This window comes from Nelumbo lutea, chromosome 3 (assembly GCF_056320005.1).
Source record: "Nelumbo lutea isolate HS-2025 chromosome 3, American lotus-T2T, whole genome shotgun sequence".
NCBI classification, from domain to species: Eukaryota; Viridiplantae; Streptophyta; class Magnoliopsida; order Proteales; family Nelumbonaceae; genus Nelumbo; species Nelumbo lutea.
Genome location: NC_142686.1, coordinates 27,736,426 through 28,015,157, shown reverse-complemented (window position 1 = coordinate 28,015,157; position 278,732 = coordinate 27,736,426). Strand labels below are relative to the sequence as shown.

Below are 278,732 nucleotides of genomic sequence, written 5' to 3'. Positions count from 1 at the left end.
CATTTTGATCAAAAGTAACGACATGAGTATTTTTGACATTTTTGTGCTTCCTATTAGAAGATTCTAACACAAGGTTGTACTCTTAATTGTGTTAGAAAGTACATGAGAAGTGATTACCGTTACCAAACTTCATATGAGGTTTCAACAATAGTAAAAACTTTAATGAAGGTTTCATCACTTTATCATTTACTTTAATATGGTTAATTAATATAGGATTCAATGAAAGAATTAGGGTTAATTCCCTAAACATAAGACTTAATGTGAGGGAATTGAAGGAGGAGAAATGTTGTAGTGTAAATTACATTTTGTGCCCCACAATTAGGAGGTGCCAAATTCATAAATAGGGGTATTCTAGTCAAGAGTTTTATATGAATGTTAATGATAATTAATACCTTAATATATGATATAATGAGAGGGACTTGAATGAAAAGAAATATGGTTGTTCAAATTACATTTTTGCCTTTTACAATTAGAGAGGTCTATGTGAAAATAAAGTCATGATGGGCCCGTGGGCCAAGCCAAGCCACGAACTAGGTTAAGCCATTTTTTTATTTTGAAAAAAGCAATGAAAATTTTAGCACAATTAAAAAAAAGGACAAAAAATAAAAAAGATCTTAAAATTTTGTATTTTATATGAATTTTGAAATATACAATTGTTTACATATGCAATAGTAAAGTTAAATAATATAATAAAATTGAAAATAAAATAATATAATATATACATATTATATAATATATATATGGGTCGTGCCGTAGGCCGAACCACGGGCTAGATCGTGCCAGCACGTGGGCTGCAAATTGTTAAACAGTTTTGTATTCCCTTAGCTTCAATCAAAATGATGTATTTTATGAGTTTATTGTAAATGAATAAAAGTGCATATTTGATTTATATTCCATTGGTATGTTTCTGTGTAATACCCTTAAACTGTACACTTAATGAGACTCATGTTAGTTTATAATATTCACAGCCAGTGGATCGGTCTGGGGAGGCCTATCCTGACAAAGTTGACATTATGGTGCCACCAAGTCGGTTGGAGTGGCTTGTCTTAGCTACCGGGGTGAGACCCTAAGCACATACAGTGTGGAATTAATTGAATCTTTGAACTGGACCAGATTTCCAGTATTGCCCTGGACCTTGGAGATTGATGGGCAAAATTGAAAAGTTACACCCGACCCTTAGACTCGATTATGATACTGCACTAGGTGTCGGATTGGGCTGTTTTTGATGTACCAATCAGTGAGATCCTTAGCGGGGGTCAAAACCTGGGTATGTTGGGACAGTCTGAGAATTCATTTGAGTGGGTGATCATAGTGACAGGATCAGCCCCTTTGTCGGACAAAGGTAATGATCGGGGATGCACTCTCACTTATGGAAACCAAGACTGCCGGCAGCCGATTTCAATCGTTGAGATTTGTTTTGCAAAATATATTTTATATGAGATATAAAAGTATATACATTATGGTTTCGAAATGATTTGCAAAAGGTTTTAATTCTCGGGATCCATATTTGAGAGAGTGCAACACTGTTCCTTGCAGTCGAGGGAGAGGTCCTCTCTTGTCGGGCAGTGTATGATCATTATGGGCTGATAGGTTAAGTGTAAGACCATTGAGGATAATACCTGATGGGCTAATCTTGCATCTGCCAACAGTCCCTGTGTGTTACAAAGTAGCTTGGCCTAGGGACCACTTAGGGTAAGTGTTGGGCCCATAAAGCCCATCTGATGGGTTTCAGGGGGTGCACTGTCCATAACAGTGTATTCGGCCAGGCCTTGTAACAAAGGCTGGGTTGAACCCATATGGCTGATGTGTAGATCAATGTTTGGGTTCCACGCCATACAAGGAAGCCCCAACTGGGCAGTGGTTTGGAAGGCTAAATGAATACATAACCTTAAATGGGCCTTGAGCCCATTTCGAACTAGGCTAATCTGATTAGTCACTTAAGGGGCGAATTCTAAGATGGATCAGCTGATAGGACCCACACCCTATCCACTTAGAGAGTCCAATATCTAAATAAGATTAAGATCTGGAAATTTCCTAATTAGATTAGGAGATGGCTGATATAATCTGCAAATAAGATAAGGGTATCCCTTATCATGAAGGGACTTCTAATCCAGATATGATTTGGGTTAACAACTCCTAATGGGATTAGGAGCTGATCCATTTAAGTCTATAAAAGGAAGAGGGGGCGGCAACTTTTAGACACAACAAACAACCACAAGCAATAGTCTTGTCTTCAGATCTGAAATCACAAAAGAGATAATTATGCACCCTGCAAATACTCTCTTGCCGCCTCCTTCCTGCAGCCGCCGCCTATAGCAGTTCGATCTCCATTCCTTGGGAAAAATCAAGATTGGATATTGATTCCAATCTTTTGGAGAAAAGATTGGTGGGAGTTGTATTCACAAACCGTCAAAGTGATTCTTGAGAATGATCAAGTTCTTTTGGAAGAACACTGTTGATTCTGCTCCACCCTGCACTGTACCGTTTTCAGTGGGAGCAGATTTTGGATCCTTCCTTGGGCGTGAACACCTCCATTGAGATATATTACTTCTCTGTATCATATATTATCTCTTCCTACTCCTTTTGGTTCAGATCTGGTTTAGTTTATGGTTCAAGAATGATCATTGAAAAATATGATTTTCTAAATAGGGAATTCGATTCTCAGTTGAAGGGAGAGAAAAATTTTTGAAATTTGCCCCCTTATTCCGCAATCTTTGGGCGTCCATATGATGGATTTCCTATCCCTTCACGAGTGGCACGGCCTGCCCAGTCGTGCTATGCCATGCCAGCCCATGGACCAGAAACCTCATGCCCAACACGGTCCACAATTCGTCATGCTGGGCCGCGAGCAGCATGACCCGATTTACACCTCTATAGGGAGGGATCAAATGAAAAAAATTGGGTATTTTAGTCAAGCAAAAATTTCACACTATCATTCACACTTTTAATAGTAGTATACATTATATTAAGTATGTAAATATTATACAATAACAAATATAATATATACTAAATGTAGTGTTTTCAACCCGTTGTTTGACCTGACCAGTTCAACTGCTCGAACCGCTACCCGATCAAGTGACCGGGTCGCGGGTTGCATACTAACTGTGTATGCAAACTTGAGGAGAGCATAACTTTGCACTTAGGTGTTTGGTTGATGTGATCTTTTTTTCTATTATCATTTTGGGTAACATTTTAAGATCTATGCATCCCAATGGAACGTAGGCGTATTGCCCCGCTATTTTTGCAAAAAAGAGGCCTTAATCATAAATTTTAATATTTTTATAAATATGAAACTAAATAAAAAATACATTTTAAATATAAAATAATATATATATCATATCTAAAATATAATTATACAATATTTATTGATAAAATATGTATTTGTACACACACACGCACACACACACACACACACACACACACACACACACACACACACACATATATATATATATATATATATATGATGTGGCACGGTTTGACCCATTTAACTCGAATGGTTGAACCGGTGACTTGTAACCTAGAGGCAAAAAATGGTTCGGCCTCCGAGTCGATTTTTAAAACACTAACTAAATGTATACATGCAATGGCAATTTAAAATGATGATGGTTTCAGGTTTTCAAATCAAAACCCCAAAAAATGTCAAAAACTGCCTGACCCAGACGGTTGGACCATTGATCCAGTGATTGAGTCGCGGGTTGCATACTAACCGTGTATGCAAACTTCAAGAGAGCATAACTTTGCACTTAAATGTTTGATTGTGGTGATCTTTTATTATTATTATTATTTTGGATAACTTTTCAAGATCTATACATCCCAATGGAACGTAGGCGTATTGCCCCACTATTTTCGCAAAAAAAAGGCCTTAATCATAATTTTTAATATTTTTATAAATAAGAAACTAAATAAAAAATACAGTTTAAATATAAAATAATACATATATCATATCTAAAATATAATTATACAATATTTATTGATAAAATCTGTATTTGTACACACACACGCACACACACACACACACACACACACACACACACACATATATATATATATATATATATATATATATGATGTGTCACGGTTTAACCCATTTAACTCGAATGGTTGAACCGGTGACTTGTAACCTAGAGGCAAAAAATGGTTCGGCCTCCGAGTCGATTTTTAAAACACTAACTAAATGTATACATGCAATGGCAATTTAAAATGATGATGATGATGGTTTCAGTTTTTCAAATCAAAGCCCATTTAACAAAGTTGTTTTTTTTTTTTTTTTACTTCATGGGGCTACACATCCAGGGTAGCCCCTGGCCCCAACCCTAGTAGCAGTGATATTTATTCCTAGGTCTATACTTTGATGAGCTAGAGATCCTACCAAAGATAAATAATTGAAGCATTATGTATTTGGTGGATTTATCACCTTTTTAACTAAAAACCCTAGATTCAAATCATTTTGCTTGCATTTTTTTTTTTATAAATGAATGTGATTTTATTAAGCAAAGAAAGAGTCTACAATGAGTGTAAGAGGAGGCACGAGGTGTTACCTCCCCCTAAGGCTGAACAATATGCACTTAAACACACATACGCCTAAATCACAATTATAAAGTGGCCCAAAATAGATCTCCCCTTGATACCCCTTGCTTAGCTAAGGAATCAACCATTGCATTTGCCAATCTCCTAACCCACTAAATCCTAAATTTCACGTTTCTTGTCAGCCAATTAACTTTCTTTAAAAGATCCTAGTCAAAGTCCAAATTATCGATATGATACGCATTTTGGTCGTATCGTATTGGTACTTAGAAACGGCTGAAACATCTTTTTTTTTAATTTGTTTTTTGGGAAGTTTAAAACGTGTTTTTTATTATTAAAAAAGTTGGGGGTCTGAAATACCTAGAAACAAATGTTTCGAACCATATCTTTTTCAAAAGATATGATACGATATGCCTAATATGGGGCGTGTCATATTGATACTTTGAACCATGGTCCTAGTAACCCCAACAAACTGTTTCTAGATTTTTCAACTAGTCCACTACTACCTTGGAGTCCCCCTCAACTATAAAGTTTTCCACTCCAAGTTAGTTGTATGCTTTGTACAGTTGCTAGTATCTAAGCCCTTACAGAATCACTAACACCCCACTAGTCCTAAAAATAATGAAAGGATGTTGGTGTTGTAGTCTTTATCTCTCATAATCCCTCCTAGGTTGTCTTGACAACTACCATCAAAGTCCAATTTTACAATTCCTTCTAGTGGGGGTTTCCAATCTACTTGTGTTCTATTCCTTGTGGAGGATGTGGCAGCCATTGCTGCCCAACTTCTCCTTAAATCATCAAAGGAGTAATCCACAAACAAGTATGAAGATTTCAGCCAATAGGTTGTCACTGCCATTATACACTCCTTGACTTTAACAAAACTTCTTTCATTTTCTTGAAAAATTATAGCATTTCTCTCCTCCCATAAAGTCCATAAGCTAGTAGCTTTGATACACTTCCACATTAGCTTCACTCTCATTGTCAATCTCCCAAAGGCAGATTGAGTAAACAATAGTTTTACTTTGAAGGGCAAATTCCACCCGCACCCAAATAATAATACAACCCAATTCCAAATACTAACAACAAAAGAGTAAGATATCAATAAATGGTTACTGATGGAGGGTGATTTGACCCAACCCCTTGAGATCGTGACACGTGGACATGACTCAGCATAAGTAACAACTCAGCACCACAGCCTGACTGCGACTAAGTAACGAGCCTGCGGGACAGCTCGCTATAGAGTGAGCTCGAGGACCCCCGATATACTGAAAGGGAATACTCAAAGACAAGTCTATCCCAGCTCACTCCAACACTTAGGCAGAAAAACTACCCTAAGGGAAACCTCAAGAGGAATCACCTCGAAGTACCCCCGGGAGCTCGATACAAGGCAGCTCGCTACGGGATAGCTCGCTACAACGCAACTCGCTGCTAAGCGATGTGATGTTTTCAGGAAGCTTCTATCTAACAAGACCGTACCCATCAGACTGCGCCACGTCTCCTGACTGGCGGCACAGTCCCTGCCAGCCCGACAAATTGCACCCATGTCTCTCGGCAGATGGTGGCGTGTCTGTCCTTCCGGGACGTGTCACTCATCCGATTGGGTAGTACTCTACAACGGTCACCTGCGCATCCCTGGCAGATAACGGTTGCAACAAAGGTCCAATGGCGGTTACGCCTGATTTGACAAGAACGCTCATATATAAGAGACCCTTGATCGAAGGGGAGAGGGATCTTATCATATATCTTATATCTTACATCTTGAATATATCTGAGCTCTATCTCGAGCTAATCTTGAACACTCACTGATCTAGCGCGACCTACACTCTTAGCCTTATTTGCACTCTTTATTGCTTTCTCCAGCGTTCTAACTTAAGCATCAGAGTATTCCCATCGGGCAAGCCCCCCGGGAATCCTTCACCGTCTTCTTCTCAATTACCGTCCGTCGCCAGCTAGGAGCCAGTCAACTGCCAGCTAGGAGTGCCTGGATTGCGTAGCATCAATTACAATTCTCACCCTTCACTTTACACATAAGGCTCAATTTGGAAAAAGAGTACAAATGCAAATATGTACATTGCAAATACATACAAAATAAAAAGTACAAGGCTTTGCACTCTACATATTTGTATTTGTATTCTTTCCAAGCAAAGGCTAGAGCACCAATTTGGGGACAAACACATATAAGGTTTCTTCTTTTACATGTTTTCCACAATCATTTTGCTTATAATTGATGTCAATGTTATCAATTTATGGTTGAATTAGACGTTTAAATTGGTTGATTGGCCACTCAAATAATTTTTTTTAGTATGTTTCAACCCAAACCAATTTGTTACAAACAAAAAAAGAAAAAAGAAAAAGAGATTCGATCAATGACCTCACAAGTTGAACAGTTGAATCACTAACCTATTTAACTAGGTCAATGGGCCATAGGTAAGGCATTAATTGTGTTGTATGTATATCTCATTTAAGACTTATATTTAGTGTTATTGATGAATTTTTATGATTTATTTGAATTTTTATAACATTTCCATGTGTATCTTGATTTTTCATCCATATACATGTTTATTCAAAACATATCCCAATACATCTCTTAAAATTGTCTTTCTAATACATCTTACACTTCCGATAATTTGGCCATGGTTAAAACTTTTTAGATTGGGCAACCAAACTTTTAGCAATATTTATCAAATATGTTGAGATAAGAAGACAACTAATAGTACACATTCCCTAGCCCACTAACCCCCTTCTCCCAATACAAAGGATTGTTGGGAACTTGAAATCCATCAAAGAGGGTCTAGCTGATTATGGCTATTTTCAAATTTTGCATCATACGAAAACAGACACTATAACACTTGAAAGCAGTAATGGTCTTGCAATATGGTGGCAACTAATTCTCTAATATGAACCAAATACAAATTTATATGAAATGGGGACTGCATTATCTTGCTTCATACCTCACTACTCCCAAACAAATAGTCCCTCCTCCTACCTCCATTTTGTTGCATATATGGTCCCATTACACCATTTTACTTTACTTCCTATTTTACATTTACAAACAAGATAAGGTCAAATCATCATCATCACCATCATCTAAGCCTTATCCCAACTATATAGGGTTGGATGCATGGATCCCTGTTTTGTCTCAGTCCATTTCGTTTAATACCATATCCATTGTTAAATTATTGGTGCTTAAATCATTTCTTATTATTTCTATTCATGTTGTTTTTGATATACTTCTTGCCCTTCTAAACCTTTCTGAGGCAAAAACAAACCATAATTTACTCTGTCAAATTGCACTCTCATGCACTTGCAACAGTGAAAATTGCAATGCAATAAGCATCTAGCAGCCTAAAGAAGTATCTTTTTCATATTCTAGCAATAAAAATCGACATAAATGAAATCAGAGACACTCAGGCTCAGTTTGGAAGGAGTACAAGTACAAATATATAGAGTGCAAAACCTTGTATTTTATATTATTTTGTATGCATTTATAACATACATATTTGTATTTGTACTCTTTCCAAACTGAGCTTCAAATATATTAATAGCTGTCAAACCAGCCTGTGAATCATGGTAGGGCTGCCTTGTGGGTCACGGCCCATAAAACTCAAGAAAGAAATTTTCCTCTTGCGATACTGCAAAGAAGATATATAAGAAATCAAAGTGATGAAAGTTGCAAACAAATTTGTACCAAAAAAAGTTTCCTACAAACAAAACATTAACAATCGCATGGGTGGGCCGTGTGAGTCAGCAATTAATGAGCATTTTATGGAAATTGATTTAAGCAGAGACTTGGTAATTGCACTCTTATCTCACTACTGGTTCTTGCTTCTCAGTCACCACCATCACTCTCTTATTCATTTTCACTCTAAAGAATTCTTTTGAACACACAATCGCAGTTTCTAATACAAGAAATATCTCTAGTTCTTATTTCATCACCTTCTCCCTTGTTTCCTTTTTCTTTCTGTGTTTCTCCTTCGATCGGGGATTAAACACTGTTGTCTGTGTGTGTGTAGGAAAAGCATCTCCTTTGAATGAGAAGATGGCCTCATTTAAGTCAAACAGATGGACTTCTACGAATGAGTCAAACCCATAACCAGTCATTGTTTAGAAGGTCTGGACAGCATAGCGGATGGGGTCATTACATGCCATAGTTTTGCATTTTACGCGTGGCAATTTTTCATGTAGATTCCATATCCTTTACTTTTTACATGTTGAGTTGTTGACCAGATGATCTACATTTCCCTGAATGAGCAATCTGGATCATCATCGATCTCAAGTGGGGTTTAAATTCTAGTACCAACTTACCAATCAATTGAAGTGGTATATTGTCATTGAATGGTTGGATTGGATATCAACCAGTTGATCAGACAAAATTGTAAATTTCATTATTCTTTTGTGGTTTGAAACAGAAATAAGATAGAAATTAAGGAAAAAAGAGAAGAGAAGAGAAGAAAATCCCCAATATCCTAACAACATCCAAGTGGGTTCTGTAAATGCAGTCTTTATGAACTAGACACATGTAAGCAAGCACAGAAATATATAAAAAGAGAACCCATAATCTCCACTGTGGAGATAGGATACCCCATTTCCTGGATATATACTGACAAACCCAGTCCCCTTGTGGAGTTTGGGTCTACAAATTTAACACCTGTTAGGATCGGGTCCGACTCCAAATTGATCCAATTAGCAAAAACCTTATTGTTAACCACATGAATGCAATAAAATTTAGATTTGGGTGTTATTCAATAAATATTTTTATCAATTTCTAATTACCCGGGTTATATCAGATCGTTTGGAGGGCAAGACTGGGGGAACCTATATATGAGCTGGGTCCCGGTCTGAGCATGTAGGGACCCGTCCCAAACCGAACCCATTAACACCCCTGAAAATTTGTAAACTAGTGAACCAAAGAAAGAACTAAAATGAATGAAAAGTACAATAATTCCACTCATTAAATCGAACACAATGAATTTTAACAGAGGGTAGCAGAAACTGAAAAGAAGACCAGAGCATTAAAGCTAGTCTTCCATCACATCCCTTCTCCTTAGCTGCCATGATTGTTCTTCTACTGTTCTCAATAACCTCACAGAGCATTGAACAAAAGGAACTAGAGCTATATTCTTATAATTCGTTCTTCTCACAGTAAGAACCGACAGAAAATTAGCTGACTACAGACAAGCACAGAAGCACCATGAATTTACTTGTTGTGGAGAGGATTAGGACCGGTGTGAATTTTTCTCTTATCTTCTGCGAACAAGACATCTCTGTGGCCTTTAGTCACTCCGAGGGTAGCTACGCTTGAGACAACAGGAAGAGGGCTCAGGTCAAGAAACCGGATTCTTCTAGCTCTAGGCGGCAATGAGGCGTTGTCGTAGACAGCAGCGGATAAGCGTAGATGAATAGAAATTAAGACGACACACAAACAGAAAAAAGCTGCAACTTTACCTCTACTTTGTGTCCTTCTTCCTCCTGCAAACCCAGCCATTGCAGCAGCTGGTGATTACAGCTTGTCCGTGTGCACTGTGCACTAGTTGCAGAAGCAGATACGGAGAAAGAACATCATTCTCACTCTACTGAGTTTTTCTCCAAATGGGTATTCGTTGGTTGATTCCTTGTTTGGATTTCCAAACACTGCGACTCTGCGAGATGAGAGAACCTTCGATGCTTCTTATCCCATTGGACCAGTCACATGACGACTTTGAACCTTCCTGCAGGAACCTCCTTTAGTTTCTTCTTCTTCTCTACTGTGAGTCTTTGGACTTTGATGAACCCTTGCATAATTGCATATTGTGAAAATATTTTCAGTTAATCTAACAAATCTCATTTAGCTTGAGAGGGCGTGTTGTGCAGTATTTATAGCTGTTACCCCAGGAATATTCAAATTTTTTCATGAATATGGAGAGCCTTGGAAAATTGGAATTGTACTGAGTATTACTTGTGACAGCAAGCTGTTTAATTGGTGTCTGTGACCTCAGAGAGATTTCAGCATCGTCCCATCTAATTACTTTTCCTCTCTTGCATGGAGTGACTTTATTGTCCTAGTCGTTCTATTCTTTCATTGCTATCCTGGTTGGCAGCGTGGAGGTTTCAAAATTGGATTTGAAAGTGAGAGGGTTTGAGCCTTGAGGGACTTGTTGTTAGGTCTCAGACTCAGTCTCTGTGGATTTAAACCTGGGGATATTGCTTCTAGTCCAGAGTCCCAGACTAAGAGCAGCTTGAGAAACTGCTGTTAGGACTTGGAACTGAACTCTGTCTCTTGTACCGAAGAATGTAAACATAAAGGCTGCATTTTGTTGCAGATCATTTGCATTGGTGTAAATGCATGGGAGTGCAAAAGGATTGAATGTACATCCTGGTTTATTTTTGCTTCAGATTTGACTTTGTTTTATTTATTTGAGAAAAATAATGTAGGAAGTAAAATGAAGTGACCAAGGCCAGTAGGAGGGTTATCTAGAATGAGGTAGGACACAAGATGGAGATAGGAGAAGGTGATGCAAATTTTGCATCATTTATTGGGATGCAAAATTTGCACTGCCATATATATATATATATATATATATATATATATATATATATATATATATATTGTTGATTTTGATGTTATAATCTCCAATGACCAATGGTTAGAATTATATGGTGTTTGGAAGCGTGGCCTCTTTAAGGGACCGATTTTCAAGAAAAAACGTCCATGCTTTCAAGACCTGTTTTTCACAAAAATCTCTTCTATCACATAAGCAGTGAGCAATACTATGTTGTTTGGTAAGGTGATTTTCATCACTTTTTCATGTACATGCTGACAGGTAAGCACCACATAGGATATACATCATTCAACCATTAGGGAAAATGGTTCACCGATGCATCAGTGGGATCCCAATTTTTTAATAATCAACCGAACCAAACAATGAGATACATTAACATTTATTGAAACACCTATGTGGATCTGATGTGACACTGTTTTTATAAAAGATGGCTACGGTTCCAAACATCCCCTTGATGAGTGACCTTAAATGACTTTATAAGAAGTCATTACCCAAAAAAAGACTTTATAAGAAATCAACTTTTTTCTATAATGGAACCAGCATTGAATAAGGACTGAGATGCTTGGGCTCCTTGACTTGTCAGGATCAGAAATTCAGGTTTCGAGATCTGAAATTAGGAGGAGTAATCCGACTTAATTGGACGTACGACACGTTATGGGTTCCACTGTTTTAGTCTTTCTTAGGGATCCTGTGGGTTAGAGATAGGTACAAGTCTTTGCTGGACAAATATCAAGAGTTACATCCTCGTGTACTTAAGGCTTAGACAAGTTAGACTCGATTTGGGATGAGTTCTAATTAGAAATATCAGATGATTGTATGCAAAAAAATATTAGGGGATCCCGAACCTCTCAAAGCTATTCTTGAATCTTGACAAAGCCAAGGAGTGGGAGGTTGAGAAGAAGGTCGATATACAGATGATTCCCAACGACTTCTTCCTAATCTCTTTCACTTCGACCGGTGACTATGCTAAGGTCCTCAAAAATGGGCCTTGACTAGTTAATGGTAAGTATCTGGTGATAGTTCCATGGAAGCCGGGGTTCAACCTCATTAGAGCAAGACTTGAAGAGGTGGATATCTGGATTCGTCTGCCGGGCTTAATTACCAATTGAGTATTGGTCAAGAGATGATCTTCAAATAATTGTCAAAGGTGTCGGTAAGGTACTTAAGCTTGATGATGATACCATTAAGTTATCGCGAACTGTTTACTACCCAAGAATCTGTATCAGAATTAGTCTTACAAAACCTTTTATCTTTGAGATTCCACTTACATCTGATGATGATGAAGATAACAAGGTGAAGGTGTTTTATGAAAACATCTTTGATTTGTGCATCAACTGCGGCTGGAGAGGCCATAAAACCCCAGATTGTATGAAGAACACTCAGATCAAAAGTGGGGAAGGCTGGACCACTGTCTCTAGAAGGAAAAACCAAAACGGTTACAAAAGCTTATTCTATGAAAAACATGGTTTTTAAAAACGAACCGGCGACCGAACTGGTCAGGGGTTTGGTTACTGGTTTGACCCAAATGGCCGGACCATTTTAACAAAAAATAAAAATAAAAATTTGAAAAACGGTCAAAACAATTAAAATGGTTAACTGGTCGGTTCAGCGATCAACAGTTTTGAAGGAAAACAAAACCGGTCATTCCCGGTTTTTCCGGTCCGACCGTCCAGTCCCGTCCGGTTTTGAAAACAATGATGAAAAGCGGTGCCAGATTTTCAAGCACTTGGAGCGTTTCAAGGAAAAAGCTTGGAAAAGGAGATTTAAACAACCCTTAACCAAAATAGAACAACAAAGAGCAAGATTTATCAATGCAAGCCATGCGACCATTGAACCGGTGGCTCCATTACAGCCCAACAAACAGTGGGTTCGAAAGCCAGTTATGGCGGAGAGCAAAAAAGGTCTCTTCTTATCATCTTCATAGAACTTGGAAGATCTGATCAACAATAGTGGAGAAGATGGGAAGGATGAGTTCAATGAAGATGTGGAAGACGAAGAGGGAATGGAGGAAGACTGGAATGCTAAACTGCCCCAAGAGAACGATATGGAATTGGTTGTTGATCCAAATTACAGTATACCAAGAAAATGACTATGAGGGGGGGAAATCACCATTCTAGAATAAGACAACATGCGTCTTAAATCCAATGATGTGAATGATGAGACTCATCAGGTGGAATGTGAGAGGGGCAAGGAGACCTGCCCTGTAAAGACAGGTTAAGGAACTTAATAAAGTTCATATAGATCCAAAAATGTTGCCAAGTTTTTATGTTTTGATGATTTTTTTCTTGTTTAATCAGTATGATTCTCTGGAGGTCTGTGGGGTTTTTTGGAACACAAGTGAGTGTAATCTCCAAGTTATTTTCTCTAATGATAGATGATCCATGCAGTTGTGACTGAAAATGGTTCTAACAAAACTTGTTTTATCAACTTTGTGTATACCCCTCCTAATAGGACTGAACAAAGACACGTTCGGAACTAGGTAAGGGAAGTTCCTAATACTATTAATGGGGCTTGGTGTGTTGTTTGGCAATTTCTTTTCTTTTAGAAATAGCAAAAACAAGAAAGGGGGAGAAGGGTTGGTGTTAGTCAAATAAGAGATTTCAATGATCTTATTGATGACTGTAACCTTATGGACTTGGAGATGAAAAGCCTCCAATTCACATAGAAAAACAAAACCACATGGGAATGCTTAGATTGATATCTAGTTAATGAGAAATGGAGGGTCATATTTCCTAATACAAGCCTTGTTAATCTTCCATTTCTTGAATTTGACCACACTCCTCTCTTGCTTAATATTGATTTTATGATGCCTTGTGGTCCCAAACCCTTTAGGTTTGAGACTATGTGGTGCTTAGATTCAGAGTTAGAGGAAACAATTAAGCATGCCTAGAATTTCAAATCTAATGGATCCAGAGCCATGCACTTTGTTAAGAAAGGAAACAATTTGGTTCAAACTCTTAGAGAGTGGAATAAAAAGAAATTTGGAAATATTTTAAAAGAAAAGCAAAAATTATCAAGAGGCTTGAGAAGGTTCAAGAACAACTTATTGAAAATAGTGATATGATTTTTTTTTTCAAATAAAAATAAATTTTATTGATAATTTGAAAGTACATAAAACCCAAAAGAGTCATATATAATATTTACATCAAACTTACTAGACTAGTAGGCAAAAAGATGAGCTAAAGTATTCCGATCTCTAGGGATATGTTTTGCTTGAAAGTTCTCAAATTTTGTGATATTGTGCATTATGGTTCTGATATGCATTTGAGTTATACACTTGCCAATGTTGGTTCGTTCTTGAATTGCCTTTATAACCTGTGCCGCATCAGAGAAGAGAGACATATGTTTATAACCTTCTTGATTTGCTTTCTCTAGTCCCTTAACAACTGCCTTGGATTTAGCATCTTGACTTCCTTGAGCTGCAATGATAGTTCCTGATGCAAATAGTAAGTGATTATCGTGAGTGGTTATGACAAAAGCTGCACTTGCACGATTTGATAATGGATTAAATGATCCATCAGCATAAATTTTGAGATGCTAGGAATCTATGGGAACCAATTCCCTTTGCATGTTTTTTGGTCCCTTGGAGTCCCCTATCTCAAGAATGAAAGATGGCATTTTTTGAAATAATTCATCTGGTGAAGATGCCCCACCTTATGCCTTCTAAGATTCTTTTCATCCCATATTAATCTCAACAATATACTAATTTTGGATAAGAACAAGACTTGATATAGCCTTGTTAACTCCCTTTTGGTGAACAAGAGCCAATTATTTAAAATCTGGTGAAATGAAGCTTCTCCATGGTGATCCGGATTGATGCCAAGTTGAGCATGACACCATATAGCCCATGAATAGGAACAATGAAAGAATATATGATTAAAGGTTTCATGGCGTTGTTTACAAAAACAACAAAGCTTGTCATGCATGTATGTGATGAAACCAAATTTATCCAACATAGGAATTCCTTGCCATAAAGCCTTCCACATGAAAACTTAGACTTTATATGGGACCTTGAGCTTCTAGACTAGGCTCTAGTGTAAAAGATGTTAATGGTTTGGCATTAATAAATACTTGATAAGCGGATTTAACAGTGAATACGCCATTATTTGTGTGCTTCCAAAGCAAACAATCAAATGATAAGGTGTAATGGATGATATATGCCTGATGATTTCATTTGAAAAATGTCTTTGTAGCTCACTAACATTCCAAGTGCCATCACTACTTAGAAGATCAGACACAGGTACTGTGTAATTATCAGTTATTTGGGTGATATGACTTGGCAAAGTAGGGACCCAAGGGTCATTTGCCGCATCTATCTTTGACCCATCGTGGAGTATCCAACAAACATGTGACTTTATCACCTGAATGATTTGGACCGCTTTCTTCCACCAAATTGAACAGCTTTTTACCGCTTTGGCTACAAAAATGTTACAGTTTGGATAATATCTCTCTTTCATATAGTGGGCCCAAAGTGAATTTGCTCCATAGCATAATATCCAAACCTGCTTTGCAAACATTGCCTTGTTCATCTCATCAGCAAAATGGAGGCCTAATCCACCTTTTTGCTTTGGCAAACATAACTTGAACCATGAGATAGTATGAGATGGGTGTTGTTGCCGAGATCCCTTCCACAAAATATCGCTGCAAATCTTATCATATTGCGATGTAAACTTCTTGGGAAATAACTTTATGTTCATTGAATAACATCCTCCAAAGAGAGGAGGCTTATTGGGCCTAGAAATCTAGAGTTGAATGGATCAAGTTAGGAGATAAGAATAACAAATTCTTTCATACAATGGCCACCATTAGAAGAGCTAGAAACATGATAGCATCAAAGATGATGAGGAGAATTGGATAAAGGATCCATTTGAAATCTCTAAGTAGTTCCATAGTAAATTTTCTCAATGTTTCCATACTAGGGGCACAAGAAATATTGAAAAAGGCCATTAGTATTATTGAAAACTATCTAAGTGAAGAGCAGAATTTTGACATTGGTAAAGATGTCTAAGTTGAGAAAATTCTAAATGCCCTTTGTTTAATGAAAGACCTTAAAGCCCCTAGGCCTAATGGCCTTAATGCTTTTTCTTTAAAAAATATTGGTCCATTATAGGTGAATCAGTATGTAGGGCTGTGAAAGCTTTCTTATACTCAGCAAAGTTGTGTAGGATTCTCAATAGAACATTTATAGTCCTTGTTCCAAAAAAGGAAAACCCAAAAACTCTGAACAATTATAGGCCCATAAGTCTCTGCAATGTCATATATAAAATCATTTCCAAGATTCTTATCAATAGAATTAAACCTCCATTGAACAACACGATCTCTCCATTTCAAAGTGCATTTGTTCCTCATAGGCAAATCAATGATAATATTTTGATTTCCCATCCATTCCATGGGAAGAAAAAAGGGCAAAAAGGGAATGATGGCTTGTAAAATTGATATGGAAAAGGCTTATGACATACTGGAATGTGATTTCATTGAGAATGTGTTAAAAAGATATTGTTTCCATGAGAGATGGGTTGGATGGGTCATGGAGTGTATTCGATCTATATCATATTAGATTCTAATCAATGAAAAGCCTTCTAATGACTACAAGATGTTATGCACAACACCTTCCAGCAATACATCTAAAACATCTCTTATACTTTTATGTTGTCATTCATAAGGAGATGTAGTCTTGATGTACTAGTGTAGTGTCTTGTGCACAGATGTGGCTAGTGTCTTGTAATCAACATAAGAATTCCTTTTAGAGGGTATTTGGCAATGTGGATTTAAGAGTTGACTTACTTAACAACTTGATTGTGGAATTTACAAGTAGAATCCAAATCATAAGGTAGTGAAGCTTGGGCAGGTCTATTCCTGCTGGAATGCCATTCCCCCACTTGAGGGAATGGCCATTCCCTGCCCCCTCCCTTGGGAATGAAATTTCATTCCTGCCCATTCCCATTTTCATTCCAATTCCTGTTTGAACCAAACAGACTATGGGAATGGACCATTCAATTCCGATTCCAAAGGATTTTGATTATGATTCTGATTTCGATTGTAAATCAAACGGACCCCAAGAGTTGCATGAACTTGTTTCCTAGAATATGTTAACAAAATAAAGAAATACTAGAGCTAGCACTTTTTTCCCTTACAGAACACCTTGGTGCCCCTGTTGTACTAAATAAATGTGTTTCTACTTCCTATTAGGGAATTGTTGTTGAATAAATGTGTCAAGCATATAAATGCAAACTAGATTTCTCAACTAATAACTGTGATAATCTCATCTTACCTCAAATTCAATAATATAGAAACTTTGATCAGCCTTTGTAAATACTAGTTGTCCCATTACTTGTTTCTGTTGGTAGAATGGAATCTATGAAGATCAGCCAAGCGAAAGTAGTGTCATACATTTTGGGTTAAATTTAAATTTGGTATTGTATTTTCATTGTTGGTAAAAATACTTCTTATTTGTTATATTTTTATTTAATATGATTATATAAAATTGTAGATGTGTCTAAAAATTTATATAATTTTTTTTACTGTTAAAATATTATAGCATAGATTCACATGTTTGACCCAAACAGTTGAACCATTTACCCACCACCTAAAAGATCCAGTTTTATTTCCAGTTTGATTTTAAAATATGTAAGTTTTTATACTATTAAAATTAATGTACATAGATCGGATTAACAGAATTTAATAACAATAAATAAAAGTACCCTAAATATAAGATTCAATGAGAGAGAATGAGACTTGATACCTCAAATATGAGACTTAAAGAGAACTGAAAATCTCTGCCCTTACAACAGAGGGACCAAATTCAAAAAGAGAGTATTTCAATCAAGTAAAAATCCATAAGCCTTAGGAAGTTATTCCCACTTTTTCATAATAGTGTAGATAAAGGTTTTAGAACATGTTTTCTAGCCGTTTTTCTTTTTTTTTTTTGGGTATAAAATGAATAATCTAATCATCTTGTCTTGGCTGTTTTCAATGTTATAAAGCTATGGCAAAGAAAGAGGGAGACGTTGCAAGGTCAATTGTTCATCTGAAATCTTAGTCTAGGCTGTTTCAAACCTAAATTTTTTTCTATTGAACTTCTTGAAAGAAGAGGTATAGATTGCAATCGGACGATGATCACTTCTTCTCGCAGTTAGGTGCTTCACACGAGTGTGAGGGAAATTTTCAAGCCAAGAGGTGGAACAGAGACCTCTGTCAAGGCATTCAAAGGATTAGTCCCGATTGTCTTCTGTTGGACCAAGTGAACGGCTGACCTCTAAAACCGAGATCAATTAAACCACAAAGCTCTGTGCCTCTGTCAATATGATTGAATTTCTTGATTTGTGTGTATTCCAGCTGCCGACCTCTACAAGGTCAATTGTTCATCTACCGTTCCAGTAGATCAGCTATATTATCTGAATCTTCACCCAGCCCTCTTCTCTATACTCATTGCTCCATAATATTTGGATTTAACGTTATGATTTTACAGAACCCAAGGCAAGTATATTTTATTGATTGATATAGCATAAATGTATCTTTCGACAGTTTTGCTGCTGTCTACTCTTCTTTTTCTTATAATCTGTTTTTTGTTTCAACTCCATGGTCATGAAAAGAAAAAGAAATAAAAGAAAAGGAAAATTGGAAACCTATAATTTAATCTCATTTTCTATAATTAGGGTGGACCTAGGATCTCCTGCCCACAAGGGTCTTATTAATAGAACATTACATCTGTACATTAAACATCTCCCCATAAATAGTAATATGTAAATACAGAAGATATTCCCAATGGTTTTAAGTAGGAATGGATTGGTAATGAATTGAAATTTTGGGTTGGAATTTTAAACTTGAGGTCAAGTGTTTGGATATATTTAATGCATGCATTGTTTGGGAATTGAAATCTGAACCTCCGATCCTTGGCTTTTTTCACAACTCCCATACACATAGGGGATTAGCCGATCGATAACCCAGTAGTTGAATTGATCACTCGGCACCATTTCAAAAAGGAAGCAGAGGATCAATTGCAGGTTCTAGGTCACATGGGTACCTTGCTCAGTCCTCATTCTTGAGTCTTAATACCAAAGAAATACCCATAAGAAATATAATAATACAGTGTCTGACAAAGGTTTCACTTTCTCTGATGGTTGGACTGTGATATCATGTAAACAACAACTATTACTACTACCACTAAGAGTTCACATCTCCGCCCCACAATGCCCCATATCACATCCCACCGTATATTGGGAACATCTCCCAATGATAACAGGGTGGAGATGTGATCTCTATTACATTGTTAATAAAAAAAAATATAATAATAATAGCAATGGTTTAATTTATGGTTTTTAAAACCGAATCGGTCAGGGGTCTGGTTACTGAGTCGAACGGTCTGATCGTTTGAACTGAACGCTCGGCCTATTCTGACAAAAAAAAAAAAAAACTGTCAAAACTGTTCGAATGGTTAATCGCCCGATTCAGCGGTTCGCTGGCCAAAATCAACGGTTTGGAGGGGAAATCCAGTTTTTGGGGATCGGTTCCATTTTCCCAATCCGACCGTTTGGTCTGGTCTGGTTTTGAAAACCATGGTTTAATTTATAGCTCCATTATGAATTATACAAATTTATAATAATGACAAAATAGGTAAATGTCCTTTCTATTTATATTTTAACAATCTAAAAAAGAAAATATAAAATAATTTAAAAAACAAGTCATATGAGTTTATTTGAATTTTGGAATAAGATAATAAAGAAAAATAGAGAAAAATGAATATTTGCTTAGAATATCTAACAATCATCATTAATAAAAGGGAAATTTTCTGATTAGTACCATTTACTTTGGGGCTAGTGCCACTTTGGTCTCTAAACTTTAAAATGCGACAATTCAAAGCGCGACAATCTAGTGCCTGACATTTACTTATTATTAACCAGTCGTTAAGTGGCATTTAAAAAAGACATAAATGCTCTTTAAGTGTCATTTGATTTTCTTTATCAACATCCAAACATTGACAAAAAAACTAATAGTCCCAAATCCATGTCCCTTATATTCAAAAAAGTTGGGGTCACCAGAATGCCCACTCAAATGTGGCCCCAACTTTCTTAAATGGAAGAGGCAATGATTTGAGCATGTTAATTTTTTGTCAATGTTTAGATGGTTGATAGACAAAATTAAATGACACTTGAAAGACATTTGTGTTTTTTTCAAATGCCACTTAACGACTGATTAACAGCTAATTAACAATTGGTACTGGATTGACACGTTTTAAAAGTTCAAATACCGAATTATTGCATTTTGAAATTTGGGACCAAATTGACACTGAACCCAAAGTACAGGGTACTAATTAGGAAATTTTCCTTACTAAAAAGTAGTTTATCTACTTTTGTAGAAAATATAACAAAAGTTTGATTGTTTTACAAATTGATTTGAATTGCTTCTGCTGCTGTTCTTTTGTTATTGGTGGTGGTAGTATGATTTAGAAGTTTATGTTTATCAAAAACATGAAAAACCAATTGTTTACAAACTAGAGTGATATAACCAACATTTCAAACATTTTTGGCCAAGTGAATTATTGTTCATGTGTCACCCAATTGGAATGAGCTTTTAATTCACAAGAGTGTTATTGCAATCGACGTGCATTTGAATTTCCATATGAATTCCAGTTTAGACGATCCAAATGCACCATATATAAGACAAAGAGTTATGTTCTATAGATGCTCTAACGGTGAAAAAAGTAGCTATATAGGAATCTTTTGGCGACTATTTTGGTTGCCCTTTTTTTTCTTTATTTGTGTTCAAGCATAGAAAAGCGGATAAACTTTTTGGGGCTTTTTCAAATTTTAGTTGAGAATGGAAATATGGGATGGTTACAGGGTATTCCTGCTTGCTTTGATTTGCCTTGGATTTGAAATTGATTGATCTTGAGGGCTTATCAGGATGAAGTGGCTGTACCCTTTTTTTTTTCTGTGGTGGACAAATATTTGCACCTCTTAGTCGTAATCCATAGCTAGCCTTGGCATGTGACAGCCTCCCAACAAATAGTGCAATGCCCAAACAATATTTGAAGGCCTATCCATGGACAAGGATGTGTTGATGCCACATTAGAAATTGCTCTACTTTTTCAATTATTTATTAGCAAAAAGACTAATTAGCAATAAATCATTTATTTCAACCACTTTATCAAACAGCCCCCCGACTTCTGCTCCCACCACCACCACCACCACCACCACCACCACATTTAAGTTCAGCACACACACATGTGTTAATTAGCAGGTTTTTACATGCACACAGCATGCATGGCGAGCAATGGGTCCCGAGTAGACGGAAGAAGGCATATAATTCCCTTGAGAAATTGGGAGGTCTCAAGTCTCAACTTTGTAGCTCTGTTTAGGCTTAGTTGCTTTCAAGAGTCCATCTATATTAGCTAAATGCCCCTGTATTAATCAGTGTGTGTCCTACAACCACTCTCAACCTCTCACTTAATTAGTGCATGGTTGGCATGCATTTTGTGTGGGAATTGGGATTGGATTGAGCTTTTGTCAAATTGAACCAACTTGAGCCCAAAACAGTGTAAAATGCCAACGGTGTAACCTGCTAATCTGGTTAATTTACACATGATTCACTTGTCCATATGGCCACACATAACTGCATCAAAGTCGTCATGAGAATCCGGATTTGCTCCTCACAGCACTTTGGAGCCGCACATTCATGGGGATGGGGGAGATGCTTTGAATGCACACTGCACGGCTACAATGTGCTGTGTGAGGTGAGGACTGAGAATTTGCCTCATCACTGATTAAATTTGGCTCCCATCTCCTGAAGTCAAGCCATAGCCCGAAATTGAAAGCCCTCCCTAATTTCAATAGATACAATGTGGTGAGCCAATTTAATGGTGTTTGTTTTCAGAGATCTGATCAGCACCCCACATGCTCAGCGTGTATTGGGAACTTCTCTCGTAATCTTAATACATGATTGAGATGTGGGGCACGCAGTTGTGAATTCTTGTCTTCAATCCGTCACTGACCCGGCTTGTCTAATCGATCATTGGCCGCAATCCTGATTTGGTTCAATCGGACTGGGTGTTAAAGCACTTTAATAGCTACGGAAATCTTTTTCAAAAATTGGAAATTGTGAAGATTCACTTCGCTTAATGGGGAGCTTGGGCTTCTGCCTGCTGGGTGATCATTTATGACCTAGCCCTGGCTTGGCCTGGCCTACAAATTTTCTGGCCTGGGTAGACTATTTTCAGGTGGAATTTTGGGAGTATTTATTTAAAAAATAAATGCTCAAAATAAGTGATTATTCTAATAATGGTTCATGAGCATTTGTTGAAAAATCACTTATTTCAAACAAGAGTAGTATAGGTATTTTCTAAATGGCGTTATGGGCTAAAATAGGCCAAAAAAAATTATTTTCCAAACGCAATAAGTGCTTATTAGTATGGTTTTTGTTTAAAATAAGTATTTATTTGCACTGTTTCCAAAACTGGACCGTATCAGATGGTCGGATCGGAAAAACTGGGCCTGATCGGTTCTATTTTTCTCCAAAACCGCTTTTTCTCCCAAAACCATTGATTTTGGTCAGCAAACCGCTGAACCGGTTGGTTAACTGTTTTGACCGTTTTTCAATTTTTTTATTTTTTTATTTTCTTCATCAGAACAGGCTACAGGCTGGGCGTTTAGGTTGAACGGTCGAACCATTCGAACCGGTAACTGGACCCCTGACCGGTTCAGTCACCGGTTCGTTTTTAAAAACCATGTTTATTTGAATAAACACTCCCAAACTTGGCCTAAGGCTCGGGAATTATATATTATATAGGAAAATTAAAAATTTTAATTTCCCTAATAAAATTTTAAGTTTTTTTTTTTGTAATTTTGATTACAAAATTAAAGTAAAAATTTAATTTTTAAATATAAATACAATTAATTCATAATGGCCATTCCGGTTCAGAACCGGTCTTAGACATGTATAAGGCCTGTGAGTCAGGTCTGGGCAGGCCTCACAGCTAGATCTGTTCATGGGTCGGGCCGGGCCGGGCTCGAGCCAGGCTTTTAGTGTTCATTAACAGAAAAATAATAGCCCGAGCCCGAGCCCAAAGCGCAACCTAATAAAAGAAAATCAAAAATTTCCCTATTCAAATAGACACTATCTATTTTAATTCAGGTCCGGGCCATTGGCAAAGCCCGAGCCCAGCTCGAATTTTATGCGGACCGGGCTTTTTGGCCCGAGATTAAGCCTATGGGCCAAAAAGCCTGTTCAAGCCCGTCCGGGGGTCGGGCCGGGCCACCCGGCCCATGAACAGTTCTACTCACGGCCGTTAATACCCTGTAAAGACCTGTCCCATGATCATCCCTGCGCAAGAAGCTAGAAGCGTATGTGGTTGGCGATCAGCTAAGGGGACCCACGGATAGATTCTTTTTGAACCTTTGGAGTGGCATCATATAGGTTCGCGTAAACAGATTCCAATCTGGCGTCATGAAACCACTCTAATCATATGAGGGAATCTCCAGTGGATCAAATCAGATGCCCCGCAGAGATGTGCGAATATGCGAAGACACCTGCAAGATTCGTGAGGATGCGCATCTTAGAAGAATTCCCCCGTTATTTTACGTCTTTCAGTTGGAGTCCTCCGAGTCCCAACTCAACCAACCTCCACTTCCTCGTCTCCTTCTCAAATTGTGCGCAGCAGCAGATCGCCTCGTCTCACTCTCAGCTGGCGCCGGCAGGTTCCCTCTCACACTTTCTCTATCTGATTCGTGGTTTTATAAAAGCCTCCATCTTGTTCATTGTTTCTTCTGTTAGTAAAACCAGAGCTAATTTCATCTTACTTTCCAAAAAATATTTGATATAACTACTGTTTGCCTGCAAGCACCAAGAGAGTGTTTCTGTTGTTGTTGTTGGTTTTTTTTTTTTTTTTTTTCTGATTGTTGAGCTTATAACCAGGATATATAATTGTTCGATCACGCTTCAATGACAGAACGATCAACGAACCAATAAGTATCCAAGTTTTAAAAAGATAGAACTAATAAAGATTCTGTTGATGGGCATGACCCCAAATCTAGTCTCAGCTGTATGTACATCTGTAACCGATGTTAATGTGTTCAAAGCTTACACAGACATGGCTGAGTAATGATCAAATGAGATGGTTGCCAATCACTTGTGGGATTTAAGTTCGCTTGAGAATTGAAATACGTTTGTTTAGTGGGAAGCATATGGAAACTATAGAATCAGTTAACGCCTGAAAGGATTTCAAGTAGGAGAATCTTTAGGTTATAAATCAGCAACTTTTATCATAATCCGCTCTCAACTTGCAAAATTCGTCGTTCAAAGGAATTTACACCATTTTCTCAATTTGGCTCTTCTTTATTTTGGCCCAGAAGACTAGGGAATAGCAATTCATTTCCATCCCTAAAAATATAAAATGCAGCCTTGAACTGTAATTGAGAGAAGAGTGTCTTTTTAAAGGTTATGAAGATTATGAAGTATCGATATAAGAGGTAACTTATAATAACTACATTAGCTTTCCTAATTTTGATTGAATATAAGAAATTACTTTACAGAATAAAATGCAGCTGAGATAGTGATAATGATGTGACAATAATAGGAAAGAAAGCCATAATATATGAGAAAAATTTTGAATCTGTATGTATTAACTGGAATACAGGATAATTTATGGGTAGTCATAGTGGCTGAAAAATATGAGAAGCAGCTAAGATGGTTTGGTTTTGTGTGATGGAGACCCATGATAGTACTTCTGAGGAATGATAGTATGAGTAGTGACTAGTAAGAAGTGAGTTGAAACTTATGTCTTGATGGATGATACAACTCTTTATGGACTAGAATAGCAGAAAAGAATGCAAATTGATGGCATCATGAGGCTTGGACAATGATGTTGATAATGATGATAACAATTAGTCCATAGAATATTGCCTATTGGAGACATTTCTATCAATGTGCTTCTAGAACTATGAATTTCACTTGGAGCTTAACACTGAACATTCTTTAGATATTTATTTCAGAAAATCTGATGCCATGTTTTTAGTTCATACAATAACTCTCCTGTTATTTTGTTTTTTGGCTAATAGGAACATTAGATTGTTGCTGCTGGCGTGCTTCTTTCGATAAGTAACTTCAAGTTCTTGGTTGAAATTTATCCATTGTGGAATATCAGCAAATAGCTTATGAGTTCCGCATGTTCATTGAGCCCTTGTAAAGCCCTAGAAGGGGTCCATGGGGTACATCTGTTGCCGCATTCTCCATTTGTAGTGGAAGAGATCCCTCAATATGGGGACTTGCATCACTCAACCTCCGAAGAAGGTCCAGCTTTCGGTGCTAATCAGAAGCTATTAATGCAGTAGGTTCTAACTTCTAAGATATGATCTATCTCGATAAAGAATGAAAGTTATGCTTTATACTGTTTATCCTAAGATATTTTTCTTGATAAAAATCTAGATAGATATATCAGAATTCTGATGTTCAAAAATTCCTTACATATGCTTGTGTGGAGCAGCATATGTACATAAACCATAAAACTTAGACATTGGCACATGTCAATGACCGAAACAGATAAAAAGGTTGCAGACACATTGACCTCCAGAAGTCCAAAACCTGGCAAATTTATAAATTTCGTTTTTCACATAACATAACAAAAAATATATATATCGTCAATCTGAGTACAATATAGAAATAATGTGCATATTCCTATTATAGTCAGAAAATATGATACATGTGTCACTGAAATCTGTCAGATCTAATGCACTGTTGTGCTTTGACACTTGAGAATAAAAGAAGAATAACACAGTCAAATATCAGAAACTAATATCCTTGTTAGATAGCATATAAAATCATATTAGTTTCCATTGCTGCAATATAATATAAAAAGTTAAGTTACTTCTGCTTTGTGTTCATCAGGCGACTTTGGCAGCAGAGACCACCATGCTTAAAACCCATCTGTTGTAACCTCCAAGGTATTCTTAATAGAAGTTACTTTCTTAATATGTTATATTAGCATGGTATGGATGATGCATTGTTTGTCCCAATGCTATTGCCTGGTGCATGGATTCCTAGACAAACCTATTTCTGTTTGCTCATGTTTTACCTCCTTTCCTGTTTTAGGTGATCAGAATGTCATAGAGACAATAGCTAATGTGCTTACATCACTTCCTTTTATTGCCCTTGGAATCCAGGCACCAAGGTAAGAAAGCAAGTGTTCATTACGGTATCATTTGGCTTGAAAATTATGTCATTCCTTCAATGTCCCTAAGAACATTTTACTGAGGCTTCAGGAAGAATTTGAATTGTACACTCTATGCTAATTCATTAGTTGGAGTTGGAGTAGCATCAAGTTTATACCACTCCTCGAGGGGAGAACTGAGGAAGTACTTAAGATGGGCAGACTATACAATGATAGCAGCAGCAACAGTTGTAAGTTAGAGTTTACCTAAAGATCCTACATACAGTTGGTTATTTTATACATCAACTCATATCAAAAGCAACAAATGAATTAAGGAGCTCCAATGATTCTGCAAAGTAAATTGTTATCTAAATGAATATGAGTTTCATTCACATTCTATTATTTAAAGAATGTTTTTATATCCAGCTTAGCATTCATGAATGAATAATCAAGTGAAAAGTTGTAGCAAGCTTGACTACATCAATAGCACTTGTTTTTAGAACTAAAAAGGAATCTATTTCATTTTGGTCTCATCAAACTAATCTTTGATGGGTGCAGCTTGGGGAATTTAGGACTCTCTAGCAGTGTTGTCAGAGCCAGGCTGCATTGGATGGTTGAACCACTGACCAGGTGACCCAGTGGCCTTTTCTGGGTCCTGGTTAAATGAAGGTTTTCATGGTTTGAATGGGATAACCCTTTGTTAACCGGAAAAGCTATGAGCCAGTGAGCATTCTGGTTTTCTGACCAATACGAGTCTGACAACATTTGCTATCTAGTATAGGGAGAGTATTCAGAAAAGGTGGTGGAAATATGTTGGTTTTGTTCTTAGAACCAATTGGCTGATGTGATTCAACCATGAGCGGAACTAGTGTCTGCGTTGCAAGAATTGCGAATAGCTAAATCTTTCAATTATTGTAATCTTCTGATGAAGGGGACTCTAAAATAGTTGTGGACTGACTAAGGAAAAACAATACTGGATCTTGGGTATAAGAAATATCATCATGGACTGAAGACAATCGGAAGAGGGAAAGAAAACAAGCTTTAAGTGGACACCAAGGTCTTCCAGTGGCCTGGTAGATGGGCTAGCAAAACAAGGAGCCACTAGGAATTAGTTGTTTTGCGGTTTGATCCCCTAAGGGAAATTGTAAGAAAAACAGATTAATGACTAGTGGTACTAGGCCTAATTGGGGGGGGGGGGGGAACATCAAAAATAAAAAAGGAATCTATTTCCTGCCTCATCCTCGCTCAAGACCTCTTCACTGATGTGCTAACCAAACAATATTTCTCTCTTAGTGCATTTTAAATTTGTATGTGGACACATTATTTCATTAATAAATCAAGAAGTCTAAAACCAGGTTACTCCAGTATAATGCTATATCAGAGCAGCATTACTTGAATGGATGGAAGTCAATAGGTTGTAAGTAAAAATACCCTTACTCCCTCCCTCTCTTAGGTTGGAGAGCCTCTATTTAGTACTAGATTTTGGCTATATTAGAGAAGTTTTCATTCAGCTTCTCTCTGGAGTTTGGTTTTTTGTAGGGGTAACAGATAGTCTGAAATTCTAATTTTAACCTTTTATTTTATACTATAAATGTGAATTCATTTCTGAAAATAAAGAATATTATAGGGTCTAATCCGTAGAAAAGCATAGCATTTACCCAATTACCCTTAAAATTGTTTTTCATGATATTCTAAGTTTTTTCTTATCTCCTTCCTAGGTTGATTGGGTGTTTTTGATTACTTTCAGAATGAAGGCTTTTGGTTGTTATATTGCTCATTAAAACATAAAATACTTATGCATCTGTGGAATATGTTCATATCTAATAGGGAGTTGGTAAAATCATATATTTCTGCATTGTAATTTTTCCACTGTTGCATGGACACAGATACAAGAGTCAGAACCCGATGCATGTCCAAGAATCTGGCTTGGCAATATGAAAAAACATGGACTCATGGACACGTCTATAGAAAAATGTGCACTATTAAAATAGTTCGTATTTTGAATTCTAACATTATATACCTAAAAAAATGTTGCCTTTGTTACCAAGTAACATTTGATATGAAAAATGGCATTCATCTTGTACATTATCTGTTCATTTATGTCAACTAAGCTAGGAGATAAAAAAAGGAAATCTTACATAGAAGTTTCCAGAATAATAAGTGGAGTATTGGACCTCAATGCATGACCTACATGGAAATGTCATTCATTTAGGAGAATCTACAACACTGAGTGAAATATGGTGTCACTTCTTACATAGAAGTTTCCAGAATAATAAGTGGAGTGTTGGACCTCAATGCATGTCCTACATGGAAATGTCATTAATTTAGGAGAATCTGCAACACTGAGTGAAATATGGTGTCACTTCCTGATAATTTAGAAATTCCCTGTGTTCCCCTACTATATGATAAGATTTAATGTTGAATTGGTGCTAATGACCTTCAAAAGAGGGCCAAAGTTTTGTGGAATTACCTTCCTATAGTTACTCATTAAGATATTTTGGATGAAAGCAAGTCCAGGGTATTTTCGTGATTGATCGTGTGCTTGGGTGTCAATTCAAAAATTATGGCTGTTCATTTTAAGGGTGACTCATTAGGCATTTAATATTGAATTGCTCAAGTCGATGCATTGTGTTGAATACATAGTGCCATCATGATCTGGCAATATCATAAAACTGAACTTTGATGGGTATTCAATTGGGAACCTGGTCCTTCAGGTATTGGAGGAGTGTCTCTGGTGTCTTGGGATTTGAAAACTGTTAAACTGGAAATTGATCGGAATCTGATTGGGAACCCAGTAAAAAGTTCAGGTCAAGTAAGGAACTTGCCTACACAACCTACACAATTTCTGCCACTTTGAGGGATGATTAAAGGATGTAGCTAGTGATGGACACTGGACAGGCATCCTAATTTGAAGAGGGGGATCTAGAAGGTTCTTTTGAAGAACTTTGATGGTTCCTCCATCTGAACAATGAAAGGATATTGTTTTTTTAAGGATTTTTCTTTGTGAAAATCCAGAAAATTATAATCTGATTGAATGGAGGCCTTTTTCTGATCAGGGCCATTGGTTTTTGATTTCATACATATTATTTGACAACTAGAATTAATTTTGAAGCAATTTGGAGCAGTATAGAGCCTTCCATGGTGATTTCTCTGACTAATGCTTACCACCAGTTTTTTTTTTTTCTAATTTTTTTTTTTGGGGGGGGGTTGATTTCTGGTTAGTGATAAGGATCCTTTCATGGACCTTCTGGTATGCCTGATCAGTTCAAACCTCTTCTTTATCACTCATGTTGCTTTAGTCTTGGATTTGTTATTGTTATGAGATTGTTGATCTGCAACCTGTTTTAATTATCTATACTTTTTGCTTTAAAGACTTCCCTAATTCTTGCTTTCAAATAATTCTCCTTCTAGTGGTATGAATAAATGAACATTTGTTGCAGTGTCTTTCAAGGGCACTCAGGAATGAGAATCCAAAATTGCTTATGGCAGCTTCTGCTGTTTTTCTTCCAATCCAGCCTTTAATGGTTTCAGCTGTACACACTGGTTTGATGGAGGTAACTGATGCTTTTCTCCTCCTGTAATTTATTAGTGTTTTATTAAAGAAGGTACCAATTTATTAAATTTATTTTGTTATGATGTTTACATGTTACATAGTTACAAACCCTTGTAAGTAATGGTGATAATCTCATATTCTATGGATTGTCTTATTGAAACTTGTAAGTTTAACTGTTCTTGCTACCAGATTCATCCAATAATCATTTTATATTTTAACCATAAACTATATTATCCTTTCTTTTGCATTACACAAGCTTTGAGGTGGTAGTAAATGAGGGCAATCAAGAAATTTAAAAAAAATCTAATATTTCCTTCAGTTTTTTTTTTTTTTTGGATATATCACTGCTCCCACAGGGTTAAACTTGCAACATGTAACTGTCTCTGGCACCTTGGTTGCACTTTTTGCTTGGAACTTTGTTAAACCTTGTTTGTTTGCTATGACTTCTATGCCCTTGTATATCTTTACATCCCTTTCTCATGACTGAAATTGACAGGGATGCTTACTGCAGTACTTTTTTCTATTCATTTTCTTCAATTGCCACTACATCCATCCTATACACATTTCTGTCATGCGCATCCAGTCGTAGGTGTTAATGAGTTTCAAAACAGCACCTCAAATTCACAGGTGGACTAATATTGGTCATACTGAATGTTGGGAGTAACTTCAATTGAATGATGGATACCCAGTCTTCATTGGTGTCAACCCTCCTCTTGTCGATACTATAACATGCATGTTTTCATTTACTTGACAATCCTGAGTGTAGAGAAATGCTTCTTTGCAGCTTCACATTCATATTGAAGGCATTCGTTGTACTTAAACTGGTTTTCTTTCTCTTTTTGTTTCCTTCCAGGTAGCATTTGCAAGAAGAGCACTAAACGACCCTGATCTGAGGATGGCCCACAATGTGCATAAGATGTCATCTCTTTTGGGAGGTGCTCTTTTTATTGCTGATGATATATTCCCCAGAACTCCATATCTTCATGCTGCATGGCATCTTTCTGCTGCTGTTGGTGTCGGGACATGCAACAAGCTTCTTAATTGATCTTCAATCTACCCTGCATAAATGAATTATTCTCTATAGTTGTAGGAGCCATCATTATAGTATCTTATTTTCTACTTTTAATTAGGAACACATCTTAAACAAAATCAAGGTTCGTGCCCCTCGGTGTCTCATCACCCAAAAAAATTCATGTAGTTGTTAGGATAGGGATAGGTGAAAGTAAGATATCTCTTTTTGGACTTTATAAAATTCATGTAACTGAGAAAGAGGAGGGGACTGCCATCTTTTTTATCAGGAGCATGGAATCAACATGTTGTTCCCACCTATCTCATTTTCAATGAATTAGGCTTTGAAAAATCTCAATCTGCTTAAAGCAATTCTGTTGTTGTTATCAGTGTTTTTGTGCATCAGCTAAGTTAGAAATTGTACTTTTTTCCTGCTAATCAATGTCAATAAGATCATCCCGGATCGATTGGGCAACAGTAAATGGAAATTTAAATATTATTATTTGTTGTAAAAACTAAGAAGCATCCACTTTTAGATCCATGGAATCCAACTTATGGAGGTGGTCCTCGTATTCTTGCTTTTCATTACTTGGTGATAACTTTTCTGTCTCATCCTTCCCAATGTTAAGGCTGTACTTTTATTATAAGTGACACCAAAAGAAAGAGTTCAGACAGAGAAGAATACACATGATTTAATGTGGTTTGGCATTTTTGTGATAGAAGATCGCTGTGAAATGTATTTGTTCTCAAGTACTGTATACAGTATACAGCCCTATTGAACAGTTTGCCTCTTCTAATTATGTTTCCTAAGGTTTCGTAATTTGTATACAACCGAGAACTAGCAAAAGTAAAACGTATACCAAATGTATACGCTCACATGTAGGGGCATCCACGGTTCGGTTAATCGAACCGTGGGAAATTTTTGCAAACTGAACCGGTATCACTGGTTTTCCCATTTTTCCAAACAGAAACTGAATCGGTACCACCGGTTAATCGGTTTGCCGGTTTCGGTTTTTGATCATTTCAGTTCTTCAATTTTTTTTTGTTTTTTATATTTATAACATATATTATATTATATAAATATATGTATAATATTATAGTATAGATAATAAATGATATATAATATATTATAAATATAATATATGTATATCAATATATAAATATATATATATATTTATATATAATATATAGAGAATATGTAACATATATTAAAAATATATAAAATATACATATAAATATATATATAGGTCGGTTTGATTAACCGTCGGTATTTTTTTTTTTTTGTAATTTAACCGAAAGCCAAACCGATTCTTTGATTTTTCAAAAATATCAAACTGAAACTAAACCGATCGATTCAATTAACCATATTTTCCAATTCAATTTTCTCAATTCGGTTTGGTTTTTCATGGACACCCCTACTCACATTAATGATATATGGACGAATTTTGCTTACTGTCGGGCTGAGGGCTTATCCGGTCCAGTATGAATTCATTGCAAAAATACAAATGACCAAGTCAAATCCAATCTGATGAATACTTTTGATCATTCTGAACTAGTCCAATTCAATGTTGGAACCGTCTAAAGAATTTGGCTTTAATTTAAATTGGGTCCGACCCAAACTGGTCCATTAATTAACATCTGTACGTTTACCTCATGTCAATGGACTGGACCAATTCAATGTCTTATTGGTCTTTATAATCCATTCAATTTGATTTTGATTTGGATGGGTCCAACTCAAAACCAGTCAACACCCCTACCCCTACGAACGCCTCAAAACTGCAGGTAATGATTATCGAGTGTAGGAGAAGCTAAACTCTCCATTTTTTTGTTGAATTTTCTTGTTAACACTACTTTTTGATACAAGATACTTTTCATCAGTTTGCATTATAGGAATGGAACTGTAAAATGTCCCAATACCAAGAGGATCAAAACCTAGCATTCTAATAATCTAGTGTGGAGATTAATAGGGTCCAAGTCAATTTGGATTATGGCCCCAATTTTATGTTTAATGTAATTGTTTATATACTATAGAACTAACGTTCTTAGGAATTAACTATGCAAATGAGTGCTGCTTCAGTTACACGGGGAATTAGCTGATGAATGTAGTTTTTTTCTCACCCTTCTTTGATGAGCTTCATTTTCTTTCTTTTTTTTTTTTTGTTTTTGTTAGAGGTGTAAATCGGGTTGTACTGTTTGCGGCCTGGCATGAATTTAGACTGGCCCGGCCTGGTATGACAGTCCATGGGTCGTGATAGGCTCAACATGATAGTCCGTGCTGTGTTGGGCCAGGGATTTGTAATCCACGGGCCAGCACGATATGGCCTGCAAGTTCATTTTTATAACTTAATTTTTATTTACAAGCAAATTTTTCTAGTTTAGGTGAGGGAACAGTAGTGAACGTTAAAAAAAATTATCCAGTTCTCGCCGCCATGGCACGTGATCTACTAACCCCTCTGGTGTTTACAGTTCCATCGGAGTCTTGTTTTAGTACAAGTACCATGGTGTTGGACGACAAGAGAAGCTGCATAAACGATGAAAGTATAGAGGTGTGCATTTGCTTTAAGGATTGGCTAAATGCAGAAGATATATTACAAGACAAAAGGAGGGCATGATACTACACTAGATATTTCACCGGAAGCAAATGATGAAAGTCATGATTCATGAACAATAGTTGACTAATTGTATAGATTTTTTTTTATTTTTTTTCAAATTATTTTAAACTTTGTTTTAATTTTATTTAATTTATTTGCTATTTTTAACAATGTAATTTTGTATTTTCAATTTGTAACTATATTGTATTTTTTATATTTTATTAATTTATTCCATTTTCATATTTCATTCATCCAAGTATCCAACCATTGTATGCTTTGTAATTTGTACCATTCAAATTTAAATGAAATAAAATTCCTATTTTTCTTCAAATTTGTTATTCCATCATTATTATTTGGTTAAGTATTTTTTCATTTATGTGTTAGATTTCTCATTTCTTAATTTTTCAAATAATTGCCACTTCCCAAAACTCAAATGAAAGTTAAATATTTTAGTTTTACACTTTTTCTTAGAAAATAAATAAAAATTTTCAAAAACAAAAAAAAGGTCAAAAGATCAGTTTAGCCTGGTTTTGCCCAGGCCCGCGGCACAGTATAGGCCTGCACAGGCCTATGCTGCGGGCTATGCTAGGTCGACCCCCAAAATTTTCACCAAGGAGGGTGGCATGGCTTGTGACAACCTACAAGCCAACATGGCACGACTCGCACTTTGCGCAGGCCGCCCACAGGTCGTGCCGTGCTGGCCCAGCCTAGCCCACTATATACCTCTAGTTTTTGCCTCTACCTCTAGGAGATGGGTTCATTCATGGTTCAAAGTATCAATACGATACGCCCCGCATCGGGCGTATCGTATCGTATATTTTGAAAAATATACGGTCCAAAACGCTTGTTTCCAGGTGTTTCGGACCTCCAATTTTTTTAATAATAAAAAATATCTTATAAGCTTTCCAAAAAACTAAACTTTGAAAAAAATCTAAAAAGAAAAGTATGTATCGGCCGCTTCTAAGTATCGATACGATATGACCGTAACTCGTATCGTATCGATACTTTGAACCTTGGGTTCATTGCCTCCTTCACTATGAAACCGATAAAACGTGGAGTTGGTTAAGTAGTTTGAAAATTTGCTAGTGTAAGGTGGTGGTGGTACGAGTGATCTAGCGTCTGTTTGGTATCGTTGTTATTGCTCCAGAAAAACGGTGACACATTAGCGTCAAATGTCGGAAAAAACTGTGCTTTAGGAGACGCCTGTTTGTTTAGAACAATTTTCCATAAAAAAATGATGCTTCGAGCCACACCTTAGAAATCGAGAAGGTATGGTTTGGAGCAATGCCGAATTTGGCCTTGGAGTTGCATTTGCTGCCAACTGGGACATGAGGTGGCAATGACAATGACATGACGTGACACTATATAATAAGTACCAACGTTAAAAATGTTCAATGGAGCATTGGTATCAATTAGAAAACATTCCTGTTGTTTCAGGAAATGTCCTACTTGATAGCAACTTTTCCAAAAATAAAACACAGTTTTCTCAAAAAATGGTGCTTTGAACCCATACATCAATAATACCATTTTCTAAATAGTGATGTATCTACAACATCGATGCCAAACATATACCTAATCTCAAAAACGAAAACTAGATAAATTCGGGTTTTAACTTCTCAACTGGGAAGGCACTAAGGATTAGAGAGCCCCTTGAATGGATTATGGAAAGGTTCCCTTATTTATTATAGACAATGAAACCATATATACATGCATGGAAAGGGAGATTCCAAAACATTCTCAATTCGGTTAGGGTTCGATACTTCAAAGTTCAAATCCCTAGATTGATTTTGTAGGGATACATGCCAAGTCATAGAGTGGGATTCTATGTTTAAATAAAAAAAGATCTTGTATGATTGAGAATGTGTAATTCCATGTTTAAAATTTTGGATGTTTGAAGGCTTAAAATAATAATAATAATAATTGGATGTTTGAAACAAGAAAACACATGAAAATTAAACAAAGGATAAGTAATCTCCGCCCGTATACTATGGGGTGTTTGACATTGTGCCTATTCCCCTAAACTATAATAAGTTAAGCAAATAAATCCCCTATCTAATATCTATATCTATAGTATCTATAAAAGAGCGAACTTCCTTTTTTCTTGAATTTTTATTAGATAATTTCTATCCCTTATTTATGCAGCATACAACGAGCATCAAAAGGGCATATATGTCTTTTATTCTCACTCAAAAAACTATCCACTTATAACAATTAAGAAACTATTCACATACAACTGTTAAAAAACTGTCAATGAATTGTAAATAGACATGCTCATGGACTAGATAGCCCGATGGGCTAGCCCGGCCAGGCTCATTATTAAGTCAAGCTTGGTCATAATTTTAGGCCCGCGGGCTCGGGCTCGGGCTCGGGCCTAAAACATCGGGCCTGACTTTTTTCAGGCTGAGCTTGGGCTTTCTAAAAAAAGCCCAGCTCGAGCCCAAGCCCCGACTTGATACTATATATTAAATAATAAAAATATATATACAATATTTTTTATTTGTTATTCTTCTCTTTTTTTTTCAAGTAATAGTGAAATGTTTATTATTTTTGAGTTTTAAAGGTTTTAATATAAATAAAAACCTTTTTTATTGAATAAAAAAAATTTATTTTCGAATTTCTAATCGGGCTCGGGCTCGAGCCTGGCTTCAGGCTTTATATGAGGATTGGCTCGGGCCTGATTGTATTTTATTAATACATATACAAAGCCTTAGCCATAAACATGTCTAATTGTAAATAGTTTTATCTTGAAGATAAAACTATTAAACCTAGTCTAACAATTTTGTCCCCTTTTTCATCTTAAAATATGAAACGAATACAACAACAAAATCATCTACAAGGGTAATTTGGGCTTTTAAAAATGTCTATTACATCACATGGTGTGCATAGGGGCATTTTATGTCATGCCAATAAGAGTGTTTATTTGCTTAACTTATGATGGTTAAAGGGGGGATTTGGCACAAAATGGAGTTTGTGTAATCAAGTGAAACACTTCGACATAGGTTAGGGGCATACCATCTTGAATTCACCCTTGAATAAATTAAAAGGTTAAATTACTTAAACCTCATTTGCAGTTTTTGGCAACTGTTTTTAATCTCCCTAAACTTTGACCTCTCCAAAAACCTCCATGATATCCACATTTAAGATGAATAACACAATTTGATCCCTTTAATTTTAGTAAATAATAATAATAATAATAATAATAATAATAATAATAATGGATTTGAAGTAGTAGTAAAAAAAAAAAACAAAAAATAGGTAGAGATTTGGCGATAGGGATGAAGCGCAAAAGAGGGATTTTGTTTAAACAAAATTCCTCTGTTTGTTTTAATTTTTTTGCTTCAATGATATTTTTATACCTATCTGATCAAAGGATATCTTAATCTTCTTATTCTTGGTCAAAATCAAAATTTTATTATGTTTAAAAGCATTACACCGTTTTTTATCCATTAATAATGTATAATTCATCCAAAAGAAGAAGAAATTTCAATGCGTGGCAACTCCGTAATTAGAGCCTATTTTCAAGTCTTAACTCATATGGATGGAAAACAAAACAGCGGACGAGCGGGAAGAAAAATGAATCTTCAATCCGAGTCATGTCTACACAACCAATTAGAGTTCAATATTTGAAATCCCACGGACGGAGCTTGTCCTGGGACAACGACGCGGATCAATAGCCCATCCAACGACGTACACTCTCGGTCCCAAACTCAGAGAAAGCTATAAAAGACTTCGCCCGGTTCTCATCTTCTCACAGAGAAAGCGCGAACCACTGTCCACAGGTCCAGAAGCGCAGAAATAGAGAGAAGAAGATGTCAGGAAGAGGAAAAGGAGGAAAGGGACTGGGAAAAGGAGGTGCGAAGAGGCATCGCAAGGTTCTGAGGGATAACATCCAGGGCATCACCAAGCCTGCAATCCGAAGGTTGGCGAGGCGTGGTGGAGTTAAGCGTATTAGCGGTCTGATCTATGAGGAGACTCGTGGTGTCCTCAAGATCTTTCTTGAGAATGTCATACGTGATGCTGTTACTTATACCGAGCACGCTCGCCGGAAGACGGTCACTGCCATGGACGTCGTTTATGCTCTTAAGAGACAGGGTAGGACTCTTTACGGGTTCGGAGGTTAGGGTTTCTGGGGAGCTTTGTGGTGTAAAAATTGGAATCTAGGGTTCGTTGTTTTATCGTCTGGGTTTCGTTGTTGGATGTATTTATTTAGTGTTCTTCTGACGAATCGATGAATGATAAATTGTTGTTTAATGGTAATTTTGATTGTGTTCTGGGTTTTTTTTGTGGATTTTCTGTAAATTGTTAATTTGTTCGACTGGTTTTGTGTTTCTATTTCGCAAGAAATCCATGGGACTATGCAAAAGCGGTATAACTTGTGGCTCGCAAATCGTAATGGGGGGGGGGGGGTTGAATTCGAACTTCTAGGTAGTTGAAGATCTGGAGCTAGATCCTTCGTTCCCTCTGCTGTTGCACAGCAAATTTGAATTTGGGCCTTTCGGGTTAATTGGCTGTGCCTGTGCGCATCTCGTCCCACCTCTCTCCTTTAAAATGTCGCCACATGAAAGTCCTCTTCAGACGCGGTTGTGGTATGCGTGGGCCGGTGGCCGTCATTGTGTTATTGGTCGAACCATTTATGGTCTGGTCTTACATTCTTATCAGAAATAAATCAGTCACTAATATATCCAATTAGAATTTGGATTTGACTATGATATGGAACCTACTCTTTTCCTTTCTCATGAAGCACCTACATTGAACCTACACGTAAAGTATTGGATAGTTTTCTCGAATTAAAAGAGGAATGGATTTTTTTACCCCTCTACTTTCGTCATCGTTCAATCAATTAGGATGATTAAGTGACATTTTTTAGTTTTTTTCCCTATTTTTTAGGTATTTTTCCCATTGCCCCTCTATTTTGATGGTCATTGGGCCAGTCTGATAATATGACACCCTACCAACGTAATATGGTAGGGGCTTGGTACTTGATAAGGCTATAGGGCTTTGGAATGTGTTTTGTTGTTAGATCTAGAATTTTCTGGATGTTTGATTCAAATTAAAATGTTAATAAATTAGGATTAACTTATATCTAGACACTAGCTGTTGGATATGCAAATAAGGATTCTAGCACTGACGAGCAAAATGTGAAAGCAGAAATGGTATTTCTCTTATCCTATACACATTTCTTTCTAGAATGAAGAAAATAATATAAATTACAAAAAAACAAAGAAATACACAAATTTTGCAAAAAATATGGAAAATCATAAACATTTCTATACCATACTAAAAGAATGAGAATGTTGCAATTGGTTTGTTCAAATCACCTTGATTTTACTTTTCAAATTTACCATCAACTTTCTATTTTGTTCCCATTGTATATATTGTGGATACAAGATAATTATGAAAAACATAAAGTGAAGAAAATAATATAAATTACAAAAAAAAAACAAAGAAAATTTACAAAAAAACATAAAAAATCATAGAAATTTCTATAGCATACTAAAAAATGAGAATATTGCAATTTGGTCAAAACCCCTGATTTTACTTTCCAACTTTACCCTCAACTTTCTTTTTTTCCATTGTATATATGTCATTGCAAAATAATTATGAAAAAACACATAAAATGAAGACAATAATATAAATTACAAAAAACAAAGAAATACATAGAAAATTTACAAAAAATATAGAAAATCATAAAAATTGAAGAAAAATAACACACATTACAATCTATACTATACTAAAAAATGAGAATGTTGCAATTAGTTTGGTCAAAAGACCTTGATTTTACTTTCCAAATTTACTTTCAACTTTCTAATTTTTTCCTATTGTATATATTGTCATTGCAAAATAATTGTGAAAAAAATACATAAAATGAAAAAAATAATATAAATTACAAAAAACAAAGAAAATAGAGAAAATTTACAAAAAATATAGAAAATTATAAAAACTGAAGAAAAAACATAAATTACAGAAAAACTGTAGAATAAAATAAAAATTTATATCTACTACCATATACAAAAAATGAGAATGATTCCGTTAGTGTGGTCGAAAGACCTTGATTTTTCATATTAATTCTACCCCCTTAGTTATTTGGTTATTCCAACATATCCCAATTCTATATGAGGGTGCATTGTAGTTGTTGGCAAAAAAAGCTATTGGGTGGGTTAGGTACATAGGTTTAGGTTAAGCTTCAACCCAACCCACCTAATTCATCCATCAACTTGCTAATGACCCATCCTGGGTTCAACCCAAACCCATTATAACCCAACCCATTAAATTTTCACATAATACATAAATTCTAGAAAAAAACCTTAAAAATACACAAAAATATAAATAAAGATAAAAAATGTAGAAAATAACATAAACAAAAGAACAAAAATAAAAATTCCAAAATGATTATGAAATAACACAGAAAACGAAGAAAATAATATATATTACAAAAAAAAAACATAGAAAATTTACAAAAAAATGTAGAAATCATAAAAATTGATAAAAAATAATAGAAATTACAAATAACAAAGAAAAACCATAAATTGCAGAAAAATGAAAATATAGAAATTTCATTCCATGGGCCCTAAACATGTTCGTCAATTAGGCCCATGTCTTATAAGGGCATTTGGCAATTGGGACTATATGTTATTATGTGTGTGGTTGTTAAGTAGGGACCGTAAGTCATGTCCTCAGTCATATGCAACACTTTGATACATTATGAATTGTTTGATTGTTTTATTCTTGGACAAATGTCCGAAGGTGCTCAACATGCCTGTTACTTTAGTGGTTGGTTGATAAATTTTGCTTCAAACTAATTTTTTTTATCACTTAGTTAAAAAGTTAGAAGAAAATGTTTTTAAACTTAAGTGTAAGTTATTTAATAGTCATCTTAGATAATGACTTCTGCTATTCAATGGTTACTTGAGAAATTAACATAATAGCTTTGTTTACTTCTAACCATTAATAATAATTATTTTCATAGGTTTTAAGTTGTTGCAAAACAAGAGATCAGTGAAGAATAGTATCTCCTATTCTCTATAAATTTTGTGCTTCGTTGGGATGAACTGTATGCATTTGCAATTAACATTATATGCATATTATAAAATTCAAATATTGGAATTTTGTGAGGATAGTCTTTTTTATGTATTATATAATTGTCTTAGAACTTGAGTGGTATGTGAACTTTCATCTATGCTTGAGATATAAAAGTATAGTCAAACATCACCATCAATATCAAATACCCCGTGCATCGCACGAGTTATTCCACTAGTATAAAAAAATTTTGAGAAAGTCCGAACAGGCCCAATGCAGATTTCTGAATTCCACCGCAGAACTAAAAACATTCAAATTGTCAAAAACTCCCAATGAATTGTACTTTGGCCTAGAAATTCTGACTCTGGGCTGAACTGTCATTCTCCCAATCAATTTTGACTCATTTCTGGTGACGAGTAGATGGAAGAGGATATTTTTGATATTATATATTGTTTAACTAGATGGATAGTGTCTATTTTTGAATAATTGAAAGTTCAATGTATTTATGCCATCTGTCACTACCCCAATTACCATTTGCAATTGGGCCTGTCATTACCCCAAATATTATTTTCACATTTTGAATGTTTATAGCTCTGTGGAAATTAGAAAAATCTGCATTGGGCTTGTCTGTACTTTTCCATTTGCAATTTACCCTAAATAATTGGAACCGATGCCTCTTTGTAGAAAGGGATTTTTGGACTGCAATCCCCCTCATAAATCTGATTTGCAGCCCCCTATAACCGCATCCTACCCACAAATTTGGCATCAATATCCACTGTTAGGGTTCAGTCCACCCCTAGAGTGGAGCTTTATGTTTCTAGGGGTGGATTGAACTATAAAAACCCCTTTTAGAAAATGTTAACACATCATGAAAAACAGTGTCACATCACTATCATATTCATTTAGACAATGCTTGAATGGTTATGTTTTTTTTGGATAAGTAGATTGTACTCTCCTCAGAAATCTAAAATTACACCCACCTCTTAGTCTACTAGTAGCCCCCTATAAACCACATCCTGCCTGTAGCCTGTGGATTAGGCATCAATCCACGATCATGATTCATTCCACCCTTAGGGTGGAGCTAAGATTTCTAGGGGTGGACTGAACAGTTAACCCCCCCTTTTCCGAAAAAAAGGTTTCTTTGTTCATGCTTTGGAAATTGGGAAATTTGTGATTTGTGAAAACATTAATTTTGGTATTTTCTCGTTTTTTATTATTGCTGCAATAATATGTTGATGTGGCATTGGAAAATACTTATGTGACAACAACTAACAATAGTCTCAAATAAAAAAATAATAAAAAACACTTTCTAAAATAATGGCATACCAATGCAAGACTATTCTCTTAACAAACGCCTCTCAAGAAATGACATTGGTTCCAAACATGACTTAAATTGTTCATTTTTAGATTCTTTTAGGATATATGGCAAATTAGTACAATGTACTTTGGGCTAGCCTTACTTTAACTCTTGAAAATTTTCAATTAATTGATGTTAGATGGCATGCCAAAAGACACAAATACCCTTGACTTTTGAATAAGCAAGAAAAACATAATTTTGAAATTGCCAAAATAGCCATGTTTAAATCCCTTTTTGCTACAATTTGGCACCACTATTCACTTTATGCCTTAATCTTGTTGAAGAACCAATGCTTCCCACGGGAGAAGCTACACAGAAAAACGTCACTAGGAAGAAGATGCCATTTTCAGAGAAGGGGAATTAAAAAGAAATTTAAGTTATTGTTGGAAAAGATTGAGTAATTCTTGCAATTTCTGTGGAACAATCAAGGTAAAATCCTAGTTGTCAAGGCGATGCTTAGGCCATAAGGCATTCTTGAAGGGTCACCTCGCCCAAACGCCTACATATTTATACATAAAACACCACAGAATATTTTATATTATTAATAGTAATACAATAGATATTATTAGAATTAATTATTTATATTGCAGGTTTAAAGTATTAATATTGTTATTTTATACTAGTTTCTTTTTGTTATTTTCTTATTTGTTTGGGTTCAATCAAGATATGACATACTCTTGAACCTTTTAGGACTTTAAAACCTGAATTGGTAAGTATAAAATAACTTGAAGATTTTATCCAATTGACACACAAGACCAATCAATAGGACTTCTTCTTATTCCTAGGACCAAAATAAGGGATCAACCCTTATGCTATGGTTGGTTTGAAGGAAAAGATAGGGAAAGGAAGGGGAAAGTAAGGAAACCAATATAAGGCTTATAAATGTTTCCCTACCTTTTTTTTTTCCTTTCCTTTAAACCAAACACGGCCTTATACTTTGTATATTTCTTTCCTTTCTCGTTTTTTTAACTCATAAATATGTTCAATTTCTATCTATTTATATGGAGTTTATACTTATTCCATGAGAATTATGGTGATCATTAGTTAAAGATTACTACTTATTACTATGAAACTTAAGGATCTACTCTATGATTTATAATTTTCTATTTTAAAAAAACTCATCTTCTAGGCAATTAAGCGACAAGGTTCTTCCCTATCGCCTCGTTTTGCCTTGGCACCTTGAAAACTATGGATAAAATGCATGGTTTTCAAAACCAGAAAACTTGGGAATTAGTCATGTAACTGGTTCCGTTTCACCCTAAAGCCGTTTTTTGGCAAAAAGCCATTGATTTGGTCAGTGATCTGCTGACCTCGGTGGTTGAACCATCGACCCGGACAACAGTTTTTGTCCATTTTTATTTATTATTATTATTTTTTAAAAATTTAAGTTAGAATGAGCCATACGTTCAAACTAGATGGTCGGACCATTCAACCCAGGAACCGGTCCCCAGAATGGTTCCCCATCTTATACGGTTTTAAAAACCTTGGTAAAATAGTCTTAAAATATTAAAAGGGGTAGTTTTGATATTTGAAAAAAATTAAGTTCATCATGTGATATAATTAATAGACTGCTTATGACGGGTACGAAATTGGAAGTTTTTAGGAATCCGGGTACTACAATGATACGTTTTAAAGTTTGGGTCATGGTTTTTTAAAACAAACCGGTGACCGAACCGGTCAGAGGTCCGGTTACCGGTTAGATCAGTCCGACTGTCTGACCCAAATGGCTGGCCTGTTCTGACAAAAAAAAAATTGCAAAATAGTCAAAATTGTTCGAACAATTAACCAGCCAGCTCAGCGATTTGCTGACCAAAATCAACGGTTTTGAGGGAAAAAGCGGTTTGGAGGAAAACGAGTGACTGATTCCTGATTTTTTTTCTGGTCTGGCCATCCGATCCGGTCCAGTTTTGAAAACAATAGTTTGGGTATTAAAGTGGGACTAATCCCAAAGTACAAGCTATTAATATTCAATTTATAGTCATGAAAATGAATTTGTTCAGCTTATTTTTTGGAGAATCGTCAAATTCCAATGCAAGGTCAGTAAAAAAAAAAAAAATCCCAAAACTGTATCATAAATTATATGAAGGATAATTTTGATATTTTGAAGTATTTCAAGGTACAGATGACATGTTACGCATAATTGACGGAATGCTAAGGGGTGGACAGTGGATTTGAAGGTTGATTTTTTGAAAGTTCAAGGCACATAATGTGGAAGTTGAAAGTTGAGTCATTATCCCCAAATTACAAGGTCTCAGGTAAAAAAAAAAAAACGCACTTATGTGTAATTATCACATTTTTTTTTGATAAAATCTACTTTCCTCCTTGTTCGAATCATGTTTCTAGAGAGGCAGAAACACACACATGGCTTTGCTTCGCTCTTATAGTCTTACCATGGTTGGACTAAAGCGTCCTATTCTCTCTTGATTTTCATATTTAAACCCAGGCCTAAACCTTGGCTTAAAACCCTAACCCTACACTGGGTAGAGTCAAATATTCCACCCCCTTCTCCCCACACTCGTACGCATGGGGTTGTCACTTGGTGACTTGGTCTTTTGAATTTATGTGTCCACCTCTACAGCTTATTTTCAGGAGATGAACATCCACCATCATTTGATCAACGAACGGTTGACTGATGATTGAGAGTGGCGAATGGGACCCTTGAGAGGAGTATAATAGTAGTTGTCTTTTTGGTATTTTATTGTTTGGGTGCAATTTGGGATGGCCCGACCTAGGGTTGTCAATTGGACTGCATTTGGTTCAAAATCCGATTTATTCTAATGTGAATTCATTATAAATGGATCAGGTCTAATCCAATCCAATGAATGTTTTGGACCAATTTGGATCGGTCTAATTCAATGTCTGGACTGTCCAATCTGTTCAAATTCATTTTCATTTAGATTGGTTTTAACTCAAATCTAATCCATCGACACATATATTCTTATCTTATATGGATGGACCATATATTGGCTTAATCCAACCCAATCCAATAAAAATTTGTTATTGGATCAGATTGGTCCAATGCAATATGTCTTATTGGTCCATCCAATCTGCCCAAATTGATTTTGTACTGGATGGGGTCCAATCCTAAACCGGTCCATTGACACCCTTAGCCCGACCCCAGCACGATCCGATCCAATCCAAGTTTTTGCATGGGTTGGTTCTGAATGACAATTGACTGAGCCTGGTCAAGAAAATTTGGGCTTGACCTAAACTTAGGTTGGGCTTGAGTTGAGGTCTTGAGTTAGTTATATATGTATATTATATTTATATAAAAATATTTTTCTAATTATATATATATATATATATATATATATATATATATATACATTTATATGCATTTTTAATCAATTCTACTCTTAAATATGACCATAAGGCCCAATAAAAAGTGACTATATAAAAATATATACAAAGATTCTTTAAAACCTTATTAACCTGTCCAAGCCCAATTAACTCAATCCAACTCAGCCCGAGTCTGAGCCCAAACCCAACCCAAGTTGTATTGGGTTAAACTCGGATTGGGCCTACATTGATAAACTTAGGCTTAACCTTGGGTTGGGTTTGGGCCAGACCCAAACCTAAAGTTTACACCTTTAGGGTTGGCATGAATTAACCTTCAACCCGACCCAATCTTCCTGAATTACACCCGTACCTGTCGCGGTTCACCCCATTCTATTTAACCAGGGTTATGAACTAAAATTGAATAGAAGCTTTGTTATTACAATGTTGTGAAATGATCTATTGATTCATAGACCATGAGCCAAAACCCAAGATAAATATGGTTATTAGTGCTATGAAAGGACGACCAAAACTTGGTAGTTAGGATAAAGAGTAAACCCTCTGTGTTTCGGATCTTGAGTCCCAATGACCCTCTTATGTTTTGGATCCTGAGTCCCTTACAATGACCAATAGATTGCCATACTCATACTTCATTGCCCACTAACTCGATTACTGTTCAATTTACATTTACAGATTGAAAGCAACTTTGATTGGAAGTGTCTCAATAAATAAATAACCAAAACAGAGTCGAAAACCCTATAGTGGTGTTTAGGATGCTTATTTTTCTAAATGGTCGTTTTGAATAAGTAACTTCTGAGTCTTTGGTGTGATATTTTAAACAGAGCTTTTCTTTATTAAAGAATTCCTCCAAAATGCAATAAACAATAAATTCATTTTTTTTTGGCATTCTCCAGGTGGTTTTTTAGGTGAAAACACTCTTTTGAGCTTTTTTCACCAAATACACATTCGGGCTTTTTTTTGGGTGATTTAGAAATCTTATAAACAAGAATTGAAATATTAATACGATATATCTCAGTTGTATCGTATTGATATTTACCATAATCGTACGTGATATACTATGATTGGAGGTGTATACAGAGTGATATGCTGTGCCCTTCTATTAAAAACTGAGGATGGAGAGATTGAAACCTAAGTTGCCTAGTGCACAACACACCTAAGTCTTAAATCAACCCTTAATCCACTAGGGCACTAGGCCAATTTGCTTCTTATGTTAATAAGTAATAAAATAACTTTTATTAAATACAGTATAAACATGTAATCTAAATAAATAATACATTTTTAAGTTTAACAATTTCAACTAAAAATTAAAAATAATAATGTTTAAAATTAATATTTTATAAACTAATGGAATAAACAATTTATCGAATTAACATCAAAATAAAAAGATGATTTTAATCTAAAAAAATTTAGACAAATTAATATATTTATAATAAATTAATATTTTAATTTACATTACATTAAATAACAAAATATTAACTATTTACAAAAAGAAAAAATGTTTACAAAATATTTTAGAATATAATATTAAATAGAATCTATCAAATCTACTAATCAATATTTATATCAAAAAATGGTTTTTAATTTTATAAAAAAATTATAGATATAAAATATTAATAATGGAATACTTATTTAGTAATTAAAAATTTGCATATGATATGTATGTTAGAAATTTTAATAGATTTGATATATTTTAAATTGAGATTATATGTTTTTATAAATTATTAATTGGTATTTTAATTTCTATTTGAGAATTGAATATTTGGTTGGCTTTTTTTTTTTTAATGTAAAAAAATAGTAAAATAGAAATCAATTGATGCATTATCAATAAAACTTTATGATATCTATATATTCCACTATAATAAATTGTAATATATTTTTTCATATACACCATTAAAATATACAGTTTCTATGTATTTATATATTATTTGTAACTATTTAATTTTAAATTTAGTTTTATTAATGCATTTATGGAATTCATGTACCTTTTTCTAGTGTATCTAAGTGTAATTATATTTATTGTCTATATCCATACATTTTCAAAACGTATTCATATCTGTATCCATGTCCGATTTATATGATAAAAAACCCGACAGATCCTTATAAGCAATAAACGCAATGAGCAGTTACCCCAGATGTGGGCTAATCTTTTGGGAATAAAAGTTATTTGTTTTGCTTCCAAGCAAGTGTCAACATTGTTTGAAGTGGAAATTAGTGTTTCAGTAATTAAACTTCCTTAAACTTCATAAGAATCATAATATGCATGATCGAAATAGGTATAGTAAGGTACCAATTGGCAATATTGATAAGATTTCTTGGTAGTTATAGTGGAGACTTGGAGGTCGAATCCCAGTTGTGCTAAGGTTAATTGGAGGGCCATGGGTTTGAGTATGGGCTACCCCTTGGTATGTAGCCAACCAACATCCAAAGTTTTTTCCAAGAAAAGGTGTAATAGTAATATGAGATTAAGGCTATGTTTGGTGATTAAGTGATTTGATAAATAAGCATTTGTTGTAAGGCTTATTTTAACCATTTAATGCTGTTTGAGGACCTATTTGCCAAATTAGTTATTGGTTATTTTAAGCACTTATTATAATTGCTTATTTTAACAACGACTTAATGCTGTTTGGTGATCCATTTGCCAAATCACTTATTGGGGTGGGGATGTTTGGTGAGTTATTAGTGCTTATTTTAGCATAAGTTCACCACGTATAAATTTATTATCGATTTCAATATTCTTTTAATCCCATTTTGTTCACACATATAAACAATGGATTTCAATATTATATTATACATTTGAAGGAAGTTCACCACATCACCATGTCGTGACACATGGAAGTCCGTGTGGGCCCATACATTGAGTGCCATGTGGACAATGTAAAATAAGAATTTTAAAAATGTAGTATCACAAAAAATCATATTAATAAAAAAACAATCAACATTTGGATTAAGGAAAAAAACAAATTGGAAAAACATCACTAAAGAAGAATCACTAACTATTCATAACTTGGAATAAAAACATAAATTTGCAATAATATTTAACACAAAATAATTAACATAACCGCACTAATTAACACAACATTATCGTTTTTGTCTAGAAAACAAAAAGAAAAAACGATTTTGAGCAAAATATTGCATAAAAAATAGTAATAAATAAAAAATGGAGGATGAGGATGACTGACCTGATGTTGCCAGCGATTGTACAATGAGAATGGCGTGAAATCCCCCCCCCCTCCCCCCCAACACCAGATCTGGTAAACAACATTGCCAAAATGGTTCCAGGTGTTAGATACCTCAAAAAAAAAAAAAAAAAAAAATCCCAAAATCATGAAAAGAACGGTTCCAAAAGTGAAACCAACTTGATCGCTACTGAGTTTTTAGGTTGTTCGGTGGTTGCTGGTTGCTCCCAGTAGAAGTGTCACTGCTGGTGTACTTGGGTTTGTTCGAATGAGGAAGAAGAGGGTTTTTCTAACGTGTGGGTGTATTTCAAAGATTTAAAAAATTAATTAGGGACTGAACCGTCCCAAAAATTTCGAACATGCACTTATTTAAGAAGTGCTTAAAAAAGTCACTCTCAAGTTACTTTTTCAATAAGCACTTCTTTTTCAAATAAGTATATTTTCCTTTTTTTTTATTAAATATGGATAAATAATTATTTTCCACTTAATGCGTGATCCCAACACTTATTTTAAGAATTTATAAAAAAAAAATACTTAATAAAAATGAAATCAATCAGAGCCTAAACTCCCCCATTACTTGATCTCTGCCAAAAGGACAAAATACTCTCTCTTTAGGTTTCACATAAATATACAAATGAACCCCTTTGTCAACTACGCTATAGAGACGTAGATATCATGACTAGAGAAGATTAATTTTCAAGAAGAGAAGAATTTTGACAAGGGATATTCCAAGCCAGGTAGAAATAAGGAGATGGAAGAATTAACATTTTTTAATTTAACATATAAAACATGTTCACAAACAAACAATCATGTAAAATGCAACTTCAGCAATATTAACATGTAATTATATAATAACTGAGTGACTTACAGAAACTTTATTCCCGGTAATTGCTGATGGTCCGGTTGTTGAGATGGTGGCTTGTCACACCTTCAAATAAGAGGTACAAGATCAAATCTCTGTAACTATAACTTCTCTTTGGTATGGCTAGTGGGCCTTAAATGACTATTGTGAAATCAGATTAGCTGGATGCTTTATATTTTTTGACTGCTGTAGAGTTTTATTATTGGTTATACAGTCTGCTGAACAAGAAGAAGTATGTTCTTATTTTTGTTTAATATTTTGAAGATAACTTCATTCTTTTATCCAATCATGTTGCAGAACAAATCTTAAATTATCAAATTAGGGTATTATTTTTTTAATTCCTATAAAGTATGAACAACCCACAAGAGGATCAAATAAGCTAGATAATGGATTATTATTCGCATTTCATTTTGGGCTATTGGAGTCCCTGCAACTCATATCCAAGGGCTTGACTAACGGTAGATGATTGCCGGGTGCAGATGCGTTGTTCACCTTGACCAGCCCAAATATATATATATATATATATATATATATCTTCTGGACTTTGTTATTTACATAGGGATCCCCCAAAAGCCCGTGATGTTTAATTTTCAGGAAAATGCTTATGCTATTTGCCGTTTTCGAGGGTATTTTGTCTCTGTTATGTGCTGAGGTCAGTTTGGTGGCTGCGGCAGGTTCTGGGGACAATGCTAGTACTACATAGACAAGAAATGGTGAATTTTTCTCTCTCTCCCTCTCTCTCAAGTCTGATTTACAAAGTTATACGGGTTTGTTAATGGAAGAAAAATGGAATTTTTTATGGGTAAAATAAATAGGTATTTTATCAAAATGCCCTCAGTAATAAAAGCATTATTTGTTGTTTTCAAAATATATTTTACTTGACAAAAATGCCCTCCTTTATAAAAAAATAATTACAAAGTACCATCCCAAATTTTATTTTATTTTCCTGAACCTATTTTGAACTTTTTATTTTATTTCCACACCTTAATGCTATAGCGGAAAAGTGTGTTAAAGAGGTAATCTCTAGTCTACTGCCAGGTTGGGGTGATAATTTATCTCACCAAAAGAAAAGGGGTGATCATTAATAGCCCGGATAATTCGTCTGGGCCCAAAGTTTTAGGCCCGGCCCATGACACCATCCTTACTAAATGGGTGGAATAAGTAACTTTACCCCAAACTACAGGGGGGTAAGTAAGTTAACAGGTGAATCGAGTGGGAGATCTGGTTGTTTGATCAAAACCCCACGGAAAGAATAAGTAATATAGTAACCCAACTTCCCAAACCCAAACACTAAGCCAAATCGGATTAGTTTCAAATTGTGCATTTTTTTTTTAAAGTTTAAGAATATTGTACTTAGAGGGAAAATAGTGAATATATAACTAATTATCTTTTAATATATCCGAAAGGCCATTAGACAATATTGGTCCCAGCTATTACGGGTTTTTATAGGTTGGCTCGGTTTGGTTCCAAGCTACCTGGCCAACCAAATCAATTTGGCCGGGTTGGGAAATTGATAACTCAAAACCAAGTGACTATTGGTGAAAATTGGCCAATTTGGGTTAATTGGTTTAAGAGATTTAAAATTTAAAAATTAAATTTAAATTTAAAGAATTGTAATGGCATTATTAAAAAAGTAAATTAAAAAAATTAAAATTTATAATATAAAATATTTTAAACTAGGAAATATGGGAATTTTCCACTTTTCCATATTAGAAAATATGAAATATTAATATGTATTAATGGTTGGATTGGGTCAGTTTTAGCTGATTTACAAATGGCCAAACCAAAACCAACCTAACCTCTCAGGTTAGCATAAAAGCTGAAATGGAATAAACCGAAATTAAAAAATCCAATCAATTCGGGTCGAGTTGGGTGGGGTTAGTCGGTTTCATTGGTTTGATGAATAACCATACCAGCTATATGGGGTCTTGGGAGAGGGATAGGCTGTATGGTCTTGACCTTAGGCATTTTTTTTTCTTGCTAAAGTGGTCGTTCTCAAATTTGGAGTTGCGCATTCTCATGTGCCATAATACTAACTAGGATTATCGATGATACCTAAAACTCCGCGGCCAGACTTGACATCATGGATTCAGATGATGTATTTATGTAATCATATCATATTTGGATATTGCAATCTGCATCTTATTAATTACCGGATTAGATTTGGATTTGACTTCACTCCATTCGATTTGATTATAATATAATATTTATTGATTTTAATATATAATATTTATAATTAATATATATATATAATAAATTCAGTTTCTTTATATTATATTTACATTGATTTATTATATAAAAGTTGAAATTAATTAATTATTTATTTTTTTTGTATTTTAAAAAATTAAAACAAAAATAGATTAAATCTAAATCTGATCCAAGTCTGTTAGGACTTGAATTTGAATAAAAAAAATCTTCAAATGCAATCTGATTTTGGATGCAAATATTCAAAAATTGGTTCGGTTTCGGATTTTGCTAGATCCAATCCAAATCCGATGCATGTACTGCCCTTATCCTAACTTGTCTTTTAATATAGCCATTAGTTTGAAATTAGGACATTATTTTGGCTTAAACCTTGTTGAAAAATCTAGTCCGTGTCAAGAGAGAATTTTGACATATATATATAGCGAACATGTCCACAATATTCTCATCTTTCAATATATAGTCCTTGTCAAGCACATAGTTCAATATTTCATCCTCTAAGTGAAGTAATAGATTACTTAAAGATGGGTTGAAGAAAAAAAATCGCTATACAAGGCTAATAAGATAAATAAATGAAACACAAACAAAAATAATTACGTAAATAAAAAATAAGCCTAGCTGGAAGAAATGAACAAATTAAGAATTATAATGTTCAATTTGACATGGAGAGCAGTAAGAATTTGATTTCATTAGAAGCTTGTGAATTACTTTTATATATATATATATATATATATACATTGGGGTTTCTAAAAATGAACTAATTTTCATTCTCTAATTAACAACCAGATAGTCTGTCTGACGAAAAAGAAGAAAATTGTGAGATCTCTAACAGAAAAGGGAGTTTAGGAGGAGTCTAATGTCTAAAAGATCAAAAAGTGTAAGAGGCAGAATGAGAGGTGGTTGGGAGAGAGAAACCCACTTGCATTGAGCCTGCTTAATTATGACTTTATGAGAACACCTGCAAGTGTGCCATGCACAGTGGTTTTTAATGAAAATAAAGAGATGATACCCCAAATCAACCAAAATCTACCAAACCTTCAGCTTTGTGACGGTCTATGCATTGGACTGAAAGGACATCGAAAGCATGGAAATTAATAGGAAAAACTGATAATCAGTTTGGAAAGATTACAAATACTAATATGTACAGGCAAATACAGGTTTAGTAATATAAAATACAACGTTTTTTACTAATATATTTGTAAGGTTTTTAAAACTGAATTGAACATTAAACCAGTTAGGGGTCCTGTTCTTGGATCGAATGGTCCAATCATTCGAACTGAATGGATGGTTCATTCTAACAAAAAAAATAAAAAAATAAAAAAATATAAATGACCAAGACTGTTGGACGGTTTGAACGGTTTAATCACCCAAATCAATGGTTTGATGATCAAATCAACGGTTTCTGATCCGAGCGTCCGGTTCAATTCAATTTTAAAAACCATGCATATTTGTATTTGTACTCTTTCGAAACTAAGACCAAAGGGAAAACAAAATAAAATGAAAATTTCATTTAATATAGATTTAATTTGTACTCATGAAGGTGTACAATTGGAGAACCTAATTCAGACTGATTTAGGTTCTTCAAGCAAAAAGATTGAAACAAATACAAATTCTAACTAGACCTTAGTGCTTCACCCATTTTTAACCCTTAAAAAAGGAAAAAAAGGCAATGGACCTTACATACGGATTGATGGGAACTTAAATAAAAGCTTTAGACACTTATGACGAAATTGATAATAAGAAAATCAAGCCCGTACCCAGATCTAACGCTTCAAATTAGGGAAAAGAAAGAGAGCTTTGGCAAATTATCATAGGAAGGAAAGGCCAATGAGAACAGCAGAAAGCTGAAATTGATTATTGTTGTATTATTTTAGGTTAAATTTGAATTGTCAGAAGAGGAAAGAAAACGACCTGATGACAAAACAATTAAATACTTTTTTTTAGTAGAAAACAAAACAATTAAATAAGGTGCAGACTACAGAATTAAAAAAAAAAATTTTAACATAAAGATGAACCCAATAAAATACTGAAATATCCCTGGCATTAGACCACTCCCTTCACTGGATAATAACAAAATATATTACAACCGAAATGAGTTGCAGAAGTGGGCACAGAGTACACTAACTCAAGAATTGAATCATTCTACCATAATGATCTTAAGGCAATATGTATGTTCAGGCTAGTGCGGTATCCCCTCTGTACATGAATAAGGACATGGCCAATTGGACATGATGGGCATGGAGATGATAGATATGGATCATGATCCTTCTTCAGAATTAATGAAGAATGCGTGGGGAAGAAGATCCAAACAAAACCCTGATTTATGATGATGCATAAAAGGTGTTGTATCATTCTATGGCATTCGTACCTATATCTAGCATAAGAAACCATGCAGTATACAAAGAAATTGATGGGACGAGAAGAGTTGGTGGGCCTGGCATTAATGGTTAGATAGGTGAGGGCAGAGAGGGAATTTGAAGGAAATGAGAGAGAGAAGAGAGGGGCAGTTCGGATTAAGAATAAGTGTGAAAGGCACGAGTCAGGAGACGAACCATAAATGAGAGGTAAGAGGTGACGAGGCTTATGATAACCCTCATGATCGTCACGTCGTTTTTATTCGCATCTCCCGATAACTCCCAGAATTCCACGCTTCAGCCCTGGCTTTGCTTTGCCTTTTCTGCCTGTCTGCCTTGCCTCTCTCTCTCTCACTCTCTCTCTAACCCAGTCAACTTCCTGTGTCTTCCTCACTTCTTCTATTATATTTTAATCAATACCTCCCCCTCTCTCTTGTTTGTTCAATCCCCATCTCTCTAACTCAAATACCCTCCATACAGCTCACTGTACAGGATTCATCCCCTTCCCTTGCAGAGAAACACGTAGAGAGAGAGAGAGAGAGAGAGAGAGAGAGAGAGAGTACCACTGGTACCATTACTACCACCCAAGCCAACACATCATTCTCTTGTCTAATTCCTTCACCTACACCTGCAAAATTATTCAGTTAAATATATAGAAACCATTTTCCTCGTAGATAGAAAGAAACCAGAGAGTAATAGTAAGGGAAAGAGAGAGACACACACAGAGATTGTTATTACTGTTGCTGCTACAATGTGGATGATGGGTTGTAGTGATGGTAGTGGGTTTAACATGCCGGATTCGTTCAACAGTCGGAAACTTCGGCCTCTCATGCCAAGGCTTACAACTAACAGCACTAATTCTGCAGCTGGAATAGCTCCTTGCTTGAGTCGTATTCATGGTACTGATCTCTTTGCGTTGAATACTCATCTGGGTAAGCAGTATTTTTCTCCTTTTTCTTTTCTTCTTCCAGTGGTCTCATTTCTTATTTGCTCGTTTCCTCAATGTTTGTTCTTTGGCTGTTGGGGGGTTGTTGTCTGTTGCAGCAACTGTAAACGAGCAAAGTAAGAGAGAGTTTATAAGTGCACAACCAGTGGTGAGCTCCAGGTGGAACCCTACACCGGAGCAGCTACGCACCCTTGAAGAATTGTATCGATGTGGTACTCGAACACCGACAGCTGAGCAAATCCAACACATCACTGCTCAGCTTCGTCGCTTTGGGAAGATCGAAGGGAAGAATGTTTTCTATTGGTTTCAGAACCACAAGGCCAGAGAACGGCAGAAACGCCGTCGTCGCGCTGCCGAAGAACAACAGCACTGTGATACCGAAAGCTTGGACAGGAAAGAATCGGGTAATACGCGTTTAAAAATATCTCAATCTTTCTTTTATTTTTTCAACCAGAAAACATTGTTAGACACCAAAAAGCATACAAAATAGAGAGACTACACTAGAGAGAGAGAGAGAGAGAGAGAGAGAGAGAGAGAGAGAGAGAGAGAGAGAGAGATATCTTTATATTTTTTTTATTTTGTTGTTTTATTTATTGGTCGCTTTAGATATGAAGTGCATTGTTTTGTTTTTCTTTCTGTCTACAGGGTCGAGTAAGACAGGCTTTGGTATTGAGCAGACCAGGAATTGGACTTGGGCTCCCGCTACCCTTGCAGAGGTGAATACATCATCCTTGTTTTGTTCTTAATATGAATCTTTGACTTAATTAATTGCCCACTAGAACAAAAACAGAAATCTCTAAAAGGATGATAATAAGTAATAATAAGAAGATTAAGGTTAGAAAAAAGGCCAAATGGAGAAAAAGAAAGAAATTAAGAAAGAAAGAAATGCATAGAGCAAGTGAGCAACAAAAGCTTTGTATGTTGGGAAAAGGGTTTAAAAAGCTGCCCTCCTTCCTTTCTGTCGGGGACTCTTATTACGAAACACGTTGAGTCCTTTTGAACTTGTAATTCATTCACTCTTTTATTTATTATATTTTATTTTCAAGTTTTTATTTATTTATTTATTGTTCATTGTTTTGTTTTCGTCTTGGTCAGGAAACTGTTTCAATGCAAAGAGCAGCAGTAACAGAAAGTAGAACAGACGGATGGATTCAATTCGAAGAGGGAGAATTACAGCAAAGAAGCAGCTCGGTAGAAAGGCATGCCACGTGGCAAATGATGCAGCTATCTTCTTCTTGTCCAAGCACCACTCTCTTAAGCAACATAACCACAGCAACAACAGAAATAGACCCAAAACTTGTAAACAATCGACCTCTGGACATTTTCAAAACAACCTGCAGCACGGAGCATCTCTCTGCCCTCCTCATCAATGGCGAAGATCGCAACGGCGAGGAGGAATGTGGGGAATCACAAACACTTGAGCTCTTCCCGCTGCAAAGCGAGAGAAACAATGGTTCTGATGATGCAGAGAAAGAAACGGAGGTGGCGAATCCAACCATGAATACTAACTTCACTTCTTACCAGTTTTTTGAATTCCTTCCTATGAAGAACTGAAGAAGGAAACTTACCCATGTTGCCAATAGTGGTTGGTCATGGGTTTACTTTGCTATGTATTTAAGGTAATGGGTTATGTTTAGGTTTTGTTGTTATTGGAAATTGGGACTGTTCTTAATTAGTGCTTTTCTTGTTAGATCTCATGGAAGGCGCAAAGGTTGGATCTGGGTATTTAGTGATGTTGGTTTTAAGGTTTCCTTAAATTGCATTTTGACCGTGATGGCTGGAATGATGAAAAACTTCATTGAGAAATGTTATAGGGTTCTGTTTTCACAGGTCTAACCGTCTTCTAGGCCCTATATATAATTAGATGGGAAAATGAAATGATCACATTGCAGTGACATATGCAAACAGGTCCTAATAATGAGAGAGAGAGAGAGAGAGAGAGAGAGAGAGAGAGAGAGATGGTGATGTAGACTTGGGTCCCCCAACTGAGGAGTTTGAATGTGAATTTGACGTTAAAGAGTTTGATGTTGAAGTAGCCAAAATTTTGGGATGGAGAAATATGTTTCATTCTGGTACATATATAGAAAACAATATCTTTTTTCTTTTTATGGTCAAGAATTGTAGAGGAAGGGTGAACAAACTTGGAAAACCAACAACAATTTCAAAATCAACATAAAATCTTATAATAGAGAACCCAACAGCATACCATTGGTCATAAAATCTAGAAAGACAAAAGAGCGTTAAATCCATTCAATATAAGCAAGGATCCATGTAAAAGATCAAATTCTAAACCTTCATTGGTCATGGTGCAAATTCAATCAGTTGATGCCGACTTTGAATTTACCTTTCAACGCGTAGAGGTTCTTGATGATCAATGTCATGAGTACTATATCAATCAAAGACTTTATCACTTCTTCTGAAATGGAAGGAAGGGGCATCTTTTAGTGCATTAAAACAAAAATTTATCATTTCCAGTATGGAATTAAACCCAGCTATCTTCTACCAATATTGATGAGGTATGCCTCGCTCTAAAGTGACACTATGAGGAAACCGTATGTACATTCATCTGAGGAGTTTATTAATTACCCACCTCTTGGGTTGACTAACTTCTTTGAGTCACACAAGTGGAGAAGCGCATGAGTTGTAAAGTGTTGGACAAGTAGTTAGATCTGTAAAACCTTTGATAATATAACCAGGAAGTGAATAAATTCTGCCCATATGATATTCTCAATGTGATTTATAGGAACTGAATCTTTTAGTTCAGAATCAGCTTAGGCTCAAACTAATTTCTTTTAAATTCAATGTGAGGACATACAATCACAATATCTGTTAGGAATGAACCTTTTTTCTGGATCCATATATACGTTTCCGCTGTTGTTTGAAGATCATTACTTTGTACATTGAAAACAGGTCGTCCATATGGGTGGTTAAATTTGTATAACTAAAAATAGATTATTGTGTCAATTGCACACTATTGGCTATCCGTATGAAAAATGATGTATTCAATACTGAGTTCATTATCTTATTAAAACAAGGTGAGGAAATTAATTTGACAAACAGAAATAGCTAAGTCAACGAGCTTAGATAGCCTAAACGAACGAAGAAGGCGACTCTCTGATTGAAGAGAAATTACTCCAAGTCTCCAACTACAACTAGCATAACAAAAACACAGCGGCCCATACACGCAGATATATACAGTTCAGAATCATCGTTATATGCAGTGCACGATGAACGGTCTGTAGCTTTCCTTGAAATAGTGAATATATATAAGAGTTATTGCATATGGGTATTCATAAATTTGGCTGAAATCACTAATTTTTAGACATTAGCACTTCATTCCCAAAGCCGAAAGCAGAGATCCAAAATGTTGTGAAATTTCAAATTTCAGCTAAATTTGAGACCCAGATCATTAGTACATGTACATCCATCTTGAATTTTGTGCAGCATAAAATACAATATCCAGGGAGGAAGAGGTAGCTGTCCAACAGTGAAGAGTGAACTCTTTTACATTTTAGAAAACAAACTGTTCTTCAGATGGGTAATCCAATCATTAAGACTTTAAGACAACATTTTGGTCCTTTGTGCAAAAAATCAACCCTTACCTGCCGGAAGGCTGAGATCATGATCCAACTATGTCGTTCTCTGATCCTTGATATTGTATCTACACACTGTTTCATTACTGTGTACGCCATATAGATGCATAGGTTTTAAGAACCCAGATTTTGGAAAGCCTGTTTATCGAGAAAATCAGATGGTCATGAACAGGCGATGAGGAGTGGGCTCATCATGGTCTTAATTAGCGACTGGGTTTATCAGAAATGCTATTCCAGAGAAGAAATTAAAGTGGGGACTGAGCCTCCCTGTTGTTTGTCTGACTGAGAGGGGGTTGTCTTATTGAGACAGATGAGAGGGAGCTGACGAACCTCTTTTCTGTGGCAATTAATGTGGCCGCTGAGGCCTCTAGATCTTATAAGATCACGGTCGGCTTCCTCGGCAATACGCATTATACGAGTATGTTAGGTTCAGTTTCCTACCATTTTACAACCTTACCACCTTTTTCTCTCTACACACAATCAGACACTGGTGCTGTTTAATGACGCCCACAACCTTTTTCAGTTCTCTCATACGATCAGACAGTGATGATGTTTAATGACGCTCACAACCTCTCTCTCTCTCTCTCTCTCTCTCTCCCCTTCAATATGGGACCAATAGACCATTCTTTGGTTGATCTCCATTGGTCCCAAAATAGCCTGGTACGTAATACCTAATTTTGGGCACCCCCTGTTATAAACTTATAACACTACTCTACTGTTAATCAAGTTTGGGTTCTTAAGAAGCTCAATAATGCTATTTTCCTAAATTTATAAGGCTAATTTGGTTCATGTTTACTCCAAAAGAGCATACTCTTTGAAATGATATAGTACTCCTTATCAAATGCATGCAATCTGTTAGGTCTATTGAGTTGATTCGATTCACAAATACAAGTGTTACCAAGGAGTATAATTACTAAAAGATTAAAACGTATTCTATGGTCAACCTTTTTAATTGATCATTAAAAAGTTAATGCGAAATAATAGATTATAGCAAAAATGAGGTATATATATAAAGGCATAAATAAGACAATTACTAAAATCAAATAACTTGGAGAGCATCAGGCCTGCTGATGTTTGTTATTCTCTCCATTCTCCCCATTGGTTGAGATTAATGGTCAGATGTGAATCTTCTATAGCATAATATAATATAGAAATACTCGTACTGAAAAGCTTATCACTTTGTCTTTTAGTGAATAAGATTTTAAAATCCTTATGGGTGAAAATGAAATTAGGCAGACCACTGTAAGCTTAAAAAATTTATTATTTAATATAAGGGCTGTTTGGTTTTTAGTCTGCAGAACTGGAATCGGAATTGGAGTGGTCCATTCCCATAGTCTATTTGAAATGGTCCATCCAACCAAATAGTTGGAACCGGAATAAATCAAGATCCTTATTCTCACGAACCAAACGGAGCCTACGTTTAGGAATATTTTTGTATTTACATATTACTATTCGTGGGGAAATATTCCTAATATACAGCCGTAATGTCTTGCGGATGGGAGATCCAGATTCTTATCAAACGGACGAATTTTTATCTGACAAGTCACAACTGAAACCACATACTGCTCGGTCAATGATATTGGGGAATAATGTGGCTTACTCCAGATTCTTTTGATAAATGCAATTTGCGGCAGGGAATTAAAATAGAAATTAAGCAACAAAGGACTCAACAGGAACTGATAGGGGTGTCTTAAAACCCATAGCCATATAAAAGCTATACATTTTTTGGCTTCATAATCAAGTGAATGAGTTCATATATATATATACGAACTCCCCTAAATGTTGCTCTTGTTGTATAGTAGACTTACCAAGCCATAGACCCATAATGCATCTGATTGGTATGGCTGGATTTGGATTTTATGGCATTGAATTGATTCAGCTCATCTAATCCATCACCATAAGGTGAGGGTTGTCCTTGCATGAGCATACCCAATAAACATACATAATCATCCAATGAATTAATAAACTTGCTCAGATAGATGGTAATTAAGGTGATTAGAATATCTAAAGTATATAATAAGAAGGGACCACCCTTCTAAGTTCTAAGACAGATGACACGTTATGGGGCCCTAGACCATCAGTTATGGCGTTATGGCCGGGTTCTTTGTAGTATTCTTCTCTATGATACATCATCATCATCATCAGAGTAGATCTAAGCCAGTATGGGCCAATGGTTTCGCATTATTACTCGACTTATTGAAAAATTCTAGTCTGATTTAATTATACATGAATCCGATCTTCTAGCTAGCATTCACCCAATTTTCATTTTTCCAACAGGAATAAATTTTCGTTGCAATGACCAAGCTAGCATGTATTCATGGGTATGGGTATGAGACCATATATGATTGGGCTGGGGCCAAATGTCTGGTCAATTCAACTCAAGGGCAATAACCCATACCCATCAAAGGCACACCGACAGGAAAGGTATCGTAATTCATGAATCAGGAAAAAGGAAACATGAGTCCTTGGAGGGGATGATGACAGTAGTTGAGCAAAGCAGTGAGATCACGTTATGCAATAGCTGAGGTAGTCCTAATTCCGTAATTTGGACCCATTACGGCATGGGGCCCCACATCCCTATATACATTAAGCACGAGCACTGGTCCAAACTGTCCTCTTGGGTCTACCAGCAGAGAAGGCCGGCCCATATGAGGAGAATGGAATGTGAATGTGATCTGAGAGGTTAATAGTGAAACAGTGAATTGAAAGGGTGAGGGATGGAGTAGTACTGACTACTGATGAGTCTGAGCCTGCGCTGCATGCAAATTGACAATACCTAGAGATGGGTAGACAACCTCCTTAAAGCCCCATATATGATGAGGTCATCATGGGATATCTTTTTTCTGTCCCTATCTTGCCACAATCAAAGTTTATGCTTTTCTTTTTCTGTGCTTATAAATGATATATACCCCTACCCATTTCTCTTCTCCCAACTTTTTTTTTTTTTTAGTTTCAAAGCTCATTAGGACTTAGAAATGATTCCTGTGTTTGAGAAAACAAAATGTAGTTATGTAGTTAGCTTGACTTTATAAGCTCTTTTTTGCCGTTTACCATAAGAGGAATCGATTTCATTTTCTTAAGGATGTTTAGACAAGTCAGATGGAATGAAATCATTTTATTTTAATTAGTTTCCCTAGCTTGTCAACCCATTTGAAAGTTCAGCGATCGAGCACTCCATGCATGAGATGGTTGGCTGGGAGCTCTACTGCTCTGACATTGTAACATGGAACTGCATGGAATCCATGGGTTTAAACTTCGAATTTTCAGGGGTCTAGAACAGCTAAACAGGTTGATTATTGGAATAATAATAATAATAATAATAATAATAATAATAATAATAATAATAATAATAATAATAATAATAAACCATTCTGATCAAATAATCTTGATAATAATGACTTCGGACTAATTTATTAAATAAGTGCTGTACAAAAATTATATATACATTAATTCAGTTTCAGAAACACTACTGAAACTGTCTAACAACACGATGATCTAAATTCCAAAGGAGGCTTAGCAATTGGAAATTCCTCCCAACTCCCAAAAAGCAATCAGTTGGGACATTAATTCCTGGGCAACTTCAACTGTTGAGGGAGCAAAACAAATATTAATCTGGTTAAGTAGGGATCCACACCATTCATCACATAGGGGCGACTAGCTGAATTGTTTACATATTAAAAATCTCATGGTCTATATAAGCCATATTCACCAACTTAACTAACATTTGTTGTTCAAAGTTTTAACCTTTTATAAATAATTTACTTATAAATTAAAGAAGAAGGGTTTATTTTTCAGACGTGACATTAATGTCTTTTTTTTGTCTTATATAAATCTTGGGGAGAGGAAATTCCAGGACTCTTTTTTGAGCTCCAAATTAAATTTTCATATGGAAGATTCTCAAGTTAATTGTTTGGAGATGATCACCGAGTATTTATCAACTAGAAAAAACTCCCTTCTTTATTTACTTACTTGATTTCAAGCAAGCAGACTACTATATACAGTTAGTGAATACTGTGTCGAACAGCAGGTTGGCTTTGAGTAGGGTACTCGTATATAGTTTAATTAACCGAATCGTGGCTATATTTTTAAAATTGAACCGGTCTTTCGTTTTTTTTTTTCAATATTTCGACTCAAAACCAAATCGAATCAATTGGTTAATTGATTTTTTATATTTACAATATATATTATGAATAAATATATAATATAAATATTATAAATATATATATATATATATATTTATTTATTTATATATAATACATATATATATATATATATACACCAATTGGTTCGATTTTTCAGTTTTTTATGAACCCTTTAACCCTAACTTTGTGGTCAGTCCGGCAGGTTCTGGTCATATTCCAAACACTACCAAGCCTAGACTCCTTAAAAGATAAAAACAAAAGAAAAGGAACAAAGGAAACCTATATACTAATTAAATTGGATTGAGGTGCCCCAAAAATCCAAAAATCCAACCTCGGGAAGGCGAGCAAGCTAGTCAAAGCCTTCAGTGTAAAGTAGTTGAGTTCAATCAATCCAAACCAAGGTAGGGCATGCAGATCCTTTGATAAGTCAAGTTTTGCCACCCCTTATGAAGACAGATTTCAAACCGAATATCTAAAACTCAGGCTAAAGCAAGCAAACTGGAATCTTCATTTTGACTGTAACAAGGAGATGATCATGTCATCAATTTGTTCTTTTCCTTCCTGAGTGTTTGTTCCAGTTTTGCTTTTACCCTTCATTTAGCAACAAAGTGAGAGAATGCCCAGTCCTTTGTTTGCTGCCCCCCTCCTGTACCTTTATCGATCTGGGTTTTACACTTAAAAAATATGAGAGTACCGATCTAAAGCATTCCCTGAAAATTCCTTTCAGCTTTGTTAGCTTGGACAAGAATTTCTTGTCTCTGCTGCTTGGAACTCTCATCAGCAGGCATTCTTTTTTAGGCCACAGCTATACTTATCTGACCACCACATCTTGGGGGGTTGGCCTGTAGCATACAAGGGTTTTAGTGCCAAGCCAATGTTTTACTGAAAACAGGATCAGACCAAGCTGGGTTAAATTGGAACATGATTTCAATCAGCAGGTTCAATCTAAATGGCCATTTTTACAGATCTCGAAGCTAATTAAACTAGAATCAGGCCCCTAATTTTCCGGTTTGAAGTTGAGTCCTGTTTTCAATGCCCCACGTAATTGGGTGAATAAGGATGATTCAACTGTTTATGCACCTAATTAGACCCTAAATTAAAAACAAGGCCAGGAATAGTCCACACCCACTCTTTCAATTTTGTTGGGGTGGTGCGGGGGCAGCAGGATCAACCGAACATTGAATGAGTGGCAGAAGAGATGATCTCATTGAAAAATGAACTCATGTTGTTGCTGTATAGTGTTTTGACTGTGTAGATAGGGGTGCAAGTTGGGCCGGGGCCGGGTTAAGTCAGGTTCACACAGAATCTCCCCTTCTCTCCTTCTTCACACATATGAAATATTAAAAATCCTTTTATATCTCTTCATAAAACTCTCTTATGTCTTAAATTTCTTTATTAAAACCTACTATTACTCTTCTCTCATAAAATCATTATTCATCCTTCTTCTATATCCAATTCCTTATTTCCTATTATATATCTTTGAATCTCTTTTGGTTATTGGTTTTACTTCCCATTATCATGTTATGACTCCCTGGGAAACATCATAAAAATGGTTTGACTTTTGACACAAAAATGATTTGGGCTCTTTAAATTGATATGGACACACCATGAGTGATTTAATTTGATATGGGCACACTAAGGATGATTTAATTTGATATGACCCCACCACATTTTGCTTCTTGTTATGTGCATGGGATATTGATGGAAACATGAAGAAGATTTTGGTGCTATTTGGTAAATCTTTTTAGGAAAATCTTCTAATAGCCTAGATGGCCAAAAGGTGTAATGAGCTTTTGATGTCTCGTCTTTAAAGATTCTGACCGTTTGGTAAGTATGTATCCTAGTCTACAATGGTCTATAGAGTTGTTAAGGCTATGTTTGGTTTGAAGGAAAAGGCAAGGGATCCTATACAAGATTTTTAAAGGTTTCCTTACCTTTGTTTTCTTTTCCCTACTTTTTCCTTCAAATCAAACACAACCTAAATGAAAGATCTTATGTGATAGAAAGCTTATAGATTTTGGGTATTTTGCGTTTTTGTGACCTTTGTAAAGTATAAGCCTTTCTGGATTCTTGTCTTTCATTGCAAAACGGAGAAGGCCCACATTTTTTGTTTTCTAAACTTTGAAAATCCCAAAAGACCATATGGAAAGACATGCCAAACACCCTCTTTGTTATTTGGGGTAGGACTACAAATGGATGATATAGGGCTCCATGCGATGCATGTGACTTATTATAAAGCTTAATTAATTAATATTGCTTACATTTTAAAAAAGGGTAAATTATAAAGACCCTCTTATACTATGGGGTTAGTGACAAATGCCCCTTGAGCTTTCATTTGCGACAAACTTTCACTTTGTGACAAATACCCCCTCCACTAGAGTTCCATTAGTTAAGTTCAAAAAAATCTCATTCAGCTATTTAAAAATTTTAATCCCCAAACTACCCTTTTCTTATTTATTTGATGATTTATGATTCAATTAATTTTTTAAAATGTAACATTGGATCCATCATGTTGCTCCAATGGATCCTTGTAGATTTCTGGCTGGATTCAATATTCAAATATTGAAATGATAGAGATTTCTTTCCGATAGATATAAATTAATGTTTTATTTGGTTTTTCTTGATTTATTGGGGAAAGGAGTGGATAATTTTATATATTTCAAGAGGAAGAGAAACATTCATGTGAGTGAAATGGATCAAGAATTAAAAAAAAAGAAAAGAAAATCTACACCGATGAAATGATTCTTGTTATCTTAGCTGGTTTTGTTTGGAGAAATTAGAGGTATTTTTGGTCAATTAGGGTTTAAGAGAAAAGGGCGAGAAAAAGAAAATAAGGAAAGTTTAAGTGGTCATTTTTAGTAATTTAACACATTCCGTCATCTAACTTAATGGTCATGGGGTATTTGTTCTAAAGTGAAAACTTAGGGGGTCTTTGTCGCAAATAAAAGTTTAAGGGGTATTTGTCACTAACCCCATAATAGATGGAGAGTATTTATAATTTATAACTGTTATTGATTATTTTTATTTACTGTTCATTAATTAACGGGAATTATTGTTAATAAATATGTTCAAACTTTTGGTTAGGTTAATTAAGCTAATTAAGTAAACTAATCTAATCAAACTAATTGAATTATGTGGGCCGATTTCATCTAAGTCAAAAGGGTCGGATTTGGGACCGCTGACAAGTAAGGCCAACAAAGTAAGGTAAACCAAATGTAAAGTGTTTCCAGTGAGAAGGGAAGACACGTAGTTGTACCAGCATTGCAAAGGGAGGAGGGAGCTGCATATAAGCAACTAATCGATTTGGTTTCCAATATGGAAAAGCCTAAGATTTCAAAGTTCTAAGCACCTTAAATATTATAGAAATAAATAAATTCAATGAATATGAAAGTCCACATACGGGAAAACATTATAATAAAAAACAAAAATAGATAACACTAGTGCTACTACAAACTAATTAATATAATTGAAAAATGACAAAACTATTTGTTTTAAATTTAGTTATTATTAATTTAAGACCCTTAAATTCCATTAGAAAAAAAAAGATGAATAAAAAATTATAACACTAAATAAAAATTACAACAATTTCATAACAATTAAACATTAAAATAATTTCATAAAAATTTATAACACTAAATAGAAGCATTATTTCTTATACATGTGTCTACTCACTCTAAAAAAAGTATGAGCTTCAAATAGTAGTTACCTCCATTAAAAAAAAAAAAAAACTATTTCAAATAATGTAGGATCTATAAAATGGGATATTGTTTATGAATAAAATTTGATTTAATCTCTTAAATTAAATAAAAAACCCATATATAAAAAATATTAAATAAAAAATTAACCGAAACTTATAATATAAATAATGGGTGTCAAACAAAATTGATCAAAATATAAGGCGGACATTCTCTAGTTTTTAATTATGTAATATTTATACATAAAGTTAAGTCTGGGCTTCATATTTTTTAACCCCAACCTAAACATCAACCCAACCCCAGGCAACCTGACTTGTTGGTATGGTTCAGGCTAACCTAACCCAAATTGCAGATCAACGTGTGACAATTAGAAAAGCACAAAGGACAGATGGTTAATAATTTCCAAATTGTACTGAATTTTGGGGTGGGCAATGGTCTAAATAGGACCCATCAAGTGATGAATCACAATCTTATAAACAAGTGTGATTTCTGAATTTGTATTCAATTAGAACTTTCTTTTGAAGAGTTTTAGTAAGATTCTTAAAAATAGTTTTCAAAATTGATTAGGAAACTTCCTTATAAGAAGCATAAGGGTGTAAATAAGTTTATATAACGAGTATCTAGGGTAAAGATAGGGGAGTATTTGTTTGATTTTCTCTTAAGTATTTAATGATGAGTTGTTCTTCCTAATTATTTCGCTTTGGTTATTTTCTTTGAAGCTTTTCTGAACATGGTTTGCTTTTCGTATTATGCCATTTAGTATCGGAGCTCATGTTTGATCATTCTTTGGATTATGGTTCTTAAGAAGAAACAAGTGGCTCACATCATGAAGTAGGAATTCAACAACAAAACACAAGAAGATGTGGTAGACTTGAGAAAACATATCGATGCACTTGCTCAAGAATTGAAATCGCTACGAGAAAACAATGACTCCGACACAAGTGTCTCCGTTCGTTCCTTTTCATCATCAAGTCAAATATCCAAGTCAGTTGTAGTTGCAGGTGGTGATTAGAAATAGTGGGAAATGGATTTCAATATTGAAATCCTAAAGTTTCATGGAGGTTTCTCTACTTAGCAAGCAACCAAACTGGCTGTAGTTGCAAGTGGTGTATAGAAGAGATGGGAAACATATTTCAAGTTTGAGTTTCCAAATTTCCATGGAGGTATGACTTCAGAAGAATTCATAAACTAGAGTTCCATGGAAGAGTTATCGGTTTCAAAGCCTAAAGGTAAACTTAAATCTTATGACATTGTTGATTGTGTTAATATTGTTGAGGATTGTAACGACGATCTTGTGTGACCATTCTCCTCAACAACATCTATTGAAAAACAACATATTGATTGGAACAAACCTACAATCTACGATGAAGAACCAATTATTAAGGATGAATATTCCATCATTCATTATGAATTTCTCAATAGTAGAGACAATAGTTATCATCTTGAGGGTTATGATCACATTGTCTTCATGCATGTCCATGAAGATCCTTATTGGCAAGCATTGTTGCAATATTCAAAAGGGCCAATAGATTCAGATTTTGCAAAGTACAAGAAATATACTTCAAAATATAAGATATATAGTGAAGAAATCTCAATTCATATTTGAGGCTTACATCACCAATTATCTATTAGAGGGTTAGAAACAAAGAAGCATGACAGAAGTGCAATAACATAAGTTGGCAACCTCTCAAATGGAAACTTGAATCACGGGTCGGATTCTCTCCAACCTGAAGAGGACGTTGCAGTACATGATTAGCACGACGGAAGTGCAACAACGATGTAGTACGGGATTGCAAAATTTCTTAGTTCGTATTTACTAAGTTAGAATTACAACATGATTTTTGAATTTGCATTCAATTTAGACTTTCTTATTGAAGAGTTTTAGTAAGACTGTTAAGAGTGTTCAAAATTGATTAAAAAACTTCCTTATAGGAGGCATAAGGGTGTAAATAAGTCTATATAAAGAGTAGTTAGGATAAAACTAGGGGAGTTTTTGTTTGATTTTCTCATAAGTATTTAGTGAAGAGTTGTTCTTCCTATTTATTTCGACTTAGATTCTTTTCTTTAAAGCTTCTCTGAACATAGTTTGCTTTCCCTACTATGCCATGTTCTTATCTTATCTAACCCATCCAACTTGTAACTGATCACTTTTCAACCAAACCATCTCTACGAATAGGGCTGCAAATGGATTGGATTAAATTTAGATATCAAAATACAATCTGACAAGAATTTAAGAAATTTAAATTTGACCCCATATGAATGTATGTAAATCGTGGATTTGAACTCTATTCATTTATATATATGATTTGATTAAAATTAATACTAGTAAATCTTTACTTAAAAAATTAATATTAATCAATAAAGTTAAATATAAAATAAATAATTAAAAATACCATAAATGGAACAAATTATTTAAATTCCAAAATTCAATGTAAGCTAAAAGAAATTTAAAACTAAAAACTAATATTTTGTATATGTATACGTATAATCAGATTTGATTCTAACAAATTGGTGAGCAATATTCGAATGAATCCGATTGATTAATGGACCATACTTTCAGATCCAGCTCAATCCAATTATAGCTAAACATTTATCTGAATCCAACTTAAACGAATCAGATTCAAATGGACGAACCATTTACAGCCCTAGCCTTAGCCTGAAATTGGGATAGGTGTTGCTAAGAGTGTCAATGGACCAGTTTTGGACTGGACCCCGTCCAATCCAAAATCAATTTGGATGGATTGAATGGATGAAAAAGACAGTGAATTGGATCAATCTAGTCCGAAATGTTTATTAGATTGGATTGGACCCGATGCATCCATAATAAATTTATATTGGATTTGGTTGGATTAAGTCAATATCTAGTCCATTGATATAAGATGAGAATATAGGTGTCAATGACCGAATTTGGATTGAAAATAATCTAAATTAAAATAAATTTGAACAAATTGAACATTCCAAACATTAAATTGGACCACTCTAAAATGGTCCAAATTATTCATTGGACTGGATGAGATTGGACCAAATCCAATCCAATCTAGGTGTTGCCCAGGCCAAGTAAAAGTTGGGGTCTAAGGGACTAGCTAGGGCTGCATGGGACTGGGCTAAGCTGAGCTTAAGATGACCTGGGCAAATTGCAAACCTATGTCTAACTGTTTTGCATTGTTAGAGTAGAAGCAAACGACGTCTGTCATTTGGTACTCTGGTGTGACTGACTTTGGAAAGTATGATAGCATCGATACATTCGAATATGATCTCACATCGTCTGTCCCCACTAAAGGAATGTTGCTACGCCGCTTTAATTTTGAAACTCTAATTTAACGGAGTCCGGACTTAAACGGCAGTCTGAACTCCGAAAAAATATTAAATTTTATTAACCCGCCTAATTCTCTTCCCTTTTCTACCTCTCATAAACTATTTTTTTCTGCTACTCTCCTCACCGCCACTACAACCGGTTGCCGCCTAATTCTCTTCCTCCTCTCCTTTCACCGATTACTCCCCCCTCTTCCTCCTCCTCTTCTCTCTCTATCTCATTCTTTTTTGAATTATTCTTATGATTTAATTAATTGATTAAATGTATCTTTATGGTTTAACTAATTGATTAATACTTTCCTAGCATTCGTTAATATTCTATCAAAACCCGTACTTATGTGACACCATATAAGTTTTTTAAAATCCAATATTATCCTTTTCCCCTTCCTCTCGACTGACACCCCCTTTTCCTCCGACCTTTCTCTCTTTTCCCTCTGTCTTTCTCTTTCCTGTCTTTGTTCGAAGCTCAACCCCAAAGGAGAAATGATTTCTTAGAACCCACTTCTAAGCAATATAACCAGACCCGTCACCCAAGCTAATGTCAGTAAAGAGAGGGAGGGGGTCAGAGCGTGACTATCAAACCCACACCGTAGTTAAGGTCAGGCCTTTGCGTACAATCTCCGGAGCGTGACTTTCAAACCCGAGGTCAAGGCCCAGAAATCTAGTGCTATATGGATTTTTTGGTTGCCCCACATCGAACCACATCTGTCATGATCGCTACAGTGAACAAGAAGAACAGAGGGCTTTCTTTATTATCGATGGAATCTAAGAAGCCCCATGTCACTTTTATGCTTTCTTCCTCATCCATTAAGATCTCTTCAAAATTGATTCTCAGCCTGGGCCATGCGGATAAGTTCCAGGTTTTCAATCCTTTTGGTTTCGCGATTACTGGCTCCGGGAGTGCTTCCAAGAGCCTTTCCAAAACGGCGACCTCGAGTTTCCCCGTTACGACGACGATGAGACTTTCCTCCCCGAAATCGTTCCTCCCTTTGATGGCTATGGCAACAAGCAGGAGGAGGATAAGAGGAACTATTGCAGTTGGGAGCATTGAAGTGATGCAGGGATCTTGTTCGCTGAAAGCCCCTAAGATTGTGAATGTGAAGGTCAACCCTCACCCAATTCAACAGCCGAGGGAGAGAGAGAGAGAGAGAGTTTCTGGCATGGTTTGTTTGTCAGAGTAAGAGTGGGATAGGCTAGAGACATGAAATCAACTTCCTGTAAAGAGATGTTGCTAAGTTTAGTTTTTAGAGTTTCTTTGTAGATCCGAGAGATGCTCAATCTGAGATTTGGTTTGTTTTTCTCCCTATTTTCTGTTTTATGAGCTTCTTCACTCTATGATTGGTGACGTTAACCATTGAAGAGACTCTCAGATTCCCATGCTAATCTTACCAGTTAAGTCAAAAAATAAAGATTGGTCTTTTTCGCTTCTTGGTTTATGTCTGAAACCTCTATTGTGTGGGAAGGGAGAGAGCGGAGGGGAAGGAGAGAGAGAGGAGAGAACTACTTGCAAAGTGATTTAACGAAGGGCAAAACGGAAATTTCAATCTTTCCATTAACCTTTAAACGATCATGATAATTTTTTGAAACGGCAAGGGTAGGGTAGACAAATTTTAAACAGTAGAGATATACTTAGTGAATTAGCTAAATCATAAACTTCTTTCTTCTCCATCGAGTATTATGGTTTTCTTTCTTTGAGATCCAGCAGCAACCAACCAGTTGGCCGGTTAGGAGCTATACCACTTTCTGGCGTGAAACTGCTGCAACCAATTTTCATGTTCTATCTTTTTTTTTTTTTTGATAGGTTACTCTCTCTTGCCAGAGCTCGAGGATCCTTGAAGTTCAAATCCATGTGTCCTGTTGCAAATTCTAACTCTAGTTCACCCCTCTGCCCTTTCTACTTAGGGAACAAGCACCATTATCTGCCGGAGATCTTCATTGAAACTCCTATTCATTCTTACTTTTTGTAGGGTCTCTCGTCTGTGGGGTTGGTGGCGTCCTTGTAGCTTATTCTGGATTTCATTTTCTTAGTTATGATCTGTTTTAGTGTTCATCTTCAGAATTCCCCTGTAAGAGTGAATGTTTCATAAATAAATATTAAAATGACCTTCTAGGAGAGTTCACAATAAATACTAAAAATTGATTCATATCTTATATGAAAAAAACGGTGTTTGTGGTGGTTATTTGAAGTTTATTGTTTATTAAATCTCATTATCATTGATAAGGACCAAAATTCTAGTTCAGGGTTTAGGGAAGTAGGGTTGCTCTACTGATAATCTTAAGTCTAAAGCAGAGCCGGAGGAAGAGATATGGCCGAGGGGCATCAGTGGTTGTAATGGCGATGAGGAGGGAAGAAGAAAAGAAGAGTTTTTGAGATATATGAAAGGGAAGACATTTGAGCAGGTTAATAAAATGGGTAAATTTTTTAATCTATCCCTAAAGTTTATAGCCTATTGTTTCAGTATTTGTCTAAAGTATCATTACTTTCTCACAATTGATTAAATCTCCATTACCATTAACTAAATCTCCATCACCATTAGTGTCCGTTAACGAATAGATTAAAAAGACTATTTTATCTATCTTTTTTCTTTAAATTTTCAACGTCAAAGCTCACTTTACACACTCTTCCACGCGTCTTTGTTCGTCTCGAACTGCTTGACGCTTGTCTTTACCGCTTCAAAACCCTACTCAAACACTCACCCCATCAGTCGAAAGAGGGAGAGAGCGCCATCATCGACACGGTCATCGCCATCGCTAACGACGGCGGTTGCTGCAACTACTGAACGGTTGCTGAACACATCTCATCTTTTTTCTCTCAAGAAATTTGAGACAAACCCATCTTCGGCTCACAAGTTGTTCTTCTGTTAACATTACTTGTTCGTCGATTCTGAGCGTTGGGCGCCTCATGTACAATCAACCCGTTAGGTTTATTGAAAGGACCTAGCAACTCGTTCGTCGATTTTTTGCTTCCTATGTGTGTTTCCGCTGTTAATGAGCTGAAGCTAGATTCAGGTTCTCTCTCTCTCTCTCTCTCTCACTCTCTCTCTCTTCCCGCTCTTCTTCTTCTTCTATCTCACCCCCTGTTTTAGTCTGAAAGTAGGTGCGGCATATGATGATTCTCGCTCTTCTCCCCATCGACCTCACCCCCCTGTTCTGAAACGTAAGTGCGGCATAGGAAGACTCAGTTAAAGGTGTCCTGCCAAATTGATTGTTTTCATTCCAATTCTGGCTTTATACCAGATGGAAACTTCAACATCAGATGTGGTAGCAGCAGAACCTATGAACTCGAAATTTGGGTTTTTGCATCAACTCATATTTCAACAATCGCCAAGTAAGTTGCTCCAACGGCAGAACCTACGAGCTTGAAATTTGGGTTTCTGCAAATACTACATGAGGAAGCAATGAATTGGGTTTCGGTTACAATCTCCTATCTGCAGTCGGAATGGATTTATCCGAAAATTTCCTCCACGGCGAGATTCTAGTAGTTTCGTTTGGATTATAGGATCTGGAGTACTTGAATCTATCATACACCTTCTGGGTCTAATTCCGGGAAACTGAGAGAGAGAGAGAGAGAGAGAGAGAGAGAGAGAGAGAGCACAACGATTTCTTCGTGTTTTCCCTTAATGGGGAGAGGAGAAAAGGGAGGGTTTCTTCTCCTTTTTGGATCCCTGGGTCTCTGTCACCCTAGCTACAAAAGACATTAGCCCCCACAAGAATATACAAACAGGCGAGCTCCCGCATTGGAGAAAATTTCAGGTAAAGGAAGATTTGGCCTCACCTCACAGTTATGGGAAACTTGGCAAAAACAACAGCTTGGCAAAAAAGCAAGTCTAAGGCGTGAACATCAAGGGGACACCAGCGGACCGAACTCCCTACTGGGGCTCGAATTCACCCTTGGCCCAAAATCAGAAAGCAATCCGAACTGGCCTATCTTCAGTTCGGGATATACTTTGCCGAACTGGCCAACCTTGTAACAACTCAGGGTATACCTCGCCGAACTGGTCAATCTCGTAACAGCTCGGGATACACCTCGCCGAACTAACCTGCTCTATAGATACTTTCGAACTCAAGACTTCGCCTCGCTCACCACTCCGCATCACCTTCTGGGCACCAAAACCAAACAAGTCGTACCATGCCTGACACTGAGGAAGTCAGTGCCTGAGCGCGCCGCACCTGACTGACTTGGGATCTGACGCTTGGCGGCCACACTCTAAACGACCACCTGCCACCGCCACTGACACCGCCATCTCCAGTTAGAGAGACGGTTAGGCAGTGACGGTTCTGTCCCAGCAGAAAGGACGATGGCCGAATTGACAAGCGCAAGGGTAATCATACCCGACCTGACAAGGGCCTCGGAGCGAGTGCGCGAAGTGATTATAAGAGCCCCCTGCCCTCAACAAACAAGGTAAGCAAACTTTGCGCTATCTGGTTTTATCTTGCTTTTGAAGGATTCTAACTTAAGTTTCGGAGCCGTTACACCGGGTTCCCCAGGAGCTTCCTCATCTCCTCCATTTCAGGTTCCCTGCTACTCAGTTCAAAAGCAAGGTCGTTGACAGCTAAGACCGGCCGGATCGCACATCATCAATTGGCGCCGTCTGTGGGAACGCTTCAAAAAGCCTCCCTCCAAACTTCCATAACCCCTTTTCTTCAAAAAACCCAACACTCATGGCCTCCTCCAACAACGCCGGACGTGGCACGGAGACAAACACCACCGGGGAACAACCTCAAGTCCCCGTGGTGTGCGTTGGACAGTTCACCATCCCCCTTTCGGTGGATGGGATCCCCAGCTTGAACGCGCCACAAGCAATGGCGCTCGTAAACCTTCCTGCCACAAGCATCCCCTTTCCTCCCCCTATTGAGACAACCTTTACTGAACCGACTGTCGTCCCTCTGGCAGCCAGCCAAAATCGGTTGGACGACCTGATGTAGTGCATGCGAGCAATGTAAGCCCAAATGCAACAGTTCCAGCAGCACCAGCTTCACCAGCACCAAGTGCTGCACAGCATCTCCCAGTATCACTATCAACAGCAGTTCCCCCAACTGCCACTGAACCAACCACTACTTCCACCTCGCCACCCCGCTCCGAGGCCGGTCAAGGCCTCCCCGCAGGATGGACGCCCCCACCAGGGAAAGGCCTCCCAGCCCCAGAACCCCACTATCAGCCAGGCCTCGTCCCCAGGCCGAAGAGAGAAAAAAATCATCCCCGCCTCGCAGCTCGCAGGCGGGTCGGGAACCTCGCCAGCGAGATCGGCGCCTCGGCGCTCCAAGCCCGAGTTCCCGCTCACGAAAAACCGATTCGGCGCCCTGGCGGCAGACTACCAGCATCCCGGGCCCATCGAGCTCGACAACACGGAGGCCAGCAGCGTCAGTACAAGGCCCACTCAACAACGAAAGTGCTGGCGAAGTCGCCGAACCGCCACCCATGTCTTATCAGAGCTCAGAGGCAAAGAAGAGACGAGCTCGGAGGAGGTAGGAGCTGCCCCGATTCTCTCGGTTCCTTCTCCCCTCGCATCAGAACTCCTGGCGGTCCCCTTACCCAGAAATTTCAAGCTCCCACCTCTGGACAAGTACGACGGGTCCTTCGACCCCAACGACCACGTTGACGCTTTCCAGTCCCAAATGCACCTTGCCAAGGCCAGCGAATCGTGCATGTGCGTGGCCTTCACCACCACCCTCAGGGTGGTACCCCGCACTTGGTACAGGAACCTGGCCCCTGGGTCGATAAAGTGCTGGGCCTAGTTCGTGCAGGTCTTCACCGCACACTTTGTCACCAGCCAACGGAGCCCTAGAACAGAGGAAAGCTTCTTTGGAGGTAGTCCAAAGGGAAGGAGAATCCATCCGGGGCTACATCAAGCGATTCAACGAAGCATGCTTGCAGATACCACGGTTGGACCCCGCAGTGCAGCTCGCGGTGGCCAAAAGAGGGGTAACGCACAAAGAATTCAAATGGCACATGGTGGCTAACCAGCTCGCAACCGTGGCCGAATTCCTCAAGCTCGCGGACAAGTTCATGCGGACAGAGGAAGAAATCAACCAACGAATCGAAGGCGGGAACGAGAAAAGAAAGAGGGAAGGCGAGCTCTCCAACCCAGTCGACAGGAAAAACCCGGCCCGGGAGCCGAAGCCGAACCAGTCGTTCTGAGCTCCCCTAGCAGTTCGGACGGATTACACGCCGTTAAACACAAGGCGGACCGAGATCTTAATGACGATCAAGGACGCCCCATACGTGAAGTGGCCACCTCGCCTAAAGGGAAATCTGAACGAGAGAAATAAGAAATTGTATTGTAGTTTCCATAGAGACCATGGTCATAGTACCGAGCAGTGTAATAATCTCCAGGACGAGATAGAGGGACTCATCCGTCGCGGATACTTGAGAAACTTTGTACAACACAACAATAATAACAATAAGGCAGGTCGGCAGGGGGAGCACGAAAAGGATGCCCCCGAGTCTAGCAGCAGACCTGCCGAACCGTTGCAGCGATAGCCTTCGAAAGAGAGGCCAGTTCGGGGAACCATCCATGTAATTGTGGGAGGTTCGGTGGTAGCAGGGTGTACCTCGGCAGCGGCCCGGACTTCAGTTCGCGAAGCGGCCCTCGAGGAACGGAACCCTCCAAAGAGACCAAAGACCGAAGAACCAATCTTCTTCACAGAGGACGACGCGCGAGGGGTCCGCTACCCCCATGATGACGCGCTTGTCATTAAACTAAGGATCAGCGACTTCGAGATCAGACGTGTACTCGTAGATTCGGGCAGCTCAGCGGACATCCTCTTCAAATCAGCGTTTGACCAGCTACAGTTGCAGAGGAGCGAGCTGAAGCCCGCGAACACTCCCCTGGTGGGTTTCAGTGGAGAGGAAGTCAGGCCCCTCGGAAAAATAACAGTACTTGTGGAAGTCGGCACATGGCCTTGTGCGGTCAGACTCAACCATGATTTCCTGGTGGTCGCGACCCCCTCCCCATACAATGCCATAATAGGGCGGCCGATCACGCATATCCTACGTGTGGTGGTCTCCACCTACTATTTGGCCATGAAGTTCCCTACGGACTTTGGTGTGGGGGTAGCGCGGGGCGACCAGCTCGAGTCCCGCAAGTGTTATGTTGCCGCCCTGAAGGGAAAAACCAAGGCGGCCGACGACCTCGAACTAGAGCAGCCTGCGGAGCAAGGTGAGGAACGAGCTTCGCCCACAGAGGAAACAATCGCAATCCCGACTTTGGCTACGGACCCAGCTCTTATTTCAGATCGTAGCTTCCGTCGAGGAACCCCTAAGAACTGAACTTGTGAGTTTTTTACTTCAAAATTTAGATATTTTTGCCTGGTCCGCGGCTGACATGCCTGGCATTAGCCCCGGCCTGATAACTCACAAACTTAATACTGACCCTGTAGTCAGACCCGTTAGACAGAAGAAACACAACTTAGCCCCAAAACGCTGGAGGGCGGTCGACGAGGAGGTCGAGAAGCTCCTCGCAGCAAAGTTCATAAGGGAAGTCCATTACCCGAGCTGGGTGGCCAACCCGGTGTTGGTAAAAAAGGCAAACGACAAGTGGCGCATGTGCGTCGACTACGCCAACCTGAACCGAGCTTGCCCGAAAGATTGCTTCCCCCTCCCAAGAATTGACCGCCTAGTGGACGCGACCTCGGGACATGAGTTGATAAGCTTCCTGGACGCCTACTCGGGCTACAACCAAATCCGGATGGACCCATCCGATGAGGAAAAAACCAACTTCATAACCGAGTTCGGCCTATATTGCTACAAGGTCATGCCCTTCGGACATGAAGATAGAGTGCTATGTAGACGACATGGTCGTCAAGACTCAGTTTTCACAAGAATTAATACAAGACTTAGATTCTGTCTTCCAAATCCTGCGTCAGTTTAGCATGAAATTGAACCCCAACAAATGTGTCTTCGGCGTCATCTCGGGCAAATTCCTAGGGTACATTGTCAATCGGCGCGGTATTGAGGCCAACCCGGACAAGAAAAAAGCCATTCTAGATATGAGACCACCTCGGAAAGTAAAAGAAGTTCAGAGGCTAAACGGCTGCATAGCCGCTCTAAGTCGCTTCATGTCCAAATCGGCAGACCGCTGCCTACCTTTCTTCAAAGCAATTAAAGGCAAAGGGTTCGAGTGGACCCAGGACTGCCAGCTCGCGTTTGACGAGCTAAAAGGTTACCTCGCTAGTGTGCCAACCTTAGCCCGGCCCGAGGAGGGCGAGGTCCTAGAACTGTACCTCTCGGCAAGCGACGAGGTGGTCAGTTCGGTACTATTAAAAGAAACAGACCGGGTCCAGCGACCCATCTATTATGTTAGTAAAATTTTGCAGGGAGCAGAGACGAGGTACCCGCAGATAGAAAAGCTAGCATATGCACTGGTGACAGCAACTCGGAAACTCCGCCCATACTTCCAGGCTCACACCGTTATCGTCCTGACTGACAAACCTCTGAGACAAGTTTTACTCAAACCTGAGGTTTCCGGTCGACTGATGAAATGGGCCATCGAACTCAGCGAGTATGACCTCCAGTACAAGCCAAGAACTGCTATTAAGGCCCAAGCTTTGGCAGATTTTATCGCCGAGTGCACTTTCAGCAACGAAGCCCTACAGGTCGAGCCCGAGATCCCTAGTTCGGGCGAACCCGGATCTCCCGAGCCAATAGAGTTTGAACCCCGTGAAGTAGTAGCCAGTGTGGCATCTCTCCTGGTCAGGCGAAACGCGAACTGGGATGAGGAGCCCTGGATCCTTCACGTGGATGGTTCCTCGAACCGGTAAGGCAGCGGAGCTGGAATAGTCTTATGCGGCCCGGGAGGCACAAAATTAGAATACGCACTACGCTTTGAGTTCGCGGCATCCAACAACGAGGCAGAGTACGAAGCACTGATAGCTGGGCTGGACCTAGAGCGAAAGGTAAAGGCAAAACACTTGGTCATCTGCAGCGATTCTCAACTCGTGGTCAACCAAGTTACGGGCGAGTATCAAGCACGGGAGCTCTCCATGATCTCATATTTGGCGAAAGTAAAAGAGGCCCTGCTCAACTTCCAGTCACACTTCATCAAGCAAATCCCGAGGTCAGAGAACACTGAGGCCGACGCTCTGTCCCTGTTATCATGCACAAGTCACAACAACATGAGAACTGTGTACATAGAGGACTTACCACGGCCTAGTATTCTCGGGGGGACAGAGGAGGTCGCTTCCGTCCTGGAAGCAGAGCCGAGCTGGATCGACCCACTCGCGAGCTTCTTGATAGACGGAACCCTCCCTGCAGAACGCAATGCGGCCAAGAGGGTTCAGCGGCAGGCAGCCAAATACGTCATAATAGACGAACGGTTATACCGACGGTCCTACACGCTCCCCTACTTGCGTTGCTTGCGACCTGCCGAAGCCGAGTTCGTACTCCGCGACACTCATGAAGGCCTATGCGGCGGACACTTGGGGGGCAGAGCACTCGCCCAAAAAGCACTTCGACAAGGATACTATTGGCCAACGATGAAGGTAGAAGCTGTCGAGCTCGTCAGAAAATGCGACAAGTGTCAGAAGCACGCCAATATCCACCATCAACCTGCCTCCGACCTCAAATACCTCACCAGCCCGTGGCCCTTTGCACAATGGGGCATCGACCTCTTGGGGCCATTCCCACCAGCAACAGGTGAAAGAAAATTCCTAGTCGTTGTTGTAGATTACTTTACGAAGTAGATAGAAGCCGAACCTCTGGCAACTGTTACGACCCGAAACATACAAAACTTCTTTTGGAAGAACATAGTATGTTGCTTCGGGTTACCTCGGGTACTAATCTCCGACAACGGCAAGCAGGTCGAGGATATCAAGTTCCAAGAGTGGTGCTAGAACATGGGGATTCGACAAAACTTCACATCAGTCGCGCACCCATAGGCAAATGGTCAGACGAAAGTAATGAACAGAGCCATCCTACGCGGACAGAAAGCACGTATGGATCGAGCTAAGGGATTGTGGGCCGAAGAGCTACCGAGTGTCTTGTGGGCTCACTGAACTACAGAAAAAACTGCCACGGGAGAAACCCCCTTCAACCTCACCTACGGCACTGAAGCAGTGATCCTGACGGAAATCGAAGTACCAACATTGTGACTAGAAACATACGACGATCGGACAAACGGAGATGAGTTACGTACCAACATTGACCTATTGGACGAGGTAAGGGACCTCGCGCACATCCGGACAGCGGCATACCAGCAGCAGGTAGCTCGCTACTACAATGCCAGAGTAAAGCAACGAAGCTTCCGAGTCGGCGACTTGGTCCTTCGTAAGATTATGGTGCCCGAACCCGGCGTGGGCAAACTTGGACCAAACTGGGAAGGGCCCTATAAAGTAAAGAGAGCACTTGGGGGGGGGCATGCGAACTCGAAACCTTGGAAGGCAAACAAGTACCTCGAGCGTGGAACATCGTGAACTTAAGGCGATACTACCTATAAACCGCTAAGCGAAGTGGACGAAATCAGGTCCTATGGGCCACGATGCAGAGCCAAGAGGAACCTCGACGTACACAAGCAAAGAAAAGTCGGGCATATTATCAGCTCGGCAAAAAATCAGTTCACTACAAAAGCCTTCGCGGCAAAACATGTCGCAGAAGTATAATAACCCGGACAAGAAAGTGGCGTATTCAGTTCGACAAAGAATCAATTCTTGGAAAAGGAACACGGGCAAAAAGATTATCTATTCCGTTGCAAGAAACAGGAGTACATTGGCCATCAGAAGGGACTAAAATATATATATATATATATATATATATATATATATATATATATATATATATATCTTTACATGCCCAGAGCTACTTCTTCGCCATCAGAAGGCACTTCAACAACACCCGAAGGCCCTGCCTCTCCTTCAGAGTCTGGCTCGCCATCGGCAGCATTGGCCATCTCCTGAGTTATACGCGAAGTGGATATGGCACTAACATTGAGGTCAGGGTACGTGTTCCGGATCATCCACCTGCTCAGTTTGAACCCCCTTCTGTAAGAATCCACCATCAGATCGTCAAAACACGGAGAGGCAATGTAGTCTTCAACGACCTTCTTCTTGGCGTCTTCAATGCCTTGGGAAAAAATCTGTGTTCTCTCCCTGATGTCCTCTTGAAGATATTCGACTTGATGCTGCAAATCCAACTTCAAGTCCGCCATGTGCTTGACAACTACCCCCATGGCCGCGGCGTCACGCTGAGACCTTGCCTGCCTGGCCATTGCGACGCGAGCAGCCTCTTCGGTAGCATAAGCGGCCGCCTCAGCAGCTCGGGCATTCGCCTCTACAGCACGAAAAGCTTCTTCAGCAGCATGAGCTGCAGCCTCAGCAGCTCGCGCCTGTCGCGAGCTCCTCTCCTCTTGGGATGCTAAGGCATGAATCGAAGAATTCACCTACCAAAAGAAACAAGTGAGCAATAACAGCAAAAGCGACAGAAAATGAAAAAGGCAGATGGAATCTAACTTACCACCATAGCATGTGTTACGGCGCGGCAGGCGACCTGATTCAAAGGAAGATCGGTCCACGCCGTGATCTTCTCAGGGAAAGTAGCCTCCCTACTCTTCTGAAGAGCGTGGTTTGACGTCAACACGCTCCTGAACTCCCCTTGAGCTCCCGAACCCAAGGGCCCAGCCCGCGTATGAGCGGACCCAGAGTGAGCAGGAGCACTTGAGTATGCAGGAGCGCCCGTATGAGTGGTCTCAACGTAAGGCGCCCTGACAGTTTCATGCATCGGTGGAGTCACCTCGAGCTCCCTGGGCAGATCCTCCAGCGTGTGGTCTAGAACTTGGGGCTCCTCATCCAGGGACAGCTCGGTACGAGTTCGCTTGGCGACCCGCTTCCTCCTCTTCATACCTTGGAACAGACGCCCCCCACGAGTTCTCTCCGCGTCCATCACACCTGCAGAAATGAGTTCGATATCAGAAAAAATGAAGGAACAAAGCAAGCAAGAAACCTACCCGAACTCAGGCCGACCGCAATAAGCTTGGCCTCCGTTAAGTAGTGATGGCACTTTAAACCTTGTCGTGCCCATTGCCGGAGGCCCTTCACCGTCTCTTTATCGAGAGTAACACCTGAATCAGGAGCGGCCTCACCCCACCCGGTCTGAATGGGCCATCCTTGTGCACTTCGCACACCGAAGTAGTCCCGCTTCCACGTCGGGACCTTATTAGGAAGATCGTGCAGAAGCTTAAAGCCTTGGCGAGGAGAAAGGTAATACGCCCGTCTTCCCCCAGGAAGAGAACCCGCCTGTCTCTTGAGCATCAAGATGGAGGAGAATATCTCTAAGTCTAAGGGGAAATTCTACTCGCAAAAAAGGGAAACTGTCCCCACCAGGTTCCGAATAAAGTTCGGATGAAGTTGGCCAATGGTGACACCGAAGTGGTTTATGACTTCGACGAGAAGGGGGTGGAAAGGAAGTCGCAACCCCGCAGTGAGCTGCTCTCAAAAAATCACGATCTCATCAGGACCGTGTTCCCAGGGAAAGGCAGCTCGGCCTACTGGTTCATAGTCCTCATGTTCCACCTCAGGATCACTAAGGCAGTCGGGGGATACGGCTCGGTTTGTAGAACCTACGCCAGCCCTACTTGAAGAGTCGTTTGAGCTATCAAAGCTAGACATTGAGAAAAAGAGGTGGATTCAGGAAGGTACTCACCGGAAGAAAGTTTTGAAGGCTCCGGAGACGGGAACAAGCCAAAAAAAACCATGGAGGCTATGTAACCAGCCTAGATGCGAGCTGAAAAAACTTGGACGCGAGCTGAAAAGTTGGACGCGAGCTCAGTAGGCAAACCGCAGAAGTGACAAATCGACTAGGGTCCCCACTATTTATAGCTACAGTAACCAAGAACTGACCGTGCAATCAAAGACGATCCGACGGCCCACATTTGTGCTGACCGCACGTCCCATGAGGTCGAGACGTGATTGGCGCACGTCTTTCCGAAAAGAGTGAAATGTCAGTGCACGTCTTCTTGAAATCGACGTCGCGCCGACTGCGCCGCACGTCTCCCTGACAGCCGCCCGCGCACGTACAGCAGTGGCACGCTTTTTTTCAAGTTTGAATGACCCGCTGTCAAGTCCCAGCGGCGCGAATTTTTGAAATTCAAAACGCGCGGTCACAACTCAACATTTATGAGTAGTAGGCACGTTTTCTGCCTTCTCGGAAATCGAAGAACCCTAGCAAAAGCAACTCGCGCAGTCAAGATTCGAAGGACGGGACAAATCAACCTACCACCTCGCGAAACTCCCCGCACCAGGGCAAGACCCTTGGCGCGAGGAGTGGGGGGCAATTGATGAAGGAAGATTTGGCCCGACCTCACAGTTATGCGACATGTGGCAAAAACAACAGCTCGACAAAAAAGCAAGCCTAAGGCGTGAACACCAAGGGGACACCAGTGGACCGAACTCCCTACTGGGGGCCCAAACTCACCCTTGGCCCAAAACCAGAAAGTAATCCGAACTGCCCTACCTTCAGTTCGGGATATACCTCGCCGAACTAGCCAACCTTGTAATAGCTCGGGGAATACCTCGCCGAACTGGCCAACCTCGCAACAGCTCGGGATACACCTCGTCAAACTGACCTGCCCTATAGATACCTCCGAACTCAAGACTTCGCCTCGCTCACCACTCCGCATCACCTTCTGGGCACCAAAACCAAACAAGTCGTACCATGCCTAACACTGAGGAAGTCCATGCCCGAGGGCGCCGCACCTGACTGACTTGGAATCTGACGCTTGGCGGCCGCACTCTAAACGGCCATCTGCCACCGCCATCTCCAGTTAGAGAGACGGTTAGGCAGTGACGGTTCTGTCCCAACAGAAAGGACGACGGACGAATTGACAAGCGCAAGGGTAATCATACCCGACCTGACAAGGGCCTCGGAGCGAGTGCGCGAAGTGATTATAAGAGCCCCTGCCCCCAACAAACAAGGTATGCAAACTTTGCGCTATCTGGTTTTATCTTGCTTTTGAAGGATTCTAACTTAAGCTTCGGAGCCGTTACACCGGGTTCCCCCCGGAGCTTCCTCATCTCCTCCATTTCAGGTTCCCTGCTACTCAGTTCAGAAGCAAGTTCGTTAACAACTAAGACCGACCAGATCGCGCATGAATGAGAAAAGGAGTAGAGTTAATTGTATTTGATTAAAGTTTGGAGTCGAGACTGCCCATCAATTCCAGAGTCCCTTAGTTTTAAATGAATTTAGAAGAGGGTAATGTGTTCGGTACTCATTGGATTCCTAGGGAACAGACAATGCAAACTCATCATTGTTTGCTGTGTGGCAGTGTTAATTCATTGACCTAAACCAATGAAAAGATGGATTAAATGAAGAGAGAGGAGTTAGAATGAAAAGTGCCCAGACAAATTGCCAATATCCACCAACCAGAATTCGTACGCCTCCAGTCCCCCACAGGCCAGCTTCCGCCCCCAGCACCAATCTGGTCGCTCGCCGGCGTTCTCAAAATGGCAGCCTCAATTGGTTCCATCACGGCCTTGGCACTTGGCAGTGGTCTCCTTTAGCTTCAATTCAAAATCAGCTCTGTCCCATACTGTGGTTTTAACTTGCAATTGGTTGACGATATGTGTGTTCTGTGTTCTTTGTAGTGGCTTCAAAGCTAAAGGACCCTCTCTCCGGCCTAGATAGAAGTTTTTTGGCTTTGAAAAGCTTTGTCCTTTCCATGGATTAATTATTTCCTGAAGAGTAAGAGTGGAGCCCAATTTCAACAATCAAAAAATTTTAGGAGAATGACGTTCAGCCCATAGGTGTCAGTTCGGAATTGATGCCAATTTACTGGCGGACCTTGATGCATAGAGTGTGGATTGTTAACATTTTGAATGCTTATAGTTCTACAGTGAAAATCAGAAATCTGTATTGGGCTTATTTATACTTTTTCAAAAAATTTTCACCCCAAAACATTTTCTCTTAAAATGAATGCACTATATATGGTGAAAATTTTGTCATCTTTCCCTTCTAATCTGTTTGTATTTGTCTTCTTTCCCTTCTAACCAACCACAGACTTACGGTAAATGGTAAGGAAGTTTTTTGTCAACATCAAGGTTCAAAGTATAGATAGGTACCGGCCAATATGTTCGTACCGAGAGCTTCCCGATATGCCTCTACAAAGGATGTATCAGGGTTTTGACCGGTTCAAGGAGTAGATGGACCTTAAACCGGCCCCTCTAAATCAAATTAAAAAAAAAAAGAAAACTAAAAAAAAAAAACTACTGATACTACCAATGTATGAGACGTATCAATATTTTGAATCTTGATCGACATAGAGAAAATATCTCAAATGTTTCAACTTGAAAATTTCTCATCCATATTGTCTAATCATAAAAAGCCTAAGGAAAACAAGAGGATAAAAAAGGACACATACTTATTATAAGTTGATTTAGGCATAGTAGAATACTTCTTCCTATGAAAAAGGAAGATTCAGAATGAAGGGAAAAAGTTAACTCTATTGATTTGTGATGAGAAATATTTACAGATAAAGTGCAAGCTGCGATGAGGTGACGTCCCTCTATCTACGATGAGGTTACAAAGCAATGCATTTTTAATAGTTTTAATTGTTTTAAACGATCTAACAACTGGACTTTAACAAACTTAACAACTTGACAATTGTCTAAACAAACTACAACTATATGTTTGTTTAGACTTTAACACGCCCCCTTCAAGTTGGAGTAGGAGGTGGACGGATGCCCAACTTGGGTAAGCAGGAGTGGAATTGATCACGACCAAGAGCTTTGGTGAATATGTCTGCAGGTTGTCCCTTGGAAGAAATATGAGTTGTAGTAATGAACTGTGATTGAATGAGGTCCCGTATGAAGTGACAATCTATTTCGATGTGCTTGGTCCGTTAATGAAAACCTGGATTTGCCACAATGTGCAACGCTGCCTTGTTATCGCAGAAAAGTTCCATAGGTTGTGAATGGTCAAGTTCAAGATCTAAAAATAATTGTTTGAGCCAAACCAACTCACTTGTTGTGGCCTCCATGGATCAATATTCGGCTTCCGTTGAGGAGCAAGAGATAGTGGATTGTTGTTTGGACTTCCACGAGAAAGGAGAGGAGCCCAAGGTGGTGAAGTAGCCTATGATCGAACGCCTTGTGGTGAGGCATCTTGCCCAATCCAAATCACAATAAGCTCTAATTGTGAAATTTGTAGAAGATGACAAGAATATCCCATGGTCTAGAGAAGATTGGAGATACCGCAAGATGTGCATTCCCACATCAAGGTGTGGTTGTCGAGGATCAGACATGAACTGGCTGAGTGTGTTGACTGAATAGCTGATTTCAAGTCTTGCGATGGTTAGATACAACAATCTGCCCACAAGGCATCGATATTGTGTTAGATCTTTAATTGGAGGGCCAGTATTAGGCTGCAAATGGTGATGTTGTTCCATAGGAAATGAACTAAATTGACAATCTTTCATGCCTTTGTCTTCAAGGATTCCTTTGAGATATTTTTGTTGATTAAGAAAAATGCCTTCACATGTCCTGATGACCTCAACTCCAAGGAAGTAATGGAGGGCTCCAAGATCCTTAATAGGAAAACAGTTGCTGAGGTACTTCTTGAGACTCTCAATGCCATTGAGATCATCACTAGCTAGCACAAGATCATCAACATAGGATAGTACTATGGGGGAATGACTGGATTTGTGGAGGGTGAACAGAGTGTTGTCAGCCTTAGATTGATTGAAACCCCGTTTCTTCATGGCACTGGCCAATGTGTCAAACCAGTTGCGGGAGGCCTGCTTAAGGCCATAAATGGATTTTTTGAGTTTGTAGACCCGATTATCTCTTGGTGGGAGTAGTTCGGGTGGTGGATCCATGTACGCTTCATGCAATTGTCCATACAAAAAGACATTATTTACATCCATTTGATGTAGATGCCAATGGCAGTTCGCAGCAAGGGCCAATAAGCATTTCACAATCACCAATTTTGCTACCGGCGCATATGTTTCTGTGTAGTCTACGCCTTCAATTTGGGTGTATCCCTTTGCAACTAGACGCGCCTTATAGCGTTTGATGCTACAATCAGGATTTGTCTTTACCGTGAAGACCCATCTACAACCCATAGTTGATTTGTTGTTGGGTAGGTTAGCTAGTATCCAGGTTTGAGTGGCTTCAAGGGCTGCCAACTCGGCTGCCATTGCTGTTCTCCACTGATCAGATTTACATGCTTGTTGATATGTGGTGGGTTCTAGGTTGAGAATATTGTTGGTGACTTTAGGTGGGTCAGGAGTGGCTAAATGAACCTTTGAAGCATGAAATGTTGGACAATCATAGACTGATAAGTGTGCTGGAGGTCGACGCTACCTCCTAGGTCGAGAGGGAATATTGGTGGAGGTGCCGCCAATAGTTGGTATTTTAGATGGATGATCAATGGTGGGTTGAGTTGTATCGTGATTGTTTGTAGGTGAATGATCACTGGACTGTAGCAGTTCGGATGTAGCATCATCCAATGTTGGCAATAGTATGACTGGGTTTTGTATGTCACTAGTGGCAGAATTCTGATATGTAAACTAATCTTCAAAGAAGCGAATGTCTCGTGAGACAAACAATCTGTTCTCTTCCAAACTATATACACGATATTACTTTTGTCCATGAGGGTAACCAAGAAACACACATTTTTGAGCACGTGGAGAAAATTTGTCTCTACCTTGCCGCAATGTACTTGCATAACAGAGGCAACCAAAGGTTCTGAAGTGATCATAGGAGGGTGTTTGGTGATACAGTAATTCATATGGTGTCTTACCTTTCAAGATTGGACTAAGGAGGTAATTGATGATGTAGGTAGCAGTGAGAATGCATTCTCCCCAGAATCGTATAGGGAGATTGGCTTGAAATCTTAGTGCTCGAGCAACTTCTAGAAAGTGACGATGCTTTCGTTCTGCCACTCCATTCTGCTAGGGAGTGCCTATACCGGAATGCTGATGGAGAATGCCATGCTCATTGAAGAAATATTGCATAGGCCTTGAACGAAATTCTTGTCCATTGTCCGTTCGTATATACTTCACATGGTATTTGAGTTGTGTATGAACATAGTTATAGAACATGACTAAATACATGTATGCATCAGATTTACAGTTCATCGAATAGACCTAAGTAGCACGAGAATGATCATCTACAATTGTGAGAAAGTATCTAGAACCTAACAAAGAAGGAGTTTGATAGCCATCTATTATTAGACTTAGTAGTACTAATAGGAAATTGTAAATGATGTTGTTTAACCTTTAAGCAAGTGTCACAATACTGTTCATCAATATGTGCCGACAGTTGTATTGCAAGAATCAAGGCCAGTCGTTCATAAGACGCATGCCCCAATCTTGAGTGCCAAAGGTTGAAAGAGGCATCAAGATTTTAACATGAGGAGTGTAAGGCTGCCAATTGTGTGATCGGTATAAAGTGATAAAGACCGTCACACATCTTGCCAAGCCCAATTACTTTCTTGGATATCAGGTCCTATAATACACAAAATGTTGAAAAAAAATTGCCATGCAGTTCAATTGAGAAGTGATCTTGCTGATTGATAGTAGTTTGCACTTGAAACCAGGAATGAACAAAACATCTTTCAACTGAATCTTAGGTGTTATGTTCACAGAGCCATGAGATTCGGTGATTAGTTTTCTGCCATTAGGTAGATGAATTGCCCTTCCAACTATTCTGGATTGGCTTTGATCAGAAATACCTGTAATGGGACTCATGCGGTCCGAGTTACCGCTATCTAACAACCAACATTCAGCGTTCAAGATTGAACAGGGATCCAATGACTTACCAGCAAAATTGGAGGCTGAGGTTGCATGAAAAGTTGCTAGTATTGTTCAAAAGATAGTCCAGGAACAAGGGAAGTGCCACTAGGCACTACCAGCCCTAGCAGTGCAGTTTTAATTGTTTAAGACGATCTAACAACTGGACTTTAACTAACTTAACAACTTCACAACTGTCTAAACGAACTACAACTGTTTGTATGTCTAGACTTTAACACTTCCCAATCCCTTCTCTTGATACTCAGTTGGGGAATGTTGGCAATGTAGCTCCTGAGGGTATGACAAACTCGATAAAATGGCAGCAAGAAGTCAAACAAGGATTGCATTCAAATGAGCTTGCATCCTGTGAGTCCAAGCGTGTACTTGCAAATGAGAAACAAACATGTCGCCTTATTGGATTAACAGGGATTTAACAGCTTTATTCTATTAATGGTGATCCAACTAGTTGAACCGGTCAAATATCTAGACTTCCCTATTTCCTTCTTAATCCCCCACTGTATTAGGAATCAACTAGTGACCAAAGACCAGCAATAAATTCTTCTTCTTCTTCCCTTTTCTTCTCTCATTTTTGTCGACAACAATGCTTTGAAGTCTGAAGGGTGTCCCAAGACTCTTAACAGATTTGGCTGCTGTGACCATGCTATTGTCAGCAGATTTCTGTCAGTCTACTTTGGTTTTATTTAGAAGCTGCTAGCTTGTCTGGTATATGAGCTTGACCTCAGTGTTCGCATGTATACTCTCGTTATCCTTCGTCTCGGTGATCATATCTGGAACTGGAAATTAGGAAGTTGACCCAATTAGTGAAAATCTATACTACAAGCAAAGAAGAAAAGGGGAAGAAGAATAAGGAGATGAGGAGGAAGAGAATTGATGAAGGAAGATTTGGCCCGACCTCGTAATTACGCAACACGTGGCAAAGGTAACAGCTCGACACAAACAGCACGCCTAATGCAAGAGCACTAAAGGAACCAGCGGTCCGAACTCCCTACTAGGAGCCCAAACTCACTACTGGGAACCTGAATTCTCCCTTAGGCCCCAAGAAAAACTCGAACTAGCCTGCCCTATGGCAGTTCGAAGCACACCTCACCGAACTGGCCTGCCTTATAGCAATTCGGGACACGCCTCACCGAACTGGCCTGCCTTATAGCAGTTCGGGACACCTCACCGAACTGGCCCGCCTTATAGCAGTTCGGGACACACCTCACCGAACTGACCTGCCTTATAGCAGTTTGGGACACTCCTCACCGAATTGGCCTGCCTTAAAACAGTTCGGGACACACCTCACCGAACTGGCTTGCCCTATGGCAGTTTAGAACATACCTCCGAACTCGAGACTTCACCTCGCTCACCACTCCAACACTTCGCCTCCAGGACGCCAAACTGAACAAACTGTACCATGCCTGACACCGAGGAAGTTCGTACCCAGAGGCGGCGCACCTGACTGACTTGGGATCTGACGCTTGACGACCACACTTCAAACAGCCACCTGCCACCGCCACCTGACACCGCCATCTCCAGTTACAGAGATGGCTCCGACAAAGAGTAGTGTCGGTTCTGTCCCAGCAGAAAGGGTGACACTCGAACTGGCAAAAACAGAGATAATCATACCCGACCTTGGCAGAGGCCTCGGAGTGAGTGCGCGAAGTGGTTATAAAAGGCCCCCTGCCCCCAACAACAAGGTATGTGAACTTTGCGCCATCTAGTTTTTACTTTGCCTTTGAGAGAATACTAACTTGAGCTTCGGAATTATCTCATCGGGTTCCCCCCGGAGTTCCCTCATCTTCTTCGTTTCAGGCTCCCCGTTGCTCCAATCAGAAGCAAAATCATTGACAATTAAAACCGATCGGATTGCACTCCATCAAGAATAATAAGAGAATTTACCGCTCACCACTGGTTTCCATTCGTTGATTGATCTTTAATGCCAAACATCGGTTGATGTAATTGCCTGTGGTCTGGTGACAGAATGCTGAGAGACGGTGGGAGGATAGTTCGAATAAGAGAGGAATTCCAAAAGTTTGTGTTTTGTTGCTTTTTTTTGTCATTTAATGGTCGATTCAATTAGTTAGAACATTGTTATCGTAGAGTGCAAATGTAGATATATAGAGTGCAAAACCTTGTGTTTTGTCTGTATTTATACTCTTTTCAAACTGAGCCTATTACAACTAAACAGAATAGGATGAGCTATACACATGGTATGTGTGGAACCAATGAAGAGTGGACATATCAATTGGTGTTTGGAATTCTTGCTTATTGATTCTGTAGCTCATTCGACTCTAAGGCTGCATTTGGCATTCCTTATTTTAAGGATTTATTTTCTTTTTACAGTTAAAAATTCAGTGTTTATAAGGGCTATATAAGGAGATGAGCCCTTAAAATAAGGAACGCCAAATGCAACCTAATTAAACAACTTTAAACACGTCTATATAGAGAATTTTTTTATATAGGTATGAAGGAATTTCTTATGACTTTCAGATCTGCTGGTGGACTTCTTGGGCAAAGAAGGATAGGTTGGGCTAAATTTGTAAAGAGTACAAATACAAATATGTACAATACAAATACATACAAAATATAAGATTTTGCACTCTACATTATTTGTATTTGTACCTCTTCCGAACTAAGTTTTTAGAATGAAACACTTTAGAATTAGAAAGAAACTAAAGAAATTCTGCTATTACAACATATAGTTAATTTATTGAGAGAGAGAGAGCTACAACAATAGTTCAACAAACCAGACTTTTATTCATCAAATTAGCTCTTCTAACTTTTAATTGCAAAATACAATGGAACTAAGACATACCCATATATCCCTGGGAAACCTAGAAATATACTCCAACTCCTAAAACAATATTAATTAATAGTCTTAGAAAATTATAACAGAAGACAACTACAAGATGGACATAAAAAATAAAAAATAAAAACTCTATAATTCCACCAAAGACCTTATAACTAAAATTGTCATAATTTTTCTCATGAAAATAACGTTCACAAGATTTTAGTCTCATTGAAAAACCCATCTAATAGCAGCACTACTGAAACTGAAACCATTCAGATTTGTTGACCCCCACCTTAAACATTCTAATAATGTTTACCTATCTAGGACAGTATGGCAAGTAATGGGGGTTCCATAGTTGGGAAATAGCTAGGGGCATATATGTTGTGCTGGGCCAAGGGAACTCAGCCTATGCCCAGATTTGTCTTCATCCTCTTCCTTCAGGGCTTCAGTCAGTTGAGGCCAAGCCCTAGGCCTGGGCTCAATGTTCGAATAGTAAGGGCCCATGGACTTCTTTGCTGGGCCGACCTCAACCATTCTTTTCTGTGAAGGGATGGGGACTTGGTGCGCTCTCCTAGTATAAGAACTCCATGGCTACAAGCTCGGGAATGAGATGGATGCAGGTGCATATGGTTGAGTCTATAACTAACAAGTAACAATGAGTGTCCTAGCAATGATAAAGCTGCAGTCTGTAACTAACAATGAGCCAGGCTTTTGATTTGATTTGATTTGATACGAAGTGTGATTACTAAAGTACGGATCTCTTGCTTCTCTTTTCCTTTTTTTTTTTGTTATTTGCTTCTCTTTTCCTTATCCAACAAGTGAATTTGGATTAACTGAAACTAATGATGAGATTACATGTCAGTAATAAATTCATGGGCACAGAAAGATGCGGGCGTAAAGCCTTATCATTGATTCTACAGCAAACAGCTAAACCTTGTTTCCAACAAGTAAGGGATGATGTCACACATTTTTTTTTAATTGGGTTAATATGAAGGAAAGTAGAAATAGGTTAGCAGGAGATTTGGAATCCCCTAAACTGATCTTTGAATTGGGCTATCCTAACGAGAACATATCATTTTTCTGGGGGCACTAAGAGCACACACTAGACCTACAGTTTTGCGAGATTGATCCCGATTTCTTATTTCGGAGGGATGCCAACTGACCAATTCAATTATGTCTATATATTGAAATCTCCTATCCATAAAACATTACAATTGCTCATAAGAACACTCCTAAACTTGTATGTTGCCATTCACGGACTTGGGATTTGCTCACAACCAAAATTGTCCCAATATACCTATGATATGATCGCATCTCATCATGAGATTAAGACCCACCATAATGAGATATGTGGTGTGAGATCACCTTGATGGGTTGTTGAAAGTTGAATGCCAATTAGCATTGCAGGTTGCAGCAGTGCGCGCCTCACGTACATATCCACCGTGCATCGAGAACATTTTTCATGAATAATAATTAATAATTATGGGAGATGTTTTCAATGCGGGTTCGGCTTCAATCAAAGCGTGATAGGTTCAAATACTGTTTGTCGTTAGCCATCCATCATTCAAATATTTTTTTGAAAAACCTTTTGTTCTCTTTTTTCACGTGTCTCTCCATTCTCCACCCAAACCTTTCGTTGTGCTATCCTCTCCAACCGGTGAAGGAAAGCTTCTTCCGGCGACCGGTGATAGTGGTCTAGTGTCTCTCCTTGCGGTGGTTTATCTGCAACTGAAACCCCAAAAGGCAAAGGCATCACCAGCGAAAGCAAGCTTCTTCCGGCAACCGGCAATAGAGGTGTGGTGCTTTTCTCCCTACGGTGGTTCATCTGCAACTAAAACCCCAAAAGGCAAAAGGCATCAATGGCTTCATCTGCAACGACTTTCATCTGTGAAAAAACTCTGTGGAATTTGCTGATGATCCTCATTATACAAGGTATACCCTATATATATACAATTTCCTATGCCTGAATTTAGGAGATTCAGTTTTAGTAGGAAATTGCTAATTACAAGTTCTACTAATTGCAAGTTCCCCAAGAAATATGGGAAACAACTATCCAAATACATCTAGGAAACGTGGATATTTGGTTTCCCAATACTCCCCCTCAAACTGGCGCATGTAGATTTAGAATGCCCAATTTTCCAAGAAAATATGTGAATTTCTCTTTTCACAGAGCCTTCGTCAAGATATCAACCAACTGCTCTGTGGTTCAAATATGGCAAGTGACAATGTTCCCACGCCGTATCTCATCGCGAACAAAATGACAGTTGACCTTAATATGCTTTGTCTGCTCGTGGAACACTGGATTCGCGGTTATGTGCAAAGTTGCCTGATTCTCACAGTACAATCGCGCTGGTTTATCATGCGCCACCCCAAAAGACAGAAGAAGTTTCTTCATCCACTTCAGCTCACAACTTGTTGCAGTTATCGAACGATATTCAACTTCTGTAGAGGAGCGCGACACGGTATGTTGTTTTTTCGTTTTCCAAGATACCGACGATTTCCCTAGTAGAACAAAGTAGCCAGTCAACGAACGTCGCGTCAGTGGGCAGCTTGCCCAATTAGAGTCGCAATAAGCATATAGATGCAAATCGCTATCAGAACAGAACAATATACCTTGTCCTGGATATCCTTTCATATAACGCACTACGCGTAGAGCTGCCTCCCAATGTTCTTGTCGTGGGCTTTGCATGAACTGAGCTAGGATATGAACACAATAACATAGCTCAGGATGTGTAATGGTCAAGTAGATCAACCGTCCCACTAATCGTCGATACTGATTCGGATTTTCCATAAGAGCGCCCTTTGCCAATGCAAGATGATGATTTTGTTCAATGGGTATAGATGTTGGTTTGGCTCCCATGAGTCCACATTCCGAGACGATGTCTAGGGCATACTTCCATTGAGACAAAAAGATTCCCTTAGGGGCACGAGCTACTTTAATCCCTAGAAAATATTTGAGTGGACCCATATCTTTCATATGGAAGCATAGATGGAGATAATTTTTGAATTTTACAATGGCAGCAGTATCATTTCCCCCAACAATCAGGTCATCAACATATATCAGCACGTGCAAACGAATATTGTGTTTGCAATAGGTGAACAGAGAGTAGTCAAGATACGACTGGACAAACCCGAACTGTATCAAGGCCTTTGTTAACTTCGAGAACCAACATCTGGGAGTTTGACGTAGTCCATAGAGAGATTTCTTCAGTTTGCACACCTTTGTTCGATCTTAGATGCAAATCCTGGCAACAACTACATGTATACTTCCTTATTCAAATCCCCACGTAAGAAGGCATTATGTACATCCATCTGATGCAACTCCCACTTCCTAGCGGCTGCCGCGACTAAGAAAGTGCGGACTGTCATCATTTTGGCCACAAGAGCGAAAGTCTCATTATAATCTAATCCCTAAACCTGTCTATTCCCGAGAATAACTAGCCGAGCCTTATGTTGTTCAACTGTCCCATCTGAATTATATTTGATCTTATAAACCCATTTACTCCCCTATTGCCTTTTTCCCGGGAGGTAGAGTTTCCAATGTCCAAGTACCATTATCCTCAAAAGCCTGGATTTCCTTCCTCATAGCTTCCCTCCATTTCTCACTTTTCATTGCCTCAGAAAAGCTGGTGGGCTTGGCTCCTGCAGTGACTGCAGCTAAGAAAGCTTGATGTCTAGTAGAGAAGTTAGTACATGTCACATAATTCGCTATGGGATAGGGAGTCATACCTGAGGACTCTGATTCAGAGTTGGCTTGATTATGAATGGGGTATTTCAAACATCGAACAGTGTAGGTCATGTAGGGTTTCAACAAAACAGACGGCGTGCGATGCCGATGTCCCCTACGAAGTTGCTCTTCTGGTGCCACTTGTGGTGCTGGATCCACATTAATTATGTCCTCACTGCCATTAATTCCCACTTCCTGCTCACTCTCTTCTTCTCCGTGCTCCTCCTCTCTCCCATCATCATTATTCTCAAGGCTCCCCCTGTCACAGATGTCGGCTACATCACTCCCCCTGTCTTTATTCCCTCTGTGGCTGTGTACAACATCATCATCAATTGCGGCATCAACTAGTGCAATGGCTGGGCTAGGTTTGTTTCCCAGAGTGGCTTCTGAACCAGTGGCATATGGAAATATATTTTCATGGAAGACTACATCATGGGAGACAAAATATTCACCTCTTTCAACATCATATACGCACCAACCTTTCTTTCCGTAGGGATAACCCGCAAAAACACACTTTCTACTCCTTTCTCCAAACTTATCCTTGTCTCGAGGACTCCAATGAGCATAGAAGAGACAACCAAATACTCTCATGTGCTCGTATTGAGGTGGCATCCTGAACAGTACCTCATACGGAGTCTTCCCGCCAAGTACAGAAGAAGGTGTCCTGTTTATCAAGTATCCGACGATTAAGGCACACTCCCTCCAAAACCGAATAAGTAAACTTGCTTGAAACCTCAATGCTCTGGCAACATTCAAAATATGCCTATGTTTTCCTTCCACTCGACCATTCTGTTAGGGTGTTCCAACACAGGAGGTCTGATGCAGAATGCCATGAGTCTCGAAGTATGACTTCGGGCCTTTAAAATCTGTTCCATTATCACTTCAAAAAGCTCTGACTTGTTTGCCGAATTGGCGTTCTACCATGGCACAAAAATTCTCAACAATATGTGCTACTTCACTTTTTTCAAGTAGCAGGTAAACCCACACAGCATGAGAATAATCATCAATAATGGTTAGAAAGTAAACGACACCACAAGAGGTCGGTACTTTATAAGTACCCCATGTATCACAATGAATTAGAGAGAAACAATCATCGACTTTATGTTTGCTTTCAGAAAAAAACTTCCCTAGTTTGTTTTGCTCCGTAACAAACATCACATGGCTTATCTCTTTCAGGTCCACTGTTTAATTTACCTACTTTAGGAAGTGAAGATAATATCTATTCAGATGGATTTCCTAATCTATGATGCCACAACTCCCATTCACTCATTCTACTTATTCTATTTGCCCGAACTGGTGCTACTCATCTAAAATGATAGACCCCATCACACTGCTCACCCGCTCCAATCAGAGTCTTCGAGGTTTCGTCCTGTATCACGCACAACTTGTCAGTAAAAGTGACAGTACAAATTATCTCTTGCAATAATTTAGCTACAGAAATAAGGGTAAAGTTCATTCTTGGTACAAAAAGCAAATGATGTAAATAAATATTTCCACCCAAATGCACAGTCCCTTCCTTTACTATAATAATTTGCTTCCCATTCAAAAGTTCCACGAGACCCACGAGACTGTAATATTCCGAACATCAATCAATAAATTAATTTCTCCGGTCGTATGGTGCAACCCCCATAATCAATTATCTAATGAGTAAAATTTTTTTACCAAAGTCTTTCAGATTTATGTGAATTTAGAATATTGAGAAATGTTGTAGATTGTCTCCGCTCCAAAAGCCGCTATGGTCATGATCATTTGTGATTCCAACCTTCCGTCCTCCGGTCTCACTTCCAGCAGCTTGAGCAGCGTTTGCTCTGGCCTTATTTCCTCGTCCTCCTCTGCCGAACATGGTCAAAAGTCTATCGATACGCCTTCTAATTCGCTGGTTGACGAGCAACGGTCACCTTCACGTAGTGTGTTTGGTGTGCTCTACAAGCGGTAATCAGAGATTACAAGTCGCGCAAATCCTCCCAACTTCTGGGGTTCGTTGAACTCCGGATGAGGTTTGCGAAAGAAGTGAGGCCACGATACCTTGCAGAAGAATCCAAGAAAACCCAAGGGCCTACGCAGCAGGATCAGATATCGATCGACCGACAAAATACACAACAGGAACCATCAACCGGCCTGAACTAGTTTTCAGTTCATGAAAACCAAATCAAACACTCTGCTTCATGCTTCGGCATAGGATCTGTCAATCTCGATCATACTCCGTCGCACTGTGGAAACCAACGGTCCGGAAGGCAGGGTCGAAGAAGTCCTCCCGAAAACAGAGGAGAGAGAACAGTCCGTGTTGAAGATGACGAAACTCTCTCTGGATTTCGTAGAATGCGAAGCCAAACTCTGGTCACTGTCTCAGAGATGGGGACGATGAATCAGTCAGCTTCGAGGGATTGGAAGAGGAAGAATGTTGCCGCTCATTGGAAGAGGGATTGGACGATGAATCAGTAGCTTTGCCACCGCTCTTTTCCGCTCAGAAGTTTCGCTGCCGCTGCTCTGGTTCAGACGGAAAAGAGTCCAGTCTTTGCCGCCGCTGGTTCCGCTCGAACAGGGAGAGAAGAGGAACAGTAGTTTTGCCGCCGCTCTTTTCTGCACAGAAGTTTCGCTGCCGCTGCTCTGGTTCAGACGGAAAAGAGTCCAGTCTTCACCGCCGCTGGTTCCGCTCGAATAGGGAGAGAAGAGGAACAGTAGCTTCGCCGCCGCTCTTCTGGGTTGGGTTCGAATGGAGGGGATGAGCTACAGTGCCGCTTCTTGGAAACTGGAGTGCAGACAGACTCTGCCGACGAATGCGGTGTTGCTCTCAGCAACTTCGTTACCGCTGCTGATCTACAGATCGTAGAACACAGACCTCTCGCTCCCGTTTCTTATTGCTCTGATACCATGAAAAACTCTGAAATTTGTTGATCAAATTGCAAGTTCCCCAAAAAATCTGGGAAACTACTATCCAAATACATTTAGGAAACGTGGAGATTTGGTTTCCCAATAATCTGCGGTGGTTTTAAGGCATCAACGGCTTGTGAAATACATAGACTCCAAAAACTACCAAGTTTCACAAGGCAAAGCTGCAGTTGAGCTTGTTTCGGGTGCTTCAGCTGGGATACAAAGAGCAACAGAGCTCAATAAGGGTACGACCTATAACTTGGAATTTGTACTTGCAGATGTAAACGACTCCTGTGTGGGAGATTTCATTGTGAGGGCGCAAGCAGGATCTACGTCAATGAACTTCACGATGCAGACCAACGGAACCGGCTTGGCCCAAAGCTTCCTCATGACTTTCAAGGGAGATTCAGCTCTAACAAACATCAGCTTCGTTAGCCTAACCACGAGTTAGACAAGAGATTTTGTGTTTTGTGGTCCTGTGATCGACAACGTGGTACTCCGTGCTTCATTTGGGCTCAAACCACAAATGCAGAGTTGGGTGTTGTTTTTATGCTTGGTTTTCCTCGTAGATGTTGCATAGATTATTGAGAAGTAGAGCCAAATCTGAATCTGTTTTACCACTTATTATTATATATTACTGTTATTTTTTTTACAAGTTGTTCCTTGTAACTGAATAATTTGATTTTGAGAACTTGGGTAAAGCATAGCTGGCCTGATTCCTTCGCCTGTAGAGATTGATTGGATCTCATAGGTCCAAAAACTTTTTATAAATTGCACTCCTTCAAAGGTTCTGATGGATTGATTGAAAGAGAATGATTGATTTAGCAGTTACTGATGGACATTATTCAATATTTCTGGGTGGATAATGCATTAATGTGGATCAACGAGATCCCCACTGAAGGAGTGGAATCGCAGGGTATTAGATATAAATGAGTAGTTCTATACATTGAGACATTGTTTCGGTACCAGTAAGGAAAATCGTAATGTTCTTCAGTTTCAAACAAATCTAAAATCTGAACTAATTCATCGCACGGTTCTGTTACCAATCATCAGAGGATCGATCTTCGGTAGTGAATCTATGGTATAGGAATAAAAATCATTTCGTTTCATGTAGCGCCTTAACTCTAAACAACGTTTGCTTTGAATTATTGAAAATATGGAGACACTCTAAACAACGTGTCTGAAAGCCTGAAACAGGGTGATTATCTTCCATTTCAGAATTCGAGGGACCATGAAATTTATTAGAGAAAAAATGAGGGGAAGAAAGAACGATGATTCAATTATCTGCTCTCTCATTAAGTCATGATTCATGAGCGCACTATCCTATTTATTACTCATTAGTTAGATAATTCAGACAAGTTCTAGAATTTCAGTCCATCATAGTGCAAATTTTCCATTTTCTTGTCATATGAACCCATATCTTCTCTGCACTTGCTCACCCCTTCCATCAACTTGCTTTTGCTTCGCTTTATCATGTACCTCATTGATATCTGCACACACGACCAGATCAGACCATATCAGAGACAGATTTTCAGTATGTTGCTGCTTGGACATCCACCTCTTAGAATTTATGATCTTATTGCATTTATCAGTTACTTTCATGATCAGGGGTATAAAATTTGCATCAATATCGAAATGATCGAGTAATAATGAATATGATGGCATTGGAGCTCGTCCTCTGTCATTATACTATTATAGCACCCAGAATTCAGATCGCTGTTCACAATACTTGATTGGCTTTAACTTTCCCAAAGGAAGTTGGTAACATGCTCGGCAAATGGCTGTCAACCAGAGCCAAAGTTCCTATTTGGCACACCGAAACACATTGGCTGAAAGATGGTAAATTAAGCAACAAGCAATAAGCACTAAACAATAATAAAACCACAAATAAATTAAGCAATTCAATAAACCCAGAAATGATTTTATGTAAGAAAAAAAAACCCAGAAACAAATTAACCCAGAAATGATTTTATAAGAGAAAAAAAAAACCTAAAAATGATTTTAAATAAGAGAAAAAAAAAAGTAACTCAAAAATAATTTTAAATAAGAGAAGAAAAAAATAACACAGAAATGATTTTATATAAGAGAAAAAAAATTAACGTATAAATAATTTTATTATTGTTCTATTTTAAAATATACCAAAGTAAAATGTAATCGTTGCAGATGAAGCAGTTGATGCCTAAAAACCACCGCAGATGAAAGCCGTTGCAGATGAAGCGGTAGAATGAAGGCACGTCGCAATGATTCATGAGCGCACTACCTTAGAGGTCTAATGAAGGCACGTATCTATCACTGAGATGCTCTGCGTCCTTCATGGAATGATGGAATGACCCAAATTTCTTTCAGTTAAGGCAATGGGCCAGTGGCGTAGGTTGGGATACGTTTTGTCCCCTGGATGTGGATGAAAAAGGAAAGATGAACAATGACAGCTATGATCAAGGTTTAATTATGTGTTCCACGTCAAACCCAATTTACCCAAACCCACAATCTTTTTGTTAGGCGACAAATCTTGACCGTTAGCTTGGTTTCACTGTCGGTTTCACGTGCTGTTTTAAAATTTGATGTCCACCCATACAAAGCAAAGGGACATTGTGAATGTCTGTTAGGAGAGGTTTTAGTTACATGGCAATTTGTTTTTCTTAAATAAAGAAGGTGCCACGTGGCTCCCCTTCTGTAGTGCTGTAAATGGTTCGGGTCAAACCCGATAGCTGTTCTAATTCCAATTTTTATTACTTACTAATCAAACCGGATCTTGTCCATTAGGCTTGGACATACTTGACTCTGATTCGGATATAGATAATTAAAATATTATATTATTATACTATTAGTGAATAAATAAATAAAAATAATGGCAAGCCGTGTTGAAGGAAAAAAAATAACTAGCTTAGATTACACACTTTTCAAATGTGTCAATCTCATGACTTCATAATTAAATGATAAACATATAGAAATAGAGAAAGTACAAAAACTATTTAAAATTAAAGAAATTTTGTAGAAAAAATGGCCAAAAACTAATGAATAAAATTGAATTAAACTAATGATGAAAATGGCCAAAAATACAAAAAAAACAGTCAACTGGTCTGGTTGCTTGGGTGGACCATGGGTTGAAAACATTAGTTTAGATACTGAGATATTTCACATAGAAGCACTTGCCACCACTTTTATATTGAAAAGCATGGAGCCTATAAAAGAAGGGTGTTTTGGATGAAAAAATGATTTTTTTTTATTTTTGTTTTTGAAAAACACTTAGGCTTAGTTTGGAAAGAGTACAAGTGCACATATATACAATACAAATACATACAAAATAATACAACATATAAGGTTTTTGCATTCTACACATAGAGTGCAAAACCTTGTACTATTATGTATTTGTATCTGTATTCTTTCCAAACTGAGCCTTAAGTTGGTTCTAGGGGTGTAAGCGAGCTGAGTTACTGAAGATTGACTTGCTAAATATTTGAACTCGGATGAAAGATAATTAAATTTAAGTGGAGCTTGACTTAAGTTGAGCAATTATTTGACTTGAGTTCGGGCTTCCCAATGGCTGATTTGAGCGGTTTGTGGACTTAATCAATCTAATAATAAAACATTAATTTGTAATGTATATTTATTTATAATATAAATAAATATTAACTTTTGATAATTAATCTTTATAATATAAATAAATGAATTTATAATTGAGTTTTCTAATATACTTTTGTTTATAATATCAATTTTAATTTATTTATAATCGGTTCAAGTCGAGCTAAGCTCAATAACTCATGGGTATTAACTCAAATTTAGCTTCAAACTCCAAGTTTTTGAATCAAATTGAGCTGGAGTAGCCCAACACTTTGACTAAACTCGACTAGTCAGTTGACTACAGTCCTAGCTGGTTTCATTCTTTTAACTTCAATCATACATAATCTTTAGTATTTATGATTTTGAGGTACTATTACGAGGTATATATCTTTTTAGTCTATAGGTATAATTTCCCAAAATTCCTCAACATCCAAACAATTTTGGTTGCATAAAAAGGTTAAAGCTATAAGATTTGTCTCTTTTATGATGAAACAAATAGAGCATTTTTTTTTTCATGCTGAAAGCAATAAACAATCAACAGGTATCATAAAAGTAGCAACCAATTAGATTAGATGCTTATTTATTAAAGAGATTATAATTGATAAGGGCAACTTTTGGGCCCTAATATCAATAAAAGTAATATTTTTAATAAAATTTCAAAAATAGTATAAATTTTTAAAAATAATATTAGTTAAGGGTAAAAATACTGTTCATCTTATTCCTTTTCTAATTCATTCATCAAGACCACCACCCACCGTTAAGGGCAAAAGCACTTCCCATATCATGCCTTTTTGGCAATATAGATTCTTTCCTTTTAACTACAGAGTTTCTAAATTTAAGCCTTATCCCAACTATGATCTCTAAATTTAAGCCTATTATAGCTTAACAATTTCAGCATTAAATATTTGAACCATATATTCATTGATTTTATGATGAAATGTTGCTTTCCTTGCTACTTGCATCAAAATAAATTAAAAGGGTTAGAAAACATGGTTCAAATTATTGATGCATCCAATGTGCATCAAATTATTTTAGTTGCATCAAATATTTCTTTCCTCGAAACTTGAAACTGATCAAAATCCGAAACACCTCTTTGAAAATTCGGGCCTAACTGATACGATACGATAGACCGGATACGAAACGTATGGTTTCAACAAAAAAACAGAGCGTGTGTGGTTCGAAATTTACAAACCACCAGCTTCCAAATTCCATTCCACTGCGAAATTAAATAAAAAAAAACGAGGAATCCAGAAATCCAGGAATTGACTTCCGTCAGTTTCGCCTCCACCCTGTTTCCCCGTCATTTTCATTTCCGCAAGTCTCTTGGATCTTTCCCTGTCAAGTGTCAACTTGGAAACAATATTTGATCAATAAGTTCAAAAAAAAAATCCTGGAATTGTCAATTCCGGAAATCCTGGAATCGTCAGATTCAAAATAAATAATGGCAAAATCGTGATATCAGGACAAGTTCAAGGCCAATTCGTCGCCTGTCCATCATGCTATCTTCCTGAGAATATGGCAATATGCCTCGCTTCGACCCTCCAAAATAAATAAGGATAACTTTCTCCAAGTCGCCGCTCCTTCCATAGTTCCATTAAACGAAGACGATGCCAGAAGGGGAGAGAGAGAGAGAGAGAGAGAGAGACGGTCAAATGGATCGAACACGGCCCGACATCCCCGTACATACAAGGGAACGCAATAATAATATCTTTCAAGTATGAGGTGGGCATGATCCGACCCGTGTCTGAGTGCACGTGTTTTCTGCCCCATCTTTCTCTCTCCTCCCCACAAAGACTCATGTCCAGTTGTCCACTCTCCTTCCTCTGCTTTCTTCTTCTCTCCTCCATGCTTTCTCTTCCCTTCTTCCAAATTTTTGATTATTTTCAGAAAAAAAAACAGGAGAGAGAGACCTATGATGATGCAGAGACGACCACGAGAACGAGAGTTCTCTTCGTAAGGGCTGCAAGGAACGCGGGACAGAGAGATGCACCCGCACAATCGGCTATCGAGCAGCAGCGGCCACAACACACCATCACCTTCACCACCGCATTCGCCTCTCCGGTCGCCTAGGTGTAGGAGGGGGAAGAGCGGGAGGTTTACAGCAGGCCATCAACCTCGGACACTCGCCCAGCGACTCGCCTGGACCTTACTTTCTTTCTTGCATCGTCGCCAAGGCGTTTTTCTCTTCGCGCCTCTCATTTACATTGCGGGGATGCTGCTATACATGGGCACGGCCTCTTTCGACGTCGTTCCGCATATCAAGCACCGTCTCGCGCCGGGTTCCGTTTACAGAAGCCCCCAAGTGTATGAAAAGCTCCGGCCTGAAATGGACTCCGATAATTCTTCCGCCGATGGGGTTAGTTTCTTCAAGATTTTTCTTTGTTTCTTACTTTTTGGTGATTCAAATTGATCGGTGGAGTTAAAATTTGTAAATAAAATTGAAATGGAAATGATTGGGATCCTTTTTAACTTAATTAAGCCATATATTTTTGTGTTTATTTCTTCTGTAATGCTTTGATCTGTATGTGATATGAATTTATGAGTTTGCTTAAGAAATACATGTGCGACCCTAGTCGCTATACTTGGTGGAGATTTGAACAAAGAGATAGCTTAGCTGAAAGCACTTATTTATATTTCAAAAGATGGAAAAGAATGCTTTTTTTTTCGTTTGCAATGAACCATACTGATTTTGATCACGGAATCGTATAGCTAATTTGCTTGTTTTCTATTTTGTGCTTGGTGGGCATCTAGTTGGAAGTGATAATGTAATAGGTTGGTATCCTATTGAGTGGACATTTAGGTAGCTCAGTTGATGGCATTCTTTGTCTTGGGGTTGTCGACTTCCCAACTTAATGATTGTGCGATATAAAAAGGTGGCAGAAAGGAAAATTTAAGAGAATTTCAGTAACATTAACAAATTCAAGAACATTGAACTAGCAAAGAATGAATACGATACTTTTCTTAATAGTTCAAAGATCATTTTAGAAGATTTTTGACATCCATTGAATTGAAGGTGCTTGCATGCATTTCAAGTTCATTTCATACGTCTGAAACATGGTTTGGTTTACGTGGAGATGAACTTCATTAAACCGGTTGACCTCCTATATGAAAGGGGTTGAAGCCATCCTCCAAATTCATGGTCCTATTGCTACTTACATCATGTGATTGTTGGTAGATTTATGTATTCCTATCTGTTTGAAGTTGCTGATGGCTAGTAGTGGCTTCTAAACATGAAATAAACTGTTCAGATTGTTCTTGAACGACAAGAAGAAAAATTACTGAGGCATACTCTTAAACTAAATGTTTCAGGGCAACTATATAAGAATAAGAGAATGGAATAAAATTGGTTATTCTCCTAGTGTAATAGTCCAAGTTGTCTCTTCCTAAGTTACTAAGGTTGCATGTGAGTTCCATTCTCAAGCGGGATCGCAACTTCTGTATGAGAGCAACATTTTTTTCCCCCTTGTGTCTAAAGTTTCTGCTTTGATGATAGTCAAAGAAAAGTGCATCCAGGGTAATATGACTTAAAACCCACCATTTATACTTGTGTGCATCATTTCAGCAAGATAGGCAACATATTAGATTGTGAGGGAAGTCAGAGAAAACTATGTGAACATTCTGGGCAAAAATGCAATATGAAATATGTGCATGAGGTATACGCCTCTAGCATGCTTCATGAAAAAAGCATATGAGGCGTACACCTCTTGCACCTGAGGCAGTGAGGCGTACGCCTTAGAGGTGTCAGCGCCTCTGGCATATGCCTCAGGGCGTTTTGGGGGTGCCTCACCTGGAAGCATTCCTCCAGGCATATGCCTCCCACGCCTTTCAAAACACTATTGTAGACTTTGTAGTCAGAGGAAATTGAAAGACAGTACAATGATAAAAACTTTTAATTTAACATCTTTATCATTGTATTCAACTTCACTATTAATGCTTAAAATGTCACTTTTCTTGAATCTTGATCTATGATAGAAAATGCCACTTTGTCCAATTGAAGAAAATCTTCATCGACTCCTTTAATGAACAATATGGGAGACATCTATTTTTAGAGTTTGATATGACCAAAGGTGTTTGCAGCCTTTTCATTGTAATTGGAGGTTACTCACTATGCCACATTAAATATTGCAAGGATGACCATCCATTCCTTTTGATGACAAAGGGCACATCACACATTTTGGAGTGCTTTGGGGCATTTGGAGAGAGAATGGAGTGGAAGAATATTTTTAAGGAAAAGGGGTGCTTTTGCAGATATGTGGGCCCTATGGCCTTTACTTTAGCTTTGAAAGAGTTCAATTTATGAAGTGGGCAGATACGGACAGGTATTGGAGGGGGATAGTGAACCATTTGCTTATGTATTTTTTGTATATTTTCTAGATTTCATTATTTTCTAATCCGAGGACTCTCCATCTCATTAAGTGTACATTTTTATGAAGCAAACGGTAGAGTAGTATTTGTATTCATTGTGCAAAGCACCATATAGAAAATGTGTACAGCGAGACAACAAACAATCTTCCAGCAAAGATAATAAAGCTGGCTTGAATATTTCTTTAAGAGAACAGAACATCAAAATCAAAATATAAACTGTAGTATATCTCTGAACTTCTCTTGTATTGACATCCATGAATAACCCAATATTCTTCTAATTGCATTCTCCAAAGAGCTTTGTTTGTCTTTGAATATTCTACTGTTTCTCTCTTTCCATATACCCCACATCACTGCTAAAAGTATTAAACTCCAGATTTTCCTTCCCTGTTGTTGATCCCACCCACTTTCCACCCCTAAATGTGTTCCTTCAATGTCTTTGGTGACAGCATCTGATGTTTAAAATTATGCAGAAATAATCATATGCATTCCTTTCTGTAGTGCATTGTAAAGTAGATGATATGCTGATTCTGTCTTCTTCCCACAGAGCACACAGTCTGCTTAATTGAGATTTCTCAACATACAGCTGTCCATAGGAGAAAGCCACCTTAGATGGAGCCTGTGGAACCCAAATCTTTTTATGGGGAAAAATTGTCACTTCATCACTGCTTAGTTTCTGGCAAAAATTACTTCAACAAGAGGTTTCCAGTTCTCTTCCACTTCCATAGCCTGGAATCCACCTCCCCTAGCAGAGGGCTTATGTTATCTAGCACTCTCATTAGATTAATCAAGTTCTTGAGTCCCCAGTCATTTAAATTTCTTCTGAAAACAAGGGACTGGCTCACTGTGTTTCCATCACACTCATACATCTGCAACTCATACATCTCTATTATAAGATATGACAAATAGTTAGGGGAACTTTTCCATCAAAACTCTACTGTCAAATCAGATGTCTCTTCAGAAATTTACCCTTACTCCTGCTCCTCCTTTCATCTTGACTCATTGAAGAAACTTGCCATGGAATCTTCCCAATCCTCTCCGAATTGAGCACCCATACGAGTCATTACCAATTCCTAGGTCCCAATTGAAATTTGAGGTTCCAAACTTCTTTTGGGTAATCTTCATCAAAGACTAATTTCATGTGTTTTTATAAACAATTAAATCCCCTAGCTCTAATTAGATTTAAATTCATGTGTTTTTTTTCCTCTTTTGTTCTCATCAGTAAATTGACTGTGTGATGGGAATCAACTTAAGGCATATTGAAAGAGAGCCAAAGCTGCTCCTCTGCTTATTTGGCATCATATGATGACTTGATGCCCACATGGGATCTGGGTTAGTAGTGGATCAACTTGGGAATATCCTAGAATCTTCAATCCTCCTTAAGATGCTCTTTGTGTGGTTGAGTTTTCTGCTGGACAGAACTTATTTGACCTTTATGTTTCTGGACATCAAGGGTATTTTTGTAGTTTTGTATTTAGGGCTTATATTTGGGGACAGTTCTTAGCCTAGTAATTTCCCTTTGTTTGGCTTTATGTTTGTAATTAGTTGGGGGCAGGTTTAGTTTAATCTAGCTTCTTTTTGTAAGTGTCTTGTTGAGTAAACTAACTTGGGGGGCGAGTTTCTTCCTTCAGAAGCTTCTTTCTTATCAAGTTTGTAAGACTCATTTGCTGAACAGTTTTGGCTAATGAACCAAGAAAACTTCTCTACAGAATTTGGTGTGATTGCCAAGTTGGGGGTGTGATTGCCTAGGGTTTTCATCTTATTTCCATCTATTGTCTTCTCTTCTTTCTTTTGTTAACTCTTTGTAGAATTTGATAAGACTTCTATAGGTCTTGGTGAACACCAACTTGTGAACCTTTAATTGATTAGGTAAATGTCAACTCTACTAATTCTGTGTAACAGTTTCTCTTCAGGCTGTTCTATGCTTTTATTGGTTTTTTTTGGACTTAGATGCATTCTGGTTGATAAACATCCAAAAAAAGGGTGGTTGAAGTTGAAATTTGATGGCAGCAGCATGGGTAATCCTGGGCCTTTTGGAATTGGGAATGTGACAGAGGAGAATTGAACCATATGTGCAATGTTTTCAGGTCCAATACAAGAAGCTGATTCAATAAGGGCAGAACTTTGAGCAGTAGTATTTGGGGTGCGAAAAGTGAAAGAAATGGGAGTTAAGTGGTTGATGATTGAAGGGGATTTGAAGGTGGTAGTTGGATGGTTAATGAAGGAAAAGAATGTGGTGTGGAACTTCAGAAATGAATTAAGACGGTTCAAATGGTCCTCAAAAGGCATGCAAATACAAATCAGATGGGTATGTAGGTTTGTAAACTGTTTGGCTAAACAAGGGGTTAATAGACAGCAAATGCTTTGGGCTCAAATGTGAGGAGGGTGGTTGGGTGAGAATGTAGTGTTGTTGCTTTTTTTATCATATCCATAACCTCTTTTTGTGACTCTTTTAATTGATTAACTAATGAATTCCTTTCTTTTCTTCTGATAAAAAATACCTCTGGCAAAATGCCCGTCAAGAGTCACAACCACTATTCCATCCTGATTTTGTCATTGACAATATGACCTTGGTACATGCCTCTATTTATGTCCTTATAATTATTTGTGTTAAGGTTTTTCAGCATAATTTTGATGGTTGAGCACCACTTTATTGTGTTTGTAGGGACTTGGTATATTTATGTATCATTTTTGGGTTTTCCAGCTTTGAGGTTATCCTTCAAGGAAGGCTTGGGTTTGGTCCAGTGATTGTGCATTTTGTGTTTTATTCTCAAATTGTTTTTGTGCGTCTTGCTTTTGATTATTTTCTATAAAGTTTTCTTGCTATTGATAAACAAGTTTGTCTATTGTTTTTTCATACAGCTTCTGTTGATCTTCTGTTTACTATTTAGTTAAGATTTTCCATTAACATATAGCTATTGAATTTACTGTAGTTGGCAACTGTGTGGAGACACCCTTATAAAGGTGGTGAGTGGAGGCCATGTATAAATAGGACATCGGGAGGTATGGGCATATACAGAACTAAAATTTATGAGATCATGCTGATGACTCTTTTGCTGCTATATCTATCTGTATGAATACTTGTAGGAAAATTTCATTTACTGCTCATGTGGATAAAAGTGTTAATAGGTTTTTACTTAATTTGGTTCTAAGTTTTTGACAGATGATTATGGCCTAAGTGCTGCTTTATATAACACTACAATAAGTCTTATATGCATCAATTATCATTTTGTACAAAGCTTTTCTATTTTGGAAGAAATTTTAATAGGAAAGATATCCTTTTGATGAGATACGATTTCACTTTCTAGCAACCTCTGGTTATGTCTATTCATGTGATTGTCATGTATATTTTTCTTAACCTTCCTTGCAGTCTGAGGGATGATTTCTACATGGACGATGTTTGTACTTAGGAAACTCTCTTTCCTACATGTCATTTGCTGTCTCAAGTTGTTCTTAAATGCAATTTCTTGTTAGTTTGTGAGAAAATGAAGAGACAAGAGGAAGAACAATAGTCTAGATCTGTTAGGGTTGTCAATCTGATCAAACCAACCCAAAAAGAGAGTGCTTATATTAAAAAAATATAAATGGACAAATTTGTCCTTACAAAAGAATTAAAGAAGCTTTACACTAATGTACACGCCTACTAAAATACAAGAAAGAAAGATAAAATTCCATAAATACCTTGCATCTTCTCTACACTCCCCCTCAAACTGATGTTGGGGGATAAGCATCAGTTTGTCTATAAGAAGAAGATCACGAATGAAGTGGCAATCCACCTCAATATGTTTAGTGCACTCATGAAATACTGGATTGGATGCAATCTTGATCACAATCATGTTGTTAGCAAACAGGGGGATGGCAGATGAGTGATCAATGTCCAAGTCATGAAGTATAGCTTTGAGCCAGACTATTTCACGGCATACTAAGGACATTGCTCTATACTCTGCTTCTGTAGATGACTTGGAAACGGTTTGTTGTTTCTTGCATTTCCAAGAAATCAGAGAGTCACCAAGAAATATACACGAACTAGTAGTGGAATGACGAGTGTCGGGACAACCTGCCCAATCTGTATCTACATAAGCTCGAAGTTGGGTGGAGGATGAAGATGAGAAAAACAAGGCATGAGATAGGGTGTCCTTGACATAACGGATGATTTGGAGAACAACAGAGAAGTGGGGCTGACGTGGAGTAGAGACAAACTAACTGACAAGTTGGACCGCATAGGAAATGTCCGGTCTAGTCATAGTTAGGTAGATAAGAGTACATACAAGCTGTCGATATAGAGTAACATCAGGAAGAAGCTCACCATCATCTTTGCTTAGCTTACAGTTAAGCTCCTGAGGTGTATCCACTTGTTTAGAATCAGTCAAACGAGCAAGTGTCACCAAATTAGAGGCATATTTATGTTGGTTAACAAAATAACCTTGAGGACATCACTGAATTTCAAGCCCAAGAAAATAGGTGACAGGCCCAAGATCCTTCATTTTGAAGGAGTTGTTGAGAAGGAGCTTCAAATTGTTAATGTCATCCACATTCATCTCCAGTGATAAGTATATCATCAACATATACCAAGAGAAGAGTCAACCCCTGTGCTCGCTTGAGAGTGAAAAGAGAGTAATTCGAAGCACTTTGTTGAAAGCCAGCCTCCAACACCATTGTACGGAAGTGGTCAAACCAAGCTGGGAGGTGGTTTACACACTATATGAGGATATAAAGATTTCTTCAGTTTACACACTATATGAGGATCATCACAATAGCTGGGAGGTGGTTTCATGTAAACTGTTTCTTGTAAATGCCCATGGAGAAAGGCATTCTTGACATCCATTTGATGAACTGTCCATTGTCTAATAGTAGTAATGGCCAAGAGTAAACGGACTGTTGTCATTTTGGCCACTAGAGCATAGGTCTCATCATAGTCAATTCCATATTCTTGCTTGCAGCCTTGAGCAACCAACCGGGCTTTATATGTGTCTAGAGTAAGGATTTAAATATCGATACGATACGTCTGATACGGGGTGTATTGTATCGGTATTAGATTAGGGCGATATAGGATACATTATGAATGGAAACGTATCCTGTAAATCGCACGTATCGGACCGATACGAGTGTGTATCATCCCGTATCACATTGTATCGACCGATATGCACTGATACTGTCAAATACACGTCTTCGATTAAAAATGCAAAAGCTGCTAATAGCGTGATTTGAACCTGGAACATAGCGCGTGGCGCCAAAAGCCTTAAACTCTCCGTCAAACCATTTGGCCATGCCATGCGTTATGATATTTAACGAAATAAGACAACTTTTGTTAATGTCTATCCAATTAAATAATCAATATTTATGTTTAACAACCCCAATTAAAAATTAAAATAAATAATATTTAAAATTAGTATTTTATAAACAAATGGAATAAATAATCTACCAATTCTATATTTACATCAAAATGAGTGCCAAAAAAAATATATTTACATCAAAAGATGACTTTAATCTCAAGAAATTTATACAAATAAAATATTAATAGTAGAATAATTACCTTACTACTTAAAATTTATAAATTTGCACATGATATATATCTTACAAAATTTATATATTTTTATAATTATTAATTAATATTTTAATCTACATTAAATGACAACATATTTATTATTTACAAAAAAATGAAAATCTGTTTGCAAAATACTCAAGAATATAATATTAAATTGGATTTATCAAATCCACTAATTTAAATTTATATGAAAATTGAATTTTAATTTCAAAAAATTTATACAAATAAAAATTTTAATAATGAAATAATTATTTTAATAATTAAAAATTATGAATTTTCATAGGATATATATCTTAGAAAATTTGACCAATTTTATATATTTTAAGTTAAAATCATATATTTTTATAAATTATTGAATGATAATTTAATTTATATTTTAGAATTTAGTATTTGGTTAACTTTTTTGTTAATGTTAAAATGTAAAAATAATAAAATAGAAAATAATTGATATAATAATTAGGATAAATATAACAAGTCCATCTTGGGCTCTTAATTAATGCATTGTATGATATCTGTGCATTATGCTATTAATTATAATATATTTTTATGTACACCATTAAATATATATTTCTTATATATTTATACATTATTTATTACTATTTGACCATAAATTTAATCTTATTAATGTATTTATGAACTTTGCATGTGTTTCCCTACTGTATCCTAGTGTTTCATATTTTTCATCCGTATCCATGCGTTTCCAAATCATATCCGTATCTGTATCCGTATCCTATTCGTATCCGTATCCAAGCTGTCCGATACAGTACTCGATACCGATACTTCCTTGGTCTAGAGTACCATCTGATTTAAGTTTCACTTTGTAAACCCATCGACTACCAATGATGGAGGCATCTGGAGGAGGAGTGACCAACTCCTAGGTATCATTCTCCAATATAGCCTAAACCTTAGAGTCCATAATATCTTTTCAATGCTTAACTGCTACAGCCTGGTTGTAAGACTTGGGAATATCTGTAAATGACAAAACAACTGAGAAGGAGCTATGGCTAGAAAAGAAGCCATAGTAGTCAGGTGGACGAAAAACACAAGATGATCGACGCAAGGAACGAATAAAGGAAAATCAACAAGATGGGAAGAGGAACTTACAACAGTGATGGGTGGAGAGGAATCACCAGTCACTAGTGCTAGTGGTGGAGGCATAGGCAGTGGGTGACCTGGATGCTTCCTAAAATAAACCTGAAGTGGTAGAGATGTGGGAGGAAGATCACCTACAGAGCCAAAATGTTGTAGAACAGAAAAGGATGGTGTAGGTAATTTACTAATATGTGCAAAGAATGAAAGGTTCTCAAGGAAAATGGCATTACGAGAAATGTGCAGTATTTGGACTTTGGGATCATAACAGAGAAATCCCTTGTGTTCCGTACACACATAGTTGATTGAGTTGTTAGCTTAGTGTGTCCATGAGGAGGAAGATGGACAAAACAGATACAACCAAAGACACGAAGCATGGATAGATTAGGGGGACAGTGAAACAAGAATTGATGGGGGGAAGAATTTTTAAGGATTGCAGTAGGAAGAATGTTGATGAGATGAACATCAGTGTGGGTTGCCTCCACCCGGAAGGTAATGGGAACATGGGAGTCTTGTAACAAGGATCTCACCATACTAGCAATGTGACAATCCTTGTACTCAGATACCCCATTCTGTTGAGGTGTACCTGGGCAAGATCTCTATAACCGAATGCCATGTTGTTTGAGGTAGGTTTGAAACTCACCATTCTCTCTATCAAAGTACTCTCCCCCTGAATCTGACCCCCAAATGTTTATAGTGCTTTTAAATTGGGTCATAATCATAGCATGGAAGTTCTTAAAAATGGGAAAGACCTTTGATTTCTTTTGAAGGAAGTAAACCCATGTATATCGAGTACAGTCATCAATAAACAATATAAAATATTTATAATCCAAACGTGAAATAACTAGAGACGACCACACATCACCGTGAATAAGATAAAAGGTGTAAAAGCATGTTTAGTAGAAGATGGAAAAGGCAAAACATGGCTTTTACTATAGCAGCAAGTTAAACAAGATTTATCAACATTCTTAAAAGAAGTAACAATCATAGGCAAACAACTAGATGAAAATAAATAATCCAAGTTTTTAGCATGAGCGTGACCCAAACGTCTATGCCATAAGTGCCACACATTATTAAAAGAGGTAGGAGAAAAACTAGAAGTAGTAGATAGCAAACAAGAATCTGGTGGAACTTTCTTATTCTCAAATTCTAGAGCAAACAATCTTCCAAGCCTACGCCCCCTTCCCCTTCAGTTCCCCAGTGTGCTGGTCCTAGATAAAACAACCATCACGAGTAAACAAAATTTTATTACTGTAGTGATACAGTGGACCAGACATGATGTTCCTTGTTTATGTGGTTCCTTAAGTTCAGTTTTTTATTTTTTTTGTTTCTTGCATTTATGCTTGCTTACTTGTACTATTGTAGGTAGCAGGGCATTTTTGTCCTTTTACCTAATGTTATGTTGAACATATAAATAATACTGCCATGGGCGGCAGTAAGTGGTTTTCGCCCGTCACTCTCTTGCTCTTCCTCTGCTCTCTTTTCTCTTTTCTTTCCTCCTCTTCTCTCTTCTTCTTCTTCTTCTTCTTCTTCTTTGATTTCTGTTTTGTTTTGTACCCAGAAGTTCTGCTAACAGCAGTAACTTCAAGTTGGTATCAGAGCAGGTTTAGGTCTGTTCGTGAATCTCATGTAGGCTCTTCCCAGCCGGCTACATGAGAGTTTAATAGGGCTAGAGTTCTAGTTCTGTTCGTGGCCTGATTCGTGGAGATTGGTGGAGTTTGAAGCCTTGCCCAGGACGTTTCTGTTCTTGGAGTTTGCCCAGCAGTCAGGAAGAATCAGAGAAAAGTTTTGAGGTGAGATTTAGGGTTTAAATTTCAGATTGAAGGTGCCGCCCAGAAATTTCTGGGTAGTTTTTTCTCCTTAACCCTCCAAAGGACTATTACTGAAGGTTGTTCTTTTCTGAAATCTCTGAGAGGTGTGGCTACCTTTTGGAGTTTACTGGACTGATTAGGGTTCTGAAGGTTGCTTTTTTCTGAAACCTTTGAGAGGTGCGGTTACCTTTTTGGAGTTCACTGGACTGATTAGGATTTCTGATATTTTTGAGCAGTGCGCCCATTTTTTTCTGAACTTTTTCTTGGACCGAATAGTTGCTTCTCCTCTATTCTATCTGCTTTTGTTTCAGAAGGGGAGCCGAGTGTGGTTTTGTTCTTCTTTGTGTTGGTTTCAGCATGGAGTTCTTTGGGGGTGAACAGAATCCTACTGGAGAGGGTGCTGAAAGGGCTGTTAGTATGACTGATAACAACCCTTTTTAGGTTACCACAATTAGTTTTGATGGTTCTAACTATTTGGAATGGGTTCAAACTGCCATGATGGCAATTGGAGGAAGGGGAAAGTTAGGCTATGTGACTGGAGACACTAAGGAACCAGCCAAGGATGACTCTTCCCATTCCAAATGGGTTTAAGAAAATTATCTTGTGATGACATGGTTGTGCAGTTCAATGCAGCCCCATATTAGCAGAAATTATCTTTAGGCAAAGACTGCCAAGGATATTTGGGACAATATGAAAGAGACTTATTCCCAACCACTTGATGTGGCTAGGGCTTTCGAGTTGAAAATTGAAGTTAACAATCTGAAGCAGGGGGAGAAACCCGTATTAGTTTATTACTCCACTCCGAAATCCCTATGGCATGAGATAGATCACCTTGAAACAATCGAGTGGGGGAGTAATAAAGATGCAGCAGCCTTTAACAAGTTGGTTGAAAGAAATAGAGTTTTTGAATTTCTTGCGGGTCTGAATTCTGATTTTGACATTGTTAGACAACAATTTCTCACTAGGGAAAATGTTACCTTGTCTCAAGCTTACTCTCTAGTACATAGTGAAGAGAGTAGGAGGAAGGTTATGCTTCAAAATTCTCAGACGGAAGTGGCATTAGCAGCTGCAAGACACAAGTATAGTGGTGAGAGGGAGAAAGAGATGAAGAGTGAAGGAAAGAAGGGTGTGTTTTGTGAGTATTGCAAGAAACCTAGGCACACAAAAGACACCTGTTCGAAGCTTCACCTGAATCTTGTACCGGAAAGACTCAGGAATAAGAAAGGGAATGCAAATGCGGCTGTTACATCAGATGGTTCTTCCCTTCAGGGGTCTTGAACCATTTCTTTGGAGGCCATTGCTGGATTCAGGGCAGCATTGACTCAGTTGGACAATGAAGCTGGGCTTGCAGGATCATCTTAGTTTGTCTCTACTACTACTGCACCTCTTTCCTCCACATCAGCATTTGCCCATGTTAGTGGTGTTAGTGAAGGGGTATTTCGGTCTTTGTACTTGTTGAGAATGTTGATGTGCACTGCTATGTTAGTTCGAGTGCTTCTTACTTAAAGAAGGGCACTTAAGTCTTTTCCAATAAGTTAATAATATAATAACAGGTCTGGCCGAATCTAGGGAGAACTTTTTTCTCTAATTCGAACCGACCTTTCTCTCTTTCCTCTCTTTTCTCTCTTCTTCTTTCCTCTCCTACTTGCTGTTTACTTTACTTTACAGTCAACGAACAAGACAGAATTCTAGGGGAGGTCAAACTTCAACATGGTATCAAAGCAAGTTCAACAAATCAGACTTGCTAGAATTCTGCCTTCTGTGCATTCGAATTATGGTTTCTCTTGGGTTTCTCAGCTGTGAGTTGGAGACTGGGAAAATGGCTGAAAAAGAGTGATCGCCCTCTTCCCTAGGAGGTTCCTATGCCTCCGATTGTGTCGTTGGTGATTGGTTGCTGTGGTTTCTAAGCCCTAGTTAGGGCTGGTACGTGTGGTGCAGTGGTGTCTCAGCCCTTCGTGTGGTTGGCCTTCAGGCAATGAGGTAAAGTTTTTTTTTTTTTATGCATATTTTCTGTTATGGAATGCATGAGAGGTGTAGTACAGTTCGCATGATGGGTTTTCAGATTGCAGTATGCTAGGGTTTATGCTAGGGTTTATTCTGGTTTGTGTGTGATTCAAAGGGCAATAGTGTCTACTTAATGGTGAAACTTCCTGTAGCTGTGGGTTAGGGTTTGTGGTGTTACAAGTGTGGTTTTCAGCATTTGATATCGCTGAAATCAGTGTGTAGACTTCGGTGAGTAGGGGTTGTGGTGTTGCAGTTTTCAGCATTTAATACTGCTGAAATCAATGTGCAGATTTCGGTGAGTAGGGTTTGTGGTGTTGCAGTTCTCAGCATTTATTACTGTTGAAATCAGTGTGCAGATTTCAGTGAAGTGTTTGTGTGTAGTGTACAGTGTGTAGTGCTCATAATTCAGTGCTCAGAATTCAGTGATAAGGGAGTTCGGCAATGGCAGATAACAGTGATAGTAAACCTAGTGTCATGATCTCTACTGACTACCTGAATGTCCAAATGACCTCCATTAAACTGAATGGAGAGAATTATGTCCCTTGGGCCAAGTCTGTAGAGGTTTTTCTGAAGGCGAAGAAGAAAGTGAAGCATATAAGAGAGGAGAAACCCCCCGCTAATTCTCAGGAGTATGAAGACTGGGAACAAGAAGATGCATAGATCATTACATGGTTGTGGAACAGTATGGAACCCAAAATCAGTGTGAATTTCATGTTTCTTGACACAACCAAAGAGGTGTGGGATCATGCTAAGAAACTGTATTCAAGTCAGGATAATACCACTAGGGTATATCAACTGTATCAGGAATACTTCAATCTGCAACAGGGAAATCAGAGCCTTGAGGAGTACTATGCCAGTGTGAGGAATATCCGTAATGAGTTAAATGTCTATCATCCTCTCACTTCTGATGTCAAAGTTCAACAGCAACAGCGAGAGCAGCTTGATGTGACACGGTTTCTGGTGGGGCCGAAGTCTGAGTATGAACCGGTACGAGCTCAGATACTAGGGGGATCTGTTCTTCCATCTTTAGAGGAGGTGTTTGCTTATCTTCGGAGGGCTTCCATTGGATCTATGGGTTCTAATGTCTCCGATAAATCAGCATTTGCAGTGTCAAGAGGTCGAGGTGGCAGAAGTGGGGCTTGAGGAGCCCAGCCTGGCAGGAGTGGTAGTGGTGAATCTACACATATCCGTGGTGGTGGTCGTACTGGGGGCAGAGATTCAGGGGGAGCTCGTGGTAGAGGACGTGGCTCGGGTCCATGGAAGTGTACTCATTGTGGATTGGATGGACATACCATTAACCACTGCTATGAATTACATGGTCCTCCCTCGACGTGGGCCAACCATGCCATGACTAGTGACACCAGTTTCAACTCTAGACAGGAGAACCGGTCAACTGATCCAATGCCTTCTACTCCCTCAGATGGTCCAGACAAGGAGATGGTGAGTGTTCCTCGGGATGAGTATGAGAGGTTTGTTCAATCCAAGTCGCTGCAGAACACAACTTCCTTTGCACATTCAGGTATGGCTTGTTTGGCATCCACACCCAACCCCTGGATTATTGACTTTGGAGCCTCCGATCACATGACGGGAACTCCAAGTGTGTTTTCATCTCTCACTCATTGCTCAACATCACAATTTGTTACCCTTGCTAATGGCTCCACATCCTCTGTTTTATATGTACCTAAGCTTCCATTTAATCTTATATCTGTTAGTAAGCTGACCAAGTCCCTTAAGTGCTCCATCACATTTTACCCTTCTATGTGTGTTTTTCAGAATCTCAAGACTGGGATGAAGATTGGTGAACGACATGAAGTCGGTGGACTGTATTATCTTGATGGTGGTGGACGAACGTCGACGGCCCTTCAGTCATCCATTTCTCCTTACCAATGGCATTGTAGATTTGGCCATCCTTCGCTGAAAGTGTTGTAGTCTTTAGTCCCTTCATTGAGTCAACTCTCTGTTTTAGATTATGAGTCGTGTCAATTTGGGAAACACCATCGTGTTCCCTTTCGTTCTAGGGTCGATAACCGTGTGTCGAGTCTTTTTTCTTTAATTCATTCAGATGTTTGGGGTCCTTATAAAGTGATGTCATATAATGGATACCGATATTTTGTTATTTTTGTTGATGACTGTTCAAGAATGACGTGGCTCTATTTAAAGAAAGAAAGAAGTGAATTATTTGCCATCTTCCAGAAATTTTATGTTGAGATCCGCAATCAATTTGGCGTTCACATCAAAATTTTCCGTTCTGATAATGGTTGTGAATACTTGTCTTCATCTTTTCAAGAATACTTGGACCAACATGGCATTATACACCAAACTTCATGTACCTACACTCCGCAACAAAATGGGGTGGCTGAGAGAAAGAACCGCCATCTTGTAGAAATGGCATGCTCCCTTATGCACCACATGAATGTTCCCAAAACCTTTTGGAGCGATGCAATGCTCACCTCTTGTTTCTTAATTAATCGGATGCCCATGTCTATCCTTGATGGTCGTTCTTCTTTTAGTGTCTTATTCCCCAACATGTCTCCGTTTCCGCTTTCTCCTCGGGTATTTGGGTGTGTTTGCTTCGTTCATAATCTGGGTCCCGGGACTGACAAGTTAGATGCACGTTCCTTGAAGTGTATCTTCCTTGGCTATTCCCGAACTCAGAAAGGGTACAAGTGTTATCATCCCAGTTCTCGTCGTTCCTTGGTATGTGCTGATGTTACATTCTTTGAGTCTACTCCGTTCTTCGTGGGGTCCGGTGCTGCTGCTTCCTCCTCATCACCACCTCCTCTTCCTCTTCCTGCGGCTGATCCACCTCCTTTGGTTCCAGTCCTGCCTACGTCCTTGCCTCCGGTGCCACAGTCGGTTGACTGTCCACCCATCCGTCACGTGTATACACATCGCTCGCGTGTACCGGCTGCAGCTCCTCCAGCTTCATCACCGTCGACAGATCCAGCTCTAGCTCTGACACTAGCCTCCGACTTAGATCTTCCTATTGCCTTCCGGAAAGGTAAACGTACTTGCACCCTTCACTCTATTTCCAATTTTGTTTCACTTACCCACCTCTCTGCCTCCCATCGCCAGTTCATCTCTTTGTTATCCTCTGTGGTTGTTCCTAAGGATGTCCAGGAAGCCCTTACCTCTCCAGAGTGGTGCCATGCTATGGAAGAAGAGCTCTCTGCTCTGCATCATAATCACACTTGGGATCTCACCGCTCTTCCTCCTGGGAAGCAGACTGTCGGTTGTAAGTGGGTGTATAGTGTTAAGTATTTTCCAGATGGTCGTGTTGAGCGCCTGAAGGCACGACTGGTTGCCAAAGGGTACTCCCAAACCTATGGCATTGACTACACAGAGACATTCTCCCCGGTTGCTAAGATAGGGTCAGTTCGTGTCGTCATCTCCCTTGCAGCTATGTATGATTGGCCTCTCCATCAGCTAGATATCAAAAATGCTTTTTTGCATGGTGATTTGCTCGAGGAGGTCTACATGGAGCAACCACCAGGGTTTGTTGCTCAGGGGGAGGATGGTAAGGTATGCTGACTTAAGAAGGCTATTTATGGACTTAAACAGTCCCCTCGAGCATGGTTTGGTAGGTTCAGTGAGGTGGTCAAGAAGTTTGGTATGAAACAGTGCCAAGTTGATCACTCTGTCTTCAGTTTTGACTCTTTAGCAGGCAAAATAATATTGGTGGTGTATGTGGATGATATCGTTGTGACTGGGAATGATAAAATGGGCATTGATAGATTGAAGGCATTCCTACAGGAACACTTTCAGACAAAGGACCTTGGTAAGTTGAAATACTTTTTGGGCATAGAGGTAGTAAGATCTAAGCATGGCATTAATTTGTGTCAGAAGAAATATGTGCTTGATTTATTGGAAGAAACATGGTTGTTGGGTACTAAACCGGCTGAGACATCTATGGAAACAAATACGAGGCTGAGCAGTGATATAGGTGAAGTATTTGAAGACCCTGGCAGATACCGACGACTTGTAGGCAAACTAAACTATCTAACCATTACTCGGCCAGATATTTCATTTGCGGTTAGTGTGGTGAGTCAGTTCATGCAGAAACCTTTGGTCCCACATTGGAATGCAGTGCTAAGGATTGTGAGGTATCTGAAAGGAGCTCCTGGTCGTGGTTTGCTGTACAGGAGTGGTGGAAAACTGGTAGTAGAAGGATACACTGATGTTGATTGGGCAGGTTCTATGTCTGATAGACGATCCACCACAGGCTATTGCAACTTTCTGGGGGGTAACCTGGTAATGTGGAAAAGTAAGAAGCAAACAGTTGTGGCAAGAAGCAGTGCAGAAGCAGAATATAGGGCCATGGCACATACTGCTTGTGAATTAGTGTGGCTAAGGAACCTTCTACAGGAGATAGGATATGACATCAGTACTCCAATGAAGCTCTATTGTGACAATCAGGCATCGGTTCATATCTCTTCCAATCCGGTGTTTCATGAAAGAACCAAGCACATCGAAGTTGACTGTCATTTTGTGAGAGAGAAGGTGCTGAATGGGGTGATAGAAACTGCATATGTTAGTACGGGAAACCAGTGGGCAAACTTGTTTACAAAAGATTTGAGTCGGGGGAGAGTGGACTACATATGTAACAAGTTGGGATTATATGATATATAATCACCAGCTTGAGGGGGATTGTTAGTGGTGTTAGTGAAGGGGTATTTCGGTCTTTGTACTTGTTGAGAATGTTGATGTGCACTGTTATGTTAGTTCGAGTGCTTCTTACTTAAAGAAGGGCACTTAAGTCTTTTCCAATAAGTTAATAATATAATAACAGGTCTGGCCGAATCTAGGGAGAACTTTTTTCTCTAATTCGAACCAGCCTTTCTCTCTTTCCTCTTTTTTCTCTCTTCTTCTTTCCTCTCCTACTTGCTGTTTACTTTACTTTACAGTCAACGAACAAGATAGAATTCTAGGGCAGGTCAAACTTCAACAGCCCACTCAGGTACAAAGCCACTGCTTTTCATGCCACCACTCCAGGTAACACTAACCCTACTTGGTTTGTAGACTCTGGTGCATCAGATCATATGACAAGTTTGTCTTCATTATATACTTCTTACAACTTGTCTTCAAGCAGGGATAAAGTATCCATAGCTGATGGCTCCTTTGTTCCCATTTCTAGCAAGGAAAACATTAGAATCTCTGATGCCATTACTTTATCCTCAACTTTGCATATATCTAAGCTTAGCACTAATCTACTTTTAGTTAGTAGCCTTACAAAAAGCCAAAATTGCGCAATAACCTTCTTTCCTGACCATTGTATTTTCTAGGATCTGGTGATAAGGAAGGTGATTGGGACTGGCCATGAGATGAATGGAATCTACTTGCTTGAGCACCCCCTAGAAGTGATAAAGGAGTTGCGAAGTCTTTTGTTTCTTAGTCTATGAGTCAGATTATGCTTTGGCATAGTAGTTTAGGTCATTTGTCTTTTGGGTCTTTGAAAAACTTGTTTCCTATTTTGTTTAAGTCAGTCCAAATGTCTTTTTTGAAGGTTGTGAGGGTTGTGAACTTCCAAAACATTGTAGATCTTCATATTTTTTGAGTAATAAAAGAAGCAACACTCCTTTTGAAATTGTGCATATTGATGTATGGGGACCATATCATATTCCTGCTAGGGGGGGGGGTACAAGTATTTCTTATTGTTTGTTGATGATTACTCCCGTTTCTCATGGGTTTATCTTATGCATTCTCGAGATGAGGTTCCTACCTTAACCCGTGCCTTCCATCAAATGGTTCTCACTCAATTTGAAGTCAAAATCAAAATTTTCAGATCTGATAATGCCAAAGAATATTTCACTAAACATCTGAATTCATATCTTCTTGAGTATGGGGTTGTTCATTAGAGTACTTGTCCTCATACAGCTCAGCAAAATGGGGTAGCCGAGAGAAAAAAAAGGTATATCCTGGAAGTTGCAAGAAGTATTATGCTGAATTCTCATGTTCCCATTCGTTTTTGGGGGGTGCTATTAATACAGTTGTGTACCTCACCAACCGAATCCCTTCCTGTGTTCTGGATTTGAAAACTCACTTTTCATTATTGTTTCCTGAGAAAGATTTGTACACCATCCCTCTTAAAAGTTTTTGGGTGCACTTCTTTTGTTCAAATTCTAGGACCCCATCATTCTAAGTTTGATTCTAAAGCTGTTAAATGTATTTTCCGTGGCTATGCACAGAATCAAAAAGGATATTGCTGCTATGAACCTAGTTCTGGTTTGGTTTGTATCCATGGATGCTACCTTTTTTGAGGATGTCCCCTATGACCCATGTGTTTCTTCTCAGGGGAAGAATAATGAGAAGGATCGCCCCTGTCTTGGAGTTCCTGTACCTATCCCTATTCTTAAAGGAGAGTTGTGTAATGAGGGTGCTTGTCAGAAGTGTAGGGAGTTGAGAATTTACCACAGGAGGTGGGGGTAGGTTGATTTCGGTGTTCATAATCAGTCCAGGCCAATTCTTCTCTCCTCTGCAGTTCCAGATTCAGGTACTTCTCCCTCTTTGCTTGTTGATACATTACCCTCATCTTCTAATCCTCTACCCCCTCTAGATGATCTTGATCTTCTCATTGCAATTTGCAGGGGAAAGTGTTGGTGCACTTCATCTATTGCTCATTACATATCTTAGTTTATCACCTATGATCATCTTTCACCATCCTATAGGTCCTTGGCATCTATCTCTGGTATACCTATTCCTAGGTCTTTACAAGAAGCTCTTGTAGTACTTGAGTGGAAGAATGCAATGGAAGAAGAGATGGGTGCTCTCATTAAAAATAAGACTTGGGAGCTAATTGACAAGCTAGAAGGAAAAAACCAGTTGGGTGCAGTTGGGTGTTCACTGTGAAGCATAATGCAGGTGGCTCGATTTAAAGGTATAAAGCTCGGTTGGTGGAAAAGGGGTATACTTAGACTTATGGCATTGACTACCTAGAAACCTTTGCACCTGTTGCCAAGATGAATACCATTAGAGTTCTACTATCCCTTGCAGCAAATTTCTCTTGGCCTTTGTTCCAACTCGATGTTAAGAATGCTTTCCTTAATGGAGACTTGCAGGAAGAGGTGTATATGGAACTATCTCCTGGTTTTTATGATGCTGCTATAGGAAACAAAGTTTGCAATTTGCAAAAGGCTTTATATGGTTTAAAGCAATCTCCAAGAGCTTGGTTTGGTGACAGATTTAGATTGCCCCTTGAAAGGTTTGGCTATGTACAGGCCCACTCCAATCATACTCTTTTCATTAAGAGAAATGGTGCTTCTCTCATCCTTCTTGTAGTGTATGTTGATGACATTGTTTTGACTGGTTGTGATCCTGGTGAGATTGATTTTCTCAAACAATTCCTTCAGGCAGAATTTGAAGTGAAAAACCTTGGTGATCTACACTATTTCTTGGGAATTGAAGTGGCCCACTCTAGACATGGTATCTTTATTTCACAGAGGAAATATGTCCTTGATCTTCTTGAGGGCACTGGGAAACTAGGGGTTAAACCCGCATACACACCCATTGAGCTAAATCATAAGATAAGTGCTGAAGGGGGTGAGCCTCTTGAAGACAAAGCAATGTACTAACGACTAGTTGGAAAGCTCCTTTATCTATGTCTCACTCACCCTGACATCTCTTATGCTGTTAGTGTGGTCAGCCAATACATGCATTCTCCTAGAACCACTCATCTATTTGTTGTGGAAAGAATCCTTGCTTACTTGAAGGAATGTCTAGGCCAGGGAATACTCTTTAAGAATAATGGTCATATGAAAATCGAGGTGTATACTGATGTTGATTGGGCCGGATGTGTTGACGATAGAAGATCGACTTTAGGATATTGTGCTTTTGTTGGAGGTAACCTTGTGTCATGCCGTAGTAAGAAGCAAAATGTTGTTCCCGTTCAAGTGTTGAGGCAGAATACAGGTCAATGGCCCATGGTGTAGCTGAAGTGTTATGGCTGAGATATCTTCTTGAGGAACTAGGGGTTGAGTATGAGAAACTGTTGAGGTTGTATTGTGATAACCAAGCTGCTATCAATATTGCTCATAATCCCATCCAACATGACAAAACTAAATATATTGAGGTTGACCGTCATTTCATCTGCGAGAAAGTTGCTTCTCAAGATGTTTGTTTGCCCTATGTCGCCTCAGATATGCAGCTTGCTGATCTCTTCACCAAAGCAGTCACCAGAGTCAAATTGGAATCAGACTTGTGCAAGTTGGGAATGATGAATATCTATTCTCAACTTGAGGGGGAGTGTAGTGATACAATGGACCAGACATGATGTTCCTTGTTTATGTGGCCCCATAAGTTCAATTTTTTGTTTCTCATTTCTTGCATTTATGCTTGCTTACTCATACTATTGTAGGTAGCAGGGCATTTTTGTCCTTTTACCTAATGTTATGTTAAACATATAAATAATACTGCCTTGGGCGGTGGTAAGTGATTTTCGCCCATCACTCTCTTGCTCTTCCTCTGCTCTCTTTTCTCCTTTCTTTCCTCCTCTTCTTCTCTCTTCTTCTTCTTCTTCTTTGATTTTTGTTTTGTTTTGTACCTAGAAGTTCTGCTAACAGCAGTAACTTCAAGTATTACCATCATCAACAAGTTGTCCAACAGAAATAAGGCTAGTAGTTAACTTGGGCACAAAAAAGGTTTTAGGAAGATGTAAGGGTGTAGACTTAGAAGTGGACAGAAACAAATCATCACACCCACATATGCGAAGAGAATCACCATTAGCAGTAATAATGTGGTTGACAGAGGTGTAAGGTTTAGAAGACTGACCAAAGAAGGCCCCAGTCATATGGTTTGAGGCCCCGGAGTCAATGGTCCACATGTGTGAAGAAGAACACAAATAAGTAGACTTACTAGCCAATCCAATAGCAGAAAAAGCAGAGGAAATAGCCGAGGACATGAACTTACGGATCTTATCTTCAGTCAAATTTCCCTGTGCATTTGGTTTGTGAGCTGATGAGGATGATGCAGTATCAGTTGGAGTTGGTTCAGCTGATGCTTGATAAGCCTTATGTTGTCCTTTCTTGGGGGACCTGACTGGGCATTCCACAATAATGTGTCCCTGCTGTTTGCAGTAGGTGCAGAAAATTTTCTTCTTGCAATGGGATGCCGCATGCCCATATTCCTTGCATTCATAACATTGCATCTTCGAGAAATCCTTCTTCCCCTTCTGTTTGGTGGCCAAGAAGACAATATCTATTCCATGTTCCTTCTTCTGATCAAGTGCAGACTGAGTGAGGAGACAGGTTTCCTCTCTTAATAACTCACCAAGTATAATATCAAGATCTGGTACAGGCTCTCTGCTGAGTATACTAGAGCATAGGTTTTCATAATCAAATATGAGATGCATAATAAATGCATAGTCTTTCTCTTACTGAGATGTTTCTTCATAGTTTTCACACAACAGTCTGTAGAGAGATCCCCAAAGTGAGCCAATTTACATTCAATCCAAAGGTTCATAAGAGAAATTATCAACTTCAATCAGATATTGCCTAGGCATATTTGGTTGCTGATAAACCTTTTCAAGGTATTCGAACATGTCATGGGCAGATTTGAGCCCCATATCGGAATACTGATATCCATAGTAACAAAATCGAGAATCCACGAAACAACCTATGCATTCCCAGTTTTCCACTATTTCAGACCTTTGATATCATTGGCATTGGGAATGGATGTGGAACCATCAATATAACCCCACATATTCTTCCCTTCAACAAAATACTGAAAGTGAAACTTCCAGAGAGCATAGTTGCTTCCATCAAACTAAACAGAAATAATCTCATTCTTTTCTAGACCCTTGTTGAGTAAGAACACAAAGCAAAAAAGTAGTTGAAGCGAGGAATATAAGCAGAAAACCAATTCAAGATAGTCAAAACCAAGAGAAGAAATCTCTCACAGTCGAAAGAAAGTGTCCAAGATACAGCAATAGTTAAAAACTGAAAACACAATCCAAAAAAGGAAAGACTGGCTGCTGCCGCCCAGAAGAGATGTATAGATCTCTCTTAGTACTTCTCTGATCTCAATGAAACTTTCACGGGATGAAGAAGAGGACCAGGCGACACTTCCTTTTAACTTTCACTGCAAACGGATGTCTTCCGAGAGAGATCCAATGAAATCTCTCTTGCTGGATGCATAAAACACAGAAAACTGGTTCCTGGAATGATCAGAACAGTCCAGAACCAATCAATGATGAAGATAGCTCTCAAACAGATTAGAAGAACAGGTAATGGATCAGAGAACAGCCTGCTCTGATACCATGTTAGTTTGTGAGAAAGTGAACTGACAAGAAGAAGAACAATAGTCCAGATCTGTTGGGGTTGATCAATCTGATCGAACCAACCCAAAAAGAGAGTATTCATATTAAAGAAATATGAATGGACAAATTTGTCTTAACAAAAGAATTAAAGAAGCTGTACACTAATGTACACGCCTACTAAAATACAAGAAAGAAAGATAAAATTACATAACTACCCTCCATCTTCTCTACATTTCTCCATTACTTATTAAATAAAGAAAAAGAATTTATTGCAGTCAAGAGTCATGTTTTGCATGCTCATTTTTATGTATTAGAGGAATAATAATGCTCTGAAATATGGAGTCAAGGGCCTTTTATGCACAAAAGGACAAAAAGGGGGTGTTTATGCTAATGCTTGGCAATTTGGAGTTTCAGGCCATTTTATTTTTGCCTTTTGGTTCCTAACAGGCCTGTGGCTCTGTTGATCAAGTTAGCAATCATGAGCACTTACCTCATCCCTTTGATCAGGACAAAGTGGTAAAATGCATCCATCAATCTCCCTATTAAGAAGAGGTCTTTGGAATACTGGGTCTGAAATTATGTTGCCTCCTAAAGAGAAAACCCATTTAATTGTTTTGTCCCTTTGAGCGGATGCCCTATAAAGTCTTGGGCAAAGAGTGCTGAAACATTGCAATCTAATCAGCATCCTAGAAATGAACCTTAGATTCCAACTCCAATGTTTTTCTTGATAAAATTGATTAATTGAGAAAGTTGGCCAAATCCCAGTTTAGGCACCAAGTTATTTTGTTGTTGATATTTGTTGAGTTGGGCTGGATTCTAGTTATTGGGCCCATTTATTTTTATTCTTATTTTAAGTTATTAAGTTGTTGGGCTCTAGGCCCATTAGTTTATGTTTTTAAGTTGTGACTGTTCAGCTACTTTAGTAGCCGCCCTACTAAGGGTGTTTTTGTAATATCTCATTCTTTAAGTTAAGTATAAATTATAATGAGGGGTTGGCGGCCAGAACTAATTCAATTCTAGTTGACTTCCTACTCTTTTCTTCTCTACTGCTGAAACTCTTCATCTTCTTCTTCTTTCTCTTCACAAGGAATTCATCTAAATTTGCAATTAGTAATTTCTACTCGGTATCAGAGTAGGCTGAAGGTTCCTTGAGTTGTTTTCTCATGCAGCCCTAGATCAGCCGATTGCATGGTGATTTAAGAGGCTGATCGAAGATCTCAGGTAAGCCCAATTTTTGGATTTTTCGGTGGATCTGTTTGCCCTGTAGTTGGTGTAGGGTTTCTCATCAAAATCATGAAAAACTGGAGAAAGGGGGAGGGAGTCCTGTTTCTGTTGGACTCTTCAATTTTGACCTAGGATGTGGCGCCCTAATTTTTTAGGGTTCCTTGGAGTTTTCTGTAGGGGGTGGTTCAAGTCTTGCCTGATTTGGAGGCTTCTGGAGAGAGCGGCTGCCTCTTCTCTCTCTTCTCCCGTCCCGCAAAAAAGGAATGTTTTGTGGGAGGACTATTTAGGGCACCGAAAATGTGTTGTTGGTTCTAGAAGTGTTTCTTTTGATCTTCTTGCATATTATAGTTATTTTCTTTGCACTTTTCGAGAAGCATGGAGGGTCACAGAGTTGAAAATAAGCCTGGGAGTGAAATGAGACCAGTGGGAGGAGGTGTTGGAGACCTTTTCGGGACTAGGACCACTACTGCAGTTAAGTTGGATGGTTCAAATTACTTAGAATGGTCACAATCTGCAAAGATGGCTATTGGTGCTCATTGGAAATTAGGGTATATCACTGGTGAAGAAGTGAAACCCGAAACTAGCAACTCCTGGTGGGTACAGGAGAATTATATGGTGATGACTTGGTTGTGTAATTCCATGTTGCCCCATATAAGTAAAAATTTTTGATGGACAAACACAACTAAGGGAATATGGGATGAGGTTGCAGAAAACTATTCACAGAGGGAGAATGTTGCTAGGACTTATCAGTTGAGAAATCAGATCATTGCTACAAGGCAGGAAGATAGACCTATTACAGCTTATTTTCCAGCCCTTAAAACCCTGTGGCAGGAGATTGACCATTTAGAGACCTTTGCTTGGGAAACCACTAAGGATGCAACTACCTATCAGAAACATCTAGAGAAGTATAGGGTGTTTGAATTTCTTGTTGGCCTTAATCTTAAGTATGATATTGCAAGACAACATCTTCTTTCCAGGGACAATGTTACACTCTCCCAGGCATATGCTTTTGTGTTAGGGGAGGAGAGCAGGAGAGATGTGATGATGAAAAATCCTGTTTTTGATCAATCAGCCATGGTGAGTATTGTGAGACCTAAACAAGGTGGGGATCAGGGTGGCAGTGAAATCAAGAAGGAAGATAAAAAAGATTTGATCTGTGACTACTGTAAGAAGTCTAAACACACAAGAGATACTTATTGGAAGCTTCACCCACATCTTGTGCCGAATAGACTAGAAAATAAGAAGGGAAATACTCACATGGCAGTCACTGGTGACATTTCGACCCCTCCTACTACAACTGCTCTGGAGTCTGTTGCAGCTGCTGCAATAAGGCCCGAACTTGAGAGGTATGGGTAGCTTTTGAACCAGTGAGATACAACCAGTTCTAGTTCAGCAATAGGCAGACAACAAGGTACAAGTGCTACTGGTGGAGTTCACTCTACTTCCTTTGCTCACACAGATAGTTCACATGTCACTGCAACTTATGTTTCTACTTTAGGTAAGGAGGGACTTCCTTGGATTATAGATTCTGGAGCCTCAGAGCACATGACCCATAGCTCTACTAGTTTTTCCTCTTACCAGCTCTGTTCTGGCAGAGATAGGGTCTCCACAACTGATGGATTCCATGTTCCCATTGTTGGGAAGGGATCTGTCAAGATTAATGATTCCATTTCCCTTCCCTCTATCCTTCTTGTTCCCAGATTGAACACTAATTTGTTATCTGTTAGTTGATTAAGAACTTGAACTGCTTAGTAATTTTTACTCATGGTCATTGTATCTTGCAGGATCTGGATTCAAAGAGGATGATTGGGAGTGGTCGTGAAGTGAATGGAATCTACCTCTTGGATGTGCTTCCTCCTCATCAGAGTCATCATGTCAGCAGGGGTAGAGAGTCAGGGTTTGTGGGTCAGATTATGCTTTGGCATAATCGTTTGGGTCATTTGCCCTTTTCTTTTTTGAGTCTTTTGTTTCCAAAACTTTTTGAGTCTGTTAGTTTGTCAAGTCTGGAGTGTGAAGGCTGTCAACTTGGAAAACATTGTAGACATTCATTTAAAGCTAGTAATAAAAGGTGTTCTTCTTTTGATGTTATTCATTCTGATGTGTGGGGACCTTACCGTATTCCTTCTATGGGAGGTTATCGATATTTTCTCTTATTTGTCGATGATTTCTCACGATACTCTTGGATTTACTTGATGAGACCCCACAATGAAGTACCATCCTTGGTGAGGCAATTTCATCAGATGTTGCTAACACAGTTTGGAACAAAGATAAAGGTGTTTAGATCAGACAATGCCAAGGAATATTTTGAAAAACACCTTGCTTCATATCTGTTAGAATATGGTGTTATCCATCAGAGCAGCTGTCCCTACAGTCCATAGCAGAATGGTGTTGCAGAAAAGAAGAATAGACACATTGTTGAGATTGCAAGAAGCATGATGATCACATCTATAGTTCTAGTTCGGTTTTGGGGTGATGCAGTCTTCAGCAGTATATTTGATTAATAGGGTGCCCTCTTGTATACTTGGATTCAGCACTCCGTTCAGTCTCCTTTTTCCTAAGGGGGAGATATTTCATATTCCTCTCAAGGTGTTTGGGTGTGTCTACTTTGCACATATCCTTGGTCCTCACCGCTCGAAGCTTAATCCCAAGGCAAAGAAGTGTGTCTTCCTTGGATATGCAAAAAATCAGAAAGGGTACTGCTGCTTTGATCCAATCTCTGGGAGCCGGTATGTTACTATGGATGTCACCTTTTTTGAGTCCACATACTTCTTCTCAAAGAATCCTTCTCAAGGGGAGTGTTTTGGGGAAGTGAGTCAGCAGTCTATTCCTCTCCCAGTTCCAGTCCCTGTGTCTACTCCTGTGCTTGACCCTCCTGTGTCACCTACCTTACCACCTCCTTTGCGTCCTGCTTCTCAGCATTACTCACAACAGAGACCTCAAAGGGAGGTTGATTCCACTACATTAGAACTCACATCACTTCCTGTTGGTTCCTTGGAGACTCCAAATTCAGTTGACATGGATTCAGGTATTCCTCTTGATCCCTTTATTGTTTCAATTCCCACTGATTCTACTAGTCTTGTTACAGATAACCTGGATCTTCCTATTGCTCTCAGAAAAGGGAAAAGAAAGTGTACTGCTCATTGTATTTCACAGTACTTATCCTACAGTGGACTTTCTCCTTCCTACCGTGCTTTTCTTTCCTCTCTTGACTTTGTGTCTATACCCAAGGGTGTTAGTGAGGCTCTCTCCAAACCTGAGTGGAAGACAACTATGCAGGAGGAGATGGAAGTTTTAATTAAGAGTCAGACGTGGGACATTGTGGACCTACCAGAGGGCAAGGAGACTGTTGGATGCAGATGGGTTTACACATTTAAATATAAGGCAGATGGAAGTATAGAAAGGTACAAGGTCAGACTTGTTGTGAAAGGGTATACACAGACCTATGGCATTGATTGCTTAGGGACCTTTGCACCAGTTACAAAGATGACCTCTGTTTGGATACTTCTTTCTCTTGCTGCCACATACTCTTGGCCCCTGTTTCAACTTGATGTGAAGAATGCTTTCCTAAATGGGGATCTGCAAGAGGAAGTGTATATGGATCTTCCTGCTACCTTCTACAGTGATGATGAAAAGGGAAAGGTATGCAGGCTTAAGAAGTCACTTTATGACTTGAAACAATCTTCCAGAGCATGGTTTGACAGATTCAGAAAGGCCTTGATTGCTTTTGGCTACACTCAAACTCAATCCAATCATACCTTGTTTGTGAAGCGAACGGGATCTTTGGTGTTAGTCCTAATTGTTTATGTGGATGATATTGTTGTCACAGGGAATGACCTAAGTGAGATTGATTGTTTGAAAAAGAATCTACATAAAGAATTTGAAATTAAGGATCTTGGAGAACTGAGATACTTCTTGGGCATTGAAGTTGCAAGATCAAAACATGGAATTTTTATCTCTTAGAGGAAGTATGTCTTGGATCTTCTTCAAGAGACAGGGAAGCTTGGAACGAAGGCAATCGGTACACCTATTGATCAGAACCACAAAATTAATGCATCAGAAGGTGAGCCAATAAAGGACATTGGGAGATATCAGAGACTTGTGGGTTAGCTGCTATACTTGTGTATGACAAGACCAAACATTTCCTATGCAGTAAGTGTGGTAAGTCAATACATGCATGCTCCACGAGTCCAGCACTGGGAGGCTGTTGACAGGATTCTTGCTTATCTGAAGGGACACTCGGGCATAGGCATATTGTTTATTGATCATGGACAGTTGAAATTAGAAGCTTATACATATGAAAATTGGGTAGGATGCCTTGATGACAGGAGATCCACTTCAGGAGTATGCACCCTTTTGGGGGGTAACCTTGTCTCGTGGAAGAGTAAGAAACAAACAGTGGTGGCAAGATCAAGTGTTGAAGCTGAATACAGGGCCATGGCACATGAAGTTTCAGAACTCCTCTGGATCTATTTCCTATTAGGAGAAATTGGTGTACAGGCAAAAGAACCTATGATGTTGTACTGTGATAACCAAGCAGCAATTAACATTGCCCATAACCCGGTCCAGCATGACCGAACTAAGCACATTGAAGTGGATAGACATTTTATCAGAGAAAGAGTGACTTCTGGGGAAGTTTGTCTTCCATACATTGCTTCTGATCTACAGCTCGCTGATGTTCTCACAAAAGGTGTTGCAAGGAACAAGCTGGAGCATGATCTACGCAAGTTGGGAATGTGTGACATTTACTCCCAACTTGAGGGGGAGTGTTGAGTTGAGCCGGAGTCTAGTTATTGGGCCCATTTGTTTTTATACTTATTTTAAGTTATTAAGTTAGGAAGTTGTTGGGCTTGGCCCATTAGTCTATGTTTTTAAGTTGTGACTGTTCAGCTACTTTAGTAGCCGCCCTACTAAGGGTGTTCTTGTAATATCTCATTCTTTAAGTTAAGTATAAATTATAATGAGGGATTGGCGGCCATAACTAATTCAATTCTGGTTGACTTCCTATTCTTTTCTTATCCTCTTTTTTTCTCTACTGCTGAAACTCTTCATCTTCTTCTTCTTTCTCTTCACAAGGAATTCATCTAAATCTGCAATCAGTAATTTCTACTATATTAATATGCTCTCATAAAATAATAGTTTGCCTCACTGGCTCCATTTGAGGTTTTTATTTTCAATGATAAACTTTTGCATGTATTAGTTTGGTGGTCTGGTATATAAACTTGTTGTTTTGATGAATACATAATGAAACTCACATATATACATGTTTCTACAAGTTTCTGTATGGGTATTTGTGTTATCTTTTAGAATACACTACTTACAGTAATCGTTTATCAAAATTTTAACTAGAGTATATTTCTGTAATTGTAGGTTTACCTGAGTCAAATGGCTACATTTATGTTGAGGCAAATGGTGGCTTGAATCAGCAGAGGACATCGGTTGTTCTCATTCCTTAATTGTATTTCATTTATTATTTTATTAACCTTTTATTGTTTTCATGTTTTTTTTTCTATGCCATGGAGGCTCAAAATACTTTCGCCATTACTGCCATGTATCTTACAGATCTGCAATGCAGTTGCTGTTGCCGGTTACCTAAATGCAACACTTGTGATCCCAAATTTCCATTACCATAGCATTTGGAAGGATCCTAGGTTTGTCAGTAACTTATTCTTTTCCCAATCTAGTCTGTAAAATGGGGGTAAACATTGAAGGTTATTCTAGTTTTCTGGTTGTTGATCTAAATTTTCTATGTTTTTTCTTTTGATCGTTGAATAGTAAGATTCATTAAATCATGGCATAAGAAAATACTAGTTTGAGAGAGGCATGAGATGCTACCTCCCCTTTAAGAAAGGGAGATGGAGCATTCCGTCTATCCTTTAGGTGATTAAACAAAACAAAGATAAAATTACAGAGAAGCCCAATACAAAGTAACCCAAGAAATCCCTTGTTTATCAAGAGAATCAGCCAAGGCCTTTGCTGATCTGCCCACTCAGTGAAACCTGTCATATTCCTTGTGAGCCATTTAACCTTTTATAAGACATCCTCAAAGCCCCATGTGACAGTATCTGGGTCAGCCAACCATCCTACAACCACCTTGGAGTCTCCTCCAATTTTTAAGTTATCCACTCCAAGTTGGTTTGCAATCTGTATCCCTTGTACAGCAGCTAGAAGTTCAGCCCTTGTAGAGTCTCCTATTCCCACTGGGCTTGGAAAAGGAGAGAGTGTTACTGCTTTCATTTCTCAGAACACCAACAGTGCCAGACAGAAGATTTCTGTGCTGCATATCTTTTTCTTTGATTGTAAATGAGATATTTTATTATTTTGGGAGAGTGACTGTTCAGCACACCCTAAGAATTCTTAGCCCCACAGTACAGTTGGGGTAGGTGCCAACTCGGAATTGATGCCAATACACAGGCAGGTATTCGTGTTTTAGGGTGGGGGTGTTTGTCATTTTGAATTGTGTAGGGTTGCAGTGGAATTCAGAATTCTGCAGTGTGGTGCAGTGTACTTTTCCGTATTATTTTCTCAGTAGAATGTTATTTGCAGAATGCCTTCATCCCCCCTGATCAGCAACCATAAAGGAACTCATTTCTTTTAATAAGCAGTAAGAAAGTATTGTATTGATATGGATATGAAGGGGGGACAGAAAGCCCCCAAAAACTGTACAATAAGCTATACAGAATGGATGTATCAGAATCTCAGTTTAGAAAATACAAAAAGGTGACTTGCTAAAGGGCAGCCTAGTGCATGAGGCTCCTGCCAATACGGGGTCTGGGGAGGGACAGATGTACGCGGCCTTACCCCTGCACATACAGAGATGCCGTTTCCAAACAAAAGGTGACTAGCTGTCAATCAAAAAATAATAGAGCACCAATCATCCTTAAAGACTTCAACCTCTATGTGAGCAAACTGAGGCAAAACTTTGGCCCACCAAGTGAGGGTCCACTCAATATGGCTGATCACTTCATCCACAGGGGAGCTCTTACTTTGAAAAACTTGTGCATTTCTTTCGCTCCAGATATTCCAACAAACTGCAAAAGATAGCTGGTCCCAAAGGATCTTTCCCTTCTTCAAAGAACCCAAGGCCCTCCAAGAAGATAAAAGGCCTTCCAAATTTGAGGGTGCAACCCAACATCTGCGGAAAAGGCCCAAGAAATGGCATCAGACAGAAAAGGAGAAAGAACAATGTAGCAAAAGGTGATTGAATGATTCTGAAAACTCCTCACACAGGCTGCAGAGAGGGTCAACCACCATACCTCTCTTCAATATTTGATCCGCCGACTGAATTCTATCACAAACAGCGGCCCATAAAAAGAAGATTATCTTGGAAGGAACTTTGGCTCACCAAATCCAAGATCAGGAGACAGACTGGGGCAAACCAAGCAACAGACTACAGTAGGATTTGGTAGAGAAACAGCCTGACTTCTCCACCTAGATTCTAACATCTTACTGCAGAGGATTTAGCTGCACTTCAGTTAATTTTCCAACAACTCTCCTGCCAAAGACACCTCCCAGTCATTCAGGTTTGTCCTGAAGCGAGGCACCTGGATCAACTGTTTGCTCACCTGTCAACAGCAACCTACAAAGCTGGGAGCACCGAATTCAGAGGTCTGTCACCCATACATTAGACTAGAAAAATATGTGTTCTCCATTCCCTGGTTTTAATTTGATATGTTTATCAATCCATGGGAGTTATACCATATTTACAACTGTTTTGACTGCTGCTACAGTAGTCCACAGGAAGAGGAGAAGAAGAAGAAGAAGAAGAAGAAGAGAAGAAGAAGAAGGGTCTGTCGAAAATCTGATGGTTAACCCATCCAGTCGACCCCCTTAATCTATATTAGATTCTAATAATGTTTACAAAGACAGAAATGCCCTTACTTAAGTGTGGGGAAGAGTAACTCTAATAACACTGCCACATAAGCAAGTTACTTAATAAACAGAAGAAGACTAAACTACCCCTATTCGGCACATCTTAACACTCCCCCTCAAGCTGGAGAATATATGTCATATAATCCCAGCTTGTTACATAGATAGTTCACTTTCCCTGAGCTTAGAGCTTTTGTAAACAAATCTGCCCACTGGTCATTGGAGCCCACATGTTCTATATTTATCTCTCTGGCAAGAACCTTCTCTCTCACAAAGTGGCAATCAACCTCTATGTGCTTTGTTCTCTCATGAAAGATAGGATTGGATGAGATATGTAGTGCAGCTTGGTTGTCACAGTACAATTTCATAGGTTTATCCATGTGAAACCCAATTTCTTGTAGGAGATTCCTCAGCCACACTAATTCACAGGTAGTGTGAGCCATGGCCCTATATTCGGCTTCAGCACTACTTCTGGCTACAATCGTCTGCTTTTTACTCTTCCATGTCACAAGATTTCCTCCCAGAAATGTGCAATAGCCTGTAGTAGATCTTCTGTCACTCACTGAGCCTGCCCAGTCTGCATCTGTATACCCAACTACTTCAAGTTTTCCTCCTGGTTTATACAATAGCCCACGACCTGGAGCTCCTTTCAGATACCTTACAATTCTAAGGACTGCATCCCAGTGAGGTATACGAGGGTTCTGCATGAATTGACTCACCACACTGACTGCAAAGGAGATGTTGGGTCTCATGATAGTTAGATAGTTCAGCTTTCCCACTAGTCGTCTATACCTTCCAGGATCTTCAAATACTTCTCCTATATCACTGCTCAACTTAACATTTGGTTCCATAGGGGTCTCAGCCGGTTTTGCACCTAACAGTCTTGTTTCTTCCAATATATCAATGACATATTTCCTTTGGCACAGATTCACACCTTGTTTTGACCTGGCAACCTCTATTCCCAAGAAATACTTTAATGTTCCAAGGTCCTTTGTTTGAAAATGATTTTGCAGAAATACCTTTAATTTGCCAATCCCCAATTTATCACTACCAGTGATGACAATATCATCCACATAGACCACTAATAAAATCTTCCCAGCTTCTGAGTCATAGCTGAACACTGAGTGATCAACCTGGCATTGCTTCATTCCAAAACTCTTCACCACTTCGCTGAACTTCCCAAACCAAGCACGCGGCGATTGTTTCAACCCATAAATTGCCTTTTTCAATCTGCATACCTTACCATCCTCCCCCTGAGCAACAAACCCAGGTGGTTGCTCCATATATACCTCCTCCACAAGATCACCATGGAGGAAGGCATTCTTTATGTCAAGTTGAAGGAGAGGCCAATCATACATAACTGCCAAGGAAATTAGGACACGAACGGAACCAATTTTAGCCACCGGAGAGAATGTCTCCATGTAGTCCACACCATACAACTGTGAGTAACCTTTAGCAACAAGTCTGGCCTTCAGACGCTCCACACTACCATCTGGCAAGTATTTCACAGTATACACCCATTTACAGCCCACAGCATGCTTCTCAGGTGGGAGAGTAGTAAGTTCCCACGTTTGAGTATGTTGAAGAGCAGAAAGTTCCTCCTCCATTGCCCGCTGCCATCCAGGTGAACTAAGAGCTTCTTGAGCATTGTTAGGTAGGGAAATAGAAGACAAAAGCGAAGCAAACTGGCGATGTGAGGCAGAAAGATGAGATAATGAAACAAAATTGGAAATGGGATGGAGTGTAGAACAACGTTTACCTTTCCGTAAGGCAATGGGTAGGTCAAAATCTGAAGGTTCAACAATAGGAGCCATGAGAGGATCCACAGATGAGGTAGAAGCAGGAGGAGGGGCCGGTGTCGTTCGACGTGTATACACTTGTTGGATCGGTGATTGTTCAGTGGTGACCTACACTGGATGAGGAAATGAGTCTACTCCAACAACAACCTCTGGAACTGAATCATTGACAGGAAGAGGAAGAGGAGGTAAGGGTGAGGACAAGGGTGCTTCATGACTGGAGAAGAAGGGGACAAACTCAAAAAAGGTGACATCAGGGCAGACATAGCACTTTCGGGCAATGGGATTATAACACTTGTACCCTTTTTGAGTCCGAGAGTAGCCAAGGAAGACACATTTAATTGAGCGTGCATCTAGCTTGTCTATTCCAGGACTCAGATTATGAACAAAGCACACACAACATGTTTTGGAGTAGCTACAGTAGTCCGAACCAGTGAAGAAGGAAGAAGAAGATGAGGAAGAAGACAAGAGAAAGAGAGAACAGGAGGGTTTAGTCGAACTGATTAGTATACCCATTCAGTCGACCCCCTTGTGTTTATTAGGTTCTAATTACACTTACAAAGACTAAACTGCCCTCACTTAAGTGTGGGGCAGAGTACTCTAATAAAACAGCCACATAAGCAAAGTACTTGACTGACATAAGATTACTAAATTACCCTTATTCGGCTCACTCTAACACTCCCCCTCAAGCTGGAGAATATATGTCATATAATCCCAGCTTGTTACATAGATGATTCACTTTCCCTGAATTTAGAGCTTTTGTAAACAAATCTGCCCATTGATCATTCGAGCCCACATGTTCTGTGTTTATCTCTCCAGCAAGGACCTTCTCCCTCACAAAGTGGCAATCAACCTCTATGTGCTTTGTTCTCTCATGAAATACAGGATTGGATGAGATATGTAGTGCAGCTTGGTTGTCACAATACAGTCTCATAGGTTTATCCATGTGAAACCCAATTTCTTGTAGAAGATTCCTCAACCACACTAACTCACAGGTAGTATGTGCCATGGCCCTATACTCAGCTTCAGCACTACTTCTGGCCACAACCGTCTGCTTTTTACTCTTCCACGTCACAAGATTTCCTCCAAGAAATGTGCAATAGCCCGTAGTAGATCTTCTATCATTCACTGAGCCTGCCCAGTCTGCATCTGTATACCCCACTACTTCAAGTTTTCCTCCTGGTTTATACAATAGTCCACGGCCTGGAGCTCCTTTCAGATACCTCACAATTCTAAGAATTGCATCCCAGTGAGGTATACGAGGATCCTGCATGAATTGGCTCACCACACTGACTGCAAAGGATATGTCGGGTCTCGTGATAGTTAGATAGTTCAGCTTCCCCACTAGTCGTCTATACCTTCCAGGATCTTCAAATATTTCTCCTGTATCACTGCTCAACTTAACATTTGGTTCCATAGGGGTCTCAGCCGGTTTTGCACCTAACAGTCCTGTTTCTTCCAATAGATCAAGAACATATTTTCTTTGGCACAGATTTACACCTTGTTTTGACCTGGCAACCTCTATTCCCAAGAAATATTTCAATGTTCCAAGATCTTTTGTTTGGAAATGGTTTTGCAAAAATACCTTTAATTTGCCAATCCCCAATTTATCACTGCCAGTAATGACAATATCATCCACATAGACCACTAATAGAATCTTCCCAGCTTCTGAGTCATAGCTGAACACTGAGTGATTTACCTGGCACTGCTTCATTCCAAAACTCTTCACCACTTCACTGAACTTCCCAAACCAAGCACGCGGCGATTGTTTCAACCCATAAATTGCCTTTTTCAATCTGCATACCTTACCATCCTCCCCCTGAGCAACAAACCCAGGTGGTTGCTCCATATATACCTCCTCCACAAGATCACCATGGAGAAAGGCATTCTTGATATCAAGCTGAAACAGAGGCCAATCATACATAACTGCCAGGGAAATTAGTACACGAACAGAACCAATCTTAGCCACCGGAGAGAATGTCTCCATGTAGTCTACTCCATACAACTGGGAGTAACCTTTAGCAACAAGTCTGGCCTTCAGACGCTCTACACTACCATCTGGCAAGTACTTCACAGTATACACCCATTTACATCCCACAACATGCTTACCAGGTGGGAGAGTAGTAAGTTCCCACGTTTGAGTATGTTGAAGAGCAGAAAGTTCCTCCTCCATTGCCTGCCGCCAATCAGGTGAACTGAGAGCTTCTTGGACATTGTTAGGTATGGAAATAGAGGATAAAAGGGAAACAAACTGGCGATGTGATGTAGAAAGACGAGATAATGAAACGAAATTGGAAATGGGATGGAGGGTAGAACTGCGTTTACCTTTCCGTAAGGCAATGGGTAGATCAAGGTTTGAGGGTTCAACAATAGGAGCCATGAGAGGATCCACAGATGAGGTAGAAGCTGGAGGAGGGGCCGGTGCCGTTCGACGTGTATACACTTGCCGGATTGGTGGACGTTCGGTGGTGATCTGCATGGGATGAGGTGATGAGTCTACTCCAACAACAACATCTGGAACTGGATCACTGACAGGGAGAGGAAGAGGAAGTGCGGGTGGAGACGAGGGTGCTTCAGGACTTGAGAAGAAGGGGACTGACTCAAAAAAGGTGACATCAGGACAGACATAGCACTTCCGGGTAATGGGATTATAACACTTGTACCCTTTCTGAGTCCGTGAGTAGCCAAGGAAGACACATTTAATTGAGCGTGCATCTAGCTTGTCTATTCCAGGACTCAGATTGTGGACAAAGCACACACAACCAAAGACACGAGGAATTAATGGGAATGGAGATAAAGTGGGAAACAAGATAGAGAAGGGGGACCGACCATGAAGAATGAAGGAGGGCATCCGATTAATGAGAAAACATGCAGTGAGTACAGCATCACTCCAAAAACGTTTAGGAACATTCATGTGGTGAAGAATAGACCGAGCAGTTTCAAGAAGCTGACGGTTCTTCCGTTCAGCTACCCCATTTTGTTGAGGGGTGTATGCACATGATGTCTGATGAATAATGCCATGCTGTTCTAAATACTGTTGAAATGAAGTAAGAAAGTATTCACGACCATTATCTGAACGGAGAATTTTGATTGGAACACCAAATTGTGTGCGTATTTCAGCATGGAATTTTTGAAAAATAGAAAACAATTCACTTCTTTCTTTCATTAAGTAAATCCATGTCATTCTTGAACAATCATCAATAAAGGAGACAAAATACTTGTACCCATTATAAGACTCTATTTTGATTGGACCCCAAACATCTGAATGAACCAAAGAAAAAGGACTCAACATACGACTCTCAACTCTTGGACTGAAGGACACACGACGATGTTTCCCAAACTGACATGACTCACATTGCAAAACTGACAAATGACTCAATGACGGGACCAAAATCTTGAGAGCCTTGAGAGATGGATGTCCCAGTCGGCAATGCCATTGTAGAGGAGTAAGCGAAGTCTGAAGAGCAATTGAAGATCCACCACCGTCAAGATAGTACAGTCCACCAGCTTCATGCCCCCCACCAATCTTCTTCCCCGTCTTGAGATCCTGAAAAACACAGGTGGAAGGAAAGAAGGTAACGGAACAGTTAAGAGCTTTGGTTATTTTACTAACAGACAAAAGATTGAATGGAAACTTAGGGACATATAAAACAGATGATAAGGGCACAGGAGCCATGTCAATATTACCAACACCACATATGGGAGATGAGGACCCATTGGCAAGTGTAACAGTTTGTGATGTGGAGGTTTTAGAGAGAGAAGAGAACACACCTGGAGTCCCGGTCATATGATCTGAGGCTCCAGAGTCAATAATCCAGGGAGAGGTTTTAGATGACATGCAAGCAATACCTGATTGGGCAAGTGTGGCAGTGGTATGCTGTGAAGTAGTTTGAAGGAACCGTTCATACTCATCACGCGGTACGCTCACCATTTCCCTCCCAGAGGTAGATGTAGATGTGGGATGAGTTCGGTCTGCCGGTTTACTGTCACTGATATCAACCTCACCCGCTACAGCATGATTAGCCCATTTAGAGGGAGGGCCATGTAGATCATAACAGAAATTCACTGTGTGTCCCTCTCTACCACAATGAGTGCATTTCCTTGTAGAGTTATTCTTCCCTCTGCCACGACCTCCCCCTGAGTCACGACCACCCCGACTAATCATGGAACTGCCACGGTAGTCCGAACCATGTTTTGGAGCAGCTACAGTAGTCCGAACCAGTGAAGAAGGAAGAAGAAGATGAGGAAGAAGACAAGAGAAAGAGAGAACAGGAGGGTTTAGTCGAACTGATTAGTATTCCCATTCAGTCGACCCCCTTGTGTTTATTAGGTTCTAATTACACTTACAAAGACTAAACTGCCCTCACTTAAGTGTGGGGCAGAGTACTCTAATAAAACAGCCACATGAGCAAAGTACTTAACTGACATAAGATTACTAAATTACCCTTATTCGGCTCAATCTAACACAACCAAAGACACGAGGAGTTAATGGAAACGGAGATAAAGTGGGAAACAAGATGGAGAAGGGGGACCGACCATGAAGAATAAAAGAGGGCATCCGATTAATGTGAAAATATGCAGTGAGTACAGCATCACTCCAAAACCATTTAGGAACATGCATGTGGTGAAGCATAGACCGAGCAATTTCAAGAAGATGACGATTCTTCCGTTCAGCCACCCCATTTTGTTGAGGGGTGAAAGCACACGAGGTCTGATGAATAATGCCATGCTGTTCTAAATATTGTTGAAATGCAGTAACTCTGATGAACAAAGCAACTTTGATTGGAACATCAAATTGTGTGCGTATTTCAGCATGGAATTTTTGAAAAATGGGTAATAATTCACTTCTTTCTTTCAATAAGTAAATCCATGTCATTCTTGAACAATCATCAATAAAGGAGACAAAATACTTGTACCCATTATAAGACTCTATTTTGATTGGACCCCAAACATCTGAATGAACCAAAGAAAAAGGACTCAACATACAACTCTCAACTCTTGGACTGAAGGACACACGACAGTGTTTACCAAACTGACATGACTCACATTGTAAAACTGACAATTGACTCAATGATGGAACCAACATCTTGAGAACCTTGAGAGATGGATGTCCCAGTCGGCAATGCCATTGTAGAGGAGTAAGGGAAGTCTGAAGTGCAATTGAAGATCCATCGCCGTCAAGGTAATACAATCCACCAGCTTCATGCCCCCCACCAATCTTCTTCCCCGTCTTGAGATCCTGAAAAACACAAGTGGAAGGAAAGAAGTAACAAAACAATTAAGAGCTTTGGTTATTTTACTAACAGACATAAGATTGAATGGAAACTTAGGTACGTATAAAACAGATGATAATGGGACAGAAGCCAAGTCAACATTACCAACACCACAGATGGGAGATGAGGACCCATTGGCAAGTGTAACAGTTTGTGATGTGGAGGTTTCAGAAAGAGAAGAGAACATACCTAGAGTCCCGGTCATATGATCTGAGGCTCTAGAGTCAATAATCCAGGAAGGAGTTTTAGATGACATGCAAGCGATACCTGATTGGGCATATGTGGCAGTGGTATGCTGTGAAGTAGTTTGAAGGAACCGTTCATACTCATCACGCGGAACACTCACCATCTCCCTCCCAGAAGTAGATGTAGATGTGGGAGGTATTAGGTCTGCCAGTTTACTGTCACTAATAGCAACCTCGCCTGCTACAACATGATTAGCCCATTTAGAGGGAGGGCCATGTAGGTCATAACAGAAATTCACTGTGTGTCCATCCCTACAACAAGTACACTTCCTTGTAGAGTTATTTTTTCCTCTGCCACGGCCTCCCCCTGAGTCACAGCCACCCCGACCAATCATGGAATTGCCACGGCCACCTCTGGAATGACCTCCCCCTCTTGTACTATGTCCACCACCTCTAGCTATCACAAGTGTTGATCTATCATACTGTGTGGGGTTCTCTGTCTGGCCCAAAGTGATTCTACGAAGTCTTGAGAATACTTCCTCAAGTGTAGGAAGGGTAGATCCCCCCAATATTTGAGCTCTAACTAGTTCATATTCCGACTTCAGCCCCACTAAAAATCTTGTAACATCTAGCTGCTCCCTTTACTGTTGTTGAACTTGAATATCTGGAGTAAGGGGATGATAGACATTGAGTTTATTCCTTATATTCTTCATGCAGGCATAGTACTCTTCTAGTGTTTTGGTTCCTTGTTGTAAATCAAAGTACTCCTGATACAACTGATATACTCTTGTTGTGTTATTTTGTCCAGAATATAGCTTCTTAGCATGCTCCCATATATTCCTTAGCCGTATCAAGGAACATGAAGTTGGCACTGATTTTGGGTTCTATACTATTCCACAACCAAGTCATGATTTGAGCATCTTCTTGTTCCCAATCATCAAACCCTGGAGAGTCAACCGGTGGCTTCTCATCTCTAACATGCTTTACTTTCTTCTTTGCCTTGAGAAAAACTTCCACTGATTTAGCCCATGGAACATAGTTCTCCCCATTTAGCTTAATTGAGGTCATTTGTACCCCTAGGTAGTCGGAGGAAATTACTACACTAGGTTTCTGATCATTGTAGCCATCTCCTATTGCTGCCATTGTACTCTTTCACAGTTGTCTCTAACTTTACTTCTCAGCTACAAGCTGATTGATGTTGTTCACAGTTTGATATTTCAGCACCTATTGCAGCCTCTAAACACCACTGCTGACTTCACACACTTGTTCTTATTCACACTACTGCTGACTTCACACACTTACATCCCACATAAGCATCAGCTTACCATTCACCAATCACAAGTAGAGGCCCTCTTACAACCACTCAAGCACCACAACACAGCCAAATCTTCTGCACCCAGTTCAGACTTGTTTAGCACACTTAAGAGGGCATTACACAACCACAATGAGTTCGGCAAGGTCACTGCATTCTACCTTACACCACTCGGCCACTTACAGCAGCCCTAACACCATTCAACAACTTACAGCAGCCCTACACCATTCGGCTACTGCACACACAGCCCTTCCTAGGGCAACAATGAACCTAGTTCTCTAGGTTCTACTCAGTACTAACAACTTCTTGTAGGGTTTCTACCCAGAAATATAAGTAACACTAAAAGAAGAGAGAACCGACCTTCCTTTGAGAATATCAATCAACTATTCACTGCTGAAGTCACTTCCCTTGTTGAAGAAGGTCATGTGCAGCAGAGAGACAAGCTGTAATGTTTCTGACCTAGGGCGAACCAGTTCTCTCCATCGACTGACCCGAAACGAAGGTGAAGAGTCACGAACAATGCTGAGGTGCTTTACCAACTGAATTAGGTCAGGAGCATGGCTCTGATGCCATGTTTCAACTGCTGCTACAGTAGTCCGAACAGGAAGAGAAGAAGAAGAAGAAGAAGAAGAAGAAGAAGAAGAAGAAGGGTCTGTCGAAAATTTGATGGTTAACCCATCCAGTCGACCCCCTTAATCTATATTAGATTCTAATAATGTTTACAAAGACAGAAATGCCCTTACTTAAGTGTGGGGCAGAGTAACTCTAATAACACTGCCACATAAGCAAGTTACTTAATAAACAGAAGAAGACTAAACTACCCCTATTCGGCACATCTTAACAACAACAATCACCTGTCTCCACAAATGATTAGGTTCTTCACCAAACCGCCATAACCACTTACAAAGCAGGACCCTATTTATAAACTTCAATTGCCTTGATCCAGCACTGCCAGCTTCCTTTGGTTCACATATTTTGCTGCAAGCTACCAGATGAAGCTTTTGCTCCTCCTTGGGCCCTTCCCATAGGAAATTCGTTCTGATCTACTCCAGGCACTTTACCATCCCAGAGGGGGTAGTAAACAAAGAGAACAAATAGGTGGGAAGACATGAGAGTACACTGTATGAGAACCAACTTACCTCCTTTAGACAAATACTTCCTCTTCCAACCAGAGTCTATACTGGAATCGCTCAATGACTGGATCACAAATGGATTAGCAATTATAGCCTGCCCCCAACAGAAGACTGAGGAATTTCGTCGGTAGTGAGCCCACATTTACAACCCAACGAAACTGCTAATCTTCAATCCAGTGGGTTGGTAAGGTCTCCTGCTAGTTGTAGTGGAGACTTGGGGTTGAATCCCGCTTGCACCTGGGTTGGGGTATTGGCTACCCCCATTGTGTAGCCCTTAAGAAGAAATCGAAAAGACAATGCAAAAACAACATATCCTCCTGCCTTGCCCTAGTGAAAGTGATCATCAGCAAACTGTAACAGAGAAACTCTTGGACCTTCATCTGCAACTGAGAAACCTTAATGTGTCCACCCTCTTCTGCTTTTTTAATCAACCTGCCCAAAGGGTCCACTACGAGGGTAAAGAGAAAAAGCGAGAGCAGGTCTGCTTAATGGATACTATGCTCACCAGAGAAGAAATCAACAGAGGCACCATTAATTAGCACAGAATACATTGGATCAGAGATGCAGCTAGAAATCTACTTTCACCAGAAAACACCAAAGCCCATTCTCCTCAAGATGTAATCCACAAACTGCTATCTAATATAACCGTAATCTTTTTCCAAATCGAGCTTAAAAATGACTCCCGGCTTCCTCTGTCTAATTCTGGAGTCCACACATTCATTTGCAATCAGAGGCCCATCTAAAATCTGCTGACCATCCACTAAGGCTCCCTGAAATGGTAACACAAACTTTCACACTACTCTCCGGAGGCGATTAGCTAATAATTTTGACATCAATCTGTAAAAACTCCCAATTAAGCTTATTGGACGATAGTCCTTCAGGTTAGCAGCACCCTGCACCTTCAGAATTAGTGAAATGAAAGTATACTTTTCTGCATGGGGCAAACTACAATGTGCATAAAAATCCTGAAGAGCCACCATGACATCTGATTTGATGATCTGCCAAACATTTAGCATAAAAATCCATTGGAAATCCATCAGGCCCCGGTGCCTTGTCCCCCTTGAGATCCTTGAGAGCTTCCAACACCTCTGCTTCATCAAAAGGCCTCCTCTCCAACCAGTTCCTATCCTCATCAGAAAGCTGCTGAAAATTGACCCCATTGAATTGGGGCCTGTACCCTTGTCCATCAGAGAACAGAGACATATAGTAATTTATTATGTCATCTGCCACCTCACTTTCCATCTCTAACAAATCCCCATCCACTCTGATGCTTGTGATTGAATTCCCCACACTGTGGACACCTTCCTGGGCTTGGAAAGGTAAGGTCTCAATGTATCCATGCCAGTGAAAATTTTCAATGACATTCTGTTTTAATTAATCCAGTTATTCCCTTAGAATGGATCAATGGAGTGAAGCTTGAATTCTTGTAGGTTGTCAATTGTTTCTGAGAACAATTCTTTATATTCTAAATGCACTTCTATTACAAGATATTCTTTCTGGAATTATGGATTACATTGCTATTAGTCTTGGTCTGTCTCCTATGCGATTGACATTTTTCCATTAGTTTCACGGATGAAACTTCTGAACTCTTGTGTTATTTTTGCAGCAAATTCCATGACATCTATGATGAGGATCATTTTATAAGTACCTTGGAAAATGATGTACGTGTGGTCACTAAACTGCCTGGCTTCATTATGGAACGATTTGACCGCAACATGAGTAATGTTTATAACTTCAGAATAAAGGCTTGGTCTTCCATTCGGTACTACAAGGATGCAGTTCTTCCAAAGCTTCTTGAAGAACAGTAAGTTAAAATATTCTTTTTTTGTATTTATTTTCTCTTACACGCTCACTGCATATCAAATGCAAGTGTTACTTTAAAATGGCATACATTCCCCATCCTATTTCTGAATCCCTTTTTCCAAGGACAATTCCTTACTTTGGAACGGAAGTTATCTGTTCGAGTGAGTGTGATATTGCATGTTATTTCTGGTTGTCTGTGACCATTTGTTGATATGAACTTCACAAGATATCTTTAATTATGTGTACCAATTAGTAAATGGTTTTGTTTACAGAATTTATTATTTATACTTTTCTTTTTCAATGTATAGTAAATCTATATGTGTAGACCATAGTAAGGAGATCTATGAGAGAGTATTACTGTTTTGTCACAAAAGGGAAATAATATCAGTTTCCATATAGTCCAAACAGTTCATAAATTCCCATTGTCTGGTTGTGGCCTTGTGCTCAATGCTTTGAAAGCTGTACCAGTGATGCAGATAAAGAAGCCAGGAAAGAGTCCATGGAGAAATAAATAAGTTTTCTGATTCCTATAATAATATAAGACTTTTTTGGTAATTTGGATGATAGTATTTTTTAAACTCTTTTTTAATTTATTTTCTACTTTATTGGTGTCTTAGGAATGGGTTTTTAAGTCTTAATGTCTCTGTTCTAGTTTCCACTTGAAGTTGGTATATCTTAGCATAATGTCTCTGTTCTAAGTAAGTTTCCTTGGCCTGTTCCCAAATCTCACAAGATGTATCAGCCCATATGAAGTTTTTCTTTACATGTGGCAGCATAGAACCCAAGAGCCATGACATAACCATACTGTTCTCTTGATCCCATCTATCATGTTCAGCTGTACCAGTTTTTGGTTCTTTAACTTTCTCATTTATGTAACCAGCCTTTCCCCTAGCCGTCACATACAGTTTGATGCCTTTGGACCATTCCAAGTAATTGAGATCATCAAAGGGAGTGATAGACATCGAGAAATTTATGCAGTCCATTCCTCCATTCAGATTTCCTTGGGGAGAGGTAATACCAGAAGATGCTGAATCTTCAATAGACATTGGGCTCACTGTATTACTGCTTATTTCCCAAAGACAGAACTGAGAAAACTGAGGTTCTGTACCTCTACAGCACTGTTATTAGAACAAAAAAAAAAAGTGTCCAACAAGCCAACCAAACAGAGGATAATACTTCAAACAAAGAGAACAGCAGAACTTCAGCCATCTTCGAATAAAGAGAGGCTTTAATAAACTAGTTCAGTGGGACTGAGGTCAGAAAACCCCAGCCGAATAGCTATCAGCTTATAGTAACAAAGAGAACCAGTCTCTACAACTCCAAACTGTAACATCCACAGTTATAGCAGCATACTGAAAACTAAATTTAACAGTACATACCTGGAGTACATCAATAAAATCCTGACGCACAGTCCATAAGAGAGGGCAAACCCCAAAGAATACTATTCACTGCATTCGGCTGCCACCAAAAACACCATAGAACCTCCTCTTGGTACAATGACCAAGAAAGAAAAAGAGAAAAAACACAAAAGCACGGGCCTAGTTCAGTCCGATGAGGCTTTGATTCTTCTTCCAGTCAAAAAGGAGATTTCAAATGAAAAAACTCAATCCGAGAAGCCTGAGCCTGGATCAGTGCTCTGATACCATGTAGTCCAGCAAGAAGAAAAAGAAAAAGAAGAAGAAAAGGAGGAGAAGAGGAAGGAAAAAAGGGAAGAAAAGGTTCTATTCCAAAAGTTCCAAGGCCGGCAGCACCTAAGTTAGTATTTATACTAAGGGCGACAGCATACAGTAAAAAGATAAGAGAAAGACAAAATTACCCTTGTGGCAATACATAACACATTTCAACACTAGTTAATCTGCATCTAGCAGAGAAGGTATATCTCCTACTCCTTTTGCTCTAATTTGGTAGTTCCCTCCTTCATGGAAAAGAGATAATCTCTTGCACATCTGAGATCCTGGTTTCCATCAAGTGTTCTTAGACAGTGTATCTTATTGTTATTTTTTGATAGTTTGACAATTTGAGCATGCGTGTAGTCTCAATTTATTTTTTAACCCTTAAGAATAGTTTTGAGACTTTAGCATGAAACTATGAAGATACTCTGGAGAATTGTGAAGTAGAATCTTATTGGAAATTGTATTTAATTAATTGATTTATTATTTCCTGAAAATTTTGTTTTTTGGTGAATGGATAATGCAGGATCATAAGAATTTCTCCTTTTGCAAATCGTTTGTCATTTGATGCTCCTCCATCTGTCCAACGCCTTAGATGCTTAGCAAATTATGAAGCATTAAGATTCTCAAAAGCTATAGCAACATTTGCAGAAACTTTAGTTGCAAGGATGAAGCTAAACAGTGCAAACAATAATGGAAAATATGTTGCAGTGCATCTACGCTTTGAAGAGGTTAATTTTTCATGTGAAAGAAGCATTGTAATTTACTGTTTATTGCATCCATTGTCATTGTAAAATTCTCAATAGAATTTTGGTAGGAAGCATGGGTAGTGATTATTCTTGTTTACAGGACATGGTTGCTTTCTCTTGCTGTGTATTTGATGGTGGGGAGGAAGAGAAGCACGACATGAATGCCGCAAGAGAAAGAGGTTGGAGAGGAAAGTTCACAAAACCTGGTCGTGTTATAAAGCCTGGAGCTATCAGGATAAATGGAAAATGCCCCCTTACCCCATTGGAGGTAATACTCTTTTAATGTACCCATTTTTCCTTATGGATTTGTTTGTAGTTTTTTGTAAAGGACTTCTATTACACGCATGCTGTTATGCAATACATCTTTTATTTGCATTCACAGTTTTCTATATGTTGCTCATGTGGCCTTTTATGTTTCATTCATATATTTTGATTATACAGGTGGTGAATAGATTTAGTTCTTTTGATATTGAATAGTGATTGAAGATGTAATTAACAATCTATACTTGGCCTTTAAAGGTGATAAACATATATGTAATAATTGTCAAAAATGGTCTTGTAATATACACATCAATTGTGAAAAGTGGTGTTATAAACTTATAATAGAAACTTCACAAATGGGACAATGTCAAGTTTCCCTTAATGGTTTCACTTTACATTTTATGGGTGCTTCATGTTTCTTTTGTTCTTTTTCCTTTTTCTTTCTAGTGTAGCACTTAATCAGATTATAGTGTGATGGCACATTGGTATAGGACCTTCTGAAATCAGGTCTAATGCTGGACTAAATGGTATGGTAAAGCAATTTAAGTAAACAATAAGAAGGCAAAAGTTTGGGAGGGAACTAGAAGTCATGGGATATCTTTGCGTTATTCTAAAATTGCAATATTAATAGTGTTGTACCTTATTACATGCATCAATGGGCATCTTGTTGATTCACTAACAACTGGTTTCTTATTAATTTGAATGCCATCAGGTGGGGCTGATGCTTAGGGGAATGGGTTTTGATAACAACACATCGATTTATTTAGCATCTGGAAAGATCTACAAGGCTGAGAAAACTATGGCTCCACTTCTTGAAATGTTTCCCCTTCTACAAACCAAAGAAACACTAGCATCTGTGGAGGAGTTAGCTCCATTTAAGGTATGGATGCTAATGGCTTCTAGTTACAGCACACACGTATCAATGGTCCTTTTCAAGGTCATTACTTTAACTTGAGTTGCTTCTGCTTCTAGAACTACTCTTCCAGGATGGCTGCTTTAGACTACACTGTTTGTCTTCACAGTGAAGTATTTGTGACAACTCAAGGTGGAAACTTCCCCCACTTTCTAATGGGCCACAGAAGATATTTGTATGGTGGGCACTCTAAGACAATCAGGCCTGACAAGCGAAAGCTGGCATTACTGTTTGATAATCCAAATATTGGGTATGTTTTCATTGACTAAGTGTTCCTTTTATATATATGCATTGCAGTGAACCATTTTCCATAGATTAGTGCCTTAAATCTTATTTAAGTGCTTTGGTTGTCTATCCATTTAGGGACATGGATAAAGGGAATTAAGAGCTAGACATTATTGTGATGGATAGTAACTTTTAGCCATTAATCAATCATTTCTTGAAGAGTGCAATTTCTTTGGATAAAACAATAATGTGAGTGTTTATCTTCAGTAAAAAGAATGAATTGGGTGTGATCTAATAAAAACAATGCTACTTTGTTACCGAAACAAAACCCAAAATGAGTAAGGAGGCACATCTATTGCAAATAATAAATAATAGTGGGAAAAAAATAAAGAGATCCGCTAATATAGCTTATTTGTGTAAGCTTGTTAAATATGATTGATTTCTTCAGTGTCTTCATTAAGATATTCTATCTACATTGATTTATTCTATTGTCTAAGATGTGTCAGTCATGTATCGTAAATTCTTCTTTCAAGTCGGGTGTACCCAATTTGACGAGTTTAAACAGCACTATTCTTGGTCCTCAGGTCAGGCCCATTCAAATTTCAACAAATCCTCAACCTGAGTCTGCCTAAGTTGCACCTTTTCCATTCCATCAGGTGGCAGGTAACTGATCATTTATATCTTTATCCTCTTCCTGTTCAATTCCTTAAATATTCAGGAATTTCGACCTGAACCTCCATGCTCCTAACAGTTAGTTTCATATCAGCTTCTTCAGTGATACATCAATAGGTTTTGGAATCATTTTAGAATGTAAATAAAAACAGAAACTACTATAGATTCTCATTTATGAACCAGTAAAAAGCAGATTATCCTCTTTGAATGGTGAAATTATATTTTCAAGTGATGGAAATCAATCCCATGAGAGAGATGTTAGAGAATAACCAATTCAGGGACCTCACCTAACAGATTAAGCTTTTAGGTTGAACGGTTTCTTGAGATGATATTAGAGTCTGTTCAATCAAGTGATCTAGTGTTCGATTCTCGTTGTCCCCATTATAATTAATTAAATTTCAGCACAAGGTATTGGTGGGCCTGTGCTTGTCCACGTTTCAAGCCCGATGGGCTTTTGCGTGAGGAGGCATGTTAGAGAATAAAAACCTATTCAGGGACCTCACCTAACAGCTTAGACTTTTAGATTGAAAGGTCCCATGAGAAGAGACATAAAAAGATTCTTGATTAGACTTTTTTCTTAAAGATTTCTAGTTTATACTTCTTGGATTCTCTTTTAGTTAGGAGTTACAGACTTACAGTTACCCTTAATATTGACCAACTTAGAGGGTATTTGGTAGTGTGGTTTCTGTAAGGTGTGGTGTGTTTGAATCCACTGTGCTCCACTTTGTTGTAGTTGAAAGCACATGGTTTGAACCACATCATACTCCATTAGGTGTTCTGCACTGTGGTATGGATGTATTGTTAACAAAATATATCTTTAAGCTCAAATGACTCAATGAATTGATTGAATTCTGCTTGCTAGTTGTTACATGTTGCTTGGTACTATTACTCCCATAAGAGAACCTAAAAACATCGCCATGGACATTTTTCATTACCCAAACAAATCCATCCACCACATTCTTTAATTTTAATGGCATTGTAAATCTCATCATAGGTTCCTCCAAACACTTAACTATCTGCTCTTGTCACATTGTTATTATTTCTCTAGAGGAGGCACCCATGACCTAATTAATACCTTTCCATCCCCAAATACCCCTGATTCAACTTCTAACCCCCTCATATAATTTGGTTTCCTGGATCATCACAATGTCATTTTTTTCTTTCCTTAACAAAACCTCTTTAATCACTTTCCTTTTAGTGGCACTACCCAATCCTTTTACATTCGAAGTTTTTTTTGATGAATAATGAGTGATTTTATTAAGAATTAGAAATATAAAAGATACACAGAAAGTTCCCAAAAAAGAGGCACGAGAGGCAGCTTCAGATCAAAACAAAGAATTACAGTTTAGCCCCAAACATCTGATTCCTATGCACCCCTTGTTTAGCTAGTGAGTCTGCTAGCCCGTTTGCAGATCTTCTTTCCCATTGGAAATGGACTGACATATTTGTAGTTAGCAATCTGAAACAGGCTGCTGTTTCTGGTTCTTTTAACCACTAGATCTCCAGCTTAGAGTCACCTTCAATTAAAAGCTGTTCACAATTCAGTTCTTTGGCAAATTCAGCTTCTTGTAACATTGCCTGAATTTCTGCATTAACTGAATCCCCTACTCCTATAGGGCCAGAATATAGAGCGATAATTAATTTAAACTTTTCAAATTTTAAGGTTGTCATTCTTCCCTCGTCCATCTATGGGTCGCAATATCCCATTTTTCTAAGTGGCGATATGAAATTTTCTAGGAAGCTTTTTTTTTTTTCCCAAATACCTCTGATATTTTGTTGATATTGTTGAAGATTAATCAGTTTTATGATGTTTTTCTGAGTAGATGTTTTATGTTAGTTGTTAGGAGGTGGGGACCATAGTAGTTATGTGAGTCCAAATTTTATTATGTTTTTGAGTCATATATGTTGTTTTATGTTTTGCCGCCCTATAAGGGCATAATTGTCTTTGTACTGCTCTATTATTTTTAGTATAAATAATAAGTGAAGGGGGCGGCTAGATTATTGCTCTCTTTTCTTTTCAACTTCTCTTCTTCTCCTTCTCTCTTCTCTCTTCAAGAAACTACTTTTTTAATTCAGCAGATTTCTACTTGGTATCAAAGCATCGACTAGGGTTTCTTGAAGCATTTTCATGCAATCCTAGATTAGCGACTGCATGAAGTAGTAAAGGGCTGATCGATCTACCATAGATTGCCTAGTTCTTGGATTTTTTTGTGGGATCTAGTCATCAGGAAGGTGATATACTGTTTAGCATCAAAATCGGGAAGAACTGGAGTACGGGGAAGAGTCCCAGAAAAGTTGGACTCTTTGTTTTTCTTATGATCTCGGGCGCCCAAGTATTGTTAGTTTTCTTTTGATTTTCTAAAGAGGGCGGTTTGGTTTTTGGAATTTTCTGAGCCTCCTAGAGTGATCGATTCACTCTTCTCTCTGTTGGGAGGTGTAGGGAGGAGAGAGATTTCTCTCTAGCTAGGGTTTTCTGGAAGGTCTCCAATCTATTTTTTCTTACTATTGAACTATTTGAAGTAAGATAGAGAGTTGAGAAGAAAAACAGCCTTTTGAGAAGAAAGGACTGTTTAGAAAGTTGCAAAAATTCAAAAGAAAGTAGTAGAAATCAGAGTTCAAGAGGAGAGAAGAAGAAGAAGAAGAAGGTGGCAGCAACTTGGGTTCAGAGAGAGAGATTTTCGAACATAATCTCTTCTCTTACTCCCTTAATTCTATTTTATTAAGCTAAACTTTAGTAATTTACAGAGAAGCCCCTAGTTGGGCAGAAAATTAAAAAAACATAACATAAGAAAGAATAAAGCTCAGATTAAGGCCCATTACAACAAAGAACATAAAAGATAAAAAAGGATAAACAGCCTATGGGCCATTCAGCCCATCTTCCTTACACTCCCCCTCAAGCTGAGCATAGATGTCAATCATGCCAAGCTTGCCAGTATCATGTTGAAGTTTAGCCTTGGGAATGCCCTTGGTGAGGAAATCAGCTAATTGTCCTTCAGAGGTGATGAAAGGTAGACACACTTCTCCAGAAGCCACTCTTTCTTGAATGAAGTGTCTGTCAACTTCAATATGCTTAGTTCTATCATGTTGCACTGGGTTGTGAGCAATGTTGATGACGGCCTAATTATCACAGTATAACATCATTGGCTTATCATGCTCAATACCCAGTTCCTCCATCAAGGATCTAACCCACAATAGTTCAGAAACTCTATGAGCCATGGCTCTGTATTCTGCTTCGGTTGAAGATCGAGCAACAACTGATTGTTTCTTGCTTCTCTAAGAGACAATATTACCTGCCACCAAGCTACAATACCCAGAGGTAGATCTTCTGCCATCAATGTTTCCGGCCCAGTTAGCATCTGTGTAGGCTTCAAGTTTCATATGGCCATGCTTAGCAAATAGAATTCCCTTTCTAGGGGAGCCCTTCAAATAACACAGAATCCACTTTGCTTCTACCATGTGAGTATCCCTGGGAGCATGCATGAACTGACTGATGCAACTGACAACATATGCAATGTCTGGCCGAGTCATGCATAGATAAAGAAGTTTTCCAAATAGTCTCTGGAAGACTCCCTTATCTTCTAACAATATTCCATCTGAAGCAGAGAGTTTAGGACTCATATCGATAGGAGTAGCAACTGGTCTAGCACCCATCTTCCCTGTTTCAAAGAGCAAATCAAGAACATACTTTCTCTAAGAGATAAGGATCCCTTCCTTGGACCTAGCAACTTCTACGCCAAGAAAGTATCTCAATTCCCTAGATCTTTGATCTCAAACTCTGTATGAAGGAAAGTGTTTTGGAGCAGCTACAGTAGTCCGAACCAGTGAAGAAGGAAGAAGAAGATGAGGAAGAAGACAAGAGAAAGAGAGAACAGGAGGGTTTAGTCGAACTGATTAGTATACCCATTCAGTCGACCCCCTTGTGTTTATTAGGTTCTAATTACACTTACAAAGACTAAACTGCCCTCACTTAAGTGTGGGGCAGAGTACTCTAATAAAACAGCCACATAAGCAAAGTACTTGACTGACATAAGATTACTAAATTACCCTTATTCGGCTCACTCTAACACTCCCCCTCAAGCTGGAGAATATATGTCATATAATCCCAGCTTGTTACATAGATGATTCACTTTCCCTGAATTTAGAGCTTTTGTAAACAAATCTGCCCATTGATCATTCGAGCCCACATGTTCTGTGTTTATCTCTCCAGCAAGGACCTTCTCCCTCACAAAGTGGCAATCAACCTCTATGTGCTTTGTTCTCTCATGAAATACAGGATTGGATGAGATATGTAGTGCAGCTTGGTTGTCACAATACAGTCTCATAGGTTTATCCATGTGAAACCCAATTTCTTGTAGAAGATTCCTCAACCACACTAACTCACAGGTAGTATGTGCCATGGCCCTATACTCAGCTTCAGCACTACTTCTGGCCACAACCGTCTGCTTTTTACTCTTCCACGTCACAAGATTTCCTCCAAGAAATGTGCAATAGCCCGTAGTAGATCTTCTATCATTCACTGAGCCTGCCCAGTCTGCATCTGTATACCCCACTACTTCAAGTTTTCCTCCTGGTTTATACAATAGTCCACGGCCTGGAGCTCCTTTCAGATACCTCACAATTCTAAGAATTGCATCCCAGTGAGGTATACGAGGATCCTGCATGAATTGGCTCACCACACTGACTGCAAAGGATATGTCGGGTCTCGTGATAGTTAGATAGTTCAGCTTCCCCACTAGTCGTCTATACCTTCCAGGATCTTCAAATATTTCTCCTGTATCACTGCTCAACTTAACATTTGGTTCCATAGGGGTCTCAGCCGGTTTTGCACCTAACAGTCCTGTTTCTTCCAATAGATCAAGAACATATTTTCTTTGGCACAGATTTACACCTTGTTTTGACCTGGCAACCTCTATTCCCAAGAAATATTTCAATGTTCCAAGATCTTTTGTTTGGAAATGGTTTTGCAAAAATACCTTTAATTTGCCAATCCCCAATTTATCACTGCCAGTAATGACAATATCATCCACATAGACCACTAATAGAATCTTCCCAGCTTCTGAGTCATAGCTGAACACTGAGTGATTTACCTGGCACTGCTTCATTCCAAAACTCTTCACCACTTCACTGAACTTCCCAAACCAAGCACGCGGCGATTGTTTCAACCCATAAATTGCCTTTTTCAATCTGCATACCTTACCATCCTCCCCCTGAGCAACAAACCCAGGTGGTTGCTCCATATATACCTCCTCCACAAGATCACCATGGAGAAAGGCATTCTTGATATCAAGCTGAAACAGAGGCCAATCATACATAACTGCCAGGGAAATTAGTACACGAACAGAACCAATCTTAGCCACCGGAGAGAATGTCTCCATGTAGTCTACTCCATACAACTGGGAGTAACCTTTAGCAACAAGTCTGGCCTTCAGACGCTCTACACTACCATCTGGCAAGTACTTCACAGTATACACCCATTTACATCCCACAACATGCTTACCAGGTGGGAGAGTAGTAAGTTCCCACGTTTGAGTATGTTGAAGAGCAGAAAGTTCCTCCTCCATTGCCTGCCGCCAATCAGGTGAACTGAGAGCTTCTTGGACATTGTTAGGTATGGAAATAGAGGATAAAAGGGAAACAAACTGGCGATGTGATGTAGAAAGACGAGATAATGAAACGAAATTGGAAATGGGATGGAGGGTAGAACTGCGTTTACCTTTCCGTAAGGCAATGGGTAGATCAAGGTTTGAGGGTTCAACAATAGGAGCCATGAGAGGATCCACAGATGAGGTAGAAGCTGGAGGAGGGGCCGGTGCCGTTCGACGTGTATACACTTGCCGGATTGGTGGACGTTCGGTGGTGATCTGCATGGGATGAGGTGATGAGTCTACTCCAACAACAACATCTGGAACTGGATCACTGACAGGGAGAGGAAGAGGAAGTGCGGGTGGAGACGAGGGTGCTTCAGGACTTGAGAAGAAGGGGACTGACTCAAAAAAGGTGACATCAGGACAGACATAGCACTTCCGGGTAATGGGATTATAACACTTGTACCCTTTCTGAGTCCGTGAGTAGCCAAGGAAGACACATTTAATTGAGCGTGCATCTAGCTTGTCTATTCCAGGACTCAGATTGTGGACAAAGCACACACAACCAAAGACACGAGGAATTAATGGGAATGGAGATAAAGTGGGAAACAAGATAGAGAAGGGGGACCGACCATGAAGAATGAAGGAGGGCATCCGATTAATGAGAAAACATGCAGTGAGTACAGCATCACTCCAAAAACGTTTAGGAACATTCATGTGGTGAAGAATAGACCGAGCAGTTTCAAGAAGCTGACGGTTCTTCCGTTCAGCTACCCCATTTTGTTGAGGGGTGTATGCACATGATGTCTGATGAATAATGCCATGCTGTTCTAAATACTGTTGAAATGAAGTAAGAAAGTATTCACGACCATTATCTGAACGGAGAATTTTGATTGGAACACCAAATTGTGTGCGTATTTCAGCATGGAATTTTTGAAAAATAGAAAACAATTCACTTCTTTCTTTCATTAAGTAAATCCATGTCATTCTTGAACAATCATCAATAAAGGAGACAAAATACTTGTACCCATTATAAGACTCTATTTTGATTGGACCCCAAACATCTGAATGAACCAAAGAAAAAGGACTCAACATACGACTCTCAACTCTTGGACTGAAGGACACACGACGATGTTTCCCAAACTGACATGACTCACATTGCAAAACTGACAAATGACTCAATGACGGGACCAAAATCTTGAGAGCCTTGAGAGATGGATGTCCCAGTCGGCAATGCCATTGTAGAGGAGTAAGCGAAGTCTGAAGAGCAATTGAAGATCCACCACCGTCAAGATAGTACAGTCCACCAGCTTCATGCCCCCCACCAATCTTCTTCCCCGTCTTGAGATCCTGAAAAACACAGGTGGAAGGAAAGAAGGTAACGGAACAGTTAAGAGCTTTGGTTATTTTACTAACAGACAAAAGATTGAATGGAAACTTAGGGACATATAAAACAGATGATAAGGGCACAGGAGCCATGTCAATATTACCAACACCACATATGGGAGATGAGGACCCATTGGCAAGTGTAACAGTTTGTGATGTGGAGGTTTTAGAGAGAGAAGAGAACACACCTGGAGTCCCGGTCATATGATCTGAGGCTCCAGAGTCAATAATCCAGGGAGAGGTTTTAGATGACATGCAAGCAATACCTGATTGGGCAAGTGTGGCAGTGGTATGCTGTGAAGTAGTTTGAAGGAACCGTTCATACTCATCACGCGGTACGCTCACCATTTCCCTCCCAGAGGTAGATGTAGATGTGGGATGAGTTCGGTCTGCCGGTTTACTGTCACTGATATCAACCTCACCCGCTACAGCATGATTAGCCCATTTAGAGGGAGGGCCATGTAGATCATAACAGAAATTCACTGTGTGTCCCTCTCTACCACAATGAGTGCATTTCCTTGTAGAGTTATTCTTCCCTCTGCCACGACCTCCCCCTGAGTCACGACCACCCCGACTAATCATGGAACTGCCACGGCCTCCTCGGGGAGCATGACCTCCCCCTCTTGTACTATATCCAACCCCTCGAGCTGTCACAAGTGCTGATCTATCAGACTGTGTGGAGTTCTCTGTCTGTCCCAAAGAGATTCTACGAAGCCTTGAGAATACTTCCTCAAGTGTAGGAAGAGTAGAGCCCCCCAATATTTGGGCTCTAACTGGTTCATATTCCGACTTCAGCCCCACCAAAAATCTTGTAACATCTAGTTGCTCCCTTTGCTGTTGCTGAACTTTAATATCTGGAGTAAGGGGGTGATAGACATTGAGTTCATTCCTTATATTCTTCATGTTGGCATAGTACTCTTCTAGTGTTTTGGTTCCTTGTTGTAAATCAAAATACTCCTGATAAAGCTGATGCACTCTTGTTGTGTTATCTTGTCCAGAATATAGCTTCTTAGCATGCTCCCATATATCCTTAGCCGTATCAAGAAACATGAAGTTGGCACTAATTTTAGGTTCCATACTATTCCACAGCCAAGTCATGATTTGAGCATCTTTTTGCTCCCAATCATCAAACCCTGGAGAGTCCTCCGATGGCTTTTCATCTCTTACATGCTTTACTTTCTTCTTTGCCTTGAGAAACACTTCCACTGATTTGGCCCATGGAACATAGTTCTCCCCATTCAGCTTAATTGAGGTCATTTGTACCCCTAGGTAGTCGGAGGAAATTACCACATTAGGTTTCTGATCATTGTAGCCATTTCCTATTGCTGCCATTATACTCTTTCACAGTTGCCTCTAACCTTACTTCTCAGCTACAAGCTGATTGATGTTGTTCACAGTTTGATATTTCAGCACCTATTGCAGCCCCTAAACACAACAGTGGGAGCACACACTTGTTCTTCTTTACACTACTGCTGACTTCACACACCTACGACCCACATAAGCATCACAAGCACCACAACACAACAGTAGGCCCTCTTACAACCACTCAATAAAAAAAATTGCGCATCACAAGCACCACAACACAGTCAAACTGCTACACCCAGTTCAGATTTGTTTAACACACTTAAGAGGGCATTACACGACCACAAGGAGCTTGGCAAGGTCACTGCATTCCACCTTACACCACTCGTCCACCTACAGCAGCCCTAACACCACTCAACAACTCACAGCAGCCCTACACCATTCGGCTACTGCACACACAGCCCTTTTTAGGGCAACAATGAACCTAGTTCTCTAGGTTCTAATCAGTACTAACTGATTCTTGAAGGGTTCCTACCCAGAAATACCAGCAACACAAGAGGACTAAATAACTAACCTTCCTTTGAGAGTATCAGCCAACCATTCATTGCTGAAATCACCTTCCTTGATGAAGAAAACTGTGCGCAGCAGAGAGCAACGAACTGTGATGTCTCAGACCTAGGGCCAGCCAGCTCTCTCCATTAACCAACTAGAAACGAAGAGGAGGGTGTCACGAACACAGCTGAGATGCTTTGCAAGCGGAAGCAGGTCAGAAACCTTGCTCTGATACCATGTTTTGGAGCAGCTACAGTAGTCCGAACCAGTGAAGAAGGAAGAAGAAGATGAGGAAGAAGACAAGAGAAAGAGAGAACAGGAGGGTTTAGTCGAACTGATTAGTATACCCATTCAGTTGACCCCCTTGTGTTTATTAGGTTCTAATTACACTTACAAAGACTAAACTGCCCTCACTTAAGTGTGGGGCAGAGTACTCTAATAAAACAGCCACATAAGCAAAGTACTTGACTGACATAAGATTACTAAATTACCCTTATTCGGCTCACTCTAACAGAAAGATTTGAGATCATTAATCCTTGAGACATCATTATAGTCACAACACTATCACCAATATACACAATCAGGTAAACGGCCAAGGATCCTCTCCTCTTCACAAAGAGGGTATGATCAGACTGTGTCTGTACATAGCCAAAGCTAACAAGGGCAGCCCTAAACCTTTCAAACCATGCTCTAGGGGACTGTTTGAGTCCATAAAGAGATTTCTTCAGCCTGCAGACTTTTCCTTTCATATTTTTTTCATTCATCTCTGGAGGAAGAGACATATAGACCTCCTCATGTAACTCTCCATTCAGAAATGCATTCTTTACATTCAGTTGATAAAGTGTCCAGTTTGAGTGTGCAACCAAAGATAGAAGAATTGTCATAGAAGTCATCTTGGCAATAGGGGCAAAGGTCTCCAGATAATCAATCCCATATTTCTGTGTATAGCCTTTTGCAACCAGCCTAGCCTTGTACCTTTCAATGGTGCCATCAGCATGATATTTGATAGTAAAATCCCATTTATAGCCTACTGGATCCTTCCCTTCAGGCAAATCAACCACTTCCCAAGTGTCATTCTTGTGCAGGGCATCAATTTCTATTCTCATAGCATCCCTCCATTCTAGAATAGTAAGAGCTTCTGACACAGACCTGGGAGTTGGGTTAGAAGCAACAGAAGAAAGGTAGGCAAAATATGAAGGAGAGAGCAAACTATAAGAAAGGTGTTTGGAAATGCAATGTGTAGTACACTTCCTTTTTCCTTTCCTAATAGCAATGGGGATATCAAGGTCTGGGAAGGATGGCTCCAAAGGGGCTGTAACAGTACCTGTTGTCTCATTTGTAACTAGAAGTGCATGAGGCTCATGTGTTGGAGGGGAAACAATCTGTTCATTTCTGGTTCTTTGCCGTTGGTACAACCTAGGATTAAAAAGAGGGCGATGAGGTAAAGGAGGAGGAATAGGAACACTAGAATGAGAGTGAAGTGACTGATCCTCCCTTGACTCATTTGAAGGAGGAAGAGACTCAGCAAAAGACCCAATTGGGACAGGAAAAGGAAGAGCAAACACCTGTGACAAATCCTCCCCCTTTGGACAATGTCTCTCCAGAGAAGAACCATAAAAGGAAGAAATCTCATCGAAGGTGACATCCATTGAGACATACCAAGTGTCAGTCTTCGGATCAAAACAACATTAACCCTTCTGTGTGGGGGAATAACCAAGGAAGATACACTTGTGGGCTTTTGGTTCAAATTTATGTCTCTTGACACTTGGGATATGTACATAACAAGTTCAGCCAAAGACACGAAGAGGAATAGGAAAAAGATCATTGTTTGAATGAAGAAGATTGAAAGGAGACTTAACCCTAAAACCCTGGATGGCATACGATTTATAAGGTAGGTAGCAGTGAGAACAGCATCACCTCAAAATTTTGTAGGGACATATGAGGCAAATAGAATACTTCTTGCAACTTCAACAATATGTCTATTTTTTCTTTTAGCAACTCCATTATGTTTTGGGGTCCTAACACATGAGCTTTGATGAATAACCCCTAAATCAGTGAAATAGCAGGTCAGGTTTTTCTCAAAATATTCTTTTGCATTGTCGGATCTGAAAATTTTAATTCTAGTATCAAACTGGGTTATGACAAATTCATGGAATTGCCTCACAAGTCTGGGAACTTCATCACGGGACTTCATAAAAAGTACCTAAGTGAATCGAGAAAACTCATCAATGAACAAGATAAAATATTTGTAGCCACCCATAGAAAGTAAGTGGTAAGGCCCCTACACATCAGAGTGCACAATATTAAAAGGAGAAGATCTTTTATTACTCAGAGGATAACTGTTTCTATAATGTTTTGACTATTCACAAGACTCACAATGAAGACTAGACAAACTAATTCTCTTAAATAGTTATAGGAATAAATGACTTAATGTAGAAAAAGAAAGATGACCCAAACGAAAATGACATAACATGACTCGACTGATGGACTCTGTAGATGTAGACCCAAAAGCAACTTTTCCAGGATGTTCATGGCACTGTCCAGGAGTATCCAACAGATATATTCCATTCGCCTCATGGCCACTCCCCCTTCTGAGACTCCAGATCCTGAAAAACACACAGTAGGAAGGGAAGAAGGTTACACAATAGTTTAACGACTTAGTTGGGCTACTTACAGAAAACAAGTTTGTATTTAGTCTGGGTACATGAAGAGCAGAAGGAAGAACCAAGGAGTTTGTAGCCTTGATGGTTCCCTTGCCAGAGATAGGGGCAAGAGAGCCATCGGCTAGGGTGATTTCTAAATAATCCTTTGGGGCCCGCAATCAGATTTCTCCAAAAAATTAGGGTTTTGGGCAACACGCTTGAATTTGTCAAGAGGACGACAAAACTAGTCCCCTTCTCTCTAGAAACCACTAACAACTGGGCTGAAATAGGTTTCTTTAACTATTCATACGATTTAGTTCTCCATACACATTGTGTATGGGGAAAAAAAGGTGAAAAAAAGGGAAAAATGAGCTTGCTCTGATACCAAGAAGAAAAACAGCATTTTGAGAAGAAAGGTTATTTAGAAAGTTGCAAAAATTCAAAAGAAAGTAGCAGAAATCAGAGTTCAAGAGGAGAGAAGAAGAAGAAGAAGAAGGTGGCAGCAACTTGGGTTCAAAGAGAGATTTTTGAACATAATCTCTTCTCTTACTCCCTAAATTCTATTTCATTTAGTTAAACTTTAGTAATTTACAGAGAAGCCCCTAGATGGGCAAAGAATTAAAAAGACATAACATAAGAAAGAATAAAGCCCAGATTAAGGCCCATTACAGCAAAGAACATAAAAGATAAAAAAGGATAAACAGCCTATGGGCCATTCGGCCCATCTCTCTACAAGTTGGAATACTGAAATGAAATCTACCGATACTGTGGGACTGGGTGTTGGAGGTAGTAGTGATATTTTTGGGTCTGGGATCATTAGCATAGTAAAATTTGATGATAGTAATTACTTGGAGTGGGTACAATCAGCTAAGATGGCTATTGGTGCCTGTGGAAAATTAGGGTATCTCACTGGGGAGGAGAAGAAACCTAATACAGACTCTTCCCAATGGGTGCAAGAGAATTACATGGTAATGTCCTGGCTGTGTAATTCTATGTTACCTCATATTGCAAAAAAATTCCTATGGGCTAATACTGCTAAGGAGATTTGGGATGGAGTGACTGAAACCTACTCTCAGAAGCAAAATGAAGCCAGAGCCTATTAGTTAAGAAATCAGGTTATAAGTATGAAATAGGGAGAAAAACCTCTTGATATGTATTTCTCCATGCTGAAAACCCTATGGCAGGAAATAGATCACTTAGAAACTGTGATATGGGAAAGTGTAAATGATGCAACAACTTATCATAAACTGCTAGAGAGGAATAGGGCTTTTGAGTTCTTGGCAGGGCTGAACCCTGAATTTGACATTACTAAGCAGCATATTCTTTCTGGGGAGGGTGTGACACTCTCTCAGGCCTATGTCGTTGTCTCTGGAGAGGAGAGTAGGAGGAATGTAATGCTAAGACAGCCTGGGGTTGACTAGTCGGCTATGGTTGGTACAACAAAACCTAAGCCGAATGGAGACAGGGGGAGTAGTGAGACTAGAAGGGAAGATAAGAAGGACTTGGTGTGTGATTATTGCAAGAAGCCTAAGCATACCAGTGACACTTGTTGGAAGCTTCATCCAAATCTTATGCCTGCTCGGATAAGGAACAAGAAAGGAAATGCAAATGTAGCCATTAAGGAGATTCTTTGGCCCCTCTTTCCCAAACCGATTGGGAATCCGTTGTAGTAGCTGTAGTGAGAACAGAATTGGAGAGATTTGGACAGCTTATGAGTAAGAAAGATTCACTTAGCTCTAGCCTTCTAGATGGGCAGTAGAATGCAGGAGGCAACTACACCACTTCCTTTGCACATACAGGTAGTTCATATGCAACTGCAAATCTTGCATCCACTTCAGGTAAGGAGGGACCTCCTTGGATTATAGACTCAGGAGCATCTGAGCACATGACTAATGCCCCTACCCTTTTCAGTTCCTATTAGTTGTGCTCGCAAATGGTTCACATATGCCCATTGCTGGGAAGGGGACAGTTAGAGTGACCGATGATATAAGTCTGTCTTCTGTTTTACATGTCCCTAGACTTCATACCAACCTACTGTTTGTTAGTTCTTTGACAAAAAAATTGAATTCTTCTATGACCTTTCTTCCTGGTAATTGTGTTTTGTAGGATCTGGAGTCAAAGAAGATGATTGGGAGTGGTCGTGAGGTGAATGGTGTCTACCTTCTGGATGAGATTCTGAGATATTAGGGCCATCATGTTAGCAACAACAGTAGTAGTGGGTCAGAGTCAGTGAAACGGATTATGCTTTGACACAATCGCTTGGGACCTCTTTCTTTTAGTTATTTGAAATGTCTTTTCCCAAAGTTGTTTGAGTCTGTTCAGTTATCTACTTTGGAGTGTGAGAGTTGTCAGTTAGGAAAGCATTGTAGATAGTCTTTTAAACTAAGTAATAAAAGTACTTTTTCTTTTAATATTGTTCACATTGATGTATGGGGTCCATATCATATCCTTTCTATGGGAGGATTCCGTTACTTTCTCTTATTTGTGGATGATTATACACGATATTCTTGGATATATTTGATGAGATCACGTGATGAGGTTCCTAACTTGGTACGACAATTCCACCAGATGGTTCTAAGACAAATTGGAGTGAGAACTAAGGCTTTTAGATTAGATAATGCCAGAGAATACTTTGAGAAGGACCTGACCACGTATCTCTTAGAACATGGTGTAGTTCATTAAAGCAGTTGTGCATATACACCGCAACAGAATGGAGTTGCTGAGAGGAAAAACAGACACATTGTGGTGGTGGCAAGGAGTCTTATGGTGTGTGCTTCAGTTCCTGTGCAGTTCTGGGGAGATGTAGTTCTTACAGTTGTGCATTTGATTAACCGTGTTCCTTCATGGACTTTGGGGTTTAAGGTGCCATTTAGTCTTCTTTTTCTAGATGGGGAGATATTTCATATACCTTTAAGGGTTTTTGGTTGTTTCCTTTGTTCACATTCTTGGCCCTCATCGCAAGAAATTGGATCCTAAGGCCAAGAAATGTGTTTTTTTTTTATGCTCAAAACCAAAAGGGGTATTGCTATTATGACCCAGTGTCGAGGAGCAGATTTGTCACTATGGATGTTACCTTCTTTGAATCCACCTTATGTTCCTCTATTCCTCTTCCTGATTCTTTGGTGCCTCCATTAGTTTAGCCAGCACCTGCATCAGTTCAACCAGCACCTGCACCTCCAGTTTCATTACTTGAGCCACTACGGGAAACCTCACAGAAATATCAGCGCTGGTAGATGATGGTTGACTCCACACATCCTCAACCCACACCACTTTCTATCAGTCTTTCTGAAACTCCATATTCGGCAGACATGGTTCCAAGTATTCCTCTTGAGCCTAAGCCTGTTATGTTTTCTGATGATAATGTTCTTGTCCCTAACACCATTGTTGTAGCTGATCCCATTGACCTTGATTTTCCCATTGCACTTCTTAAGGGGAAGAGAAAGTGTACAGTCCATTGCATTTCACACCATCTTTCCTACAGTGCCTTATCACCCTCTTACCATGCTTTTCTTTCTTCCCTGGATTCTGTGTCTATACCCAAAAATGTTATTGAGGCTCTCACCAAATCTGAGTGGAAAACAACCATGCAAGATGAGATGGATGCATTGGTTAAAAACCAAACTTGGGAAATAGTTGATCTCCCCCCAGACAAGGAGACGGTCAGATATAGATGGGTATTCACAGTGAAGTATAGGGCCGATGGAAAGATAGAGAGGTACAAGGCAAGGTTGGTAGCAAAAGGGTGTACTTAGACCTATGGTGTTGATTATCTGGAAACCTTTGCACCAGTAGCTAAGATGAGTTCAGTCCGTATCCTTTTATCTCTAGCAGCCACCTATTCATGGCCCTTGTTCCAGCTTGATGTCAAAAATGCCTTCCTCAATGGTGATTTACAAGAGGAGGTATATATGGGCATTTCAATAGGCTTTTATGAAAATGTTGGTAAAGGAAAGGTGTGTGTTGTCAGTTGTTTATGTATTCAGGTTTAGTACCATAAGAGTACTGTTGTAATTTCTCCTCTGTTTATATTGTTCGACTGTACTAGTATAAATAATAAAAATCCTTCTTTCGCCCCCAAGTTGAAGAGGGCTTTCGGTCACTCGACTCACCTCTCTTCTCTCTTCTTCTCTCCTCTCTTCACTTGCTCTTGCTCAACATGGTATCAGAGCAGGTCGTCCAGGCCTGAAGGGTGGTGTCAAGCTAACTACTGCTGCATCCAATGCTGTCTCCAATCGAACTCCTGATCTGGTGAAGTCAGTTCGACCCAGAAGTTACAGAGTCTTTTCGTCTTCCAGCCCAGAAATTGCTCCTCTTGTATGCTCGACTGTAGAGAGACTATTGTTTGCAGTTCGTAGAGGGTGTTTTGTCTTCAGAAAGTGCTCATCTTCTGTTCGGATGCCTATTGTTTGAGGATTCGTAGAAGGAGCTCTGGTTTACAATCAAGGAGTTCTGGTTTACCATAAGAGAGACTATCATCTGAAACTAAAAGAGGTACTATCATCCTTGTCTGTTCGGATGCCTATTGTTTGCTGAACTGTTTGATGACTGTTCGGCTACCCTACTGTTGTCTGTTCGACTGATGAACTGTTCGGCTGCCCTACTGTTAAGCGATTGTATTCCTTAACACAGTAACTGTATTTGAACTTTTTGTTGTTGGTATTGTGGGCTGTTGATGGTCTGTTTTTTTTTTTTTGGCCGACTAATTGTTTGCTCAACATTAATCTTATTAATTGTCTGTTCAGCTACCCTATTGATCATCTTGACTGGTTCGCTATCAGCCCTATTAAGTAGGTCATTCTGACATGTTCTTGTACTGCAATAGCAGTGCTCTTTCTTTTGTTCTCAGTGAAACCAGTGGTCAGAAGGACCTATCTCTGAAATAGTCTTGTACGGCTGTATTTTTTTGGTTGTTGTTTCAACTTTTTATTCAGATATCATGGGCAGTGAAGATTCAGCCACATTTGGAGTTTCCTCAATGCCTAATGGAATGGGTGGGGGTGACCTATCCTTTCCCATGGCTGTTGTCCCTCTTGATGGTTTAAATTACCTGGAGTGGTCAAGAGGGATCAAATTATACATCATGGCAAGGGGGAAGATAGACTATATTAATGGGAGGATAAAAGAACCATCCTCCGGGAGTGCTGAATATGATAGATGGAATCAGGAGAACAATATTGTTATGTCCTGGCTCTTGGTTTCCATGCAACCTCAAATCATGAAGAATTTCATGTGGGCTGAAACTGTGAATGAAATCTGGGAACAAGCAAAGTCTACATATTCTGAATTGTGACACTATGCCAAAATTTATCAACTGCAGGTAGCATCTTCTACTTGTAGACAGGGGGAGAGGTGTTTATCGGTCTATTACTCTGACTTAACATCTGCCTGGAAGGAGTTGGATCACTACCAGAGTGTGGATTGGAAGTGTGATGAGGATGCTAAGAAGTACAAACAGCTTGTCTCCCAGCAAAGGGTGTTTGCATTCTTACATGGTCTGAATCCTATGTATGAATCTATCAGGGTTCAGATTCTCAGCTCTAAGGATCTCCCTTCTGTTCAGGAAGTCTATGCTCTTGTACAATCTGAAGAAAGCAGGAGAAATTTGATGAACAGCCCTGGTGGGGATGCTGTTGTGTTAGTTGCAAAAGGGGGTGTATCTACTGGTGTGGGATCTTCTTCCCGGAAAGGAGATCTCCAGAAAAAAACAGAAGATAAGGAAAAATTGTGGTGCACTCATTGCCAGAAACCCCGACACACCAAAGATGCCTGTTGGGATTTTCATGGGAAGCCAAAATGGGCTCAAGATCTGACTAAGAAGCAAGGTTCAGAGGTGAATAAGAAGTACGGACAGCAAAGTACAAAGAAACATCACATGGCCAACATGGCTACTCGGGAGAATCAGTCCCCCATTTCTACTGTGACTCAGACACATCTCACTGGACCTGACCCGAGGGAGGACATTATGAATTCCTTCCGTGACCATTTAGAGCTCTATGGTAGAGCAATTCGTCAGATGGATACTCCTCCCTCAACTTCATTTGCATCTACGTCAGGTAACCTTGCCACTGCTTTCCATGTTGCTTCTCACACCCCTGACTCTCCATGGATCATTGATTCTGGAGCATCAAAACATATGACTGGTACGTCCTCTTACTTTCAAACCTATCACCCTCTTTCTGGAAGAGACAAGGTGAGACTAGCCGATGGATCATATTCTTCCATAGCTGGTCAAGGAACTCTCTCTCTTCCTCTTGGCCTTACCCTTTCTGATGTTCTTCATGTTCCAAATTTTCCCATTAATTTGTTCTCTGTTAGTAGTGTTACTAATTCCTTGAATTGCTCAGTGACTTTTTTCCCTTCTCATTGTGTGATTCAGGATTTGGCCTCGGGGAGGACGATTGGTAGGGGTTGTATGGCTGATGGACTTTACATGCTAGAGAATAAGGCTGGTCTTCATGTTACAGAGTCTATGAGTCAGTCTATGAGTCAGTCCTGTAAGAAAAAAGTCTATTTATGGCATTGTCGTCTTGGTCATTTGTCTTTTGAGTCTTTGAAAGTTGTATTCCCAGAACTGTTTAAGTCAATGTTTGTTTATGATTTTTCTTGTCAAACGTGTCAGTTGAGTAAGCATTGTAGAACTCAATTTCTTCAAAGAAATAGTAAATCTGAATCTCCGTTTCACATTATTCATTCTGATGTGTGGGGCCCTGTTACTTTACCATCTGAGAGTGGCTACAAGTATTTCATTACCCTCATTGATGATTATTCTAGATTTACTTGGGTATACCCGATGCGAACCAGGGAAGAAGTACCAAAAATCATTCAAGATTTCCAACGGATGGTCTTCACTCAATTTCAAACTGAAATCCAAATTTTCCAATCAGATAATGCAAAAGAATTTTTTCATAGTACCTCGCGGAATTTTTTGCTTCGCATGGTTCCCTTCACCATAGCTCTTGTGCCCGCACACCACAACAAAATGGTGTGGCCGAACGGAAGAACCGACATCTCCTTGAAGTGGCTCGAGGTTTACTACTTCATATGAATATTCCCAAACGGTTTTGGCTTGAAGCTGTTCTTTGTTCCACTTACCTTATAAACCGTATGCCCTCTCGTCGGTTAGAGTACAAAGCCCCACATCAACTTCTCTTTCCTAAGGCTCCCCTTCTTTCTATTCCTCCTCGTGTCTTTGGTTGCCGGTGTTTTGTCCAAAATCTGTCTCCCACCCGTGGGAAATTGGATTCTCGTGCTATCCCTTGCATATTTCTTGGTTACTCCTTTACTCAAAAGGGATACCGTTCTTTTGATCCTGTTTCTCGTAAATTCTATGTCTCCATGGATGTTTCTTTCTTTGAAGATGAGCCTTTCTATCCTGTTTCTCCTCAGGGGGAGTGTAGACATGAGAAGAAACTGGTTCAGCTTCCCTCTCTCCCTGACCCTCCACCTTTTCGTGCCTTTTCTCGTCGTCGCAAAGGCCAACCAAATCCAAGAGCTGTAGAGAATCCGGAAGTTGTACCTCCAGTGCCACCAGACTCCTCGAGGGAGGATCATACTCACTCAGGTATTTTGGCTCCCAATGATGTCCTTGAATCTATTGAAAATGATTCCTCTACTGCTAATGATCTTGACCGTCCTATTGCTCACAGGAAGGGTGTTAGATTGTGCACCACTAAACATCCCATTTCCAACTTTGTCTCCTATGAGAACATTTCATCCTCATTCCATGCCTTCCTTACCTCTATTGACAGTGTCCCTATCCCTAAGAATGTGGTAGAAGCTCTTTCAATTCCTGAATGGACAAATGTCGTGAGGGAAGAAATTAATGCCCTTCACAAAAATGGCACATGGGAACTTGTTGATCTTCCTAAGGGAAATGTTCCAGTTGGATGTAAATGGGTGTTCACAGTCAAGCATAAGGCTGATGGAATATTGGAAAGGTATAAAGCTCGCTTAGTGGCAAAAGGATTTACTCAAGTGTATGGAGTTGATTATGCAGAAACTTTTGCCCTCGTTGCCAAGATGAATTCCATTAGAGTCATTTTCTCTCTTGCGGCTAATCTAGATTGGGTTTTACACCAGATGGACATCAAGAATGCATTCTTGAATGGTGACCTTGAAGAGGAAGTGTACATGATTCAACCTCCTGGGTTTCTAGCCCAAGGCAATGAACAGAAAGTGTGCAAGTTGAAGAAGTCCTTATACGGGCTGAAACAATCACCAAGAGCTTGGTTCAGTAGATTCCATGTGGCAGTTCAGCAGAAAGGATACAAGCAATGTCAATCAGATCACACACTATTCGTAAAAAAAGGAGAATGTAAAATTGCTGCTCTAATTGTATATGTGGATGACATAATTGTTACTGGTGATTGGGAGGATGAAATTCAGAAATTGAAACTTTTTCTTGCCACTCAATTTGAAGTGAAGGATCTAGGACCTGCCAGATACTTCCTTGGAATTGAAGTTGCCCGATCAAAGAAGGGTATCTTCATTTCTCAAAGGAAATATGTCCTAGATTTACTTCAAGACACTGGAAAGATGGGGGTGAAGCCAGTTGACTCTCCCATTGACCCCAACCATAAATTAGGTGACAACTGTGGTAAATCACTAAAGGATGTGAAACAGTTTCAAAGGCTTGTAGGCAAATTGTTATACCTTTATATGACTCGCCCAGACATTGCATATGTTGTTGGTGTCCTCAGTCAGTTCGTGCATGCTCCTAGGTCTTCTCATCTTGAAGCAGCAGAGAGAATCCTCCGATATCTAAAGAAGTATCCGAGTACTGGTTTGTTGTTTCAAAAGCACGGACATTTGAAAGTTGAAGTTTATACAGATGCAGATTGGGCTGGATCCCAAAGTGATAGAAAGTCTACCAGTGGCTACTGCACCTTTATAGGAGGGAACCTTGTTACATGGAGGAGTAAAAAGCAAAATGTGGTAGCTAGATCTAGTGCTGAAGCTGAATATTGTGCTATGGCCCACGGGGTTGCTGAAGGCATGTGGATAAAGAATTTGTTGGGGAGTTGGGTTTCCCAGTGACCAAACCTATAACTCTATTTTGTGATAACAAAGTAGCTATAAGCATTGCTGCCAATCCGGTGCTACATGGTAGAACAAAGCACATCGAAGTTGACAAGCATTTTATCAGAGAGAAAGTTATCACAGGCGAAGTGTGTACCCCCTATGTCACTTCTGAGAACTAGCTTGCAGACATCTTTACAAAGGGTTTAAACCTTTCCAGACATCATGACCTTTGTGACAAGTTGGGCATGATTGATATCTATGCTCCAACTTGAGGGGGAGTGTTGTCAGTTGTTTATGTATTCAGGTTTAGTACCATAAGGGTACTATTGTAATTTCTCCTCTGTTTATATTGTTCGACTGTACTAGTATAAATAATAAAAATCCTTCTTTCACCCCCAAGTTGAAGAGGGCTTTCAGTCACTCGACTCACCTCTCTTCTCTCTTCTCCTCTCCTCTCTTCACTTGCTCTTGCTCAATAGTGTGCAGACTCATAAAATCTCTATATGGACTGAAACAGTCACCTAGGGCTTGGTTTGATAGGTTCAGAGGGGCACTCATCCGTTTTGGATACACACAGACACAGTTTGATCACACCCTCTTTGTGAAGAGGAGAGATTCTCTGGTGTCAATTCTGATTGTGTATGTGGATGATATAGTGGTGACAGGAAATGATCTGGAGGAGATTGATGATCTCCAAAAATCATTGCAGCAAGAATTTGAGATCAAAGATCTTGGTGAGCTCAAATACTTCTTGGGGATTGAAGTTGCAAGATCCAAGCATGGGATCTTCATTTCATAGAGAAAGTATGTACTTGACCTACTGCAGGAGACTAGGAAGCTGGGGACCAAACCAACAGGCACTCCTATTGATCCAAATCACAGAATTAATGGTGTGGATGGTGAATTGGTAAAAGATGTGGGGAGATATCAAAGAATGGTGGGCCGACTACTATATTAGTGTATGACATGACCAGATATTTCTTATGCTGTCAGTGTTGTGAGTCAGTACATGCATGCACCTCAGGTTCAACACTGGGAAGCTATTGAGAGAATACTTGCATATCTAAAAAGGCACCTTGACAGAGGCTTTCTTTTCTCAAATAATGAGAATCTGAAGCTAGAATTCTATACAGATGCGGACTGGGTAGAATGCTTAGATGACAGGAGGTCTACATCAGGAGTGTGTACCTTTGTAGGTGGAAACTTGATCTCCTGGAAGAGTAAGAAGCAAGCGGTTGTGGCAAGGTCAAGTGCAGAGGCTGAGTATAGATCCATGGCTCATGGTGTCTCAGAACTTCTTTGGGTTAGATCTCTTTTGAGTGAGATTGGGGTGAAAGCAGAGGAACCTATGGTGTTATACTGTGACAATCAGGCTGCAATCAATATTGCCCACAATCCAATTCAGCATGATAGGACAAAACATATTGAAGTTGATAGACACTTTATAAGAGAAAGGGTAACAACCGGAGAAGTCTGTTTGCCTTATGTCTCTTCAAAGTTGCAGCTGGCTGATGTTCTCACTAAAGGGGTGGCAAAGAACAAGCTTGAACATGATCTACGCAAGTTGGGAATGTGACATTTACTCCCAACTTGAGGGGGAGTGTTGAAGATCAATCAGTTTTATGATGTTTTTCCGAGTAGATGTTTTATGTTAGTTGTTAGATAGGAGGTGGGGACCACAGTAGTTATGTGAGTCCAAATTTTATTATGTTTTTGAGTCTTATATATGCTGTTTTATGTTTTGCCGCCCTATAAGGGCATAGTTGTCTTTGTACTACTCTATTATTTTTAGTATAAATAATAAGTGAAGGGGGCATCCAGATTATTGCTCTCTTTTCTTTTCAACTTCTCTTCTTCTCTTCTCCTTCTCTCTTCCTTATCTCTTCAAGAAACTACTTTTCTTTCATTTTTTTTAATTCAGCAGATTTCTACCGATATGTCAGTGATATTTCAAATTTCATCGATATTATTAAAAACTTTTTGATATTTCATTAAAATCATCACAATTTTTTAAAAGTATTTTCCTAAAAGAACCAATGGAGAATTGTTGATTGGATGATTGGCTTACTCTTTTCATATGATTCACTTGCTAAGTCATTACAGTTCAAAAGGAGAAGAAAAATGCATATAACTACAGAAGAGTATTCTCAATCTAATCAAAGCATATAGTAACAAAAAAGACAAAAGTCAAAATGACAAGTAATTGACATATTTAATGAAAAGAAGATGGCTAAAAGGCTAAAAGAGAGATAGAGAAAGATACCTATTAAAGTCACTTAATTTTCTCTTATTTGATTTATACATTTTTTTCTATGGGTTTTTGAGCCTTAAATGTGCAATTATAATTATTCTAATGATTCCTGATGTAATATTAGCTATGTGCTGCAAGGGCACTTTTGTCTTTTCCATTTTTTATATTGTAGGTCGCCCTAATACATAAATAGATGGACTGGCGCCGCCAGCCAAGATTTTGACTCTAAAAACATTCTTCTCTCTTTTCTCCTTCTCCTTTCTTCTGTTTTTCTTTCTCTTGATCGAAACCATGGTATCAGAGCAGGACGTTCTATGTAAAAGGTTTATCTTTTGTTCGAAGCTACTCCAATCGCACATCTGGACTGAGAGTGAAGAAGACAAGTTTGATCTTGCCCTGAGAACACTTCAGTTGATTTTTCTCCTTTATTTTTCAATAGAAACTTAAAAATCACATCTAGTGAGTGGCAGATGATTGACTGAAGTCTTCTTAGAGGTCGCCAGGTCGATAGTTGGTTTTCTTTCTCTCTCTCATTCCTTCCTGGACTGCAACTTCCAGAATTCTGTTGAACTGATCAGAAAGAGACTAAGTTCTTTTTTTATTGGTTCTTGGTACTGTTACCAATAACATATTAAAATCTACCTTAGCTGAATGGTGTAGGTCTGTTCAACTGCCTCTTGTGGGTCTGTGATCCAAGTCTGTGTGCATGGAGAACCTGTGTAGGTCATGTGTGACCTGGTTCAGATGGAAGGGTACAGCAATAGTGCTGTAGATGTTATGTGTGGCTTAAATTAGCATTGGTGAGGTCGGTTTGACCTGTGAATGTGTGACAGTTCTTTGCCATGGCATCTGAGGACTCTGCAACTTCTGGAACCTCTTTCCAATCAAGGAGGAATGAATAGTAGTCATGACTCTATGAGTTTTCCAACAACTATTATTCCCTTAGATGGCAGAAATTATTTGATGTGTTCCAAGGAGATGCGGCTGTACATCACAGCAAGGGGCAGGTAAGGCAGGATACATCAATGGGAAAGTGAAGGAACCTAGGGCTGGTACTGCTGAATATGATAAGTGGGACCAAGAGAACTGCATGATTATGTCATGGCTTTTGACTACTACGTTACCATCAGTTAAGCAGAACTTTATGTGGGTTGAGATAGCTAAGGAAATATGGGAACAAGCAAAGGCAACTTACTCAGAGCAGAGGCACTATGCTAGAATTTATCAATTGCAAAGCCGAGTCTGCAACATGTAAGCATGGTTTAAAGTATCGATACGATACGCCCCGTATCGGGCATTTCGCATCGTATATTTCGAAAAAGATACAGTTTGAAATGTCTGTTTCCAGGTGTTTCGGAACCCCAATTGTTTTTAATAATAAAAAATATGTTTTTAGCTTCCCAAAAAACCAAAAATTGAAAAAAAAACCTAAAAAAAGTGTTTCGGAGCAAGGGGAAAGAAGTTTATCAACCTACTATTCTGCTCTCACATCTATCTGGAAAAGAGTTAGATTACTACCAAAGCATTGATTGGGAGAGTGAGAAGGATGCCAAAGCCTATAAAAAGTTAGTTTCATAGCAGCGGGTGTTTGCTTTTTTTTTGGGACTTAATCCCATGTATGAACCCATTCGAATCCAGATTTTGGGCAGCAAGGATCTTCCGTCTATCCAAGAGGTGTATGCACTAGTTCAATCTGAGGAAGGTAGGAGATCTGCTATGAATCCTCCTGAAGGGGAGACCGTTGCTTTAGCTGTAACTTGTAAGAGGTAACACTAATTCAGGAAGAAAGGGGGGAGGTCAAAAAAGGGTTGATGATAAAGATAAATTGTGGTGCACTCATTGTCAGAAATTTAGACACACCCGGGAGACATGTTGGGAATTGAATGGAAAACCGAAGTGGCTATAAGAACTAAGTAAGAAATTAGCACAACAAGATAGCAAGAAGCCAAATCAGAAAAAGTTCACTTCAGCTAACTTAGCATCTCATGAGCCATAGAGCGGATGTACTATCCTGAATTCCTAGGATTGTCCCCTAGTTCAGATCTCAAGGAAGATATTATCAATGCCTTCCATTACCATTTGGAGCAATATGGTAGGGTTCTCAAATAGGTAGATTCTGGATCCACTCCTTCAACATCTTTTGTGCTTCTCCTCAGGGGGAGAGTTCAAGTGATGAGAAACAAAAACAAGTCTTATTGCCTTCTCCTCTTGGCCCTCCTCCATTTCGAGTATTTCGTAGATAGTGGTACAAAATCCAAGGCTGAGGTCAACAAAGTTCAATAGACACAGAGCATCCTGAAGCTGTGCGACCTATGCCATCGGATTCTCAGGGGTTGGATCCCTCACCACATCCAGGTACTATTGTTCTAGTTGACATTCCTGAACCTATTGATATTGACACCTCCAATTGTGATCTAGACCTTCTTATTGCAAAAGAGGAAAGGGATAATGCACCACACACCACCCAGTGGCTCATTTCTTGTCCTATGAGAATATTTCACCCTCTTTTCGTGCTTTCCTTTCTACTATTGACATTGTTCCCCTTCCTAAGAATTTCGCAGAAGCTTTACTTGTACTTGAGTGGATAAATGCAATGAAGGAGGAGATCAATATCCTTCATAGAAATAGCATGTGGGAGTTGGTAGATCTTCCTGAGGGAAAGGAACCTGTGGGGTGCAAATAGGTGTTCTCTGTGAAACATAAGGCAGATGGCACAGTGGAGAGGTATGGAGTTGATTATGCAAAAACCTTTGCTCCTATGGAAAAAATGAATTCTATTCGGGTGCTTCTCTCTTTAGAAAAAAAAATTAGATTGGAAGCTTCATCAACTGGATATTAAAAATGCCTTCCTGAATGGTGACTTAGAGGAAGAAGTGTACATGACCCAACTTCCAGATTTTTGTGCTAAGGCAAATGAATGTCTGCTGATTGAAGAAATCTCTATATGGTTTGAAACTGTCTCCAAGGGCCTAGTTCAGTAGGTTCCACCAGGTGATTCAATAGATGGGTTTTAAGCAGTGCCAGTCTGATCATACACTCTTTATGAAGAAAGAACAAGGAAGAATGGTAGCTCCGAGAACCCCCTATTTGGTAATGTTGTTCATTCATTCGTCCTACTAAAATATATTCTTAAAAACAATTAAAATTATAAAATCATTATTTTTTGTGTGAGTACTAAGAATTTAAGACCCTAACATGGGCTTGTTTGGGCCTTGCCTCAAGGGGCGTGGCACAAAGGCGGCTTGTAGAATCAGGAATGTAATATGTTTTACATCACATTAGCTACTTTAAGTAATGCAATTGAGGAAAAAAGAGATTGTGGGTTTACATGCTTGAAAATGTTTTATGTGTTTGATTTTATTTTTAAATTCACATTTGAATATGCTTTACATGTTATGTTTATGTATTTTAATTTTAGATAATAGGTTTTTTAAAACATTTATTTTAAAATTCAAAGTTTATATTTTTTATTAATATTATGCTTAATATTTTTTATTTTTTTGCATTTTTGCATTTTTTGGCTTTTTTTTTTTATTTTTGCACCTTGCTTCAAAAAGGCGTGTGACTCGTCTTGTGCCTTGCACCTTTAAAACACTAGGTATTTTCATCTCCCAAAGGAAATACACCCTGGATCTCTTGAAAGATATGGGAAAGCTTGGAGCAAAACCAACCAACACTCCTATAGATGTAAATCACAGGCTTGGGGACTGCAATGATGAGCCCATTGTAGACACAAAGCAGTACCAAAGGTTAGTGGGATAAGACCTGACATTGCATATGTAGTGAGAGTCCTTAGCCAGTTCATGCATGCTCCCAAGGCTGCACACTTAGAGGCACTAGACAGAGTTCTTAGATACCTGAAGAAATTCCCTAGGACAGGTCTCCTATTCAAGAAGCATGGGCATATGAGAGGTTGAGGTTTACATTGATGCAGATTGGGCCAGCTCTGTGAATGATAGGAAATCCACTAGTGGCTATTGTGCCTTTGTTGGGGGAAATCTTGTTACTTGGAGGAGTAAGAAACAAAGTGTGGTGCCCAGATCTAGTGTAGAAGCAGAATACAGGGCTGTGTGTCGGTGTGGCAGAACTACTATGGATAAAAAATCTCCTAGGTGAATTGGGCTTTCCTCTAAATGATCCTATGTCACTCTGTTGTGATAACAAGGCTGCTATCAACATTGCAGCCAATCCTGTTCTCCATGATAGAACTAAACACATTGAGGATGATAAACACTTCATCATGGAGAAATTAGAGAAAAGAGTATGCACTCCCTACATCAGCTCTGAAGATCAACTTGCAAACATCCTTACCAAAGGATTAAACTCCATGCGGCACTATAACCTTTATGACAAGTTAGGGATGATTGATATCTATGCCCCAACTTGAGGGGGAGTGATGTAATATTAGCTATGTGCCGCAAGGGCACTTTTGTCTTTTCCATTCTTTTTATAAACACTCCATTCTCTCTTTTCTCCTCCATCTCCTTTCTTCTGTTTTTCTTTCTCTTGATCAAAACCAATTCCTTAAAGGTTTATTAACTGATTCCGTGCTTTTAGAAAACTTTCTTGATTTCTTTAGATTTTCGAAATATCTTAGTGAAATTTACGAAATATCTCTGAGATATCTCCATCTCTACATGGTAAAATGTCCATCAATATTGAAATTACAAACCATGCATCCATCCCACTTATTTGGTTCCTTTTCTCCACCCACTTCTTCCACTAAATTCCTTATCATCCTCTACATTGAACTTAAATCTCTCTATTATCTTTCTCTTCTTCCACTTTCCTTCCTCATTTTTTCCTAAAATAAACTCTAACTTCCTTTGGGGTGCTAACCTATAACCCCATTGTTATGGGCCCAGAAATAGGATCTCGTCACGGGTCGGTCCACGGGGAAAACCTCATGTTTTCCCTTGTCCCTTCTTGATGAACCTATCTTGGTGCCTTTGGTGATTTGTTCAAGAGATCACCAACTCTCCTAATTCACTTCTTTTAACTGAATATTCGATATCTTTATTGACTGATAGCAGCTCCTTAAATAGGAGATTACAAGAGTCCTAATCTTAGGGAGTCTCCTTGCTGAATAGGGAGACTTCCAATTCTATCTTGCTAAGGATAAGATAAGCTAATCCTAATCTGATAATAAGATAAACTAATCCTAATCTGATAACAAGATAAACTAATCCAATCTGATAACCTACTAACAAGATAAGATAAGAACAATAGAATAAGATAAGAACAAGCAAAATAAGCTAATCTAATCTAGATAAGGCTGCTGTTGCCGAATTGGGTAGGATGAGCATCACTGAATCCTTGCTACTGCTGGTGGTGGGCCCGGGGCCTGTTGCTGCCGGCGGCGATGGTACATCTTCCCAAGGAAGGCGTCCATAACATTACTCCCCTCCTAGACTACGAGCTTGTCCTCAAGCTCAAAAGCTGGATATGTGGCCTGGGAACTCTGCCATAATCTAGATAAGGCTGCTGTTGCCGAACTGGGTAGGATGAGCATCACTGAATCCTTGCTACTGCTGGCGGTGGGCCCGGGGCCTGTTGCTGCCGGCGGCGATGGTACATCTTCCCGAGGAAGGTGTCCATAACATTACTCCCCTCCTAGACTACGAGCTTGTCCTCAAGCTCAAAAGCTGGATATGTGGCCTGGGAACTCTGCCAATGGGAGCCATGTGGCTTCGGCCGAAGCTAAATTACACCATTCTACCAAGACTTTAACAGCAGCACCAACAGAGAGCTTAGCTGACTGATGGGGAGCTCAGTACCAGTATCATCAGGAAACAAGTTGCATAAGATGTTGTTCTGAGGTCCTTCTTGAGAGCCATCAATCCCAAATAGGGGGCCCCATGAGCCATAACCATTGTTAATGGCATCCGATATTCCAGCAACAACTCCAACCATTAGATAATCAGTGTCGTAGGAGGAATGAGAAGTGTAGTCCATTTGAAGAGGTACAGTTCCCCAAACTCTGTATCATCTGCAGCCTTTGAAGTTACAGTGAAGTTGGTGTCAACTCCTGCAAGAACTTTAAGAAGGCCTTGGAAGACGGCAAAAAGATGAGCTGAGACACCTCCTATCACCCAGAATTGTTTATTGCACCACCAATCCTAAATGCTAACACCGCTCCATCGGAGCTCAAGCACACCAGTGGCTATGATGGACAGGAAGAGGGCAATGAACCATATGCTAGCAAGATTATTCAGAGTGGGAATGATGAACTTTCCAGTGAGAGGACAGACAGCAGGAATGATGCAGTAGGCAAGCAAAGGAATGGAAGTTAAAGGGTAAACAATGGTGTTAGTATAGGCCAACCTCTCTAACCATTTTAGTTTTCCTCCATAGCCATACCATAGAGGACAATGCCGACTAAGGAATATCTCAACTGATCCAAGAGCCCACCTGAGAACTTGGTGCAGACGATCTGAAAGATTTATAGGAGCTGAACCTTTAAATGCAGCTAGTTTAGGAACACAATACACCGACTTCCATCCTCTGCAGTGCATCTTGAACCCTGTCAATATGTCTTCTGTGACTAAGCCATATATCCATCCAAGCTCTTTTCCCCATTCAGTTTTCTCTTCATAGCCACAGCTAATAACATGAATAGCCTCCTTAATGAGGGTTGTGTTGTTGGTACCCTCAGGAAGACCACCTTCTTCCATAAGTGTGGAAGCAATAAGGCAGGTGACTGTCCAAACCTCTTCTCAAAGTTTTTCTGAGACATGAGAAATGATTTCTCTAGCTCATCGTATCCTTCAAGCCCTTCTTCAATCTCTTCAAGATCAAGGATAGGGGCAGAGCCTTTCTTGGAATAGTCCTTTGCCATCACTTTCGTCTTCTTGCTGTCAAACCCTCCAAACAATCTTCTTTCTCCCTTCTTTGATTTCAACTTTTTCCTTGATCCACCATAACAACAGCAACACCAAGAAGGCCAGCAATCACAAGTCATCTTTGGTCTCTTTTCAAACACTGGTGGGTCATAGCCATGCAATGCTTGCCTGTTCAAGACACAACCAGTTCCAACGTAGACTGGTCCTTGGATCCCGTCCAAGCCTTTCTTGTTGATATCTAGGAACACTATATTGCGATTAGCGTATCTATCGTGGCGATCAATACCTTCGAACCTCTGTGGAAACTGGACATAACTTAGCTTCTTTCCAAGCTGAGGATCCATCAGAAAGCACATGGCTTCCCTTACAGCCTTGCTGTAAATCACATAGAGTGGAGGTGGCAGTAATTCTGCTAAATTATGCTGCCTTAATTTCTTTGTATGCAGAACCCCTAGTTGGTGTTGGACAAGGAATGATGCTTTCTTCAGAGATTTTGGGAGACTTGAAAGGAATTTCTTTCGGTGTGCAATGGTCTCCATAAGGCTTTTCTTGTGTTGCTCCAGTTTCTCATGAAGTTTGCAGAGTTCTTTTTGCCGGAAAAGCTCAAAATTAAGCCACCTTAGCATCAGGTCATGTGCACTGTCTTTTGATAGTACAGATCCCTTAATATCTTGAGGGGCTGAATTGAAAAACCCTTCCTCAGGCACAAGTTCAATATCCGGATACTTTGACTTGAAATCTTTGCGCACCTTTATGGCTTTCCCAAAATGAATTTTCTCATACATCAAATTGTGAAGCTGCAATGTAGTGAAATCTACTGGTGCATTGGCACGTTCTGTTTCTGCTTTAACATGATCCTCTTCTAGCAATATAGAACGATTTACCTTATCCCGGTCATCTGTCCGTTGATTCCGAAAAAACTGCTCGCAGTGATACAGCCAGCCTAAGGGGTCTCCGTTGCCGTTGTATGACGGGAATTCCAGCCTGCTGTACTTGGGGATGACTGTGGCTACCGGGGCGACGACCTGCTGTTCACCGGACGACTCCGTCAAGTCTGGTCGGTGGCTGTTTGTGGTTACAGCCCCTTCTGGATCCCTCTCCTTGTTAGAGAAATACGATTCCAGCAAGCGTCGTAGTTCCCGGACATCGTCTTTGACCTCACGAACCTCCACGCAGGTTTCCACGAGCCTATGCTCCAGTTCATGGACCTTGGATGATAGCTGCTCCAGATCTCCCATGACGGTAGGCTCTGATACCAAGTTGTTATGGGCCCGGAAATAGGATCTCGTCACGGGTCGGTCCACGGGGAAAACCTCATGTTTTCCCTTGTCCCTTCTTGATGAACCTATCTTGGTGCCTTTGGTGATTTGTTCAAGAGATCACCAACTCTCCTAATTCACTTCTTTTAACTGAATATTCGATATCTTTATTGACTGATAGCAGCTCCTTAAATAGGAGATTACAAGAGTCCTAATCTTAGGGAGTCTCCTTGCTGAATAGGGAGACTTCCAATTCTATCTTGCTAAGGATAAGATAAGCTAATCCTAATCTGATAATAAGATAAACTAATCCTAATCTGATAATAAGATAAACTAATCCAATCTGATAACCTACTAACAAGATAAGATAAGAACAATAGAATAAGATAAGAACAAGCAAAATAAGCTAATCTAATCTAGATAAGGCTGCTGTTGCCGAACTGGGTAGGATGAGTATCACTGAATCCTTGCTACTGCTGGCGGTGGGCCCGGGGCCTGTTGCTGCCGGCGGCGATGGTACATCTTCCCGAGGAAGGCGTCCATAACACTCATCCTACTAGATACTTCTTCGATAGGCCTCTGCCCTTCATTATCTACATTTTCATTGCAAACCTCTTGCTCTTCCCTTGCCTGAATATTGTGCTCATTCTTACTTCCCTCCTCTCCGCTAGTTTCCCCTTGATTTTCTTCCATTACATTACTAACTTGCTGCCCTTATCATGGTTAATTTCCCTAATTCCTCTCTTATATCCATGCTGCTACTATTTTTATCCTCCATTTCTCCCTCCCCTACTACTTCTCACTTATACCAATTCTTCCCTAATGGGATAATTTGATAATGTTTTGGATGCTGGATTATCTGCACAAGCCACAAGACTCTTTCTGTTTAATGAAATCAGTTGTAGTTGGAGACTCCATAGCTGCTCTGTTTTCTTCCTCCAGATTGTTAGTGTTGCCTACCAAGTTGTTAGCCTTTTATACAGAAAAAGGGTTCCATAGTGATCTAGAAAATTTGACCTGACTGACATTTTATCTCCCGCTGTTCTCTCAGTGTTTATCTCCTGGCAAGACTCCTCTACCACCATCTGTACACCCAGCATTCATCCCTGATTTAAGTAAATTTCCTCCTCTTTTGGGAGCTTGGTGCTTCCCTACTTCACATTATCCAGCTTTTGACCAATGCTTCTTCCTCTTGCCTTTGTCAATCAACTTCAATCACCTTAGTGTGAATCTCTTGGCCTACATTACCAAATAAACCTTCCAAATTGTAGTCTTGAATTTGGTCCACCAATTTATGTTCCGTTACATTTGCGCTACCAACACTTGGTTCATCATCTTAACTACTTTCTTCTTCTCCATCTTGTATTGCAAATTAATCCATCCTTGATTACTTGCCTCATCATTGCGATCATCTCTGTTTCTCGAATTCCTCAGATTAGGGTGCTCATGCTTTGCAACTTGGCACAGAATCAATTTCAGTACCAGTTGACCACTGGTACTGATTTATCCTTTTTTTTCATGATCAACATTGGGTCAGATGATGATAGACATTTGTTATCGTCTCCCATTGACCCCTTTTCAGTCACCCCACATGAGTACTTAAGTTATCATGCGAGCCACCCTTAGCTGCTTGACTGTCCCACCTCTTCACCAGTTCAGTAACATTTTGTGGTCCTCACACCTGAAACAACTTGGTTTTTCTTTATAGGGTAAAAGACTTAAGCATCCCCTGATATTTATGCTAAATACTATGACTTCCCCTCTCTTTTCAAATTGGATTGATACTTCCTTTGTTGGGTGAGGTCACTGGACAAAGACCTCCCCACTGTTCGCAAATTATCAAGATCTATTTGTATGCGATATAAAATGTGGCTGAAAATTTTTTAAAACCCCAAATTTGCCCTTTGTAATCCTTTGGCCATGACTCAGGAAAACCACCCAAATCCTGAGAGTATATTCCTCCTCTATGTTCAAGAACCATTTTCTTGCCATTGGGACTGATGGACCGTCTGCATTTTATTTCGTCAAGTCAAAAATCCTGATCACTAATGAGCTCTATCTTTTCTCTCCCAAGTCCCATCTATTTCTTATATTTTAATCCCATAGTTGCAGGAAGAAGGAAGAGAACTTCACAGAACAAGAAAGACCACATTTACATTGAAAAAATCAAGAGGTGGAGCACCACCACCACAACAGAAGAATCCCAACCTCCCAGAACAGAATGTGACCTCAAAGCACCAGCCAACACCCATCCATAGTTCCATAAACCGTCATACCAGAGGGTTAGCCTTGGCAATTGCATTGCAACTCGTAACCTTGAAGTAAAATACAGGTGTGCATCTTTGGGTACCTGTGCTCTCTGCAGACTTCTGCACCAGCACTTGAACCCTGACACTCCAATTTGTTTGTTAACACCCAGACCTGTTCTTCACCTTCATCAATCCCTCCACTCAATTTCCATCAAATTCAAAACCAACAATGATGATGACAAAGCAGAGGAGCCCAAAACAGAACAATTATCAGAGGACAGAGGATCCGATTGTTGTTGTGATCTTGTAGGGTTAAATTTTCTCTTTTATCACTTTGTTTACAGTTATATTTATAAGTACCTCATTCATCAATAGGGCCATCACGTCCTGGTTCTATCCTGTGTTATTCTTTTGGTGGTTTTCTTTAAAAATTTAAGAATAAAGAAGGGAGAAGAGGTTTTAGTCCTGTGAGAAACTAGAGGGGAGGTACAAGTATTTATGATTAACCTCCCTCTTTTACCCTTCTTTTTACCACCTCCATGTAACCCACCATTGGATTTGTTTAAAAAAGTTTTGAGCTGTGTCGTTCCTTTCCCTTTGCATGCCTATTCATTTTCTCCTATTTTACCTTCCCGCACATCATTCGATACCCCCATTCCTTTTCTTCCACGTGGCCTCCACCCTTGCCATGTCATCATCATCTTTAACATCCTGCTCATTGCTCCAAAGCATTGCTTCAACTTCCAACACTAACCATACTTTGCTCCATGTCTGATCAACAAGCAACTCCATTAGTTGAGGGATATTCTCCAATTTTGCTCCAAAAATCTTGATCTTTGCCATGTGTAAATTTTGAGTGTTTACTGCTCCAAGCACCCCTCCATAGGCAACTGCAATTTTATTAAAAACAAGTTCCATCAACTGATTAAAAGGTATTCCCGATATTTTCAACATAATTCTACCTTCCTTTATCTTTTTCACATTGCAAGAAGGGCACCATTACTAACCCTTCCTTGGTGTCTATGTAATAAAATTATATTGAGAGATGAATCGACATTCTAAACCTTGTGAAAGTATTTGGCAACAAAACTAGGTCTGAAAAAGCCAAGTTAAGCCATACTTTTCCCAGCTCAGTATTGGCTTCTCAGAAGCTCATTTTCTATCAGCTTGGCTCGCTTAAATTCAGTTCATATCTTTGAAGTTATTGGGCAGACTCAGCACCAGATATCAAAATTAAAAAGCCGATTCTTAATAACATTGTATTTATACATACACATATACATAGAACATACTCAATTCTCAGCCTCGTTTGGCATATGAGCTCAATTCTCTGGTCAAACAAGCTCATCTTGTAAACCCCAAAATGAAGTTCAGGTTCAGTCTCAGCTCAAACTGGCTGGGTTCAAGAATAAGGTGAGCTAGCCAGTGTTTAAAAGTTGCACCTCAGCTCATAGGCAAGGCTCATTTTGTGGAATGTGCTATACCTGAGCCCATGTGCACCTCACCTGTTTTGTTGCTAGATTCTAATGAATTTACCTTGAATTTGATGTTTTAATTTGCAATTTACTATATCGTAGATTGTAGGAATGTGTTTGAAGTTTAAACGTTTCAACTCATGTGGGATTTAGGCCTATATGGCTAGAAATGTAATATTAGCAACATGATGACCTAACTAGTATAGCTAATAGCTTTTGGAAATATGTTATTTCTTTTAGAAATTGGATTTGCATGTTCTTATATTTTCTTTAACCATTTTTTTCCCAAAAGTGGCACCTCACTTTTTTTCTAGTGTCAAGCTCGCCTTGCACCTGGAGTCTTAAGGCTTTAGGAACCGCTTGTGCTTTACACTACTTGCTTTTAAAACACTAGAACTAGCTTAACTCATTTATGGCCCTAGACAAACTGAAATGACACTTTTCATAGTCCACTTTTAGGTATTATACACTACATATTACAGGGGAATCAAGGTGGGGCAAAGCAGGGTGCACATGAGGCCCATTGATCCTGCACCTCCAAACTGGAAGGGGTGCCAAGTGACCAGCTTAACTACTGGCTCATTGGCACACTTCCGATACTCAGGAAAAGTATTTGTCACGCTTTTATCTTATTTTGGCTCTAAATAGAGGAATTGGATGAAGGTATTTGTTACTATTCCCTCAGTCCCTCTTTCTCAATACTGATGAATGAAAGAGCATGTGGAAATTTCAGAAATATGAGAATAAGAAAGGGGATCCACTTTCCTGTTTCTATCCATACGTGTGGAAGCTCTTAGTAGAATGGCAAAAAGGGCCACTATAGGAGGACTCAGAGAAGGTTTTGCGGTTGGAAATGAGAGGGTGCAGGTAGCTTTATTGCAATATGCTGATGATACACTTTATTTTGCGACACATCACCAGAACAGTTGCAATATGTAATGGCTGTGCTTATATGGTTTGAAATTGTATTGGGGCTGAAAATCAATATGCATAAAAGTGAGCTAGTGCCTTTGGGGTGAGTGCAGCAGCTAGTTCAATGGGCGGAAGTGTGGGGGGTGTAAAGTGGGAAAGCTATCCTTGAAATACTTGGGAATGTCTCTGGGTGCAAGGTGTAATTTCAAAACAAAAGGGAATTGGGAGCCAATTATAGAAAGAATTGATAAAAGTCTAGCCTCTTTGAGAAGCCAATTACCTCTCCTATGGAGGTGGTGTAGTCGGCAATCCTCAAAGGGTTAAGGTCTTGCCAAAAGAACCACTGACTGCAACAAGGATACACTGCTGCCATCGTGACACCATTCACAGCAGTGGTAAAAACTACCACTAGGTTTTGCAACACGTCATGGGAGTGACCTAAGCTTCTAAACACGGAGAAAACTTAGGGTTTTGGGGTTCTCTGTGGTTCTAAATAAGTCAAACGAAAGAAGAAAAGGATAGAAAGCCTGAAGGCAAACTCAAGCAACTTGTGTTTGAAATCCAGAAAATTTGTTTACAATCATGTGGTCAGCCTTTATAGATTTCCAAATTCAAATGGTTAGGCACCTTTTGGCGCTCAAATTTTGTTCTACAAAATGGATAAATAGAGCGGCTGATGGAACAAAAGGTACAACTAATCCTAGGGCAGAAATTGGCAGTTTAAGTGTCAGCTTTTCCTCATATGGAGAAGGAAACTCGGGTGGGATTTGGGAACCTTCAATCAATCTTACAGGTGCTAAATTTGGAAAGGAATTGAGAAAGGGAGTAAGGTTCAAGATAGTAAATGGGGAGAGTTTGAAATTTTGAAGGGGAAAGATATCTGTCTGTCTGAAACTTTTTAACAGTGTTTTAAAAGGTGTGAGAGGAGTGAACCGGATGGTGTGAGAAGAAAAGAAAGAAAGGAAAGGAAAAGAAAAGGAAGGGAAAGAAAAATTACAAAAGAGAAGATAAAAAAGAGAAAAGAAAGAAAAGAATAAGGGAAGGGAAGGGAAGGAAATAGAAGGGGAAAGAAAATTTGGGGAGGGTAGAGCCCCTGGACCCACTTTCAGCTAGTGTTATTCATCTTCATTCTTCTTAATATAAGACATCTTTCATAAAAAACAGAAAAAAAAAAAAAGAAAAAACAAGATTGAAATCCTCCTTCCTCTTCTTCCTCCCCATTCCCCTCCTCTTAAGGAGGTCTATGCCTCTTACATCCTAAACTATGTACACCTCACACCTCCAGGTAGTGGAATGCCTCACGTCATGCCTCCATATTTTAAAACATTGCTTTTTGAATTGGTGGCTGATAAAGAAGTTACAGTTGTAAACTTTATGTAGATGCAAGAAGTAACGTGGTTGGGTTTCACAGTTCAGAAGAAATCTCTTATGGACTGCTTACCTAAACAGAATACAAACCAGAGACAATCTTTTATGGAAGGATATGCTATTGGATTCAGCTAATTATGTTTTGTGCAATGGATAGTTGGAATCGGTGAGCCACCTCCTATTTCATTGCAGTTTCTCTAATAAATTATGGGCCAGAATGTTACATTTATTACAAGTGCAAAGCTGCTGTCCTGGATCAGTAGAGGAGTTTGTAAGGGGATGGAGGGTGGAAGGATTGAGTGAAAGAGGAAAAACTCGTTTGGAATAAAATTCCAGTTGTGGTTCTTTGGTGCATATGGCAGGAGAGAAATGGACAGATTTTTAAAAGCAAAAATAGCTTTACGGATTCTGTCTTTTAGAAAACCCTGGGAAAAATGTTTTCTTGGCTTGCTTGTCATAATCTTTTTAATAATACAGGATATAATTCCTTTTTTTGTACATGGAAACCTTTTTTGTAAAGAAAGGTGGGATATAGATCTGATAGGGCATATTTTATATAGCCCGAGTACATCAACTAGCTGTACACAACTTTTGCTTTCATTAATACAACCATACTCTACCTTCTCTCTCTCAAAAAAAAAATCCTTATTTTGTGTTATAGACTGCAAAATATCATCTAGAAATGAAATGCAAACCAGGTAAGTGTGGTCTTGTTAGGTTTGACATACATTGGAACTGCCTTTTTCTGATACACTCGTCTTCATCATCATCCAAGCTTTATCCCAACTATACGGGGTTGGTTACATAAGTCCTGTTTCACCATTCTGTTCTGATAATGTCATATCCATTGTAACATTATGAGCATTTAAATCATTTCTTACTACTTTGACCCATGTCCTTTTTGGTACCATATCCATTGTAACATCCAAGCATTTAATCATTTAAATCATATCCATTGTAACAAAACGTACCAATGTTTTGTGATGTAAAAATTTTTTGGCTAAGTACCTCGTTATTTGACCCGGTGGTGACGTGCCTTGGTGATGAGCTACTTGGTGGCGAACTGCCTAGTGGCGAACTGCCTGATGGAGAACTGCCTGGGGGCGAACTGCTTGGTGGCGAACTGCCTGTTGGCGAATTGCCTGGTGGCGAGCTCCCTGGTGGCGAGCTCCCTGGTGGCGAGCTCCCTAGTGGCGAACTGCCTGGTGGCGAGCTCCCTGGTGGCGAACTGCCTGGTGGAGAGCTACCTGGTGGCGAACTCCCTACTAGGCGGCTTGTGACTTAGAGAATGGTGGAGATCCCAGGTGTAGCGCAACCCGACTGTCCTCTGCATGAGGTGGTCTTCTTTCCTTTGTAGGTAGTGGGAGCTGAGGGACCTGCGAGAACTCCATCTTTTCCTCCTCTTTGTAGGCGGCGGGAGTTGAGGGACCTGAGAGAACTCCATCTTTTCCTCCTCTTTGTAGGTGGCAGGAGCTGAGGGACCTGCGAGAACTGAATCAGAGGACCCGGGGGTATTTTCCCAGCGGGGGCTCTCCAACGCTTAAGTTAGCACTCTGATTGTAGAGAGCTTTGAAGATGATATTGGAGAAACGAGAGAGCTAGAGAGCAGGGATTACCTCCATTTTTTCCCCATCCCCCTCCCCTTTGGGGGGTGAGGTCTTTATATACCGGAGTCCTCACGGGTTAGGTAGGTGAAAAGCCTCCAAACGGTAAGACTCGTCACATCCCGTCAAAACCGGGGTACAGTGGTGAACTCCTCGAGGTCATCAGGCTGGCGTTTGTATTAGGCGGCCAGGTCGGCGCCTAGGCCAGGTTGTCAGGGCGGCGCCTGCGTCAGTCGGCGGGTCAGTGTCTGGGCCAGGTTGTCAGGTTGGCGCCTGTGTCAGTTGGCGGGTCAGTGTCTAGGTCAGGTCGTCAGGTCAGCGCCCGTGTTAGTTGGCGGGTCGGTGTCTTAGGCCAAGTCGTCAGGCAGGAGATCTTCCTGCGATACGTCAAACTACTCCTGTACCGAGCTACCCTACAAATGGCAAGCTGCTTAGTGGCGAGCTGCCTAGTGGCGAGCTGCCTATGCAATGCCGAGTTGTCTAAGTTGCCAGGCTATGAGGGTGAGCTGCCTGTGGCGAGCTGCTTATGGCGAGCTGCCTATGGGGAGCTGCCCGTGGCGAGCTGCCTGTGGCAAGCTGCTTATGGCGAGCTACCTATGGCGAGCTGCCTGTGGCAAGCTGCTTATGGTGAGTTGCCTATGGCGAGCTGCCTGTGGCGAGCTGCTTATGGCGAGCTGTCAAGAGGCCACACTTAGTTGGCATGAGGTGCCATGTGTCACAATTCCACTAGAGGACCAAATCTGCCCTCATCAGGTGCTGTTGATGGTCTTCCATGCACATGTCCAAACCATAATAGTTTACTTTCTTTCATTTTATCACCTATTAGAGCTACTCCTAGGTTCCTTTGAATGGCTTCGTTTCTGATCCTATCCTTTCTAGCTTTTCCACTCATCCATCTCAGCATACTCATTCTTCCACATTTTTTTGAAAGGTGAAGAGATAATATTGTATTGATAAAGATGAAAATGGGGCAAAAGAACATATCCCACCTGGATGTTATAGCAAGATGGCCATTGACCAAAAGAAAGCATAACTAAAAGGTAAAATTATCATCCCAAATGATACTATTCCAGAAAGTACTACAAATAGAAGAAGAGGAAGAACCTATGAAGTCTTTGTGGATGGGTGCCCATTTTATTTATTGGACAGAAGAATTGGTACTGTGATTTTTTTAATCATTTCAAGTAGTTGCTTATGGAGATTTATTTATGATTAATAAGTGTAGCATCTGTGTTATGCTGCTGGATTATGTTGCAGATGGAAGACCTTCAAACACAATATGCTGAATATGCGGGCTCAGAGTGATGCCAAAGGAATTGAGCTCAAAAGACCAAATGACTCGACATACACCTTTCCATGCCCAGATTGCATGTGCCGCATGAACAAGTCAGAAGAAGTCAGATCGTCATCAGTTCCCTGATTTGCTTCAAATGAGATTTTGATGGATTCCTTTTTGTTCCTGTAACATGGTGTGCAGATCTCATTATTGACTCATTCTTTTTGCTGATATGATTCTTTCATTCTTCCTTTTGGCAAGAGGCAGCACTCAGTCAAAATTTCAAGATTCAGGGATGCTGTAGAGCACATTGCTCTCACATATACTGACATACATTCTTTTTTCGGGGAGGGAGGAGCTTGCATTCCCATTGTATATGCTGTTGGAAGAGGACAAAAGCAAAAAGGAAGAGTCTTTCATTGCAGCTTCCCTGGAACTAACTGAACAATCAGCATTTTTTTTCCGTAAACAATGCTGCAGCAAACAAAACATGCATTTTGTATGCACCAATTTTTTCCAGTGCTTGTATATTGATTGTTTTGAACGAGAACCACACATCTATAAGACTGAAAATTACCTTTGTATACATCGTCATGTATATTGTATGAGGATCAAGGGATTGAATTTTTCTGGGGCCATCTTTTCTTATTCAATGTAACATTTTCCTCTTTCATTTATTTATTTGTTCTCTCTTTTTTTTTTTATCCTTCTGTGGGGTCTAATCCAATAAGTTGAACTTCATAAGCTGTAACCTGTAGCGTGGCCCAGAAGTCAAAATCTCCATTCTCCAAAAGAATAGTGTGTGGTTTAAGGATGTAACTAATCAACTGCTACTTCTTTAAGTTAAATTACATATTTCATCTGACAGAGATGAAGAGCATGCTTGGATGCAGGGATTTACAGTGTGGGTTTCTCTGGGGGATTTGAACAGTCTTGCCATTTCTGTCACAACTCTTCGAGGAGAAACTGCATTTACGCAACCTCCATTGTTAGTATTTTACTAGAAGGGTCTCAAGGTCTAGGGTTCACTCTTCCATAATGACTAGAAGTCCTCGAGAATGAATAGGCTATCCAGCCAAAAACAGACTGTATGAGGTTATTTTTGACAAATTCTGCATGCAGCTACATCGGAACCCGAGGTGTTTTTGACGATATTGAAAACACTTACTGGAGTATCTACGTCTCTTCTGGTCTTTCCCAACAACTACAAAAGAATGGTCATCGTGGTCGTGGTATTAGCAGAATAACCATGTCTGCCATGTTTTAAAATTTTGAAAAATAATTAGGGACAAAATAGACATTTATGCACTTCCGTCAAGAGATAACAACACTGCCCTATTTTTCCATCACAGTATGACTGTATGAGTGGTGAAATGGACATTTGTGTACTTCTGTCAAGAGATACAGCAATGTCCTGTTTCTAGAAAACCCATACCATGTAAGTGCAGTCTCCACCCCATAGACACTTATTTTGTTCCCTGTCCCCACCAACAAATAACCCAGTTGGTGGGGTTTCTGGCTGATTGTAGGGGATCAAATCCTTCACCCTTTCAAATTTTAACAAAAACCTAACCCAAATCTTCCAAATGTATACCTTAAGCTATCCCCATTATATAGCCCATTAGGGTTAAGTACTCCTTAACCCAATACAAAATTCTGAGTGACAGCCTCTTATAGTCTATTAATAGCCCTTTCCTATAAAACACATCCTATCCGTAAATTTGATATCAATTCACGGTCAGCATTCATCCCCACTACAAAATTCTGCTCTGGACTGATCAGTCATTCTCCTTAAAATATAAAATATTAAAAAAAAAAACCAAAAAAAAGGGACCAAGCTACATAGCAACATCTGGTACAAATGCCACGAGACTGTAAATGTAAACATTCAGGCATTAAATGAGAATGTGGGTCGGTATTTAGAATCCATGCATTTACAATAGTTCCGCCTATGAAGAGCTTTGTCCTAATTATGAATATCCTCCAGACAAGGGATCCTTCCCTTCACTTCCTCTGAAAGCCCATATGCTCTGAATGTGGCCCACTTCAACACAAGGCTAGATGATGATCCTGATCCACATGGTTGTGCTTTATTACATGTGATGTACGTCCTTTGATTGGAAGCCACTGAGGTCTGAGGGTTTCTCACTTGCACATGGACATTGGACCTTTGTAAGAAAAAGTCGGCATTTATTCCTCTTAAATTATTTCTTTTATGGATAAATTTTGCAAGCCTTTTTATTTCTTTTTTTGCTTAATGGCATATGGACATGGTACTAGTAACGTGACATGAACTCTGTACAATAACTATAATTTATTTTTCCCTGATCAACTTGTGCTCTCATTTATTAACAACAGATCTATATACCTTCATCACATGTACATATATTTAATTAGTTTAATTAATTACCCTAAAAGTTTATAGATCTCTGTGTATTCATTAGACGACAACTATGCCAATGAAATCTCTGCATCCCAAGTTTGATAGCTCGGGAAGTGTGAGAGTAGGGCTTTCGGATTGGTTTTCTTTCTTTCTTTTTTTTTTTTTTCTTATTTGTTTGTTTCATGGAGCTAAAGGCCTAAAGGCTAAAAGATATGCGATTGGCCTGATGGCTTTAAAGTTTAAACACCTTCAGTACACAGTCCACCGACATATGCATCAATCTGGACCCTCCATTTTCTGGGCCTTTTGCTCAACACAAAAAGTTAATTGGTGGGCCGTGCCCAGTTACAGTGCTTACCGCCATTGTGTTTTATAGCTTTATCTTTTGTCATGGTTAATGCCTTAATGGATGCTTGGCTGTATCCAGTATAAACGCATGTATGTTGAAAAGAGGAAAACTTTTAAGTTTTAACACTGTTACAGTTTTGACCAGTGGTATAAGTGCAAGAGCTTCAATTGGGCCAACTTCAACCCCAGCCCAACTCGAAAAAATGGGATCGAGTTGGGTTGAGTTGAAGAATTGAAGATAGTATTGAAAATTGCCAGTTTAATATAGAACCGGAGAAGGTTCCAACCCGGCTGGGGTTGCCCAAATTAAGGGTATTTTATTATGAAATATTATCGCATACAAGTTGAGTTGCCCAAATTGAATGGGTTCGGTTCGAATGAGGGTATTGATTCAACCCGATCCAACCCGGCTCTGAAGAAGTCTGACACGGTGTGTGATTCCATTGAGTCATTGGCATGTGAATCGAATATTATTTTTTTGAATGCAGACACAGCCTTCCCCACTGTCATTCTGACAGCATCGATAATGGTGAGTTTTGTCATGATCACAGTCCCAAAGTCTGACTCCTATCGGCATTTCTCTCTCTTCTTAAAGATGAGATTTGAGAGAGATGGAGGAGAGAGCCGAGGTGAGGTGAAGTGGTGAACCCTTTTTGTTCCCTCCATTTCTCATCTTTTTTATTAGCCTTTCCCCCATTTCTTCATCCTTTTTAAAGTTCTAATCTTTTATCTTTTATCACTCCCAAGGGCAGGACGCAGAGGGACTCTCTCTCTCTCTCCCTCAGTCCTCCCACCAATCCAAACACCCACTTCCCCCTTCCCCCCTTGGCCGGTTGGCCCTTCTCTTTTATTTATAAATCTATATATGAAATGAAAACCACTCTAGTCTAATCTACAGACAGAGAGACTGAGAGACAGACACAACACCAAAGAAAGATAACCTTTCTCCTCCAATTGCCTGAACTCAGTCCTTCAGCATCGCTGTTCAGCCATATATGGAAGTGATGCTGAGAACTCTCCTTGCTTTGCTCTTTTCCGCTCTTATCTTCTGCTACATTTCAGGTACTCTTCTTTTCTCACAATGTCTCTACTATATACTTAGATGTCTCATCATTTCTTTCATTTCAACTCTGTAACTGGGTTCTTGTTAATGAAACATTAACACGAGAAAATGTGCTGCTTGTGCATCTGGGTCTTGTCACACATCTTATTTCTTTAAAATCTGTCTTTAATTGTATTATGCTAGAAAGAGCAGCTAATAACAAGATATGTTTATCTAAATTCTTAATTTTATATATGGTGGTGTTGTATGAACAGTAGTAGAGGTCTCAGCAACCACAATTGCACTCTACAATAAATGCTCGCATCCAGTATGGCCAGGCATTCAACCAAGCGCAGGCAAGCCCATCCTTGCTCGGGGCGGCTTTAGACTCAACCCCAACCAAGCCTACTCCCTCAAAATCCCCGCCGGTTGGTCCGGCCGCATCTGGGGCCGTCAAGATTGCTACTTCGACGGATCCGGCAGGGGCCACTGCGCCACCGGCGACTGTGGCGGGGCTCTTTACTGCAATGGTGTGGGTGGGGCACCTCCAGCCACCCTGGCGGAGATAACACTGGGCGAGCAAGATTTCTACGACGTCAGCCTTGTAGACGGCTACAACCTGGCCATCTCCATCACCCCATTTAGAGGAAAAGGGAAATGCAGCTACGCGGGCTGTGTCAGCGATCTGAATCTGATGTGCCCAGTGGGGTTGCAGGTGAGGTCTCACGATAACCGACGAGTGGTGGCGTGTAAGAGCGCCTGCTTTGCATTCCAGTCTCCCAAATACTGTTGCACCGGGACTTACGGCAACCCACTGTCATGCAAGCCCACTGCATACTCAAGGATCTTCAAGACTGCTTGTCCCAAGGCTTATTCCTACGCCTACGATGACCCAACTAGCATTGCCACTTGCAGCGGTGGGAGCTACCTAGTCACTTTTTGTCCTCACCGTTAGTCATCCTCCAATCCAATTCCAATACACTACTGATGCCATGAAGACACTAATTTTCCTTTTTAGCTTGGTTTTATTTACTCTAATAGCTATATTATATATGAAGCCATGCGTGCTGAATTTGATCAATATTTTTACTTTTAGTCTAGACTAGACTCTAGAGTAGATTCTTATACTTCCTTAATTAATTCAGACATTATTATAGATGTATTTGAGTAGAGTAATAGCCTCTATTACTCCCTTTTACTAGTGGGTATTATAATTATCATCTCCACTTCCACTTGTTTCAGTACTCTAATATTACTTAGCTTATAATGATCAGTGATGAAAGAATTATGTGTTCATTTACCTAGCTGATTGAGTGTAATCGATAGCTTATAAAACATCCCTGGCCCATCATGTATTCGATCTGATGGCATTAATCCAACGGCTGAAAGGGCTTTTGTAGAATAGCTACCCAAAACATGGGTTGATTCTTTCCCTGTGGCAGGCTAAGGCAGGTCAGGAAGGGTGGTGGTGTGACGTGCGAGCAACAGCTGGTGGGCATGTCAGATGAATCATGTGATGGGGCCGGGTTCCTGAGATCTAACAGTGTGGAGTGTGGACAGAGGTGAGGTGAGAACTGAGGACTGAGGAGGTGGGTGGGTGAGTGTGCTTTGGGATGACAGCATCGACGACTGTCTATCCTCACAGTGAAGTCACAATGGGTTTGGGTGGTGGGTGAGGAGGGTTGAGACTTTTCAGAGCATCCAATGTCGATTCCTAGCTAGCTAGGCAGGACAAATTGACCATCTGACTCCGATCGAGTGCAGTAACAAATAACAATGTAGAAGCCCAGTTACCCAAGCAAGTTTATTTTTTGTTAGGTTCACCATTCATGAGCAAGGTGTAGGGAGGGCCATTACCAATTTACCATTACGGGTTTCAACTCTCAAGGAGGAGTTACTAATAAGACCGTGAAATGAAACATGGCCGAAGATTTACTTTTAAATGGTGGAGATGTGATCTGGGTCGGTCTGAAGCCATTAACTTGTCATTTGTCTCATTTTAGGAATTGGGACCCACCATTGAATGGACCCCAATGGCAAACATGGCTATGTAGGTTTGGTTTGGTTTTGATACTTGTGGTAATTGGTAGGTCATATATGGAGCTGGAAGTCTGGACTCTGGAATATGGGGCAGGAATTAAGGCATTGAGTGGAGGTCCAACAATCAACATCCATCTGCCTGTGCCCTCAACCTAAAAAGTCAAAATCCCCCCCTATTTGAAACATAGGCCAAGAAGCATCTAATGAAGGTCCTACAACAATCTTGTTTACTTGGGCACTAAACCAGCCGTTCCGGATCCCTGATGAGTTTGGATCTTCTGATCACAGAATGCTGGACACATCCTGTGCAAAATACACTCCAGTTTGTATCTGATGGCCACATCCTGTGCACAAGATAGTGAAGACACTACAATGAATAACAATATCAAGTACAAAGACATTACCCATGTACAACTATAGGGTCTTATAGTCAGTAGATCTACTAGATACAGGCTCAATTTATTTTTACCCTCTCCCCTTCACCTACAACTAAATACGGGTAAAATCCTATATGCGGTATCACAAAATACACAGTTACACATTATAGAAGAATCAGGAATGGGGTAGAGTAGGGTGCACATGAGGTGAGGCCCATTAACCATCCCTTTCATCTGAGGGATGCTAAGTGATCATCTTGGTTATTGGGTTATTGACTAACAAAAAGGTGTTATTTTTATTTTTTTAGTGTAAATTATATAGCAAGACGGTCTACTTTACCATGCCTATTCTTACTCCATTACCCCTACCCTGCATTCTTGTTGATTCTCTACTTTCCCCTTCCTACCACTCTCATTAAGCCATGTCACCGTTCTTAATCCAACTATCTAAAAATATCTTAGAATCTCTTTCCGTATCTCTTCTAAGCCATTATGAATATATCATATTACCCCACTCCTCTATCAATTCCTAAAATCTCTCCCCAATCTATGCCCAATCTCTCATTTAAAATATTCATATTAATTAATAAATAGTTAAACATGATTAATATTTAATCCAACCCATATTCAATGAGTATTTAATAGTGTTATTACCAAAAGTTGATAAATATGATTAGTAAATTATCAAAAATTAATAAATATTGTTATTATTTAACTCATCATGATTTTTTAAAGTATTTTGGGTAAATACTATTATATTCAAGTTAATTAACAACATTCTATATAAATTGAAAACTCTTTAACTAATTTATATAAAATTGAGAGTTATATTTAACAATTATCAAAAAGTATGAATTTTTAGTTATTGCTATTATTATAGTTAATAACCGAATGCAGATGGGGGAATAAAATATTATAATGTTGGAAAATGTAATTATTAATGAACTTATATTGGAAAATAAAGATATAAAATTTTGGAAATTAAAAGATATAAAATTTTTGAGAGTATTTAAAATGTATTAAATAATTATTGAAAAATATTGGAATATTTTGGAAAATTTTTACATTTTATAGATTTTGGAAAACTTTTGAAAACTTATGTAATTTTCATTGTAAATTATTAAAGATAAATGAGTATAGGAAAGGGAAAACTATAATTTAAACCATTAATTACACAAATTATTAAGATAAATTAGTATAATATTGGAAAGAGGAAATTATTTATTAGTTTATATTAGAAAATATAAGATAAATTAGTGTCATTTTGTAAGTAAACCATTTAAAAGAAAATAAATTATTTAATAACAATTTTAAAATAAATTTGAATAAATTTTCAAAATAATGCAAATGTAATAATTTTTCCAAAATTTTCATAAAATTATAGTTTTGAAAATTATAGACAATTTAGTGTACTTTTAGAAATTTACCATGTGGCTAATACTCGGTATATCATTTTGATCATTTTTTTCATCAAATTGAATACTTGATTGACGAGGAGTAGGTGCATTCATCTTACACTAAAGACGAAAGGAAATTCGAGGATTCTCTGTCCCTAACAAGGAGTGGGTGCCTTGCCTTGAACCCGCTTAACACTAGAGACAAGGTTGGGACGGGGTAGAGTGTCTTGACTACGGGGTGGGGACAAGGATGGGGTGCGCTGCTTTGAATCCACCCCGTTGCAATTACTGTACAATTGTTAATTGTTAGAAAAATTAATAAAAATGTTAGTTTTTGTAATTATTTTTATTTATTTAAAGTCAATCAAAATTTCACTTAAAAATAATGAAAATAATAAAAGTTATTAAAATTACTACAAATGATTAATAATATTAAATTTATTAAAAAAATATTTGTTCATATTAAATTCACAATAATTATTTTTTGTAAATCAATATTAAATGAAAAATATAATTATTAATTAAATATTAACAATAACTTTGAATACTTTTAATTAATTAACAACAAAATTTGATTATTAATTATCAATTAATTAATAATAAATAAAATTATTTAATTTTTCAGATTTTCCCATGCATCACACAGGTCCCCGTATATATATATATAATATATAGACTCCTGTCACCGTTTGGACAAGGGGATAGATTTTTCTAACTTTAGGAATGTTTTTTCTTTACCCATTAATATCACTAAAGGCGACACTTTCATCCAAAATCTTTTTACCAAAGATCTAGATTATTGAATTTGTGCGTTCAGATCAGTCAATAAATCTTAGAAATCTTAGTGGTGTTCAAATAGTTTTAATTTACAAATAATCTTGGTCATGGAACTATTACATAGCTAACTATCCTGCTATGTATCCTCCGAAGCATTCAATAAAATTCTCCTTTTTTTTACCAAAAAAAATAATAAAATGATTTGGACCATCAAAGTAATCTTTCAATACTATTAATTTTGACCATCCAAATAATAAAAGTATCGATACGTATCGGCCTGTATCAGCCCGTATCAATTGATATGTATTGTGCTGGTGACTTCCCAATATGCCCCTATAGGAATTGTATCAGGTCAGCCATTGGCTCAGAAAAAAACCACCGACACTGGTCGATACACCAGTAGGGCGTATTGGCCCGTGTTGATATTTAGAACTTTATAATCAACACAAAAGTACAGAAGCTATCAAAATTTTAGGCCTAACTCAACTAATCAATCCTGGCCATCCAAGTGGTATACCAAGATTTCTTGGGGATAGTATCTCCCTGATTTCTGTGTTCAATTACATAATTGTGTTGGATTTTGCATTTGATACCTGGGTTTGGGTCAATGGAGTTGAAATCAACCAATTGGGGTTGTATGGAATTAGTATCATATAGAGGTCAATGGAAGGTTTGATTTTCTTTAACTGTGACATTTTATAAGTGAATTTCATTATTGTTGGGTCAGATTATTGATCTCAGCGACAGTCTACATGGCTCTAAAATTGTCATAAAAGAACACTTTTCGATTTAATGATCCATTGGTTGAATTAAGGGGGCGTTCTATTTTTTGGGATTTTAAGAGGGGGAAAATTAGTCAATGGAATTTTGGTTTTCATTGACCAAGAATTTCATATTCATTTTTCATATTTATGTGGGGATCAGGGAAAGTTTATTTTTTTGCATATCATTTATCTGGGTATACCTATCTCCTAGGTGGATAAATAACTTTTTCACCTGAGGAGAAATTTGTTAATACTTGAATGGGATAAAAACGTCCTTTTAATAATAGATTTTTATGGATAAAATTGTCATTATCTTATTTTCTTGGGAAATAAAAGAACATGGATAAATTTACTTACTCAGTTAAGTATTTCCCAAGAAAATTTACCCAGATAATTGCAGTTACCTAGGTAAATAACTTACCGAAAAAATAACAGGCCTAAATGATTGATTTTTTTGGTGGAGAGATTCCTAGTGGATAATTATAATGTTTGGGGTCTGATTGGATTTCTAGGGGTTGTATGCCTCAATTTTAGAATTGAGCCTAATCTCAACTCCATAAAATGCAGTTTGTGGGTTTAAGGCCTAAGGACAATGGGTTTATTTTGAGGCGTCATTTTTATCTTTGCGTCGAATCTTTTGAGGGAATCTAGGGTTGTTTGAAGAATTGGAAGGTTTTGGGTTTAAGGGTTTTGACTTTGAGATGGGTTTAAGCACCCAATAAAATTTGAGTTAAGGCTGCAAACAGATCGGATCGGATTCAGCAAGAGCATATCCGATCTGTTAAGAAAATTGGATTGATCCGAATCCAATAAGGATTCGTTGGAATTTTAAAAGCATGAATTCGAATTCGATTCGATTAAAATTATATTTATATTATAATATATTATATCGATGAATGGGGGACAATGAACCTCAAATCAAAAACTTTGTATACTTAAAAAGCACAGGTAAACTAGCAGCATCTCAGGAACATTTATTTCCCCATGAATTAGATACCATATGCGAAGAGTATATGCTATCGGGAGAAACGAGATTAAATGCAAAAAGCTCTCAACATTTACAAATTTACATCACACCTCACCTCTGTGTGATAACATATGGTAAGAGTATGTCCCATTTCACCAATGGGAAGAGCACATCTCAAATTCTGAGATTTGGGCTGGGTTCACTCTGTATTAATAGATTTTTCTAAGTTCTGAATCCGAGTCTAGCCCGATAATTGGGTCTACAATGGGCCCGACCCCAGCCCTCATAAAAAGCCTAAAGCCTGGGTCTGGGCCTGAGTTCAAAATTTTGACCATACTGTTACTATTGCTGAAGCGGTTGAAGAGAGAGAGAGAGAGAGAGAGAGAGAGAGAAATTATAAAGAAAAGAATAAAAAATGTATATTTTAAAATTTAAATATATATTTTAATAAATATTGTATTATTTATATTATTTATATAATATATAAAATACACATTATATATTTTATAAAATATATAATGTTGAGTTGGGCCGGGCCGGGCTTTTTTGACAAATTCCCAGCCCGGCCCGAAACACAATCGAGCTTATTGTATTAGGCCCGAGGTCAGGCCCACGGGCCTAATTACATGACCAAGTCTGATCGGGGTCAATTATTGCCTATTGGTGATTGATTGGACAGTTCAACTATTTGAGTCAATGATGATTCAAAAATACTATTGAGATTGGCCTCCGTGTGGGCAAACCTGTGCCCATACTGTTCCTTTTCAACCTTGCATTGGGAATCTCTGTGAAATAAAACATATAAATACAGAGATACTCCCAATTCAAGGTAGTAAAAACTGCTAAAACGGGCTTTGCCCTAACTTTCCCACTGAGATTGGCCTCCATCAGGGCAAACCTGATGAATACATCTTAAGGATTTTATAATAGATAATGACTATATAAAAGAAGCTGGGTACTGATACATCTTAAGGAGTAATAGGCATGAAAACTACAATCGGTAAATCTAAAGAGGTTGGTGGAAAACACAATTCACCTTTTGTGTTTATGATTCAGAAATTCCGTTGGACGTAAATAGCTCAGGGGATTTATCGCCATCATATCCGGTGACGACACTGCCAGAGCTACAACAAGATTTGAAAGTCTAGGTGAACCAGAACATAAAGGCAACCTTAATGGTGAATCCAGAACTAGTAAAATCTTACATTAACAAATTTAAAAATTCATTAATAGAGGTGGTGCTGGTTTTTGGCTTTTTTTGGTGTTCTTGCATCACCATTGAGCATTGAGCGTGTATACTGATTGCAGAAGACTTATTTTGTTAGAGAATAAAAGTCTATTGAGGGATCTCACCTAACAGTTTAACCACGGTTTCTTGAGATGGTATCATAACCTGTTTGACCAAATAGTCTAATTTTCGATCCTCATTAACTCTAATATAATTAATTAAATTTCAACATAATGTGTGAGTGGATCTATTCTCGTTCATGCTTCAAGCCCAATGGTCTTGGGCGTGATCTTTTCTGTGAATGTTAGAAAATAAAAATCTATTCAGGAACTTCCCCTAACAGATTAAAACTTTTAGGTTGAATAGTTACTATCTATACTGTTGGTAGGTTTTATTCTTTTCAAGAATTTAGATCTGATTTATATCTATTTGTTTTTAGACAGGCTAAAAGAAAAGAAAAAAAAAAAAAAAAACAAAGACGTCTGGTGATCGAATTGCGAACGACTTTGGTACTGTGGTGAATTTTTGTTCCAACTGGTTACGAAACATGTCATGCTGAATACATCTTATTTTAGTGTGGCATATTTTGGAACCAGTAATTCTTGGTTCTGGAATACAAAATAACACCAGTTTTTGACAACCATTGTTTCTCCTCTTCTATAACAAACCATACTTTATTGCTTGGTTCAATACATTTCAGTTGATAACCAATACATTTTAAACCCCAATATTTTGAAACACAAAACACCACACCATCAAAGAGTGTGATCTGTTCCAAAATGCACAATTTCAAACACATGTGAAATACATACAGAACACCAATACATTTCCAACATTTTATTATACACACATACATATATATACATAACATATATATATATATATATATATATATATATATATATATATATATATATATTAATATATATGTAAATACATACATGTATTGCATTTATGAATATTTATATGACAGAAATATAAAAAATTTCTATTTAAGAAATTAAATCATTGATATTAAATAGATTCATATAACTTTTTAATAGACAGGCATGATTAACCAACTCCAGCCCATGCTTTGGCCCAACCCAAGTATGTCAAATTTCCATTTGGGCTAGACCTGGATTGAAACATTGGACTTGACCTCGGTTTGGGGCCTTCTTCCAACTTGCACCACTACCTTATAGAGTTTTGTAGATTTTGGATAAAGTAAAAGGGGCTATAGGGTAGGTGAGAATCACATGGGCCAAGGTTTTTTTTGGGTAAATTTTTTAAACTATCCATTGGCTAACTCTATCTTTACTATTTGAAAATTGGCTTAAGCTATTCTTACTATTTTTGAAAATTGACTAATCCTTATGTTTCATTAACGTTCGTAAACGGAGATTTCTCCCTCTCCTCAAATCTGAGTATCTCTTAAATCTCATATCTGGGTTCCACCGAGTTCGCACAACTACTGTTTCTCGGCTTTCAAGTCAGAACCAGTGGATACTGCCCAAGAATCCCTGCCCAATCCTCACTGAGCCCAGTTTGCTTAGGATTGCTTAGACTTCAGAGAAGAAGAGAATGGCTTTGCACCTCATGCTCTGATTCTTCTTCAAACCCTACAACCCATGTGATGAAGGATGATTTGACCCAACTTATGAAACGGTGATACATGGACACTGAATCAGCACAAGCGACAGCTCAGCATTGTAACCTGGTATGACCAAGTGACGGGCCTACAAAGCAGCTCCCTACATTGAAGCTCGTGAAAGGAGTTCGCAGTGAGCACGAACCCCGGGCTCCCCGAGGTACCTTTGAAGAGATACTTCGAGGTGATTTTAGCTCGCGAGCTAAAGTCATTAGCTCCTCTGAGCTCTCAAGTGGACAAGCCATCCTCGGGGCCAATTCTACTAAGGGTAACCCTGGAGTATTCCAAGTTCGCTATAGAATAGCTCGCGAATGGCCCGCACGAGCACGCCCCAAAAGCTTCCAACTGACAAATCGTACCGGTCAGACTGCGCCATATCCCTTACTGACTGCGCAGCCCCAGTCCTTTCGGCAGTCTGCATCCACGTCTCACAGCATGCAAGGGCATGCCTGTCACTCCGGAGACATGTCATTCACCTGGGCGAGACGTACGCCACAACGGCCACCTGCGCAGCCGTGGCAGGAGCCTAGTGGCAGTTATGCCTGACCTGACGTAAATGTCCCCATAAAAAGCCCTCAGGGCAGAAGATAAACTTTTTCTTGAGACCTCTAATCTCTCAAGTATAGTGAGAACGCGCTATCTGCACTCTTAGCCTTCATCTCTTTCTTGCTTCTCCTACATAGTACTAACTTAAGCATCGGAGTATCCCCACCGGGTAAACTCCCCGGGGATTCTTCTTCTTCCTCATCTCAGGTACCTTCCAGGAGCCACGTGAGTGCCAGCTAGGAGTGACCAGATCGCGCTACATCATTTGGCACCGTCTGTGGGAAACGCTTCGAAAAGCCTTTCTCTAAACTTCCACATCTTTTTACTCTCCAAAAACTCAACGCTCATGGCTTCCTCTAGCAACATCGGACGAAGCGCGAAGATGAATAACTCCACGGAACAGCCCCAGCTCCCTACTGTTTGTATCGGACAGTTCACCGTCCCCCTCTCAATGGACGGGATCCCAAGTTTGAATGTGCCTCTTGCAGGGGCACCCGTCATTGCTCCACTCCCTACCACAGTCGGAACAACCTTCACTGAACCCTCGGTTGTGCCCTCAGTGGCCAGCCCGAACCAGTTGGAAGATTTGGTGTAGTGCATGCGGGCCATGCAGGCTCAAATGCAATAGTTTCAGCAGTTTCAGATCTATCAACAACACGTGCTACACCAGGTCTCTCAGTACCAGTATTAGTAGCAATTTCCCCTGCTGCCGCAACCTCAGCTTCAGCAATCGCAACTCCCTCCTCGGCACCCAGCCTCACAGCAAGCTAGGTCCCACAGTCAAGAGGAGCACCTTTCCTGCCAAGGAGTCAGGCCTCCTCCCGCAGCAGACAGGGAAGGCCGGCCACTCCAGCCTCGCCACGGGAGGTCAGGTCGGAAGGACCCCAGCTTGCCAAACCCACATCGTCTTAGCCCTCCAAGCCCGATACCCCATTCTTAGAGAACCGGTTCAAGATTCTGGCCGTAGGCTCCAAGTAGGAGCCCTCTGTCCGTAGCCATCACCAGCGGCCTGAGCTGCTTCCTGCACACACCATTCCTGATAGTACAGAGGTGAGCAGCACGAATGTCGAGCCCGCCAAGTAGAGACGACGCCGCCGAGCTCGCCGGTCTGCCCCCATTCTTTCAGTTCAATCCCCCTATCTTCCGAGCTCCTGGCAGTCCCAATGCCTAAAGACTTTAAGCTCCCCCCTCTTGACAAGTACGACGAGTCGTTCGACCCAAATGATTACGTAGATGCCTTCCAATCGCAGATGCACCTGGCAAGAGCGAGCGAGACGTGCATGTGTGTGGCCTTCTCCACCACTTTTAGAGCAGCCCGTACGTAGTAACGGAACTTGGCACCAGGGTCGATAAGAAGTTGGGCGTAGTCCGCGCAAGCCTTCATGTCCCACTTCGTCACCAGCAAGCGGTGTCCATGAACTAAAGAGAGTCTCCTTAGCATAGTGCAAAGAGAGGGAGAGTCCATCCAAGGCTACGTCAAGCGGTTCAATGACGCTTGTATGCAAACGCGTACTTGTCGACTCAGGCATGAGGCCGCCCGAGAAGAGCATAACCCTCCAAAGCGGCCGAGGACAGAAGAGTAGAACCCTCCAAAGCGACCGAGGACAGAAGAGCCAATTTTCTTCACAGAAGATGGTGCGCGAGGGGTTCACTACCCCCACTATGACGCACTTGTGATAAAGTTGAGGATCAACGACTTCGAGGTCAAACGCGTACTTGTCGACTCAGGCAGTTCGGTCGACATCCTCTTTAAAGCTACGTTCGACCAACTTCAGCTACAGAGAAGTGACCTGAAGTCTGCGGACACTCCTTTCGTGGGATTCAGCGAAGAAGAAGTCCGACCCCTTGGGAAAATAACAGTACCTGTGGAAGTCAGCACATGGTCTTGCGTGGTCAGATTCAAACACGATTTCCTGGTGGCCGTGACCCCCTCCCCCTACAATGCCATAATCGGTCGGCCGATCACCCATGTCCTACGAGTGGTGGTCTCCACCTACCAATTGTCTATGAAGTTCCCAACAGACTTCGGTGTGGGGGTAGCGCGGGGTGATCAACTTGAGTCCCGTAAGTGCTACGTCGCCACCCTGAAGGGAAAGACCAATGTGGCTGACGACCTCGAACTGGAGTGGCCTACGGAGCAAAGTAAGGAACGAGCCGCGCCCGTGGAAGAAACAGTCGTAGTTCCGACCTCAGCAGCCAACCCAGCTCGGATGCTTTAGATTGGTGCTTCCGTCCAAGAGCCTCTATGATCCTAACTAGTAAGCTTCTTACTCCAAATTTTAGAAATTTTTGCATGGTCCGCGGCAAAGATGCCCAGTATAGACCCCGAACTCATGACTCACAAGCTGAATATTGATCCTGTAGTTAGGCCCGTTAGACAGAAGAAGCGCAACCTAGCCATAGAGCAGTGGAAAGCGGTCGACGAGGAGGTCAAGAAGCTCCTCGCAGCTGACTTCATAAGAGAAGTCCACTACCCTAGTTGGGTAGCCAACCCCGTCCAGGTAAAGAAGGCCAACGGCAAGTGGCGCATGTGCGTCCACTACACCGACCTAAATTGGGCTTGCCCAAAAGACTGCTTCCCACTCCCTAGAATTGACCGCTTGGTGGACGCGACCTCAGGGCACGAGTTGCTAAGTTTCTTGGACGCCTATTCGGGCTATAATCAAATCAAGATGGACACAGCGGACGAATAAAAGACTGCCTTCATCACGGAGTTCAGTCAATACTGTTACAAGGTTATGCCCTTCGGCTTGAAAAACGTAGGGGCAATCTTTCAAAGGCTTGTAAATAAGTTGTTTGCGCCACTAATTGGCAGAAAAGTAGAATGTTATGTAGACGTCATGGTCGTCAAAACCCAATTCTCACATGAATTAATACAAGACCTTCATTCTGTTTTTGAAATTTTGCACAAGTTTAATATAAGGCTGAACCCAAACAAGTGTGTATTCGATGTGACCTTGGGCAAGTTCCTAGGATACATCATTAACCGGCGTGGCATTGAGGCCAATCCGGACAAAATTAAGGTCATCTTAGATATGAGACCACCCCGGAAATTGAAGGAGGTTCAAAGGTTGAATGGCCGCATAGCCGCCCTGAGCCGCTTCATGTCCAAATCGGCGAACCGCTATCTGCCGTTCTTTAAGGCAATTAAGAGCAAAGGGTTTGAATGGACCCAAGACTGTCAGCTCACGTTTGACGAGATCAAGAAGTACCTCGCTAGTGTGTCGATCTTAACCCGGCCCAAAGAGGGCGATATTCTAGAACTGTACCTCTCAGCAAGCGACGAGGTAGTCACTTCGGTACTAATAAAAGAAGTAGATCAGGTTCAACGACCCATCTATTATGTTAGTAAAGTGTTGCAGGGGGCAGAAACAAGATACCCAGAGATAGAAAAGCTAGCGTACGCACTGGTAATTGCAGCTCGGAAGCTCCGCCCGTACTTCCAAGCTCATACTGTTATTGTTCTCACTGATAAACCTCTGAAGCAAGACTTACTTAACCCCAAGGTCTCTGGTCGGTTGACGAAGTGCGCCATTGAGCTCAGCGAGTATGACCTCCAATACAAGCCGCAAACTACCATTAAGGCCCAAGCCTTAGCAGATTACATAGTCGAATGCACCTTCAGCCCCGAAGTCCCCAGGACGGTTGAGCACGAGGCTCCCAGCTCGGATGAGCCCGACGCTCCCAGGCCGATCGAGTCTGAACCCCATGAGACAGCAACCAGTGTGGCATCTCTCCTAGTTCGGCCAAGCGCGGGCTGTGATGAGGAGCCCTAGATCATTCACGTAGATGGCTCCTCGAACCAACAGGGCAACGGAGTCGGAATGGTTCTGCACGACCTAAGTGGCACGAAACTAGAGTACGCGCTACGCTTCGAGTTCGCGGCATCTAACAATGAAACGGAGTATGGGGTGTTGATAGTCGGACTAGCTCTAGTCAGAGAAGTGAAAGCCAAGCACATCGTTATCTACAACGACTCCTAGCTCGTGGTCAACCAGGTCACCAATAAGTACAAAGCTCGTGAGCCGACCATGATAGCCTACTTAGCCAAAGTCAAAGAGGCCCTGCTCGACTTCCGATTACACTTTATCAGAAAAATCCCAAGGTTGGAGAACGCTGAGGCCAATGCTCTGTCCAGGTTAGCCAGCACCAGCGACATCACCATGAGAATCGTGTATATAGAGAACTTGTCTCAGCCTAGCATTCTCAGGGGGGCAGAGGAGGTCGCTCCCGTCGTTCAAGCAGAGCCGAGCTGGATTAACCCACTCGCAAGCTTCCTGCTACATGGGACCCTTCCCACAGATTGCAACGCAGCCAGAAGGGTGCAGCGCCAGGCAGCCAAATACGTCATGATTGACGAACGGCTGTACAGGAGATCCTACACGCTCCCCTATCTGCGTTGCTTGCGACCTACCGAAGCCGAGCTCGTACTCCGCAAGATTCATGAGGGGTTGTGCGGTGGGTACCTAGGGGCAGGGCCCTCGCCTAGAAGGCACTCCGACAGGGATATTATTGGCCAACAATGAAAGCAGACGCCATCGAGCTCGTGAGGAAATGTGACAAATACCAGAGGCCTGCCAATATTCACTACCAACCCGTTGCCGACCTCAAGTATCTCACCAGCCTGTGGCCCTTCGCACAATTGCGCATCGATCTACTCGGGCCATTCCCACCGACAACGGGTGGGAGGAAGTTTTTTAGTAGTAGCAGTGGACTACTTCACCAAGTGGGTAGAAGTTGAACCCCTTGTAACAATCACAGCCTGTAGCGTCCAAAACTTCATTTGGAAGAACATCATGTGCCGCTTCGGATTACCTCGTGTATTAATTTCTGGCAATTGCAGGCAGTTCGAGGACATCAAATTTCAAGACTGGTGCTAAGACATGGGAATCCAATAGAATTTTACTTCAGTCGCGCACCCTCAAGTAAATGGTCAGGCAGAAGTCACGAACAGAGCCAACCTCCGCGGACTGAAAGCACGGCTAGACCGGGCTAAAGGGTTGTGGGCAGATGAGTTACCTAACGTCCTATGGGCTTACCAAACCACGGAGAAGACCGCCACGGGAGAAACACCCTTCAATCTCCCCTACGGCACCGAAGTAGTGATCCCTGCAGAGATCGAGGCGCCTACGCTGCGACTAGAAGCATACAGTGATTAGACGAATGAAGACGAGCTCCGTACTAACCTCGATCTACTCGACGAAGTAAGGGACCTCGCGTATATCAGGACTGTAGCCTACCAGCAGAGAGTAGCTCGGTACTATAACGCCAGGGTCAAGAAGCGAAACCTTCGCGTTGGCGACCTGCTTCTTCGAAAGGTTATGGTACCTGAGCCCGACGCTGGCAAGCTTGGGTCTAACTGGAAAGGACCTTACTGAGTGAAACGAGTACTCGGGGAAGGAACGTATGAGCTCGAGACCCTCGAAGGGAAGCAAGTATCTTGGGCATGAAATATTGTCAACTTAAGACGATACTATCTGTAACAACTGAGTAGGCCACGAGCCACCCCCAAAGCCTAAGGGCCAAAATGCCGAGCTAACACGATTTCGGCACAATAAGATCTAGTCACCTCTAAGGCATGGATGAACTTTAAAAGTGAAGTATAAATCACTCCCAGAGCCTAAGGGCCAAAATGCCGAGCTAACACGATCTCGGCACAATCTTCATGACATGGATGAACTTCAAGAGAAGAGTGTAAACAGCTCGGGCTTAAACCCCACCAAGCATAGTTTGTTCTAGTACGATGATCGAACTAGAGAATAACCAACGAGCATATAGTTCGGGCACACGTGGTAATCACTTTGTCGTGCACCATAAAGATGCCATAAATGGTTTAAGGAGAAGTTCGAGGTAACAATTATCGAGGAGTTCTACTTCGGGTACGTAGCCCTAATAGCTTGGGTGTTGAGATCGCCTTAGCAAAGATAAAGAGAGCACATCATACTTGGAAGGAAAAAGGGAGAACTTTCATTGTCATTTAAAAAAAAAAAAAAAAAGAGAGGAAAAAAATAACAATGCAATAACTGAGCTAAACAGCCCGGGAAATTCTGACTATCACAGGGCACAACCGCCCAACCAAAGACTTGTGAAAGACCGGGTTTACGGCACACGGAAGCCACCAGAAGTCCAGAGAAACACCGCTGTAGGGATCCGCCTCCTCATCCTCTGGGGAGTCAGGCTCCTCTTCCTCCGCTTGGTCCGTCGTCCCAGGAGACAGACCCTTCATTGTAATGCCATCAAGGTTGAGTCCGGAGAACTTCTTCCGAACCAGCCACCGGCAAAGCTTAAACCCAGAGCGGTACGAACCCGAACCATATTCCGCCTGGGAGTCTTTAAAATCTCATACCGTTTTCTCTCGTTCAACCTCCACCATTTGATCAAAGTTTCGAGTTCAATTTAGAAGAGTGGACTCTAAGTCCCACACCTACTACCTGAGGAGCTCCCTCTCTGCCGCCATCCTCGACGATTCCTCCCTGTAGCGTGCGCTCTCTTCAGAAAGCCAGACGATTTGAGCCTCCTGGTCGTGGACGAGCAGCTCTTGAGACTCACTCCCCTTGCGAGTGTGATGGAGCTCGCCCTGGAGCTTCTTGTTAGCAGCCCGCTGGTCGAGGGCGTCGACATGATGGACGCGCATCTAGAGAGCAATGGCATGGATGGCAGAATTCACCTGCCAACAGAAGAGAAGATCAGAGTACAGCGGAGAGGAGCAAAACAAGAGAAGAAAAGGGAAAGGAGTCACTTACCACCGTGCAGTGGGTAGAGTCGAACGCGGCGAGGTCCCCGGGCTCCATATTCCCCTACTGAGTGATCTCATCGTTGGTAATCGCCTTCTGGCTCCTCCGGTGAGCCACGAGGTAATCGTTTACCCCTTCCCATTTCCCCACTGGGAAATGGGGGTAAGGGCGTGGCTGGAGGGGATTACAGGGAGCCTCCCCCGGCTAAGGGAGCTCGTCCCCCCCGAGGTTAATCCCACTAGTCCCCTCGGGTGGGGGCACCGGAGTCTCGGGTGAAGGGAGGGTAAAACCGGCTCGACAGACCCGAACTCAGTACTTCTTGAAGGGGGCGTCTGGTCGGGGCGCGTTCTCTTTGCATGGCGCCTCTGACTACTTGAGAGAAGGCGGCGCGAATCAGCACTGGACATGATGGCTGCCAAGAAGAGCATCAGTGTTAGTCCAACAAGAATGAAATATATGCATGCGAATGTGGGTATGACATCGTTATAGAAACCACGCGACCTAGAAAGACAACCTACCCAAGCTCAGGCTGGCCTGCATGAGCTTCTCCTCGGCCAAGTAGTCTGAGCAAAGGAAGCCTACCGATGCCTAGGACATCATCGTTTTCTGAGTTTTAGGGTCTAGCTCGGCCCCGGGGTCTTGGATGGCGCCCCTCCAAGCAATTGGGAAGGGCCACCCCTCAAGGTTACGGACCACAAATTAATCCCGCTTCTAGGCGGGAATCTTATTCGACAGCTCGTATAAGAGCTTATAGCCAAGACAGGGAGAGAGGTAATAAAAGTGCCTCTCCGGAGGAACCCCAGGAGCAGCGTTCTTTATACAAAGGATAGAGGCAAAAATATCAAGGTTCAAATGAAGGCAATACTCGTAACACATGGATATAGTATGTTTCGAATGACATTGGGATGAAGCTGGTCAATGGTGACGTTAAAGTGATTTAACACCTCCACTATCAAGGGGTGCAGGGGGAGACGCAAGCCAGCCTCGAGTTGTTCTTGAAAGATTACTATGTCATTGAGACCATGCTCCCAAGGGAAGTTTCTAGTAGGGAGGCTGTAAATCATGTCTCTAGGGAGGCGAAAGTAGCGGATCAGAAACCTGAGTCTCTCCGCTATCATTAGGGAAGGTCCAAAGGTGTCAGGCTCCCTCCCCCTAGAAGTAGACGCTATGTCGCCGGAGGCCTCCCGAGCCTCTGGGATCTGCTCACAGGCTTTCCCCAAGCTCGAGGGAGCATCGTCGTCCTGTCTATCGCCCCTGTGGTAGGTATGGTATGAGTACCCAGACATGGCTGACGGCGATTGGGACTCACCAGAAGAGATGGAACGAAGCAAACTGAGGAATTCGAGTAGACTAGGTGAAGTGCGCGACCGCAAAATCCGAAGAGAGCAAGATGGTGTGGGAGAAAGTGAGGCCCAAGGGGCCCCCCTATTTATAGTCTCCACCCTTCCAAGTTGACGGTCCAGATCAAGGCCAATCCAATGGCCTGCGGGCACCCTTGCCGCACGCCTTCTGAAAATCAAAGGAGATTGGTGACACGTCTTCCGTAATTAAGGTAATTGCAGCCGCACGACGTTCGAAGTTAAAAGCAACCTCAGCACATTTTCGAAATCCGAAAAGTCAAAAAATCTCTTGATTCCCGCAAATGCATTTAATGTGGACAGTCAATCAAGTTTGAATTTCCGTCAAATCAGTCCATCGCACTTCATAAACTCCCTGCACTAAGGCAATACTCTTACCCCGGGGAGTGGGGGTAATTGATGAAGAATGATTTGACCCAACCTATAAAACGGTGACACATGGACACTGAATCAGCACGAGCGACAGTTCAACGTTGTAACCTGGTACGACCAAGTGATGGGCCTACAAAGCAGCTCGCTACATTGTAGCTCGCAAAAGGAGTTCGCCGCAAGCACAAACCCCGAACTCCCCGAGGTACCTTTGAAGAGATACTCCGAGGCGATTTTAGCTCGCGAGCTAATGTCATTAGCTCGTTCGAGCTCCCAAGCGGACAAGCCATCCCCATGGCCAATTCTACTAAGGGTAACCCTGAGTGTTCCAAGTTCGATACAGAATAGCTCGCAAATGACCCGCACGAGCACGCCCCAGAAGATTCCGACTGACAGACCATACCGGTCAGACTGCGCCATATCCCTTACTAACAGCACAACCCTAGTCCTTTCGATAGTCTGCGTCCACGTCTCACAGCATGCAAGGGCATGCCTATTACTCCGAAGACGTGTCATTCACCCAGGCGAGACGTACGCCACAACGGCCACCTGCATAGCCTTGGCAGGTAACGGATGTGGCAGGAGCTCAGTGGCGATTATGCCCGACCTGACGTAAATATCCTCATAAAAAGCCCTCAGGGCAGAAGAAAAACTTCTTCTTGAGACCTCTAATCTCTCAAGTATAGTGAGAACGCACTATCTACACTCTTAGCCTTCATCTCCCTCTTGATTCTCCTATATAGTACTAACTTAAACATCTGAGTATCTCCCAATAAACTCCCTGGGATTTTTCTTCTTCCTCATCTCAATTACCTTCCAAGAGCCACGTGAGTACCGGCTAAGAATAACCGGATTGCGCTACGCATCATGGCATCGTCGGAGACGGAAAGAGTGACACGGAGATGAGGGATCTCTGCAACAAAACCTGCAACCCCTGCACCCCATGGCGTGAACAACCCTTCCTCTTCTTCTTCTTCTCTTCACCCCTACAACCCATGGCATCACGGCATCGTCCGCGACGGAAAGAGGGAGACGGAGAGGAGGATGTCTACAACAAAACCTACAACCCATGGCATGAACAAACCCTTCCTCTTCTTCTTCTCATCACCCCTGCAACCCCTGCAAACCAAACTTCTCTTCACCCAATCGTTGGGGTCGGGTTCAGCTCCACCACCGTCGTCAGCTCCGCCACCGCCACCGCCATCGTCGTCTACGTATTTTTCATTTTTAGCTTCAGCAAGACACGACTCTCTTTGGGCTTTGGATTAAAAACTGCTGAGATGCCGCATGTGCCACTGTAACAGCAACTAACAACCACTATAACAGCTCCGCCACTGTCGTCTACATCGACCCCCTCCGGCACCGGCACCTTCGTGGCAAGATTAGCAGTAGGTTGGAGATTGTTTGAAGGACTTGGGCCGTATCCACTGTCTCCTCTTTTCTCTTTCTTTGTTCTTGTGTTCCGTTGAGATTACTTACAGCCGAATTGATGAAGAAAGAGTTCTAATGGAAACACGGAAGCTCTTTCTAGCATATCCGCTCAGGAGCTCTTCTCTGGTTCCCGGTGTTTATTTCGCTTTTTGTTTTTCTGGGTGGTATAGTTGATTTTTGATGGAGACAATACTGGCTCTGATTTGCTACAAAGTGATGGAAAAGATGGAATATTCCTAAAATATTCCACTTTCCCATGCTTGTTTTGCGAGACGCACGGAAATGGGATGGGAAAATAGGGGAACGCACTTTCTCAAAAACTGGGATTCAGGGTCGCACAAAAACAGTACGACCCCGGTGAGAAAATAAAGGGAAAGAGTATCGGGCTTGCTTGTTAAAAGAGTTTGTTGTCTGTCTTCTCCACTTCCTCTGCCCAATGGCAACGTCCAAGCTTCCGGTGATATTTTCAGATAGACGGTTGTCTCCTTGTTACCTTTTCAACAGTTTTTAATTCTTCTTTATTTTTTGAGCTCCAAAACCCAAATAGATATATGGTGCAATCACAGTGGGCCTGGCTGCCATGGTTTCCGACAACCAATGCGCTCTCTCTCTCTCTCTCTCTTCAGAGTTTGATTTCCTTCTACCATTTTACTTCGATTTCTCGAAAAAACAGAGCACTGTTCTTCTCTTCAACTCTCCATCTCTTACTCTATGTTATCTCCCCTGTCTACGACATGGATATTACTGTTATTCTAATACAATGATTTCCACCAAATGTTTCCAAACACCACTATCGTTCCTTTGGTTAAAATTGTGATTTTCATAAATTATTTCCAAATGCACTCAACTCATTCTGATAATTAATTACTATCAGAATTTATCCAATTATATAACAAACAGATGCCCTTCAATTGTAACAGATACAATGTTCAAGCCCAGAAACCAATAAACGAATCCCAACTTTGGCAAGCCAGTAGTGCTGAAGCCCACCTTTAAATCTCCTCTAAACCTGAAAAACTGCAATCACCCACCATATGTTCGACCAAATTCCCTGTCAAACACCAAGCACAGTCTCATCCAAGCCCATCTCACCCGTCGTGGTCCCTGTCATCTAATTTGGAGCCTATGGGCACTTGAAATCACTACAGGAAGAAAAATAATTTATGAATCATGATACTATATGACAAAGTGGGTTAAAGTGTCTTCTCACAAATCCCATTTCATGGATAGCAATGGTCCGTTGTTATTTGAAAAATTATGGATTCAATGAGAGTTTGAAACTTTTTAGAGGGACAATTGATTTATGGAGCTAAACAGTTTTATTTTCAACTCTGATTTATGCCATGTTTTCTCTCAATAATTTTCTCATAAACCAAATGATGGAGAATGAAGACTTCACACTTTCTCATCCCATTCCATCCAAATCATCCTGCAAATCAAACAGAGCCTTACGGACTGAACCAGTTCGGTTTGTTTCTCAAAGGAAGAAGAAGTAGGGGTAAAATTGGAATTTAAAAAAAATATAAATCACTTTATATATGAATAATGGATGCAAACCTAACGGTAAAACTAGTCAATTGTCAGAACCAATAAGAAGAGCATCAATCAATTTTCAAACAGTATAGATACATCTAGTCAATTAACTAAACCATAAAAGTAGTTTAAGAAATTTACCCTTTATTTTTTTTGAAAAATATCATTTAAACCCACCTCACAAATTTAATCTTGACCTACCTCCAAGACCCCACTTTCATTTGGGTTATTATCAAAACTCCCTTTCACTTTTCCTAATCAGAGCCTCCAACACCTCATCAGCTTTTATTGTTTAAAACTTACCCCTTGTATAAGTTTGGGTGGAAATGCCAATGTAGATGAGGAGCTTGGCGAGTTGGCGCCGAGAGAGAGGCAAGGTGGAGGGCCATGGAGGGACCATGGAGGGACGATGGAGGGCAACGTTAACGGTGCTTGCCCCAATCATAAGGAAAGACGGTTTGTTGCACAAAACCTTCGACAACGCCTCTGTATCTCAGTAATCTCTACTCTCTCCTTTTTTTTTTTTTTAATTATTGGTCTGTGACTGTAAAAGTTGTTGTAAAGTACCAAAGTCACTCAATTCCGATGCATTGCCTATAGTTTTAGGCTTCAATCTACGTCATTTGCTTCACTGTCACATGAAAGCACAAAAAACCCGTCCAATAGGGCGGGAATTGCCATCCTTCTTGCCCAATCCATTAAATAAATTGCGTTCCCTAATTTAGGTTTGAGAGTAATAGAGCTGACATCAAACATCTTTGGGAACTTTGGATCATCTAGATATAGAAATTGAGTTAAGGCAGGCCTCCACATGTCACCGCCCACGCGGCCTACCCTTACTTTATATTTTCAGTCTATTTCATTACCAACAGTTACGTACTTTAGTTGTCGCGTAAAGTAAACTACCTTGCTTTCGTCTTCGTCTTCGGTGCAGCCTGCCACACTAATCCAAGGCTCCAAGCCTTCCGTGTCCCTCACTCTTCGCATTTTTCTAAGATCAAAACCATTGGCACCGCCGATTACAAGTCTTCCAGTCTCTTGGGTGGGCCATGATAGCAACCTTCATGGAAACACTGGCCCATCCCAATCAAAGCCCACGAAGGACTTTTCCTTTGGCAGTTGACAGTTGGCATAGCCCGGTCGTTTGTATAAGCATAAGCTAACTCAAATCTAGATCTAGAGCGAGACTCTTCTCCTTTTCCGTACAATACTTGATGTTATTGAGCTTGGGCCCACTAACTGACTGGTCCACGCTGCATAACTGAACCGCTCACACGAGTCAGAATCCGGTCCACTGTATATTATGCGTTTGGTATAGTTTCCGTTGTTTAAATAAATATTTATATTTAATTTGTTTTTAAAACAGAGAAAAAAATAGTTAATAAATCGTTTATAACAGACCAACTTTTATTAATTATTTCAATAATAGACTGTAGAGTGTATAACAGCCCGTTGGTGTATTAGCTGGTTCAGTGACGCGGAATCGAATCCCGCAACCACCACTTTGGGGAGAAAGGGAACGATGGGGAGGTTTAGTGGTGGCTTAGCTGCATTCATTTGATGGCTGTATTAAAGGCTATCTGGCCAATAACAATTTCCCACGCGTGTGGATCTTACACATTTAATTAGCTGACGTGGGGCATTATAATTGGTTGAACGATCCCTAAGACAGGCATTAAGTGCGCCTAATCCGGACTAGCAAAACTGAGATTAGAGATGAGAGAACTCGAGCTTTCAAGAATTAACTTGGATCGGATTTTGTTATGAATTTCTGTTTTAGAGATCCAAACACCAAAAAGTGAAAACCCTAACCCTAATACTAGCAGGTCCAACAAGAAGCTAAAAGCAGAAAAAGATAACAAATGAAAACCTAGAAATTGAAAGAAACCTGTAAGAAGAAGAGTAATTCGATGTATTGAGATGCACAGAATATTGATTATACAGAGTAGAATCATCGGGAAGGAGCTTTGCCGTTGGTCATCATCAACTTAAACTCCTCAAAGTTGACGTGTCCATCGCCGTCGACATCGACGGAGCTGATCATCCGAGAGCAGTCTTGGAGCGAACACTTCTCTCCCAAGCGCTTCAACACAGTATACAACTCTTTCGCCGATATCAACCCGTTCTTATCCTTGTCGTACAAGTTGAAAGCGTCCTTCAACTCCTTTAACTCATCCTCCGCCTTTGTGTTGCCAGTACCGTTGGATTTATGAAATTCAGCGAACTCTTTGAGATCGATGAAACCGTCACCGTCAGTATCGATCTCCGACATCATGCGGTGAATCTCCACCGGCGACGTGTCGGAGCCAAGTGCACCTAAGACATCGCGAAGCTCGGTGGAGGAGATCTTGCCGTCGCCATTCGCGTCGAATCGTTTGAAGACTTTCTCCACTTCGTCAACATTCTGTAGCGACACCGAAGGAGGAGGAGGAGGAGGAGGAGACTTTTTAAACATAGTTCCTTTGCCGCTGCTGGGCTGCTCCCACAACTTCGGGTTAGCTCTCTTCTCTCTCTCTCTTCTCATCACAATTGGAAACCTTTTATTTGTGTTCTGTTCATGGAATCGGATCTGCTCTTGACAAAGCGCTCCTCACTCTGACCTCACAGCATATTCAACCCGTACATCAAGAACATCTTCCGTTCTTGTACATGGGTGATGTTCCTAATATACGGTAGAATGTGACTGTCAGGTGAGAGCTCTTTGTAAAGCTCAGTTATTATGGTCTTAACGCGTTTTGGTCATTTCACTTTAACGCGGTTTGTTGTTATTGTATTTTTCTTTTTTTTTTAATATTTGGGAGGCTTTTACGTTACAATTTGCGTCGCCAGAGTTTTCTTGTCTTCCTATGGAAATCGAATGACGTAATGCCCATCCGCGTGGGATCCATGAAAAATTAATTAAAAAAAGGGAGAATGACGGTTCCATGAATAAAAAAGTCCATACATTACGTGTGGACATTTTCAAGTTAACGCGTTGTATGGAGTACGATGATTGGCTGAGAGAATTCCAGGTCTTCTCTCTTTTCCTGGCTGAATCTGGAATTCCTCTTGCGTGAATAAAAACACATAAATAGGATCAATGTTCTTGATGTGCCGATGCAATGTGAGGTAGATATGAGGATTCTACTGGGTGGAGGCAATTCTAGCTCTGTTTAGGCCTCTAATACTAGTTTGGATTTCCTCTTCAGCCAAATTATAGCCACACATTTCCTGTATTGGTATGTTTTTGTTCACGTAGAGATGTTTCCTTGTAAGCACTGTGAAGTGAGTCTGAGAAGGAAATGAGAATTTGCCTAAGATTATTTTTTGATCTCTTACCTCTCAACACACTACAACCATACATCTCCCGTAATTGTATTTGTATATTATCATTTATGGGCAATATTTCCGATGTACGGCTATTGTGTGTAGGGCTCCTCTGACTGTGTAGATAGGAGATCCGGATTGAGATTGGGGTGGGGCCATATTAGATCAAATTATAAATGGATCGGCTGTGGATATCTTAAATTGGAACGGATTCGATTTTAATTGGGAAAGACGAATATTATCAGACTTCACTCAAGTAGAGCCCTAGAGTGTTATAGACAGTCCGGAATTAATTTGTATTGATAATTAGAGTAGAGTGTTGCAAAATTGCAGTTATACCCAATGTTCATTTCGGCATTAGAGGGTAAATTGGATATGATATTGGTAGTGGTTTGAAAATTATAAGTTAGGGGGTGTTCGAGAACATGGTTGCTTTTGTTTTTGAAAATAAAAATAACTGTAACAGAAAATTTGTATTGTTCTTAATAATGTAGTAATTGTTTTTGTTTTCAAAATTAAATCAATTATGTTGTTGAAAACCCCCCTTAATCATTATATTTAAATATTAAAATATTTAATATTATTTATTTATGTATATGCATACATACAACATTCAAGGTCAATTTTAAGGTCTATCTATGGAACCAGTTCTTTGAAATAGAACTGGCAAATTTGACCCCAACCCACCCATGCCCACCCAATTCAACAGTTGGTCAAGATGGGCCAAATGACCCATAACGATCAAGGTCGATTGGGTCAAGGGTGACCCTTCACCCTCTGTTTAGGAAAATTAAGTTATTCTCCCAAAACTCTCTCTCTCTCTCTTACACACACACATTTCGTCGATCATATCCATAGGTAGATGCCACACCACCTCTTTCTCACTCAGATTGCCAGAGCACCACCACTCTCCCTCTCTCTCGCTTCATTTTCAGATTTCCGGTAGGTGGATGTCGTACCACCCCCCTAGGGCGCTCGGATCTACCGTAGGTGGATGCCACATCGCCCTTTTCTCACTGAGATTGTCGTAGCACCACCACTCTCCCTCTCTCTCGCTTCATTTTCAGATCTTCGACAGGTGCATGCCGCACCACTCCTCTGTCACGCCCAGATCTTGAAGCTTACTGCCGCACCACCACCCTCTCTCTTTATCGCTTAGATCTACCTTTGGAGGTTGTAGTCGCACCACCGCTCTCCCTCTCTTGTTGACTCAGATCTCCGGTTCGAAGATTTGAAAGAATGAAGAGTCAAAGACTATCATAAAAAATTTCAGCGATTTTTTTGTGTTTTGAAATATTTGCAATGGCTTGTAAACTCTTGCAATTGGAAATGTAAATCCCATCAAGGGTGTTACAAATTTATGCGAAAATATTTTTGTAAATTTTTATCTCTGAAATGTTTTTTGAAATTTTGCTTCAATATTGTGTGGATGCATTGTCCATTTTTGCTCGATTTTTTTTGAAAAAAATTATCATTTTATTAGTTTGTCTACAATTTTTTACTTTTTTGCTATAATATATAATTTTCAAATTTTATCATTTTATGTATTTTTGCAATTTCTACTTTTATCCCATCTTTATATTTATCTGATTTTTTGTTTTTTTTTTCAATTTTCTTGTATTTTTTAGTGTTTTGTTATAATTTCCATTGTTTTTATAATTCATTTTTTTGCATTTTCTATTTTCTACAATCTATACATTTTCTGTATTTTTTGTTATTTATTTGAAATTTCTTTGTTTTTCTATAATTTTTGGTGTTTTCTACAAATTTTATTTTCTGATTTTTTTTTTATTTTATGCAATTTCTGTAGTTTATATAATTTAGATTTTTTTTTTGTTTTTGAAATTTTTATTATGTTTGCAATTCTATAATTTCCAATTTGGTTTGCAATTTCTTTATATTTATGAATTTTATATATGAAAATATTTTTTGAACTTGTTTTCCTTTTTCATGTTTTTTAGTTAAAACATATATATATATATATATATATATATATATATGTTTATGCAATTAAAACAGAGAAAATTTAAAAAGGTTAAGGTATTGCTTTGAATTAGTGGGCCAAATGGATGGATTAGGGTGGGTAAGGATCAAAGTGGGTCACACCAATATGGGTGGTTTGATACTCAACCCTCACCCAATCCAACCCACCCATTTGCCACCCCTACTTTGAAATAATAATAATAATAATAATAATAATAATAATAATAATAATAATAATAATAAATTATTATTATTATTATTATTATTATTATTATTTTCCTTTTCAAAGTTTTGACCTTAAGTAAAAATCTATCATAAACATTCTATAATTCAAATCTATATAATTATTCAATCTCGAAGAAAATAAAACATAATCCGTAAACAAAATAATATGACATAATCATTATTGATACATAATCCAGCTTCACACACATTCCCCAATTTGCTTAACTGTAATCTCAATGCAAATAGAATACAATCCACAACCAACCCAAACAATACAACATAATTGATACATGATCCATCATTCAAACCCATACACTAGGTTAAAATTATACCTAAGCTAGTTCTACCAAAGCCAATCAAGGTCAACTCTCCAAGTCAATTTGGGTGGGGTAAACTTCTAGACCCTAGAGTTGGCTTAGGTGGGATCGGTTCTAGAATTTGGAATTGAATAGTACTCAAGAATTGATAGGAATCTAATGAGGGCAGGTTTAGCCCTCTAGTGGCATTGTGATACATGGCTCCACAAAATTGGCAAATGACAACTCAACACCACATAAGCAGATTTCAGAAGCACGATAGACACCTCGCCCCAATTGTTGACTCCTCAGCCTCACCTTGGCAGGACGATCTATAGTTAGATCGGACAATGCCAAGTTAGCATAAGAGGTGACCTGCCTCCACCAATTTGGTAGTGTGACTCACTGCCTATGTGGCAGAAGCTTTTTTTTTTTTTTTTATGAAAACGGGTCTTGGAAGAATGGACATTTTTTCTTGAAAATCGGTCCCAAAAAGCACCCACACTTCCAAACACCATGCAAATTTGGGGAGACGGCTAGGTTTGGTGCTGTGTTACTCAAACAGTCCGTATGGGGATTCAGTTCAGATTTTTTTTCAGTTCAGGCTTATCACCAAATACCAAAAAGAAATAATAATAAATAGGTAAAATACAAAAAAATTCCCTTGAAGTTTCACGTGAACAAAAATCTCCTTGAACTTTAAAAAAAACTTGACAAAAACCTCTCTTTCGTCATTGACCCAACGGAAAATGTTTAACCGATGCATATTTTTTTTCAAAATACCCATTTTACCCCTTTTATAAAATAGATTCTCAAATAACTAACTAGTGAATGTCACTGATTGTGCTAAACTCTGCTCTCTCGTCTCCTCTTGTCTCGGAAGGAAGGTTAGGAGTAAAAGGGAGAGCAATCAGCAATGGCCCCATCTCAGTTGGTGAAATGATTCTAGATGACACTCTTCGTTACTTCGATGAGAACAACAACCTCCAAAAGGTCTCCATTCACTCCCTCGCTGTCGGTAAAAAGCTCATCCTATTCGGCGTTCCCGATGCTTTCACCCCAACCTGCAAGTAGCCGAATCCCCGTTCTCCATCATCAATCCTTGTCTCTTTCAGCTCAACCCTCGATGTCACTTAACTCCTAGTCTTCTTGCTTTTATCTTCCAAAAATGTTATCTTCCCATATGTGAATAGGGAGGTGAGGCTATATATGGGGTCTCTTTGAAAGATAAAGGAAAGTCGAGAGTAAGGGTAGGCTAAAGGCTGGGGTAAATGAAATGATAGAATGATGATCTCGTTATGAGTTAGATCCCTATTTATAGGAAGAGATCATGAGGTCTTGATAGGAATGGGCTAAAAGTATTTGATTCCCATTAGGGAAAGGGATTTTGGATTCGGTGTTAGTTGTTAGGGAATACCACTATTGTAAGTGATGCCACTACTTATCTCACGTGTCCTTTCTAATCCTACTAGGTGTTCTGTCACGCGCGTTATTAGTGAAGCACATGTTTCTTCACTCATTTTCTGAATTGCGATGAACTTGATCAGCTCATCACATTTGTGCGATGGTTTTGAGCTCATTGCAAGTCTGTGCAGGTCCTGAACTCATCACAGCTCATTTAGAGTCTTGAGCTCATCATAGATGTATGTCGATTGTGAACTCGTCACAGGCATCCCTATGGCATTGACTTTGCACCTTCTGTGTCCCCACGGTTGTAGCGATCAACATATACCTACACCGTCAAATCCTTTCTTTGTTGGGACCAGGCCTCTTCTGATCTAATTGGGAAATCGATCCTTATTATACAATTCTACTTATTTATTTAATTTTGTTGAATACAGAAGATATTGATACTAGTATTTTTGCCTTCTATGGTTGGATTAATGATGGATTTACTTGAGTCCCAAATTCTGCAGCGAGGGCCTCTATAGATTTCTTTAATGAAACAATCCCAGGGTCTCCATCAGTCCTGGCCCGTTCAACCTGCTCCCTCTCCCTAACAACATCAGCAATCGCTTTCTTCAGTTCCCCAATGTTCTCACCATTTATTCCTTCTCTCCAAGACACCATCACGCACTACTTGTATCTGTCGAATCTTGTCACGAGCCTCCTCATTGCTCTTCTCCAAGTCTTCCACGATCGACCTCAACTGATCCACCTCCTTTTGTTTCAAAGTGTATCCTTACTAGCTCTTTCCCTATACCTACTAAAATCGTCATTGAGCTAATCCATCTCTTTGCTGTCGTGTCGACTTCATCTCCACAACTTCTCTCCATCTCTCCTCATCCAGACATTCTCTTCCATCTTAGCTTTGAAGGCAGCACCCTCGGCGCTCACTTGTTCATTCTCTCTCCGAATTTGATTCTTAAGCCGCCCTGCTCGTTGGTGGAGTTGACAAGAGACGGAAACCAGAGTAAGGTGCTGCTTGATCTCAGCACTTATCATGGTGTAATCTGCTCTTCACTGGTTAGTTATTTCAGTACTCATTTTACAAAAGGGTAAAACGGGTATTTGAAAAAGTGTTATGCATAGGTTAAACATTTTCTGTTCGGGTGATGGAAGGGAGGTTTTTGTCAAATAATTTAAAATTTTAAGGAAGGCTTTTATTAAAATGAAACTATAAAAAAAGTTTTTATGATTGTCAGAAACTTCGAAGAAGATTTTTGTATTTTACCCTAATAAATATCTAGCGGAGGGGCCATGCTTCGCAGGGGCTGGAATGGAATCGTCGACCCATTGACCCAGTCCTTGGCCAAAAATCGTTGAATCAGTCAACAACCCATTGATTCGAGCAGTTGAACCATCGACCCATTGACCCATTCAATTGTTTTTGGCTGTTTTTTTTCTTAATTAGGAACCATCTAGGCAACCGGTTCCATTTTATCCTAATCTTAGTCACTGGCCAAAAATTGTTGAATCGGTCAACGACCCGCTGACCAAGGCGGTTGAACCATTGACCCGTTCAATGGTTTTTTATCATTTTTATTTTTTTTATTTTTGTTGTCAAAACAGGCCATTCGTTCGAACGGAATAGTCGAACCGTCAACACAAAAACCGATGGCCAGAGCAGTTCCGTTTTCAGGTCGTATGAGTCACACATTTGAATGACATAACACGTATGGTATTGCTTAATTGACCTCACACACTCAATTTTTTGTTTATATTTTTTTGTTAGAACGGGTTGTCCGTTCTTTTTTATTTTTTTAATTGGGAATCGTCCATGCAACCAGTTCTGTTTTACCCCAATCCCGGTCCCTGGCAAAAAATCGTTGAAACGGTCAACAACCCATTGACCTGAGTGGTCGAACCATTAACCCGTTCAATGGTTTTTGGCCATTTTTTATTTATTTTTATTTTTGTTGTTAGAACAGGCCATCCATTCGAACCAGATGGTCGAATCGTCAACCTGAAAACTAGTGGCTAGAACGGTTCCATTTTCAGTTCGTATGAGTCACACACTCGAATGACATAACACGTGTATGCTACTGCTTAATGGACCTCACACACTTAATTTTTTGCTTGTAATTTTTGTTGTTAGGATGGGTACCGTCGACCCAAAAATCGGTGGCCAAAACGGTTCCATAATTTTTTGCTTGTAATTTTTTGTTGTTAGAATGGGTTATCCGTTCGAAGCAAACGGTTGAACCGTCAACCCAAAAATCGGTGGCTAGAACAGTTCTGATGCAGCACGATCTGGGCACTCCTAGCTGGCTGAAACTTTGCTCCTAGCTGTAACAAACGGTACTTGAGATGAAGAGGAACGTGAAGGGTTCCCGGGGAGCTCTCCCGGTGGGAACACTCCGATGGCTAAGTTAGAACTCTGAGGAAAACTCAAAGAAGACACAGAGAGTTAAGAGTGCTGAAAGTGCTAGCTTCAATACTTTTGCTTCATGGCGGTTAGGGTCCTTTTATACTGAAGCTCGGTCACATCAGGCATAACCGCCATTGCCCTAGCCGTTACTGCCAAGGCTGGGGTGGCAGGTACAGGCTGCTTTTGTAGGGTAGGGACTTATCAGGCATGCCATGCTTTTTAGAGACGATAGGCAAAACGCCGCTTGGCAAGGGTTGCGGGCACTGCCACCAGATCCAGCAGGTACGGATGTCAGGCAGGTACGGTTGTCAGGCAGATCTCCCCTGCAGTCTGCCAAGCTACTATACACCGAACCACTTGGGGTAGGTTTGCCTTGCACCGAGGTGTCGAGGTACACAGAGATGCTCGCACTAGAGGCAAGCCTTAAGAAAGTATGAACAGGAATCTCGACGGTGCTGCCCCGATGTGTCTCTCCCTAGGGACACTTAGCCAAAAGCCGGGGTGCTCCCTTCTTAGGAAGGGAGAGCTCGGAGTTCCTTAGGGGAGCTCGGGGTGCTCCACCCTTAGGCTCAGGGCGAGCTGGGCCTTGCTTCTCGGCGAGCTGCCACACCTGCCGAGTCATTTGGTCGGGCCTCGGCAAGCTCGCTACGCCGAGTTATGGTCAGGCTGTCGCGTTGAGTTGTCACTTATGCCAGGTCATATACACGTGTCCCCGTACTACAAGGTCGAGCCAAATCACCCTACATCAATTGCCCCCCACTCCCCGTGCTAGGGGTTCTGACCCAGTGCAGGGAGTCCGCGGTCTATCAGGTGGATTTGGCTCGGGTCCTGATCTTTCGTATCCGCTAGCTCATCGGTTGGATCGGTTCTTTGCTCGACTCTACCAGGCGCAACTCGGGTCGCGTACGGTCTACGTGCGGACGTCACGCAACTTATGGACTCTGCGGACGTCAAAAAATGCGCTACCATGACCCTGGATAGGTTCGGACCCTCCACCATGACCTTGGAGAGGCTCCACCACCTTATTCAGCAGTACAACCTACCTAGGGAGTACACCTACAATATACCTGCAGGTAACTTCCCATGGGAGCACGGCCCTGATGAGGTCGTAATCTTCGTACTCACCCATAACCTGGCTAAGTAAGCTACCATGGTTGGCTCGCGAGCTTCGTACTCACCCATAACCTGATTAACCACGAGCTGGGAATCGCTACAGACGATAATGTGCTTGGCTTTCACTTCCTTTGCCAGATCCAGTCCGGCTAGTAGCGCCTCATACTCTGCTTCGTTGTTGGATGTCGCAAACTCAAAGCATAGTGCGTATTCCAGCTTCACACCGTTTGGCTCGTACAGAACGATCCCAGCTCCGTTTCCCTGCCGGTTTGACGAGCCATCGACGTGAAGGATCCAGGGTTCCTCGTCCCAGTTCGCGCTTGGCCTAATTAGGAGAGATGCCACACTGGTTGCTACTTCACGGCGCTCGAGCTCAACCAGCCCAGGAACCCCAGGCTCACCTGTACCGGGGGCCTTGTGTTCCACCGGCCTAGGGACTTCAGAGCTAAAGGTGCATTATGCGGCGAAATTTGCCAAGGCTTGGGACTTGATATGAATTCATGGTTTATACTGGAGTTCGTACTTGCTGGGGTCAATGGCCCAATTTGTCAATCTTCCCGAGACCTCGGGCTTGAGCAAGACTTGCATCAGAGGTTTGTTGGTAAGGAAAATGATGGTGTGAGCTTGGAAGTACGAGCGGAGCTTTCGGGCTGCTATGACCAGTGCATAGTCTAACTTTTCTATCTCTGGGTACCTTGTCTCTACTCCCTACAACACTTTACTAACATAATAGACGGTCGTTGGACCCGATCTACTTCTCTTATTAGTACCGAGCTTACCACCTCGTCACTTGCCGAGAAGTATATCTCTAAAACATCACCCTCTTTGGGTCGGGTTAAGACTGGGATGCTAGCGAGGTGCCTTTTGAGTTCGTCAAACGCGAGCTGGCACTCTTCGGTCCATTCGAAACATTTGCTCTTTATGGCCTTAAAGAAGGGTAGGCAGCGATCTGCTGACTTGAACATGAAGTGGCTCAAGGCGGCTAACCGGCCGTTCAACTTCTGAACCTCCTTTAATTTTCGTGGTGGTCTCATTTCTATGATGGCTTTGATTTTGTCCGGGTTGGCCTCAATGCCTTGGCGGTTAACGATGTACCCTAGGAATTTACCCGAGGTGACACCGAAGGCACACTTGTTCGGATTTAGTTTCATATTAAATCTACGCAAAATTTCAAAAACTGAATGTAAATCTTATATATGAAAATTGGGTTTTGACGACCATATCGTCTACATAACACTCTACTTTTTTGCCAATTAGTGGCTCGAATAGTTTATTTACAAGTCTTTGAAAAGTGGCCCCAGCATTTTTCAACCTGAAGGGCATGACCTTGTAACAGTACAGGCTGAACTCGATTATGAAAGCAGTTTTCTCTTCATCAGCTGGGTCCATCCTGATCTGATTGTAGCCTAAATAGGTGTACATGAAGCTCAACAACTCGTGCCCCGAGGTCGCGTCCACTAGGCGGTCGATCCTGGGAAGTGGGAAGCAGTCCTTTGGGCAAGCTCGGTTCAGGTCGGTTTAGTCGATGCACATGCGCCATTTACCATTGGCCTTTTTCACCAGAACGAGGTTGGCCACCTAGCTCGGGTAATGAACCTCCTGGATAAAATTGGCTGCAAGGAGCTTGCCGACCTCCTCGTCGACTGCCCTCCATTGCTCTGGGGCTAGGTTGTGTTTCTTTTGTCTAACAGGCCTAACTACAGGATCGGTGTTGAGCCTATGAGTTATAATGTTGGGGTCTATACCGGGCATTTCTGCCGCTAACCATGCAAAAATGTCTAAATTTTCGAGTAAGAAACTTACCAGTTGAGACCGCAGGGGTTCCTCAATAGAAGCACCGATCTGAAGTACCCGAGCTGTGTCCTCTGCCGAAGCTGGGATGGGGATAGTCTCTTCAGTAGGCACGACTCGCTCCGTGAACTGCTCCGTAGGTCGCTCTAGCTCAAGGTTGCCTGCTACCTTGGCCTTTCCTTTGAGGGTGGCTACATAGCACTTGCGGGACTCGAGCTGGTCACCCTGCGTCACTCCGATTCCAAAGTTTGTAGGGAACTTCATTTCCAGGTGGTAGGTGGAGACTACTGCTCGTAAGGAATGGGTGATGGGCCGACCTACTATTGCGTTGTACGGGGAGGGGGTCGTGACCACCAAGAACTCGTGGCTGAGCCTTACCACACTAGGCTAGGTGCCGACCTCCATCGGTACAGTGACTCTTCCTAAAGGCCTAACCTCCTCACCGTTGAATCCTACAAGTGGAGTGTTTGCGGGCTTCAGGTTGCTTTCCCAGAGCTAAAGCTGATCGAAGGCTGCCTTAAAGAGAATATCTTCCGAGTTGCCCAAGTCGACTAGGACACGCCTGACCTCAAAGTCATTGATCTTAATCTTTATGACGAGTGCGTCATAATGGGGATAATGGACCCCTCGCGCATCGTCTTCAGTGAAAAAGACTGGTTCCTCCATCCTTGGCCGCTTTGGGGGGTTAAGCTCTTCCCTGGCGACCTCGCGGGTTGGTGACCGAGCTGCTGCCGAAGTGCAGCCCATGACAATTGATCCTCCGACAATTACATGGATGGTTCCCAGGACTGGTCTCTCATCGGGAGGCTGCCTCTATGGCTGTTCTGCTTGTCTGCTGGATTCAGGAGCCTCTTTACTTTGCTCCCCGTGTCGACCTGCTTTATTACTATTATTAAGTTGTACAAAATTTCTCAGATATCCACGACGGATAAGTTCTTCTACCTCGTCGCGAAGGTTCTTACAATTATTGGGATTGACCTTAAGCCGAGGTGGCCACTTCACATATGGGGCGTCCTTGATCACCATGAGGATCCCGGCCCACTTTGTGTTGAGGGGCAAATTATCCCTTTCTATTGTCGGAGTTCGGAAAGGCTGGATTGGCTTTGCCCCCCCGAGCTTGGTCCTTCTTCTTCTTCTTGTCGCTTGGAGTTGGGGGCTTTGGTTCCCTTTTTTCCTTTTTCAAGGGCCTATTCGCCCTTCTAGTTGATCTCCTCCTCTGTCCCTATGAACTGATCTACGAGTTCGAGGAACTCGATCACGGTCTTGGGTTGGTTGATAGCCACGTGCCACTTGAACTCCTTGTGGGTGATGCCCCGCTTGGCTGTAGTGAGCCGAACTGCGGGGTCTAGGTCAGGTATCTGTAAGCAAGCATTGTTAAACCGCTTGACGTAGTTCCAGATGGACTCTCCTTCCCTCTGGACTATGCTAAGGAGGCTTTCTTGGGTCCTCGGGCACCTTTTACTGGTGACGAAGTGGGCGGTGAAAACCTGTATGAACTGCGCCCAGCTCCTTATTGAACCTGGCGCGAGGTTTCGGTACCAAGTGCGGGCTACCCCTTTGAAAGTGGTGGAGAAGGCCACGCACATGCAAGACTCACTCGCTCTGGCCAGATGCATCTGGGAGTGAAAGGCGTCCACGTGGTCATCAAGATCGAATGATCCATCGTACTTGTCCAAGGGGGAGCTTAAATCCCTTGGCATGGGGACAACAAGGAGCTCTAGTGACAGGGGGGAAGGAACTGAAAGAAGCGGAGTAGCTTTTACCTCGCCCGAACTTACCTCTACCTTGCCTTTGAGCTCGAGCAGATCGCGGGTGGCAGTTCGGCGAGCTCGGCGACGCCTTCGCTACTTCTTAGCTGGCTCAGTGTTGGTGTTGCTGACCTCGGTATTACTGAGCTCGATAGGCCCAAGGAAAAGCTCGAATGACTGTCGGTAGCTACGAACAGAGGGACCTTGTGCCAAGTCATCGGCTAGCACTTTGAACCGGTTTTCGGCAAGCGGAGGTTTGAACTGCGAACACTGAGGTGATACTGGCCTAACTGGCTAGGAAGCCCCCGACCTAACTACAGGCCACGAGGAGGGGGTAGGGGGTCTTTCCTTCCTTCAATGGGATGATACCGAGGTCTCTCCTCAATGGGAAGGAAGTTCACTTCGGCGGTGAGGCTTGGTTGGATGCGCAGCTGGATGCCGAGGAGGGAGTGAAGGAAACTGTTGCTGATACTGATATTGGGAAACTTGGTGCAGCACTTGCTAGCCACCGGAGGGAGGATGGTGGGTTCAGCGAAGGTTGTTCCGACTGCAGAAGGTAGTGGAACAGTCACGGGTGCCACCGTCTGAGGCACATTCAAACTTGGAACCCTGTCCACAGAGAGGGGGACGGTGAATTGCCCGATGCAGACGGTGGGTAACTGGGGTTGTTCCTCAGAGGTGTTCCAGCATTCGGCGTTGCTAGAGGAAGCCATAGGTGTTAGTAATGCTGATGGGTTCTTTAAAGAGAGTTGCATAGAAGTTAAAGGAAGGCCTTTTGAAGTGTTTCCCACAGACGGCGCCAAATGATGCAGCACGATCTGGGCAGTCCTAGCTGGCTAAAACTTGGCTCCTATCTGTAACAGACGACACCTGAGATGAAGAGGAACGTGAAGGGTTCCCAGGGAGGTCTCCTGGTGAGAACACTCCGATGGCTAAGTTAGAACTCTGAGGAAAACTCAAAGAAGACCCATCAAGTTAAGAGTGCTGAAAGTGCTAGCTTCAATACCTTTGCTTCGTGAGGGTTGGGGTCCTTTTATACCGGAGCTCGGTCACATCAGGCGTAACCGCCACTGCCCTAGCCGTTACTACCAGGGCTGGGGTGGCAGGTACAGGCTGCTACTGCAGGGTACGGACTCGCCAGGCGTGCCATGCTTTTTAGAGACGACAGGTAGAACGCCGCCTGGCAAGGGATGCGGGCACCGCCACCGGATCCGACAGGTACGAATGTTAGGTAGGTACGGTTGTCAGGCAGATCTCCCCTGCAGTCTGTCGAGCTACTGTACACCGAACCACCTGGGGCAGGTTTGCCTTGCACCGAGGTTCCGAGGTACATCGAGGTGCTCGCACTGGAGGCGAGCCTTAAGCAAGTACAAACAGGAGTCTCGACGATGCTGTCCCGAGGTGTTTCTCCCTCGGGACACTTATCCAAAAGTCGGGGTGCTCCCTTCTTAGGAAGGGAGAGCTTGGAGTCCCTTAGGAGGAGCTTGGGTCTCAAGGGGAGCTCGGTTCCCTTTGCACGGGGGGAGCTCGGGGCGCTCCACCCTCAGGCTCAGGGCGAGCTAGGCCTTGCTTCTCGGTGAGCTGCCACACCTACCGAGTCGTTTGGTCGGGCCTCGGCGAGCTCGCTACGCCGAGTTGTGGCCAGGCTGTCGTGCTGAGTTGTCACTTATGCCAGGTCATATACACGTGTCCTCGTACTACGAGGTCGGGCCAAATCACCATACATCAAGTTCCATTTTCGGATCATATGAGTTACAGATTGAATGACATAACACGTATGATACTACTTAATGTACCTCACAAACTCAATTTTTTGCCTATAATTTTTGTTGTCAGAGCGAATCGTCCGTTCGAACGGTCAACCCAAAAACCGATGGCCAGAACGGTTCTATAATTTTTTGCTTGTAATTTTTGTTGTAAGAACAGGCCATCCGTTCAAACCGGACGGTCGAACCATCGGTTGTCAGAACGTTATTAACAATATTTATCAATAATAGTAAGTAATTATACTATTTAATTAAATAATCATTAATGATAGTTTTGATAATATTATTTAGTTATTTTTAATATAATAGTAAATATTAAATTTATGAATAGGATTTATTAAAAATATTCATTAAATTAATAATTACCAAAATTAAATTAAATTAAACAGTATATATCAATAATAGTTAGTAATTATAATATTTTATTAAATAATCAATAACAATATTTTTAATAACATTTTTAATTATTTTTCATATAACAATAATTAGTAAATTTATTAACATTATTTATTAATAACAGTACTTATAATTTTAATTTAAAGTAAAATTAAAGTAAACATCTATTTATTAACAAAATTTATAATAACAGTAATTATTAATTATAATCACTAATTATATATTTATTAAATTACTATTATAATCAGTAATTTATTAACAGTATTTTTAATAACAGTGTTTATAATTTTAAAATAAATATCTAATTATTAACAATATTTATAATAACAATAATTATTAATTATAATCACTAATTATATTTTTATTAAATTGGAGTAATTAATTACTATAATAATCAGTAGATTCTATTAATTAAATTATTAAATTGCTCTCAGGTGAGAATCTACCCGCACGGGTAAATTCCATTTCCTATACGGAGAGAGCACCCTTATCCTATAAGCAACAACTGGAGTCACTCGGTCACGCAAACATCCATTCTGAATCATGCTTAATATCCAACTGAAAAACATGAGAATGCTAGCGCGATCCGGCCTCTCAGCTACATGTTGGTATAGCTTCACTAACGTGCATGCAATTAATGGCTTTTGCACATCAATGCTTTTGGAGTTGCTTCTTTATCTGTCGGAGGTACTTGTGAATATTCACAATGAATGAACCTTTTGGGGTGTGTCATATGTGCATAACCAATCGAATTTGGTTACATATTAAAATATATGTTTCACATATTATTTATATGATAATTAACCAATCAAATTTGGGTATCCTGAATTCTTGTTGGATATATATATATATATACATATATATTATTTGATGGATAAGAATTGAATTCCAATATACCCCTGTCCCAATTCAATCTGATTCATTTGCAACTAGTGATCCAACCATCATCCTCTGCTTGTTTAAAATTAAATTTTATCGTAGCTCCACGGTTTTGGGGTTGTGACATGCTAATTTATAATTTCAATTTTATGTAGTAAAATAATAATAATAAACCTGAACTGTCATAATATATAATAATAATAATAATTTCGATTTTTTTCTGTCATTTTTATTTTTTTCTTAATTTGGTGCCACTTTTGTGGCCCATCCACCCACCTTAGGTTGGAGTACAGACAAGTTGGGCCGGGTTCAGTTTAAGCCCAACCTTGATAACAATAATAACATTTTGTTAATAAAAGTTACTCTAGTAACTCACTGAATCCACCCCTAAGAAAATACTATATTTCTACAACTCCTAATTTATTCATAAATTGGAATTCAAAGATCAAGACAAGTTCTTTTAGCCTATTTGATTTTGTGAATTTTCATCTTAGATCTTTCCTATAGTTTTTGGCCTATTTGATTTTTAGGGTAGTGATTAATTTATTTCTACTACTCGTAATTCATAGGAATTGAAGCAATTTCCTTGCATCTGCATTTTCAGAGGAAACGTGGAAGCCATGTGCTTCAGATTTAGATTTAATGCTGGAAAACGTATAGCAGAGATCACATGTGCTTTGAAAGCCAGAATTATGTATGCTATATGCGTGGGGGATCCATCACTCTTGTGCGTGGTTTTGTCCATCACTTAGATGGAATCGTATCCTTCCCAAATCCCAACCGATGAGTATCTGGCTGACTTTCTTCTTTTATATATAAAAGTTGTGGTTGTGGATACTTTTCTTTAAGCAAGTAACCTCCAGCATGCTGCTGGGACCATGGGACCATAGGCATGGCTATCAACTCCGAGAGACCGAGACAGGGAGGGACTCAATAAGCCGGCCAGTTGATAATTTGTTATAAGTTGGTTAAGGTTTTGCTCCAAAGCCCAAATAATTATTATTTTTCTTTTTTTTTTCGGTACATGTGATGCAGATTAATTTGGCCCCCATTAATGGTGGCAGGGTAGACGTGTAGGCCCACAGATATTTAATACACTGACAACCTTCAATTATATATATATGGAGAATGACTCCATCTCAAAATTTTTAACCCCACCGTTATAATGGGCTATTAATAGACTATGTGGGCTGTAATTTCAGAATTAAGTATGCATCCAATATCTAAGTTATAACATTCAAATATGCAAGATTTTAAAAATTAATCTGGAATTAGAATGGTGTTGGTCACTTGTTTTTGGCTCAGTGGTTCAACTATCTATTTTGAATGAATGGCATGTTCTAAGGACTAGATTAAGGGTGAAACAAAACCAGTTGTCTGGATGGTGCTTGGACCAAACCGTCTGAACAGTCTGGATCAAGTGGCTAATTGAATTAGCATGGGTCATTGGCAAAGAATCGGTAGTATGAAATTTGAGCAACAAGGATCAATTCTTAGCTTTAGTTTTGATTTTAGAAAAAAAAAAAGAATTAGTTTCAACAATTTTTACAAATCGAAACTTAAAAGTGCTTCTTAAAATCACAAAATTTATCTGAACTAATTCTTTGATAGCATCATAAACCGGTAGCCTATGAATTTGAAAGCTTGAACCAAGATATAGGACCCCCCCTCCCCCCAGGTTAACCGGACCATTGGTTAGTGTTTTTCTTGTTGTCAGTTTTAAAAAAGAAAATTAAAACTACTTGGTTTGAAAACAGATTATTTCTAAAAAAAAAGTTCTTGTTCATGTGTTTTTTGTCTTCAAAACTCAAATCAAAAACATGTTCTTGAATTTCTGGTTTTGAAAAACACATTTTCTTCTATTATTTAATATCATGTTCCATAAATCATATAATTTCTATGGGTTTGACTATGATATATACCGGAAATATATGAAATTGAAAAAAACTATCACCAATCAACTAGGATCATAAAAGAGGTGACCAGTCAAGTGGTATTAATCAAAATTCAACGTGAGTATTTTGCTTGGTCAAAGCTTTTCCATTACCATAGATTTTCCCAAATTCTATGCTAAAATATTGTTTTTATTTTAAAAAAATATTATTTTGATGGTTGAAAAAACATGTATTGTTTTTTGGGATAAATTAAAACAACTTGTTTTTACCTTTCAAAACAAAAACAGTTCAAAAAAATGTTTTTGTATGACAATTATGCAAATAATTTGAAACAAATTAAACCATTATTTGATGGTTCTTTAACACCATGTTTCATATATCATATAATTTATATACTACAAAATTTGTTTTTTCTTTAAAAACCAACTCGTTTTTGCTTTTCAAAATAAAAACAGAGCTCAAGAACATGTTTTTACGCTAAGGGCTTGGCTTTAACCCACTTCGTGAAATAGTCAATGATGAGAAGAAGAAACTTCTTCTAACCAGTCATAAGAGGGAATACACCAAAAAAGTGGATTGTTGATTGGTGTTTAGGGGACCGCGGGCTAATGAGGCATGTCTGAGTGCCTCTAACAGCAGTTATACTTCTGAACCAATTGATGAAGTCTATTTGAGAGCCTTTGCATGACCTCAGGTTGAAGATGTTTGACCACTAAGAAGCCCATTAACAGGATGATCCTTGATTTTGCCCATCTTTACCTATTCTTTTCTGTTTAGAATTTTATCTTGGCTATGAACGACAAAAAATGTGAGCTGAACCAAACATGGCCTAAGGGGCTGTTTTACAACATGAATGTTTTTATTTGCATTTTTTTTTAAATTGCCACACCAGAAAAAAAATGCATTTTTTTGTTATTATTTTTAAATGAAATTCTATTGGATTATAGAGTTACTTGATAATTAACGAATTATTCTTATTGTTGTTATATAAATTCGTAATATTTTTTTATTAATTTATAATTTCATTTTTATTTGTTATTATTAGATAAGTTTGTCTTATTTTTAATAAATTTAAATTTATTTTATTGACTTATAGTTTGTAGAAGAAGATGAAGGGTATGGATGTGTAAAACTGTGATTATATATGAAAAAAAAAATTTAACGGACAGTGAAATGGCCCTAAACCAAACATGTATGGCCTATTGTTGTATTCTTTCAATACAATCCATAATAACTGAAATTGAACACTTTGTAGGATTTCCACATCGTTTACAGTCGAGGGTAATCTTAATTAACACTTGTGTTAAGAACTCCAGTAGGCATTTGGTCCTTCAAATATATTAATTAATCAGGCTTCAGGCATCTCTCCACCCAAATCATTGTGTAAAGCTTCGCATTACCAATCCTACCCTTCATCCATTCTTTCCAAAACTCTACTAATTAAGAAGTGATTTTATTCAAATAATATTATCCATTTCCGACACTAATTGGTCCCAAATGTTTCCATTAAAAGACAACTTATCCCACTCATCAATGTTGCCCCGTTTCTAAAGCAGTGTTCGCATCCTCTGTCGTTGGTTGCATCTCTTCTATCGCTAATCCATTTTCTTTCCCACTAACGGGACAGGAGGTCTCCATCTCATCACTTTCATCTAAGACACTCTTCCACCATTGAATGAAATCGTTTGCATGTGGTGGATGAGTGGGAGATGCCTCGTTATTAGGCATTTCTCCCGCCGATAGATTAGTTGTGCCCGCAATTGTAGAATCAGCTGAGACCTTGTTAAGCATTTCTCCTGATTGACTCGTAGTCCCCAATCCCCATAGTGGTAGGATCATCCAATCGTCCAAAACCGTCGAGAGATTTTTGAGAAGGTACGTGGCCGAGGCCTGATAGCTTTGATCTTTTCAACTGTGGTGTTGGCTTTCTCCTCTTCTTGCTCAACCGCGTTTTGCAGTAGTTCTTTATATCGTTTTCTGTTCTTCAGAGAAGTCTACCGGGAATCAATGACCATCTGAGAATTAAAATGAACAGAAAAATAATTTAGTTTCAGCTTGGCTTAGTCTGCTCTTTCTACTAACCCTTGAGTGGAACTTGAGCCAGTAACAAATATATGGCCAAGCTAGCTATAATATTCGTCCTTTGCATTTCCATTCTTTTTCTCCATTGGCTCAGTTTGTAAAGAGTACAAATACAAATATGCAGAGTGCAAAACCTTGTATCTTGTATTATTTTCTATCTATTTGTACTGTATATTTGTTTTTGTACTCCTTCCAAATGGAGCCATAAGACTTGCTGTATTGACAGTATCGATTGCCAATCACTTAAACTTATTTCTGCAATTGTAGGCATGCATGGCTATTTTACAGCTCTAAGACAAAAAAGACACTGTGATGGGCAACGAGAAACTTCAGGGAAAGTTTTAGCAATTTACCCTTGTTAAAAGAACTTGATGCAGTTAGGAGTTAGGGGTGCAGTTTGAGTAGGCCTAATCTGGGCCCTAACCAACTCAACTAAAGATTTTGCATAGCTTAGGCTTGAGTTTTCAATTTCAAGATGGTTATAGGCCAAAAAAACTAAAGCCTAACTTAAATTCAGGTTGGGCTTGAGTTGAGGCCTTGGGTAGCCCGAGCCCGATTTGACCAATTTGAGCCCACTCAATATTTTGTGATATACATATCTATATATTATCAATATATTCTACCTAGAAACTGAGCTACAAAGCTCAGCACGTCCAATCCCAAGCCTAGTTCAAGATGTTGGGTTAAAGCTCAGGTTAGGCCTAGGTAAGAGAAAAATTACTAGTAATTTTCAATAATTACTGACAATTTACTAACCTAGGCCTAAGTTTACCAACTTGGGCCCAACCCGAACTTAACCTAACATCTTGGGCTGGACTTGGACTTGGAATATATATATATATATATATATATATATATATATATATATATATATATATATATATATATATATATATATATATATATATATATATATATATTGAGCTTAATAGCCCAATTTCTAGGTAAAACATATTGATAAATTTAAGTTGGGTCAAGTTTAAACTAATCGAGACCTCAACCCAAACCCAAACTAAGTTTAGGTTAATTAGCCTTAAGTTTTTTGGCCTAAATCCAGCTTGAAGTTCAAAAAATCAAGCCCAACTTGTACAATAGCTTGGGTTGAATTGGGTCGGGCTCGAGTTAGGCCCACCCAACCCAAGGTACACCTCTAGTTCCTTTTGCCTCAAATTCTTTTAACAAAACTCGTGCATCGCAGGGTCCCCCTAGTAATTAATAGCACTAATTTTAATTTATAGTTTCTAATTGTAATATTAATTACTAAGAATAGTAATATTTTATGGTATTTTTTAATTATTCACAAAAATAGTGAATAATTACTTTTAAATTTTATAATTAATATTTTAAAAATATTAATAAATTTATAAGTATAGTCAATAATTCTAAATTATGAATTAATAAGTTTTTTAATTCTTAAATAACTAATTTAATTATTCATGAAACAATTATTAATTTTAAAATTTTGATATTAATAAAATAATTAATTATTATTGGTCAGTAATTAATTTTTTGGTAATATATCACTAATTAATTAATCATGAATTATTGATATATTACTAATATTAATTACTAAAAAGAGTAATATATTTTAAAAAATTTTAATAAATCATGGATATAAGTAATAGATTTTAAGTGAATTTTGGTATTTTTTTAATTAATCCAAAAAGAATTAATTATTTTTGGTAAACTATTAGTAAATTGTCGACAATATTAGTAATTAATCCCAAAAACATTACTAAAATGAAAATGATTAGTTATTAAAAATAGTAATATTGTTTGGGAATTTTTAATTAATCACAAAAATAATTGATTTGTTTTGATATGATTTATAATAAAATAAAATGAATTTTTTAATTACAAACAATAGGTAATATACCATTCAAAGTAAATGGGTTGTAATTGGGTGAGATTAACGAAAACTAAATCATACCCAATCCAATAAACCACATCACTTTAGTTAAATGGATCGAATAGAGAGAGAGAGAGAGAGAGAGAGAGGTATCTTAGTTAGAAGTAGGGAAGTGGGGATTAGTTAAGAGAATAAAAAAAGTTGGTTACGAGCAATATTTTAGGAATGAGGAGAGAGTTTTTAGGAATTAGGACTTTAGGAGAGTTTTATGAACAATAAATTAGGAGTGTGGAGAGGTTTTAGGAGAGAGGGGATAAAGAGAGATTCTAGGAATGTTTTTATTAAGGAGACGTTTCAATAGGGTAGGAATGCTCTTAGGAGAGAGAGAAAGAGAGATGAGTTGAGCTAGTGGATGTTTTGCATCGATATTGTTTTCTAAGAAAATGACACCACATAGGTGCCACATCAAAGAAAGTGGTGCTTCAAACAATGTCCTCTTGTTTGGTACCATTTTTCTAGAAAAAAATATTGTTCCAAATCATACTTTAGAAATAGGGAAAGTGTGATTTGGAGCAATGTCAAATTCAACGTTTTCTAAGAAAATAGTGCGTTGTTGCCAGCGGTGCAATGATGTGGCATCATCTTGGATATTGGATAATGTATATCAATGTTGAAAACGTTTCAGTCAACACTGGTACCAAATAAAACCAGTATTGTTTTCTTAGAAAACACCTATGTGGCAGCACCAGTTCCAAACAAAAAATAAAGTGGTCCTTACAACTCCACATGCCCATCACCATTTTTATGAGAAAACGGTGCGATGTTCCCAGCACCGATGCCAAAAATAAGTTCACCCCATTTAATTCTTTACTATATATTCATCTTCTTCTACCTTTAGACTTTGGACACAAACCATTGGCAATAAAATAAGTTCACCCCATTTATTTGTTGAGAATAATCTCACTTTCAATTGCTTGCTTTGTTGCATTTGTTTGCATTAGCGGTGACCCATGTGATGCACGGGATGTTGTATTTCTACTTTTTATATGTAGAATAGTAGAAAAAACAATTTTCTTTTTTTTAATTATTTAGCTTCAAACTTTCCTTTTTTTATATAATTTATATATTATGAGAAGCACACAAACCAACCAATGGTGGCTCAATTGATACTTTATGTAACTAGTTGTAGTAGAGACCTTGGTTGGGGCAATGGACTATACCTCCCATTTTGTAGCCCTATAAAGCCAAAAAAAAAGTGCTTAGCATGAGATTAATAACAAAGTAAAAGAGCAATTTCAAAATTGAACTAATAAAGATAACCAAAGACTCGTTAAGTTCTTTCTTACTTCATTTTATTATTAAATTAAAAAATCCATGAAACAAATGTACATTAAATTAAATTAATAATAACAAAGGGAAAGTTTGAACCCAAGGAAAGGAGCAAAATGGAGGGAAATGCATGATAACCCAATGAAAGGAGGAATGCTTTGTTTAGATTGGTTCACCCCCATGTATTCGCAAGCAAATTTGGGTCCAAGGTAAGGTTCATATTTAGGTTGACCCTTAATCTAATCCAACACGTCTAATTTACACCCTTCTTTATTAGAGAGATCCGAAAGTGATTAAGAGATATTTAAGAGGAACAAAAAGATTTAATGGAGATGTTAATTACAAACACCGACCATTGAGGTTAGAGATAGAGAGATTTAAGAATTGTCTTATTAGAGAGTAAGCATGGATTTATGAGGGACAATAAAGACCCATGAGGTTTTTAATGATTTAATTTAAAAATAAATATGCACATGTGTAAAAAAGGAGGGGAGGATGAGGTACATATGAGCTCTATGGTGAGAGGACCTTCACCTCCCCTCTTTCCTCTTTCTATTATATATATATTTGAAGTTCAAAGGTAGAAGAAAGATGAATAGTGAAACAAAAAGAAAGTCAAATCATGGGCATTTTTATAATTTTATTCATCATCAATCATAATATTAATTTATGGAATTGGGCTATTTAAATATATATTTATAAAAGCTTAGGTACTAAAGTGGTATATTTGAAAGTTTAGGCTACCTCAAAGATTGACAATTTTGGGAGTTGGGGAAATACTAATTTGCCCAAAAATTAAGAACCCATATGACCTTGTTGAGCAGATTAATTGGTTCTTTTTTTGTGGTAATCAAAATTTTCCTTAAGACAAAAGCAATGACACAGTAGAGAAATATAATAGAAGAAGAAAGAGAACAATACGCCCACCACAAGAAAAGGAACAAAAGAGAAAAACAACAAGGAAATAACAAGAACTAATAGACACCACCATAAACAAAGGGTCTTTAGGACTATTAGAGCCCATCTTTTCCTTGAAAAGAAGATTTGAAAACGATCTTGGAAACGCATCAACATAACACTCACTCTTAGAGAAACCCACCTGAGCTAGTTCGTGAGCAATAGGCTAGGAAGCCTATTAAAGCCTTATATCACCACACAAAAATATATAGCAGGTCTTGGTAGCAAGAGTTATCAAATGAATTCAAACTACTAACCAACTGCAAACTATTAGAGACAAAAATAACATCATCAAGAGATAGATCAACAACTAACTTTAAAGCTTCCAACAGAGCTTTTCCTTGATGAGCAACTAAAGGAGAAGAAGCAAAACAAGAGTCAAACTTAGCATCCACACATAGATCACCACCTTCTCTTAACAAAAAACCAAAGGAAGCTTTCCTAGGATTCAAAAAACCACCATCCAAATGAACTTTAAAGGCATCGGTATTTAGTGGGCAACAAAAGGGAGTCTTCTTGGGATCAACAGATTTACTTGAACAGCTTTCCAATCTCAAATGCCAGGTTTGAGATCTCTCCATGATTGCCCTGTGAATGTTACTGGTTACCAGAAATTAATGGATTAGAAGATTCATTCTCAAAATTAGCAACATTTCTATCTTTCCAAAATTTCCACATGCAAATGGTAGATCACGTGCAAGGGTAGTCAATTTGTCTTTCTCCAACTCTTTAATCAAATTATCAAACTAGAAGCTAAAAGGCAGATCGCGTGCAAAGCGATTTGGATGAATACCAACCTTAGACCCAAACCAAATACATCTCACCCTATCACAAGCAACCAAAGCATGAAATTCGGATTCATTCTTAGGTTTGCACCTTTTACATAAGAGATCATGTACAATTTTCTTTAAAAGAGGTTTTCCTCGACTGCAGCACTGTTAAGGCAGCATCTTCAGAGAAACTGCTTTATCCTAGGCTAAACTGGGATCTTACATAACAAAGTTCCGGTCATTCTTTTCTAAGCACTAGCCTAGATGATCCAACCTACTTGGCACTTTAGATTAAGAGCAATATTATAGGCAAATTTAACAGTAAATTTACCTTTTGATGACATTGAAAGCCCAAACAAGCTTATCATCCCATAGGTTTTGAGCTAAACTTATATCAAAACATTTTTAGGGGGTGTTCTTTTTTTGGATTTTGAAAGGGGGGAAAGTTGGTCAATGGGATTTTGGTTCCCATTGACCAAAAATCCTATGTTCTTTTTTCAGATTTATGTGGGGACTAGAGAAAGTTTATTTTCATGGGTACCACTTACCCGATAAGTGATGCCCATCTCCTATGTGGGTAAATAACTTTTCCACCTAAGGGAAAATTTGACAACACTTGAATGGGACAAAAATGCTCATTTTAATAATGGATTTTTATGGCTAAAATAGTCATTGCCTTATTTACATGAGAAATAAAAGAACATGGGTAAATGCACTTACCCGGGTAAGTATTTCCCAGGAAAAACTTACCTAGGTATTTCCCAGGAAAAACTTACCTAGGTAACTGCATTTACCCGGGTAAATAACTTACTGAAAAGTGAATAGGACCTCAGTAGTAGCAGGAATAAAAAGAGCATTGACTTTACTGCTAACCTCCCAACATCCCTTCTTGATCTAAGATACATGCCACACTATAATCAATCCCCGGGGCTGGCCTAGGTCCAATAGTTTTAAAACCATCTATAACCCAGGTATCCAAGGGTCATACCATATATCCACACTCTACCCCTTATTAACTCTCAACAACATTCCTTTTTAACCTTTCTTCCAGCTAATACATTTTTTCCAACCCCAAGAATGATTACCACTACTTTGAGTTTTGAGGAAAGAAACTCTAGGAAAATAGTTTGCTTAGCTAGCACAAATAAGTTGAAAGCTTGAGGGTTTTTGAATCCAAGATCCCCTTATGCTTTTGGTTTACAGATTTGAGGCCATTGAACCCATCTTATCTTTGTCTGCTCTTCTAAATCACCCCACCAAATCTTTTTTTTTTTTTGATATTTCACCATTTCATCACAAAATTTTTTGAGGATTAGAAAACAAGACATACAATAACTGGGGATAGCTGTTTTCAGAAGTTTTTCTTTGCTGGCTTGGGAAAGAAGAGATTCATTCCATTTACTCATTTTATTTGTTACTTTCTCTATTAAATAATTAAAAACCTGACATTTTTTCCTTCTAAAAGAAGGGTAAGTTCCCAAGTAGATTGAAGGATTATCCACTTTCCAAATATGAATAGCTTTTGCTACCACCTTTTAAAGCTTAGGATGCATATTTGAGCTAAAGAAGACCTCAAACTTGTTACCTACTAACCCAAAGCTCTCTCATAGGTCAGTCTTTGTAAAAATGTAATTATCATTTGTAAAAAAGAGATGGGAAATAATAGGAGCTTGTCTACATATTTTAACACCAGATATAGTTTTCCTAGCTATCAACCTTCAAATTCAAAAAGGAAGAGAAGACCTCAAAGCAAATAAAAAAAAAAAAAAAACAAAGGGAGATGAGGGATCACCTTGTCTTAATCCTTTTTAGTGCCGATGGTTCAATGGTTCATCATCTTCAATCTTCATGGAAAGAGAAGCCGAACCACAAAAAAAGTGAGGTCGTTGCTTGGTTGTCCCAAATTCGTTTATTTTCTTTTTTTTTTTATGGGTAAAAGACTTAAACCTCCCCTAAGTTTTAAGATACCTCTAGTTTTTCACAAGACTTAAACTGTAACGGGAAATGTGTCACAATGACTAATGGTTCTAAAAAATGAATAAGAGGTACTTATAACTGCAAAAAAAAATAATAATAATAATTCACCTATTTCTTCTCATCAAAGCTCTATATTTGAAGTTAAAACAAGTGAAGTAACCCGAGCTTTAGAACTTTGTCTTCTATCTTTGATTTGATTTTAAATTTCTAGTATTAGAGTATATCTCCATATGTATATCAGTTAGGATATAAGTCCATCCTTAGGATAACAATTATCCTTGAAGCTTTAGGATAATTGTTATCCTAAGGAGATGTTCTCTTAGGATAGTCATTATCCTAAGAGATAAACACTATTGTTTGTTATCTCTATAAGACTCTACCTAAGATAAAGTTTCCATCTATGTAAACCTCTTCTTATTATAAATACAGTTCAAGGCCAATGGCCTCTTCACTACACCCAATTATTATTGGAGATCTTTAGTTTCTAACTTGGTATCAGAGCCCTCATTGATCCCATGGCTTCCAGCAGCTTCAGTTCTAAGTCACAACACTCAACAGGTGTGTCCGCCTCCAGCAACACATCAGGACCAAATTCAACTCCTAATAGTGGGATTCACTATCTTCCCATCAAGCTCAACAACGACAATTACCTACTTTGGAAGGCACTGTTGCTATCGATCCTCTACACAAATAGTTTGTTGGACATAGATGGATCAATTGTTGCACCACCACAATATATACCAGATCCGAACGATGGTAATCGGATGGTTCTCAATCCCGCACATTTAGAATGGTTTGAGAAAGATCAGCTTGTCTTGTCTTAGATTATTGCGTCACTCATGGAGAACGTGTTCGCTCAAGTTGTAGGATATCGATAATCCCGTGATGTTTGGAACGCTCTTGCCAAGTCTTTTGCCAACTACTCATGCTCCAGGCTATTTCAGTACAGGAGACAACTTCAGAGTCTCAAGAAAGAAGGTATGTCTATTTTTGAATATGTTCGGAAGGCTAAATCCATAGTTGATAGCCTTACAGCTGTCGTACAAACTGTTAAGATGAGTGATTTGATTCTTTATATACAGACTGGATTAGGATCAGAATATGAATATATTGTTACTGCTATTACTAATAGGTCCAATATAGAGGACCTCGATATTGATGATGTTTTAGGCATTCTTCTTGGACATGAGGGATGGTTAGAACAGAATGCTACTACAGTTGATACCACACCCCCTGCAAATAATGGTGGTAGAGGATGTGGCAGTCAAATTGTGACAATTGTGCAACAAACCGAGACATGGAGTTGTAAAATGTCATCGGCGTTATGATCTGAATTACAAAAATGAGGAACCAGAACCAGCTGCCTACAACAACAACACTGCTCCCACTCAATCTACGTTCGATCTAACTTGGTATCCAGATAGTGGTGCCACACATCACATGACACCTAACATTGACAAGTCAAAGTTGGGAATGGTTCAAGTTTGGAAATTAAAAATATTGGTTTTTCAACTCTTCATACTGCTACTCATCAGTTAGTTATAAATAATAGTTTCCATGTGTCAAAACTATCCAAATATTTGTTATCTGTTCACAAATTTGCTCGTGACAACAAATTATTTTTTGAATTTCATGGTGATTTTTTTTTGTGAAGGATTATACGGGGAGCATCTTGCTACGAAGAACCAATAGAGATGGTTTATATCAGTTTCCGGGAGAGGTAACTAACACGAATCAGTCTTCTACGTTAGTTGGAGAGCATGTTTCCGTTAATGATTGGCACAAGCGACTTGGGCATCTAGCCATGCGAATTGTGAGGCAAATCGTCACCCAATTTGGATTACCATATAAAGGTCAATTGAGTTTCAGTCCTAATTTAATTTGTGAGTCGTGTCGAGTAAGTAAGAGTCATAGGTTATCTCTTCCCCTATCTTCCTCAGTTGTTTCTAGTCCATTAGATTTGGTGTTTTTAGATATATGGGGACCATCCCCAATTTTATCTAATGCAAGGTTTCGTTATTATGCAATTTTCATTTATGCTTATAGTAAATTTTCTTGGTTGTTTCCGTTACAATGGAAGTCAGATGTCTTTGATGTATTTTTGTCTTTTAAGCATCATGTTGAAAATTTATTTAATACCAAAATCAAGGCCCTGCAATCTGATTGGGGTGGAGAATATCGGAAGCTTTCTTCTTACTTGGACTCCATCGACATTACTCATTGACTTGCATGTCCTCACACACATGAACAAAATAGTTGTGCTGAACGGAAACATCACCACGTCATCGAAGCAACCTTGTCTCTATTGGCTTCCTCATCCCTCCCCTTTTCCTTTTGGGTAGATGCCGCCCTTACAGTTGTTTATCTAATTAATTGGCTTCCAACTAGCACTCTCCAGCACAAATCTCCATATGAAGTTCTGTTCGGCTCTCCTCCAAATTATCGGTTTCTCAAAATTTTCGAGTGTGTTTTCTACCCTTTGCTTAGACCTTACAATCGGCACAAGTTTGACTATCGATCTCAACAATGCATCTTCCTTGGCTACAATGACAAACACAAAGGGTATCATTGTCAGCATCCTAGAACTGGGAAAGAATACATTTCTAGACATGTTATCTTTGATGAGCATCATTTTCCGTGGTACTCTACTGTTGCTCCTTTAGATTCTATACAGCTAACTGGTGTTTATTTGCAGTCGCCCACTGTGTCTTCACCTTCCATTTCTGTTTCACCGGTTCCCACTTCTTTGTTGCAAAGTGATTTTAATGCTGGTTCGGCACCCTCTGACAACCCTCACCATTCGTCAACTTCCTCAACAAGCATAGCCTCCCCTGAAGTTGGACCTCGTGGAACCCATCCTATGCAGGACATTCTTGACGCAACGGTTCCAGTTGCTCCCCAGCATTCTCGCCAGCATACTATGGTTACTCACTCTATGGACGGATCCCTTCCTCCCCATTCTCATCTCATGACTAGGTATCCCTTACCACAATCATTATTATCTCAGTCCCAAGATGACACTACGGAACCCTCCAATTATTCCCAAGCGGTAAAACCTATCCATTGGCGTGATGCTATTACTAAGGAGTTCAATGCTCTTGTTACTAATGGTACTTGGAGCCTTGTTCCCTATTCCTCTCATATGAATGAGGTAGGAAGCAAATAGGTCTATAGGGTAAAACGAAAGGCAAATGGCACTATTGATAGGTACAAGGCACGATTGGTTGCACAAGGTTTTACTCAAATCCCCGGGGTTGACTTCACTGCTACTTTTAACCCAATTGTGAAATTAGTAACCATTTGTACTATTTTCTCTCTTGTAGTCTTAAATCAGTGGTGTATTCATCAGATTGATTTTGATAATGCCTTTCTGAATGGAAAACTTCGCGAGGATATATATATGTCAAACAACCTAAGAGTTTTGAAGATCCCACTAAATCGACCCATGTTTGCAAGTTGAATAAAGCTCTATATGGGCTTTTTCAAGCATCGTGGGCTTGGTATGCTCGTCTCACTTATCAATTAACCCAAATGGGTTCTCAAGCACTGCGTATATATGTAGATGATGTTTTGCTTATTGGGAACTCCTAGAATGTTATCCATAGCTGCATTCAGGAGCTTTCTCGCCATTTCTCTCTCAAAAGTTTGGGTCCTGTTGCATTCTTCTCGGTATTCAGCTCATTCGGCATCCTTATGGGGTCCTTCTCAGTTAGCGATAGTACATCATAGATTTACTGCAACGAGCTCACATGGAGGCTTCCAAGCCCATTTCCTCTCCCATGGTGGTTCATCCCAAGCTCTTGCAATATGGTGGCCGTCTTCTCGATGATCCTACAAAATACAAAAGCATTGTTGGCACTCTTCAGTATGTGGCGATCACTCGTTCGGACATCTCCTTAGCAGTAAGCAAAGACTCAATTTCTCTAGTCTCCCACTACGAACACTAGGCAACCGTGAAACGTATCTTGCGTTACCTTAAACATACTATTATGCATGGCCTGAACCTCTCATGAGCGTCATCTTCTTCTCTTTCCCTTCATGCTTATTCAGATGCTGACTGGGCAGGCTGTCCAAATGATCGCTGATCTACAAGGGGCTTTGTTATCTTTCTAGGTCCCAATTTAGTTGCTTGGAGCTTCTGTAAACAAGCTACAGTTGCACATTCTAGCACTGAGTCTGAATTCTGTGCTTGCTCCACATCATCTACTGAAGTCCTTTGGATTACTTATCTTCTTCGAGATCTTGGAGTTACACTCTCTAAGGCACCTACTATTTGGTGTGACAACATTGGTGCCACATATCTTTCCGCCAACCCTGCTTTCCGTGCTCAGACCCGACATGTTGAAGTTGACTTTCATTTTCTTCAGGACCTTGTTCTTGCACAACGACTGAATGTTCGTTTTCTCTCTTCCAAAGATCAGGTTGCTGACATTCTCACCAAACCTCTCGTAGGAGATTGATTCTACTTCTTGAGAGACAAACTCCATGTTCTGAACATGGAGCTTGAGGGGCGTATTAGAGTATATCTCCACATGTATATCGGTTAGGATAGAAATCCAACCTTTGGATAACAATTATCCTTACAGCTTTAGGATAATTGTTATCCTAATGAGATGTTCTCTTAGGATAGTCATTATCCTAAGAGATAAACACTATTATTTGTTATCTTTGTAGGACTCTACCTAAGATAGAGTTTCCATCTATGTAAACCTCTTCTTATTATAAATACAGTTCAAGGTCAATGGCCTCTTCACTGCACCCAATTATTATTGGAGATCTTTAGTTTCTTAACTTCTAGGAATTCGTTAAGATCTTGATCAATCTTGGTCAATTCATTAAGATCTTTAGTTTCTAAAAGATATGAAAGCTTGCTAGACAAAATGCTCTACAAGAGTACTCAGGAAAGGAGTAAAACCTTTGAAGAATGTGAAGCTATCAAAATCGATAGTATGCTCTTCCATGCAAATTCATATAGATAGAGGATCAAATAGGTGGGCTTATTGGATGTAGGGGTAGCCTTTTGTAATTGACAAAACTTATTGAAGAAACATAAAGGGTAGGAGGAAATATGGATTGGGGCAGAGTGCAACAAATATATAGACAAGGGAAGGATTCAATTCAGGACAACTTTTTCTATCCATGGCTTGAAAAGCCTCAATATCAAGGAGATGGCAGCCATTTTGGAGGCTCATTGTTTCTTAATCATCTGGTTGTTCCATGATGACTATTTTGAAGAAGTATAGAGTATTTTGCAAATGGCGACACATGGAAACTTCCAAATGGAGCTATTGAAACAATGTGCTTACTAAGAGATGTTGGAGTTAAACTGGCTATCGTTTCCAACTTTGACACCCACTTAAGAATATATATATTAAAACAAAGCAGTCAAGAAATTTTCTCATTTTTTCGATTTTTTTGTTTTTTTATTCCATGTCATTTTTGAAACAACCAATGAGATGCACTTTCCCAATAACCTAAATAATCTCTTCTCCTAAAACTTGTCCTAAACTACCTCCCCCACTTTTTCTAGAATTATCTCTAATTCCTATTTATCTTCTAAATTATCTCTAATTCCTATTTATCTCTACAATTATCTCTAATTTAGTAGAGAGTTTCTCTCCTAAATTATCTCTAATTCCTATAAACCCTCTCCCCTACTTTTTATCTATATCTACCTAAAGAAAGTTTGGATTAAAAAAAATAAGAATTATTTAAATATTCTAACAAAATTATATAATAACTTTAAAATATTTATTAAAAACACAAAAAATAATGTTATATTTTTACAAAATACATCACAAAATTATGTACTAACAATTTAAATTATGTTTTTCCGGATCATCAATTGAAATGCTTTTCAAACATTTAATAATATATAATAGCTTTAAATAACGAAAATTTAAATAACAAAAAAAACATTTTATAGATTATTTAAATATGTAAGTAACTAAATATTTATCATACCTATATTTTAAATGGTTAAAAATAACGAAATTATCTAATAAATTTATATTTTTATAAAATATATCACGAAGTTAAGTACTAACAATTTAAATAATGTTTTTTTGGATCATCAATTTACATGTTTTTCAAAAATTTAATAATATGTAATAGCTTTAAATAAATAAAATTCAAATAAAAAATTTTTAAATATTTTATAGATTATTTAAATATTTAAATAACTAGATATTTATCATAGCTAGATTTTAAATAGTTAAAATAACGAAATTATGTAATAAATTAAAAAAAAAATCTTTAAAACAGAAAAATAATTATAAAATAATATTGAAATTAATAATAATTTAATATATTACAAAATTAATAATGAAGTTATGTAATAATAGTATAAATTATGATTTTGTGGATAATTAAATTCCATAAATAACTAATATTTTAAAATTTAAATACTTTACATATTATTTAAGTATTTGAATAACTAAATATTTTAAATAAAAAAATATTTAACATAACTAGATTTTCAATAGTTAAAATAAAGAAATCAGGTAATGAATTTTAAAAAAAATCTGAAAAGTAAAAATAATTATAACATAATATTGAAATTAATAATAATTTAATATTTTTACATAATATTGTAAATAACTAATTTCACTTATATCATGTAATAATTCAAGAAAATAACTTTAAAAAAAGTAATATTTATTAATAATAATTTTAAACTCTTAACTTGTATTTATTATATAATTATATATACTAAAATTAATATTTATTGTATTTCAGTAATTATTTATTATTTTTGTGATAAATGTATTTTCAATGATTATGTATAAATTTATTTTGTTTTGTTATTTAATAGAAAACATTCAATATATATTGGAGATTAAACTACTATTAGTGAAATTTTTAAATTTAATCTATTGTACTTATTGTATTTATTGTATTTTTGTTATAACTTATCGATTAAAATTTATTCGAGATTAAACTATTATTTGAGATTATACTATTTATTGACTAAGTTAATATATTTTTAGTACTTATTGTATTTTTTTCATTATCAATATATTTTCAATAATTGTGTATTTTTGCTATAAATTTTCAATAATTATTGGAGATTAAACTATTGTTATCTATTAGAGATTAAACATTCAATATATATTCTCATAAGTGTTCATGAGTTGGTTCGGTTCGGTCGTAGGCTATTTGGCCAACCAAATTGACCTTGTCAGGTTGGGGAGTTGGTCAACCAAAACCGACTCATGACCTTTCATGAAAACTGACCCACTCAAGTTGTATCGATTTGGGTTGATTTTTTGGTTTGGTCAATCGATTCAAAATATTTGAACTTAAAATTTTAATTTAATTTTAAAAATTATAGTGCAGTTATTTAAAAATTAGATTTATAGTATAAAATATTTTAGACTAAGAAATATGGGAAATTTCCCACTTTTCCATATTAAAATTTATATTTAAAATATAAAATATTAATATATATCCATGGTTAGGTCATTCAATTTTGGTTGGTTTACAAATGGCCAAAGCGAAATTGATCCAACTTGGTCGAATTGAGAAATTTTTGAACCAAAGCCGACCTAAAATACTAGAAAACCGACCAACTTGGGTCGAGTTGATCGAGTTTGTCAGTTTCATCAGTTTGATGAATAAACCTAACTGAAATTAATTATTGTTATTTTTGTATTATAAAAAAATTATTAAAAGTAGTATATAAACTATGAATATTATTGATTATTTAAAAAGTAAAAAATATAAAATAATTGTATACTCTTATGTGATTCTATTAAGGTCATTTACTAGAACACATCTTATAGTTTTACATATTTACTTAAACCTACCTTATAGTTTTCAATTTATTAAAACATCCCATATATTTTATAACTTATTTACTTAATTAATATTTCATTAAGGAGTGTTTGTTTTGCCAGTAGGCCCATGATTTTTCATTTCAAAAATACCCTTAACACTTTTTTTGTACAGAAAATAAAATTAACCAAATATAGCCAATAGAGTGGTTGCTTGTGTCTTATAAAGGGCAAAAATGGTATTTTTATTTTTATTTTCTTTTGATTATATTTATTTAAATGAACATTAGGGTCAACATTGTCATTTTCCACTATCATCTAATGGAAGATTGATTAAATCCATTGCAAATTATAAGTGGTGTTTTAGTAAAATTTTAACTAGAGGGTAGATTTTAGTAAATCCATAAAATTATAAGGGGTATTTTAGTAAATGACCCTTTATATTATTTAGCTTTCACTTAATAAATCCCATGCATCGCACGGGTCCCCGCTAGTACTATTGAAGGATCTCATTGATGTTGTAGATTTATTTGATGCCACTATCATATCATTAGAAGTTGGATATGAAAAAACATATGTAGAGATCTTCAAAGCTACCTTAGATCATATCAATGTGGAGACTAACAAAGTTGTGCATGTTAGAGATGATCATAGGGCAAATAAAGTGGGAGCCGATGCCATAGGAATTGATTGCTGATTGCGGGGATGAAGATGTAAAGACATTTGTAAAGATACAAGATCAAGTTTTTAGATAAAATTCATAGGCTCCACCGGACTAAAGGCCCATGGCATGAGATAAAGCTTGTCTCAGAAATGGTCTATTAGAATCTCACAAAGCATTTAAGAAAGTATCTCAGACATATGTTAGCTCCAAATTGCAAATGGAACTTTGTAGCATAGATTGTTTTTGGTTTGATAGGAGGGCAATAAAGGGCAAAATTGGGTTTTAAAAAAATTAATCCCCACATTTTTACATGTGCAAAAGGATGTGGATGGGGTTATAATTAGGGCAAATTTCAGATTAGTACCTTGAACTTTTGAGGTAGTGTCAAGTTAGTACCCAAACTTCAAAATGTGTCATTACAGTACCCAACTTTGGAAAACTGTCAATTTAGTATACACCGTTAATAGTTTATCAGTTAACTAAAGCACTTGATGTCACATGTGATTTATAACATTCTAAAATTCCAAAATTATCTTTTTAAAGAAGACATTGTTCATTGTCTTCTTCATTGAAACTAAAACTACACCAAAGCAACAATGAAAAATAACCGAATGATCAACAAATTAGCCAAGACATTGACGAGAAACCAAAAATGACTTCCTTCCTCCAAACATAAAAAATTTATTAAAGTTCCAATAATAAATCGGTGGAATTATCTTTTATAATCACCACTAAAACACTATTTATCTTATTCCTCAAGAAAATAAAACAAAGCCAAGAGAGATAGAGAAAAACAAGGAGATGAATAGAGGGAGAGAGAGTGCTCAGGACCGCATGATGACTGATGTGTTAATGAATATTCAATAATGTATTACGATTTGTTGTTATTTTCCCTAAAAATAAACCACAAAAACACTTAAATATGCATCCCAGGCTCCAGCTATGTCATACCTAGTCACTTAGAGGTGTAAAGTGGGTCGTGTCGGGCCAGCATGGCATGGCCTGCGCTAAAGGCGGGTCGTGCTGCCCTCCCCGATGGAAATTTTGAGGGTTGGCCTGGCATGGCCCACAACCCAAACCTAGGCGAGCCCGTGCCGTACTACGAGCCTAGGCTAGGCTGGGCCATAGGGTGGGCCTTGGGCTTGGGCTGAACCGAGCTAGACTCACTAAATGGATTATGGTCATATCAGGATTTAGGACAAGACGCGAATAATAACGGATTTACAATTACCCAAAGAATAAATAAATAAAACTATAAAACAATTCAAATAGGAATTTAAGAATTTTATTTCATTTAAATTTTAATGAACAATGATACAAATTACAAAGTATACAATTATACAAATATTGAAATTATGAAATATACAATGATTGGATACTTCATAAACTTCATACTTGGATGAATGAAATATGAAAATGGAATAAATTAATAAAATATAAAAAATACAATATAGAATTATAAACTATATAGACTATATAGTTACAAATTGAAAATACAAAATTACATTTATAACAAATAAATTAAATAAAATTAAAACAGAATTTATAATAATTTGACAAAATAAAAAAATTGCGGGTTATTTGTTAAAATTTTCAATTTAAACAAAATTTACATATACATTATGATGAAAGCACTCACACACACTTTCATTATCTGCTTCAGGTGAAAAATGAAATATCCGATGTATGTAGTAGTCTGTAGTATCATGCCCTCCTTTGTCTTGTAATTGTAAAGTTGTAATCTATATTCTGCATCATGATTCATGACTGCATCTAGCCAACCCTGGTACAGTGGTAGTGTGGTACTTGCAGGTCCTGCACTAAAACAACTAAACAAGACTCTGATGGAACTATAGCTTGTAGACACTGGAGGGGTTAGTAGATCACGGTTCACGTGCCATGGTGGGATTGGCGGCGAGAAATGTTCTCTGAGACTCAAACTTCTCCCAATATTTTTAAAATTTATTTTCCATTATTTCAAAAATTCATTTAAATTGTGGGTTATTTCTTCTTCCTTCTCATGTGTGAGAAAATGTCTGGTCAAATGGCCAGTACCACCCTTGCTATAATAGCTAAAGTATTTTCTACATTTTTGGCAAACTACTCTTTTCCCCTTCTCCTTAACATCCTCTATTTTAAATATTCTCCAAATCAGGCTACTAAACTTGGGGTTTTGGGAAGAGCTGGCCATTTTTTTTAAATTCTAAAAAAATAAAATTAATTTAATTGGACTTACCCTGGATTACCAGTTTAGAATCCCAACTTTCAACGGTTAAAGCCTTTCAACGTGACAATGTCCAAGGCTCCAAGGCTCCAAGCCTCTCAAATTGCTAAATTAGAGAATTAGGCAATCAACCAACCAGACTATGAGACTATCAGAGTTCACTTAAATTGCAGAGAATGTATGAGAGACTGAAAGAGATTGAGAGTATGAGAAACTGAGAGAGGAAAGACCAAAGAGACTAAGAGGATAACTTAATAAGAGAATTGTTGAATTGGTGTGATGAAAATGGTGGAGGATAGTACTATTTATAAGAATTGCCAAATTGAATATAATTCAATTGCCCAAAATACCAAAAAAAACTAGTTATTTAGTTGTTGGGAGGGGTATTTTGGTCATTGTAAAATTATTTATAACTTTACCCAAAAACCCCCTAAATTAGTTATTATATAGCTATTAGGAGGCATTAATGTCATTTTTTAACCCCCATTAGTTATTATATAGCTATATTCCGAGTGGGCCGCGATTAGCCCGCTATAGACCATGCCGGCCGGTGGACCTCAAACCCCCGACCTAGCACGGCACAGACCTTCATGCCGGGCTTGACACGACTTGTAGGCCTTCATGCTGAGCCGGTCCAAAATCAGGCCGGGCCACACCTCTAGTCGTACCCCCCACTTCCTGCTTGTGACGTTCCCTGCTCGAGGCCACAACATCCCAAGCTTCCAGTTTGCCAAGTGCCTCATACGCATCGGCTTCGGCTTCAAACCCACCGACAGCATTAAACACTTCCTGTTTGAACTGAAACGATGTCGTTCGGAGACTCTCTGAGAGCTTATTCTCAGCCTAGCTAGAGAAGGCTGCCCTGTTACCTCTTACCTGCTCGCTTTACACCCTCATCCTACCGTGAGCCGCAGACGTCGCACGTAACCTTGATGATGTGTCCCCTCGGCTCTTCTCTGGATTCAACCCGCCACTGTCTTCGACATCTACTACTACAATTTCAATCTCTATGGCAACCTCATATGTAGCAACAAAAATGACTCCTCGTATACTATAAGAACTACCAGGTCTACCACCACTCACCAGTCGAGACCTTCCCTCCTTTCTCTTCCCTTCCAATACCTATTATTCCTTTCTTTTGCTGGTCTAAATTTCAAATTTTCATTTAAGATATGAATAAGATTTTAACAAAAGACCCGTTTAACGAGTCTTTTTGTGCTGTTTTTCGGTTGTTTATAAGTTGGACAGATTGATTTTTTATCTATTTCCATTCGATTCACATAAAGTTTAGCCATTAAAAGATGAAACACTAAAAAGACACGAGAAATCTACTTTGGATTGATTTCAAGAAACTTCAAATAGAGTTTTTCACGTCTTTCACATTTTATTCTTACACAGAAAGAAACGAAAAAATGCATGGGGCATCTGCCAAACATACTTCGAGCTTCTCAAATCTTCATGCAAAAGTTTAATACGTCTTTTAGATGTCAGAGTTACCGGAAGATCTTCCCAAAAAAAAGAGCCAAACGAACCCAAAATTTCACTTGGGCATAAATATTCACCGCCCTTTAACTTCAAAACGTGTCATATTTACAAACGATATTATCTAAAGGGCATTTATATTATCTCATACGCCATTTAACGTCTGTTAACAGTTTTAAATTATTTGACAATTTAAAAACTTTGGATATTATAGTAACACGTTTTAAAATTTGGATAATAACTTGACATTACCCGCTCAGAGTAAGTGGGGGATGGTTTAGTATTTGGGTGAAATCATAAAAAGGAGGTTAAGTCTTTTACCCTTTGTTTATAGTAAGTTGTGATATGGTTCGAAGGTTTTAATTTTTTTAGAATGGTAAACGATGGCAAACGGGGTTGTTTTAGAAACCGGTTCGGATTAGGCATACATGGTGAGCAGATTGAGTAGAGAATTGAGAAAAATTTTTGACAGCTGTCCTTTCAGCCCCCAGCCTAACCTTATTCCCTTCTCGCAACGACCGCAGCGCCAGAAAACGGAGAGTCCTCTCTTTGTTCGATTTCACCGGTGGGCTATGGCCACCCAACTCAGAAGGACTTTGTTTGTTAAGTGATGCTTGAAGTTGACACCAAACTCTTCCTTTTCCTGGGGCTTTTCTTACCGACTTCACGCCTGATCCAATTTCGAACATCCGACTCATACCCGACTCTCTCTCTCTCTCTCTCTCTCTCTCTCTCTCTCTGATTATTTTATCCACCTGAACGGTTGATTCTGACGCCAACAACAATAGCAACCAACGTTAGAAACGATGCCAAATTGATCTCGAAGAACTGAAGAGGAGGATACTTTAAAGTTTAAACTCTCTCTGTGAGAAATTAAATAACAATAACACCTATGGCTCTTCACTCTGCTGTTGCTCTTTGCTTTAGTGGTGTCAACTCGAATCCTCGCATTTCTTCCACTCGCTTTTCTGGTTCTACGGTTTTTAGAAGTGTGCCCTTAAGAGCAGCATCCTTTTCTTCTCCGTCGTCGCCTCGTCGATGTAGATTGCAAGGTACGGTTTCTGGATGTGCAAAGAATCGAATTTTTAAGTGTTTCATTTGTTCCAACTTGTATGCACATTATCTCGAAATCACCTAAATTTGTTTGCTCTGAGCATTAGTTCATCGGCTGTAGATATTTAGAGTTTGGGTTGTGAACTTAGTATAGAATTTGTTCTATTCCTGACGACTTCGGATTAGCCAGAGAAATTAACGTGTCTGGATTTTATTTAAGTTCAGAGAGTAGAGTATATTGGCAAGATCAGTCCTTGTGCTGCTCGGAGTCCTCCAAGCTATTATTCTTGTGTTAATGGAATTGTCTTTACTTTGTTTTCTTACAATTAATTAGTTTACTATCCTTTTATATTTTGATTGGTTGGTGGAGGAATTAATGGGTATTGGAGAAAATGAGTCTCGCATATTCTTCTCGAAGTAGAGTGGTTTGGAACATTGGGTGACAATGTTGCCATTCAATTTTGGTGGTAATTCGGGTTTTGTTCCATCTCTGCCCTTAAACTATCTATGTTTTATTGCCTTTTACTGAGGGTTACGTTTGATATTTCCCATTTTTCTACCATTATTGATGCCCTTACAGCTTGAAGCCTTTGCATGGAGGCTACTAAACATTTTGCCCCTTTCCATGTTAACTTCTGTTGAGCAAGTTATTATAGAGGAAACTAATTCATAAGGAACTAACAAGTTTTTGTCAAAACTATCTAATGATGCTTCAAGAACATGCAACACCTATAAAACCAATCATATGGACGCAGAAAAATAGTTTGCAAAAGATCAATCTATTAAAGCTACAGTAAATTGGTCAAAACAATGATATTTTGAGGAATATGGACTGGCATAGAATAAGAAAAGGGGTAGTGGTGGTATGAAAATATAATTGTTGTGAGGATTATTTAATTGTTATTTTATTAGTGTGCTGTCAGCCAGTTAGTTTTTCTTTCTTATTAATTTGTTACTAGGGAGTGCCACCAAGGGCATACTTGTAATCTCCCATTCCTTTTATATTAAGTTAATATAAATAACTAAACTGGCGGCAGCCATAAGAGTTTTTTTTTTGTCTTTCAATCATATCTTCCTCTTCTCCTCTTTTCCCTCTTCTCGTTTCTTCTCTTCTCTTTCTCTCTCTCTCTCCATGAATGATTACATGGTATCAGAGCAAGGTTCTGGGCTATAAAAATCTGTTTCTCCCATCTGAACCTGCTTCTCCTCTTTCTTCTTTGATTTCTTGGATGTCAAAGACAGAGAAACCCTAACAGGCTACTTGCGGCTCTTCCTTTGGGTTCTTCCTTGGTCGTAACATCAAGGAGACCCTAGCAGAAGAAGGGCGATGCAGTAAAGACTCCCTTATCTGTTCGATGCTGTGAAGTTAATTTCTGAGTTGGCACCTTCGTACAGGTGCTGGACAAGGTATGTGTTCTTATGTTTTTTCTATGGCCAATGGTGTGAAGGCCTTACTTTTTGGTTTTATACCTCCGTTTAGATGCTGGACTGTTAGATTGCATGTGCTGTAGTCGAACTGTTAGTATACTATTCTAACGGTTGGTGTTGGACTAATTACTGGGCTGTTTTAATGGCTGAACCATTATTGAGTTGATTTCAACAGTTTATTTTTGTTTTTTCCACATTCTAGAAGTAAATTTCTTGAGGGTTGGTATTCTGATTGTGGCTGTTGTGTAGTTGTGTGGGATTTGGTCTGATTCAACAGTACTCTATGGCAAACTATGATTCAACTTCATCGGGGGTTACACCAACCCGCAACACAGTTGGTATGGGAAGTGAAAACATGATATTTCCCATGCTTATTACCCCTTTAAATGGTCTAAACTACCTGGAGTGGGCTAAAAGTGTAAAACTTTATGTAACAACAAGGGGAAAAGATGGCTACATAAATGGAAGGGTGAAAGAACCCAAGAGTGAGATAACTGAACATGATAGGTGGGACCAAGAAAACAGTATGGTGATCTCTTGGCTCCTTGCAGCTATGGAACCTGATGTGAAGAAGAACTTTACCAGTTGCAAGCTGAATCCTCAACCTGTAAACAGGGAAGTCGTAGTTTGTCTACTTATTATTCAGCCCTTACTTTCATATGGAAAGAATTGGATCATTATCAAGCTATAGAGTGGAAACATGATGATGATGCTAAGGCTTACAAGAAGCTGGTTTCTCAGCAGCGTGTGTTTGCCTTCTTGTTGGGACTGAACCCTGCCTATGAATCCTTGAGAGTTCAGACCTTAAGAAGTAAAGAGTTGTCGTCGGTTCATGAGGTATATGCCCTTGATCAATCAGAAGAAAGTAGGCGGAGTGTGATGGTTACAACTGAGGGGGAGCAACAAGTTGCATTGGCTACAATGAGTAATAACAACATGGGGAAGAAAAGTGACACCGAAAAAGCTGATGATAAAGACAAGTTGTTTCGTACCCACTGTCGGCGCTCACCACATACACGTGACACATGTTGGGACATTCACGGGAAACCCAAGTGGGCAGTGAAGAACCAAGAACAGGGTAAAGGGCAAGGTCAGAAGAAGATGAACACAACACATAATGCAACACATGTGGCAACCCAAGATATTCAGGTTGCTTGTACTACTCGGGACCACCTTACTAATTCTGACCCCAAGGAAGATATAATGAATTCCTTCAGAGACCACTTGGAGTCATATGGTAGGGCTTTGCGACAAATGGATAGTTCAGTCGCTGGTACTCCTATTTCATTTGCATCTACATCAGGTAATGCGGCTTCTGCATTCCATGTCACTATTACCACTGGTTCCCCTTGGATCATTGACTCAGGGGCCTCTAACCACATGACCAGTAAGCCGAATTTGTTTCAAACTTATAACCTTTTGTCAGGAAGGGATAAAGTGAGGCTTGTAGATGGATCATTCTCCTCCATTGTAGGCCAAGGATCAATATCTCTTCTCCATGGCCTTAACCTGAATTGTGTATTGCATGTCCCTCAACTTCCTATAAATTTGCTTTCTATCAGTAGTATCACAAACTCTTTAAACTGTAATGTAACATTTGCTTTCAATCAGGATCTAATTTATGGGAGGACGATTGGTAGAGGGAGCCTAGTGGATGGTCTCTACATTCTCGACAACAAAGCTGGTCTCTCGGTGTCATCCTCAAAGTCATATAGTCAATCAAATAAGAATCAAATTTTCTTGTGGCATAGTCGGTTAGGTCATGTTTATTTTGAAATAATAAAGTCTTTGTTTCCGGTTTTATAAGTCATGTTCAGTGTTAGAGTTCCAGTGTCAAACGTGTCAGTTGAGCAAATAATGTAGAACAACTTTTCACTCAAATAATAAAAGATCAAGTGTTCATTTTCATGTTGTGTATTTTGATGTATGGGGGCCTACTACTATAATCTCTAAGGGCGGACATAAGTACTTTATCACATTGATCGATGACTTCTCTCGCTATACATGTGTATTCCCTATGCGTAGTAGAGACGAAGTTTCAAAGATTGTGAAAGACTTCCAGAAGATGGTATTTACACAATTCCATGTTGAAATATAGATCTTCCAATTAGACAATGCAAAAGAATATTTCCATGGTGAGCTCAATGAGTTCTTTGCCTCCCATGGATCTATTCATAGGAGCTCATGCGCAAGAGCACCACAACAAAATGGTGTTGCAGAAAGAAAAAACATACACCTCCTTGAGGTAGCTCGTGGGGTGATGTTACACATGAATGTTCCAAAAAGGTTTTGGATGGATGCTATACTTGCAGCTACTTATGTCATCAATCGCATACCCTCCAGAGTGCTGAACTACATGGCCCCTCATCAGTTTTTGTTCCCTCAGTCCCCTTTATTTTCCATTCCCATGAGAGTTTTTGGTTGTCATGCCTTGGTCCATGATTTGTCGCCGTCTCAAGGTAAGTTAGACCCTCGGTCTATTCCTTGTATCTTTCTGGGGTATCCCTCCTCTCAAAAAGGGTATTGGTGCTTTGATCCCGTTAGCCATAAGTTTTTTGTGTCTATGGATGTGCCCTTCTTTGAGTCTGAACCGTTCTTCGCTGCTTCTCCTCAGGGGTTGAGTAGTAGTGTGGAAGAGGAGAAGCAGGTTCAGGTCCGCCAAGTCTCTCTTCCTTCTATTCCGGACCATGCTCCCTTTCGTGTCTTCCAACGTACACATCGTAGAGGTCAACAATGTGATAGAGATGTGGAGCAGGCAAACATTGAGCAACCGACACTGTTAGACTCCTAGGAGGTAAGTCCAAACCCTTTTGCACCTACCGATACTCCTACTCCTATTGTGGATGACCTTGACATTCCTATTGCTCGAAGAAAGGGAGTCAGGTCATGCACCACCAAACACCGCATTACTCAGTATGTCTCCCATGATCACATTTCCCCCTCATACCGAGCCTTTCTATCCGTAGTTGATTGCATCCCTGTTCCCAAAAATGTTGCTAAAGCCTTAAAATGCCCTGAATGGACAGATGCTATGAAGGAGGAGATTAATGCTCTTCATAAAAATCAAACTTGGGAATTGGTGGATCTTCCAAGGGGGAAAGACCCAGTGGGGTGTAAGTGGGTGTTTATAGTTAAACAGAAGGCATACGGGACAGTTGAAAAGTACAAAGCAAGATTAGTAGCCAAAGGGTACACTCGGGTGTACGGTGTTGACTATGATGAGACTTTTGCTCCAATAGCTAAGATGAACTCAATTAGGGTTCTCCTGTCATTAGCTGCTAACCTTGACTGGGAATTGCATCAACTGGACATAAAGAATGCTTTTTTAAATGGTGACCTAGAGGAGGAAATATACATGGTTCAACCCCCTAGATTCTGTGCCAAGGGAAGTGAAAATAAGGTGTGCAAGCTGAGAAAGTCTCTTTATGGTTTAAAACAATCTCCCAGAGCTTGGTTCAGTAAGTTTCACATGACAGTTCAGCAGGTAGGGTTCAAACAATGTCAGTTTGATCATACACTCTTTGTGAAGAGATGTTAGGAACAAGTTGCTGTATTGATAGTGTATGTGGATGATATCATCATTACAAGAAATCGGAGTTCAGAAGTATGAAAATTGAAACAGTTCTTTGCATCTAAATTTGAAGTGAAAGATTTAGGTCCCCTGAAGTATTTCCTTAGAATTAAAGTTGCCTGCTCAGAAAGGGGTATCTTCATTTCCCAAAGGAAATACACCCTTGATCTATTACAAGACACATGCAAATTAGGCTCAAGGCCAACAAATATTCCCATGGATGTTGATCACAAGTTGGGTGACTGTGATGGTGAACCTCTGAAAGATGTGAAACAGTTCCAAAGGTTAGTGGGAAAGTTGATTTATTTGTCCATGACTTATCCGGACATTGCCTATCAGTTGGGGGTCTAAGCCAATTCATGCACTCTCATAAGAAACCACACATGGAGGCAGCAGAGAGAGTTCTTAGATACTTAAAAAAGTATCTTGGAACATGTCTACTATTCTGTAAACATAATCACCTAAAGGTGGAAGTCTTTACAGATGATGATTGGGCAGGTCCTGTGGATGATAGAAAGTCCACAAGTGGGTATTGCGCATTTGTGGGAGGAAACCTAGTGACCTGGAAAAGCAAGAAACAAAGGGTGGTACAAGGTCAAGTGCTGAAGCTGAATATAGAGCTATGGCACATGGGGTGGCTGAAGTTCTTTGGCTAAAAAATCTTCTAGGGGAGTTTGGAGTTGTTGTTCATAATCCTATGTCTCTTTACTGTGACAATAAGGCAGCCATAAACATCGCCAGCAACCCTGTCCTACATGAGAGGACCAAGCACATTGAGGTGGACATACACTTCATAAGGGAAAAATTGGAAAAAAGGGAAATTTGCATCCCTTATGTCAACTCCAAGGAACAACTTGCTGATGTCCTAACAAAAGGACTTCCATACTCATGGCACAATGAGTTATGTGACAAGATGGGCATGATAGACATATTCAGCCCAACTTGAGAGGGAGTGTTGTGAGGATTATTTAATTGTTATTTTACAGTTGCTGTTAGTGTGTTGTCAGCTTAAGATGCTGTCATCCAGTTAGTTTCTTTATTTCTTATTAGCTTGTTACTAGGGAGTGCCACCAGAGGCATACTTGTAATCTCCCATTCCTTTTATATTAAGTTAATATAAATAACTAAATTGGCGGCGGCCGGAGGAGGTTTTTTTGTGTCTCTCAATCATATCTTTCTCTTCTCTTCTCTTCTCTTTCTCTCTCTCTCGTCTCTCTCTCTCTCCATGAATGATTACAATAATAATGAGATGAAGTAGAACATGAGGGCAGGAGGTTGTAGGAATGATATATCAAGATTATGTAGAATAGTGTTCATTGGTCATAAAAAAGTATAAAATGACTGCATGCAACGTGGACCATAGTGAGATGATCTTTTGCCACTAAATAGAAATTTCAGATCCCTTAGGGATGATAACTCCAATAAAACAACTTCACCCGTTCACCCTTCATCACATGATTCCGGATGATAACTTCAACAAAAACAACTTCTTCCTTCATGATATGACTAAGTGCATGTTATATATGACATCTTACATTTTTGTGCTGAAAACTATGTAGACACCTAAAAAGATCATGCAAATTTTTGTACCCAAAATCATGACTATTCATGATGTCCTTTGATGAAGTTCACGTGTATGCGGCTACTTTTACCTACTGAATGGATGGTGAGGCCGGAAGAGTAGGTTAGTTCTATCAGGAAACCCATTATCCATGTAGGAAATCTTATTTTTTTTAGTTTGGATTCTGTATCCGATACATTGTGCATAGACCTGTTCATGGGCTGGGCCGGGCTTTGCCTATGTATCAACAGAATACATTCAGGCCCGAGCCCAAGCCTGGCCTGACCATGCCTAGGTCTTGAGCCCGAGTGCAGCCCTCATATAAAGATGAAAGAATGGGACTATCCAGGGGTCCACTTGGACCTCCTCTATAATGAGATATAGCAACTGAATGAGTCAAATGTATAAGATGAAAGAATGGGACTATCCAGGGGTCCACTTGTAACCTGATTGTTGTGTTGTATATATCTATGTTCAGCTTGATGCTGCATTTTTAATTTGTACTTCCCCAATTGTCTACTTTAATGCAATACTGTTAATTATCAAAAAAAAAAAAAAAGAATGGGAAGAAGAATAGGAATGCTTTAATATTGTCAAGAATAAATACTGGGAAAGGGATCAAAAGATAACAACAGTAATATATGCTTAACCTTGTCATTAGCGTTTTCTTTCTCTTATTTCTATGACAACCAAACAGACTGAAGACAATAACTGATTGGGCATTTATCAAAAAAAAAAAAAACTGATTGGGCAAAAAATAAAGACAAGGAGGTGCATGAGCTTTGGAATTAGAGGTTTCTCTGATTCAACTAGAGGGATTTTGTTTGCGGTTAGCCTTCCATTTTGGCTTTTGGCTTAGAGGGTGGTAACCTATAGTGGAAATTTTCTTTTCTATATAAATCCCAGATAAACATTCCTATATATATACATCAACCATCCATTAACACCGAGACACCAATGCAACTCCTTAGGCTATAAAAATCCATGAATCCGAGAAATCTCTAAGGTTCTAGTTCTAGGATCATGTATTACTTATCAAAGGACTTTTCTGCTTTCATCAAATTTAATCTTAGGTAAGGAAACCAGATACTGAGAACACTAAAGATCAGTTGACAGCAATAGGAACTACCCCAGAACTTTTTCTAGAGCTATCATTTGGACCCTTATGTGATCAATCTGGGGTTGGCTACATGGATCCTTTTCCCACTACCCCACTATATAGGGCCATATCATCCGTTAAAAGTATAGGTTAACAAGGTCCTTTCCCCTATTTTATCTCCTCAAAACTAACCCAACCCAAAGTTAATCTGGGTTCATATTTTTCAAACTATAACCCCAAACTTCAACCCAATGGATACAATAGTTGGGTTGGCTCAGGCTAACCCAGCCCAAGTTGCACCCTAGTTCCAATGGATACAGTTGTTTCTAATTCTATGTTTCCTAATCTTACCAGCCATCCTTCTCAACAATCTCATCTTAGCTATGGAAGTTTTGCTTTCAAGCATCTATTTATTTAAGTTTTGTCAACTGAGGTTGTGAGCATTTGGCAAACAACATGGTACAAATATAAAAAAACTTCCTTTCTGAAGCTGTATAGTTAAATCATCCACGGTCAATGCTAAAGGGGAACATTGATGCCATCTCTTCATCATGAACCTCTTTAATTAGCACTGCCTTTGGAGTTATTCATTCATTATTGTTCTATCAGATACGTCTGTAGTTGTACTGGAATATCAGTTTGAAATCCATTTCTTAACAAAAAGTCAAAAACTATTTTATGTTGTCTCCAAGTCATTAAATGCAAGTGTAGCCTTGTGATATTTCTTTCCTCATTCCTGGATGTCCATGTGCAGCCTCTTACTTTTTATGTGTTTCGGTTTGATATATCCTTGTGTTCATTAGGTTAAGAATGATCATGACGTCAATTTTCTTGTCAGAATCTGATCATTGTGCCATCAAGCATGTTTTTGTGGTTTTACTTGGTTGGTGGAGGAACTGTTCTTCTAGGAAACCTCGTGTATAACATGAAAAAAAAGGAAGGTAGAACCTCAACAAAGGAACAAAATCTGAAGGGGCGATTATGGATGCTCATAGGATTTCAATTTTTCATGAAATGGGAATAGTGGAATTTTGAGGTAATACTAGATTGCTGCTTTTGATGTGGTTTGCCAGGATGGAAGTATCCCCTTGTTTCTCAGTATGTGCAAACATTTTTTATGACAATGCATATATGAAAGGTACTTACTGCCAACCAAAGTTGTTTTGGATAAGCTTTTGCTTTTGTTCTTTTTAGAGAATAAAAGCTTCTGCCAATTAAGGCGTAATATGTTTGCACCTTACTGAATTTTGTGAAAAGCATATTTGGCCCAAAGTGCATAGGAGAAGTATTAATCCAGAATGTTTTTGTATTTTTTGCTGCAGATTTGCTTTTGCTTTCAAGGAATCTACTTTTGAAAGCATGCTTAACCAAACTTCAAACTTTTTTTTTTTTTCTGTTGAAGCACAAAAGTAATTCGGAAAAGCTTATCCAAACACAACTAAATATAAAGAATAAAAAAGCATCACATTCCCCCAGTTGTCCCTTCTGCAATGCAGAACAGGAAACAAATTTGGAACCATTTTCTGGCCAACCTACACCTTAACTGGGTCTTCTCTGGTACCATTCTTGGTTTCTTAAATAGCTGGTACATGAAGGTCTATCTAGCAATTGTAAAATGTTTGGGGAATGTTTCCCGAGACTGTGTTTTGGACTATCTGGATGGAGTGGGACGGCAGAATTTTTTAAGGCAAATCCTCTCAAATTGATGAAATCATACACAATATGACAACATGTCATCTAAAATCTTTTCTTGGTCAAAATCTTCAAATCTTACAACTGATGCCCTCTTTTTGCATTTATTTCATATACTGATATCTTGTGTATTCTCCCATGTGCAATCAGTCAGTCACTGTAATGGTCTTACCCCTTCTATACATTCAATGCAATATATTTTTCTTCTTTCAAAAAGCAGTTCAAGAATGTGACTGTTTTAAAATTTGAAAAGGAATTTACCTATGAGATATTGGCTTAGTTCTCCACGTGGACTTTACAACCTGTTGTGACAAGGTTAGATATGTGGATATGTCTGTCTATTCCCAAATTCTTCTAAAATATGCATAAATTATTGCAGCCTATTTTGTTTAGCCCACTATATTTTTTTTTCCTTTATATCTAACCCCTTTTTTCTTAAGTGTTTGTTGAGAAGTTTATCTTTCTTTGTTAACTTTGTATGTTCTAGGTAAAGCATCTCGAGGTGACAATGGGCCACCTGGTGCGGATGAATCCTCACTTGTGGTGTGCTTTGGGGAAATGCTAATTGATTTTGTCCCAACTGTCAATGGACTTTCATTAGCTGAAGCACCTGCATTTAAAAAGGCTCCGGGGGGTGCCCCTGCTAATGTTGCTGTTGGTATATCTAGGCTTGGTGGCTCATCTGCTTTTATTGGGAAGGTATCATTTGAAGTTTGTTAACTTTATCTATTTCTTGTGAAATGATATGTTGAGGATGCAACATAAACCATAGTTGGTGCATGGCCCATGCTTCTGCCAAGGGTTGAATTACTTGATGCACAATACATTTTGTATGCTCTTTCCAAGTTTCTTTCCATTATATTTGGCCATAACCTTTCTTGGAAATTCTTAACTTGTTAAGAGCTATAGAAATATATCAAATGGTTCTTCCCTTACTACTGAGGTCTTCTATTATTTTTCTTTTACTTGCAGAGTTCATATCAGTAATGAAATTTGTGTAGGATGGGTTCAATAATGCAAGCAATGTAGCAGATCTATGCATTAGCTATAAACCACGAAAAACTAATTACACTGGCACTTTTAGTCATTGGTTTCACAGGAAAATGCAGCTAAGCTTATATTGATGTATGATCTTAGTAGGAAAACTTGAACTAATAACAATTTCGTCCAACTAAACCCCAAGAACTCAATAAATCAATATGGATCACTATTCATTTTTTTAAGTGCCCCAAAAGTAATTCTCGGTGGATGAGTGTCAAACTTTAGGTTTTAGTAGTTAAAAGTAAGAAATAAACAACCTATTTGGGTGGGGGAAGTAAATACCTTACCCCTAAAATCCAAGTGCAAGAGCTCACAAGAACACTAAAAGAAACAAAAACAACCAAGCAAACAAGATCCATACCCTTGGCTAAAAGACTAGGAAAAAGAAGACTTTGAACTCTAATATTAATGAGGTATTGTTATCCATAAAAATGGCAGCTTTGGTAGTGCTTAGAAGCAACAGCTTGATTACCAAAAATCGGAAGTCATGCTATCACATGTGAGGTTGGCTAAGGTGTCAGCAGGTTAATCATAGTAGAGATGTAAGAGATATTTTGGGTGTTTCTTTTTTCCCCTGTACAATCTTGGTTCAATAACACCCTTCCCCCGCCAATAAATAAATAAATAAATAAGGAACAAAAAGGGGTGAAGCTGAAAATAAAAAAAAAGGATGCTATTACAGGCTACTCATTTTTCCCCTGCACAATCTTGGTGGTTATACGTTTTTTTTTTTCTTCCTTCCCTTCTTTCTTTCTTTTTTTTTCGGTAATGCTTGATGGTTATACACTCAAATGGACCATAAACTGTTCAACATTTTATTAGGAGGTTATTTCCTTGGCATCAGTCCTAAAATCAGCAAATACACTTATACACTTGAGAAAGAAACATAAGGAGTTGGGGAGCTTCATTTTCTTGGGGTCATCCATTTTGGGATTGCCTTATATTGTTGTGTCCTTGGATCTTAGGACTGTCTATTCTCTAATACCACATCTTTAGTGGAACCAGTTAAGAGATTGATAATTCCTGAGAAACAAGTTTCCCATCAGGTAAACCCATCTTGATTTATGAAGTAATAAAAAGTCCTAATACTAAGTAGAGAAGGTCAATGCTATTTCCGTCCTTTGCTATGCATTTCTACTAGAATGTTCAATCTGAGAAAACCTACAGAAGAAAGAGTTAGTGTGGAATTACATGTTCCTTTTTGTTTACACTTTACAAGTGAACATCTATTTGAGATTTGATAGTTGATCATTTTGTTCTTTCATTAGTGTGCCAGAAGATTCTTCTTCAGATTTAGAACTTGGACCATTATTGTCTCCAAGTGTAAATTATAATAAAGAAAATCATTTAGCTCATTTTTTGTCATATATCCTAATATCCTATTTGTTGTACCCATGTTTTTGTTAGTTTTGGATTATAATGGAATCTCTACAAACATTGATCCGTTTGGGAGTAAGTTGTTAAAACCATTGATCTTTTTCAAGATGGTTCTTATGCTTGTGGTTTATTTTATGTTCTTGTGAAATTAAACCATAGGGTTTCTTCTGGAGTGATTACTGAGCTTTGGTGCACCATATGCTCCATCAACTTCTATGTTGCTTTGAGAAAAACAATATACTCCATTTTCTTAAATTTGTCTGTATTTAACATTGCCTTAAACATGTTAGATATATAACTGAAAATGTAATCTGAAAACATAATTACATAAATCTTGTTTAATTGTTTCTTACCATTACTAGTAGACCTTTTCTATAATTTTTTTATGTGCATAAACTTTTCTGAAGTATGGCTTTGTTATTTGGGCATTTTTATGATAGAAACATCTCAAGCGCTAAATTATTCAAAAGCATGTATATTATGTGCAAAAACGTCTCTTACTGATCAAGAAAAAAAAAACCTTCTCTAAAGTCATCATATGGGCACCTTGGATCACTTTCAGATGTTATGGATGGGTCATTCCAATTATATACAATTCCAATATTTAAGGATTATTAACAAATAGTATGTCTCTCAAAATGGAGCTGATCAGCAAAAATGTTGTTTTATAGAAGTAAAATAATATCAGTCTTGTTTCCAAATGAATGTGTTTCTCTTGTGGAGGTTTGTCCCATATTATTTGATTACCTTGAGACATTATATGATTATGACCTATCATCTTTAACTGGTACTTTAATTTCTTTTTGTATTTAAAACTAATATGTCCTTAAGATATATGTATGAAAAGCACTTCATTGCATTTAGATTGATCCACAAAGCAGTTACCCAGTAAGCATGTTCAGGACCTTGATATGATAGGCCATGTTTCTTCTTCTTCTTCTTTTTTTTTTTTTTTGGGGGGGGGGGCTGTTTGATTTCAAATTGTTCAAGGAGCTCTACATCTTGATTCTTAATCAATTTCTATGTGTCATTTTCCTTGATACTATCTGGTAGCATATTTAGAATCCCTCAATTCATTGTAGTGGCTGTTGAGTAATTAGTAAGAATTTTGTTGTTATTTATCAATAAGAAGCAATTTAATCTTTAGTTTTATGCTTAGTAGACATTGAATATAAAGGAGAAATTTGTTGATGATTAAAGGCTGTGCTATTTCTATATCTGATTATTCATATTTATCTAAAGCCAATAGATGCATAAATGCTTGCAGATACTGATGGCCATAATAATCCTGTTTAGACTGCATATATGTGTTAGACAATTTTACATCTCCATCAGTCAGATACACACTAAATAGACATAAAGTTCAATTATATTTCACTTCTTCTCCTTGGAGTTAGCTGGTACCTGGTGGTGGTCGTTCCAACGCCAAATCTGTATATTTCCTGCATCTGTGTTATTACATTTCATTGTGAAATGAATCCTGGAAATCTGTTTCTTAATGTTCTTCTCTTGGAACTTTCATTTCGTATGATCACATCCTCAGGTTGGTGAAGATGAATTTGGATACATGCTTGCTGACATTTTAAAGGAGAACAATGTGAATAATGAAGGAATGTGTTTTGATCCTCATGCCCGAACTGCTTTAGCATTTGTTACACTGAGGAGTGATGGAGAACGTGAGTTCATGTTTTACCGTAATCCAAGTGCTGATATGCTTCTTAAAGAATCAGAGCTTGACTTTGATATCATTAAGAAGGTACTAAGGCTTTGCTAATACTAGCAGTTTAAATGGATGCCTCCTACTTGCAGATTTTAAATTATGTTTTTAGACTTTATTTCTTTAATGATATTATTTTTCTTTTGATGGTTTTTCATTTGATATTGTTTTCTGGTGTTTATTGTAAACCTTCTGGCAGGCAAAAATATTTCATTATGGTTCTATAAGTCTTATTACAGAACCTTGCAAATCAGCCCACATTGTTGCAGCAAAATCTGCAAAGGATGCGGGTGTGCTTCTGTCATATGATCCCAATCTCAGGCTTCCATTATGGCCATCTGCAGAGAGTGCCAGAGAAGGAATTCTGAGCATTTGGGACATGGCTGACATTATTAAGGTGCCTTTCCTCCTAGTTCAACAATGTGCTCTTAACTCACAATGTATATGTTTTATCCATTTTCAGAATGGGAATATGCAAAAACCAAAAACACAACAAATATGTCAATTACTACTACTTCTGACATTTTGATTATAATAACAATCAGATAAGTGAAGAAGAAATTTCTTTTCTGACAAAAGGAGAAGATCCTTATGATGATACTGTTGTCCGTAAACTTATCCATCCAAATCTCAAATTGCTTCTTGTGACTGAGGGCCCAGATGGCTGCAGATATTACACTAAGGTAAGCATCCCATGTTAGATTTTTTTCCCCATCACCTATGAATTTCTAATGTTATTTTTTTTCATGTGTTTTTTGTTTCAACTGATTATTGGTTCTTTGATTTAGATTAGCCTTTTCTGTCATGATTTGTAACAAAGGTTTATTGAATGAATAAAATAGAAAAACTTAGAAAAGCGTTTTAGAAGATTTCTCATGTAGGTCTGGGAAATGTGTCAGCTAACTTAGTTCTGAGTCTTACAAAACGAGAGAAAATGATTTGATATCGTAAAGACCTGAACATGACATTGAAGATAGTGAGAACTCATAACAGTGCTCAAACATTTTATTTTTATGAATTTGTAGCCAGTTGACAAAAAGAAATTGAGTACTCGTGGAACCACAGGTTTCAGGCTATCATCAAAGCTGAGCTGTAACCATGGTGCTCTCTAACCTCTTTCAGAAGCACCTTCTCATAAGTAATTAGTAGGTGAAAACCATAAGCTTATTTTAGTTCAGGCTATTTTGTAACTATGGTATTTGGCAAAAACCATTCACCTCTCTTGAAGTCTAGAGAAATCCACTTTGTCCAATGATACCGACCAACCAGGTCCACTGCATTGTTATTAAATTTCCATAGATATCTACATCCCTAGCACAAAAAGGTTTTCTTAGAGGCCCTTGGAAAACCATGCAGCCCCCACTGTACCAAAAAAAAAAAAAAAGCTTTCAAAATCAAGACCCCATCATGTAGGACCAGCTCAGTTCTAGTCCTAAGATAATGTTGAATGGTCCCTTAGAGCTGAGATCTTTGCAATTATGGAAGGAGTCCAGAAAGCTAAAGAGATGAATATCAGAAAACTCATAATTGAAGGGGACTCGGAGGTGGTGATAGGGTGGTTGAATAAAGACAACAGTGGCTTATGGAATTACAGCAATGAAAGGAGGAAATTTAAGTGGCTGGTGCAAGAGATGGAAGTTAAGATGAGTTGGGTTAAAAGATCAGCTAATTCTTTTATTGATGGATTAGCTAAACAAGGGGCGGAAAGGGAATCAATGTTTTGGGTTAAGTTGTAATCTTATTGTTTCTTCCTTTTTCTTTTCTTTTCTTGGGGGCTCAAGTTGTAATTGGAAGATAAGAGAGTTTGTCTTCCTTTTTGTAATTATTCTTTTGTTGAGTTAATGCAATTGTTATTGATAAAAAAAAGATAATGTTGAATGGTCTTCTTGATCAGAGTTTTATGGCTGTTGATAATGTAATGGTTTCTTGAAGGAATAAGAGAGAAAATAGGGAGAGAAAGAAGAGAGAAAATATCTGGAATCACTCACAGGATGCCTAGAATCACTCTAGGGCATGGGAATCACTCACCATAGCTAGCATAAGCTGAAGAAAACTCAATATACTCAATGTCCATGCATATTTATAGATTCTAAACTCATAATAATCCTAAGAGTCATACTGTTAGACTCAATAATCCTGACTCAAACTAAGCTGTCATATCTTATTTCAATTCAAAGAAGACTCAATAACTCTAATCCTACTTATGCAATGACTGAAATTTTAAACATAAACAAACTATAACTAGACAACCAAACCCTATTATTGGACCCCCACAGAAAATTGCAAAAATGACAAAAAATGCCCCCACTGTCCAAAAATACAGAAATACATAAAATATCATACAACACCAATTTAACTCTTCAGCTCCTAAATCACCCCAAGGGTTTTTCTCAGAGGCCCTTAGAGAACCATCTACCTTTCTTATAACCCCTGCTTCCTCCATGATGATAAGTGTACCCTAATTCATCATGTCACAAACCTTTTTTTTTTTGAAGCAGGAAATTAAGGTCAGCCTTATTCTCCCAGATACATTGCTAATCTCATTGTCAGAGATAATATAAAAAGGCCATTGCGCCCAGTTATCCGGGGTCTTGGGAGTAGACTGGATATGGTCCTAACTGCTGGCTTTTTTTTTTTTGCACGAAGTGGCTGCTTTCAGACTCAAACCCGTGTTCTCGTGCTTGCCAGTCCAAGCTTTTACTGTATCAATTTTGCCAACCTGTGAATAGTCTTCTGTGAAATATGTGGCTTCTATGGACATAGACCCCAACCAATCTCATTCTGGAATAAGTTTGTGGCATGCATCAGATGTTGTACCAGACCTGTGTGTTCTTTGCGAGAAGTCTTAAAAATAAGAAGTTATTGCATTCAAAGACTTGTCACATATAAAGAACTGTTTTATGTAATCTGAGATTTTCAGGTTGAGCAAGTCAAACACCAAGCACCATATTTGACATAATCGCACTGGTCTTAGTTTTGAGTTCTACATGATACTTGCTTAATTGAACAAAACCTTCTGTATGGCATATCCTGTCAAAGTAGATATTCTTTCTCACTAGTTCTATCAGCATCTCTTTCAGTATTCCTTAGTTCTTAATTCTGCATATGTTAATGGATGCATATACGTTCTCCCAGATACTCTCTCTCTCTCTCTCTCTCTCTCTCTCTCTCTCTCGTCTGGATCTCCTCCTAAACTTAAGGCTCTGTTCTAAGTACACTAACCAATGAGAGTATTCATCCAAATTCACTGGGGATGGCTTTGCCTTTTTGAGCCTGATCAATCAAAACCACCCTAGCAAATTTTAATGAATTCTCATTGATTAGTGTACAACCTAGCACAAAGCCTTGAGTGTGGTTTTCTGTTAGTTCACAATATAAGTTTAGTTATACTTTGGAATGAAAAACATGAATCTTCAACTGTACAGGACTTTCATGGGAGGGTTGGTGGTTTAAAGGTGGACGCTGTAGACACTACTGGTGCTGGAGATGCTTTTGTTGCTGGAATTTTATCACAGTTGGCTACTAATTTCTCCTTAATTCAGGTATTTCTGTTTGTAGAAGCCTAGAAGGGTACCCATTTCAATTCTTGTACTGTGCAAATAGTGCCTGCAAAATCATTTCCCCCCATTGCTGCTGAATTTGATTATTGTATGCCCTCTTGATTGTCCACCCCCCTCCCACATCATTCATTGCTGTTCCTATTTACGTTGGCACTTGGCATTAGTGGTTACAATTATCTAAAACATGACTACCAGGATTCTTATTCACTGTGGGTAAAATATCATTTGTTATGTAGACACCTGACTTTTCAGTAAGCATATACAATGTATGAATCACAAGAAGGCACACATTTCAAATCCCATATATAGGCTTGTGGCTTGTGATTCTTTCACTTGAAACAATGTGAGATTGTCAGCCAGAGTGGGTTGTAAGATCTGAAATATATTTGGGGGATTCCAGGTCTGGTGGGCTGAATATAGCTTTGATTCTGTAATTCAAGCTTTACCTGATGGCCAGTATTTTGCTGCTGTATTTTCTCCCCTTGTCTATCAAGTGGACTAAGGAATACAACTTTATCAATAAAAACATCTTTGATCATTCTTAATGGCCGAAAAAGTGGGAAAACACTTCTGCTGTCATTTTTGTATGTAGACCCCAGTGAGTGTTGTTAGAAACTTGGAATGCTTTTCTGTTGTCAAGCTGTCAACCTCCTGATTGTATGATTTGAGCATGGTCAAGGTACATTGAGGGTTTGCATATACCATTTACCCTAGTCCCCATCTACTTGAATATTTTAACAGGCATTGAAAATATCAAGATTTCCTTTCCTTTGGGTGGTGGACTGGTGGTGTGGTTCTGAGACCTTTCTGGTGAAGTTGTTGCAATAGACTCTAATAATAAATCTTATTACTGTTGCAACTCCCTAGATGACATTGCCAATAATGTATAATCCTTTTTCTTATCAGCAGAAAAAATATTTTATTATATTTGATTATAGATGAGGTTAGTACAACTTGATGACAGAAATGTCATCCCTACCACCAATCAAAATCAAGTTTACATAGAAGCCCAAAACAGTTGCTGCCTCCTTATTTGGCAAGGGAGTCAAGCTAGCCCATTTGCACTCCTTGCCCACTTGAATTCAGCAGTTATGTCCTTTGCAATCCCTTCCACTTCCCTTTAAACATATTTGAGAATCCATTGCACGTGTCTATTGAAATTTGCCCATGAAATAATCACTTTTGAATCCCCTTTCTACCTCCACCTGTCTATAACCCAGTTGCTTTGCTAACCGAAGACCTTGCAGTAATATCAACAATTCAGCCTTCAGGGAGTACCCCTCCTATTGTTGCCAAACACGGGTTACCAAAGGAACTCTCATCAAAATTCAATTTTACTTTGTTGCCTTTCGAGTGTTTCCACTCCACTCTTAATTCTTTCTCTCAAAAACTATGCTACTCTATCAATTTCCTATATAAACCTGTGCGGCTATGCCCCTATTAATTCAACTTCCTGTATCAATTTGCTATGAGCTTCTTACATAAATTCATATTAATTAAACATAGGTTGCCTGCATGAGAGGAAAACAAAATCTTTCAAGTTACCACAATGCTTTACTACAACAATTTATTAAAATTAGAAAGGAAAAAAAAATATCTGCTAGCTGGAACAAGTAATTATCAAGTGTAAATGAAATTTATATTGTTTTCAAACCTTGTATAAATTTATTATGTTTAAAAAAAAAAAAAAAACTGTATACTCAAAGTACAATCATCATTGATCATGCACTAATCTTATTATCTCTGTACAGGAAGAAGACCGACTACGAGATGCTCTTAGATTTGCAAATGCTTGTGGTGCATTGACAGTTACGGAGAGAGGTGCCATTCCGGCTTTGCCAACTAGAGAGGCTGTGCTCAAAGCATTGCTTAATGCTGTCCCCTAGGTTTTGTGTTGTAATGCGTAGAAGTAAAACCAGTCTTACAACCATGAAGAGAAGTTTGTAAAGATATTTCTACTTGACTCAGTCCAGAAATGTTATCATGAACTCTTTCCTGCAAGTGCAATCATATCCAAGCTTGTATATAATAATAAAATCCAATTCACTCAGATTTCGCTTTGCTTTTGGCTTGCAAGAATTGCAGCCATTTGGGACTGACTCAAGAGCCAATTGGAATGAGATTTTGGCTTCCTGCACAACTATGGCTCTCAGATTACAGTTAATTCAATCCAGAGAGAGATTGGTGGAGAGAGAGAGAGAGAGAGAGAGAGAGGAATAAAACGCAACATCTCATTTAGCTATCAAGAATGCTTGAATTTCAAGTCTCAAAATGGAGGCACCAATTCTTAAAAATTTTCAAACACTACAACTAGAAGAGACATAACTCAACTCAGTCATTCCCTAAAGATTCACCGTTCATTCATTTCTATATCCGTCATTTAGATCACTGACAAGTGACAATTGACAATTAATCGTGTAGGGTTCCCAAGATATCGTCGTCTCTGTACAAATGGTACCTACACCCACAAAATCAGAAGACATGAATTAGATTAAAGATCTTCATACATACATTCATTCATGACAGGCTTGAGCGAAAGAGAGAATGAAGCAGAGCTATACTCTTTGTCACCGAGCTTGACTTGGGTGCCGCCGTATTCCGGCAAGAGAACAGTTTCCCCTTCCTTCACAGAGACAGGGATGAGGTTCCCCTCCTTGTCTCGTGTCCCCGGACCTACCGCCACCACCTTCCCAGAGTTCAGCTGCTTGAATGCACCAAAAATCATTAAGCAAAATCAAAACCAATCGATCAATCAACTGACAGTATTGACTAGTGAAGCTCATTATACCTTTGGGCCTTTGTCGGGGAGAAGAATACCGGAGTTGGTCTTAGAGGGAGGAACGATCTTCTCCACCAAGATCCGGTTCAAGCTTGGTAGCAAACGCTTCGCCATCTCCCGATCTCTCGAGCGCAATTAGGGTTTTTCCCTTGTGACTGATCAGACGAAGTAGCGAACGATGAGAGAGGCCTGCTGTTAATCTCTCTTTTAAACGATTGACATAGCGAGGAGTCGCGGGAGTAAGTAGTTCGGTAGCTTCTAGAATCCCAGATGGTCGCAGAAATTTCTAGATCTTAGGGTTTTTAGGGTTTTGGGAGTTTTTACGTCTGCCAGGCCCAGCACGGACCTAAATCTGGACTGGGCTTCGATCTTTGCAATTGGTCACAACCCATAATATGGCCCAGCTCCTTCTCGGGTTGACCCAGACTACTAGCCCACTCATGAGGATATTCCACGGGCCTGGCATTGCAAGCCTTCGTGTTTTTGACACGTGGAGGGATTCTCTGTCCAATTCAGTCTGTTTGTTAGATGAGGGGCCCACTACATTTGCCTTTGTGCAACCCAAGTCCACGTCATCCCTCCCAATTTGTCTTAGCGTTCTGCCCAATTCTTCTATTTTTTTATACATAAGGTTATTTGTGATAGAGGGTAAAATTGAATGAATGTTTGGAAATGTCTTTTTGCTGAAGTTTTCCACTGAACGAAGGATGGGGAGAGGAATATGGAGAGCCCTTTGGACTTCGGATCTCATGCAAATTGCCATCTGGAAGATCCTTCGTACCCAGTTATGCTATGTTTGTTTTCAGCACAAATCCTAACTGGATACAAATTTTTCACCCAATTCAGTTTTGCATCTACTTCATTTGCATTTTTATCTGATACAAAATATTTCTCTATCTATCTATCTATCTATATATCTATATATATATATATATCATTCATTGGAAGTGCAAAATTTACATTTCAAAAATGATGCAAAATATACACGGCCTGCCTCTGATCTCAGTTCTTTCTTATATAAAATGGGATCACATCATTTGTTTCCTTAATTTCTCAAAGAAATAACCATCCTCCTACCTCCATTCTCTTTCAAATGTGGTGGGGATCACGTCATTTTATTTCTTATTTTTAACAATAAGATTTTTCTTTGTTGCACCCCTGAGAAGGCTGAGGCACTTGTTTTACTCTTTGCTCTTCAATGAACTGTTGATCTGAACTTCCACACAATTATCATTGAGGGCTCTTATCATTGTAAAGCTGCTGAAGGACCATGATGCTCCTCCTCCATGACGCATTTCCTCTATCATAAATGATTGTCTAGCTTCTCTCAATTACATAATTTATCAATCACTTGAGACCGGATTTCATTCTCACAAAATTTGTCCTCTTTACTCTCATTCATGGGATGGTGTGAAGGCAAATTTTGTGAGGATGAAATCTGGTCTCGAGTGATTGATACACAGCTGCAAGTGTAAGTGAGGACTGTGTGAAAGACAAATTCTGTGAGGCTGAAATCCTATCTTGAGTGATTGATACACAGTTGCAAGTGGATGAAATCCAGATTCCTATCACTCATGTTGCTGGAACAGGGAACATTCTTGCCCATAATATTAAAAAGTATGCAGAAACTCTGGGCATATCTGAATCATCTACTGGCCCCTTTCAGTTCATGCTCTCTGATTTTCAAGTATATTTTGCCTTGTGATGGTTTATAACCAAGGTTTTCAAAATCAAATTGGACAATAAACCGTTCAGGGGTCTGGTTTT

At 39.3% G+C, this 278,732-nt stretch overlaps 9 protein-coding genes, 2 long non-coding RNA genes and 2 pseudogenes across 17 annotated transcripts; 7 read left to right on the top strand and 6 right to left on the bottom strand.

Moving 5' to 3' along the window:
* Positions 1-23,609: 23,609 nt before the first annotated feature.
* On the top strand, positions 23,610-31,118 carry LOC148863863 (uncharacterized). Its single transcript, XM_088975132.1, has 7 exons — positions 23,610-23,758; positions 25,118-25,386; positions 25,944-25,999; positions 26,148-26,226; positions 26,318-26,456; positions 29,646-29,759; positions 30,612-31,118. The coding sequence occupies exons 2-7, from the start codon at positions 25,214-25,216 to the stop codon at positions 30,801-30,803; spliced, it is 753 nt and encodes a 250-aa protein (XP_088831258.1). The 5' UTR covers positions 23,610-23,758; positions 25,118-25,213; the 3' UTR covers positions 30,804-31,118.
* A 5,925-nt stretch (positions 31,119-37,043) lies between these two features.
* On the top strand, positions 37,044-37,614 carry LOC148863862 (histone H4). Its single transcript, XM_088977962.1, has one exon. It carries the CDS (start codon positions 37,167-37,169, stop codon positions 37,476-37,478), a length of 312 nt encoding a protein of 103 aa, XP_088834088.1. The 5' UTR covers positions 37,044-37,166; the 3' UTR covers positions 37,479-37,614.
* Positions 37,615-53,247: 15,633 nt separating this feature from the next.
* LOC148863861 (uncharacterized) lies at positions 53,248-55,363 on the bottom strand. The gene is made up of 2 exons (XR_016110395.1): positions 54,346-55,363; positions 53,248-54,250 (listed from the first exon to the last, which is right to left on the bottom strand). It is a non-coding gene; the product is annotated as an uncharacterized LOC148863861 (long non-coding RNA).
* Positions 54,168-56,193, top strand: LOC148863860 (WUSCHEL-related homeobox 1-like). Its single transcript, XM_088979956.1, has 4 exons — positions 54,168-54,554; positions 54,667-54,972; positions 55,214-55,284; positions 55,664-56,193. Exons 1-4 carry the CDS (start codon positions 54,374-54,376, stop codon positions 56,120-56,122), a joined length of 1,017 nt encoding a protein of 338 aa, XP_088836082.1. The 5' UTR covers positions 54,168-54,373; the 3' UTR covers positions 56,123-56,193.
* Positions 56,194-94,319: 38,126 nt separating this feature from the next.
* On the bottom strand, positions 94,320-99,020 carry LOC148863859 (uncharacterized). Its single transcript, XM_088976289.1, has 2 exons — positions 98,898-99,020; positions 94,320-95,336 (listed from the first exon to the last, which is right to left on the bottom strand). The coding sequence occupies exons 1-2, from the start codon at positions 99,018-99,020 to the stop codon at positions 94,320-94,322; spliced, it is 1,140 nt and encodes a 379-aa protein (XP_088832415.1).
* A 3,779-nt stretch (positions 99,021-102,799) lies between these two features.
* Positions 102,800-193,271, top strand: LOC148863857 (protein ESMERALDA 1-like). 5 transcript variants are annotated; one of them, XM_088976663.1, is made up of 11 exons: positions 102,803-103,335; positions 108,275-108,344; positions 132,631-132,698; positions 132,823-132,911; positions 146,435-146,632; positions 148,828-149,032; positions 149,151-149,318; positions 150,024-150,191; positions 150,284-150,474; positions 151,034-151,112; positions 190,827-191,524. In XM_088976663.1, the coding sequence occupies exons 1-11, from the start codon at positions 102,964-102,966 to the stop codon at positions 190,872-190,874; spliced, it is 1,656 nt and encodes a 551-aa protein (XP_088832789.1). In that variant the 5' UTR covers positions 102,803-102,963; the 3' UTR covers positions 190,875-191,524. The 5 variants fall into 5 exon arrangements, 3 of the variants coding, with proteins under 3 accessions (XP_088832790.1, XP_088832789.1, XP_088832792.1); XR_016109630.1 differs by lacking the exon at positions 151,034-151,112 and having other exon boundaries at positions 102,800-103,335; positions 150,334-150,474; XM_088976664.1 differs by lacking the exon at positions 151,034-151,112 and having other exon boundaries at positions 102,801-103,335.
* On the bottom strand, positions 179,576-181,940 carry LOC148863858 (cellulose synthase A catalytic subunit 4 [UDP-forming] pseudogene; annotated as a pseudogene).
* Positions 193,272-194,186: 915 nt separating the features above from the next.
* Positions 194,187-195,844, top strand: LOC148863856 (thaumatin-like protein). Its single transcript, XM_088976662.1, has 2 exons — positions 194,187-194,638; positions 194,894-195,844. The coding sequence occupies exons 1-2, from the start codon at positions 194,572-194,574 to the stop codon at positions 195,571-195,573; spliced, it is 747 nt and encodes a 248-aa protein (XP_088832788.1). The 5' UTR covers positions 194,187-194,571; the 3' UTR covers positions 195,574-195,844.
* Positions 195,845-210,502: 14,658 nt separating this feature from the next.
* On the bottom strand, positions 210,503-215,535 carry LOC148863855 (uncharacterized). The gene is made up of 2 exons (XR_016109628.1): positions 211,088-215,535; positions 210,503-211,011 (listed from the first exon to the last, which is right to left on the bottom strand). It is a non-coding gene; the product is annotated as an uncharacterized LOC148863855 (long non-coding RNA).
* A 1,966-nt stretch (positions 215,536-217,501) lies between these two features.
* On the bottom strand, positions 217,502-218,400 carry LOC148863854 (putative calcium-binding protein CML23). Its single transcript, XM_088976661.1, has one exon. The coding sequence runs from the start codon at positions 218,291-218,293 to the stop codon at positions 217,721-217,723; it is 573 nt and encodes a 190-aa protein (XP_088832787.1). The 5' UTR covers positions 218,294-218,400; the 3' UTR covers positions 217,502-217,720.
* A 30,610-nt stretch (positions 218,401-249,010) lies between these two features.
* LOC148863853 (uncharacterized) lies at positions 249,011-252,472 on the top strand (annotated as a pseudogene).
* A 3,925-nt stretch (positions 252,473-256,397) lies between these two features.
* Positions 256,398-276,236, top strand: LOC148863852 (putative fructokinase-6, chloroplastic). 3 transcript variants are annotated; one of them, XM_088976656.1, is made up of 8 exons: positions 256,542-257,139; positions 265,638-265,835; positions 266,979-267,190; positions 270,453-270,665; positions 270,826-271,023; positions 271,172-271,309; positions 274,052-274,168; positions 275,938-276,236. In XM_088976656.1, exons 3-8 carry the CDS (start codon positions 267,050-267,052, stop codon positions 276,070-276,072), a joined length of 942 nt encoding a protein of 313 aa, XP_088832782.1. In that variant the 5' UTR covers positions 256,542-257,139; positions 265,638-265,835; positions 266,979-267,049; the 3' UTR covers positions 276,073-276,236. The 3 variants fall into 3 exon arrangements, with proteins under 3 accessions (XP_088832781.1, XP_088832782.1, XP_088832783.1); XM_088976657.1 differs by lacking the exon at positions 256,542-257,139 and adding an exon at positions 258,383-258,547; XM_088976655.1 differs by lacking the exon at positions 265,638-265,835 and having other exon boundaries at positions 256,398-257,139.
* A 159-nt stretch (positions 276,237-276,395) lies between these two features.
* Positions 276,396-277,187, bottom strand: LOC148863851 (10 kDa chaperonin-like). Its single transcript, XM_088976659.1, has 3 exons — positions 276,975-277,187; positions 276,748-276,887; positions 276,396-276,644 (listed from the first exon to the last, which is right to left on the bottom strand). The coding sequence occupies exons 1-3, from the start codon at positions 277,077-277,079 to the stop codon at positions 276,596-276,598; spliced, it is 294 nt and encodes a 97-aa protein (XP_088832785.1). The 5' UTR covers positions 277,080-277,187; the 3' UTR covers positions 276,396-276,595.
* Between the last annotated feature and the right edge of the window lie 1,545 nt (positions 277,188-278,732).

What these genes read in the sequence shown, in the direction of transcription:
- LOC148863863 (XM_088975132.1), top strand. Translation starts at nt 25,214, where the DNA reads ATGAGTTCCGCATGTTCATTGAGCCCTTGTAAAGCCCTAGAAGGGGTC. An exon ending in CTTGGAATCCAGGCACCAAG is followed by an intron (nt 26,227 to 26,317) that starts GTAAGAAAGCAA and finishes CTGAGGCTTCAG; the next exon opens with GAAGAATTTGAATTGTACAC. An exon ending in TACACACTGGTTTGATGGAG is followed by an intron (nt 29,760 to 30,611) that starts GTAACTGATGCT and finishes GTTTCCTTCCAG; the next exon opens with GTAGCATTTGCAAGAAGAGC.
- LOC148863862 (XM_088977962.1), top strand. Translation starts at nt 37,167, where the DNA reads ATGTCAGGAAGAGGAAAAGGAGGAAAGGGACTGGGAAAAGGAGGTGCG.
- LOC148863860 (XM_088979956.1), top strand. Translation starts at nt 54,374, where the DNA reads ATGTGGATGATGGGTTGTAGTGATGGTAGTGGGTTTAACATGCCGGAT. An exon ending in TGCGTTGAATACTCATCTGG is followed by an intron (nt 54,555 to 54,666) that starts GTAAGCAGTATT and finishes TGTCTGTTGCAG; the next exon opens with CAACTGTAAACGAGCAAAGT. An exon ending in CTTGGACAGGAAAGAATCGG is followed by an intron (nt 54,973 to 55,213) that starts GTAATACGCGTT and finishes TTCTGTCTACAG; the next exon opens with GGTCGAGTAAGACAGGCTTT.
- LOC148863859 (XM_088976289.1), bottom strand. Translation starts at nt 99,020, where the DNA reads ATGAAAGTAACTGATAAATGCAATAAGATCATAAATTCTAAGAGGTGG. An exon ending in TGTGTGCAGATATCAATGAG is followed by an intron (nt 95,337 to 98,897) that starts GTACATGATAAA and finishes ACACCCTAACAG; the next exon opens with AATGGTCGAGTGGAAGGAAA.
- LOC148863857 (XM_088976664.1), top strand. Translation starts at nt 102,964, where the DNA reads ATGCACCCGCACAATCGGCTATCGAGCAGCAGCGGCCACAACACACCA. An exon ending in GCCCCCTTACCCCATTGGAG is followed by an intron (nt 149,319 to 150,023) that starts GTAATACTCTTT and finishes GAATGCCATCAG; the next exon opens with GTGGGGCTGATGCTTAGGGG. An exon ending in AGGAGTTAGCTCCATTTAAG is followed by an intron (nt 150,192 to 150,283) that starts GTATGGATGCTA and finishes TTCTGCTTCTAG; the next exon opens with AACTACTCTTCCAGGATGGC.
- LOC148863856 (XM_088976662.1), top strand. Translation starts at nt 194,572, where the DNA reads ATGGAAGTGATGCTGAGAACTCTCCTTGCTTTGCTCTTTTCCGCTCTT. An exon ending in TATCTTCTGCTACATTTCAG is followed by an intron (nt 194,639 to 194,893) that starts GTACTCTTCTTT and finishes TTGTATGAACAG; the next exon opens with TAGTAGAGGTCTCAGCAACC.
- LOC148863854 (XM_088976661.1), bottom strand. Translation starts at nt 218,293, where the DNA reads ATGAGAAGAGAGAGAGAGAAGAGAGCTAACCCGAAGTTGTGGGAGCAG.
- LOC148863852 (XM_088976655.1), top strand. Translation starts at nt 256,980, where the DNA reads ATGGCTCTTCACTCTGCTGTTGCTCTTTGCTTTAGTGGTGTCAACTCG. An exon ending in TCGTCGATGTAGATTGCAAG is followed by an intron (nt 257,140 to 266,978) that starts GTACGGTTTCTG and finishes TGTATGTTCTAG; the next exon opens with GTAAAGCATCTCGAGGTGAC. An exon ending in GCTGCAGATATTACACTAAG is followed by an intron (nt 271,310 to 274,051) that starts GTAAGCATCCCA and finishes TCAACTGTACAG; the next exon opens with GACTTTCATGGGAGGGTTGG.
- LOC148863851 (XM_088976659.1), bottom strand. Translation starts at nt 277,079, where the DNA reads ATGGCGAAGCGTTTGCTACCAAGCTTGAACCGGATCTTGGTGGAGAAG. An exon ending in TCCCCGACAAAGGCCCAAAG is followed by an intron (nt 276,888 to 276,974) that starts GTATAATGAGCT and finishes GCATTCAAGCAG; the next exon opens with CTGAACTCTGGGAAGGTGGT. An exon ending in GTCAAGCTCGGTGACAAAGA is followed by an intron (nt 276,645 to 276,747) that starts GTATAGCTCTGC and finishes TTGTGGGTGTAG; the next exon opens with GTACCATTTGTACAGAGACG.